General features: G+C 31.4%; 4 protein-coding genes across 13 annotated transcripts in view; 2 read left to right on the top strand and 2 right to left on the bottom strand.

Annotated features, from left to right (window-relative positions):
• Positions 1 to 12,493, top strand: LOC112687630 (protein retinal degeneration B). Of its 3 annotated transcripts, XM_025560454.1 has the most exons (26): positions 1 to 41; positions 2,249 to 2,431; positions 2,496 to 2,643; positions 2,733 to 2,936; positions 3,117 to 3,256; positions 3,324 to 3,441; positions 3,955 to 4,312; positions 4,377 to 4,537; positions 6,511 to 6,612; positions 6,701 to 6,856; positions 6,971 to 7,133; positions 7,197 to 7,414; positions 7,503 to 7,622; positions 7,677 to 7,761; positions 7,832 to 7,944; positions 8,009 to 8,179; positions 8,255 to 8,386; positions 8,445 to 8,593; positions 8,832 to 8,948; positions 9,176 to 9,284; positions 9,372 to 9,528; positions 9,591 to 9,740; positions 10,398 to 10,578; positions 10,662 to 10,930; positions 11,354 to 11,439; positions 11,855 to 11,941. In XM_025560454.1, the coding sequence occupies exons 2-25, from the start codon at positions 2,354 to 2,356 to the stop codon at positions 11,397 to 11,399; spliced, it is 3,645 nt and encodes a 1,214-aa protein (XP_025416239.1). In that variant the 5' UTR covers positions 1 to 41; positions 2,249 to 2,353; the 3' UTR covers positions 11,400 to 11,439; positions 11,855 to 11,941. The 3 variants fall into 3 exon arrangements, with proteins under 3 accessions (XP_025416239.1, XP_025416237.1, XP_025416238.1); XM_025560452.1 differs by lacking the exon at positions 11,354 to 11,439 and having other exon boundaries at positions 11,855 to 12,493; XM_025560453.1 differs by lacking the exons at positions 1 to 41; positions 11,354 to 11,439 and adding an exon at positions 94 to 187 and having other exon boundaries at positions 11,855 to 12,493.
• A 24,855-nt stretch (positions 12,494 to 37,348) lies between these two features.
• On the bottom strand, positions 37,349 to 233,983 carry LOC112687628. Of its 5 annotated transcripts, none has more exons than XM_025560449.1 (7): positions 233,553 to 233,983; positions 153,687 to 153,798; positions 135,852 to 136,111; positions 90,416 to 90,544; positions 90,210 to 90,342; positions 69,224 to 69,294; positions 37,349 to 42,300 (listed from the first exon to the last, which is right to left on the bottom strand). In XM_025560449.1, the coding sequence occupies exons 4-7, from the start codon at positions 90,501 to 90,503 to the stop codon at positions 42,065 to 42,067; spliced, it is 528 nt and encodes a 175-aa protein (XP_025416234.1). In that variant the 5' UTR covers positions 90,504 to 90,544; positions 135,852 to 136,111; positions 153,687 to 153,798; positions 233,553 to 233,983; the 3' UTR covers positions 37,349 to 42,064. The 5 variants fall into 5 exon arrangements, with proteins under 5 accessions (XP_025416234.1, XP_025416231.1, XP_025416232.1 ...); XM_025560446.1 differs by lacking the exon at positions 233,553 to 233,983 and adding an exon at positions 182,849 to 182,890; XM_025560447.1 differs by lacking the exon at positions 233,553 to 233,983 and adding an exon at positions 159,092 to 159,334.
• A 28,540-nt stretch (positions 233,984 to 262,523) lies between these two features.
• Positions 262,524 to 277,716, top strand: LOC112687647 (leucine-rich repeat-containing protein 40-like). The gene is made up of 4 exons (XM_025560483.1): positions 262,524 to 262,982; positions 268,334 to 268,477; positions 272,064 to 272,231; positions 277,358 to 277,716. Exons 1-4 carry the CDS (start codon positions 262,820 to 262,822, stop codon positions 277,522 to 277,524), a joined length of 642 nt encoding a protein of 213 aa, XP_025416268.1. The 5' UTR covers positions 262,524 to 262,819; the 3' UTR covers positions 277,525 to 277,716.
• A 477-nt stretch (positions 277,717 to 278,193) lies between these two features.
• The window catches only part of LOC112687645, a 63,770-nt gene continuing 61,458 nt past the window's right edge, over positions 278,194 to 280,505 (bottom strand). For all 4 annotated transcript variants that reach the window (XM_025560481.1, XM_025560479.1, XM_025560480.1 and 1 more), the window contains one exon: positions 278,194 to 280,488. In XM_025560481.1, the coding sequence (XP_025416266.1) occupies positions 280,380 to 280,488 (109 nt within the window). In that variant the 3' untranslated portion in view covers positions 278,194 to 280,379. The remainder of the gene's footprint in view (positions 280,489 to 280,505) is intronic.

Genomic DNA, 280,505 nt, shown 5'->3' with positions numbered 1-280,505 from the left:
GATCGTCGAGTTCAACATGATCCGGGCGCACGTGAAAAACGGTAACTACCTACCCCACAAACGTCGTTTCGAAACGTTTTCCTCTCTCACGGTCCCGTGTCCGTTTTTTTTTTTTTTTTCTTTGGTCTCGTGGCGTTAGAGACCAACTCTACTACGAGTTTGTAACTCAACGTTGACGAACGAAACGGTTAGTAAACTTCTTCGACGTTTCAAATTGTTTTCACACCTACGCCTTTTGATGCACCCGAGATCTCTACTTCTTCGCTGTCCACTCGCACGGTTTAAACAACGTTCGGAGTTCAGATCACTGGTGGAATTATCCGAATTTAATAAAAGCCCTAGCAGCCAATATTCATGATCTAAATCAATCGGGAACATCTATTCGAAACTTCTTCCGTCTGAAATTCAATTATCATTATTATCTATCTATCCTCTAAACTGTTATAATAAACTGTAACTGAATCAGCTCTTCAGATCCATCACTGTTTTAGATCTATGCTCCCGTGGGGTCTATTAATTATATTCAAAATTCGCTACCTTTTACTACACATAATTTTTTTTAAATATATTAAACTAAAGTTATCAAGCGCCATAAAACTTGTGTAAAATGTCTTACATGTATTAACCATGTAAATAGATTCTATGAATTCATCGACTTATTTATACAGCTGATAATAGTTGTGTGTTTAATTTATGACTTCCTTAAAATAAAATAAATAACTACAATTCTTTGTATACCTACACGTAATATGTAATACATTATAACTGTAGAAATTAAATTATATCCAATATTATAGTGTATCTAATACTTATATGTTAAGATCAATGAACTAATAGATAATTTATAAATTAAAGCTGATCTAAAGGTAATATTTTAAATTTTACAATTACTCAATACAATGTTTTCGTTTAGATTTTAATTAATGTATAATTTTTGATAATATTTTACCTAGATACTCGTGTTTAAATTTATTTCTCTTATTAGCAGTTAATATTAATTATATTTCTGGTACTTATCTAATGAATAAAAAGTAGAATTTCGATTTATAAATTAAAAGTGTATAGTTTTTAACTGTTCCTATTTCTATTTCTAAAAGCAAAATTTATGGCAAAACTATTCACATTTGATTTCACATTTTTTACTTGTATAATTATGATAACATAACTTATTATAAAAATATTATTAAATAAGTAAAAAAAAAAAATTAAAATTATGTTTAAATAAACCATTTTTATTTAAGGTTTATTGAATTGGTTAAGTAAAGTTTTTATTAAAATCACAATATTTTTAAAAAAAATTAAGTTTCAAAAGACTTTCTTACTATTTAGTAATTTGTGTAATAACTTTTTGATTCAAGCACTGTTCGTTGAGTATATATGAATAATAATCCAATAAATATTTTGCTGACATATTTTTAGCTATAAATTTAAATAAAATTATAAAATAAGATTAATTTATTTATTATTTATCATTTATGTTCAGTATACTATAATTTAATATCTTACAAAACATTAACTATAGACTCATAAATAAGTGTCAATTAAAAAATTATTTTAAACATTGGTATTTTTCTTATGGTACTCCAATCATTTTGTTTTTACTTCTATAATATAATAATTTGTTATGAGGGTGGAAAATAATAATACATTTAATGAACTAAATATATTTCAAATTCAATTTTGTTGCCAAATATGTTTAAAATATTCACTATTTTTATTTTAAATTTATTGAATTTTACCTAAATGATTGTATAGTATATTTATGATCTAATATCTTATTATATATGATTTATATAGTTCTTAATTTTAAAACTTTTAAACTTATAATAATTTATTTCCCAAATCAATATTCAAAATTATATTTATAGTATAATATACAAAGACTGTAAAAAATGATTATATGTAATATTAAAATCATGGCTATAATTTCTTAATACCAATATCCTTGTGGTTTATGTGCTCTGCATTTAAAGCAGTCTGTTGATTTAGGAAGCCCGACCAAGTACTAATCATAGAATGAAACCTTATGCCATATCAGTACCAACATGCTTTAATACTTATGCCCTTGAGATACTATTTCATACATTTCACACTAATTTTGCTTCTAGTTTTTTTTCTTTTTTTTTGATTTATACGAACAATAATATGTTTGTATAAGAATATAATCAAAACTTTTAGTAAATTTAGCTTAAATCTTCTGAAGATATGGCTTAATTACAAATACTGTTTTTTTTTTGTTTGTTCTCAGATAACATATTTACATGTTTCAAAATGCATAAGTTTATCTGAAAACTTGACTGAATAGAACTTCTTTTGAAACATTTGATATATGAAATTTTGGTAAGAGAAAATCATGCTGATCAAGGAATATCGTATACCACTCCCACTTAGTGTGGAAGAGTACAGAATCGCTCAGCTTTATATGATAGCTGTAAGTAGTTTGATATATTTCTACTGAATTATTTACATTGTTATAAATTAATACTTTCAATTAGAAAAAAAGCAGAGAAGAAAGCAAAGGAGCCGACAGTGGAGTTGAAATATTAGTCAATGAACCTTATGAAGGTGGTCCTGGTGGTGATGGAAATACTAGTGGTGGACAGTATACAAGAAAAATTTATCATGTTGGGAGCCATTTACCAAGTAATTTTGTTAAAAATAAGTTCTTTATATTTCTTTTAAAATAATATAAAGAATACTAGAAAAATAACATGATAATGAATGATCTGCAGGTTGGTTTAAAGGACTGTTACCAAAATCTGCATTATCTGTTGAAGAAGAAGCGTGGAATGCATATCCATATACAAAAACTCGTTATACTTGTCCATTTGTTGAAAAATTTTCCTTGGAAATTGAAACCTATTATTATCCCGATAATGGATCTCATGATAATGTGTTTAAAATGTCTCAAAGTGAAGTCCGTAATGTTTCTGTTGGTATGTATTTCTTTTCCAAAGTAAAACAAATGTTTATATAGTATTTTTTATTTGTTTTTTTTACTTATATATGTATTATTTTTAACAATAATTTCATATCATATTATATGAGAATTTATGTTATATAGGAAATCATAGTTTTTCAACTTGCTCTATAAATATTATGTACATATTTTATAGATTTAATTGATATAGTAAAGGACCAACTATATGGAGCTGACTATGTTAAAGAAGAAGATCCAAAATGTTATGTGAGTGATAAAACAGGCCGAGGACCATTGCAAGATAACTGGATATCAGAGTACTGGAAAGAATGTCAAGTAATTAAAATTAATCTTTTTATAATAAATATATTTATCTAATATTACTTTAAATTATTTTGTTCAGAATAAAAGTATGCCTACTTCATCAGGAAAATCTATTATGTGTGCATATAAATTATGTAAAGTAGAATTTCGTTATTGGGGTATGCAAACAAAAATTGAAAAATTCATTCATGAAGTTGGTGAGTATTAGTTAAAAAAAATATTTAGTTGTTATTAAAATTTAAAATTTGTTATATCTATTTAAATATTTATATTTGGAAAAACTTCACTAAACAAAATGGGCTTTATTTTTTTTATAAAATTGAATAAAAAGTTGTATTTGTGTTATTATTTTCAATGCTATTTTACATATTTAAAAATTCAAGTATTTCAATCACTGCCTACTGTTATATATTTTATAATTGCAATTTTTTATAATAATAATTTTGAAAAAAAAATAATGATACTTTATTATATTGATAATCTAGTCTAGTATTTTAAAATTTGAATAGGTTATATGTTTAACATTTTAAGTATGGTAATTTATTTTAACCTTTTGTATAGAGAAAATTAAATTCATTTTTACTTATAATATAAAAAAAAAATTAAAAAATAAATAAATAACGAGTTATTTATTTATTTTCTATAATTTCTAAGTTACTTCATTTAATGGTTTAATTGAAGTTTTACTATTAAAATGTTATTATGGTTAGCTCTAAGGAAAACTATGGTTAGAGCACATCGTCAAGCCTGGGCATGGCAAGATGAATGGGTAAATTTAACTATGGATGATATACGCCAGATCGAGCTTCAAACACAAGAAGCTCTCAAACGAAAAATGGGTAGTATTAGCAGTGATTCTGAGACGTGTGAAGGAAATGTCATAGTTGAAGACTCAAAAAATACCACTAGTTTAGCTGCTACAATGGGTAGTATAGAAAAAAGCGATCTTGAAGTAGCCACGCCGGTTACATCAAAACGTATGCAAGATTCAACTCTATATTCTCCACCATCGTGTGTATCTAGCAGTTCTGATACCATATCAAGCAGTATTCAACCATCATCGAGCATGTAATTTCTACAACATTTTATACTTATTTTTATTGCAACTATAAATTTTTTATTTTTACTGTAGGCGAATACCAGTTAAAAAGAATTGGAATAATACTAAGTCACAAGTACCTTCACCTGGTTCTACTCAAAGTTTTGATACTGCACCTAATTGGAGAATGGAAAGTTTGATTCGAGATTCTGATTCTGATTTGAGCAATGATGATGAATTTTTTGACTGTCAAGGTAAATCATGTTTTTTTGAAAGAAAAAAATCAGCTTAAACAATTAAATTTATTTTATGAATTATTGTTTGTATTGCAAGTTAGGCAAAACATAACTATGAATAATTGTTAGTCTCTGTATTTCACTTTATATCTTATACATTTATTGGTTTAATAGTAATTAATATTAAAAAGTAATTTGATAACCTTATTTATAGATATATCATTAATATTTCTGATATTGTATTTAAAAGCTGATATAAATATGCTCTTTTTTTTTTTAAGTCTTATAATTACATGTATATAAAATATTATGTAGATCATAGGTCACAACTCATAAAGATATATTTTTGGCTATTAGTAATAACTAATAATACTGTAAGCCTAATAGCCTATTACTTATTATTGTACATATTAAATGTACTAACAGATGTTGTATATAATATATTTGTATGAATAATATGGCTTTATGCCAAGACTAAAATCTTTTAGTTATACTAAAAGATTTGAAGTGCAAACAGTTATTGTTATTATTGATTTTTTTGAAATTATGTTTAATGGAAACTAAAAAATTCAAGCACTCATAAAAATATTCTTCGTAAATAAAAATATCAAAATCATTTATGTAGGATACAAGCATTGATTGTATAAAATACTGTTCCATAGTCAACGATACATGGATTATTTTTTGGTTAATTTTTTTGCACAATAATTAAAATGTTTTTAATTTTAAATATTCAGTTATATATATATAAACAACTTTATTATTATTCACTTTGTGAATTGCCTTTTGACACAGTTTACCTTATTCCAATGGTTCTCAAACATTTATGACCACAGAACCCTTGTGAAATAGTTTGTGTTTCTTGAAACTTCAGCATCTCTAACTCTAACTTAAACCCAATTTTTCAATTATTTATCGAAAAACCATCACTCCGAAAAATGTTTAAACGATGGTCTGTGATTATTGTTTATTACAATCACACTATTCTCATATGTGCATCTTGCAATTAACTCTTGAGATTGTCCGACAGAACCCTTGGGTTCCTTGAAACATACTTTGGGAATTGTTGCTTTGATCAATACGTTTGTACATAGCTTATAAGTTATTACAAAATATAAATTAAATTAAATAGAGATAATAAATAAATAGCAAAATAAAATAATATTATTAAAATAATAATGATAGTAAACTACAAGTATAGATGTTAGTTTATTATATGCGATGTGTCTTGCAACAAAGACAGACATGTTTTTCTGAAATTGTTATGCAGTGGACCATGTTTTTTTGAAAAAGTCTTTAAAGAACTTTTATGCGGTTCTGTGTGCCCGACTATTTCCCATTCTTTTACTCTGTAAAGATGGCTCAGACTGGGAGATACACGACATGTATATACCTTTTTTTTTTTCATGCACATTAATGTCTTGCTGTTTGTCATTAGTCTCTTACTGAATCGTGGGGTCTAAGATGAGGCTTCTTTCTTTCTTTCGGTCTACCACTAAGATATCAGCCCTTTGGTATTAGTTACTCCATTTCTGAATGTTTCACAATGCTCTTCTTTGTATACTTCCAGATATTTTGATCTAAATAGGTTGGCCTGAATGTTGTGATGGTTATTATTGCAAAGAATTTCCGTCTTGCATTTGATATCTATGAATTCATCATGGTTAAGCTCTGCTGTACTATAGTATACCTATTCTTGCCTATTGCAACTCTTTCCATTTTTTTGAACTCTTACTTTAACTGTGCAAATCGCGATTGAACTTAAGACAGTCATAATGATTTTATAACTATGTGTATAGTATAAATTTACTTCTACTACATTAAATTAGTTAAATATATAAAAAAAAATAAATAAATAAATTATAAATATAACTATTTATTTAATCATTTATGAGCATTAACAATTTACTAATTTTTGTTTTATTTTATTACTTTATTTTTTTTTTACTTTATTAAATTAGTTGTTTTAAACTTTATCTCTGTTTTTTTAGAATCTTTGCCGACTTCTGAAATTGTTTCTATGTCTAAATGGAGTTCTTTAACAATATTAAATGAACAAGAGTTTGACTCGTCCAGTATTCCAGACAAAGAAGGTAAGTCTTAAGTATCATAAGCTGATTGAAATGAAAAATGTTAGGTGCATTCATCATATATAATTAAAAATATATTTGGCATTTTTAGAAGATAGTATATTTTCTCCTACATATAAAAAGTCATCACCTTTCATTCAACGTGGTCATAGTGTTGACACTTGTCCAGGTTCACCTATAATTAGTAAAGAAACCAATTGTCAAATAAGTACACTTCTGATGATAATACATTCTGGAAGCGTATTAGGTAAAATCATACTTATGTTAATTTGTAATTTGATATATTTGCTTAAAAATATTTTCTTATTAGATGTATACATATTTTTATAAACAAAATCAATTTGAATATTTTTTTATTTAGATGCAAATTCAGATATCATGGCCAAAAAATCGGATTTCACTACATTTAGAGGAGCTTTTGAATCAGTTATGCGACAACACTACCCAAATATGATTGGTCATGTTGCAATGAGACTTATTCCTTGTTCATCCATTTGTGCTGAAGGGCTTAGCGTTCTATCAAAGTATTATATATTAAAAAATATGTTTCAAGAATAAATTAAACAAATTAATTTAATTATTTCTAGATTAAGCCCTTATAGTTTTGATGTATCTCCATCTGGCATAGAATGCACAAATATTACACACGACTCTATCCCAATAGGTGCTATTCCCATATTAGCAGGCTGTTCTCATGACTATAAAGATATAGTATCTAACGTTATTCGTACGGCTAATCAAGTATATAGAGATTTTATTAAATCTGATGAAGGGTTTGGATTTAATGGCAGAGTGTATTTTATAGGTTTGTGTGGATTTTATTTAATAGTTAATATGTCATTACAAATTTATCTGGATTAAACTCTTTTGTTTATATTTATGTTGAATAATAGGAGATTCAATGGGATCAGTTATAGGATATGATGCTTTATGTAGAAGTCCTGATTCTCATTCTCCTCATGATGCAAGTAGACATAGTACTCCAGAGCATGTACAAAAAAAAAGCGATAATGGTATGCAAAATAAAATGTTATTATATCTGAATAAATAATCCATTACTATTTTAGATGATTGTACTTCAGTTGCTAGCATGGACTCTTCTTTTAAAGTTTTAGTTACTCCTCCAGTTAGAAGAAGATCATCATCTACTAGGTATTGTTTTATTTATTACAACTTAAGTTTTATATAAATTTAAATTTATATGCTTGAATTCTTATTTCAGTGATGGTAATGTTTGTTTGGACTTTGAAGTAAGCGAGATGTTTATGTTTGCATCTCCGTTATCACTTGTATTAGCATTTAGAAAAATATCAGCACATAAATATGATAAATCAAGTAAATTTTTATTTTTTCTTCAAAAAAAATGTGTAAATTTAATTTTATATATATTTTTTTTAAGCTTCAATCCAACGACCAGCATTGCAACAAGTATATAATCTATTCCATCCATCTGATCCTATTGCATCTAGATTGGAACCTCTAATTTCTGCAAAATTTTCAATTCTACCACCTGTTAATATTCCACGATATCAAAAATATCCCCTCGGAACTGGTCAACCGTACTATTTATGTAAGTACTTTATTGCAATAATTTTATATAAAAAAATGTTTTTTTTACTCTTGAAGTTGTATGTTTTATGTGTAGTGGAAGCAGTACAAACAAATCCTCAGTTGTTTACGGAACATAACCATCATGCTAGGCGTACATCTGAGGCAAGTATTTTGAGCACTGTTTCTGGAATAGGTGATACACTGCCAATTCAAGCAATAAATAAATGTAAGTTACATAAAAAATTCTATAGTTATATAACACATAATAATATTGTTGTTTTTAGTGACGAAAAAATGGTGGGGTACTAAAAGATTGGATTATGCTTTGTACTGTCCTGAAGGACTATCAAATTTTCCTACAAATGCTTTGCCTCATATATTTCATGCTAGCTATTGGGAATCCTCTGATGTCATTGCATTTATTTTAAGACAGGTAAAAATAATATTTAATTCCTTATTAGTGCATTGGTATGTAATTATAAAATGTTCATTAAATTATGTGCTTCATTAAAAAATCCATGCATATATTTTTATATGCATTTGGTATATGTCAGTTATTAAGGATTTCATATTGATTCATTAAGTTATCTAATTACGAGTATTTAGATATGAAAGTATTGACGTATGTATTTTTTAACCAATTTTAAGCTTAAAGGTTAATTTTATTTCAGTTTGCTATATTTGACTACAACAGTTCAGTTGGAAATGAGGAAAAAGAACTTGCTAGTTTCAGCCCTAGTCAACCTCGTGAAAAATGGCAACGTAAAACAACATTCATTAAAATAAAAGTAAATATTATATGTAAAGTAAATATATAAATACAGTAAAATCTCATTAAGACGCTCTCGAAGGGGAAATCATAAAACTGCGTATTATGGAGGATAGGCGATATAATATTTATGGTTATAGGCGTCATAGGATTGAATATTAAATGGGAGCGTCTTAACGAGGTTTTACTATATATATATTTATATTATATAATATTATAAGTGTTTATTATTTTTATAACTTATAGAATTCTACTGCAAGTCATCGAGCTAATGATGTGATTATTCGTGAAGGTTTACCACAAATAATAAGTGCTCGTTTTATTTATGGTCCTTTCGATATGTTCTCATTAGCTGGTATGTATTTATTTTGTTTTTGATTAGTTAATTAACTTATTAAAATACCCTGTTAATTGTATTTATTGAAATGTTTTATTTCTATAGGTGAAAAAGTTGATATTCATATAGTTAGAGAACCTGGTAATGGTGAATGGACGCATTTGGCTACAGAAGATTCAGATAAAAATGGACGTGTCACATATACAATACCTGATAATAAGTCTCTTGGATTTGGAATATACCCTGTTAAAATGGTTGTTAGGTAATTATTTTTATTAAAAATTCAATGTTAACTATTTTAATAAACTGCCTTTTAATTTTTAGGGGAGATCATACAAGTGTTGACTTTTTGTTAGCTATTGTTCCACCTCAAACTGAAACTGTTGTATTTAGTATTGATGGATCATTTTCTGCCAGTGTCTCTGTTACTGGTCGCGACCCAAAAGTTCGACCAGGTGCTGTTGACATAGTGAGGTAATGTATATATACTTTTGTCTATGTGTTAAAAATTAGTACACATATTTATTGAGTTTAAGTGATATTTAATTGACTCTACTGAATTATAATTTTGAAAATAGAAAAATTATCATATAAAAATGAATTTCTTTATATTATGTATATTTTTATAGATTACTTTTAAATATTTAGAAAGGCATTTTGCATTAGTTTTTTTTTAAAATTTAATTTCCTCTTTATATGATGTTTTAATCACTAATTTAGAAGAAAACATTTTAACTGTTGACGAGAACTTCTTCTTCTTATTATTAGACCTTATAGCAAGTCTATCATTTTGGTGATTAGAATTAATCTTTCTGTAGTATTATTTTTTTAAAAAATTATTCTTTTACTTTAATAATCATTAAAAAAAATGAAAAAAAAATGAAAAGTTAAGTCAGTTTCTAAAATCTGAATTAATTTGGAAGAATCCATAATTTTATTATACTTGTCAAAAATTATCAGCTATTGCAGTTTATCAATCAACTGATTAAAAGTAAAATATTGAGATACTATGAGATTATTTCACACATGCATTTATTTCTGATCTAAAATAGTTTTCAACATAAATATTATCATGATCAACATAAATAAATATTATGTGATAAGTAAAATAATTTGAATTGTATCTTTCAGACACTGGCAAGATTTAGGATATTTAATTGTTTATATTACTGGAAGACCCGATATGCAACAGCAACGAGTTTTGTCATGGTTAAGTCAACATAACTTTCCTCATGGACTTGTTTCATTTGCTGATGGTCTCTCTACAGATTTTCTAGCTCATAAAATTACATATCTTAAAAGCCTTGTACAAGTAAATAAATACATTACAAACTTATGAAATATACACTTGAGTAAATTTTTGTTGGGAAATTTTACTTATTTTTTTATTTTTAGGATCATAAAATGATTATACATGCAGCTTATGGAAGCAGTAAAGATATATCTGTATATAGTGCTTTGGATCTGAAACCGAAACAGATATTTATCATAGGAAAGGTGGGACGTAAACATCACTCAATGGCAACTGTGTTGAGTGAAGGTTATGCCGCACATTTATCCGCCTTACAGTGTCATGGGGGATCTAGGCCAGCTCAAGGAAATGCTCGTATGCTGTTGACTTCACGTGGACGATTTGGACACAATGCTTCAATGAGGCGTAGAAGGTATGTATTTATTATATTCTTAATTTACATTATTATGCTTATAACTATGTTATTAACTAAAACTTTTATACATATTTCAATAGAAATGGTTTAACCTATCACAGAAATTATATTTTCATTATTTTGACATAGTTTCTTTTTTAAATTTAATTACTAATTAATTATTTAATTTTAGTTTTTATGGCATTTTATTAAAATTACTAAACATTTTTATTTCAATATTTAAGTTTCACTAAACTGTCATGTTTGTTTATTGTTTAACTATAAATGAATAATTGTATTTAGTTCAAAATTTAATAGGTTTTTTGTTGTTTTCCAAAGAAATTTTTTTTAAACTTTTATTGAGACATTATTAGATTCTGAAAAGTATAATAATCAGGGGTTGTTCTTAAAATTATGGTGACCTAAACTTGTCTTGATCAGGTGTCCCGAGAAGAGATCTGGCGATACACATGGTTCCAATAATTGATCCATACTTGACCGCATATTATGGTGCAAGTAAATGTCAGGTAAACAATATGAGTATGTGTGCTTTGTGTGGAACAAAAAAATTAATCTTGACTGTTAAAATAAAAAGAAATGTGCACACTCTAGTTTACCTACTTCTTAACCTTATCCACGCTTATTATATCTGTCTAAAATTACTGTAGTAAATTACACTGGAAACAATTGAAACACTATTATGATTTTTCAGTTGTCTTGATTTTCATTCTTTGATACCTATTATGCTTGATTGTTCCTGCACTTCACCCATACACAGCAATACACAACTGTTACTATCATCATATTATTATAATATTATATCTACAGTTCTCTATATTCTGTGTGTTTAACTGCAGTCAGAACTATAAATTCCTGTATTTTGTTATGTATTGCAATATTAATAAATTTGTTTAAACATGCGTTAAATTTTATTTTCAACAGATCTGCAAAGAGGACGACTTCATTTCCAATTTGTTCACTGACCAGATCTTCGAGTCGTAACAGATATGATAATCTTTGATGTTGTTCTTGGTCGTGTTTTCAACGCCATTCCTCTGATGGTACCTGATGACAGCGGCATGAATGATTTCTGTGTACGTGTACCAGAAAATTTGTTAATTATATGACGACTTTTTTGTTGTCATTATTGTTATTGTTGTTGTTGTCCTTAAAACATATTAACCACTATTATAGTATTGTTGTCATTTTCTAGTAGGTTTTTTTATGTATGTTAACTTATTGTATTGTTACTTATCTAGCACATTCCTATTTTTCAGTGATTCTATTATTTTTCATTCTTATTGTATTTAACTGTCCATAATATTATCGATATTAATCATTTCCATTTTATTGTTATTGTTTTAATTGTATCATCATAATTGTACAGATTTAATTTTGTTAAACGTGTGTAAAGATCTTGTATCTTACCAATCATCAAAAAGGCTGTGCCGAGCATATTGACAATGTACATTGACGATGTTCAGTACAAAATCTAGGCTGCTAAAATTATTGCCTTTTTATACATTTTATTATTTTGTTAATTTTATTAATTTTTCTGTCGTCTTGTTAAATTTTAAAATTGTAACTCCTTATATCTCTACTGATTAATTTTAATCAATTTTATACTCAACCATAGTCATAATTTCTAGTCAACTTGTTGATCAAACGAAATTCTCTCTTTTTTTTTTAAAGAAAAAAAAATTACTCAAGTGTAAATGTTTTTTTATTAGATGTAAGTTATTATTATTATGAATGAAATACTATTGTTATGTAAAAGTGAAAAATATGTGATATTTTTTATTTTCATTTTCATACGACTTTTAGACAATTGAATGAATAACTACTTGTTCATTTATTTTTGAAGGTATTAAAATCAAACAACAAATGCGTATGTTATGTTTTATTTATCACTTTGTCCTTTCTGGAGCTTGTATAAATCTCAAGTAATAAAATTTGCGTCCGATTAAAGTGACAGTTCCACTGAAACGTTATATTTGTTATAAGATTTGATGTACGATTATACTAATGATAAGAAATCTTGTTTTACATTCAGATGTGAGTATAATTAATTATATTATTATTATTATTGTACATGATATTTAAATGATAATGGGATAAGTTATCAATACCCTTTTTTTTTTTTTTTTTTTTTATGTGTAGTTTTTGTTGATGTATGTTAATCACGATATTATATTATTACAAATTAAACAATATTATTATGTATACATGTGTATGCATAAGAAAAAATAAAGTCATGTTAAAAACTATCAAACTATCATATGATTAAAGATTATAATGGTGTGCAATGTTGTTAAATATATAAGATGTATGATTTTTATTGTTTATGATATTGATTGTCATCGAGACTGTTGATTTGCTAGATTGTTTGAAACAATACTTATGAAATCGCAGTGGAAATGTTTTGCGCATGGGGGTGGCTGGATCAGTTGAGTCTTTTCCATTGCCCCCGCAACATTCTGCTCTTCGTCCTATAAGCACTGTAAACGGATGGATCCAAACCACTACAAGAAATCTCCCATAAGGCTGTTCAAGAATTTAGCAGATGGGGCGCCCAACTTCAACAAAAAAATAGTGCTTGGGCCGAATCAGTCGTCTACAAATGGTAGGGAGTATAAGAAAATTTGGGTAAAAGTGGTTTATATAAGTATGAAAATTTACAACCTAAAAAAAAAATTGTTTTTGCATACGCGCCTGGGTTGAAACCAAACTATTATACTATTATGTATGAGAGTTTTGCGTTATGCCTGAAGTATTAATTTGTTTTTGTTATTTTTAATGATCGTGTTGGCCATGTATAGAACGAAAAACAGAGCGGTATGACTTTTTTTTAATATATCCGTGAGAAAGCTTTCCTGCACTCGAATTATTATATATTTATGTTTCGTTGAATAGCTTACGTGTTGCAATAATACCCGTTCGTAACGACAAATAATATTACATATAACCAATCATCGAACGCGATTATTAGCGGGTACAAATCTCTCGACGAAACTAATATTGTCTCTGACTTCGGTTGGCAAATCTTCCGCGTGGTGGTTATACTTAAGTATAATAAAACCATTTTTTAATACGTTTGCATGTTAGATAGGTTAGTACTTCGGTGTCATTCAATGAACTATGGACCCGAAAAACGACACGAATAATTATGTTTCACGCATAAAATAATACCTATAGAAATATTTCATATTTATTATAGATAGCTTCGAGCGGAGGTTCATTCGATGAAAATAAAAACCGCTCGAAGCCAGTACAAGCCACAGTGGCACCGATGTCCAGGGACGCCCGGATGGGGGGGCCAGTGGGGGCCATTGCTCCCCCTGAGATTTTCGCGTCACTTACAAAATTGGAAGTTATTTTACATAAAGCTGATCTTGGGTATTCAGTGACTATTCGACAATCCTTGTATCTAACAAGTATTTAACATTTTTTTTAATCAACAAATGATGATTCAATTAATTTATTTGCTTCAAACAAAAGGAGATTGTCATTACTTTTTGAATAAAATAATAAAATATGATGCGAATTCAATCAAATAAAGTTGTTTTTTGTTTAAACTTTATTATATTTTTTCTTATAAATATTAAAACTAATAACTAATAATGTAATTTTATATAAACTTAAATGAGTTTTGATTTTTAAAAAATTATTAATGATAGTAATACAAAATATGAGTAAATGAAATATGTAGCAGTAAATCTTCCTATAAGTATTTAGGTACTTACAATTTTTTTGCCCCCCCTGAGTTACATTTCTGTGGGCGTCCCTGCCGATGTCTGTTTCATATGGTATTGCAAATAAAATAAAATACCAACCAAAATGCAATTAATGTTGAATAGATTATAACTGAAATTTTGAAACAACCTTACATCCAAATCGCTAAACGTAACCCTGTCCACCACCGGACCACCGACTTAAATTTGAAGTATTAAATCCGCAATATCTACACATAGGGATTGGCGCCACTATAAGAATCATATTTATCAGCTGATAAAGCTCCGTAATGAGCTGATAGAAATAAAGCAAATGCTATCAAAATTCATAATATAATAATTATTATAAAATAAAATAATATATTTATGTTGAATTGTTTTACTGAGTTTTATACCTCTTTCCGCAAGATCATTTACAGCTTTTAGTTTCTTTACAATCTCAAAAGCATTTTGATAATATTCGTCATTAAACCAAATAGAAGGATCTTTTTGAAGGAAACTAATATCAAAATTGAATCGATTAAAAAATTCATTAGTTTCACTTGATATAAAATTTTCAATTTCATACTTCATAAAATTTGAAATAAATTGGTCATTTACTAGAACTCGTTTATATATTTTAGGTGGTTCTTTCTCAAGTTTAAGATTTTTAACCATTTTATTTTTTATTTCAACTGCTACATCGAAAAAAGCTAAATCAACCGTTCAGGACTTAAATACCATAAATGATTTTTAAATCTATTAAACGAAACTCTTGATATACTTTCATCAATAGTTTTATAGTTATAAAGTTTTTTAATAAAATTAAGATCATTATAAGGTGCGGTCGAAGCTAATATTGCATTAAACCATGCTTCAATACATACAAAAACCAAAAATATTGATATGTCACATAGACCTTTTTCTTATGTTTTTGTTTATTTAAATTCATAGCGAAAATAAATTCATAGACTTTTATATAATATATTGCCTTAGCCATCCACTTTGCGTGATGAAAAGCTCCTGGCAAACAAAATGATTGATTAGCACTGTGACCAAGGAAAACCATTGTTAGTTCTAATAACTTTCTATAGTCATCACGTGGTTGATTTTCAGTTAATTTTGATTGGGTAAAAGAAACCATATGGGTAATATAAGGTTCGAGAATTTCATTTACTTTTTTATTTTCAATACCTGATTTAAATTTTGTTTTGTCTATATTTTTCCACTCTTGTTGAAATCTTTTGAAAATTGATACATCGCAGCCTACAGACTTACTTAATTTTTCGTCAAAAACACTACGAAGAACGATTTCAAAAATGTGGTGACGGCATGGTAAATATAGTAAATTTTTTTCTAAAATCTGTTCCTAAAACATGCATGTACCATTTAGTCGACCAGTATTTACCACAGTTGTATCAAAACAATGCTTTTATAGATTTTTGAATATTCCAATTTAATAATGTATTATAAATAATTTATAATACATTATTATTATTATTTTTGCAATTTTTGCCTGCTCTTTTCCTGTACCACATTGATATTGGAACGATTTCTCCACATCTCCACTCGCAATAATCACAGCAAGTTTGTCAATAATATTTTTACCTGTTAAAGTTGGAAGTAGTTTACCATCGCAATGTAAAATGGCAGCATTTAAATTATTTTTTTTAAATTTATTTTTAGTAATATCTGCTCTTTCTTGACGCAAATTCATTCGAAAACGATTAATAGATGATCTATTAATTATTAGATCATTTATATCATGCCATAATGCTTCAAAAAGTGCTACCAAAATATGATAAGCGTCTATCACTTATTTTACATTTATCTAAAGCCCCGACAATTTTTAGAGTGATAATAATAATTTTTGCACTTTTTGTTGGTGCTATAGGCTTCACACTATTGTCTACATTTGCATTGTCAATATCCAGGGTGGCTATTTGTTAATATTAATATTAATTGCGTCCCGCGATAAGAATTTCTCCAGAATTGCGGCTCGAGTTTTTTTGGGATACATACGAATTGTGGCCCGAGTTTTTTTTTGGATTTTATACGAATTGCGGCCCGAAATTTGAAATTAAATTAATTTAAATATGTAAATTTAAATTGAAAAAACTTAATTTTCCTTCATATTTATTTGATACTGCAGGTAGGTTAAAAATGATGTTTTGTTTTTATTTAAACATTTTGGCACTGGTAAAAACTTGTATGATGTATAAATTAAAATTTGTCAATTTGGTTTTCTTCTAACCATTTCGTAGCATTTCTAATAAATGTTTCTTTTTCAATTATATTTGTTCTGCGAGTATTTAAGTGAGTGCTTCTTAATTTTATATAGGTATCATTCTGTTCATTTTTCAGAACATCGATGAATACAAAAATATTAGGATGAGCACTGTAGAACAAAGCGTTGAATTTCGAATGAAAAGCCTTACAAAATATTTTATCAGTCAAGATTAAATTATCTAGAGTTAGACAATCCGGGCTGCAACTCGCTGTACCCAAAATAAATTCGGGCAGCAATTCGGGTTAGACCTTTTTTCGTTGATATCTTTGGTACACAACTAGTATGCAGCCGAATGAAGACATTGGCATTACAAAGTGTAACAACTTGCTTGGATTTATTAACGTGAAGCATCAGGATTTTCAAAAAAATTTGAATGAGAAATAGGCTATCCATGTTATGAATATCAAATAAATCGCTATATTGATCCTTCTATTCTCGCACATGCTAAAGAAAATAGTTAGAAATATTCAAAAATAAATAAATAGAAACGACATTCAAGTAAAGGTGAATAGAAACTATTAAACCTATAACAGACCTTAGTAATAAGTCGGTTAATGTTTTTTTTTATAATTAAAATAAATTGTTGTACCTAAATAAAAACTTCTAAATTTAAATAATATTCCGCGACACACGGATTAACACACCGCGACGGAAACAACGATGAGGCAGATAATCTATGTCCAATGTTATTTGTCTTATTCTATTCGCGTTTGTTAAATATTGTCCTTCTATTATTACAAATTATATTTTTTATAATTCTTAATAATCTTTAATTGTCAAAAATAACTGATTATTAAAACATTGTATTTGATTTCTATATTATAGTAAACAGCTGAAATCTAAGAGCCGATCTAGAGTGAAATCACTTATCTACTTACTCCCAGGAATAACGGTACGTCGTTTTTATTTTGAATAAAAACTGCAATTATAACAAAGCTGATTAAATTTATGTTTTTGAGCTTCGAATTAATTTTTTATATTTAATCAATTAACTTATTAAACTTAAAATAATTAAGTATTCTTTGTTATGTAAATAATATTTTTTCATTACTTAAATCAATTTTTTTCCTATATTTATCTAAATTTATAAATTAAATTTCAATTTATTTGAATTGGTAATTGTTTTTTTTTTATTATTAAATATATTTTTGTATTTTGCCTGCATGAATAATCTCTAGACCTCTTTTAATTTTTTTTTTTTTTGTTATTAAAGTATTTATTTTTATTAATAATTTAAAGTATAATGTTTTTAATAACATTTATTTATATTTTTTTAATACATAAATAATGTTTAAAATCATCTTATAATTTATATATTCCCCGGCCTCCAGACACAAGTAACATTTTTTTGGTATACTTCTTTTATCGTGACTGAAAAACATTTAAAAATATGATTTTTACGTTACAAAATATAGTATATTTTCAATGTTTAATCCATATTTTAAATAAAAATAAATTATTGTATTTGTAGATAGTTATACTTTAACATGCGCTATAGAATAATAATTTTAGTAAAAATCGTTTTGTAACTTAAATGAGGGTGTATAAAAACTTTTTCAAATTTTACAGTATTTCATCGGTTAATGTTTTTCATAATTAAAATTAATTTTTGTAAATAAAAAACATTTACATTTAAATATTATTTTTTGATGGCACACCGTGGCAAGAGTAACGATGAGACAGATAATCTATGTCCAATGCAGTGCTCGAATTCGAAAAAAAATTGAGGATGGACGCTGGTTTTAGTTAAAAAAAAACACAATTTTATAGTTGATAAATTGTAAAGTAACCCATTATGGACTTCGTCCTCCGCGCCTCCTGCACATAAAATATGGCGCTATAAAAGTAGTATTATTATATAATATTTATTTGCTTATTACTATAACATTATTTTATAATGAAATTTAATTATTTAAATTTAATTAATTAATTAATTACAGAAATAAAAATTATTCTCCAATTAAATTCCACAATAACTTGTATGCTTTTTCTTCTGTAGTTTTTATTCTTTTAGGACGATTTTCTTCCACTCCTGTTCGTCTGCCTTTCTTAACCCACGATTCAATCCATTTTGTTGTGTTAATCTTGTCAATTGGTGGAAAATTAAACAAAAAGTTCTCAAAAGGTTGTCAAAAGTAGAAAGTAGAAACACCTATACGACTTTTCAACCGAAATCACTTCAAAATTATATAGTTATTTAGCCATGACTATTATCTTAGTCCGTGATTATTGTCAACGATAACCGTTTTCTGGGAAAAAATAACCATTACTTTTCAGTTTGCTATAGAAAATTAAAATAAACGAAAACAAAATCCAAATACACCGTTCAAAAGTAAACATCCCCAGGGAGAACTCGTTTTTAGCGTTTCTCGCTTAATTAAATGAAGGGGGACGCTAAAATTTATGGAAAAATGAAAGCAGACTCCGTCCGCCCACGCCTCCCCCCAATTTGAGTACTGGTCTAATGTTACTCGTATTATTCTATTTAAGTTTATTAAATAATTTAATTTTTATAAATAACATTTCTTCTAATTTTTGTTCAAAATATATTTGATAATATATAGTCTTAACTTTCTTACGAAACATGAGTGATGTAACTGGGAATTGATTTTTTTTATTTCTTTTAGCATAGGAACCCCTTTAGCAGTGAAATGTATGATCGAGAACCTGATTTAGATTAAGTGGACGACCAGTGTATAATGGACACTCTACACGTGCACTTATTTACAATTTATTTATTTATTCGGATTAATTGGGCGTCAATTTATAGTCGTACTGACTACAAATAACTGACCAGGATTCGGTGTTATGATAATTATATAAATTTATTGATATGACATAATTGAGAGAATGTTTTTATAATTTTATATAATATTAAACATAATAAATATTAATTTAGCTGTCATTTGACTTGGCAAATATAAGACTAAAGAAAACAATAGTCATTTCGCGGAGTAATTATATAATCTTAAAGTCCCGTTCACAATTATAACTATTCGTTTATGTAGTCACGACTGTGGTACCAATGAGTATACTGCTCTCCGTCAACGATGGTTGGCTGACTGTAGTTCTTTTACCCGTTATAACACTGGATTGTAGTTGGTCCAGATTGGCAGTGATTTAACGACCGTTATCACGTACTGCGATAAATTGACGAGCGGCTCGGCGCACTCGAATTCGGCGGCGGCGATGTAACAGGCAAATCATACCCCCGGAAAATATTACCGGGGGGGGGGTGTTAGATTTTCCTAGGCATATTTTACCCCCGGTAAGAATATCCTAGGATAATCTTACCTCCCGGTAAGAATTTACTAGGAATATTATACCTTGAGGGGGGGATGGTTTTCCTAGGATATTTGTTTGTTGTACTGTTGGTGTTTTGGATTTGTATATATTTTTACAATTCTTATTTCTTTTTTGGTTTGTTTGTTGGTAGGGTTGAACAGCTGTTCATTTGTTTTGGTTTCTAAGTAAAGATCTTCTTACTGTTTGTTGTCTTGTTGATTTATTGTTCTTTTGGTTCTTGTTTTATGATTTATGATAGGTATTTGTTTGATATATTGTTGGCGTTTTGTAGTTGTGTATATTTGTTGTCTATTTTATGTGTGGTATTTCTTAGTTTATTTTTAGGCTTTCTTAGGTGGTTAAACGGTTGACCTGACACTGTTTGCCCATAAAACGGTGGTGCGATTTACCAATTCCTGGAGATATGGCTAAACGGGCTCGCACTGCCGTAGTCGGTGCGCCGAAGACTACGGTAACATAGGTGGATGGTGCAACGCTTATTTATTTATAAATTTTGTTAAAAATTTTTAAAAGAATAATAAATCCTTATATAATCACTCTCATTTAATATTAAAATAATATTTTTTTTTAATTCAATTATTTCTATGTTTTTTTTCAAAATTGGGATTTTTTTTCATCTACCTAGATCAAAATTCCCTCGGGAGTCGAAGATCCCCCCCTTTTTTTTTATTGTTACCTTTTCATTTAAATGCTATAAATATGATAATTTTTGTTACTTATGATTTAAACATTTTAAATAAATTAAATCAACATTATATAGGTAATTACTCTCATTTCATAATCAAATAATAATATTATAATTTTATTTTTTCATGTTTCTTTTCAGAACTGGGATTTTTTTTTTTTCATCAACCTAAATCAAAATTCCCTCGTAAGCCGGATCTCCCCTTTTCATTTTTTTTTCAATTTTACCTTTTCATTTTTAGTGGTATAAACATGATAATCCTGTAGTTTAATTGAAATATTTTTTTTATTATTTCAAAGAAATATATACAATCTGTTATTTAAAACAATAAGTAAATTTGATACAATAATATATAACAATAGCATGATTAATGTGAGGAGGAAATTGTTCATTAACAACACCTCAGTGAAATATTTTAAAAAATAAAATAAAATATTATGTAAGGCTCGTACGGATTTTAGTTGTGGCTAACAACAAAAGAAAGAAAAGAAAAAAAAACTAAGGTGTACAAATTTAAAAAAACATATATATTTAATATTGCCGCCGACGTATACTCTTTCGCGGTTCGGTATCCACTCACTTCGGGTCGTGCCATACCCACGTTAACATTACTGCCGATAATCGTGAATAGGACATAACCCGTCTGAGCGACAAGCCGACGACGACTCAACGGTCATAACAACTGCACAAACAGGAACAATAAAATTAAATCACACAATTATAATTAAAGCTTTATATCTAAATATTTATAAGTCAAGTTAAATTGTTTTTAATAAATTTAATAAACGTTAAAAACTAAGTACTTATAATTTATTACTTATTTCCCATACATAAATAATTGTTGTTCGTAATTTGTTTTTGAGATACCTATTACATCTAAATTAGGTTAATTTTTATTTTATTTTATTTTTTAAATATAAATTTATGAAAAAAAAGTGTAAATTATTTATTTAAATAAAAAAGTGCTATCCTTCTTTTTATCCAGATATATAGTTTCTTTGTATCTTTATCTAGTTACATTATTAGTTATCTTTGCACAACATTGCTCGTAAGAGGCCGAGTGAGCTTGGTGTCCCTAAATTTAAATTGGGAATGTAGTTTTGCCTAAGTCACCGCATTCCGTAATTAGTAGGTTCTGCGCAGGACTCTGTAACAATTATCGGAGGGTCTGAAGTACATAAATTACGAACAATAATAGTTTAATTACCAGGATAATAACCACAAATAATCATGAAATGTAAATCAAGGTAATTGTACTTGCTGCCGAAGTTTTCGGGAAGCGAACAAGAGAATAGAATTTTCAGTACTCCGGTAGGTATATAATTATTTTAAGGTTGGATTATTCATACATTCACAATTATAATACAATAATGAGACACTCGCATTATGGACGTGATAACAATAACAATAATATTAACTGTTATACCAATAATGCAAAGGTGGTATATTTTGATAATGAAAATAATGATACACACAGTGGAGGTGTATAGATCACGATTAATAAATATACAAATACATACAACATAAAATGTACAGTACAAAAATTATTTGAATTTCATTTAATTTTTATATTTATATTTTTATTTTTATTTTTTTTTTTAGTTTGTTTAAACTTGAAAATATTTGGATTGGTTTTATAAGAGCTAGAATTAGAAGCTTGGTTAGGTTAGTGATAAATTTAATGATTAATGATTCATAGTTATGGTTTAAATTTTATTTTTATTAATTCTGTCAACATCTATCTACTGTTTTTAAAAATGCTGTAGAATTTTGGACTGTACTTCATCACTAAACTTCACCCGAACTTATTGGCCGATAAATTTTACAAAATTTAAAATTTGGAATGATTTTCAAGCACTTTTTACGCTGTGACACGAATTTTTCAGTCATCATAACTTAACTGATTAAAGTAAGTACTATTGGTACTAGATTCTAGTAACTAGAAGATCTATATTAGATGTAGAGATAGCCTACAATAGTCATATTATCATAATAGTCATTTGATAACATATTTTTACAAGTACTATGGTAGTAGACAAAAATAAAATTTCTGTGGTATAATTGAAAATATTTTCAAATTTGTCATCGAGATGACCGTCAGAAGTCTCTGTTGATATCTTTTTCACTTGGAAGGAAGTATCAATTGTAACTTATTCTCTAAGTGGAGAATTATCATTTGTGTAGACTTCATTCCAAGTGGAGTTGGTCCGGTAAGGAACAGTGTAGAGAAATTGGAACGATGACAGAGAAGAGAGACTACATAATTAATTCTACAAAAAGTTTTTTTTTCTCTAATCCGGAATCGAACAGTTGACTGTGCGCGTCGTAGTCAACAATAAAAATAAAATAATAACGTTTTTTTTTTTTTTAACTACCTATTTATTTCGGCTATACGGATTGGCCTGACGAGTTACTAAGTAAAACTAAGTGCCGCCAATTTTTAAGTGGTCCGGCAGCGTACAGAAAACTCGGTGGACCGAATTTGTCCAATCCGGCCCTGATAATATGTATATAAGTACATTATTATACTTGAATTAAATTGTCTTACACATACTAAAATATCAAATTCAATAAATAGTAAATATAAGTATGTTTTTTAATTCTAAAAAAAAAGTATGCACCTAATTGTTTTAAAATTTAAATCTACAAAAATATACGTATAATCACGACTAATCGTTAGTAGACGAATTCGGTGAATATTAAAATAATACAGTATTCCATTTCAACCCATGGTTTCAGATAAATTACACAAGTATTAAATCTGGTTTAAATTTGTCACGGCTAAATTTTTATGTAGCACATAGTATGATGTAATGAGTACATTTGACTTTTCAATAGATTTCCAAGAGTTATCCCATACCGGAGAGCAGTTATTCTACACAAAACCGCGTTAGTCAGATGTGCAAGGTGTTCAAAATACAAAGACGACCAAAAACGTAAGACGGCTGTACAAATCAAATCTCAGAAAAAAATTACCGTAATAATTTATTGGGTATATAATAATAACTTATTGTAAACACAATACTAAACATATAAGTGTGAAAACGTGTTTTAAACAATAATTGAAAATAATTTTAATTACATTTTGAAAGTCCAACAAAACTCTGGACAGTGCACAGATATGAAATTTGGAGGGGAGGGGCAGCGAATTTGTTTGCATAACATATAGGCGGTCAAATAGGTCGGAGCGGGCCCGATTGTACATGGTTTGTTGACGGATACGAACCGCTAAGCTGATCATTGTTCGCCCAAACATTGTCATCGGAACCACAATCAGTTTTACGTAATCTATGCGTCAGCACGAATTGAATTCCAGTCCGCTGTTACCCAGGGGTAGGTTTTATCAATCACAAAGAGAGGGGCTAATGGAGGCTTAAGGATTTAGTTAGTTGTTTTTAAAATCTATACAAAATTTTAAATTATAGAACATGTTTGTAAGTCCCTCATAAGAAAGTCATTTTTTTCACAATAGTATGATAACAAATTTTAAATAGTTACATTATTAGTATCAATTTTAATCTGATACCATTTTAAAAATATAGGAATACACATATAATTAACAACAAAAATGAGCTATTTATTTATAAAAAAATATATAAAATAGCTAACACATTCACCAACGCCGATTGGCGATATTTTAAAATAATTATTAATACATCAATATATCATAATACTTGGCTTTGTAAAATATTAAGTTTAATTCCAAGGAGGGGGGGGGGGGCTAATTCCCTCTTAAATACACCCCTGCTGTTACCGGTAATTGATAATCGTCCCTGGGTAATGCACACAAAATATATCTCTATCACTCGAAATCAAATTGATTTAACTATTAAGTATTTAACTGGATTGGGTTTGAGAATACAAATTTCATAATTATTCCGCATAAATTCGAACAACATTGTTACGCGATAATGTTATTATATTATAATATAGCATGTGCTCCTCTTCCCGACCGACTTGATTTCATTAATCACTTTAAATGTGAAGCTTTTCATCTTAGGCATTAATGTTAACTAGTATTTCCCATAGTTTTCCCTTTAACCATTCCATTTTCCAACTACAATTTGCTTCGTCAAATCTGGTTGTCTAGCAACAGGCACTTCTATTACAAACGACCAACGAATCATTAAACGAGCCGAGATAGACAAACGACTAATACATAATCTGTTAGGTCCTCCGTAACGAAGTAAAATAACGTGAATTGTAAAAGTTGTAATACAACTTTTACGATTCACGTTATTATATTGTTTTATATATATACTATACACGAGTATAATCAATCCGATTAGCGCACCTCTTCGCTATTTCTCGTGTTTTCAAGGCTACGATACTGTTGTTGTTTTAATAGTTTCAAGATCACGGTGCTGCGCAAAACCCAATAACTTTTAGTGCAATCGCATCCGGTTGTAAATTGTTTACGTCTGTCATCCGAGTTTTCGGAAATCGTCCGGCGTGCGTGCTTAAGTATATCGTCATCGTGGTCGTCGTCGTCGGCGCTGGGACCCTGGTTTAGGAATCACGCGAACGAATGTTGTGCGTGGTCAGTAACGAACGAACGCGACGAGGGGGTGGAAAACTCACACCCGCCACGTCGCGCCCGAGGTTATCGTTCCGATCGTGTCAATTATATCGTGTCGAACCAGGACTGTAGGTAAGATTTTTTTCGACCAGGGGCAACACAGTTTTTCCGTCCCTCTTCCCTAAAGTGTAAGACCGAATGTATAATTGTCTCCAACTATTCATTACAAAACCGCTCGCAATCCATTTTCCCCGTTTCAGTACAATTTAACACAATATTCGTGATTAATATTAAATCCGAAATAATTGCCGAGTTATGATTACATAAATAAATTGATAGAAAATTGTCTTTCATAAGACTGATGGTGGTACCCTTGAATGAATTAGTACCTTTCGATCTGAATGTCCCATCGTCATACAAATCAAGATCGAACCAATACCTATATCTCAGTTAAAATACCACGTCAAGTAAAATATTCTTACATTTTATACGCTACTAAATAATATAAATTATTTTACAATATAACATTTATTTTTTATATAATTTTATTTATTCGTAAATGATTTGCCATTGAGGATGCGAAAAAATCAATTTGGTTTCAATTAGAATTACCTAAATATTTCAGGGGGGACTATTGCCTCCCGAACCTCTCGAACCACCCAAAATACGTCCCCGTGACCTAGCCGCGTCGGTTGGTCCGTAGTGTCGTTACGATGTTGACTTGTTGCGTAACTGGTCGCGAACCCGAGACGGTCGGAAGACGTACGGAAGCGTTCGCGAACGACCCGGGTGGTTTAGGATTAGTGATATTTCGTGTTTCACATTAAACCTCCAGGGTTATATTTAACATTAGACTGAGGCAACTTCTTCCTTATAGCCTCTGCTGTTAGAGGGAGGAGGGGTCTCGGATTTGTATGAGCCTCTTATTTTTTTTTTGAATACAACTTTCACGGTATAAAATAAATATAAGCAGCGTATAATATTTGAAATAAAAAAATTCAGTGTGAAACGCCACATTTTTAATTTCGCCTAAGGGCTTCGAAATATCTAAACCGGCCTCTGTTAAATTCTCTCAACGAGCTCTTGCAGCCTGTAACACGAGCATTCTGATGCTTTTTGAAAATCGATTTGAGAAACGTATCGCGGTAACGATGATATTTTTTAAGTACAATTGGAGTTTCGTCGACGGACGGCTATTTATCTGTATACAACTGTATTCATCAAACATTTTTTTTCATCTCTTTCTTATATGTTTGTTGTACAATATTATGTGTGTGCGTTTGTAAACAATATAAAAAGAGGAATAGAAAAGAAAAACCTGTACAAACCAATTGTATTACAATCACTTGTGTAACTGATTTCGTGTCTCAGACGGATAATATTTTAAAATTGCGCAGTACACATTTTACTTTTTGCATTTCGCAGTACAACGATTTTAAGTCTCCGAGTGCTCATCGGTTGAAGACGACCTATTTCGTCGACAAAACAAGCTCTAAACTGAGAGATCATTGTCGAACGTACATACTCAAACGGTTTACCGTTCATTTTTGATGGACATTTTACGAAACATGATCAAAATTAATTTGACTGCGATCTGCAAGCACGCATTGAATAAATAATAGAATAATAATATTTATCGTAACAAAATGTAACTTGATGATAACAAATTTAGAGTTTTTTTTTTTACTTTTTACGACTTACGATATGTACTTATGTGTACTATTTCAGTTCTATAATAAAAATCGTTATATTGATTATTTTGCATTGGACGAGGGGTTAAACTCCAAAACACCTCCATCGGTACGCCACTGACACTAAGCAGGATTTTCTATAATCGCATTCCACAATATCTTTATCTCCGGAGCGGGGCGTGCGCTTTTTTAAATTCATAATATTATATTTAATCTCATTAGTTTTGATCGTAGCCGTTTTTCACTCGGAATGGGAGCCGGAGCGCAAGAGTGCAGCCACGCACATGAAATTTAATAATGGTAGTGGCCGTGTTATTGTATAAAATTTTATTGCATTACCATTAAACTGCATATGCTATACTTAGCGCACACTTTAATGTAATGGCTCGTCATGTAGGCGTTTTACTATTGTATTCCCAGTACAGTATAACGTGACGCGAAGCGGGACAAAATAAATTGGTGATTTTTATGTTACGATTAAGTTGCATAAATATTTTACGTACATCTGAGGAAAAACATCTTCGGCTAATAAATAGCGAAGTCCTGAGGTTCAAAACGCAAGGAAGAAAAACCGATTGCGGAGAACCTATACACGTTTTTCGTACTCCGATTGTCAATATTGTCAGTAATTTTTCCATTTTTCGATATTCGATTTTCTGTAGTTATACTTCTTTATGCCATATTATTTATACACCGGCGGGAACCGAGTTCTCCATCGTAAAAGATATAATGTTATGTATCGGATATTTAAAAGGCCGTACATCAAAACTCGTATACAGTGAAACTCGATCATTGAACATCATTCGACACGATAAAAAAAAAAAAAAAAATAAACTTGTTGTTCTATCCAATACGTTTTACTTGACGAAATTGTTTTCACGTATACGAACAACATCGATATTTCTCGGTATCACATTACGTCGGTTATAAAAAACCGACTTTTCGTGTTAGTACGCTACTGTAAGCGGGGGTTTTTTTTTTTACAATTTTAACATCCTTGTTTTCGTCGATCCTGATCTTAATCATTGAAAATAAATGTGAATAGGTACTATCGGTAAATCTTCACCGGAACAAATTATTTAGACATTGTTCCGCGTGTAATATGCGATATAAACAAATGACATTTATCAACTATTACACATTTGTGATTGATTCCGATGAGATTGTTTTATTCGCAAACGATGAAAATATTTTTGAAAATCTGGTGTGTACGTGTTCGCGTGCGTATGCCTTGGGATCTTTTTAATAGTGCTCGTATCGTGCTTGATTATTTTCTACAATATTGTTGACAGAAATATCACCTGTCCGAAGTGTAATCGGCGTTAAATTCTCAACGGTGTCTCTCATTCGAACGAAAGTTTTTGACTGTTGTTTCCTATTGAAATCGAGTATGTAGTAAAGTTAATGAATATGTATTAAACACAAACACAGTGGTCGTTATGACATAGAATTTACGCGCGGATAAGGGATTTCGGTACCGAACTTATTTCTATTTTTCTTCGTTCGTAGTGAACAATTATGGTAGGTACGCGAATGGTCCGCAGACTTTCATTATTTACCGTCGTTTCGTGTCACGAGAAACAGACATAAATATCGATAGCGACCACCCAATAGAAGATACTATTGTAGTCGATTGACGTTTCGCAGCGTTACAGAATGTAACATAATGTAAATACATCGCTTTTGGTCACGCCCGCGGGCTACGCGAGTCATTGCGCGGTGCTGTGCACGAAAGCGCAAGATCTTTATGAGTACACGACAGAATTGCTTGAATCCGTTGGTTTGCCGTGCGCTTCGAACCGAGGAGAAGTGTTTTAGAATTCGCAACTCTGTTTTCCAGAAGAATCCGAGACTTCAAAGGTCTTGGAACACGATAAGCCGTACGGGCGCGCACGTCGTACGTCATAGCAGAACGAAACGGTTCGACGTTTGCGTGCACAACAGTCGAAACTCTGCAGCGGTAATAGCTTTGTACAAAGTTCATCGAAACGAAGGACAGTTGAATTAAACTAAAATCGTTTCGATGTTATTATTATTACAATTCGTGTACGACCAGTACGAAATGTCCGTGTTGTTCGATTATATTCTGTTTTGTTATTATTGTAAATCATGTAATTTTTATACTACTCGTACGACCATATGATACGTGTGTTTCTTCTGGTTTTAATAAAAAAATTAAATCTTCTGTATTTAAGAATAAATGAACGGAGAAATTAACGAAAAAGATCGATCATGTATTTTTTAAAACAAATTAAAGAAATTTCAATATGTCTCTTCACGTATAATAGATCATACGTAAAGTTTTTCAAACACCGTAAAATCAAAGGGACGTGTTCCTCAGAATTGATTCTTCGTGCTTTATATTGCTGCGATAGTTTTGGATGGAAGGCGAACTTCGCTATCGTCCAATAATTTAGTATTTGACCAAATACGTATCTTGGCAATTCTCAGGAATTATTATATTTGATAAAAAAAAAAAAAAAAAAAAAAGGTTAGCTAATATCGTTGTGATTTATGTAATTTTTGTTACTATGCAACATCAGAAATAAACTGGTTCGTACAAGCAAATGAAAATATATTTAATTTATCTAATTCTCTACGGTAAAATTGCCACGAGTTTAAATTTTTAAAATATCGTTCGTGTTATTATCTTATTTTTCGGAAGGCTGCAACACGATTGCGCAATTTTTCCTTTTTTGATCCGACTAATTACACCACGATTGCGCCCCGATTCCTTTTTACTTGATAAAATCACAACACCATTGCGCACCAAATTACATGTGTGTATACTATGTATAATAATTTATATACAAAATAAAATAATATATACAATACACACTTTCTAAATATAATTTTCATATACATGCATTCAAACTTATTACCTACTAATTCACAATTTTTTTCCCCAATTATTACAGACTTAGGACTGTCAACAAATTATCATCGTTGGCTTGGTTAAAAATTGATTTTTTTCTAAATTACACGTATGCTAAATGTATTTACTGACATAGTCGAAATTTTCTTTAATAAAAATTGTTTTTTTTTTCTATAATGATAGTCATTAGTCGATATTTTATTATAACTATCATTAGCTCAATCAACTTTTCATTTCGATTTTGAAAAAGTGCATTTTGTGAATTACTAGTTTGAGTGTATGTATAAATAAATTATTTAAAAATTTAAACAATTTTAATGTATTGTATACATTATTTTATGTTGCACATATATTATTATACATAGTATATAAACATATAAATTGGTGCGCAATAGTGTTGTGATTTAATCAGGTAAAAAGGGACGCAATCGTGTTACAAATTGTTTGCGTAATTTTGGCGTAATTAGTCGGGTCAAAAAAGGAAAAATTGCGCAATCGTGTTACACCGTTTTCGGAATAATTTACATTAGTGTCGTAATACATCATCTATATTAATTTCAATCTTATACAGGGATTACTATCGTAGGAAATATAAGGTAATGGGTAAAACTTGATTGCGTACGTTGGTTATCGGCGATACCTTTTTGATACGATTTTGTACGATTTTATCGGATTTTTAATTACACGATTGCGTACGAAGTTTGCGTTGATGCCAATTCTTATACCGGTATTGGTGTATACCATATGCTTATAAGAATGAACTTGAAAAAACGAATGAATAATTTTTTTCGCTTTTATTACCCTTATTTATTGTTAATGATATCAAATATATCAGATACAACGAAATTTCGTTATTTCTATTATATTATACGGTATTTTCCGAGTTTCAGTAAAAGTAGTAGGTTATAGATGTCAGGGAATCCAAATTTAGGCATTTTCAAATAATTTACTAACAATAATTTCATTAAAATAAAAACTGTCGATTTTATTTATTTATCAATTATTTTTCTTTTATTTAGTTATCCTAATAATTAGGATAAATAATATTATTCATAACATAAAATCATTTTATTTATTATTTTATTATTATTTTTTTTTATGAATTATTATGGAACTGTTATAATTTTTTGTTTATGTTTATGTTTATTGTTTATTATTATATTTATTATTTACTATAGATTTATTTCATTATTAGATATAATGCGGTGAACTTAGTAAATTTGACAACGTTGCATATAATTTCATACGCAATCGTGTTTATTTATATTCTTACACATATTTTTGTTACCCATCTACAAACGTACGCAATCGTGTTGCCAAAAAGGACAAACGAACGCAATCGTGTTCTACCTGAGCCAATACGAAGAATTAAACAGTAAACATTTTAATTTGCATAAAATAGGTAACGAGAACGTGAAAATTACAATTACATACTAATTATTCGAGTAAAACTGAAATCCAGCGTCTGATGCTTCGGACAGCAAGACGGAAAACGTGCCGTACAAAGGATTTACGACTCAAAGAACTGTCAATGGACACCCGATGGGCCGGGATCCATAATCGTGTCAATGGCGAATACGTCCAACGCACTAGTCGGGAACGCCAATCACCGCGGTATACTAGTGACAATATATATTTTGTACATCATTGATCTAAATGAATATTGTTTCAAACGATCACCTTAGACTATCACGCAATCATTCTACCAAGCGAATCCGAATGCGGGAACAACTAAACGGAAATTTTTTCCTGCCGAAAGAAAATGTCACTAAATTTCAGATATATGTGCGAGCTTTAAAAAGTAGACGTATTAACGAATCAGACCTTGGAAACGAGTATAAATTACCTATTAAGATCGCCGAAAGAAGAAACCCTTGAATGCGCATGTATCATATTTGAACACACAGGAAAAACAATAAGTCACGTAAGATAATATCGAGTTCATACTCGACAAATACAAATGTCGAATCTTGTTGTGATATTTATTGGTTGGATTAAAATTACAGAAAGCCACTTTTAAAAAGCTTAATGAGTGCACGTCTGCGAGGTACAAGACTAAGATTGCAACGAGAATACGATTCATGATACAAGACACCATAAAAGTCAAGGACAATAATTGGGTACCAAGAAATTCTCGTTCCAAACAGGAGATCTGTAATACAAGGACATCTTCGAATCCAGAAAACGTATACCACGTCCACTGGATTATCGACGGTAAAATAAGAATAATTTTTTTTTTTTTTTTAATATAATAAAAGTTATGCACACGCGTAAAAATAATAAGCTACCAATAAAAACAGACGAGTGTTTGAAAAAAAAAGTTGAACTTTTGTTTCGAGAGGTATTTAAAAAATAATCAAATTAAGTCATACATATCGATAGATGATTTAAACTTGTGAATTACTTATTATTTTTCAATTCTCTAGGCTAGGAACAATGACTTCTCTATACGCACATATTTGTTCGCTATAGAAAGGCACGGTAGTGCATTCAAAAGATCAGAAATCCAGTATTTCGTTTAAGATACTTTTGATTGTAATGTGTCAAAACGAATTCGAGACGATGTTCAACCGTAAACGGATGATAGTCAAAGACCGTAAATTGAATCTTGTAGAGATTAAGTATGAACTTTATGACTTTTGAATCTCAATAACACCGACCGATGATTTAGCGAACGACATTATTATTTTTGTGTAAGTATTTTAATGCTAAACGGTTGTAACGTTCTAGAAAATTCGAAAAAATACTCCAGTCGAAATTCGACCAAAAATAATTGGATCATATGAGACGTTCTATGGCGAATGCAGGCATACTCACAACCGATAATTGAATAGTATGATTACCGAAAGAGACAAAATAACAATCGTAAAAAATTAAAAATAAAAAATAAACAATTTTGAATTTAAAATTTAAAAATGTTTGTCTCATAACTTCCAGATTTATGTGCGAACTATTATAAGTGAACATTTTTGTACCTCCTGTACTAGAAATGTTCGCGGACCAACTCGTACAATAAAATATAAATTACACATATTGTAGAATGTTAGAGAAGTTGCGCAAGTATTCGGTTGCGCACGAGCAGAAATTGTCCTCGAGGATGCAGTCCATGATATTGGATACACTGCAATAAAATAATAACGATTTGATGATATGAAAGATCTATGGAAAGCTTCTGTTATCGAACGAGATAGATGAAAATAATTGTACACCGTCACGCGTCGGAGATACGAATAACCCTCTTGGAGCCGTGCCACCGGTGCCCAAAATTAGCGAACAATCGAGGTATAAATACTGTGCTCGTACGTTTTAACGAAAGAAAATAAAATATTAAAATATTGTAATTGTCTGTGAAATAGATAAACATTAGCGAAAGAGAACAGGTTCAAAATAATAATAAGCCTTCATCGGAACAACAAGAAATAAACGGTTTAGTTATTTTCGACGTATTTAAACTACACATATTTTAAAGTTTTACGATAAATTATTATCTCGGCAACCCCAGAGAATATGAAATCTATATACATATAGGAGACCACCCCAATTCACTCATTGACGCCCAGAGCAAACTGCTGGGTCTAGAGACTTGAAATTTTGTACAGTGGTTTCTTAAGCCATTTAGGAGCGCGCTAATATAGGATTTTTCAAAATTCGACCTCTAAGGGGGTAAAAGGGTTTTTTTTTGTTTTTTTTAAAAATATTATAAATATGTTAAAAATTTAAAATTATAAAAAAAACAATACTATAAATTATTATAACTAACCATTAGGTAATAATAAAATTATAATTTTTAATGAAAATAAAAAATAATATTAGTTGTTTTATAAAAAAAAATCGTGGTTCACATTGCCCGCGCAGGAACACATTGCCCGTAATACATATGAATAATAACCGATTCTAATGTGCTTGTATGATTCCCACAGGTATGCAATCTGAAAATATATTCAAAAAACTGACGAATATGATTTCGGTTGACGTGGAAGGGTTGTATTATAAACGTAATGGTATGCTTTTTAAAGAACTTGTCGATATACGTGACAAAAATTGCGTTTTGTAGTACAAATAATTATTATTAACGAGGATTCTCGTCGATTGTTCATCCTTTGATACCTTCGGTTTTGGTGAAATTAAACTTAAAGGTAAGTTATTACTATTCATATTTTTACTTTTGATTAAGAACAAGGTAGAAATCATAACTTAATAATACATAATTTACTTAATAAATCCCCTAAAAAAAGGGTGACTGAATAGCCATTTTTTTATTGTTGTAAAATTATAACAGGTTAGGCTACAAACCATACATGCCACTGCTGCCTGACATGAAACGCATACACACACAAGCACATTCTCAAAATAATAATTTAAACATTTCTTAATTATACAATGTTTATATTTTTCCAAATTCATATGTGATATAACCAAAAGATCTAGCGCCCATGTTAATATTATTATTCTCGTTCGTAGTGAACACATCGCGTCGCCAATTTTTATTATTGTTATTTTATTACACTACCGCATTATTATTATTATAATTATTGTAAAAGTTTGCATTGTGTACCAAAATATGCGAGTTAGAAAATTAATTACTATTATGTGTCTGCGTGTGAACTTATTTATTTAGTTATTTATTGAGTTATTTTAGATTATTAACAGCTCTCCGTGTGGTTGTGATTAAGAAATTTATATTATTTTTATCATCATTTTTATTACTATTTTTGATTGCATTATTGACATAGCAACTTTTAGTAACATTTATTTATTTATTTATTTTTTTGTGACATTTAGTTACAATTTTTTTGTTGAAATATAAACACACACAAATACACATTTACACACACACATTTACCACTTAGCTTATTTAATCAGATTTGCGAGGAAATCCCAACCACTCCGATTGAGCTACATAAACATATAAATACACATAGAGTCCATTAAGTCACTCTTCGGTGGGCGTATGCATTTTGGTGTCCGATGTTAAGCGCGATAAGACTTTATGCACTCGGCCCGAACAATTGTTATAACTGTCTTCATAGATAAAATTTAAAATAAATTACGAAAATAAAATATATAGTACTAGAAATGATTTGAAAAATATAATTAAAGAATGTAAATAAACAAAAAAACAGTCATATATTTAAATTAAAAAAATAAAACAAAATAATTTGATAAATAATTATAATTTATCATAACACTATTCTGCGTTCAGTTGAGTATTTTAAATCATCAATAATATCTTCTGGATTTAAATGTATAGCCATTTCTCCCTCTATGGTTAAAATATATAAGCTATTTAATCTCTCTTGGAGCGCAGTACTTCTTAATTTTGTTAATACATTAAATTGTAAATCAATTTTTAAATAATTTATAAATAGTAACAAATAAATAAAGGCTTAGCCTGAAGTATTATTATTATATTTATAATGTATGAATGTTAATACGAAACCGATCGTACATTAAAAATATAATAATACTCCATTTATTTCTATGTGTTAACTATATATAATTTATGTTTCAAAAATAAATAAAATGTCTGGGTTCGAATATAAAAATATAATAATAATTGTAATGTACTCGTAATACAAAATCATATAATATACATTTTAAGATTAAATATGTCATACTTTTTATTTATTTTTGGTGTTTTTAGAAACATATCTTTGTGTTCAGGGTATGCAACCCCTCATGAATGCCTTTGAGTAAAATACATAACAGTAGTATTATTTATGTGGTTTTATTAGTTTGACACGCTTAATGGTTATACTTTTTGGTCTTAATTAAAATATATTCCCAATATTACGAGTTATTTTACATAAAAAATAAACACTTCTTCGATTCTAAAAATAAAATGAATAGGTCTGACAGTTTAAAAAAAGTATTATGATCTTTCGGTCAACAAAGTCTGAACACGCTTATGATATTCAATATATTAAACCATATTGTATTCAATCGTTTTAAGGAGTGTATGTATTTTTTTTTTACATTTTACGCCTGTCTGACAATGAGCGTATAGTTGAGTAAAATAAAACAATACAATTATATATTACGAATTGGAGACGAAAAAAATAAAAAAAACGTTTAACTCGAAATATTTACTATACATTATTATATATTTTATATTCTATATAATAATACAAACTTAAATATGCAAAACAACAAAAACCCAAAAAAATATATGTTAAACATTTCCATCTAAAAATTACGTTACATATTTATTCTATACATCGTGCGAAACACGCCGCACGTATCGAGTGAATGATATATGCGCAGTGGTTTTACAATTAAGGTAGAGAGAACGAACATAAAACACGCTTAAACTATTAAAAAAAAAAAATAAATAAATAAATAATAATCTTAAGGAAAATAAAATGTACATCAATACGATATAACCTAAGTGTACGATTTACCACTCTTATAGGACTAATAAAAGTACGACCGTGTATAACCGCCTAAAATGATTTTAAATTATTACCATGATTTGACTTCATCAAAAATAGTGGCTTGGTCATTGCAGCAACACACAGATTTGCTATCGAATGCTTATAGTATTTATTTGTTGATGATTATAATTTTTTATTTACTTGTCCGTATCGTTATAGGACCGTGAACATCATTAATCATAACGTAACTATTTATTTGTTCTTTCACACAGACTACTTTATAGGGTTTCAATAAATACAAGATTACGAGATTGGCTCCATTTTTCGAAACACAATGCCGCGGGTTTGGATGAATGCGAATATCTGATTAGTTTGAAACCGCGAAATTTAGAAAAACAATCATATAGATATTGAAAACAATTTTAACGATATCGTGAGACGCAGGGTCAGACTGGGTATGGAGGGCCTCACCGGAGACTGACATACAAAGTTATTAGTTAATTATTAACATTCAGACTTAGGTAAAATACTTTTTAAAAGTATTTAGAATAAATATTCGAATACTTACAAAAAATAGTATTCCGAATATGTTTTCAAATACTCGTACTTTATAAAAATTGTATTCCGAATACATTATTTAGAATACTTCAAAAGTATTTCGAATACTTTTAAAATACTTCTAGTTTTCATACTATAAAAATAATAGATGTCCACTGAACAGAAATATTTGAAATTGTAGGCTAAATATATGTTATTTTATTGTATTTTTATATTACATAATCGTTATAGCTTATGGTTTACAACAATAATAATTACCTATTGGGCTTATACAAGATACGACGAAGTAATAAAATCATTTAAAAAAGAGATGATTTTACAGTATTTGAAATACAGTATTCAGAATATTCTTTATAAGTATTCAAAATACTTAATTGAATACTTTCAAAAAAAATATTTAAAAAGTATTTGAAATACTTAAAAAGTATTCTGAATACAGTATTCCGAATATTGTATGCGGAATACTACCCAAGTCTGTTAACATTATATAATATTGATACTTATACTAACATAGGTGCAAAATATGTTAACCTCTCAAATTTTAATCGTAGTCGCACCAGTGAATACTAACAAAACAATTCTACATACTGGGTATATTTTACATAAATAACAAAAATATATTTTTATAAACCTATTTGGTAAATTACAAATAACAATTAATAATTAGACTCTTGATTCTTACGAGTCATACGATATTATAGTAAACAAAAAAAAAAAAAGTAAGGGGTAACAAGTAGGGCCTCAGCGGCAATCGCTAGTCTATAATATAGGCCAGTCCGACTCTGGCAAGACAGATATTCTACTGGAATTTCAAATCGAATCAAACGATTTCGCGAAAAACATTAATATTTTATTCCGGTTCAAGGGTTTCGAGGAATTAAAATTGATGTACATTTAATTTATATTACATAATACACTCGAAGAATAAAAACACCTAATGGGGTTAGAAACTACGCACATCAAGTGAATCGTTCACGTATGAAACGTATTACAACAACACGTATTATACACCATAATGTAGGATATGATTGGGTTATGTAACTATCAATAATTATAACTATGAACACATCTATACAAAATTTCGATTATTTATATATATGTATATATATATATATAAACACGTAGAACATAATACAGTTAAATTATTATTATTGTTATACCCGTAAAGTATGTACATTAATTTTTCGTCGACTTCGTACAAACGTTACCGATCGAAGATTGTCGTTTATTCGGTAGCGCAATAACGTTGCACTCGATTATTGTTTTATCGAGAACGGAATACACAATAATTTCGTACTCTCGTTCACCATGGGCGGTATATACTATCATACGCTAGGACGGCAATGGCACATCTTTACAGTAGTAGTAGAGATAAAAAATAGATAGAACAGCGATTCTCAACCGGAGGGTCGCCAACAATTTTTTTAGTGTCGCATCATGTGAAAAAAAAAATTATTTCAAATCAACAACAGTATCAAATTTACATAATTTTTTATTTTATTTTTATTTTTTCCTTCTATTAATTAACGCTAATCGGTTTTCATAATGTACCTTTTTTTTGTAAAATGTATATACAAATAAATACAATAATAACAGTTTGTAAAACTTTTCAATGCCTATATTACAAAAGGGTCGTTAGACACCTTGGTGACATTATGGGGGGTTGCGAACTCAAAAAGGTTGAGAACCGCTGAGATGGAATACACTGTCTACCATTTTCGTTCGGTCGTGGATAGTTCTGTTTCGCTAGCGTAACGCACTCGTTACGGTCGTTGCGAGTTATTATTTGGAATTCAAATCGTTTTGTAGGAAGTTATTTATGTTAATTATTATCGTTGTAAATAATCATTGATGTAACAGTGACAATTTCACGAACAACGAACAAAAATTTATTTCAGTCTATCCGTGAAAACGAAAAGATTAACGATCAGAACAGTGTATACTCTATCCCAGCATCTCTAGCATCTCCTATCGCTAATAGGCCACTGCCATGAAAACGAACGGAAATCGTCCGCAAAAGCACACACGCGCAATTATAATGTTGTTATTATCGTTGTTATTCGCTTAGTTCTAATTTTAATAGGAAAACGTGAACGGGGGAGAGGAATGGAAAAAAAAAAAACGAATTCCACTGGTTTCCATAGTTACACGCGGAAAGCAAAGCTGAGGACTGCCAAAGATTGTGTGCGCTCAATTTATATATATATATATATATATATGTACATGTATAAGTGTATTTACGTATATCCGAGTAGGTATTTTTTTTTTTTTAATTTGAGCCTAATTTATTTACCAAACGTATACAATTTGTCTTGACACGTCTCTCGAGTACTCGTGTACATATATATAGTATATATATGTATGTACATCGCGAGCAAAGCCGGATTAAGTTACCGTACAGTTGTACGGCCGCCGCTCGGACGTAATAATAATAATAATAATAATAATAATGGTTTAGTAACATCTGAGGAGCTATACTTTTATCGTACCCCAACCGTTCGGGGCCATTAAAAGTTTTTCGGGCTCCAATTACTTTTTCCCATTATATTTCTAAGCACTCTCAATTTGAGGGGTGGGAATCGCCGTCGAATTATTGTATTTATCATTGCGGTCAGACGCCTCCGGCATATATATTTACCGATTGTACAACTTTGAATTGAATTCCCCGTCCCCCGGACGCTTCTCGAAATCCTCTCGGCCATGCACTCACGTCCGCAGGCCGACACCGACACGCACTCAAGCCGACCGGAATATTTCAACTCGCGCTCGAATCCGCAACACGTCCTACGATTTCTAATGCGGCCGCGGTCGGAGGAAAAGGGATGGCTATTTATTTTTTTCCATCCTGTCGAAATGACGCGTGCACGCGTTTCGAGACGTAAATCTTTTACGTTTTCCGTGTCCAAACACCGCCGGGAGTAGAAGGTGCTTTTTTAACATTTTTTTTTTCTTTGTAAGCCAATTAATTCAGTGTTTGTTGGCTGTATACGATTATCGACGAGAAAAACCGTTCTGGATGTCGTCGAATCGGAAAAAACAGCTCTCGGTGTAACGTATTATAAAACGTTGTGCGATGCATTCCTGAGCGTAACTCGTTTAACATTTTAGAACGGGTACTATGGGGATCGAACAAATTGGCGGACAAACTATGGACGATAATTAATCGTCACACATTTTCAAGTAAGGTGAAATTGTACCGTTATCGTTTCTGCGTGCAAAAAATGAGCGGTACGGAAAGCCTCCGATATCGATTAAATTGTAACATTTCACGAGGACACGCGTGTAAAGAAAACTTTCAAACCGTATACACGTCACGCGCTTTCATTTTATACATTGCCCGCGCTGCATTTTTTTGTGATTCAAATTTTTTAATTTGTTATCAACAGTACCGTATCGTCTTATAAGTATAATATTTTGGTTGAAATCGATTGCTTATAAAAACTCGATGTTCGATTGGAAACGTTTGCAGTACGTCCGACTGGTGCAACTGGTGCCAAACGATCGGTCCGATAATAAGAATACCGGAGTACGGGTAACTGTATAAATATCTCGGGTTTGATAGCCGATACGATACGTTTAAAGGGTTTTCATATAATACTCGCTGACACAAAAATCAAATTCCTAAGCAGTGCCCGGCGGCGATTCGCTCTTTCGAACAAAATGCACGCGCTGTCACGATTGGTATCATGCTGTCGCGTGATTTCGCATTGTAATGCGAGCGAAACACGTTGCCGACCAAACGGAGCCGAGGTTGGCGAAACGAGTCGATTTTGACGCCGGCGCATAGATTATCATGAATAAAAGTGATCGGACATAATTTTTGTAGTAGCAAATCAACCGTGGGTTTTTGTCGTTTCAATGCGAAATGTATGTTCACGCGCACGTCTAGTGAACATCGATTGAATAGAAAATAAAAAAAATAACTCCAGCCGTAATATTAATTTCGCAGATGAATCACGTTTCTCTCGTGAACTTTTGCAAAATATTAATGAGAAGAAGATAATTGACCTATGAATGGAAAAAAAATATATTTATATGTATATATATATAATTATGCGTTGCATTAGCATGAATAATACGTCCGGAGGATGCAGTGGGTACGTTGAAAAGAAAAATACATTAGTACTCCGTATAGGTTTACGTGTATATATGTATGCTGTTTGGCTGTAGCGAAGAATCGTAATAATGTACATACGAGGGGCAATAAGTCGGTTCACATCCTAACGGATGATCCTTTAACGTAGTTTCTTTGAACTTTTATTTATTTATATGTATGTATATGTTTACGATTTATTCGATTCGTTACCGTCGCGAAAAAGCCTGATTTCGGAGCATCGGTTCAATAAAAGTTTAGAAAAATAACTTTGCGTGCGTTCACACACACGCACACACACACACACACACACACACACACACACACACACACACACACACACACACACACACTCATACACATACGTGGGTGGATTTATAAATTTATAATACGGTGCCATCAAATGATGATGAGAGACGCAGACGAGGTATTCGAATTCGGGATTATCGGAACAACGACGAGTCGGTTTATTGGATACAGGAATATAGGAATATAGGATTTAAGTACGCGCGCACAAGACGTTTGGAAAGTTCATGCCCGAAGGACAACCGAGACGAGTATTATAGCGCTGCTCAGAGGACGATTTCCGTTCAGATGCGTTAAAGATTATTTCTCTATGTCTGTCTGTTTTCCGTTCGGGAGGGGAAAAAAAATCGAATCGCTAACCGAGTACGTGATCAGCTGTTTAGATCGACTGTTAGTGTATTTATCAATGTATTATTGGAATGCGCGTTGTCGAGAAGACGACCGACAACGTAATATATGTACACGTAGATAGTGCGGCGAAGGGACCGCAACGGGTCTTTATTTTGTCGACGTGCGGATCCCCCGTTGGCCCGCGAGCGGTCGGCAGGGCCGCGTGGATAGGGAGCGGTTAGGGCTCGATGATCGCGATGGCTTTGAACTGATCAGGCCCGGCCGTATGTCAGCTGACCACCTCGTCCGGTGGGTTGTTGGTGAGCGTATTCCACAACGGCGACCTGGCCGGTCTCGGGGGCGGTTTATCCGTCTGCACGGCCACCGATATCCTGGCGATGGCCAGCACGTGTTGCTAGCTGTCCGGGCACACAAGAGCCTCGACCGCGCCACCGCCACTGCCGCACTCGGCCGTCACATCGCTTTCAGCCGCCATCCCGCCGATCCCGGCCACGGTGCAGCTGCTGTCCATCTCGCTGCGCTCCTCCATCACGGGGTCCAGGTCGCAGGACGCGTACGACCGGCTTTCGCTGCGCAATGGATGGTTCCTACCGCCGCAATTGGCTGTAGTTCCAGCCGCCAAGTACACACCTGCGAGGTACAAAAAAATCAAAAAAAAAATCAAACCGAATCACAGCATTAACATTAACGTATATTTTGCGCTTGGGCACCGCGCGAGAGCTCTAGAAACTCGACCGACTCTCAAGCCTGCATATAGTTAGAGTCGTCGGATTTTGAAATCCTTGAATCGAGACATCATGTTGAATGACCTCTTTTTTTTTTTTTTTTTTTAATTAACGTTCACACGGAAACAAAAATAAGTACATGATTTTTTAATTTAAATATTTCATTCGCTCGCGTGCAGCATTAGAGATATGACGTATATTGTATTCTCTGCTAATATATTATATCAATATAATTGGTATTGCGTCTAAATACACCGCGTTTAATACCATTCGATACGGAGTGACGATTTACTGCTCAATCTTCATATTAATCTTTCAAACATTATCCAGCCTCCGTTCTGGAAAAATCTGGTAATATTAATTATATTATTTTATTATATAAGTATATAATAACATTTTCTCCGTGCATCGTCATTTAATTACATTATCGCAACGAACTCCCCGACCTAGCCGGTGGAAGTTCTTATTTTAACTCAACCTTATAATGAGTAGTCTCGCAAATAAATATACCGCTAACGTACGCAATACCAATACAAAAATTACTAAAGCCACATTATTATCAACCTCTAGTTAAAATCACATACCCAGTGATTCAAAATCAATAAACGAAGTTTTTTCCGATAACAACGGTTCAAATACCGAATTTCATACGACCAAATCCAAATCGAAACGTCCTCACTCTTCAAGTTCTACTGAAAAAGAAAAAAAAATAATGAAACCCGTTTTTGTCAGTACAAATAGATTTAATATTCTCAACACTAGTGAAAATGAAGAAGATACGGAAATGCACAATATTTCCAAATATAATTCCGACACCAATACCTATCAAAGAAATCCGCTATTTCCACTGATTTTTGTACGCTATGTCGGAAATTTCATCGAATTGCGTAATGATTTAGTAAACCTTATTGGCTCCGACAATTTCTACTTCAAATCCTCCGCAAATAATTTAAAAATTAACACAACAAATTCAGACTTTTATCGAGCAGTTATTACATATTTAAAATCTGGTAAAGCTGAATACCACACTTATCAAGCTCATGATAACAAATCATTTCGCATTGTCATCCGAAATTGACACCCCACTACATCAACTACCGAAATTATCGTTGCTATCCTAAGTTTGGGTTATAACATCCGCCAAGTTTCAAATGTCTTAGACAAATCTACCAAAAGCCCTTTTCCGATATTTTTCGTTGATCTCGAACCCGCGCGAATCAATAATGAGATATTCAAATTTTCTTCAATACTTCACACCAAAATTAAAACAGAAGAGCCCTACAAAAGATGTGAAATAATAAAATGCTCCAACTGCCAAGAATATATAACCACTCGAAAAGTTACTTTGCTCATCCTTCCAGATGTGTACGTTGTACTGCTGTTTATTCTACTTTCGAGTGTTCCAAACCAACCAACACTCCAGCAAACCTGTGTCTTATATGGTGGAGATCACCCTGCATATTATCGTGGCTGTTCAATCCACAAAAACTTGCAGAAATCCAATCAAAAATCAAATATTAATTCAAAATTTTTACTTTACTCCAAATCCACGAAAGCAACACAAACCAAATCTTCATCTTTTACCATTAAATATAATAGAACTAATCGCAAAGAAACGCATAGCCCGCTCCCGTTGGCAAAGAACAAGACTTTCCTCTGATAAGCACACGTTTAATAACCTAGCAAATACTATCAAAAAACTAATATTAAAACACAAAATGAGCATTTTTAATTAAAAAACAAATCCTCAAATATAAAAGACGGTTCATTATGGAAAACCACCAAAAACCACCTAAAATTAAAAGAACTTTCATGTCCTTTTAAATCAGACGGTTCACTCGCACTATTTGAAGTTGACAAAATCAATTTGTTTGACGAACAACTTTTTAACATACGAGTACTTAAACCCCACCTCATCACTTCTCCTGATAATAATTCTGGACTATACCTATCGCGTCCACTACTCAAATCTAATCTTCCATTAAAAAATAAACTATTAATTTATAAATTTATGATACGTCCCGTTTGGGCATATGGTGCTAAAATCTGAGGTTGCGCCAAGCCAACCCAAATATAAAGTATCCAATCATTCCAATAAATTTGCCTACGCCAAATAACTTCTGCTTCTTGGTTCGTCAGCAACAACTCTCTTCATAAAAATCTAAATACTGAGACAGTCAAAAACATAATCATAGCAGACTACAAAAAATTCCACTCCAGATTATCCCTCCATTTCAACCCACTCATTTCAAACCAGTTTTATTTGACGCTTCTGAAAGACCCTCCACGTCGTCACAAAAGACGCTGGTGTCGTGATCTGATCTAGACACTTAACCCAAATATACTAACACAAGGGTCTTATCACTGAATGGCTTCCCTTATCACGTGATCCTGTTTGTTTTATGTTGTTTTACAAATCTGCTTATTGTGCAAAATACGCACAGATTGTAAATGTTATATATTTTTAATAATACAAAAAAAAAAAAAATTAAAATTTTTATTATTAATAAAATTATTATAATCTATAAAAATACGTTATTATTGTATATGGTTATGCTGATTAGGTAATCATGATATAAAATTATATTACAAACAATATCATTTCATGTGTTATTATTAAATAATACAATATTAAATGTTATTTTCTCTCATCTTCTGCTAACCGGGACAAACTGAATGATCAGCGGGACACCAGGACATGCATTTGAAACCGGGATGAATGCCAAACCTACGTATAGGGGCTGTCGAACTATATGGGTTGTCAAAAGTTAACGATACGGCTCGCACTATGAATATTTTTTATTTTATCATAAGTTTGATGTACATGATTGATAAAATCAATAAAATGAAAAAAAAGAATGTTTCACAAACATAATTGCGGTTAGGAAATGATTGCCATATATTTGTAATTATTCTAATTGGTTTGAATCATGTAACTGTTCATATTTGCACATATATTTGTTAACAGATTCTCAAATAAAAATAATAATAGGCTAACATCAAAATCACGTGTACAAATCTTAAAGTAAAATTTGAAATTAGAATTTTGGATATTTTAAACCCAATTTCCCGAAAAAACCCTGAAATTAATGATATTATGTACTTCAAAAATAAAAAAACCGTCAGAAAACACGAAACAAATGCAAACAGTTGTTATTCTTTTATTAAATAAATTATTTTATATAAAATACATAACATAAAATTATTTAGAAAACAAAGCAAAGTATATCGAAATGTCAGTTCTATAGCTATTTACCTATATCTAGGTTTTCTAGGTTTATTCATGTTTGGGATTATATGAGTGTGCGAGTGCAGCAACTGCACATGGCTTGGTTTCAAAGAAAATTAATAATCTAAATTTAATACTTTTAAAATTAATTAATATTAATGTCGTAATTAATGAAAATACGTTTGGAACGGCCATCCCGATCCGTGAGAAATTTCAATTTATACAACTCATAATTATTTTACAAATTACTTATTCGTTCATTTTTTTCATCTTATTTTTTAGTGCTGTATCCATTTATTAGTAACTATTAATGTATTGTTACTGTAAATGGTTTAATTATTACTTTACTGCCAAGTGTAGTCCAATAACTTTTTGTTTCGTTATGAATTACAATTTTTATAATTTAAAAAAATAGATCACGGTCACTGTTCGAGTGTAAACGATTATTATATTTGTATTTAATACTTAACATTTTCAAAACCACTCGAAATAGTAATTCGAATTAGACGATTTATCAGCGCTTCCGGATGTTGAAAAATGTTCGAGTTGGCACTGGGTAGCTAACATAGCCTTACAATAAGTGTATGATTATTTAAAATACGGTACAGAGAAATCCTTTTAAAAGAGAATCACAAGGGACCGGAAAATATACAGCCTTAAGCAAATTTTCGGCTAACTCAAAATGTATAAAATATTTATTGATTTTCGCTAACTCAGTATCGATGTTAAACAAATTTTACGGTTGTACTGTGTAACGACCAAATGTATAGCATTTTTTTCTCCAACACTAAATCTAAAACTTTGGGCTTAGAATGTTAAAAGCTTTGTGAGATTCTACACACTGCGGGCACTGCGAAACATTCGAAGAAATGTAAGACTACTCTCAGATTGTTGTTGTACGATAAGCTGTCCGTGTGCTAAATGTCGATATCTTTGCCTGAAACGGTCTATCTTCGCCGGTGATTAGCTACACGAACAGTCCTCGACTATCGTCGACCCACGGACTGCGTTTGGTGCCAACGCGTGTTGTGCTTCGTACGGATAGAGATGTTTAAATACGGTATTTTATTTTTATTTTTATAATTCCGTAATATACTGGTATTATACCGTACAGAACTTTGCAGTACCTTAAATTACAGGAAATTTAACAAAGGCTATAACCTTATTGTTAATTATGAAATATCAATTATTTTAAAATGGATTAATCGAAGAAAATGGCTAGAAAGTTAGAGAAAATGGCCAATCATCACGTCACCAGCACGAATCACAACATAGAGATTAAGTTGATCCAGAGCCGGAAATAAGGGACGAAAGACGGGGATGGAGATCCATCCTCGGGCGTACAATTTTAAAGGGTGTGATTTTTGTAATTATTAACAAATAATTTAATATTTTTAACTTTGTTAAATACTGGTATTAGGTTAAAACTCAATAAGTATGATTGTATAATAGTAAATTATTAGAAAAAAATTCTCGAAAAGAATATTTGATTATTGGTCTTTAATAGAGCGTAATTTTAATATTTTCCTCATGCGTAAAAATCCCTTATTCCGCCTCTGGGTTGATCATGTATTATACAATGGGCGTTGTCGTGCTATTATGTAATACGTTCCATGTATAACTATCGTTATCAATTCATTACAATTTTCTGTGTACGCCCGATAAGCGTATCATTATTATTACCATTTTTCGTTATTATGGGGTATCATGTGGATTATTAATCATTTTTTCACCAGCAACATTTTCTTACCATTTATTTTTTTACTTGTTCATCACGTGAATCTTTTCGGTACTACTCTTTTTCCTTTTTATTTAATTAATTTACTACTAAGTGTACCGTCGCATCGTAATGTACCAGCGATCGCCCGTGAGCGGGCAATACCTGGCGACTCGCCGTGGTCCCGTCACGGCCTTTCAACCAGGTTGCCCCTCCACAGATAATTCACTTCCTCTAATAAGTTTTCTTTTTTCGCTATCAGATTAATAATTTCTTTTTACGAAAAATTTAATGTTGTGGTTATTTTTTAATTCAAAACATAAAAAATTACACATCAGAGTATCAAATTTGATGACTTAAGAGTATGTAAAAACACCAAAAAGTCGGGATCTATTGTTCTAAACTACTCGAACCTATAAACGTTTATCTGATTGGATCAGTCTTGCTCAAGAAAATTATGAGAATCAAGGATCAAAATCGATTTTTATGAATTGGTATGATTTTACTGAATATTTTTGATTTATTGTGTTAAAAATCGTCCCAATTATATTGAAAAAAAGCATTTTAACCAAGGACCAGAACCGTAACAGAAATTTACTAGTTTTGAAACTGATTAACTTTAAAAATTTAGCAATCGTAACCTTAATTATAAAACGATAAATTTTGGTTAGTAGTAATATCTTGTCAGTCGGTTCAGAAAAATAAATGTCAATTTTTTTGATGTTTTTATTCTTTTATGCTCTAAATTTTAATTTGTCATGCATAAATAGCAAATAGAAATAAGTATAAATAAATATACAAATAAATGAAGCGTAGTCTGGAGTATAGTTATATGTGTAATGTACGACCGCTTTAGAATTAAAAATGTATCATCAGGTATATACAAAGTTAATAAAATCACGACTCTATAAATATGTAATATTTTTCGACTTCGTATTTCAGTTTTAATAAGTACAAACAAACTTTTTAAAAAAAAAAGGAAATTGATTACAGATGTATGTTTATAATATACAAAATATACATCGAATTTCATAATTCATCTAACTTAAAAAATGTATACATCTGAATTGGAAATAACAGTTAAACGTAAAAAAAATAAAAAAAACAATAGATTACATATGTATTTTATTATTAATATTATTATTATTTTTATTTTGTAAGTTTATTAATATATTACAATATGTGTATTGTCTATTAACTATTCAGTATAAATTTTAATAAATAATAATATTAATTCAATTGCGTATAATATATAAATATTTTAGATTCTAAGTGTGTAGTGAATGAAGATTTTTTTTAAGTGCTTTTTTTCTCGCTAAATACTGTCAGCTGGTAAAAACGCTACAATATACCAATCTAAAACTAGTGGTGTTCCCAAACAATGTAAAACAAATATATTTACATTTTACACAGAATATAAAAATTAATTTAAATTTAACCTTTGTGGATCAATTTTTTTTTAAGTTTCAAAATAGAATATTAATTAGTAAAACTATATTTAAGTACTCGTGGTTTAGTACAATAAATTTCAACCTTTTTGACTCGCTACCCACTTTTCTTATCATACATTTCTTATCATATCGCTACCCATGTCAATTTCGTTAGCTATGAAAATCAAAAAAAAAAAAAGTTAAATTCGCTTAATGTATGACATTGTATACATATATATATATATATATATATATATATATATATATAAATAATATATAAAAATAATTAAAATTTTATTTTTTTAATTATTTAGGAAGTATTTAATTTTTATTATAAGTTATGATATAAAATATAAAAAAAAAGCATGATACCGAAAATGTATACGTAATAATAGGTAATTACACAAATAAAAAATTAGTGCATTATTTATTCTTGACTGTTTTCAAACAAAATAACTCTACCTCGGCTCAATTTCACACAATGCAGTTTATAGATAAATTTCATGTATCTAGAAATAAGATACTTTTAATTTTAATACCTAAGTATTAATAGTTTTACTCTTACCAACTTAGAAAAAAAATATAAACGTAAACACCTAGAACCAAATCACTTGCAAAGTTATAATCTCGAGACCTTAGCTGAAGCAGGAATTGAGTTGTAATGTAGAACAATTGACAAAGAGCATTGGTAAATCATTTATTTTCAAATAATTGATATTGTTGTACATTTAAACTACCGTTTTTTTCGGATGAATGTTTAGTTTTAGCTAACTCATTAGACCACTTTATAAAAATGGATTTTTAAAAAGGTTAAGTTATTTATAAACTAAATTATAATAACTCATTAATTGAATTCATAATAATTTTAAATACCTAAAAACCATCTATATAATATATTATTGTGATAAATGTAATAAAGGTTTGTAAATAAAATAATCACGTGAAGATTTCCGCATGTTGTATAAATTATTGAAAGCAGAAATGTTACTGTCAAGAAATTGTATACAAATTAGAAATTTAATTTTGATATATTTGGAATAAAGAAAGTAGTTTGACTGAAGATGTTTTTCCATACTTGTTTAAATTTATTCAAGTAGGTTTAACTATTCCTATAAGCTCGGCTACTTGCAGAAGGTCATTTTCGTCTATATGCTGAACAAAGAATTGACTTGGGACAAGCAAAATTTACAGATTTGTCAGTTATTAATATTGAGAGAGATCTATTCATAAAAAATAATAAATATAAAATAATAAATAATTTTGGTGTATCTCAAAAGCATACATTTTTAATATAATATTTAAATAAAAATAAATAATGTATTTATCTGTATTAAAATATATTTACTTTAAATTTGTGTTTTAGTGATATTTTAATATAAATTACTAATAATTATGTTAGTATGATGTGTGTATGAATGGTGTTGTGGGGGACAATGACCCCGCGGATCAATTTGGTCAACATAAATCTGCCACCTCCATAAATTTAGTTCATACTGCATTATGTAAAACTAAACCGACAATGATTTTACAAATTATGTAAAACTGTTCGAATTTAATTAAATCAAATGTTAAAAACGATAAAAATATATAATTCTCGAACGGTTCACTTGCAGACACATAGTCACACAGTATTTACTTACACGTCCAATGATGTACTGGAAGAATACGACAACTCTTAAACGTTTGCTCCCATAGTTTATCAATGGTTGACTCTATCGATGAAATATTAATAATAGCGCAAAGAACTTTTTCGTGTACACACAGTGATACAAGTATTTGTTAGTCACATCTTTACTTATTCATTATGTGATAAATATATATATTTTTTGATTTATCATAACTAACCGAAACGCTCATAAACAACAATATAAGTTGTTATAGGCAGTTGTAGGAAAACGAAAAAAATTAAAGTGCATCGTGATTAATGTACGACGCGTTAAATTTTAGAACGAATCATAATTTATAACACGCGCGTGCAGTGTTTAAATAACACTGTACATATTATTATTACTACTATTATTATACTTTTATTTATGTATCGAATCTGCGTTTGTTTCGTTTCGCATCAAAAGGATATTACACCCGTGCATGCGTTGTCTTTGTATTACAAACGAACAATATAACAAATCTGAGTTCGGCAAAACTAATTAAATGTTTGTGTGTTTAGTTTTAATATTAAAGTTATCCATCGTTCAAATTAAACGGAAGACCCAGATCTGTGTTTTGTCGTTGATTTTTTTATGATGTTTAAATTAAAATGTTTTGCAGTTATGATAATAAACATTAAAAATTAAAATGTTGTATAAAATCGATGAGAAACCAAAAGTGATGTGGTCTTGCCTTTAAGTTTTCTATAATTGGTCTGTTTACCCTAATATTTAAACTAACAACACAAATAGGTCTACCGAACGCAGATTTGCTGCCTAAATACGTTTTCTCGATAAATACATTACGAGATTATAATGTAGATTTTCTTTATTTTGATTTTTTTTTTTTTGAAAATTCCATAATTGTTTTTCTTTTCCTCTTCTTGGATTAATGGAAGTAAGGTAAGTAATAATTTTTGGTAATAATTCTTTTTTAATAATCAAATTGCACATTATCATTAGGTAACTACCAATCTGTTGTTATTTTTTTACCGAAAATATACTTATGTCTGGTACAAATCTGAAAACTATTTACAAATTATCTATTTCAATGTGAGATATATAATTTAAAATGTAATAGATATATTTAAGACCTCATCAACTGTCTCCCTTAAATTGACCTCCCGTAAAACACCTTCATAGTAGTCATATTTATTAGTATTTAATAGGTGTGTACCACTCTTGAATCCGTAGTGCAGTGTTTTCCAACTGGTGTTCCGCGGAACCTAAGGGTTCCGTGAACTTGAGCGAAGGGCTCCGTGAGAAATTTGGGAAAATATAAATTAATTAGCAATATTTTGATTTGAACATAGAACTCAATATAAAACTGGAATTGACACATTTCCCGATGTGTGGTGCGTAGTTTGTAGCTTTTCGACGTATACAAAGACTAAGAATAAGTTTCAAAATCAACTGAACGCGGCTTCGGACTTACGAATCTAACTTTCAGGAATAACTCCAAATTTAAAAAACAGTTATAAAAAGATTCCAATCTTCTCATTGAATCTATCTTAGAGGTAATGAGAGATAAATATTAAATTTTAAGCTTGATATGTACATTTATAATATTGTCATAGTAATAAACAAAATAAAATGTTAAAGACGTCTTGTTTTTTTTATACTAATGACATTCTTGTGCCGGAAGTGTCCGGTAACCCACTCATTTAAGTATACAAAACATATGTCTGTATTAATATTATAGAAAAAATATTGGGGTTCCTCAAAACGTTCAATCTCCTGCTAAGGTTCCGCGGGTAAAAGAAGTTGGGAAACATTGCCGTAGTGCACACTTCCAATTTCGGACAACACACATTGAGCCTTGGTTCCCTAAATAATAGAGGCTGTCTAAAAGTCGGTATATTAACATTATTAATATATGCATTCCAAAGTATACAGTTAAGATAGTTATATTATGTTTTTTAATTTTAAAGCGACGCAGTGTTCGATTCCACCGACCAAAGGTGATATAAATCGAAAAATGTTGAAAATCATTACGTTAAGGAAAAAACAACGCATGCGGGTGTTGCGTCCTCCTCGCGTACTACCTACGTCAAATACTACGTACCACGTTGCAAGGTCTGATATGTTGATTTATTGATTGTCCAAGTGCGTATTATTATGTGCCCGTGTCCACTTATTATTATAAAAAATCATACGCGGGCCAAAAACAGGTTAATCGGTGTATTTTTATGTGTCGTCAATCACCTTGTCAATTAGGCGTAGTCCCGATGCGTGGGAATAAATATTTTTTATCGGTGGCGTGGAAAATAACGACCTCATGAAATCCAACATTTTCGTTATTCTAATTAATTGATTCGCCAGCTCCGCGATCGCGTGCGGGGCAGTGTCCGTATATATCACGCGCAATATAGTGTTTCAAAATAATTGGAACTCGCCATTTTACCTTTTGGTGTTTTCGACGAGGGTACAACGCAAATCATAACTATTCGCTCATTCGTTGGACCGCATGCATATAACTCTATACGTATACGTACAAGATTCTAATAACTTTTTAACTCTCGTCAAATCAGTACCTACTTTTGCGGACTCCGATAAAACAAACTTACTAACCTAACATTAGGTGCATTAAAAGTGTACGTTATACGTTTTGTGTACCTACTGCACGAATATGTCCTGATTACGCATGCAATATAATCGCCGTGTTATAATTCGGCAGTACAAAGGGGCAATTATAAAAAGTAGAAAATCATTGTGTCAGTACCTAACCATAGTCCGATGGTAGTAGAACATTATGTTCGTGCTGTGCTGCTTTTATTTAAATATCTTTAATAATAGATGATGAATGTTTAATTGCAGCTTACGTTGCGGCTAGTTACCGTTTACACACAATCCGCTCGTTGGATTGTTAATTCATAACGTGTTATCTTAACATCAAACACTAATAGTGGGGTGATCGAACACCCATGCAAGGGTCAAACATCTTTGATTATATGTAAAATACTCTTTTGTGCTTTGTTTTTAAATTTGAAAGCGCCTATTCAATAGACAGAATCTAAGGTCAGCGTCGAAAATATCCCTTCGGATCTTTGACATGGTTCGAGCACGCGAATAATATTATAGGCCATTGACTATATAATATCGTGTTAAAATTATTATATTTTTAGAACATCTGCATTAATAATTGCTATGCACACCTTTGGTCTTCAGAGTACTATTATTATTATTTAGGATATAGGATATTACGTTCGTATAATGTTAAACCGTTTGCCACATATATCACAGAGGATTCCGTTGCGCACTAATGACCCAAGGCTTTAATAGTGTACCCAAAACCCTTTAAATATTTGAAGTATGCATGTATAAAGTTTTTAGGTTTATAGAACAATCATCCGAAAGCACACGTACACTATAAGTATGGGTCTGATAAAATAATTGATAATCGCGTAGAATGTTCCTATCGCGTTGTAGTCAAGAAACAAATGTTCAATTATTTCAACGATTTTGATGGCAAAAAATGTCTACATCTTAATCATTTGAGAGCCATAATAATTTTATATTAAATTAAAGAAACCAAATCATCGAAAAGTTTGAGAAGCACTTTTTTAACGTAGGCAAATGTGTAATTTTAGTGTACACGGCGTAACATATGGTTTGCAGAGAAATAAAGACGATTCGGGATGGTACTGAACAGCAACGGATTTCACAGTAAGTGCTGTTATTTTTATCAATAATTTATCAACGAATTTCGAAAGAGTACCCGTTCCATCACCACACTATGCGAATCGTAACGACATTTTATCAATTTATAAAAGCTCATGCGTACAGACGCGTTCCGTTGTATTGTTCCGATTTCACAGCGCGTGTAATTATAGTTTGAACACTTTAGGTTAACAAATATACGTAAGAACAATTAAATAACTCAATGAAGTGAAAATGTGTATCGAACAGTAAATAGCGTCATCGTCATTGCTACGGACAAATCAAATTCGTGGTTTTGTTTACTGTGCAGTTGAAATCGAGCAAATTTTTGTTGTGCCAGCTTATTATTTTATTTTATTTCTTTTCAATTTCGAAAGGACCGATCGGGCTTACAATAATATTTGTAATATACTTATTTTGCTTTTTTTGTCTTTTATTCTACGTGTAACTGTTTTTCTGGTACCAGGAGAAAAAAAAATAGAGTTAAGTCTGAAAATCAAATGTTACTCTTAAGTGTTTTTATATCGGATGTTGAAAATATATGATACCTACGCTTAAATGCGGTAGATGTTTTTGTAATTTCCCAGTAGATTTAAAACTACGATCGAAAATATTGTACCCGAAAAATTATTTTACAGACTTAAACTTTTCACTGATTGGTATTTTACAAATGTGATGTTATTCTTACAATACGTTGTTCGATATACCGGGCTAAATCTGTTGTGCTTTGAAGATAAGTTTTTATTCGATATAACTTAAAATTGTTTCACAACACGCATTTGAGAGGCACGCATCACTCTCTTCAAATAGATTTCAAATATTGAAAAAGTAATCGAATAATAACGAGTAAGCTGGGTAGAACGAAAAACAAACAAGGAATTATATGAAAAATTCCGAGAAAAACGTTTCTTGATGGACGTCATTAAAGGTAGACGATGGAAAACGATCGGACGTGCACTTAGACATACCCCGAAGAGTTATACAATATAAGAATAGGAGGTATGATGAAAGGACAGAGAACAGCAGGACGACCTCGCTATTCATACATCGGACAAATTAAGAAAGATTCGGACGTTAGAAGTTATAAATTACAAATATAAATAGCGAGTAACCGATTAGAATGGATAAAAAGAGCTGTCCATTCCGCTTGTGGGTTGAAAAAAAAACACTCGAATAGTACACGAATAATTTTACTGTACGCATTCGTTTTTTCTTCTCGAGCTGCTAGGAAAACGTATTTTAAATATTAGCACTGTGTTTATCTGCAGTTAAAGTCAACAAAATTAAAGTGTATACTTATTATTTTCTTAAAATCAAATAAGAAGTTATTATTATGACAACAGTGACCGTAATATTTACTATTGTATTAAACGTGAATATTTGTGTAGTGTTACAAAATTTGTAATACTACTCGTATTCATTAGTTTGTTGAAAAAATAATTATAAATTTTTCATTTTGATTTATAAATACATTTAGCTGTAATTTTCATGTTATTAGCTCCAATGTTAAATTCAATTTTATAATACCTTAAATTTTAATCTTATGATTACAAATTCACAAATTATTATTTACAATTGATATTATCGAACAGATGGTTACAAAATGTCATTTGTTTCAAAAAAAAAAAAATGTATTATTTTTAGACGTATTCATTTACTGTAGAAATGTTTATGTAGTTTATTTCTATTTTATACTTGATTGTTACTTTTTCACATTTATAATAATTTATTTTTTTTTTCATCTCAACTAAAGTATACAGACATTCCCACAGAATATAGTTTTTTCCCTCCTCTCTTAAATACTATTTTGTTATTACTATTATTATTATTACTTTTTCAAAATATTCAAATGTATTTTTTTCTTTATAAAAATATGTGCATGCAGTGTTCGAACTTTTTTAGACATACATAATAGTATTTATAAAAATGAATTATCTAGATTATCTAGACTAGATATTATTTTTTATCTTTTATCTTATTTAGACAAACATTCACAAGGTATCTAAACATCAATCTTAGATGAATATTTTGCTACTCCACATAAATTCATCTAGATACATTTTTTATTGATCAAAATCATCAGAATCTCGCAAATAAAAATTTTTAAATTTTTATTTAAATTCTTAATCAATGTTTGTAAGTTATAAAATATAAATAATACGATTTGCAAAAATGTATAAATAGAGATAATGTTTTTCCCCATTGCATGCCTGTAGGTATAATGTTCATCGTTTATAAATAAAAAATGAAAATGTACTGTTCTAAGAATAGACGCTTGCAATTTTTAGCACATAAATAATTATCAACAACATTTGCCTTATGTGTTAAGCCGGTCCCACTAGACAACGTGTACTTTGCGAGGATCGTATTGCCGTATGTTCGGCGAGTGTTTTCACATAACGATTAGACAGCTCTTGCACGTCTCTCGTACACTTGCCGATCAATAAACGCGATTGTTTTATAATTCCTTCGACTCGTGTCACATTTACCGACAACCGATGAGAAACGACGAGTGAGACATGCCTAGTAAGGTCGAGCGCTCGCCGAATTAACGTGTAGCAAGACTAGTGATGCAGCAAACGCGCAACAACCAAATTACGTGTCTACCAACGCGTCTAGTGACCAGTAGAACTGATTGTCAATACGTCTTCTTCTACATCGAACGACGAAAGTGTCGTAGCATTAGTGAATTTAATCGATGACAACCACGTGAGTGATAAAAAAAGACCGTACGGGGTTCATCGGTTGTGGAAAAATAATCGAAAAGTTAATCGGTGTTTTTGATGCGTTTAAAGAATTGCGTGCATACCCAGAGCGATTTCGAACAATCTAATAGAATAAAACAATCGATAAAAACAATATTTACGTACGAAATGTCCATCAAGTGGAATTATAATCAATATAATATGCATTGTTGTTCATAAAATCTTTTCCCGATTATTATCGATTGCGCGTTCGTTGCTACAGTCCCAAATACTGTGGTTATAAATACATGGGTTGGCTTCGATTTGAAAAAAATGTTTATCGAAATCTCACATAATGAAACAATTACAATTTTCAAACTTTTAAAAATGAATAGGTGTAATGAATAAATTAAAACCATTTCCAAGCGCTTGTCATTAGAACCATAAAGCACGTGGTATAAAATTGAAACGCGTTGCGTTTGACCGACGCCGACGTAACATGCCGTTTGTCATATTACTGTTTTATTAGTTTAGTTTACGTTAAATCTATTTCTCACATTTTTTTGATACAAAGTAACGTACTGGATGCGCGCTACTTGTGACATTACTTGCTATGCCATACGACACGTTACTTTGATGGACGATCGGCTAAAAAATAACCGCCATACTCGGCAGAACATCTCCAACGCCACTTGTTTAGCATAGGGACTGACGATTATTCGCCGAGTACACCAGTCGTGTGGGACTGGTTTTATTGATAATCATAAATTTAATGTTAAACGGTAAATATTTAATTTATATTTTAACTATTTATAATTATAACGCAATTGATATTTTTATAACATTATTAATATTAATATATTATTATTTTAAAAATATGTTATACATTTTTACCTGTTCTTTATTCATTGTTTCATTATTAAATAACAGTGTTGGGAATAGATAATGCAAAATTGATCTAGATAAAGATAAAAGATAATTTCATTTTTATATAGATAAAAAAAAAGATATTTTCAAAAAATGTTATTTTTTGGTCAATATTTCATATTCTAATAATATCAATGAAGACTCAATTATAATCATTATTATCAATAGTTACTTATAAAGTTATAGATGTTTAATGTTTATTGTAGTAATGTAGTGTACCATTAAACAGTATTTATATATAGTGTAAAATATTTAATGATAATTAAATCTTTAATTAATTTAGTTAATCACTAAAATGTTACATAAAAAAAAAAAAAAAATTGCTCTATCAGGATGAATACAGAATACATAAAAAAATATTTTAAGTTAACAATATTGTTCTCCATATAATATTAATTTGATGATTTTCATTATTCTATAAGTAGTTACGACTTTACGGGTTCCAAGAGTGAAATAATGACTATCAACGTATGAGTTACACGTGTATACTAAAATCAAATACCTACTATATTTGGAACTTCCATGTAAAAATAAGAAAGTAAGTTAAAAAATACCAAAAATATTTTCCCAACATAAAAATACAAAAAAATGTCATACCAAGAAATAATAATTACTTATTAACAATGCACGAATTATGATTATGAATACAAAATCTATATGTATAAAAGAAAGTCAGGTTATTTACAGAATTTATAATTCAAGAACGGCTGGACCGATTTTGATGATCTCTAATTTGTTGGATTCGTCTCCGTGCAAAAATAAAAATAACTTTAATCTTGACAAGAATATAGACATTTATCTAGATAAGTAAAAAATTTATCTTAGATAAGTAATTAGATGACTTAGCGTTATTTATCTAGATAAGATAAAAGATGACAAAAAAATCTATCTAGATAAATCCCAACACTGTTAAATAATAATTTAAAAATCCTAAAATAATTTTTTTAACATATTCATAATCTGTGTTAGAGCTATATAAATTTATTCTAATGCTGTGAAGCAAAAGCAAATAAAATAATATTACAAACTATAATGTTAGTTTTTCACTAATTAAAAAAAAAAAAAATGTAAAAAAAATGATATATTTTTATATTTGTATCGAGATAAAAAATAAATTATCTTATTCGAACACTGTGCATATATTTATATGATCGGTATGTGATATGTCTTGTGGCAACCTACGTATAATATAGTGTTGGCAATTAGCTTTGGTTTTAATTAAGTTGTTAAATAAATAATATTTTCAGCTCCGACAATTCATAAGTATATGTGTAGGTTGATTATGAAGTTTAATCGACCACTTAGATTAGGTTATATTAAATTATGTGGTTGTAGTTTTAATTTTCGTTAGTCCTTGGATTTTGGAACGTGGTATAACTAATACACCAATACACGACAAATACAAATTTTTTTTCTTATGTGAGACAATAAGGTTTTTAAGTTTCTTAAACAAAAGTTTAAATTATGTTTAGTTTTTTATTGGAGCAGCAAGAATATCTGCGTAATATCTGTGAAAGAAAAATGATGATGGTTTCTACGGAAACGCATCCTAATTACCATCTCGGTTTGTTAACTTCGGGCCAAAAAACATGCAAATATACATAAGTATGGACTATGAAATAGTGCGGAATGCTGACGGTTGATTATAATAATTACGAAAGAATCATTAACAGTTACGGATTTAAAAATCTTAAAACCCAAATAACAATTATTATTTCAAGCTCGTACCCTCATTAGGACCCTGAGGTTTGGAAAATGTCCAATAGTTTGACTATATTTAGACGGAGTGGAGATGACTATAACAAATAAATTATACGATGAATGTGTGATTCCGAAAAGTAAAAACGAATGGACCACGTACGCAGCTATAGTTAATTCTAAAAAAGATTAAAACGATATTCTGAATCTCATGTGGAGTTCGAGCCACGCAGCTCACAGATCTGAGACGTCGGTTACAACAGCCGTTATGTTATACGATTTATTCATTTCTTATCATGACATATTTTATTACCTAGATATTTTTACTTTCCAACAACGGAAACCGATTTACAGTGAATTTGTACTTATGAATTAATAAAAAAAAAAAAATCGCTAAAATAAAACTAACCAATATAGAAGATAGTACTCAGTATTCACTTATTATTGAGTATACCGGTTCTAATAGTAATAATACTAATCAATGTTTAATATCATAGTAACATTTAAAAAGTTATGCAATAATAATAATTATTATAATGTCATATTTACCGAAACCTGTTTTTATAAATATTGATTTTACTTGGTACGCAGAAATATATATTGTTTTAATGTTAAAATATTTAAGTACATTGTAAAAGGTAAAACTCCATAGGAACTCTGCAATCGAATCTGTTTTGTTATTTATTTATTTATTAAATACAATTCCAACCTACAACATTTTTATATAAAACATAAATATCGTTACAGCTAAAGAGAGTGGGTTACCTATATCTGTGTGGAGATGAAAGTTCAAAGGAATTAATTAATTTTCCAATACACGAGTGCTAAATTGAATTTGCAAACAAAGAAATATCAGTTTATATCTATAGTAAAGCAAATAGATAAAATATATATAATACAAATCTTAACAATAACATTTGTCTTATTATTTATATTATAAACTATAATTACAATTATTTACAATGGTATCAAGAAGATAGTAATAGTATTATAAAAGTCTCGTGGATTAGTTTTAAATTAAACACTATAATTTTTAAGTTAATCACTTGGAATATTTTTATTGTTTAAAAAAAAAAAAAATGAAAAATTTTCTTATTAAGTTATGTATTAGTTTATCGATATATTGCACTTTAAACGGTCGTCAAGATACAGTACCTTATATTTGAGTTTACCTTTTTAGTAGCGGAACAACAAAAATATCTAACGCCAAGTGTACCAGAGTTATTTTGTTGTAAACATTTATTAAACTCCGGATTATGACTAGTATTAATTTTGAACCGTAAAAATGAGGATTTATTAAAATTAATCTTTAAAGATAATAATTATCTTAATATATTAATAATTAATCCAACCAGGGTTTAATATTGTTTAAGTCAGAATTTTATTCTTAATACTATTTAATACATTAAAAATTAATACAATTAATACATTACTAAATATAACATCTGTATCATTTTTCTATCAATATTTTGGTATAAGAGCCCATTAATATAAATAATAAATATTAAAGGACCCAGTACTATTACCTGAGATATAGAATATTTTATAAGTAACTCTTTACCTATCCTAACCTCTTTTAACTTAACCATTTGATTCTAATTTGCAAGTTATGGCTTGAACAATTTTAGCTCAATACCTATGAGTCCTCAGTATTCTAGTTTTTTGATTAAGATATTATGGTCAACAGAATCAAACATGTTTTTTAGATCTAAAATCACACCTATTACTTGTATTTTTACATTTAATTTATCGGAAATTATTTTTGTGATATATTGAAATGGGTCAGTAGTAAATAGATTATTCATAAATCCAAATTGATTTTACCAAAGAATTAATTTTTATCCTTGAATTGTATCAATCTTATTTCTATGCATGTTTCAAGTAGTTTATAAATTGTCAATGTTTATGTTAGTGGTCTATAGTTAATAAAATTTTTGGTGTTGACATTTTTTGATAGAGGTAAATAATTGATATTTTGTAAGTCATTGGAAATTTTCCTTCAGATTAACACTTATTAAATGTAGTAGATAACAGTATTAATATATTATTAGCAAATTTTCGTAGTCACAATTTAGTAAAAGATCATTTATTGAACAAGGAGTGCTCTTTACATTTACTAATTAGGTAACTTATTTCACGGGTTCAATTTGCTTAAATTAAAAAGAGTTAGTTATGAAACAATCATTTTTGAATTAATTAGTCATTTTTTTTTTTTTTTTTAAAAATTATTCATATTAATATTATTATCAATATAAGCTCAAACATTAGTAAAATATGAATTAAAAATCCTAGCAATTTCATATTTATCTAAATTTATAGCATTATATTTATTGATTGCCGCTGTAAGTTTAACATATGAATAAGGAACGGTACACAGGTAGCTATATCTCTTATACTCTTTATAATATAAAGATATATATATACTTTATATTATACTCCATACAACATATACTCTTAGCAATATCCGTTATACTCTATCACCTATTAATTCGTTATGTCCCAAACTAAATCTTCTGAAATCTTATCGTGTTTCCTTGTCTGAAGTATTTGAATCCTTAAAATCTCTGTGTGACTATACTTGCTTAGGTCCTGATTTAATTTTTAGTATTTTCTTAGTACACTGTAAATTTGTTATAGCAACTCCACTTTTTCTTATGTATTTAATCTTTCTTTATAATCAGTCGTTTTCCCAGATTATTGGAAATCTAATTTAGTTTTACCGATACACAAGGGACTTGATCCGTTCAACATTTTTAATTATAGACCAATTTCAATGTTTTATATATCATTAATCAATAAATCAAGCTTAATTAATTTGAAGAATTAGAAAATAAAGTCTAACCTTAATTCTTGTATTATAAATGAACAACATAGTTTTTTAATTCCATATCAAGTAACATAAGTTTATTAATTCTTACTGAAGATTTATTCAATGCTATTTCATTGAATCGCAAAGTAGATGTAATTCATACCAATTTTCCCAAAACTTTCGATACCATCAACCACAATGTTTTACATTCCAAACTATGTTTCTATAAAATGCGTAATTCTTTTCTATCTTCACTATATTTTTATTGTACCCATCGTGTTAAATTTGTTAGTTATAAAAAATTGTTATTCAAAAATATTCAAAGTTACTTCTGGTATTCCAAAAATTTCTCATTTTGCTCCTATTCTATTTCTATTATATTTAAACAATATTACTGTATCTCACCCAAAAATGCTTTTTTTTGTCAATGACTTAAAAATTTACAGTATTATTAAATCACATCCAGATTCTAATTTCTTACAACATTACATTAATTTGCTTTCGAACAGGTGTAAGCTCAATAATTTGTCCCTTAACGCTAGTAAATGTAAATACAGGGTGTCTCAATAAGAACGCAGGATTTAAATCTGCTATAAATTAAATTTATTTCTTTTAAAAAAAAAATATCATTCTCAGGACCACCTCTTTAGGACAAGTTAAGATTTAACAGTGAAAACAATATTGGGCATATAACTCTTATTTGTAACAAATTGAAACCAAACATTTTTTATGTTTATTTGGTCCAAATGAGGCCAAAGAACATTACTGAGCTCAGTAGGTATTCTTGTATAGTTATAACAATACGGCGCAATTTGTTATATTTCAAGAGAAAAAATCCCTCTGCTGTATTAGAAGTTCCCGTAAGACTAATCTTGTTACGTGACCAAAGCTATCCACCTCGATTTGGCGATTTGACGCCGTGTGATTTTTTCTTATAGGGATATACTTAGTCACGAGTTTACCAGAAAAATGTTCGAAATGTCTTGGAACGAGCAAGGAATTCGTTGTGTCCTCAATGAATTTGATGGGGAAATGTGTTATGAAGTGATGGTAAATTTTGTGAAAAGAATAATCGCCTATAGGGAGGGTCATATGTGCGATATCGTTTTTTACTGTTAAATCTAAAACTTCTCCCGAAGAAAATGATATATTTTTTTGTATTTTTTTAAAAGAAATTAATTTAATTTATAGCAGATTTAAATTTTGTGTTATTTTTGAAATATCTTATATATGTTCTACACTCAATCACATTCTTCTATTGCTTATACTTATAATATCGATGGTGTTCAGCTGGAAAAAAGTTCAAGTTATTAAAAATTGAATGATAATTATTTGATAAAAAAATTAATCTTCAGTAATAACATTACATTTATAAGAAGTAAAGTATTGAAACTAATAGAATTTATAAAAGAACTGTAAAATTTTTAATGGTGTGCGTACTCTACGTCTAGTCAAATATTCTTATATTCGATCTAACTTAGAATTCTCTTCCCTTTATATAGTCTCCATGTTTGCAAGGTTAAAAAAGTCTCTAGAAGCTGTTCAGTATGCGTTTTTACGTTTCCTTCATTATAACTGTCACACGCTTCTAAGGAGTCTCATTCTAACTATAATCCTATTCTAGTATCCTTAAAACTGAACTCATTCGAAATTCGTAGAAGAAGATTTGATTTAAATTCTTTGTATAATTAACTTAATAACAATGTCGAATTTTCTTAATTTTTACATAAAGTAAACTTCTATGTTTCATGTTATAACATTAGACCTAATATTACTTTCTTTATTTTGCGTCAGAGACATAATTATGTTTTTAATATCCCTTAAACTCGTGTAATAAAATCTGTATTAAAATGTTTTTAAAGTGATAAGTTTAAAAATGTATTAACTATCGATAATTTTGCATTTAATTTACTACAATATTTTAAACATCATGTATTTAATCATCATTATAAATCCAATTATATTCTACCACTACATTATTTTTCTTCTCTTTTTCTCATATTTCACTTTCCAGTTAGCATTATAAACGCTTTGTAATGAGTTCTGAATGAACAATCGTTCGTAAATTCTAATTATAATTCATAAAACATCGTTCGTACGAGTGCACGACTCCCACGAACCGACTTTGCAATTATATAAAAGTGCTCCGTGGAAAAATGTCATTTTTTTCTAATTTAAGACCAATTTTATAAGTTCAGTGAGTGCCGAGTTTTATGATCGTAATTTTATATAAGGTTGTTCGACTTGGTCAGTATACAGAAGATATTTTTGTTCGCAACGATTCGCAACCAATGCGAAACCACGAATTGATAAAAAAAAAAAAAAAACGTATATCAGTTCTGAATAGGTTTTTTAAAACTATTTGTATAACTATTGTTTTTTGAATCCGTGTGTGGTCGTATTCTATATCATATCGTTACAGATCGAACGAACTGCTTTCGTTGGCTGTCGATGTTGTAAACAAAAATAAAAATATAAAAAAAGCACATAAGGCATAACGTACTGCATTAACTGTATGACGCGCACGCCTGTTCTAGCTGTCATTATTTAATGATGGTATATGTTTGATGATGGACCATAGTCTTTTCCAAACTTTTTACCATCGTATTAGAAAATTGAAAAATAACCGTTTTTTAATTGAAACCCATGATTGGTCGTATAATTATTCGTCGAATACACGTTCTTATTTCGGAATAGTTTTGTATCAGATAATTGCAATCATCGTAAATAATGATTCGGATCAAATAAATGTAGTGCCATCCTACGATGGTTGCGCGTGATGCTCACCGATGAACTGTGCAAGGCTTCATAATAATAGCATTATGTCGTAGTACAATCACGAAAATCTATTCACAGTGAACCCGATTGATACTTGATAATATCGCGAGGATTAGACGCGACTACAAGCGCTTCTGGTCCAGTAGAGTGAGCAGGAAACCAAATGGGATCTAATAAGAAATATTTATTTAATCCGGGACCATAGCTTTCACTGTATGCCCACAATGAATATTCATACGCATAAGTGGAATTAATCGTTATATTGTCTTAATGGATTACATGATATCTTAGCCATTGACGACAAGGAAAAAAGATAAATTATTTAGAGTGCATTTTTCTAAAGTTCTTTATTCGAATAATAGTGTTAACCCTTCAACAGAAAACGAAATAAATGACTCACTAGAAATCCCGCTTTTAATGACTCTACCATCCAGTTCATTTACTCCAGATTACATCAAAACATTTATTCGACAATTTCAATTATGAAAATCACCGGGATTTGACCTAATAACGTCTGCCTCTGCGGCAGTACGCGTCTAACTCCCAAAATTACGATTCACCTCACGGACGTTTTTATCGCCATGCTCCGATTACATACTTCAAATCCAAGGGGAAATTTTAATTTTCATTATCTTTCCCGAACCTAATTAGCCAATTGACAGTGGCCCTGGGATCATCTAATCTAATGGCCCTCATCTAATCCATAACTGTTAAATGCACCAAACCCAATGCCGAAGTGCCGTCATTGGATGTCTTTTTGCTCAAAATATCAAGTAAACTAAAATAATAATTAATAAATAATATTATCTAAGCAAAATATATTTTTTTTACATTTTCAATTTATGGATCTATATGTTTTTAATATTCTTATAGACCATAATTGCATATTAACACTGTACTTATTGTTCGCATTCAAGGTACAAACGTAAAACGTTTTAATGTTTATGTGATTTGTATTACCATTCAATTATTGTTACCACTTCAGCCAGGTCACGAGGTGATAATATAATGGAATGCTTCTATTGCTGTATATGAAATGTTAATATTTTTTTTTTTTTTTAGCCGAAAAGCAAACAAATAATTGTACATATTACATTTTTTTCAATATCTTGTAATCGTGAAATCGATTTTCTTATAGTTTTAAAAATAATTATGTGATAGGTTATGTTTTTATGCTCCTTGATCTCGATCGGAACGAGAAAGATTTCAAGTATATTCTAATATGCTGTATTAAGCTATTTTCCAACAAAAAAAAAATAATGTAACTACTCATGTTCATATCAAACATAAATTTTTTTCAGCTATAAAATGTACAGCAGTGAATTTCAAAATCTTTTAACTGAAGCAATTTAAACCCTTAGCGACCTTTTAAGATTTTTTTTTTTTTTTTGTTGAAAAGTTACACCGAAAATAATTATTAGTACGTTGCACTGGGAATTCGTAAAAATACGTTTGTATTTATTTGGAAATAATTATAATGATCGATATATATGGAACAATAAATGTGTCGTAAAACGTAATATTATGATTTTATTGATTTTAACATTTAAGCGTATTTGATATTTTACAGTAAAAATTATTGTTTTAATTGACAAAATGTGTAGGTATGGAAAAATATTGTTTATTAATTAATTTTGATATCGCATTTCGAACATATTATTAAACGCTTTGTCAGTTATATTTAGTGTATCCAAATGGTTCTTTGATTTCATACATGTTTTTAAAATAGTTTTAATATTATTATGTCTTAAACGTGTTTGAAAAATTGGATTCAACTATCAAATTGAAATATCCAATCTTGAATAAATTATCATTTGATTTTAGCTATTGAGATTCGTCTTACAATAAAAATAATCGCTTTTCTTGAACAATAGTGTCATCAAATAATGTATGTCGCCAAATCATACGGTGAGGATATAATTCGAATGAGAATAGTTACGGGTAAAGCCGAGGGAAAATTTAAAATATTATCGAAGTATAATAACTCCGTCGTATATACGGTCTATATACGTATGCCATTGAAAAATGGAACTTTTATGTTTTCGTTTTTAATGGGTCTCACGATAGAAAAAATATCGTTACGATTAAACCGCGTTTAATAAATAATAATAATAATGAGGTCTCGGTGACGAATAAAAACAGAGGTAAGGGTTATTGAAAGATAATGTATTATTTAAGTATCAATAGGAAAAACTTTATGTACATCATACATAACCATCATAATTTACCGTATAGGTAACTAGGTCGAAGGTACAGATGTGCGAGGGAGAGGTTTCAATTCACTTCAATAATAAATAACATCATCATCGTTCTACACTGTCAAACGACCATTGGATTTAATATTACAATCCGTGTGCGGATCTCGTTCAATCCGAATCGTCGTTGTTTATTGCCGAATAACGGCGATAATTAACGATCCGACGAATAAACACGTTTAGGCACACATAATTATTATTAGGTATGTATTATATCAACAACATTATTATTACGTGTGGGATGTTTAACAGTTATTTGTACCGTAACGTTGCGCATAAACGCTTTGCGTTGGAATCTTTCGCGTCATTATCGTGTCTTGAGACGATTTTAAGTGTGCATACGAATGATTGATCATTGATAATTTAGTTTCGAGTAAAACGGTATGCCAAACAAGCCTGAAAATACACGTAGTAGGTTCGGAAATTAAAATTACTTATGACATTATATTGGTATATTGTATATTTTATTCATTATACATGGTATATTGGAATACCTATGGGTTATTTGGTAGGAACGGAAGACAGATTTGAAGATTATGATGGAAACGAGCCGTACTTTTATCGTAAGAGTAGATTTTAAAATAGTAAAATATTCTTTAAACATTTCTTTTAGGATATTAGTCATAATAATGTAAAATGTTCATTAAATGTAGTCGACTAAATTGCATTATTGTTGAGAATAATATCATGGGCTTCCCCAGAATTTTTTTTTTTTTTGAAGGGGAGCAACTTTAATTTAAAAATTAAATGAAGATTTATTTATACATTATTTTTTTTCATCAAATATAAGATATTTAATGTATATGATAAGATAAAATAATCCAATAGTTTTCTTCTGCATAAAATATATATGTTACATTAAAATAATCTATGTTTACTAAATCGACGCGTTGCAGATAATGTTTTGGAAAACAAATATAAAACTGTAGGGGGAGGTAAGTGATCGTCTTGCCCCACCACACTGGGGACGCCCATAAATAGTATAAAATTGCGAAATAAGGTCGGAATGTTTTCAAATCATCAGCATTACAGAAGGTGATAAGTAGGGCTGGGATTTCGATGCACTGCATTTTTTTCTGAAGCTTTCTATACGATGCTCGTTTTGTTACAGATAAGTTTTAGGTATTTTTAAATTAATATAAGAAATTTAATTTTGCGTTTTTTTTTTTCTAATTTTTTGACAATTTTCGATTTTAAGATCATTTTTCTCATTTTTTAGGGCATTTTAGATGTTTTTAAGTCATTTTTGGTGATTTTAAATTTCAAATTATTGACCATAGAATTTTTCTATCGACGGATTTGTGTTGTTATGTAAGGTATGCAATGTAAAAGTTGCTTTGATAAACGTTTTACAATACAACATATGTCAAGATATAAGCATATAAATAGAATACAACGAAAAGAACAAATTGAAGAATAAGAAAAAAATATGTATATCTAGAAAAATTTATTGGGGAACAACAGGAGGTACGCTCTCGTGATTTAGTGTAACAACAAAGAATAATTTTTTATTTATTAATATATGAAGTATAATAAAATATGTATGAACATGTAATGTATTTTTTTAAAATTTTAAAAAGCCATTTTAAATATATTTTAAAGACGTTTTTTGAATTTTTTAAGTCATTTTTGCATTTTTTTAAGGCAAGGTCATTTTTCGCGATTTTTAAGGACATTAAAATCCCAACCCCAGTATTTGTATTATCAAGTAATACAAATACGGACCAAGCCTGGCGAACACGATTTTCATTAATGTTGCTTATTTATCGAATTACATAAATTAATTTTATCTTTACTGAACTAACCGACGCTGGTGTGATAGAATGCTTTAACTGTCTGTGTCTTGTAGCACATACCGTTTTGCCAAGGCCCCAATTCGTTGCTTAGCTCATTTCACCTTTTACCAGTCAGTATACCGTTTAGGCACATGTACACGCTGTTTCAATGAATACGCGCGAAATACGGTCAATAAATAATATTTACGTTTTGACTCACCAATCTTATGCATCGGACTAAACCTTGCCAATGATATTACGCCTTGATCGCTAGTGCATGCTCTGGCAAATCTGAAATCAAAAAAAAAATGTACCATTAATTTCAAATCATAACACGTTGGTCGAATGAATACAAAACGCTTTCAAATGCATCGAAATAGTGGTATAATGTACGCTTTAAAATTAAAAAAAATCACTTAATAATCCAACTATTGAGTCATTACACTCGTATATTTTTTAAAAATACCACCAAGTAAGTTACAATTTTTTGATTTATTTTTGTAAATATAATCTAATCTATAAAACAGCAACATTTCATTAATTTCAGATTTTGTAGTATCCTTTTTGAATCTGTAGATTTATTATTATTATTTTTCAATTATAAACGTATCACTCGATACTCGAAATCATTTGATGAAAAATTATAGTCATCTGTGATCTTCTCAAATAATATTGAATATTTAACATTTGGTTATATAATATTATTAACCCTCTGAAAATGAGTTTAAAACCCACTCGTGTATTACATGCTACGAAAATACTTAAAAAAACGTCAAAAAAAGGAGACTGTAGGAAAAAAAATTTACTTACTCGAACTAAAGACTATTCTTTACTATATAATATATATCAAGACAGAATTATGGGACGTACGGAGAACCATTAGCCTCGGGTTTTAAACCTTGACATTATTTAATGGTCGTAGATATTATACTGAAAATGTTTATAGCAATATAAAATTAGAACTTTTATTATTTATTATATATACTCGTATATGTGAATAATGTTTATTTTAATTTTCAAATGTAAATTATAAAAACTGGTAAAATTATTATTTACAGTTTTAAAATTCAAACTGCAATTGACGCAACTGCGTCTAATCTGATTGTAATATGGATCGAAACAACCGAGTATAAGATTTTATTTTTATCAAATTTATGTGATTCGTAGAATTTAGACCCGAGTGATACTTTAAATTTTATAATTTTTTATGATAAAAATACTATCATGAAGACATTTACATGCGTGGTCGATGACATGGTATCATTATTCACGTCTAGCTAAAAATTTATCACATGCTTTTTTTATCCGTTTTCTTACCACTAATCCTTCTTCTATAATCGTTAAACATGACAGAATTCTAGAATTCCGTCGACCTCTACGATCGATGGATCGTGGTGTACTGAATTCCGGTATGTCATTGGGTTATGGAAACGAAAACATACCTTTAGATTATCTCCCCCACGGATCTCTTGTGTTATCGTGACCCCCTTTGATTTTGCTACCTGCACTTGGCGTTGGACCATTGTGATGGAACCTGAGTGAGGGGATGGGGAATATTTTTTTTGTACGTTTAATACATTCGTGGGTGTGCGACAACGGCAGAGGCATCAGCAATTGTAGTAGTGATCAGAATGAAATATGAAGGAAATACGAAAATAAAATAGAATAATAATTTTTTTTACCCAAAGCGTACACAACAATAAATATATAATAATAGAAAAATAAACGAATATGATAAATTGTTTGTTGTCTGTTTGTCATAGTTAATATAATAATACAAAATTACAAACTGTAAAACAAAATAAAAATAGGAACAATGCAATAAATACAATTATATGTGGCCCACAGGGACACAACAAATAGATCGTACAAGTAATACGACATCACTAATAATAATAATAATGATAATATTTAAATAACAATAATTTTAATGAACCGCTATCAAATGAACGTTTCACGCTCAACTGCTCGAACTACGAAAAAAACGAATTGTCTGGAACCGCCCCATCAACACGGAGAAAGCACTCAACGAAGCCAACCCTGATGTCGTTTACAATTTTTACAACGCCGTTGCACTTACAAACCTAGTTCGGACTACTTTCGCGTAAATATGTAAATTAATTGTGTTAAGTAAATCTATGTCAAATTGCAAACTAACGACCCAGAGAACTGTATCTTTTAAAGCCTTAACATAAATAACTCACATGTACAATGTTTTGTTCAGATTATCACATTCCGGAAATTCAGAAATTTTCAAAAATAATTTTAATACTCAAACCAAATAAACCAAAACATTTATTCACATCAGTATCATCATATGAGTCTATTTCCCGTATTAGGTAAGTTTTTCGAAAAAAATACTTTTGAAAAGACTGCGTTATATTCTACATAATCATCATAGAGCACTGACAACCAATTTGGTTTTGAAATAGTGACCGAGTAAGATTCATTAAATCCATCGACTGAAGAAATCGCAACTGCCTTGAAAACCATATTGTTCAAAGCTCCTTTTAGACAATGCCCACTTTTTTTGATAAAGCTTGCCGCGATGACAATCTAAATTTGATCTTGCCAGCTCTTGTTCATCTAATCGTTAAATCATATTTAGAAAATACGACAAGGTAAATACCTATTATTCAATCATGTATATATACTCGTATTATATATCGTTTATACTAGAGTTCCACAAGGAAGTGATTGATATCTCGATCTTCACAATGTGTTTACTGTTGTGACACTCCACGACAATAATAACACTCTAGTCACTCATAAATATGCTAATGATATTGTTTTCCTAGCCACTGGCAAAAATCCCATTCGAAAATAACAACCAAACTGGCACAAATATTCTTTAAACCTTTTCAACAAAATTTAAACCTACATACAATGCATCTACCTACAATGCACTTATTTCTTACATGTTTACTATAACACCATGTAGGTTAAAGTGCACATGATGTACAGATTTGCTGTAAAATGTTTTAAATGAGAATATTTACCAATGAGTAATTTATTCTTTATCTTGTTCATGTCATGTACCTTGTCGAATTACACAATTTACTACTTATTGTAGAAATTATTGTACAGATTGCAAATTGTCTTGTTTTATTAATTTAAAGAGAAAAAAAGCAATTCTCTAGACTGGGGGTTGAACAAAGTGGGTAATTTAAAATTTAATTTTCAATTTTCTCAGTAGTTTATCGAAGCGTATAAAGAAAAGCCTTAAAAACTTGCGAAAAATGATGAATTTCTATAAGGAAGTTTGCTTTTATTAATTTTGATGCCACAAATTATAGTATACGTCAATTTAATACATGATCTATGATCCGAAACGTTTGAATATTTTAATGTACCACGATTTAAAGTTATTACATTTATTTTACGCGTTCATACACTTCCTTACGCTTTGGTACACTAATGTTAATATAAGGATCGTTTTTTAGACAACGATAAGATTTCATACAGTTAAGTAGTTTTAAAATTGAAATTGAATCGTTTAAGAAAGAAAAAAGAAATAAAAAAATTATTAAGTGGAAAACTTTTAAACATAATGCACACAACTGCGACGTGCATAATCTACTCGCATGTAACGTGATCTGATCGTCTGAAAATTGGATGAACGTAAATTGAAATATCAAACGACGCGAGGTCTAGGTCAATAATATCTCTCACGCGGGATATTAAATTCACCGTGAACACGTGTGTGTGTGTGTGTGTGTGTGTGTGTGTGTGTATAGACATAAAATTATAATACGCTTTCACGTGGACATCGTTATTGCACTGTTATATTATTTTAATGTGTACTACTGCATTATGGTACGTCCAAAACGCCGTAATCGTACGGAATTCATGATATTGTTACTATAGCCAAGCGAGCAGCCGCAGAGCACCGAAATAGATCCGTTCCCGGTACGTTTAATACATTAACGGGGGTGGTTTGGGTTGGGGGAGGTGCGCGACCCATATTGTTATTACGACCGTACCCCGAGGGCCCACGTATTTATCAGCGAAAACTCATGCCGGTGGCGGCCTAAATCGGACGGGATCTTTTCGGGTGCTGCAGCGACTGACTTCGACGGCGGATATCGCGCTGAACCTGTACCCGAATACGTGGCGATCGTTTCGGTACGGATCACGATAGATCATTATCACGATTGTCGCACCTGTCGCCGTTGCCCGACGAGCGTTTAATTTAATTTCAATTTTTGAAAATAGGGGGCATGGCCTCAGTTTCCCCCCCTCCCAATTGGAACCGCGCCTGAAACGTATTACTCGTACGAACCAGAACGCACTCATTGTCACACACGCGGTAGCAATCGAACAACGTTCTTTGCTCGAAACGAACCGGACGTGCTAATCCGTGTCCTGAAAATACTGGGAACTCATTTGTGGAACTCCCGTGCGTGTACGACAACGACTTCCGACAACTACTCGTGAGTAATAACAGTATAACAGTCGAACGAAAGGATAATTTTCGTATTACCTCTCGGTGACCCTTTGAGCGCAAAGGCGGAAAAAAAGAATAGGTTTCGATTTATTATATTTATCTGCACGTACACAGCTGTTACAGAAATAATACCGTCGGTGTACGAATCCTTTTGGAATGAAAGTGTTGTTGAGCGTTGCACGTGTCTACGATAATTTTCGTTCACAACATATAGGACGAAAATGCGTAAGAATAACGTCATCACCGTACGTGTAGTGTAGATATATCGATAAATCGATTCTCGTCATGTCACATTATTCTCGCATTATTCTCGGGCTCTACATTTTCGCAACGAACAACGGCGTTTATTAAACACGTGCGGTTCATTTTATCGCGTCTTTTACCTTCGTCAGGTATTGCAATCGTACACTTCAATTGTCAACGTGCACCACGTGGTAATCATTGAAACGAGCATCGAGGTGGGTCGGATAAAATTATGCACAAAGTAAACAAATGGAATAAAATAAAAGACTATACGTTAAAAAGGCGTGCACGTGATGGACGGCAAAGAGACCTTTTAATTGTTTAATAAATAATGCGCTACTTAAATGTTTTGACAAAACGGTGTACGATTCAAACGTTCAATAAAAGTCACCCCTAAAGAAACGCACGTATACCCTTCGTAATGGTATGCAGGTTTATGTGTACACGCGTAAAACTGCTCTCGGATCTCTCTTTCTCTCTCTCTCTCTCTCTCTCTCTCTCTCTCTCTCTCTCTCTCTCTCTCTCTCTATGAGCGTGTCTCTCAGGATACATTTGGTTATACTTTCAAAGTCGATGATCGTTCGTTACATCTCCAAGTGCACTTTCTTTGAGACTTCGTTGAGATTCAGTGTATTTTAACGTTTGTTTATTTATTAAAACATACACAGACAAGTAAATGATATTAACGAACACTTATAACTACCAGTTGGTTTGAACAGCGGGTTTTTCATTTCCTTCTGGTGCACCGTGTACAGAAAAACATCACTGGAGCTCACTAGACGTAGGCGTGGATCCAGGAAATGTGTAAATACGCGAGCGCGCGTACAGTGTGCGTATAATTGAGAGCGTCCAAAGTATTTCTAGACGCGCACTACAGTTTAGCTGCGTATACGATTACGCACAAATTACTGTTATAACGAACGGGAAAAGAAACAATCAACGAACAAATAATGCATTGGTGGTCATGAAGTTAGCCCCCCCACTTTGAACGATTCACTTCAGACCATCGCCAATATTTAGCAAATTAATTGCAAATAATTGCAAATTCACTTTTAAAATTTGCAAATCAAAATTGTAATTTTGGCGAATTATTTTGCAAATTTTGTCAGCCTCCTCACCTTACTTTGTCCTATCATACAATAATTGTAATTATTAAAAATTGAGTTTTCATAGTTGAAAACCTATTTTATGTTTTTATGAATTTATGCAGATATACATTTTCGTTCTCATTACTTGTATACATTTCGTATTTTGCATAGCTAGAGTCTGGAATTAAAATATTCGGTTCAAATCAAACTTTGACCAAATTATACATTGCATATTATTTGAAAATAATTTATTAATCTTAAAGTTTAGATTGTCATTTACAAATTGTTTGTAATCGAAAATTATTTCTATTATTTCTAATATCTAATTGCTATTAAAAAAATAAAATAGTAATGTGGGTCAGACCTTTAGTTAGATCTGCTTTACTATCTAATCTATTTATAAATACCGATTAATTACCTTAATATTATTCTTTATCAAATATTAAATAAAAGCCTATCCTAATGCACATTTTAAATTTGTTTATGCATATAATATTGTTGCATATTTTGTAATTTTATAACGCATTATATTTTCATCATAGGATTTAAATACTTTTTAGTTGTACATAATTCTGGTCCATAATAATATAATCATGGCTCATTGGCTCATGGTTCATCAATGTATTGTGTAACGTGCCGGTGTCGTCTTGTCGATAACAGATAGGTGTTGGTCGTTTCCTAGACCATCATGCTTTATCGGATCGTCTTCAACAATAGATGCTATTTTTATCACTACAACATTCGAAAATTATTTCGATTCAATTGTTATGCAATTGTTTAACGTCGATAACTGGAGTTTCCAGTTTATTTATATTAATTCGTTATATTACTTAAAATAATAATTGTGAACTATACTTAACTATACTTAATTCTACACAACAATACATAGCATTAATAATTCTGTATTTATTTTTACATAATTTTACATCGGGCTATTTTTAATTATTGTGCATTTTTATTTCATATCATTCTAAATATTTTCATTTATTATTTTCTCTCTAGAGGAACATGACTTGGTCTATTTGACTATTTGATTGTTAAATGTTTAAATTTGTTAAATTTGTTTAAATATTATTATACCACTGCAGATTAATTTTAAAAATGGAAACCGTAAAACTAAGTGGAATACTGCAATTTGGTATTGATAATAATTGATAAATCTTTTAGTTTATTGTTATCGTCATTATTCGTCCGTTATCACTTTGTAATATAGTGGGTGCCCCAAAAAGGGTAAATATATCCAATAAAACATTAACAACTGCTTCGGCTGTTTTGTAAGTAATTTAACATAATTCCAGTAAAATGCATAAATTGTATTTTTATTTATCATTATTATTAAATAGTTTTATTACTCTTATAGATACATTATTTCAATTAATTATTTTTAAAAAACCTTTTTGATCATTATAATTTAATTTTTATGAAAATAATTAATATTAATTTTAACAATATATAATACAAATACAATTTTACCTACACTATAATTTTGATTTACAATTCATTTTCTAAATATTGACGTCGGTTTGGAATATATCGGACAAAGTGGGGCTGACAAAATTTGCAAAAAAATTCACCAAAATTACAATTTTGATTTGCAAATTTTAAAAGTGAATTTGCAATTATTTGCAATTAATTTGCTAAATATTGGCGGTGGTCTGAAGAGAATCGGTCAAAGTGGGGGGGGGGGGCTAACTTCATGACCATAATGCATTGTAATGATAACAACGGAGAATAGGGGTTTCGGTAGGTACCCGAAACAACTTCACTCGTTTAACCACGGCCAGGAAGTTCTAAACAAAACGTCTAGCCGATATGTGCTTATTTTTGTCCTTGAGGGATTGCGGTTTAGGTACCGTTTTACGATGTTGGTACCGGCCACTGTGATTTATTGTGTTACGTCGTCCCGCCACCGTGTGTGATCCGCAGAGTGCATATGCACCGGAAAACAAATATATTTTATTCATACGTTTGGCACGCAAAGCAATCGTTATTCGTACGAACTAAATTGTTTGAAATCGTACCGTGCCTACACACACCTATCTAATGTGATAGTAATAACACGCGATAGTAAATGACGTATTACGCTCGTACGTGTTTTGATACTTGTTGTTTTTCTCGGTGAACTCAACGCTATAAGTATATGGACTATGATTTATTGGACATTCTACATTATTTATTTCTCTGTTTACTCTTGAAACGCAAATTATTCGTACATCTAATGGTGCAGCGAGTATTATTAGACTCGTCGGAATTCATGCTTTTCCGAAACGTCGAGGTTACGAGGTGTGTTGTTTACGAACTCGAAGAAATTAAAAATTTAAATTTAAAAAAAGTATTCAAGTTGCATATTGAATTAGTAAAAGAAGATGAGAAAAAACGAAATTTAATTTAGATAATATTATATTAGTCGGCATACTAAATAAACGTCCATTAAAACCGATTGAACTAAACAAAACTTTTCTACGCAATCGAAAATATATAAGTTTTTTATGTTAAATCACCAACTCTTTTCATAAATCACGGTTTTTAAAACAATTTGTTATGATTTTAATCTTCCAGTTTTTGTATTATTATTATTATATACATGCATTGAATATAAATATATCAAATAAATCACAGAGTTTGGAAGAGCTGATTTAATTCGTCGAGTGATTATCAAGTGCACTAGCGCAAATACGAAACGAAGGGATGCATTTTAGTTTTAAGCCATATGATATACGATACCGCACGATCACAGGAAAATCGCGAATCTTGTTGTGTTGAGGAGTTCAGCGGTTCGAGAGCACATTTATCCAGAATGTTCATATAATAAGTTATAGATAGTATAAAAAAAAAAAAAATATAAAAAATATTGTTTTAGACTAAAACTGTATCGCCTCATTTTATTTTCCGATATCGAACATAAACGTGTATATTGTTAAGGATTTTTTTTTTTATTATACATACTTGAATATTTATTTTTTTAAATTTTCTTTCTCCTTTAATACTTATTATTTGTAACTCACCCGCGCTCCAAATTATTATAGTACAGTGTTAGCTGCACTCACCCACACCGTGCAAAATACTAATGTTCCGTATATTGTGTACACTCACGGAACAGGAAATTTTTTGCTGCATAAGGTATTGGTAAAGCTTTCTCGGTGGCACGACGTTGGACGTCACAACGGTGACACGATCACGTTGGAATCAATTGTGCAAAATTGCGATGCAAGTACGAGTTGAAGAGTAGCTACACATAATTATAAGTTTTCTTAATTTTTACTATTTCTAAACGTCGTTTTATTAGAACCATAAATTTAAATTAGCGTTAATTGATAATACAATTAAAGTTGAATTTATCGTGCCTGTGCATGAGTGGCACGACCAGTAAGACACGCCTATGAGTACTTAAACTTACAAGTTATACATAATGATGTGGTTGTCATTACACCGTCCGTTTTTTTTTTTTTTTTTATCAAACTATACTACGTTTCCTTTTGATTGTATAGTGTCGATGTTGACTTGACGTTTTCTAACTGTTTACATGGATATTATTCAACACGCCATTAACTTCCAGAGATATGATTATAATCGAATTGTAAGTGATTTAAATAATAATACTATTATATTATTTTAACATTATAATCATGTGCGTCAGAAACAAATCTGGGAGTCGAATAAAAAAGAAAAAAAAATTGACACACGGTATTCTGTTTTCGCTGCAGACATAAATTTAGTACTAGGAGAATCATTTGTGTTTAAGAGTCGCGACGGAATCATACGGAACTAGTTGAATTCAATTTTGCCCTATTGAAATCGAACGGATATTACATTTTGTGAGTACAATTTACAAACATATTGTTGAACGAAAGAAGGAAAAATGAATTTTGCTTATTAATATTTTGAATATATATCTAATAATAATACAATTCGTTTATTTGCATGTTAATTTCATAAAAATGTAAACTAACAAGATATACGTTCTCGCGGAACGTTTTCGCACTTCCGTTGTTTTTCGGCCGACCAAAGTTCAGTATGTTTTGTGTTCATCGATGAAATGAAATAGTTCAATTTTTTCGTACATTGGATTCTACATTTATTTTGATAGAATACGTGTATGCCAAATCTCACTTATAAATTATCGTAATGTCAAAATTGCACAAAATCGGGATCCTGTTTCCCGAATTACATAATAATACCGAGAAGAGTTGACTGTTTCACGTCAGTTTTGATAATTAATGGACGAATAATATACGTACGGCTAAAACAACATTGCAATAATCATGTACCAAATTATCGGGGTGATTAATTTTCAAAATCAGAAATTTATGTAGAGTATGCAGCGATGTATCGGATTTGTATTTGATATTACGTTATTCTGAAAAGATTCCGTATCGATTTATTCGGAGATTTTCGTCAGATTTTTAACACTCATAGATGTGATGGGTATTTTAATGTATAAGTACTCGTATATATATTTACACATATATCGGCCGGTAAAAGACAAAATAAGTTAGGCGACGTTTTGGCACTAAAACGTGGGAAATTTACGGTTTGAGCATTCGATTACAGAAGATCATTTAGTAATGAAATATTTCATTTATAAATGTCAGTACCTACATAAGCGACACTGATGAAAATTGTCATCACTGAGCGACATACATAAGGTACATGATACTTTTATCATTCATTAGATTTCGATAATATAAAATACATTTAATGGGACAACAGCCGTTATATATAGTTATAATTTTACTTTTATTACAATAATGCATTATATTTTGTCCGTTTCGATCAATAAAAATAACCAAATAATCAGACAAACTGTTGTTATTGCAGAGAATTTTAAAATATATTTTAGGATATTAGTTACAATCGCAAAATATAACCGTAAAATATAATCGATTCAACGATCAAAAGTATACATCAGTGGTGCCCAACCCGCGGGCTACATGTGGCCCATTACAAATTTTCTAAAATAAAAATAAAGTTTAAAAATGTATGAAATCATTTTTGAATTATTTATTTTCTTATATTATTTTTATTTAAATTTATGAATTCGTTTAAATAATTATTCCAAAAAATACAATTATAATGATTATAATAAAACTAAAAACTATACAAAAATGTTTTACTCTTATTTTTAATGTAAAATTTGAGCTTGTACTCCTTTTACTAATAATGAAAAATTTGGTTGAAATTTAGTGGTTCCAATCCTTAAAATTGAATGAGGGTGTTCATCCATAAGTCGCAATCTATGAACCGATTTTGTTTGTTTCATTGGTGAAAAAGTTTGTTCGCATACATACGTCGAGCCAAAAAATGTATTTGAACCATGTTTATTATAAAGTCTCTTAAATCAGGGAAATCTTCGTGTGGAAGTTTTGAATAAAATTTTAAAATATCGTTTTGTTTCATTTTTTGAAATTCATCACAGTAAAATGAATTTGTTTACAACTCAATAACTTCCAGTTGAAGAAAAGTGTCGATATCATTTTCATCAAAATTAAATGGATTTTCAAATAAATGCCACAATTTTTTGTGTAATTTAACATCAGAAAATCGGGATGAAAAATCATTATGCAACTTCTTTAACATTTCTACAAATCGATTTGTTAAACATAACGGTTTTATTTCATTTTTAAACATTTGGCAGTTTTCAAAATGGCTAAAGTAGTCACTACGCTCAATTTGATTAATAAATAATTTTAATATTGCATCAAATGCTTTAACAGTATTATACATGTCAAATATAAGTTTTCCAGGTCCTTGTATTTTTAAATTTTAACTTAAAATACTTAAAAGTACTGAAAATAACGTACTGATCAAACAAATGTGTACCTCAATTCATAATATTTTCAATTGACAGTAAAATATAAGAAAACAAGTCCAATATATAAGATTATTTTTGTACTTTTATACTTTGTAGCCCGCTTAAAGATAATTGTTTACCAAAGTGGCTCGCCAAAGAAAAAAGGTTGGGCATCACTGGTATATATCAACGGTGCTCGTCGATATTCGAATGTAATATAATGTTTTATGTTAATTGTACCAATCGAGTCCCATATATGAATACTCATGTATAATACTATTACTACTGAATTACAGAGGACTTACAGATTAGCAGAAATGAAATTTGTTAATAAATGGTTTTATGTTCTTGTGTTCATAGTTACATTTAAAAACAATTATTTTTATCATAATATTATTTTATTATTTGAAGAAAGAACAAAATGTCGATAAATATTATTTGTTTGTAAAATAAATCCGTATAATTTTTCAGTATAATTCCACGATTTGTACATATAGCCGTCGTGGCTCGTGCTTAAATTTATAATGGAAATAGTTTTAAGTGAACGTGACAAAGAAATTATTATTTATCATAATTATAAATTTTCTTGTGGAAAACTTACCATGTCTTTTCAGTTTGATGGTTAAAAATTCTCCTGGTTATTTTTCAGAGGTGAAAATAAAAATTTTATTAGTATTTTTATACGTGTCCATCTAACACGAAATACAATTGATAAAAAAAAAAATAAAAAATGTCAATATTAACTGCTGATATAAAATTCGGTAAAACACGGTGAGATTCCCAGTAACGCAATAAAATTAGGAATCAAGTGTTGTATAATTTTTTTATTGACATCAATATCTTACAAATGGTGCCTACGAACAGAAATATGGTTTGTACTGAAATACATAAATAATACATCTTATTACTAAATGGTCAGAGGAACAAGCACAAAATTTATAAGGGGCCATTGAAGCAATTGCCCCCCCCCCCAATACCGTATTAGAGAAACCACGAATCAAAATATACGGTATATACCACTTTATTGCATATTATTTTAATCTCAATAATTTTGAGAGAAGGTTTAACCCTTCCCCCTCTCAAACAAATAAGCACCTATTTACGTGTCTGCAGAAGAACACTAACGCTTGTACAATCGAATGATTTAACTCACGGTTATCCTGCAATACACTCCACGTCGCTTAACCCTAAAATGTTATTTAGCTCCTTTTGATTTTCACCAGTCCATATATAAAGTATAATTATTGACAATTTTCACAGAAAAATATATTTCGAAAATCATAGCAATTACTATTAAATCGATTAAAAAAAAAAAAAACCAAGGTAATTAAACCATAAACTATAATGACTTTTTAACGAAATCAAAATATCATACATCATAAACGTAACAAATAAACTTCTATCTAGTGTTATAAAACAATTATTAATACAGTCGAGTTGGTGGTTATTCAAATTTCATATTATGTTTCTTGACGTATAGAACTAATCTCGAAAATCCTAATTTTTCACTCTTTCTCTCTTTTTCTCTTCCTATTCAAATTATTGTGACTCGATGGCACATAAAAACACCATATAATAGTTATTTTATAAAGTTTACTACCCATTTTTATTGTGAATGCATCAATATTATAATTTTGACGTTCAATGTTCAAAATGCGTACGTATATTATTACGAATATGTATAATATTATGTACCTTTTAAATATTTAATCCTTTAATGATTTCATAAACATTTTTTCACTGTATAAAGTGTTGTGATTTATTGAATTACATAAAAAAAAAAAAAAACTATTTCGAGAGCAATAGTGACGGCATTATTTAGAATATATATACATTGTGATGTCAAACAAGAAGCGTTTCGATGTGAAAATAATCTCTAAATGTTCGCTCGGATTGTTACAACTTTATATGTACGTCAAGGTTTCCCCATTTTATCAATTTAAACGTTTCACACATCACATCCGTACCAACTGTATTGTACATAATGTTGCGATAATCCGCGTTCCATTTGGATACCGTCCAACCCGAATAGTTCTACTGGTTATACAACGGCAGCTACAGAAGAGCACTCATTGGCGTTCAATTTCAAGAGATTGGTACTTTCAGCCTAAAGATTCTAATGATTGACTCAGCGAGCCTAACGTGATCGATAACTGTACACGGACATCGTACGCAGAATCGGTGCTAAGTATTTTTCCACCCCGCGCAAATAAAAAAAACGCCACCCCATTCAATAAACTGCTGCCCTATGATTGGTATACAGTTATTTATACAAAATGAACAAATTTAATTATAAACTGGGTTATATTGTAAGAGATAAAACCATACATTTTCATCTTCCGAAAATTTAAAAAAAAGCTTAGGGAAATAGGTTGAATTTAGGCCCAATATTACCTTTATTTAATAAAAGTTAGAAAAATACAAACTATAAATTTATTTATTTTAGTGTTATACTTTTTCAAAATGAGCTTAAGCTTAAAACTTTTACAAACTGAAGTTATATAACATATAATCATAAATGTTTCCTTGCTTTTAACTTTGCAAAATCATCGACTAACCCTTTTTCTTTGAATTCTTTGCCAACATCATGTTCAAATGGGATTATGCCTGGACCACAAAGTCGTTCGTTTTTCATTGTTAAACGTATTTTTTGGTAAGTTTCAATTACGAAAAACTTCTTTTACCTATTACCACAGATACTGATAACGTTTGCAAAAATCATCAGGCTATGGATTGTTTTAGTGCAAAGTCATCTGCATTTACTACAAATGTTAAAAGTTCATAAGGTGATAAGTTATCATCAACCATAGCTGATACTGATTTAATTCATGGAAAATTTCAATTTTATCGATATCTGTTGAGTCGTCATCAGTAAGAAAAATTTTTAAGTCTTTGCAAGGTTATAATAGTTCTTCATGTGTACAATTTTTTAATTTTTTTCATATTGTAAAGAAACGAAAAACTGTTATTATGTTTATTTATCTATTCAAATCTGTTATTCACACTATTTATAGCTACAACAAGTGTAAAGTAATAATAATGTATTTTTAATTTGCTGTTATGGGTCAATAACCTGTTCATCATTGTTTTTATTATCAAAGTGTTTGCGAATACTTCGCGGTTTAATTATACCTCATGACTTCTTAAAAACAGACTCTACTCCCCATTTCCATTGAAAGTGCTGTATAATCATTTTCTCAAAAAGTTTTTGTGATCATAGTTCCTTTAAATGTTCCAATACATTTTTTAAAATGTTGAAAGCTAAAGATATGTCAAAATTCGGTTTTTGCATTAATTTACTGATTGAATTTATTTGATTAAGTATGTCATACCGAATGACAAAAAAAAATAAATAAATAAATAAATAAATGTAAACGTTTGCGTGAGATTATAAAAACGTTCAGCTTCACGTTTAACCATGAATCTAAATTTTTGTTCTCTGATATTTAAAATAAGGCATCAATCATTTCTCCTGCGTAATATCGATATAACTTAAGCACGTCTATTTGACTTTCCTGTCGGGTTTGACTTGATGGTTTGAGAGTTAGTTCTTTAATGTGTTTAAAAAGAATTTACCAATGAATATTTTAGGTATCAAAAGAGTTATACTATATATATAAAAGATAATACGTTTTGAATTTTATCAAAAAACGCAACAGTTGCTTTTGTTGATTTTGCGGCATCATTAACAACAAGATTTAAGGAATGAACACTGCAGGCAATAAAAAATGCACGTGGATTAATATTTTGAATGTGCCGTTGGACTCCTGAACGCACAACTTTCATATGAGCTCCATTGTCATATCCTTGTTCTCTTATATTATTCAAAGGTATATTCAGCTCACGCAATGTATTTAAAAGTACACCAAATTGATTTTCTCCATTGCTACTTTCAACAGAAATAAATCCAAGAAAATGTTCACATATGGTAACTTTTGAACCTTCAGTTGACACAAATCGAATAATAATAGTTATGAGTTCTGAATGACTTATATCAGGGGTTCAATCTATGTAGTATAATATTATAATATTTCGTTTCGCTAAGCATAGTTATTATGCGATATCTGAAACAGACCCGGATAATAAATCTTTTATCTAATTTTGAATATCTTTTCCTAAATAATGGTTTATATTATTTTTACTACTTATAATTTTTCTTACGTGTTACACAGAATCATACTTTGCCATAAGTTGAAGTAATTTAAAAAATGTCTATTGTTTTGATTAAATAACTGATCAAATGATACATGAAAAGCCAAATTTTGATGAACAAGAAATTGTACTACTCTCATGATACGTTGTAATAATTAATTCCAATGCATATTCTTATATTTTAAAATACGTCTGTTTACGTCATCAATTGCTTTTGTTTTTAACCTCAATGAAAATACCATTTACTATATGTGGTCAAATGATTATTTGATATTTCGTGTCTTTTTAATAATTGTGTGTAATGCTTCCAACAATTATACCTTTCTAAAGCCATCTTGGAGTTTGAATTATCAAATAGTTTACAAAATATTACGTTTTTGGAAATAAACTGCATAAACCATGGTCTCATGACATTTTCAACATTACTCATACTTCGTTTTTAATGAAATTGTGTAAATTTTCGTCCTCGATCTCCCGAAGGAAATACAAAATTCGCATCTAATGGAGTAAGTAGAGCCTTTTCAACTAACAATGTTTTAAAGTCGTACAAAGTCGTAAAGTAGCAGAGTCTGTACTAATAATAATTAAATAATTAAAGGAATTTTAGTTTTCAAAACCACTGCAAACATTTGATTCAACATTTTCTGCTATACTTTTGGTTACTACTGTATCAGAAGGTACCGTGCCATCTACAACTGAGGAAGAATCAAATAGCTCACTGAATCGCACTACAACTACATCATTTGAATTAATTAATTTAACTTAAAAATATTACCTCGTAAGAAATAACAAAACAGCGTGTCAAAACTTCCGTTTACGTTAAGAGCAGCAATCACGAGTTACGGTTCAGGCTAAATTTTATTTTTTTATCTATTAGTTAATTCAATTATCGGCAGCGAAGGGGTCATTGGCAATCACAAAATCTCTCTCCTTTTATATTTTCTGTACAAGTTTGATACATTTAATTTACGATACGAAGACCAAGTATGTTGAGATCATGCGCTATAACGTCGTGTCTAAGCCGTCTAAGCCCTCCGGCGTGTTATCAAATAGAATAAGCGCACCGCGGACCAAAGATTATTTAGTAACTAATGGGAAATTAAAACGTAAATGTACGTGAACGTTTCGCACGTGTATAATATAATAATCATGTTGAAGGAAAATATATTTCACTTCTACGTTTTATTTTTGACATGTTCTTATAAATACGCAGACTTTTAGCGACACTTCAAAAGATACGAGATACATTATAGATCAGCTTTGGCCGTCCCAACACATAGCATGTGCTATTGGATTAATATTTGATATTTAAAGAGCATCGATGTTTTTAGAATACAATTATAAACACATAATTATTTATATGTTATAACTCAATATTATCTTTCCAAAAACGATAAATATTTACCGTGTCACATTTAGGTTTCACTTAAGTGTTACTATAATATTCTACCGTTTCGTTGGTCGGATACGAGTTACATTACAGATTTCACGAATAAAAACCAAAAGTCTTCTGATAAATTATGAATACATGAAATGAACTTTTTGCACACCTAACTACTGTCGAATTCGTAGTGTAGCTTTCAAATGATCGAAAAATTCTGTGTAAAATTATAATTTTAATGCAGTCGACGAAGTGAGGCAAAATGTTATACATTTTGTCTCATAATGTTCTCTTTGAACACAGTGGATAATAGTAGGTTCTTCAAACGAAGAATTTTCATCTACTTGTGCGATTCAACATTTCAGAATTTACCACGCGGAAGCGTATAGCTATTTAAAAACACACGTTATCAGTTGAAAACACTGAAATTCGTTTTACAGTTTAGTTATTAAATTATATAGCTAAAATGACGCGATGAACGGAAACCAAATATTCCGCGAATTCCATCGTATTCAAACGGTGACACGCAACAAGAATCGAAGGCGATTCTCAATTTCAGATTAGCAAATAATTGTAACAATCTTTTGTCGGATTATTTTCGCTTACATAAACCACTATGTGTAATTGAAGTTCATGGAAAACCAATCAGTTCCGCCCTCGGCCGGTCAACACGCATCTACAACGAACACCGAGTACTAGCTATTATTTAGCTGTTGGAAATTCATTATAGATATTAAACAGTCGATCGATCGAGAACGCCTGCTCACGCACGAAATTATTTTTTATAGACGAATCTTAAGACGCACCCGCGTACGAAAAAATCTATGTGATATTATTTCCACGTCAGACTTATAAAATGTAAAACAAACCAACTCGTCTGTAACAGTTACGTATTGTGCGCAAGCGATTGAAGATTGTAAAAGATAAAACGATTACAGCCGGGAATCGTGTGACAATTGGTCACGTCAACGGAATAATAACGTGCTGTGCCGTACGTTTATCGATGTCGACATCGAGTATTTGATTGATACTTAGTTAACACGTTTAGCTATCGGTTCACGCAGAGGCGGTTCGATCATGCGTTTTGTGGTTCACGGAACCACCAAACATTTTGGGGTGGATGTCATTTGAACAGGTGGCGGGTACTCGGTCTTGGCATCCGGCAGCGGTTGGTATTATAATAAAATTGGTAATCTAATAAAATCTAGTTAAGTTCTTGTGCCTAATTAGAATTTTCGGTAGGCGGGTGGTCGGTATTGACTGTGCTTGAGCCACTAACTGAAAAATGTCAAACCGCCTACGGGTTCTTGTGCACTGCGGCGAGGCCGCGTTCGAGTGGGAACGATATTTTAAACACGCGTGATCGTAACGATCGATGATAACGGTTGCGCGTCCAACTGCAGTACGGGGATCGATCACCGGACGATCGGATGCCGTTGAACCGTGTGAACCCCGCGGTCTCGTCGCAACTTTATCGTTTTCGCGTTACACTGCCGTTTCGCGGTGTGCGATTTATCATCTACAAACGTGATGTACGATTCGCTCGTTCTCCCGTTTGCTGTTTGTACAGAGTATCGAGAAAAAAAAAAAAAAAAATGAATAAACGAAACCGAAACGTTGGTTTCCACACCACATAATATCGTATTATCATTATAAATTCGACAACACGGAAATTATTTCTATGTTCGTGTTCGCGATCGGTATCATTTTCGCTAGTTTTGTGCGATTAAACACTCGTAAACGCGTTAGCGATGATAAATGATATCAAAGAACAACAAAAACTATACAAACGCCCGCTTCAAGCTATATATATATATATATATATATATAAATAGAATACTAATTTACTAATTAATTTTCGACCAGAACTGCGAAATCACATTTCGTGACGAGACATTCGAGTTCTGTTTTCTCCTCCGGCACAGATGACGTCTATTAACGCTTTGATTCTATCGCATGAAGATAGATTTTTATTTTTTATTTTCGCTTATCCTGAAATGAATAAACGATCTTTAATTTTATAATATAAATATCATTACTATCTCAATATCGATCGTATTTACGTATAACAAGTGTAGGAACGTGAACGGCTTATGACAAACATAATATTTCTGTTCGTTTCCGTCCGTAATCCAAAAGTATATTTCCATTTCCATATTATTGTGCTTTAATACGATTTTCGTTTAATGTTATTAAACGATCTGTAATTTATTTTTTATGCTCAATTCAAAAATAAACCGATTTGTCCTTCGCATTTTCGTGTACTTTGATAAATACAACAATATATCCGCTATATATATATATATATATATATATATAGAAATAAATGTCAAAACATTTATTTTAATTTTATCATTCATCAAGAGGTGAATGTTAGTATTTTTAATTAAATGTTGAACGCTCATTTGTATAGATGCATATAAGTAACCGAGTACATTTTGAATTGATGTAAACAAATGTGTACTTGGTATAAAATAAACGGTAAATATAAAAAATGTGTTCTTGTGATATTAGATTATGGTAAACTATTGTGATTATTATTTTAATAAAACTTTTTTCATAATCAAATATTATAATAGTGCACTATATGTTTTTAATTTCGACCGAAAAAAAAAAATCAACTAAAGAAAAATACAAGATTACGTCATACAAAGAACATTTTATATTATTTAATAATTGTATTGACATTTTTTAAATGTTTATTTGTTATAAACAAGGGTGCCTATCGCATTTTAAGTTAGTTAATTTTTAGATGAGTTAAGAGCAATTTTTCATAAGTATTATACATTTATATTTATTGGATATTCTGTGGTATCTCGTATAGAAAAAAACGAATTAGTATTAAATTATTTTACGGCGATTCCAGACTTTTGACTTCCCCTCTCGGGTTTTTATTTCTCCGGGCACCGTTGATCATAAATAAAACGTCTCACGGTTTTGAGGTGTTCGACTATTGCAGTGAAATAATAATATTAGCAATACCGATATCCATTGCAGCTGCAAACGGTAAAGAAATAATAAAATCAATATAAATATATAAATATCAATATATCATAATACTTGGCTTCGCAAAATAGTTAACTAAGTCCCAATGGGGGAGGGCTAATAACCCCTTAGCCACCCCCTTAAATACACCATTACTGGTGAACTAGCCGCGAGCAATAATAAAAACCACGTGGAATTCAATCGTTAACTAATTGGTTACCGAGCGAGTAAAACGTTTTGCGTTGTCCGCTTCTGAAATAGTCAACCAGCAGTTTTTGAACTCGCTCAACGTAAACGAGGCTTTTCGAATGGAATTTTAACGCGGACCGGTCGCACTAACAAATACAACAACACTCCAGGCCAAGCATTTATTTATTCGGTTAAACGCACTAACCGTTTGTTTATTTGTTCATAAACTAATTTATGAGCGTTAACCATTTGATCGTGTATAATTTTTTTTTTTTTTTGAATCCAATAAATGATTCTTATCCGGAAAGTGGATTCTACAAGACATCCGTGCAAGTTCGACGGTACCAGACCGAGCATCGGAATACAACGTACATATTCCGTCGCACCGAGTTACGGTTGAAGTACATATTATTTAATACGTCGTTTATCACGTGGGCGCAGGTGCGCCGTTCCTTTAGCATCGAAGACCGTTCGAACGGAGACCGTATAAAAACAAAAGACAAACGACGTCTGGGTCGGAAAATAAATAAAATTACGAACGCGTACACCGATGCACGTGCGGGCCACCACGCTTCGCGCGTCACGTAGGGTTTTCGGCACGTTTTTCCGGTAAGTGTTTACGTACGTATTGAATTGTGTACAAATAGTTAGGCGCCCGTGTGTTTGCGCTTTTTCCGTGCCCTTAAATTCAACGATGTGTTCGAAGGGTATCGTTAGCTGCGTCGTTTCGAGTTTGGTTTCCGTGCATATTTGTACGCGGTACACTAAACATCGGCACGTGCGTGTTAATACGAGTGGTAAAAAAAAAAAAAAACCCCCGAACCCGGGACGGCGTTGTTTGTTTTTAAATGTTTTCGGAGCGCGCCGCGGAAGTAACAAAGCGTACGCAGCAATAATAATAATAATAATAATAATATAGTAAGTGCTCACCCCAAATTTCTCCGACGATCTCGATCCCTCGCTAATTTGGCCCTCCGCCTCAGACAGCATATTACCATCAGGGCCAACAGCGGGAAACCCAAAATGCATGACACCATGGGTATGATTATCTTCTCCGGCGTCACTGAAACAACAGCGCGGGCATATTTGCATATGATTATGTTTGCCAGCCTTTGGATTTTTCATTAAAACCTTACCCGTCGGGTAAATAATTATGGTGGTGAACTTTTTGTTCTGCTGATCTATTGCAGCCGGCAGCCCGGGATCACTTTGACTCGTCGACATTTCAACACCAGGCTATGGCTTATTAATTCAAATAAGAATTCCTGAAACAATTCATTACGCTGTTATTACGAGACCACGCGTGTGTATGCATTTATTATGCTATGCGATTCGTTTTGATACCATTTACGGATTGGCGTTTTCGTCGAATCTATTTCACATCATACTTAAATATTTAAACAAAGCATTTCAGATACACATACGTGACACTATTCTTCCTCGACTACCCGAAAACATTGCCCTTCGACCACGGTTTACATACATTGTATACAATCTATTTGAATCTTAAAAGTAATACGATATAATTTCTCAGTGGTTTGCAGTTCAACACGTTATTATATAATCAATTTATCGGGCGATTTCAATGAATGAATTAATATTTTTAAAAAGACGAAAAAAAACCATATTTCTAAATATCGGGACGAATCCATTAAATGTAAATGTATAGCAGAGGTTTTTTTGTTTTTTTAGAGAGAAAACAACAACATTATTCGTGACCCATTGTTTATTTTCCTAACAATAATAGATTTAAAGTTATTTAATACGTAAAAATCTGAACAATCTTCAATTTTATGTTGGGTTATAAAAATTATTGAAATAAGTTATCGAAAAAATAAGTAGACATCATCATGGACAGTATTATTTTCTTTAAAAAAAAAAAAAAAAAATATATATCCTCTACTATGCATTTTCGCTTAATGGTATTTTTCCTGCTTAAAAATCGTAAAGAAATGATTATTCTATTGACCGATCAATATCGAACACGGTTATTATCACTCGCGTGTACACGCTTTTATCGTTCGTATCGTTGACGATCATAGGCGTACGCAGACAATACTCGCAGGTGGTGCATTCCTATTTTACTATTTACCACTAATATTTTTGCCATCATCTAAAATGTTTTCCCATATAAAATATTAGAAATATTTGGCATTGTTTAACTTAAAATAATTTTTTTTTATCAATTGTATAATCATTACCATTTACCTTAAAAAGAATACGAAATAACCAAACATTTATTAATTATTTATTTTCTCATAATATAATATTTATGAAGAACATGCATTTTCACTTAATATCTATATGAAAATTAAAGTTCAAGACGACGTATGGCTGGAGTTAAAGATTTAAATTCTTCAATGATATCTTCAAAATTTAAATTTGTAGCCATTTCTTGCTCTACAAATATCATTAATAAATACTCAAGACGTTCTTGTGACATCTGACTCCTTAATTTATTTTTGACCAAACTTAATTTTGAAAAGGCTCTTTCACAGCTACAACATGTAACCGGAATTGTTACAAAGAGCGATAATGTTTTAAAAATGTTTGTTAAAAAATTGTTTCTACAACAAACACCAGGCCGTAAAGCCGCACTGCCGCAGGTGGTACGCTTGCATACCCCGCACCACCCGTGCGCACGCCTATGTTGACGATCACGTCATCTTAACAACGTTTTGTTCTCGACGTGATCAACTGTAATCTATAATATACAAATAATATACAATATAACGGTTGAATGATACAAATAATAATGACGGTGAGCTACGAGTAAAACGTGACAAATAAACACGTGCATATACCTAAGAATGTAAATCACGAAATTTTATGCAATGAAAATAATAATAGTTAATATACAGTTCAATAATTACAAAAATTATTTCCCTCGCATCATTCAAAAGAATAACAAGTAAATGAATAGTAAAAATAAAAAAATTAAAATTAAAAAATCCCCGAGTGATAAAGGACTTAAACGATTTATAGCACAATAATACGTTATAAATCGTAAAATGTAAGTTTTTATAGGTTTGTATAAGCAATAACTTATATTTTATACGATGTAAAAGCGTTTTTTGACATCATAGCGAAATTTCTATTCGGGCTTCCAGAATTTATAATACAAAACCGTTGTGGCCAAAGTCAATCCTTTTATTATGCTGCGTTTGTGGAAATGGTTAAGCGGGTGAAACAACCACCAAAGCCGAAACTAATGAAAATATATTACCTAAACACTACACACCGCTGCGGTGTCCGTCGGCAACTGAACCACGCTTATAACGTTTTACTGCTTTTTCGATTTATGTCAAAATGTTACCCTTAAGTCCGCGCATCGGAGATGCACACGATCCCAATAACTCGCCCCTCCCCACATCGCCGTCATGTATATTAATATAATACGTCGTTTGAAACGGTTTTAATTAAATACCGAAGTCGCGCACACGCGTTGAAAGCCAACTACAATTACAATTTGTACACAACAAGATTGACACCGACTGTTTTAATGTGCCGTCATGTCAACAATATAAAGATATACTATATAAGGTTGGTTTGTTAGTAATTAGTTGTACTCGTACGTAACAGTGATCGGTTCACGAGTGGGACGAGGGTTTTTCCGTGTCCTCGTGCTGCTCGTAAACGTACACCCCATGCATGAATACGTTTAGCAAGATTAGAAAAAAACCTTTGCGCAACGGTAATCCGTTTAAAAATGGTTTAGAATCGAATGTTGTGGTTCGCATTGGTTTTGTCTCGTTTCATTTCAATGTAATGAACAGAAAAAATAAAAAAATAATATCATTAAAATCGTTATTACCGCGATCAGATTAGGGCATTATTCGAATTAAATTTCGTTTAGATTCGAATAAACTACTGTTCGGATGATTTTTTCATATTTATTCGAATACAAATGTATTCAAATCATTTTCGGTTATTTCATCTGGGTAAGGAAATCGTTATTGGTTGGTAATTCAAAACGTACACACGTTAAAACTATCAATATCGACATCAATATTATTGTGTGAAGGTTCTATATTTGAACTTATAGATATACGAGTTAGGTATACTTAGGTATACGAGTTACAACTTACATATGAAGATACGATGATATCCAATGTAGTGTTATGTTATGTGCATGTGCTAATACCCTGTAGAGAAATACAATGTTGTAGTTCGCAGTGCGGAACACTAAGCCTATGTCGCACCTCGCGTTCGTGGTATGCTTATATTAAAATGAATATGAATCGTTCTATAGTACATTTATGTACTTATTGTATGAGCATTATGTTTGAAAATAATTCGAAGAATTACGATCGAAAATTATTCCAATAATACTGTTTTGAAATTGGTTTTCATTGAAATTGAAAAAATACTTATTCATTTGAATAATTATCCATATAAAATGTCGCACTACACCGGAACGAGTACTTTTCACGTTAAAAAATGAATAAAATCTTTCTACGGTTATTCGATTACAGATGATACTTTTTATATTATTAAATGTGATAAAATCGAATGGTATACAATTTGTATGTTGCACGTGTGTTATAGATTTTTTGATCAAGCACAATAAATTTATTTGATTAAAGTTCAATTTAATACGTAGGTACCATCAACACATTATATTTCGAATGTTCATTACGAGTCGGTATGTTGCATAATATTTAGTTACGGATAAACGTACAGTGATAAGATTTTGACGTTCAAATGTATTCTATGATTAACGAAAACGGACATTTTTTATTTGAGCGGTGAAAATCGTAGTTATTACATTTGTAAAAAAATGTTACCGAGTATTTCATATGCTTTCACGTTGTATTGCGAAATAATCTTGTATTTCAAACTTCCCATACTTCGTGATCCAGTCATGAGCATATTTTCGAGCGAAGAAAATCCTTAGTTCTCGGAAGACGTTTGAATAAAGGAAAATGTAATATTAACAAAATAATTTATTAAACCATTGCAACCTATTTAAGTAGAAATACTACCCGATGTCTGGTAGGGAATTATAAATAAAAGAAACATTTATTTCTTATGCATGTATAAAGTTTTTCCACATATTATAGAATACGTCCGTACGGAAAATAATCTTAAATTAAACGAAAATATAAATACTCAAAGGTATATACATAATACGCTGCAGGGCATATATGATATTGCGCGAACGGTAAATATAATTTTGTGTCACATTTAATATATTTACATATATATCACGTTTACTGATCGAAGAATTTGCGGGGTATGATCGAATAAAAATAAAAAAAGATATAGAAAGTATCACGGCCAGTAATATTTGAATAGGAAAAAGAAAATGTTATTTGCAAATACACGGTAGTATTAAATATGAGTGTTCTTTAAAGTGTGCACGTATTGAGCGAGAAATAATAAACTTAATACAAATAGTATAATGTTTGTTTGGGCCTAAAATATCGGTGCGACGACGTTACATATTTAGCCCACACATATTTGTTTTCGAGAACAATGCTTTTTTTTTCTTTGAGATGGTCTATATTTTCCTGATAGCAATGGGTTCAGGGATATCAAAAGTGTGCTTGTTTACTCACAGAAATAATTTTCAAGTGAAGAGGAAATATTGTTATAGGGTTAACTAGATCTCCAATTATTCTCGTAATCATATTTCGATTTCTCTCATTAAAAAAAAAAATAATAATAATAATCGATTAACCGTCTACAGAAGGCGTGGAAAAATATATATTTAAATTAAAAGGTTATAAAAATACGGTTTTCGTCGTCAAATATCGAACATCGCATTTCCATCGAATTCCGCTTAATCGGATCGACATTTGAAACGTTGCGTTGCGGAGAGTCTACGGTGCTCTCGCGGATTCGTTAAAGTTCTTCGTGCAACCCCCCAACGCGAAAGTTCACCCACCCCCTAGATAACCCTCAGATCACTGTTAATATTGTTATGATATCCGTCGTACGGACAGTGACTCCGCAAACACAACAATAGACCGTTGATATTTAAAAAAAATTAAAAAAAAAACCTCCCTCTTGAACTGCGCGAAGTGAAAAAACACTTTGTGCGCGCCATACTCGTTACGTCATGATCGTATCCGGAAACGAACAAAAACCACATGTGGACCACAGGCACAGTAAAAGATTTCGCGGTGCAAATGTCGGCCGTTCCGTGTAGTCGTTCGACACACCGGTAAGTTTTCCAAAGGTTATCGTTCAACTAACCACCGCGCAAGAAAACCGAACGAAACGCATCCGGAGACGTTTGAAACGCCGTTTTTACCGAAATATTTTCCGGTCCACATCGAAATACATCCAACTGGATGGTCGGAGGATGTCAATTTCGGTGGTCCGACGCGGGTATCGTCACGTTATAACACGTACAAGATGCAGTACCAAACCGTCGACCGAACCGGAGGTCAAGCGAAATAGTTTTTGAATTGGTTTGCACATTTTGTACACAACATGGCATCCGAACACGTACGTTTTGGCTAACCGAGCTTATTGTATATTTAAGCTTCCCGGGGGTTCTTCCGTCCGAAATCTAATAACGTTGGACTATATTTAAGATTGCGTCTCCCGGGCTGTGGCGTTATCCTGCACGCTCATTAATCATAAACACGACCGAAAAGATACTATATGCTGTAGCGACTGCAGGATTTAATATCTACAATAAAACCATCATCTCGATTGTGTAATATTTTTATTGTAGCATCTTGTTCTAAATCAAAAGTATCAAAAGCTATAATTTTTTTTTTTTTTTTTTGATAAAATCGATATTTATTTATTTTAAAGCACATGTAGGCTCAAAATAAGAATTATAACACAATAGCATATAATATTATTATACGTTTTGCATCCACTCAAAGTTTGCTCTTATCCAAATTATGTAATTGTAAAATGCGAATGGTCGACAGTGAACATTTATTTCGCAGTAATACATTATTTTTTTATTTTTTAATATTCAATTACTTCGATTGATGTGGCCTTTTTATGAATCGCATTGTTTCGACATGTGCATCAAGTTCGAGAATAATACGAATTTTTCATCTCGAAAGTTTATACAAATCATCTGGTACTTTTTTTTTGATTTATTCAATACATTACATTACTAACAGAACAGGAATCAATATTTAATTTACTTTCAATGCAAAAAGCAATTAACAGTAAGTTGTGAAATATATTTGTTTCCATAGTTATGGAAGTATTTTTGATGTCCTTAAATTATAAGTGAAACGTAATGTAACACAAGCATTCATGAAACCAACTCATATAGAACTTTATGTGTACACGGCACTATTATAATTCATTAATTTTGAACTCGTGTAAAATCTAATTAAATATTTATGTAGGTATAGTCCTGTGCTGTTCAACGTGTGAATTCTGACATAATAGTTATATCCAATACTATAGTTGTAGATAATGCATGGAACACTATTATTTCAGACACGTTGATGGGAATTCAATAAGTTCAATTCATAAGTTATGGGCTACACACTAGAGAAGTGTATTTCAATGAGAATTCTTTATGTTCAGGGCATGTGTAATATTTCAAACAAAGTAAAATTCAAAACTTTTTCTCCGTTTTTGTTTTATAACAATAACTTATTGATTAGTTTAATTTTCATTTAATTTTCATGTATTATGCTACCTATACCTTGCCATTATAACCGAAAATCTAATTACTTCGCGTCCAGTTGGTAATTAAAATGATCGACGAGACTTGAAATCTCTGAAAAGTATATTTGTACTGATACGAATTCAAAAATATTATGTGATGTGGTTTCGATGCTCAATTGCATTATAATTAATAATAAATATTATATATATATATATATATATATGTTTTTCTCCTGGGATTATAAGTTTTTAAATATTAAATATTACTTGTTATTTTTTCGCTACAAGAACGATAATGAAATAAAAGATTATACTTGGTTCGTGATGATTCAATATTGTTTATATATTCACTGTATTCGTTTATATAAAGGAAGTAGTATCGTATATAATATCATACACGGAGATTAAATGGCGGTTGCTAGGTCCAACTTTCTCTATTCTAAACTTAAACACTTATAAGTAGGTAGTTATTAATTTTATTTGATACCTCGTTAAACCCATATCATGATTGTTTTAGTTATTATTTAACCTATTGTCTTTATCTTAACGCTTCTTATTGTAACTAAAAATAAAAATAGTATATACTTTAGGCTTATACTCTTCCTGAGAAATAAAATGCATTTAATGATAAACAAGAGAAAGAGATAAATAATACGAATTAACTAGAGCATGTATATATATAGTCGTTTCCATGAATAACAATTTATAAAATAAATACTTTATGTATTATTCAAAGTTTAAATAAAATGACACCTGGTTTATATTATAATGATTGAAACGAGAGAAAAAAAAAAAACTATCGGCGGTGTTAGGAACCGACTTTTATTGTTATACTTGACGTTTGTCGATCTTTTTAAAATTTATAAAACGTCATATTATGTATTATCGTAAAAACGTAATCGCAAAACCGAACATATTCGTTTGAAATAAACACATTATAAAGGGAAACGACGACATGAATAAAATATAATAGCTCGGTTCGAGTCTCGGTCGTATCACGAAATGCGTGCTCATACCATATTATGAACGTAAACTATATATTTCGAAATGTATTTCGAAGCATAGACATTTTGCTTTGAACTTGATGTAATTTGTTTATTATTATGCATTCGCCAGGGCCGTATTTAGGGGGGAGCTACAGTGTGCTGTTGCCCCGGGCGGTTGAATATGAGAGGGTAGCTAATTATTTTATATTTTCTACGTTTAATGATCTAATATTTTTGGCATAACCTGGCATTCGCGCACGAGTATGTTTTCGACGCGTGGCGTTACAATTCTGACCTGAACTGATCATAACACGATGTTATGTCTGTTTGACGTGCTCCGTTTTTGTATGAATACTTTTAAACATGAGTTTCGTACCGTTCGACGTTAGCCAATTGAAACTTAATATTGACATGGTTTTGAATTTAATAACTATCGTTTGATATACATGTAAATTAATATATTATAAATTAAAACAATATATATCAGAAATATCAGAATACACGACGATTATGATTTTTTTCTATCTAAATTTTTTTTTTAATTAAAATAATGTTTCTCCTCTATACTGATAAATATTAAAATATGTTCCGGGTGGGGCCGATTAATTCGGATAGTTCAATGTAATATTTGAAATATTTCGGTGTTGCTAACCTATGTATATTGTTATACCCACTTGCAGATGCGGTTTGAATGTTTACATTTTACCGGGACAGATTAATTTAAACCACCTACCTACCCTTAAAAAAATTGCTCTGGCTTCGCTGGATTTACATTGTAACTGCTTTAACATAAGAAAGTTAATTATGTATCACTAAACATGCTCATGCATTTACTGGTATGTCTACTAAAATTTAATTTATTTCACCATAATGTATCTAAAAGATGATTTCACCTGAGTACCGGCTCGGTAGAAAGCGTTTGCAAGCCGTCTTTATCCGCTTGAAGTTATTTAATTTGTTTCGAATTTATTTGATGTCAAATTCTTATCATTATTTGTTGTCTTAAAAATTTAATAGCAATACTAATTATATTCAATGAACATATTACACAAGACATTATGGAGTGAATAAAATAACGTAATATTTCTCGGTTTGGATCTTGGTGCTTCCATAAAAGTCTTTGCTTATAATAGTATTCTCGTAACGTGCAAGTTAATACCGTATAAATATAAAATATATGGAAAAAAATTTATTTCGAAGTGTATACTTTTTTTTTCTGTACACGTTTAGTATAATATTTTAATAATGCATATGTGTACACAGCAAATATATTTTCGATGTGTGCCGTTTCAAAGTTCTGATCTGACCCCGTACAGCTACCGTACAACATAATACATTTATCATTATTGATCGGATTTTATACATAAATGTTTTTGATGAGCTGTATACGAATATAGAGACAAAACTAACTCGATCAGTTGATATATATATATATATATATATATATCTAACCAAAAATGTATATTTTTTTACCATTTAAACATCAAAATAAATGAATAATTTAATAGTTTAAAAAATAAATTGCTCGGCTGGAGAATGAGAGCAAGACATAAAACTTTAAATGTTATATATAACGTAAACCATTTGCTTGAATACTACATTATAATATTACATAAGTTACTTTTTGTAAATTATTTGTTGCCTAAATTGTACGTTTAGAAAGTTTCATCTCGTAAGTCTTCTTCTTCTTCTTGTGCAGTATTCAATCTAATGATTGATTTACAGCAATTTTCATGTTTCTTTATCACTAGGCTTTCTCTTTAATTCTTGATATGAGTAACATTCTCGATCTTCCATTATCTGACTTATGTATAGCAATCTTGGTCTTCCTCTATGGTTTTTCCCGTTGATTACACCTTCTAAGATTAATAATAGCAGCCCATCGCGTCTTAAAATATGACATATTAATTCATTTCGTCTTTTCGGTATACTCTTCCACATTACTTTCCTCTCCGATACCTTTTCTAAAACTTCTTCATTAGTGATTCTATCAGTTCAACTTATCTTTTGCATCCTCCTGTAGTACCACATTTCGAATGCCTCTTTTCTTCTCTTGCAATAATCCATGTTTCACATCCATATAACATAATGCTCCAGATATACGTTTTTAGTAGATTCTTCCTGATATTAAGGTCAATACTTTTTGAAATAAAAATATTTCTTTTCTTATTAAATGCCACTTTAGCTTGGCATATACTTTTTGTAATTTCTTTTTTCATCTTGCTTTTTGCAACTCGTAAGTCTAGATGTAACATAATTGATTTAACCGTAACAATGTAAATCGTACTCAAATTATTGCGTGTAATAATTATAATATTTGTGAATTGTAAGCCTATAGGTCTCCACGACCCATATTAACCTGTCCGGTGGGGCTCATTATCTTTCGACATAACAAAAATTGTCATTAATATTATTAATAATACGAGTTTCGCACTCTTTGACGTTTACGGATTAAAACTAAATGATATACACTTTGCATGCGTTTGCGAATATATAAGGACGGGGAAAAATACTTACGTATTAGTTGGAAACGATACATAAAAAACAATAATTCTCGTTGAGTCGTGTACGTGTGTAATATAAACGTGTTATATGAATTATTTAACATGCGCACGAGCGACCACGCGAATATTTACTAATTTATAATGGTGTGATAATAGTATCTATTCATTATAATTCTACTTTAAATTAGTAAATCCTCGCGGGACATATTATAGTACCTACGAGAATAATGGTAGGTCGTATGTGTATATTATTATAATAATATGAGTTGTTCTGGACCTAACTTTAATTAAATATATGGAAAAGTACTACACACGGTCTGTATTTGGTAAGAACGCGAATGCACCTATACGCGCACGGAACGAATCGTAAAATAGAACAAAAATTGATATTTGTTTTATTAAAATATGTAAACGAAAAATCAAAATATGCGACCAAATACTTTTTGTGTGGAAAATTAAAAGAAAAAAAATTATTCATTTTAATTGTTACAGTACGAACTATAACGTAAGAATAAACGAAATTGTACTATTTAATAATTGAAACAACACAAAACTATGCATATTCTCTATGTCTAAGAAATGAGAATTTGAAGTAGCGATGATTTGATCGGGAACTATGGGAAATAGAGGAACACGAGAAGATAACAATTTAAAACGCATAGGAAAATGAAAAAAAAAATCAAAGTTTTCTCAAACATTACGGTATATACATATTTACTTACCAGATGTACAAGAGTATGTAAAATGAAATCTGACTTATATCATTAAGAACTATCCAGTATTTTCCATAAGAATAAAAATATATTTATACATTTATATATCATTCCAACGAAGATATGAATTTTTTCTTGAAAATCAGTTCGCTAGCATAATATCATATTGTTGTGTGCACAAGTTCCAAAATATACACTCCGATCATTGATTTAGACGACTGGGCAGACGGAGAGAGTACATAGAAGTAAATAGGAAAGGAATTGCGGTCCAACAGTAATGCTGTCCGTGAAAAGTCTTAGCACGGGGGGACGGGGTACGACCCTTGCGGAAATAATTCGAAGGGGCCGACGATGGGACGCAATGAATTATGGGCTACTGGTCGGTTCGGGTATTGTTCACGATCTCCGATGCACCGTGTTAGGCTCAAACTGATTGCATATTGTTGGCGTCCTAAGGTCGACGGCGATTGCGTCGCACATTGCAGTAAATATTTTAGGCCGAACAGCGTCAGGCGTGCGAATGGAAGGGTAAACGACAGTTGGGTTCCGAGGTAATTGATCACTTGAAATAAACCCGAGTTCAGGGTATTATTCGATAATACTCGAATTAGGTCCGCGGTAATAACTTTATTTTATTTTAAAGTTACCATGCAAAATTAAATGCTAGTATTAGTGCAGCTCATCCAAACATTTTTGTTTTAATAAAAATTTTACTTGGAATTCAGAGTGAAATTTAAGTATCACGTTGGAGCTCAGCCACACAGCCAATCAAAAAAACAGTAAAAATAGACACATTTTTTTAGGGAAAACATGCTTCATTTTACTAATGGAGAATTGACCCGGTTAAATTTTATAAAATACATGTCTTTTAAACTTATTCCCTAGCTAAAACTTATTATTAACTTATTATAATACAAATATTTACGATAAAAAGAAAAACACAATATTTTAATTTAAAATTAAGCTAATTTAATAATAATTTTAATTAATATTGTACATCAGACCGTTAACGTAACAAAGAACAACATCATTTTTAGAAGACATTCTAGCCAACCTTCACGAGGTGTCTCCGGGGTAACACTAATTGGTAGCTCATCTACTCCATAAAATATACCGGAACCCAACTCATGTACTCCAAAAAATATGTCCGGACCCAATTCATACTGTTTTCGAAATCTGAGACCCAATTCAAGTTTGTCCAAATGGAAAATGCAGGTATATTCGGCTTATCACTCGTCCAGATCGTTGTAAGGCGTTCACGATTTTTTTCCCATCCATATCAATCCTCCGCACCCTTATTCGCCGTCCTCGGTGCGCTATTGTGTTTAACACCGCGGTACAGAGTCAGTATACGTTTACGTGCTTCGTTTTAGTTGCTCTGTGTGATTGTTTTTCTTTCACGCCACGCGCTTAATGTACAACGTTTTCAACGATTTCGAGCGGAAAAAAAAAAGAATGGTTTTTTAAATGGTCGTAGGCGCAATAAATACGGTTGAAAAACGCACGTAAAAATATGTAACTATTTAATCATTAATTTTAGACACTTTTAACGGGAAAATATGGCTTTCGTTATCAGTTTGTGTTGAAAATTTGAAACATATACTTTTTTTTTTTTTTCATAGTGTTACTCGTGAGTGTGAAGCATTTCTCGATAAGTGAAATTTAACAATGAAATAAACTTTTTCTGGTTATCTTTTATGATTTTATAGAACAGATAAAATACCGTATTATCTATATTTTTGTAATTGCTTTAAATGATGATTGGAAATTTTAATTCCCATAAATAATTAAAACTAAAAATTCGTTTTTAATCGTTTGTTCGCAGTATAATCAAATGCTAGTATATATTACGGAGCATCCGAGTTGGGTCCCGAGTACTGGGGGTTAATCACAGGTAGTGTACTGGTTGGGTCCCAGATTTTTATAGGTACTTCAATAGTTGGATCCCGGATTTTTGTAGGTACTACACTAGTTTCTGAATATTTTTTGGTAATTACTACATTATACTAACATTTTCCTTTACATTTTAATAGACTTAGGACTATCTATGATCCATTTAGACCACAGGTACAGTTAAAAATGTTTTTTAAAGTTTTTTTTTTGTTCTTTAGTTTTTTTTCCGTTAAAATAAAAATTATTATAATTGTGTTGGAAAAAATATTAAAAATTTTATAATTATTATATAGTATAAATAAAAATTAATGGAAAAGAAACTAAAAAACAAAATAAAAAACTATAAAAAGTATTTTTAATCATACCCGTGGTCTAAATAGATGTATTTCTGTCTATGTCTGTTAAAATGGGAAGGAAAATGTTAGTATAATATAGTACTTAACAAAAAAATATTCAGGAACGAGTGTAGTACTTATAAAAATCCGGGACCCAACAAGTGTAGTTATTTTAAATTCGGGACCCAATTCGGATGCAGCCATATACTTGACATGGAATTAGAGAAATGTTCGAAAATATCTAGTTAGACGTTTAAAATCTACCAAACACAGTAAACTTTTTAAAACTATATAGATTTTAAATATCTACATATATTTTGAAGATAATTTAATAATTTTATATCTCAAGCGAATTTAAAATAAGGCTATTTAAATTAAAATATACTTTTTTTATAAAATTATAAAGTGTAACAAATACAAAATGTGTCCTGGATATTTTAAATCTTTTGAAAGCATAATAATGAAGTTTCCATAGCCTTTTCTGGTAAACTTTGTTTTTAACTTTGAAAATAAATACATAATTTACTTTTTGAAATAATCACGGTTATTATACTGTCAAGGACAAAAATAAGAAACTGGAATGGATTGAAATTTAACGCTAAAAAAAAAAAGTCGTAAAATATTTAAAACGGTATTGGTATTTATAAGTATAATGAACAGATCGGTGTGTATTTATTTAAAATTTCCTGTTTGAGCGGAGTAAAATTAATACGTAGAATTACATTTTATAAATATTTAAAACATTCGTCTATATTTACCTACTTTTAAGGAACATTAATAATTCGAGGCATGTCTTGTTTTGTGCAGAAACAAAATATGATAGTAATATCTTGTCGGGTTGAAACCTGTCGAGAGATAAGATGACGGAATATATCATGTAGGTCACGCGGTGTAAAGGTGGGTTTACACGCTCAGTTAAACTGCTCAAACAGACTGCACAAACTCAAGTTTGCGCAAACCAACTGTACGTGTACGACTGTAATGTACTGTAATACGTGTATATACTGTAATCGTACGACTGCACGTTCAGAATTTTGGACTGTGTCAGTTCAGGCGATGTCCGAAAAAATAATGTGCAGTTATATTGGTTGCACAGTTTTCTCGTGTGTGTGAACGGATAGTTGTTGGGTTTTTGGACCATTTTAAAATGTATTACTTGAATTCGAATCGAAATACGATGCGATATAGTGCATACCTACTGCGTACTGTAGCATGTTTGGGACGTGTAGGGACATGATCGCGAGGGAAACGGATTGGCTCCGAAAAGGGCTAGACGAACACCAACCCTGCAGGGGTGGTCGCGACCGAAGCATCCGAATTGGGTCCCGAGTACTAAGGGCTAATCGCAGGTAGTGTACAAGTTGTGTCCCGGATTTTTATAGGTACTACACTTGTTGGGTCCTGGATTATTTTAGGTATTGCACTAGCTCCTGAGTATTTTATGGTAAGTACTACATTTTACTAAAATTTTCCTTCCCACTTTAACAAACTTAGGACTATTTAGATCTATTTAGATCAGAGGTATGGTTGAAAATGATTTTTAGAGTTATTTTTTGTTTTTTAGTTTCTATTCCATTAAAATATAAATTATTAGAATTGTGTTGGTAAAAATATTAAATTCATTATATAATATAAATAAAAATTAATGGAAAAGAAACTAAAAAAAAAACATTTTTAACTATACCTGTAGTCTAAATAGATCATAGACAGTCCTAAGTATGTTAAAATGGGAAAGAAAATGTTAGTATAATATAGTACTTACCAACAAATATTCTAGAACTAGTGTAGTACCTAAAAAAAATCGGGACCCAATTCGGATGCAGCCGTCGCGACGATCTCAAACGGAGAGAACAAGACCAGTTTAATCGGACAAATCGTAGTTCGTTTGCAGCGATCCGCGTCGCCCACCCCGTCGCTAGGGTGCGGAATGTGACGTGCAAACGCACCGAGAGCGTGAAGGGATGGTGTCGGAAAGGTGAACACGGCTAAACGCAGGCGAAACAATCGAACGGTTGCCGGGAAAGGTTAAGTTCACCGGCAAACGTCGAGATACGCGTTTGCGGACGCCCAATGAGTCGACGGCGCATCAACTGACCGTGTCAAACGTCGACGCTCGTCCCTACGCCTCAGGTATCCTTCGTGTATCCTTTGGTCGTGTGCTCCGCGAACTCTCTGCTGCACACGAACGACCGGGTAAAAAATTATTACACACCCGTGTCGCGTATACCGATCATCCGGTACCGGCGGTTAGCCGATGTGCTGCCCACGTACGAGTTGGGCTACGGATAATATATACTAAACCACCAATCGGGTCCGATACCATACTAGTCCGGACCGTTCACTGCAACAGTGAAATCTACAACTCACAAGTATTGATACGCTTGATAGTGTTGAAAAATTAATAGATTTGGGTCTGTAAAAGCTCTATCATTAAAACCTTTACCAATTGTGTACATTTTGAAATTGTTAACCATTTTATTTATTTATTTACCACATTCCAGTAGTCCGATTTTCAGTTAATAATCATACATCGTATATTAGTAACTTTAAAAAAAGAAAATAAAAATAATACTTGTGTTATAATTTATAGATAACTGACAGTCCTAAGTCTGCGAAAATGAGAAGGAAAATGTTTTTTTTTTTTTTCTTTTATATGGACCTAACTAGAGTCGTACTTATAAAATACTGGGACCCAACTAGACTAAAAAGGGTCTTCGCAACTCGACTAGTAAACGACGCATGTTAACCGCAGTCACCGTAGCTGGGTTCAAAGCGGCCATCGGGATGGTTCACGCGGTGTTCGCAGATAAGGCCGAACAAAAGTTTATCTCCTAGTGATGTCGGACGCGCGCGCGCGCGATCGAACCCGATAACATTACGGCCTGCACGTAACGATATGGAGACGAGGTCTTCTCCTGCGCGAGTACAAACTTTAATCCGATTTTAAACCATCTCACAAATCATTACAATATTTCATTCATATTTTAGATGTGTTCGTACGTATATCCAGCCCCCCCCCACATCAAATGCTGGATCCCTGTGCTAAATGTTATCCGGGCCCTTTAAATTACTTCCAAATATACGGTTTATCACTTATGTTAACAAAAGTAAAGATTTTGACGATAATAATATCTTTTTTTATTTTTATATTTATTTTATTACAATATTATTTAAATGAAAAAAAGAAAGAAAAAAACTACTAAATTTTTGTTCATATTTAATATATTTTGTTTTTTAAAGTTAATTTTTTTTTTTTTACGAACTTGCATTCCATTGACGCATAATCCATACGTTAAACAGCAAGTAGGTTTAATCGTTTTTGACTCGTTGTTGATCATGGCCATATCTTCGGTGAATTTCCTAACTAACCGAAAGTAGAGTTAGTACTAAAGTAAAGGTATTTACCTAACCCAACCATTCTACAACCACTAGAATAGTACAAAATATTCGGAGACTAAGAGTTTGCGGAAAATTGTTTGCTCATTTTTCACGTAAATGGAATTCAATAATCCGAATAGTGGCATTACAATGCTTTTTTTTTTTTTAATTTGAAGAATATATAATTTTCAGCTGGACATTTCATGACTCATATTTTCAGATAAATCTGATTTGTATTTTTGTATAAGTGATTTTGATTTCGATTCTAATTCTTTGTCGATCAGTGATAAAAAATTGGTCCAAAAATATTACGAATATTTTTAACCCCTTGAAATTGATGTTCAAAATCTAACAGAATAAATTATATTGTGTAATAAATCACATACATTTTAAATACCATTTCAGATTCAGTACTATCAGAAGTTTCAATGATAAATGTTTTTTCCTTTTTATTTGTCTTGTATTATTGAGATTATCAAGATATTATATATCTTGTATTCTTTAGCTGCTTGCTGTGTTTTGAATAAAATTTATGATTAACTATTGTGTATTTTCGTAGGTATTTTTTTAAATCTGAGAAAAAGTTAATTTTTTCATCTACTGATTTTACTTTCTTTTTTTTTGTTTAACATTTTTTTGATCAAAGCATAATAATATTGTATACCAAAAAAAAGACATAATTATAATTATATTTGATATACAATTATTATTCCTATAAATATTTAATAAATTAAAAATTCATTTTATCTGGCTCACGATTCCCTAAAATAGCCGGGTCCCTGCACTCCCGGTCCAATAACACCACTCCTTGTGGGAAGCTGTATATATAATTTACATATTATGTAGGAATGAAATGAAAGGATTAATTGCCATCACAATCGTATCACTGAGACTGAAATCGTCATTCAGTGCATTAATTAAACAAAGAATTAAAAATTTTTAAATAATTATAATATTATACAACGGTTAAGATTTAAAAAATAAGATTAATATAATATGAAATGTAAAAATTATGTAAAATAATTAATATTTTTAATTTTATCTTCTGTAAATGTTTCGTCATAAGTGTTCTTTATTTTATTTTTATTTTTTGCCGCACACGTTGTAAGTTAATAAAAAAGAAAAAAAAAAGTAAGGGTTGCCTTTCAGTAATACGAAACCAATGGTCGAAAATATCTCGATGTGACCATGATTATTGCGGGCACATAATATAGATTCAATCTACTCCGTGGTCTTCCAGAGGGTAAATATTTGAAAAAGCGTACGGGTCAAATAAATCTTTTATATATTTTTCAGATTGCACGTATAATGTTATGTATTATATTATGTGGATCGTAATGTTATTTGCTTCATTTCGCGATTGTATAATTTTACACGTGGATCATGATATTATCATAAAAACCAGATCAGTGCACTGTCATTTATTGTTCAAAGTTAAACTCCGCAGTCTCGATAAACGAACAAAGCACATAAAATATCTTCCGGTCTGCAGGTTTCTACCGTTAGTGCTTATTTCTAACAGTTCTAACTTACTGATGATCATAAATTGCGAATGTGTGTGTGTGTGTGTGTGTGTGTGTGTGTGTGTACATCATTTAAAGGCAGTATTACCATATACGCGTTCATTTCACATATTCTATTCATTTAGGTGTATAATTTTGCGTGTTTTAATAACGACGGTAAAATAATATAAGTTTTTTTCTCGATAAAATGAAACTAGTGGAAGAATTTATTATTATTATTATTTTAGTCTTTATATAGAAATAATGTCAATGGAGGCCCACATGAATTTTATCATGCTGTCCAACCTAGTTGAACAATTTTCAACATAATTCCACATTGTAAAATATTTGTATATATATTGTAAAGCTTTCTATATATAAATTAATAATAAAAAGTTCTTTATGGGTCAGAATTATTACAATATATGTACATGGTATGTATAAACGAATTCGCTCGCGTGCACATACTCCCACATATTCATACACACACACACACACACACACACACACACACACACACACACACACATATGTATATCTATGCTGAAAAAGATTTGAAATAGCAAAGCACTGTCATCACCACGAGTTATGATTAAAAAAGTATACATCTTAAACAATAAATATTCATAACAATTTTTGTCATAAAATGGCTATTTTGCAAGTTTTTAGAGATGAAAAATGTAAATCTTATTTTCTAAGCAGCCTCTAATGGATAAAAATATTTACTTGATATTACTTTCTTTTGTGCTAGGCCACCCTATATATTTCAATTAACTGATTCAGATGCATATTACTATTAGAGAACGGGTAACAAGAAAAAAGGTCGAAACCAATTACTTTTATTGTTTGACAATGTTCACAAAATCGTCTGCTATATACGTAGACGAGTAATAAAACGCAACATTTGAATACCCATGAATAGTTTTGTTTAGAATATCAAGGCAGAATATATGAATTCGAAAGTGCCAATTGGACGAGATTTATATTCGGTATAGATTATTATAGAGGAAGTATACTTGTGTAGTAAAATAAAGAAATAAGTAAATAAAGAAATAAAATTAAATTAAAAATCAGTATTGTTATTTTCCGGGGTGGAAAATTATCATTCTTGAGCGATCATGCATAACAACGTTATTGACAGACTTACAAATCGAGAACAAGCGACCTACACACGTTCGAAGGATTTAATTCAATTTCATCGTGTGCACGCAGACTGTAAAGAATGTTTGCTGGGCGACGAACACGGTATTTTTAGTTACTGTGAAAAAAGCGAAATGTTCAATTTTTCAATTAATTTACGAACCCTGGCACCTCAGGCATATTTATTTTCTTTTCGAGGATTTATTAGTTTCAATATGAAAGGCGACATTCCGAAACGTGTTAGTGTCAAGGTGTTGTTTTCTTGTATTTTAAAAAAAGGGAATTTGTTCATCTACACGCACTATTTATCTTAAGTATTAGAACAAAGTGTAAAATATTGTTTTCAATGCAGATGAGAACAATTTCGAGTTGAAAGAAAACAGTGTATTTCGTGGTTTATTATATAATCCTATATATTTTGTTATTATATAATCCTGACTTGCGTTCTAAACGTAATTAATATGGTTGTACGGAAATTATATTTGGTTGAAATCGACAAGAAGATTAAACGTTATTAATTATTTTAAAATGTGCAGTTTCTTATGAAGTGACATTTAATTAAAATTAAAATAAATACGTATTGTACCTGTGAACAAATTTTAATCGTTTGGTATCATTAATAAAATTATTAATATGAAGTCGAAATGTTTGTGTCACAAATAACTGGATTGAATTTTTACGAGTAACACGTAATGAGATTATAGGAGAAAGGTCTAAGCAAGGAGAGGTATGAGGTAACTCGTTTGAAATGTTTTTTTTTTATCGTTTATAATTTTGATCAACGAAAAAGTCGCTGAAAACAATACAATCTACAAATCATGAATTCAAACGAAAGCTGTATAACAGTATATAAATATATACGAGTATATATAAATGGGAGTATAAAATAGACATATCAACAAATATATATGCGTATTTATAGGTTAATAAAAAATTACAAGAAAAAAATTTTAATTAATTTTGTAAAAAAAAAGTTACGATTTAAAAAAAAAAAATTAAAATTTTAATTTTTGTTTTTAATTGGTTGCATTGCGAAATTTTGTTAAAAAGAATATTTTGAAGAAAATAAAATTAAAGTTAAAGATTTACACAAAATATTTTTTTATAACTTCGCCGATATCGATTTCCTTCCTCTTGGACACTGGTGATATAGAAACTATAGGCAAGTCTTGTGTCGAGGATAATTAGCTATTTACAACTTAAAACAGACAATTTCGTTAATAATACGTTTGAATTTTCAACTCTCAACTATTATGACAGAAGTAAATTAAAATGTTCGCTTCTGAAAACAATAAACATCGCTAAGATATTCTTGGTTCGCTAACCTTAGTGTCTATAAAACTGTTTACTATGAAAGAACGTTTTGTCGGAAATCAAGACGTTCTCAATATTAGGATCGCGTCAAAATAATTATAATTTATTGAACCAATTAACGAACTTACCTTTTAATTTTTGGCAACGTTCGTTGAGTATTTACGGGGAACATGGCTGTACCATAACTCTGCACGATGCGTAAAACAATAAAACATCTACTTTTTTTGGCGTTAAAAAAAAAAAAAAAAACCAACGATGATTTAAACATTTCGACGGACCGAAGGGGTGTGCGCGTTTAGTGTTACGTTTAATGACGATGCAAAAATATCATCACGGCCGAGACACAATAATGAATAATGATGACAACGTACGAAGTTGAAGAATTTCATTGTAATTTATTCAATAGCTTGAAACGAATCACGTACGACGTACACAAACATATTCGTACAAAAGTCTATTATAACTCTTTATGATTCGCAACGCAAAAACAAACATTTAAAACCCTTCCCGTTGAACAACGAACGTTCCATTTATATGTGTTATTACAATTACGTTGAATATTATTTTTCAACTTAAAGGTATAACACTTGATGGATTCTTGTACACTATCAATAAGTTATCATTTATGTTTATATGTAAACGTTAGTCCTACCGGATTTCGTGGCGCATGTAGTCTATTATCATCACCAAACATATAAGTCGTACAATGCAGTGAACGTATATTATATTACATTGTTATGTTACGGGTTACACTGTTTTATAAACGGTTTTGACTAGTGAATTTTAGTGCGGGATATGTTTTTACAAAGTCGCGGTTGATATCGTAACTTCAGTTCAAGACTGCAATAACTCAAGAACACTATTATTGAGATATCGACCACTCGGTTCAAGACAGCAATAACTCAAACATATTCAGAATTGAGTTCTTTAGTTGATATTATTTGCAAAATTACGACGATTTCGGTTCTATAACGCAATAACTTTTAGTTGTATTATTCACCTCTAGAGTTCGTTTATTTCATTTTAGAACCAGTAGTTTCATAATTTGAGTTATTGCAGTCTTGAACTTAGGCGTCGATATTATACGGCTTATCCCGTTGATGCGGCGAATTATTCACGAAGCGTTGTTTCATCAAACTAAAACGACCGTTAGAACGCAGGACCGTCATTACCTCGTGCATAACTTATATTGAGCTACTTCATTGTTATAGTAAATGAAATGTTTACCGTTATTACGTCGAGAACAATTAAAAGGTCAATGAGGTGGATATTATAATAAGTTAACGGCATAATACGATAATATTTAAGTATTATTATATTAAAATACCAATGAAAATAAACGCATTTTGATTTAAAATATCGAAACTTTTTTTTTTTTTTTTTAATTAAATCAACATAAAACGTAACCGGTGTTGGATAAAGTTATACCCCCGACGTAAAAATTGTATTTGTCTTTGAGAAGAACGCGATGCTGTTTAGGATTTATCGAAACACGGATGCATAATATTATATAGCGATGTCCTTTTAATATCACTGTAAAAATTGATTAATAAATGTCCGTTAAACATGATATATATATATATAAATTATAATTTATAAAAATTAAAATAACGAACTTTGTGCCTCCACAAAGAATTTCTTTCCGTTGCTTTTGTTGACATGAAAGGATCCTTTGACTTTGTGTCATTCTTTTAATACGCCTAGATGTTTTATTCTACCCTCCCCATCGCCGTATCCGCACTTTGAAATTTTCTTCGCCGAAACGTTTCACATCAGAAATATTAACGAACACAGAGGTCCACTGCGAAAAATCTGCCTACATAAAAATTAAAAGCCCTCGTCAACGTTCACAGTCTGTTTAACATCCATAGGTCGTCCCTACATTCGACATTTCGTATACTCCGGTTGTGTACCAGTTAACATAACACAAGATCCGACATCGGATCCTCTGCTTCGGATTTTTCAAACGTATTGCGCGGGCGGTGCGCCGAAAAGAAATTTCGTAGAACAATGATAACCGCATCAGTTATTTTACAACATATTTTACCAACCGACCCGTTCGATGTGTCCAATCAGTTACTTGTGCTCGGATCCGGAACTTTAGTCGGTTCGGCATTTGTTGTCCGAGTGTTCTCCGACCTTTCCGTCTCCTCGGACCTTACTAATCTTCGGTGCATTCATTATGGACGCTTAAATGTGGATTATAATACGGGTCCATTATCGTTTAACTTTCGCTATCCGCGCGCACCGCAGTAATGCCGTTATCTTCCATTTCTCGTTACCGTGCAATATATTATTACGTTCACGAAACGTGTGCGCCGTAACTCTGCGAAAGCCTAATTACACTACGGGATCTCGATACGGATATTTAAATCGAACGACTAGGACACATTTCAATAAAACGCCGGTTTACTAAAACGAAATCTTCTGGTAGCCGCGGCAGAAGAACAAAACAAAAAAAAAAACCTTCGTCGAGGGCACACGATTATGTGCCCGGAATAGCTTTTATTTTAAGACGTTTTTACGCCTTTGACGTCAATATTATTTATCGTCCGGGTCGTTAATTTTAGATTTACGACGTGATTTCCTCGGCTCTTACGTTCATATTAGCTTTTACTGTTTCACCTCATCCTTCGAGTACCGAAAATTCTGTAAAAGAAGTTTTCCACTCCCGTAATGGTTCAATATTCAGCAACATTTTACCGTCAAACTTTTACTGCATTATTTGCTTATTCTTATCGTATAGCAATATATTTTACGATACTTGATTATGAAAACATTGTTCAAATTCAATCTGTACGTTTTAACTATTTCGACCATGATCAACTACAAATACTGTTACTCCATATGAGTACCATTCTGTAGTAATATTTATTTCCTATTTTTTTTAGTGCTGTCTTATCTTTTACTTATACTTCTTAGTGAGTTCTCTGCTGCACATCGGATCACATATAAAAGCGCTAAATCCAGCCAGCTTAAAAGCTAACGAGACTTCGAGTCACATTGAATTTTCACTTAATTATGTATAGGTACCTAAAATTTTTCTTTTTAAAATCCTTCCGGCTCTTCTTAAATCACTCACAAATGCTAAAAAAAAATAATGGTTTTCCTAACATAGTCTACATTCGCGTGTGGTATAAAACATGCGTTTTCGATATTATTGAATTCTTTACGAGACGTTAGATCTTTCGATCATTTGTGTGTTATAAAGGTTTTGTTTATTATTTCGACTTTTAAAGTATTCGAAAAAAGCTATTACCTCCATTAAGTATTTTGATTTATTTGTTAATTCTCTTAACATCGTATTATTGACACGAAGTTTTCAATAGTTATAACAATTAATTTAAATGTATGATATTTTCCCGCATTATAACTATTTGGATACGAAACTAAGACCGAAATCAATCAACGCAGTGTTATTAACTTATTGTTGTGGATAAAATGGCGGAACAATATCTATATTCGTGTAACTAACCGTATCGCTTTTTTTGTAAAAATAAGATGATATGTAACGTACAATGTTTTAATCGGTATTCAAAAATGTAAAATCCATTGTTTGCAAATGATTCATTTAATTTGGAAGTACGTAATGTCGTATGCTATCTGACATTTGACTGTGAAACAAATAATTTACTTTTTATTACTTTTTAATAAAACCTACGCACACAATTTCACGAGTACAAATAGCACCTGGAAATCCATGCGTATTTAAATAGTATAACCTACATAGAACACGCAATATTTTAATAAATTCAATATTTACAACGGTACACAATATTTCTATAAAATGTAATTTCGAACTGTTCACTATAATAAAGTAAAATTTCAAATTGTCTCTCATTTTTCCTCGGAGATCTTATTACTCATCTAGGGCCCTTATTGTTTACAACAACTCCACTAAATAATTGCAATTTTATAACTCAACTCAGTCGCACTCTCTTCAAAAGTCATATCATATTCGAAATGAAATTTGTCGAGTTAACGAGAACCGATGAATTAATTTGCATTTGATTTTAAAGAGTATACTCACGATCTCTAACATTTATGAAATTGAAAAACTATAGTGACAACTTGAATCATGTCGTATTCTACACGTTATAATTTTAATTACCATAAAATAGGATAAAAGTAAAATATGACGTATGCCGGTATTAAAATGAATATGCGTAAACGTTTAAGTTTTTTTTTTTAAAAAAATATGAACTACGTGCATTTATAAAATATCTCGGTTCGATATAATTATGAACATAAAATTATTAATCAACACAGTAAACATGATATGTAATATTTAAAAAAAAAAGTGTATCACTCAATCACAATTTGAGTTCGATGTTTATAGAAATCATTAAGGTTTATTCTGCTTTAACCCTGCGGCTAAATATTTGTACTGAAAAAAAAAAAACAATCATGCCATAAAATATAACCACTATTTTGAATTTGAATATTTTATATGACAAAACCGATGTGGAAATAAATAAATTTTCAACGGAATAAATAATACAACCATTAATGTGTACTTGTTAAAAAAACGTTCATAAATTTGTTAAATTCATCCCGCGAGATGAAAATATTATGCCCACACCCGTACTACTTAGTTGCTTAATACGAAAAAAAAAGTGTTTCCATTTATAAAATATTGGTGTGTATGGAATTATAAAAAAAAAAAAAACATTTCCCCGCCGTAGCGGTGAAACATTCCCATCGTTCAAATGACGTATACTCGGGAAACAACATGGGCTCTGTATTCGAGAAAACATTTAAAACCCTTTCGGTAATTATAATTAAACAGACCGAGTATTGACGATTGCTATAAATGCACAAAAACATGATACAGTGATCGATTCAAAACTCGAACGCATAAACGTACGGAGAGATAAAATGCCACAGGTACATTATATGATGAGATTATTATTAAAATCGTTATCCGTACAAAATGAAAATTCTAAAGACGCGTGTTCATTTATTCGTATGCATTAATCAACTGTATACGTATAAACAACGTTATGTACGTGCCCAGAAGAATTCACTTCGTATTTTTTTATTTTCAATACTACGAATGTTTAGTTGATCAATACAATAGTTCGTATTGTTATGCTTTACGATATAGAGTTTTGAATGAAAACAAAACGAACACAGATTTACTTAGATATTAAATACGAAAAAAAAAAAAAATTGATATTAAAAAAACTAAAAATTCCATTGAAAAATAGTTAGGTACTCCGAACAAATTGAACTACGACCTTAACTATAGGAACTCGTGTCGTTTAATGTTAAATTACATTTTTTTTCGCGGATGCAAAACGAATTTAAAAGCAAACGCGTTACAATTTATAGTTGTGATATAACTTTCATGCAGACGCGGATGCATTGGAGTAGGTTTGTGGGCTGAACCCCCCTCCCCCCTTAGACATAAGGTAGAAGCGTATCGGACACAGGTACTTAAAATATTTAAAAAAATAGACATAATTTATATTTATATTTAATTACGTTATTTTTATTGAAAATAAAAATTAATGGTTCGAACGAATACTTGATTTAATAATAATAATAATAAATGAAAAATTCATAAATTATAAAAAACTTGGAAAATTGGAAACTAAGAATAATTAACATTTTATTTCATACTAGATGACCCAACAGACATTGTTCTGTCTTAATTATGAATATTAAATTCAAATTGGTATAATTAATAAAAAAAAATATTTCAAAAATTGTTCATTATTCTAATGCTTTATGATATACAACATTCTTAGTTTTTTTTTCTTGCGCGTATATATTTAAATATTTATTTAAATATATTTAAATAGTTTTGTTGGTATTCCGACACAAAAACAGGCGACGTATAAATGGCAATGTAAAAAACATGTATTTTCATGATTTATGCCACAAACACTTAGCGACTGCTCTTAAGATTTATTTATCGACATTGCAAATGCTAGCCGTACTGAAAATTGCAACGGTTTAAGTCGAATGGCACGTCGTTCGGAATTAAAGGAATCCGTGGAATCAAAACGTCTTCGCCTTTGTACTTCCTTATAAAACTGTGGTTTCGATGAAATTGTTCATTAATATCTTCACCGCAAGTCGGGTGCCATTACAAAGACGTGGCTGATTTATATTCCGCAACATAATGATTACCGATCCGATTTTTAATTGCCGATTATGAGGTGGTAATCCAGGCAATTCCAGCGAATTTAAAAACTCCGTTGAATAGTTGATATCATATTGGTTAGTAATGGAAGCAATCGGTTTGTATATCATTAATTTGCTAACTATCTTATTTTGAATCTGAAAATTCATTTCGTTGACATCAACGTTTTTTGCATCCAATATAACTCTTTCGCTCAACCATACATGATCTTTGTAATTTTGAACAACGTTTCGGAAATCCCTCTCGATGAGTTCGGTCTTAGTTTCAGTAAACCGACAAAAGTTGGTAGGAAATATGATGTATCCATACGATGAATCAACAGGATGTATCCATACGATGAATCTACTTTGCCATTACCAATATCGATTAATTGTTTGGAAAAAAACTTCTCCAGATTGGTCGTTCTGCAATTCGACTCGCATGTTCATATTTAATTTGAGTGTTTCAATGTCTTTCTATAAAATGGGATGACTTTCAGCATGTGTTAAGTTCGTCGGTTGGCGTTGATCGTGGTATTACTGGTAGTTTTTGGCGAAATTTCCCTGCCAATAAGATCATTGCACCACCAAACCAGTTTTGGTTCTTTCGTGAATATTGCAGCGTATAGTCTAATGCTTCCCAAGATTCTTTTGTGTGCCATCGTGCACTCATCTCAAACATCAAACATTCTGCTGCAACGCTTTAGTCATCGTATAATTTCTCAACATTTTGCAAGTTGGTTTTTCATTTATTTGCATATTCAACAGCAATTTGAGTGCAGAATGAGCTGTTTGACCGCCTTCCAACAACGTAGCTGCTATACCTGAGCAAGTGCAAGTGCTATACCATTTTGTGACCGAAACGTTGCCAAAACCAATGATATTAAAAACGTGTTTCATTCACAAAAACCTTCTTCTGACAATAACAAACACGACAAAAGAAAAAGAATAAGCGTCATCGGTCCAACCGTTCACGAGTGATGGCGTGACCAAAGGAGATAGGGATACATTTTTAATGAACCATACATTTTAAATTAAAACTTTTTATTTGTACGTACAAATGAAAAATGTTTATAGAAAAAATAAAAAATAAAAATTGTCTCAAGCGGTTAACGTTTTTAAAATAAAATTTAAATATTTATCAAGTTAAAATCGTACGACGATAGTGATAAGCATATGCGATAAGATCGAATTCATTCCTCACTGAAATGTCGAAATTCAACGGTAAGTTTGACGGCTGAAAGACAACGCTGATATGCGACAGTGTTCCGGACCACATGTGATTCGTGAAAACGAACTTTTTTAAATAATGAAACCGTAAAATTTACATTCTTACGTTAACAGGACGGAAATAACGATCAGTCGCACGTGCGTTATTTGAGTTGATACGCGTTAGGGGTGTGCATGATACGATAGACGTGCTTCAGAGGGTGCCTGCAATACTTATGGTAACATCATCTTAACAAAACGTGTCGGTATGTTTAATAAATTATAATGTATAAATAATTAAATTAACATTATATTAATTCTCTTATAGAATATTGTATCATAATATTCTGTTAAGATAATGGTAAGCAATATAATGCATTAATTTGAACCTTAAACTACTATTTTCTTGTATGAATAAAAATGTAAATTAAATACTTTCCCACATACTTAAAAAAAAAAAAAAAAATATATTTTTCCAAATTCATAAAATTATTGATTTTTGATTTATATTTTTCCTGATTTTGAGGGGGTTAACCCTCTCTCTCCCGTGGATCAACCACTCGCCGTAAAAAATAATCACTGGTACGAAAGTTCTAAAAGTACACACGTTTGTTTCGAAGTATTAGATACTGATACAGATTCTGATATGCATATGTCATATGTGGTTCATGATCATATAATATGTGGTATATGAGTTCCGATGAATATGTTTTCCGTAAATCTTGTATATTTATCTAAGATAGAATCAATTATTTATGATTTGTACTTTTGCGGTCAACTGCAGCTGTTACATTATCATAATAAGTTTTTGCACGAAAGTTTAGAACATTTTATTTTATTCTTTCCATCACGGAACACTATTTATTTTTTACAAAATGTTTTAGAATGAATTACATTTAATTTGAGTACCATCAATTAAAATACGGGCTCCCTTAGACTTAAATTGTAGGGTTCCTTTCACGAAATTTGGGAGTCAGGTCTCCCCGCGATCACGCTCATTCTTGACATACGCATATCAGAATCTGTATCAGTATCTGATATTTCGCAACAAACCTGTGTGCGTTTAGGTCTTCCGTCCCGACGATTATTTCTTACGGCCAGCGGCGTATCTACGGGGGAGGCGGCGGGTTTAAACCCCCCGAAATCAGGAAAGATATATATTAAAAATCAATAAATTTATGGATTCAGTAAAAGTTTTTTTCTTTTTTTTTTTTTGAGTGTGAGGGAAAGTATATAATTTGTATTATTATTCATGCAAGAAAATATTAGTTTTATATTCAAATCAATGTATTACATTACTTACTATTATCTTAATTCATTATCAATCACTGACTGTAATGCCATAAAAAAATATCCCAAGGGAAAACATTTTTCAATACCCCCAACAAAAGAAAATCCTGGATCCGACACTGCTTACGGTCATGTAGCTATGCACCACACGGTCAGATTAATATTCACTAATAATAATACTGTTGATATTTCAACACGATCCACTGCGCACGCCGACCGCTACACCTCTACACTCGTGCACGCTGTACCGGCGTGCGTGCAGAAATGAATACAACTATGTGTACCAGCCATCGCGACCAATGAAAAAACAACAGTAATAATAGTGTACTGCACAGACGGACGTTTGGAAAGCATTGTTCAACACGCCAAGATTAAAACACAAACGGTTGCGGCGTTGATAAAAAAACGTATATATATATATATATATATACACGTTTATATATAACGTTTTACGAGATCGGTGTACGATTTTATCGAAAGGTTTTGCCAAAAAAAGGTTCGCTGTGTTTTTTTCTTACGACCATAATCGAAATTTATCTAATCGGAGTCCATAAAGATCTCGCGCGCTTACATTATTATGTGCCACCCCGATATTGTGCGTTTAAGTGAAGTCGATACTTCAGTATTGGTAGTTTAACAAAATCGGTTTTTTGGAAACTTGTCACTACCACGCACTTTTGGGAATGCTACTGTATACAGTAAACGTATACGTTTTTTTTCTTTTTTCCCCTTTTTTTTATTTCGACCTGACAGTTATTATTTTTGTGGAAATTAAACGACCACCGTTCCTTTGACAACATTACAAAATTGAAAATAAAATATATTCGGATTATTTGTTCCCGGTGTTGTTAAAAACAAATATCATACTTTGCAACGAAATTAATCGATAACATACGTCTTTATAATATACTCAAGGCATTATTAAAAAAAATACGTGAATTATTTTCAATCAAAAGAGACGGTTTGAATGTTTAAATGTTTGCGTACATAAAAAATAAAACAAGGTTTATTATTGACACGGCTATACAAAATACCCTTTTGGACATTCCAAGTGGGTTCGGATCTCGGGTTATATGTTACACCCTTCAACGGAACGCCTGTTATATTTTTTTAATTTTACAAAAACGATTTCGACACCATATATCGACATTTTCTGTTTAGCTTGACTTTCGTACCATCACCGAAATGTTCAATATAACAAATTGCAGTCGGCAAATTTAATTAAATTGTGATTCCGCAACTATACCATTCGGTATCACAAACGGCCGAGGCCAGAGCGTATTAATGCATTTGAATACTATATGACTGGCAAAACGGATTAAACGTACCTACACACATTCATTGATGTATCCGAGTGTAATTCATTTAATCAACATCTGCCCGTCGGAGTACTTCGAAGAGCATGAAACTTTATTGAAAATGTAATTTATTGAAATGCAGACACCTGCAGCGTTAAGTTCAGATATAAAAATATATATGTATCTAGCTAAAACTTAGGTTAATACGGTATTATGAAGATCAACTGTTTCATTTTAATCTAGATAATTATGTGGATATCAATAGTTTAAATATTATAGATACCAACAATATATATATCACTCTACAGTTGCAAGCAGAGGCGTGGTGAACAACGTTTGTCAAAAGAAATGGTTATGAAACCTATCAAGGGTATCCCTCGGCTCATGTATTTATGAACATATTTTATTTAAATAATTCAATTGATTTGCTAATTACAAGCATTGAAAAATATTTTAATAAGCACATATGGTAGATAGGTCAATTATTTGATGAGAATTAATGAAAATCCTATAGGTATTACAATCGAATAGTTATATATTTATGTATTATTTAATAATGAGAGGTGAAGGGGTGGGCCATTATTTAAATACTTTGCTTAGGGTTTAAAATATGCTTGCCATGCCACTGGTGGCATGTACGCAACAAATTAACAATTCATTATGATGCATATATTTAATATGTATACTTTTATAAACATTTTCCCTTTTTTGTTGATCCTTATAATCTGCACGTTTGACATCATACGAGCATGGTTGTTTGCTTCCGCATTCAGCCAACCGCGCGTCATCTTCTATTGAGAATGACCATTTTATAGACATTTCGCTACGGTGGTTGCTCATTACTTATTCGAGTTAAAACATTATCGGTTGCGTTATTTGACCGCCCTCGAAGCGGTAGCGGTCGTCGCTCATAAGAATCGGTTATATTTAAAAACAAATGGAGTAATGAAGTAGTACTTGCGCGGCTAAAATCGAATCGCGAGAAGTCTCTAGATGCTTGCATGGGAATCACATATTTTTCAATCGGTTACCTGCGGCAAATTTATGTGGCCTTACACGTTTACACCTACCGCCCAAGTCGCGATCGATTCACTCCGATCGATGGAATGCTTACCATAGACATTTTAATAAACGATTATATTTCTTTGACGATACCCCGGCCAAATTTAAGTTTTCGGAATAAAAACCACGAACGCGCGTGGTTCTCACGCATCTCGATGTTCGTCTTCTTATTGCACCGACTGCGCATTTCGTCCGAGTACAGTACAACTGCACCGAGCTCGTTTTTTAGTGTACTTTGACTAGATAACGTTTTCAAAAAAAACACGTTCCGTGGGCAATAATGTTAAATCATTCGGACGGCGTACGTACATTTAATGTTTACGAACGCATATTTATATTATTAATGTACAGCGTTCGTAGTGCACTCTACGTGTCTATGATGTGAACCGTTAAGGTCGAAAACAACAATAAAAAACAATAATAGTTCCCGGTCAGGTCACGTCCCGTTTTCCTCGAGGGATCCGTGTCGCGGGGAGAGCACGAACAGTTGTGCACGTAAGTGCTATTCGTTTCAAACGATTTCCACGGTCCCTAAGACCCGCGTTATTCACAAACCTACGAGAGCCTACGTGTGTACATCAACGTAATCGGTTTGACATTTTGATGCACATGCGTGTCCGAACAGTGTTCACGTGCGATTCGTTCATGAATATTCGTTCGAGCGAGTCGATGTCGGCGTTCGCGTGGGTCAAAACGACGAACGGGTGTACGGGCAGTGCCGCGTTATGCTATCTAGTCGCCCCAGGGCAAATTAAAATATGCCGCTCTTAAAAAAATTACAATTCAAAATAAAAAAACAATATATGTAATAGAAATAATATGTATTATAACTATAAATTCATGTTATAATTATATATTTTTTATTTTATGTGAATCCTCAAAAATGCGCTGCCCCGGGGTAGTTTTCCCCTTTCCCCCTATAAAACGCGACTCTGTGTATGGGGCATAAAGGGATCGCGAGACACACACTCGCTTCTGACACGCGTACCACGTATCGTTGTTGTCCGTCAAAAACGCGAGTCGAGAAAAGCAAACGCACGACCGTAAAACTGATTTACATATATATATATATTATAATAAAACGGAATCGAAATTGTATTTTTCCGTTCGGTTTTGAACCACGCAACAGTCGAAAACGTACATGTTCAAACAACTGTTATCACCGGTCGGCGGGTCGCAATAATATTACTGGGGGGGAAATGGCGTAAACGATATCTTGACCCGAGTGACTCTTACCCCCTCCGAACGGTCGTGAAAAATCGATTTCGTTCGCGTAAAAATCCGTAAACCATAACTTCGTTTTGGTCTCGGCGTACCGTGTGCGCTGTAGACATTCGTCGACGCTTTCGTTTGACCGTCGACAGTTAGCGCACATTTAACTCGCTCGCGATAGTCGCTAGAAGTTTGAAACCTTCGAAAACGATTATATTCATTTTATTTTTATTGCGATTGGTATTTACAAAAAAAAAAAAAAAAAAAAAAAAACGTTAGCGAAATCAAAGTTTCAAATTGTTTTTATTCCGACATATTACGATGTGATAATTATGTACATCTTGTGTTTCGTCGATGTCGTTCTTATCGTTATTATGGTAACGAAAATCTGATATTCCACTTGGTGCGCCGGTCCGAGAAATTCCGTCGACGGTGAACTCGGAACGTTTAATATTATGATGTTTGTGCGTGTAGAATATAAATTTAAATTATACGTGGTCTTTGATTGTGTTACTCGTGAAAAATGACAAGGGATTAAAGTATTCCGAACGCGGACTTTTGCAAAATATTACAATTCAGTTGTGGTGTAAATTATATTACAGCCGTTCACAGAACTCATTTATTTTACATCTACATTTGTAATATATTTTTTCCGTGAACAAACGCATAAAATATATTTTTACCCGCAACTTTTTTCCTAGTTATTATACCTATAGTCTTTTATTATTATTTTTTTCTTATTGTTCGTTTAAAATATATAATCTAAATATGTAATTTTGTTCAAATCCTGATTTATGATAACAATATGTTTGCTCTGCGCAGTGTGCAATGCCTATGTCAAACGTGAAACACAGTTACCTTTGAATGTAGTTTACTTCAAATGTAATTAAATCGTTTTTTTTTCCTTCTTCAGTATGAAGTTACTCTGCAGTGCACATATATAGTACGACCATAAAAATAAAAATAATTAAAATATACGTAATACTACTTTTGATATTACACTTATAAAGTTGAATAACGAATGTAATAAGAAATACATTAGAATATTTTAGCAACAGAATAACTATAAATAGATATGAAATAATATTTTAAAGCTGATGATTACCAAATAAATATGGTATAAAATATAGGAATTTAATTTATAATAATTTTTGGTGCCGCGTTGCAAATATAATAAAAATATGTTACATATACCGTATACCTGTCGATAAATGTTTAATTAAAAACGGATCGTACTTTAAAAATATAATTACACTCCAGGCTAAGCATTTATTTATTTATGGTTATAAAATATTTTTCATTTATTTATATATTAAAAATATGATGCGTGGGATATATACTTATAAAATATATTTTTAAATTAATTAATGTAAATTTTAATAATATAATATTAGTTAGAAAAATCTATAGTTCGGGGCATGGGCGTCACTAAAGTCCAAATTTTGGGATAGCAAAGTTTATTTTTATAAAATTAAAAAATAAATTTTTAAAGGTTTAACATGATAACTGACTTACTTAAACGGCTAACTCTTCTTCATAAATCTTGGTATGATGTACAGTGTTATACTGTTTTATTATCCATATTGGACTTATCACAAACTATAATTATTTAGGATACGATCACAATAACAGATGGTCTATGTTCGTACACACTTAAATGATAAACTTCGAATATATTTTTAAAATCTATACATTTTTTTGGGGTAGCAAAAGGTACCCTTGCTACCCCACAAAAATGTCTGGGTTAGCAAAGATACCCCTCGATACTCCTTAGTGACGCCTATGGTTCGAGGATTGTTATTACTTAAACTGAACATCTTTCGAACTTTCGTTCTATATCAAACGGACAAATTTTAGACTTAAAAGATTAAACCGATAATAATTCTTGGAAAAAAAACGTACCTAGTTATTTAGATTTTGCTTTATATTATTTATAAACATTAACAATTATATATTAAGAAAATCAACTATATATATATATATATATATATATACCTGCACTCATAAATAATTTTAAAATTGAACTCGAAGATTCCACAAACGTAACTTCGTTTTAGTTCAAAGCAAAATCGAAATTGATAATAAATTCATGAAGTATAGTGTACTCTGTAAGTTATAATATTTGTACAGTTAACCGTATTGGAAAAAAAGTATCAACATTCCATTATATGAATAGAACTTGCAATCAATAATAGTAAAGGAAATACGCAATCAAATCATTCGAACGGAACGATTGTATATTACGTTAAAAAGTAATCGAGTGTTATCTGAAAATAGCATGCTCCGTGAAGAACTTCGCAATCAAAACTTATTGAGAGTATATTAAATTATATTCGATGGTCTTGTTTGTGTGTGTATATGTGTGTGTGTGTATGTGTGTGTGTGTGTGAGTGAGTGTGTGTATTGTCACCATGTCACGGCGGTATCTAAAATAAGAAAAATATAAAAATAAGATAATTAGAAAAGTCATATTATTCTAACCGTTTTTTCTGCGGTAGTATTATATGCAGCACCTTCGATTTCGGTGTGCGCTATTTCATATCGCCTTTTCAATTAAATTTCATTCATACACAAAAAACAGTTCGGATTCGTTTAAATCGTCCTATTCACTCAACCGATTGTCATCGTACACACTCGTGTGGAGTCGTGCGCGAGAACTCCGATATTATCTCCTACGTTCTTCTTACGTTGACTGATTTCGAATGAAATTTATGATTAGAGAAAACAAGTGAGATGTACTCGCGTAGCGATTATAGTCGTAAAACATTAAACAACTACGAACCCAAAACATCAAATGACTTATTTATATTGATTTCGATGTGATACATGCAATTAGAACCTCTATGAACATATTTTATTTGAAGGGCCGTCGGTGATTGGCCTACATACATTTCAACGGTATAATTGAGTCCCACAAATGCTTTTGGGCAACCGCAGTTGAGTTCGAATAATATTTATCAGGTTATGTTGAGTCCCTAAATAGTTGCTGATAAAAGTTTAAACCCTACTGGTTCTGAAAAGTCAAACCTGCAATGGTTTATTTGTATATTTGTTTATCTGCTTCCGTGAAAAATGTTCCTTTTACAACGATTTTTTATAGTGTTTTGTTCCTTGGCTTCGTAATTCTATGTGTGTGTCTGACTGCGTTCCTGGAACAGTATCAACACGAATAAAATATTTGGATGTCCCGAGTGAAAAAATGCAAATGATTTTCCGCGAAAACTGTTAACGGGCCTATCAGTGATTGTTGAAAAGTCACTAAACATTTCGAAACTGTGCAAAATCGTCTTTAACGTAATCGTTTTAAAATGTAATCCGAATGACTGTCGATTTTTTCGCCATCAAATGGTTTTGTTTCCATCGAATCTTCCGTGAAACATTGAACTGCGTGATTTTCGTTTAAAAATGGCAATCCAAAGAAATCGTTGAAGTATATTACACATCTGTGTAAGTTTTCAGAAACTTGTATTCCTCGGACGGAACCAACTTCTGAATTGTTCACCATCACCAGATTTGGCTGAAATGGAATCGGCACCCTATTGTTTTCACATCGGTCCAGACTTGTTTGGTGTTAATTGTGTGTTCCGTTTCCAAAATGTTCATACGTCTCCGAAGGGAAGATTATCGAACTTAGCGATGTGTACAACAGTTAATGATGTGTCGAAAAACTTTATCACGAGTCGTTGACGAACATTCGTTGGCAGTACCTTGTCGTTGCTTGACCGGTATAGTAAGAGGTTCAAGATCACCACCGGCTGCTCATCTACGTCAGCTCAATCTGAATACATTAAGACAATACAGTCAGCTCGACTCGAACGCGTTGTACAGTTCAACGTCCAATTGTACTGCGTTGCGCTTACGCTATGACGAAACGGGATCGCGAGAAAAACCGTTTGTGATCTCAACACGGGTATTAGTAATAACAATGATAAATCACGTTCGTAATCGTTTTTTAGCGTAATACACATGGCTCCGTTGAAAAAACCGTCGAATCGATTACGTTTTCCGTTTGCTTATTTATTTATAGTGTTCGGATCTCCGTTCGGACCACTCGTATAAACCATTCGATTTTTACGAATGCGTGCGCACAAGTAATTAAAAATCGATTTCGTACACAAAACGTAACAGCACGGTGTTTGATATAAATTTTTTCACGACGTTAAATCAATCGCGTGTTCCTGCACCGCAACCTCATCGGCGTTTCGTTTTTTTTTTTTTCTCCCGTCGCGAACAACGCGTGCAAGTGCTTTTTGCGCGCTCCAAACGCATCACTATCGTAAAAACTGCACGCACGATCCTGTGGCGGCGTACGTATCTCAATAGAATCTCAATAATTTACGATTCTGCGCGTAAAGTTCGCAAACGTATCGCACCGAAAACGTTAATTAATGTGTTTGAGAACTTGAATGGAAATTTCTACATATTTTATTCCTTGTTGTCGGCCGGGAGTAATAAATCCAACTTAAGTGCCGAACAGTTCCACTGCGACGGGATACGGTTGGATTAAGTTTCGATAAAATAATACACAATAATAATGGTAATATTTGGTTTGCGAAAACGTACACCGCGTGAACAATAATAACACAAATAACGCATATTTTTTATCCACACATTATAATTTTCAATCGAAACGGATTTGATTACTTACGAGGGTAAACTTAAGGATAGTCGAAATCAGTGCATAAACCTGAGACACCAAAAAATGTAAAATATAATATTAAGAAAAAAATACATTTGTTTTATAATTAAATGAACCAATATTAATGATGTTGAATTCATTATTCCCATGCTAAAATAGGTCTGCGTTCGATGTTCATGTATTAGTGTAGTATATGAGTGATGTATTTATTTTTAAACCTAATGCGTTAATAAAATCGTGTTACGCTGATTAGTAATCAAACATTATAATTTAATAATTTTCTAAATTCTGTACAATACCAAAAATACTTCTCTGTCAATCAATAAATGTGATTTTCGATCAATAGACGTTTATCGGACTTGGTTAGTTTTCAGTATAGTCAAATTAAAAAAAAAAAAAAAAAACGAAATTGGGGTATTCGTACAAATGTATATATTAAACAAGCGTACGGACAAATACCCATAAATAGATACAGGTTAATCAGAATTTGCCGAAATAGTAATTTTCTTCAGACGAACGGGAAAATATGAAATGTAAATATTTTAAATCATAAGATGTTTTAGAACATCTCTGTCATACATTTTTCTGAACATTGTTGCATGTTTATATGACAAAACCGCTGTCACATAACTTTCGCTGATCATCCTGTGCGTAAGGATGTCTATGAAGTTTTTGAGCATTGTAGGACTCAAATAAAATAACTTTGAAACATTTCAAATGTAATTGTCTAGCCTACACACATATTGGCCGCATATCGTAACAATAGTATTTTTTTTTATGTTAGAGATTGGGAATCAAGTTCACGCAATATGCATTCAATGTACTTCGTATCCCGCCCCGATAAGAAAATACCACAAAACTCAACATATGGTGATATTTGAGTTGTTTCTGTAATAAATACGTATTGTGTGCCCCGACGTGCAGGACAAACTTCACGTGTCTAACTCGAAAACTATTCGCCAGAGAGCAATTGTGGCAGTTTTAATTTTAGACCAGTTCATAATAATTATGGAAAGAACAGTGTCACATTAGCTTTGATACAAGAACCGAAATTGTAGGTTTACATTGTCGCGCAAGAAAAATTACATATTACGAGTTAGGACACTTTTTTCGTTATCGGGTAAATTATATATAATATTTTGTACTGTATTAACTAGAAAAGTGTCACTTTTCTTGAGTCAGTTATCTCAGAATATATTTTACTATACTGTTTTATTGTCAACCAATGTTTTGTTAATCAAAATTCAATAATACACAAAGAACTGTTTTTTCTTAAAGAATTTCTTATTATTTGAAATTCAACCTGGAAATCTCGTATTCTGTTCGTATAGGTAAATATTTCGTTATAAATAGTTACTCAAATCTATGTACACGTACACTCATATAATAATCATATTACATAGATAATATTCACGTCGGTACGTGACAACGATAACAACAATAATATGGTTCATATTCTAAGCTTATTTACGATGATATTGAGTTCCTTTAACTCAAACGGCACATTATTTTGTAAGTTTAATGCGACACGAGACGTAGTTGTATATATTATTTTTCCTGTATTATTCATAATAGAAAACTTTAAAATATTTTATAATTACAGACATCCCTCATTATCCATGGAGGTTACGTTCCAGCAAAGTTTCAGGGATAATGAGACTATAAAATAATTTAAAAAAGTAGGTAAAGTTCAATATTTTTATTTTTAAAAATCACGAGAACTTTTATATGCATTTTTTATTTATTATTTTAAATATTTATTAATTTATTGATTATCCATATATGGATATTAAGAAGGATGGAATAGTTTGTCTCACGTGGTGGCATGTACGAATATCGACTGACAATTGAACAATTAACCATTATTAACCACCATACACCAGTAGGTACTTTATTTACTCCTTGTGAAAGGGGATCAGAATACTTCCACGGTTCCTCAGACGGTCGTAAGAAATGACTAGATTGACAGCCGATGCAAACATTTCGTCAAAAATTATGAGAAGTCCGAAAAAAAAACTGAAACCAAGAGTAGTAATTGTATGCCAGAAAACAAGGAAACTCTACTCAGACAATTGTTGTGGACAGCAAAAGAATAAATTTACAATGGGAATGTACCAATACGCTGTACAAAAATTTAAAATCAAAATCGATAACACATACATTTTTGGGTCCCACGCAAAATGAAGGCGATAATATGAACTAGGGTATAGAGAAGTCCAATTTATAGAGCCACTGATTGAGTCAGATTAATTCGGTCTGCGAAAAAAAAAAAAAAAAAAAAACAGGAAATCCTTATAGGGTGACAGGAATAGGTTACAAGGACTCTGAGGACTTGAAAAACTTTCTCAGCAGATAGTGGATCAAACTATAACAAAACACTAGACAAAGATCAAATAAATAAAAGTGATATAAAAGTAATTAAAGTGCAAAAAAATCGATCCCGGCATTATTTTTGTAAAAACTTCACATGAACAAAAAGAATTCGAGCAGATCCATGTCAATAACAAAAGAAAGCAAGTATATCTCTTAAAGTATCTCAAAGTATCTGTGCATTAAATTGTGTACCAGCACACAGTAAAAAAATCAAGATCTCAAATATAAAGAAAGCTCTTATGTCGTGCACCCATCATTGGTACACGTAAAAAAATACTCTCTCTTTTTTGTTGTGGGATGCGATTAAGTCATATGAGCGTTACTTAATTAACATGTAAAAATGTGTAAGAGTACAGATCGACTCTTTTAATATTCCAACATGTATACAGGTCTAATGTCCCACGTATAACTTTTAATAATGTATGTCGGGACGTTGAGGTTAATCGCTTTAATAATTCCAACAAAAAAAAACTTTCTTCATATTTTTTTTTTTTTTTCAATTTCGAGTTGAGCATATTTTTCGCGAGATTCTTGCGTATCCCTTCCATTTCATCCACCATATAATATATTCTTACATTAAGTCAATAATGGTTTTTTTTATCGCTTCCGTCTTACGATATTACACCAATAATCGTTCGTTTTAAGTATTCCAGCAATACGCGCGCTCCGACGATTATGACACCGGGAACACGAAAATATTGTGAGAAGTTTCATGACGCGCGTGTGACGTAAAGCGCTCGTCGTGCAAACGCGCGGACAACACCTGGATAATAACTATCGTTGTAATTACTAATTATTGCAATAGGTTTGACGAATCGGATAGCATCGACTGTAAAATAGTGCAGTGGAAACCGTCCGTCGGAGTGCGCGATTAACAAACGCCTTACGCCTGCACGTAGCCCTTTGAACTTGATCCACCGGGTGGAGCACTGGAATAGGGGCTACTTTTTAACATTACAAAGTCATTGTTTCTACTGGGACCTTGTACGCAGGTCACTCTAATAGGTAACGAGTTTGCGCGATTTCTTACTATAAAAACCGATCAAAGCCGAATGGTAATGAAATATTGGTAACTAATACGGACTACGGTGGGTTACCAAATGAAATTACAGTGACTAGTTAAGTGAATACCGAGTTATGTGTTATTTCTTACGGTTCAGACGTAACAAATTAACTTACCTGTATAATAATAGCGCAAAGTTACTTAATACGTTTTGTTTTATAATTAATCCGTCTTGTTACGTTGTGCGTTTTAATTTTTTAACGCTGCGATGCGAAATATAGCTATAAGCTTATCGGGACGAACATCAACTTCAGGCACAAAAACTTAACGCGTTCATTTTCATGTTAAATAATTCCAAACCTAATTATATATTTTTATGTGGGAATAAGGCACGGGGGAAAAAAAAAACTTTAAACGAAATAACTCGAAAACTTAAAAGTTACTCGGTTCCGTAGCTTTTTAATTATAATTGTTACTGCTCGATTTTCGTCGAAACGTGAATCGCTGTTGTCAGCGGCACGTCCAATGTATTACACATACATGTACCGTTGCAATCGAGAAGGCAAGCGCATTCAAATGCGTCGCCCCGATCACTGCAACGTGTTGTGTTCAACCGTTATCACAAAATCAACATTGCATTGTGTACAGTGACATCGCGTGATCATAGGTAGTGCGCATAATGATTACGCTGAGTGTCGAATTCACGTACCGGTGTGTAACGTTTCGTATATTTTGCGCCACAACTACAAGTCGCGCGTGCGACCAGGCTCGTACGTGCAGCTTCGTATATACGGTTCCGAAGATATTGATTATTAATCGCCTACGAACGATTGGAAATATTTGTATTTTTGCACTCCCCACTTCTGTTGCACTCGTCACTTCGACATTATTTCGCCTCTCTCTGTGTCCCGGACCTCGGCGAAAATGCGTTCCCCGCCAAGCAGTAAACCGATTTTCCAAAAGCCTCTTTCGAGTGTATTTCCTCGATAACTAAGAAATATAATAATACGTATTTAATTTTAATTGATTTAGACATGCCCACGGAGCTCTTGAAATTCTCACGCGGAGCCCTAGGGGTCCGTGAAGCACAGTTTCAGAACCGATGCTCTAATCGATAATTGTAACCAAACCATTTTGAATTCCGATCATACAAAAGAAACGTTCATGTACGATGATGTGTACAAAACAAGATCAAACAATTATTGTTCGATCTCCATTAATAATTATCATTACATAATGGTTTTATTTTCTTGATTTCTACATATTTTTCAAATATTATCGTCGGGCCTTATTATAGGCCGGGGCCATGGGCCCGTGTGTTTGACTCACGCAACGCACCCGGTTATTGCGGCACTGTACACAAGTAGCTTTTCGTACAAGATTCGCGTCATGATCCCCGTGGAAAACATTGCAGGTTATCGATCTCGTTACCCGTTTAAATTATGGGATTTTCAAGTCATCTCCGTGGATCGATAGTCATAATATATAGTAATAATAATTAACTATTCATTGCCCGTGCGTGTACTTGGAGGGATAGATATTTTCATCGACCAAAAGCCCGCGTTGCGAACACATCCATCCTTCAGACAATGGAATTTATCGAAAACACCATTTCACTGCTTTATGCGGAGCATATCGTTATGAACTCAGAACGTTCGTTTATCTAACGTTTAAATATCGAAATCAGTCGGCTGTAACAAAAATTGTCTACACAGAGAAATTAATCCGAATAAATCGGATAATCGCTGAGGGATTTTCATCGTTTGAATTTAGTATGTATTTTTCGATCAAATAACAACGACGAAAAACAATTAATATTTTTGACTGACGTTTATTTAAAATGCGATTAGCGTGCACCGATTATATTATTATTTTTTTTATTCACTTTTTCCAAAGTACTGATCTGCAGAGCATTTGATTTTTTCGAAGAAAACGTTCTCAATCCGACCGTCTTGATAAAATGCATACAAAATCATTTGGTTTCTTCTGTTTTCTCGAACGCGGCTAAACCGATATCAATCCGCGATTGCCGAGATTATCTTCTACGTTTGTTATGCATGAGTACAACACATGCCTGCACGGTTTTCGCAATCGAAGATTGCAGACGGCTATTCATGTTCTACCGTAACACTTATCCGATTTCGCTGATGTCGGGTCTGGGCTCTACGGGTTTCTATTCGAAGTTATCGCGCGCGAAGTTCCTGTCCGGCAAACACCGCGCGAAGTTCAAACATAATACGATACCGCTTTCGACGTTAACCGTACAACATGGCCGATTTGTTCGGCAGACGCGACATAAATATGTACTGCTTTCGTTCGTATCCCTGTCCCTATGATATTAATACTACTATTAATATTATGATACCGTGCCGTATCGTTAAAGTTTAAAGTTTTGCTAGCCGAAACCCCGAAAACGATAATGGGCGATAATGGTAAGCAAATTATTTTCCTAGGACGCGGATACGGGTACCAGAGGTGGACAGGTGCTCGAGAAGAATTTTACTCTGCGGGAGGGTGTTCTATTTTTAATACAATTTTCATACGTTCCAGATAAAATGAGATGAAACTTTTATTTTTACAATCACCTTTTGGCATCAAAAAACGTATCGCTCAAGCGTAATAATGTTTAAGCACATTCGAAAACTATTCGTACGGGGGAAGGGAATATCCAGACGGCCTCATTTGGATACGAGCCTGAGGGCAGGAACGTATTATTACGGAGCGCATAGATCAGGACCACAAGCCACCGCCGCTACTGTTTCGGCAACAATACACGGTTGATTCTATTATCCTTGATTGCAAGCAGGCGGCGTGCGCAGTTCGCATACAAATTATACGTGATACAGTATTATACATACAATAATAACATAACATCGCTGAAGTTTAATGAACGTTCCGCAATTTATTTATGATGAGTAAATGATTAATCGCGAAACGCGTTTGGAAATTCGATTGAAAATAACAATAATAATCACCGCGATATAATTATATTACGCGTATCGCGTTGACTAATTAATAACACCGTGCATTAACCACGTCACGTTTAATTCTTACGTTACTTAACGGCGGTACACCGCGTGTTGTTTGTGGATTCGTGGCGGTAAATTTACGTTTCTATGGCGTCGCGAGCGATTTACACGAAATTTTCGTGATCTATTTGTTTGTGCTTAACTTAACCACCTATAATTCATGAACTATACGGTAGGAATCACTTCGTAAAATACAATAATGTACGATTTCCATTAGCTCGAGAGGCAGGTACAAATTATGAAGATCTATGATACGCATCGATCAGAATATTCAACTAACGAAAAATGTTTACATAATATATAAGAGCTACCTTCAGTCGTTTGGATACTACGTATTGTAACAATTATGCACCGGTAGTGTATTGTAGCGTGGTTACTCGACGGTGCCACAACAATGATAAATCACTAAGTGTTAGGACTGGGACAGGTTCAATAATAATTGTTTTATATTAGTAAAATGTAGTACATTATAGTATAAACAAAATAATAATGTGCACGTTTTTCCTATCAAATATAACATTAAATCGAGAGAAAACACGTTCCCAAAATGTTTTCGTAAACGCACAAACGACAAGTTTTTGAATCGTTTCGAATACATATTTTGATCCATTATTTTTTTTACGCGACAATGTAATAACAATATGCTTCTATAATAATTATTTATTGATAAATAATACGGAAGAAACCTATCTGAATCTGAAAATGGTCTATGTGTATGTAATATGCGATCTGTACAATATGTATTCATATTGGATATTTTCGTAAGGGATGGAAAAATCCGGATTTTTGAAATTCAAAATCCAAAATTCGGACTGTAAAATTGAATTTTTGTTTTTGAAATCTGGGGTTTATTCTAAATTTGGATTTCGGATTTTGAAAAATTGATTTAGTATTATTTTATGAATGAATTATAATACAATTTTGATAATTATTGATTTTAGATTGATTTTCAATTAAAATACAGAATTCCCCAATGTAAATTTATATTTAAAATCCCGGAATCCTGATTTTTTCGCCTGAAATTCAAAATCTGGATTTGTAGGCTTTTCGCAGAATCCGGGTATAAATCGCATCACTTATCCGCTTGGATGATCCTTAAATAAAAACCCGTAAATATGGTTGTTTTTCGAGTTCGATAATAATTTTTCCTCGGTACAGTGTTGGTTTTAACGTATTATCATTGCTCCCGTCTGCTGTTCCCAACACGTACAGGTGCACACAACTGCTGTCTGCTTCTTTACTCAACGAAACAATGCGCTCATACGTTTGGTTCATCAAATCGACTCCTCAACAATAATAATCGAATGATATATATTTTCCGAACGAAACGGTACCGGATGCTAGCGACGACGTTCGAGCCCACACCTGTTTCCGACGTCACATCACCGCCCGGAATAAATGGTTTATCATATCTACTGGAAATCACTCTCCCCGAGTTCGGTTACTCGGGCGCAAAACATGACAGTATAACCAGGGGCGGGTTTTATCACTCACCAAGGGAGGGGTTGATGAAGGTTCAAGAATTTAATCAGTTGTTTTTTAAATCTAAATAAAATTTTAAATAAAAGAATATGTTTTTAGGCTCCTCATAAGTAAGTCATTTTTTTCACAACACTGACAAATTTTAAATAGTTGCATTATTGGTATCGATTTTCATGTGAAATCATTTTAAAAATATAAGTACACACACATATATTTAACAACAAAAATGAGCTATTTATTTATAAAAAATTATATAAAATAGGTACCATATTCATCAATGACGATTGATGATATTTTATAATAATTATTAATATATTAATATATCATAATACTTGGCTTCGTAAAATAGCTAGATTAGTCCCATGTGTAGGGGGGGGGGGTTAATGCCCCGTTAGCCACCTCTTTAAACCTGCCCCTGAGTATAACGTTGTTTTGCAACGAAGCTTTATCAATATTGTTATTATCTTTATTATTATTTTTCTTACCTATATTTTCGGTATTGTTTCTTCTTCGCCCGCAGCCGCAAAACGTCACGCGCTGATGGATTGTCGGCAGAAACGAGCCCTCGCTCGCAGTCGTGTCATCTATACTGCTATGCTTTTCTCGACCACGTCCCTTCGCGTACGGTTGATATTTCTGATTCGATAGCAAAACTATGCGTCGTCTTCGTTCGTGGACGCTGCACGCGGCGGACCAACCACTGATGGATGAACTACGCAGTGCCGCCGGCCGCGACCGTCGTCCACTGCGAACAACGAAAAGCTGTTACGAACTTCTGCGTCTGCAAAACTTATATCGAACGGAGGGACAACCGCGACCGGACAAATCCATTGATTGCGACACGTGTTGCCGACGAACGTTTCGGCACGGTGCGCTACGCAACGTTACACCGCGCGTGGGATTCAAGTGAAAAAAACTCGACGTCACGAAACCAATATCGCCTCCCCGGAACACCGGAAAGATTTCCCGCCATAGCCTCGTGTCGCCGACTCGATCTACTCGACTACGGACCACGAGCCTACATCCAACGTGGCCGTCAAATATCTTACACGTTCCGCACGTCTCGAGATGAAATTTTAATCTTTATCGTTCGGCACATTACTCGGTGACGTTGAGTTTCGTTCGCACCCCGGTGGACACGACGCGTTCGAGAACGCGTGACCAAAACGATTATTTCGAGTTTGAAAAACCGTATAATACACACTGTCCACCTCTATGGAATTTGATTTGCTCGTATGTTTTCTAACGCACGTATGTTCGTTTTATCTGGCACAGTACAAAAGCAATAAAACAACGTAGACTCATGCACGGATCACCGACCGACAGCTAACGTTGGAAACGAGTAAAAAGTGAACAAACTCGGTCCGCTAGAAAAGCGTTCAGGTTTCGGCTAAGTAACACCGAATAGTTGGAACGCCCGGACGAAAAAAAAAAAACTATCACGGTCGATAAACTTTCGAACACGGTACGTTTTAACCCAACCGTGTTTTAATTTGTGTTCCGTATACGTCTCGCCACTGTCATTGTGGTTTTGAAGTGAAACCGCTTTAGGCGCGGGGTTGAGTGAATCGGATTCGTGGGCTTAGCATTTGCGGCCAAAGAGTGTTACAGGCGCGGCTTATCATGCCGCCGCCAATACCAACACTGAAGTGCGATATCAACAGTAATACTTTGCCTTTGATCACTGTAATCTCGCAAAATTTAAAAACTTACGAAAAAAAAATAAATTTACAAAAAACCACGTTTTTTCGTTTAATTAACGGCGACGGCGTGTTATAATATCGTGTTGCGCCATTCAACTCGTTTGTATTGTACGTTGCGTTATTGTTTTGGAGTTTTTTGGTTCACTTTTGACTGTTAACTACGGGTAAAACACATTTGCTGCGAATTAAAATGTATCGAGAACGGAAAAAGGCGCAAAAACTAATAAGAACAGTGAAAATTCGAGTGTAAAATATGCCGAGAACACGATGTAAAAAAAAAAAAAAAAAAACATTACAGCTTAAACACGGTCGATCGTAATCGATAAAGTGCAAGTGGATTATTGAATACTAACAGTAGTTTAATTGTTATGCCTGCACCATAAACTTCTGTTTTAGTAAATATCGATCCTTGCATCGTACTTCAACTATCACAAACCAATCATTTCATCAACTAATTGTTGAATACAGACGTTTTATGAAGAATAAAGAATTCCGTTCCATATGATTATTGTGTTTTGCGCAATTAAATTCCTTGAATTCCTGCCATGGCTCAATGTGTATCACAAGTTTCATTTCTATCGCGCGCGATCTGGTACACACGGTTTTTTTTTTTTTTTTTTAATAAACTCAATTAATTTGAAATTTACGTACATCCGACAAACATTTATGACCTATAAATATTTTTCAGTGGACATTTTAATATTGATTGCCCGATCAATATGTTGGCTAAACACGATCGGAATCATGATATTTAAAAATAATAACTATAATCATTTTTGATGTTAAATAAATGGAACACAAAAAAAAAAATTATTTATTTTTTAGTACCCTTACAAACACCGCATCATAATTGTTGGCAAGTTTGAATTTCGATGTTTTTCACGAATTACCAACGAGTGTTCGAGAACGATAAATAATAACGTAAACGAAATTGATCTGTGATCGAACGGAAAACAGCGTTCGGATAGTTCGGTTGGTAAAACGTTGCCTACCTAATTTACGATTTATGGCTGCGGAGAACGGAGCAAACGTATCGTGTTACAATAATAATGCAACATAATATTATTGTTATCAGAGTTTAAACTCAACAAAAACTGGTATGATAAGAACGACGACACGAGGACGCGGATGAAATTCGTATGATTTCGAAACGATGGGCGAGCGTCGCGCCTGGGGATTAAATTCAGAAATTGAACGTATTTAATAATAGTTCTCTCGAAACATCGGTGTCCTCGGAGTTCGCAGCGCGCATTTCGCAGTGATAGTTTAATCGATATATTGTTATACGCGGTTATTATTTTATTATATTACAATATATTGTAGTATTATTATTATATTGTTTAATGTGTACATCGCTCGGCGAAAACGGTAGTTTCGCTGCATTTCACGCGACGTGAACTCGTGACCACGAATACGTCGTGCGGTCAACAATGTTGCGACGTTGTGCAAATGACCGCCGTCGTGGATTTCGTAGGACCTTTCGGTTTTCTTCTTCCGAGCGGAAAAAAGGCGACAATCATGAACTCGAGCACATACGGACACGTATGCAGATCCTTGGCGAGGGGGTGAGGGGGGAAGATAAAATAATAATTGTAATCCGAATGCATTTTTTTTTTTTTTTTGCCGATGTTTGCGACCACTTCGATGGACGTGTGTATAGGCTTTGGACGGAAGCGACGGACGAACTTGAAACTAATTCTCCGTCGCGGTAATCGGAACAATGCGGTTATGTAGTTACATTTAATGCTACCGAGCTCAACTCGAAATCACCTGAAGTACCGAAGCGGGTGACATTTTTGACGTGCAAACACGAAGAAGAAGGGATTCGTTCCCGAGCTCCTGGTTGGTCTTGACATATTCTTAGGAAGAATCGATTTTACTTAGCCGTAGTCATGAGACACGTACAACGTGTTGTGTTTTCCGACGGTTAACTGACGGTTATTCAGGCTAACGTAACGCAACGATTGAGCGTGAAAAACATAATGGAGCTGACGAATCTAACGACTTATGGTATACTATGTACACGTATTTTTTTTTTTTTTTTTTTTTTAAAGATTAACGATAACATTTTTAGAATGAAAACCAAATCAGAAAGTGAATTCAAATGAAAAACGTTCATAGATGTTTATCGTCATTTATAAACACGTTCTAATATTTTTTTTTCTCAACCGTAAGTCCATCCCGGGTTAAAGAATGCGATTATACGTTCATATAACCAGTTGGATAGTTCGTGCCCATAGCACGAAGATTTGGTCGGAACTCCAACGAAAATGTGGAAAGGGGCTTGGGATGATATCATATATAAGAACTCCGTGTTGGTCCAGTTTAGGTCTGTTTCGTCAAAATCCCATTTCCTCGAAATCCAATTTGCCAAATCCTATTTCGTCGAATGATAAAACGGTAAAAATGTATGAACATAAATATATTTCTTTTTCGTTTTCGTTGAACAACGAACAGTGATTAAAATACATAAGAAACTTCTAATACTCGTATTTAGACTACTATTGTTTAGCGCACATTAATTGTTGGTAATCGGTAGGTAGTAGAACAAAAATAATTAGATGGTTTTATACAAAATGTTTTAAGCATCTCATCCCTGCATGTTTAAAATACAAATACGGCAGTACAACATACGTGCTGAATTCGGTTTGCATTCCTACTGAACATATGTGACATTTTTTGAAAAGCTTACTCCGAAGAGTCGGCTCCCTACGACTAGCCGTCGTGACCAGCCGCATCTTGGAAATGGTACCTTTAGTGATGTAACTTTGATCGATTTATAGCGATTTATTTGTCGATGAAATTACTTTTTTACTCGATCCGTATCAAAACCGGTTATTCGTCACTGAAACGGATTTCGGTGAACTGGGTTGATACCGATGGTCCAACCCCTAGAATTCGATCACTGAAACGTCGAAAATCGATAATGATTACGGACAATATAATATTTTCACCGTTCGTTTGTCGTTCCACAGAGTGTTTCGAGAACGGTTAGAATTTTAAAATCATTTCGAATCCTATTTATTTTTTTTTTTCCGAACAAAACTCTGTTCAATTTGTGGCTGAAACGACGGGTATATTGTGTGCACAACGGATGTTATTATAAAAACTATAACTCTATAACTACATCTAACTATAAACAAATGCTACGTACGTGTGATAGCGGCGCAAGTCAACATTGTTTGAAAATAGAACAAGCGAAATATAGTGTAACGTTGAATCGATTGTGGTGGATATTAAAGTTTGACCCTTGCCCCTTCATCCACCAATTGATTTACGAATAGGTCAGATGTCCGAACGTGTACACTACGGAAACGCAGTCGAGGCATGTTTGGACTGTGATGTACGTTTTTTATTTTGCAAAAAACATCAATTATAAACACGAGGCTGAAATCACTATAGTATTGCAAACAGTCCACGGACATTTAAATTATTTTTACGATACATAATACGGTACAAGAATATTTCGCTGTTCCAATATTGTATTCGGTCAACCGTTGCAGCATTCGATAAAAGTTATATGAAATATGGTGTAATTATTTTTTATGAGTGTTGCGTGTTTACTGTATTTTTTTAGGGTTTGCACTCAGACATGATTGTTTTACGTACATTTTTATTTCAAATCGAGGTACACTCCGGATGATTATTGATTGACGGTCGATACGTACGTCAAACGTAAACCGAATACTCCGTGCGAATTTCGTTCGTGTACAACAATAATATTTATTCGGCCGGAAAAGACGCCCGGTGAAAAACGAACGCGAAAACGGTCAACGGTTTAGATTAAACGACTATAGACTTATCGAATTGGGCACATGATGGGATATAACGTAGGGCGTCTTGGTTATTTTTGTTCTTTCCAAAACATGTGCATAGGTCAGGTCGATGTATGATATTGTACGCAGTATTCAACGTAACCCACGTGCGATGCACATACTGTTCAACATTTCTTACGGCAATTAGTACTCGGAGTAGGTGCCTTTCGAAACGTTCTCCGATCCGCAAGACGTGGGAAAACGGTAACGTAAAACGTAAATCGCGCGAGCACAAATGTAACTTTTATTCGTGCAGCGTAAATGGTATATGGTTACATGAATTAGACTAGTTGTAATATGGTAACGTACGGTAAATCGAATTAAATTAATTTAGTGTATAACGGACGAATAAGAATAAAAATAAAAATAAAACGGAATTAGAGTACCTACTTAGCAGTGCGAATAACAGCGAGTGATATTAATAATTAACAGAACAATTTATCTGGTATTAGAGTTTAAGTTTTGATTCCTCCAGCCATTTAATAAAGTGTGGGAGGGGTTGTGAGACGGTCGATTCTAGAAGCACGATAGGCGTGTGTAGTAAGCCCAAGGCTAGGCGTATTTTATAATCAGCATTTAATTAATCAATATTTAATAATCAAAAATAACTTATTACGCATATTAATAAATTCGCCAAGGTCCAGCTAAATTTAATAATCAAAATAATATTTTGATTATTTGATAGATTAAAATAGTATATGTATAAAATAGATAATATATTAAATTCGCATATACGCAGGAAAACCAGGGTAAAGGTGAAAACAACAAGTAGTTTCACGTCTTTACATAATAATGAAGAATAGAGGGCAAAATAAAGTAATATTAGAATTAGGCCACTTTTACGTCATTGGAACTTGTATAAATACGGGTTGAGCATTTAGCATTATTCAGATGTAGATAGGTAGTTAGACTGATCATTTCCCCTGTTAAATAAATTATTGCTCGTCGTTGGACTTTGTTACAGCCACATCGCCGCGAGTATATAATTCTTAGCCCAGAATAACTTGTTATTTTAATTTTTTGTGTTTTTAACTGTTTGTTAATTTATTGTGATAAATTAATAAAAACAGTAAGTTTATAAGTTTAATATACCAGTGTTAAATTTATTCACCTACCTATCTCTCTCAACCCACGTCTCAAGATTACATACGACGTGCTACGTCGTTAAATAATTAATGTGTTACCGATCGTAGTGTCCTGCACAACGCTCGCTACACGTGGATAGGACATTCAAAAGCTATGTGGTAGACGGTCTGTTTCTCGGTTCCACAGTCACGTTCCGGTGGATTTTTCGTGCCCCGTTTGTGCAAGGAATCAGCACATCTACCGTGTGAAGTTCGTATAGGGGGTTTATGAAAGTTCGCCTCCTCGTGGTACTTCCTAGGCAACGTTCAGTCTTCTCAAGACCAACGGCCAAAGATCTTTCAACTCGGTGAGCGAACTAGCGTTTATAACGTTCTCCTGGCCCGGTTTCATGCAATCGAACCGTACAAATACAACGGTGTAGTATTTGCACAACTCTGCGAACGTACGGATTAACGACGAAACCTTCTGGTGCAGCGAGACGCATAACTAATAAATATTGCGACGGGAAACAATCGACCCCGGACCCGTCACTTAATACCGGTATCATACCTAACCTAACCGGTATTATACCGGTATTAGTTGATGGCCGAACGTTCAGTCGGGTAAACGGTACTGTTCGTGTACACTTGGAGATCTCGCCGCTGGTATTATTGTCTCTCGTCCCGTGCACGGTGGATCGTGAGTAATCCAACCCGGCCCGTCGTCGCCGACGCCTGATCGATTAACGTTTTGACGTCGTTACCATTGCGTGTAATTAGTTACTCGTCATTGTTTTGTCGTGCCGGCCCGCGAGCAGAGTTGTCGACGAAACAGTACGCGCGACCGATGAACTTTCAGCTGCTTTCCATTCGACAACGGTGGTGTAAACGAGACGACGGCACAAGATAACAATACGGTTATCAGATTTTTTTTTCTATTTTTGACCATTATCGTTTTTCCCCGTAACCCTTTAATTTGTTTGTTCATTCCGAAAAAATCTACCCCTCGACGAATCTGGTTGTGAACATATCGTAACACGCTAATGGTCATTGGATAAAATGCCATCGTCTTAGTTATTATCATTGTTTATAAAATTAATTGTAAAACGGTTTTAACGCGTATCGCGTATCCTTTTCTATTCTGGCGATACTATAATATACAATCGATGATTTCAGACTCGTAAAGTCCGGAAAGTTCCGTTGACAATGGACGGATTTCAGCATACGCAAAATCGAGTGTAACGCGTACGTTAGAGAACACTTTTCGATGTTTTTATACGGATTCGCGACGCAATAGCATAACGATCAAACGAACGCTCAATAAACGAACACATTTATTGCGACAGTTACAGAACCGTAATATTATACGTTAGTAAGCAAATCGCAAAACCCCGAAGTCACGACGGAAAATCTTTGAAGTAACATTTGTCACATCCACCCACAGAGCTCTTGAAAATCTTTTATACGCGTGTCACGCGAGTTGTCTGCAGAGCACGGTTTTAATACAGCTGTTCTATACTGTGATAATTATTTGGAAAATTTACGAGCGATTTCGCCTCGATATTTACGATTTTCTATGTGTTTACATAGAAATTTGAACGCGAAAAGTAATATTCAAACACGATTTTTTTTTTTTTTTTTGAGGGGGGAAACTCTTTATAATTATTGAATCATTTCCAACGGTTTTTTTCCGACCCACTCTGAATAATTGATATCACTTATAAAAAATAAATAAAGAAAGACGTGATAAAAGCTTCTCCGACGATATGCATTCCACAATTTATTATTATTTTTATTTAATTGAAAGGGAAAAATGTAAGTACCTAATTAATTAATTAAAACGCATTTAGTATAATTTGTTTTCTTATCATGTCCGTGGATTATAAAATTACAAAAATAAATAATACAAAGACACTATTAGAACAATATAATATATGTATTAGTAACTAGAAGATAGAGAACGGTTGAACTTAAAAGTTAATAATTTAAGTAGGACCAATTCAGAACATAAATCATAGTAAACGTATCACTGTAATAGAATAGGAAATGTAATGTGTAAATATACTTTGTGGCTAAATACTGTTATATTATCTAAATAGGCACATTTTACTTTTGTATTAAAATTAATTTATTCATCGTTCGATGATTTAGACGCTAAAATTCCTTACGAACGTGTCTTGTAATCGGATGGAATTAACTTTTTAATTACTATGGTAGGGTTACGTACAATGAACAGTTGACGGCATAATAACTTGCGGTGTATATAAAATACGCCGGGAGCCCACTAGAACGAATATATAAAACGAAGCAACTGCAACTCGAAACGAGTCTGCAGTAGTTTGAATGACGTAAGACTTTTGAATCTTAATGGGAAGTACTTGGACGAAACGAAAAATGAAATAAAAAAGTTTTACGTGTTCTGAAGTACTAACACACATTTTTATGTACACAGCGTGAACAATAAAAGTAAAAGTGGAAGTGTAACAGGAAATGTATTACATTATTGTAAAAAATGTCCGGTAAGAAGTTTGAATAATTAAGATATAGTTAATGAACGGTTCTTTAATTTTTAAAATGTATATTTTAATAATTAATATTGAATTATATATATTTATTTTTATTTATATTTAATTTATTTTTAAATTTATATTCAATATCATTTTATTATAATATATAGAGACATTTTTCCAGAAAGATAAAAAAAAACTCCGATAAATCTGTTTTCATAAATTATATTTTATTAAATTATTCTTAATAATTTAACATTGAAAATTGGTATTTGTTCAAGTAGCGATAGAAGTTTTTTTATACGAAAGGAAATCAATATTGATATATTCCAAATTATTAAATACGTGTCAATATGTAGGGACTTAAGTCGGTGACGACTTCAGAATGAAATCTAAATTTGATATTAAAATCATTTTGAATATGGAATATTGGTATCGGATAAATTTTACTGATAAAAATCTAAATAAAAAAATAATAAAAAAATTGATGAGGGTCTGATGGGTCTTTAATTAAAAAACGTCATTCTTCGTCAACTGAAATCATATTTAGTTTTACGATCGGGTGTTTTTATTTTTCATTTACAACCAACGCCACGAGAATAAGATGTAACGCAGTACGATTAATATTTACATTTTTTCTTCCAACTCACAACTACCGCGTTCGTGCCGTTCGCGTACACGTGCGAAAACACACGTATTGGGGTTGGCGAAGATTTCGTACAGCCTAAAGTATTGTCCGTCGATCCCGCGGGACTGAAACGTTCGAACGTCATCGACACGGCCGGAAGAAATATTCAACGTTGCAAAACGAACACGAACATGTCAGCCGGCTCGCGCGCAAGTGCAAGTAAAGTAAGTGTAAGTTAAGCTCAGTGGCGTAGCCAAGGGGGAGGGACTAAGGGGGCTACAGCTTCCCCCATGGACCGTGTTTATATGTATAATGTATCAAAGGCTTATTGATGTTATGCCACTTGAAGGACTTATTCCGGCCAATTTAAATATGTATGACGATAAAAATATTATAAAAGCTGCTAAAATATATGTCCAATGTCTCCATGATGATACCTCATCTACAATCAGAGCTAACCTGTTCATATGGAGGCAACAATGGAGTCAAAATACTATTCCAAAACTGAATTCTGCTCTTGATTCACTCTCTCATCGCACCAAACTTCGACCTAACATTAAAATACTTTTACAATTATTCGCCACGTTACCAGTTACCTCTTTCACTCCGGTGTAACAGGCGATTATTACCCCCCTCACAATTTTTTACTGGGGGGTATTAATCGCCTGATGTAATAATCGCCTACAGTAACAGGCGATTATTACCCCCCTCACAATTTTTTACTGGGGGGTATTAATCGCCTGAGGTAATAATTACCTACAGCAACAGGCAATTATTACCCCTTCCACCACATTTTTTTACTGGGGTTATTAATCACCTGAGGTAATAATCTACAACAGTAACAGGCGATTATTACCTCAGGCGATTAATACACCCCAGTAAAAAATTGTGGGGGGAGGTAATAATCGCCTGTTGCTGTAGGCGATTATTACCTCAGACGATTAATACCGCAGGCGATTGATACCCCCCAGTAAAAAATTGTGGGGGGAGGTAATAATTGCCTGTTGCTGTAGGCGGTTATTACCTCAGGCGATTAATACCCCCGGTAAAAAAATGTGAGGGGGGTAATAATATAGGGGGTAATAATCGCATGTGACACCGGAAGGACGTTTTCAGCACTTAATCGCTTAAAATTTTTTTTAAGAAGCACTATGTCGGAAAACAGACTGAATGGGTTAGCTATGGCTAATATAAATAAAAAAGATCAATTCGATGAAAGTGAAATAATAACTGAATTTGACAGAAATTCGCCTAAGAGAATGCAGCTGTCAGAGTGGAGCAAGTGACTGAACACTGAAACCAAAATTATTATTATTATTATAAATTGTATATTAATAAATATTTTTAAAACTATATTAAAATGCTTGAATTACGTTTAGAGACTTGGTGGTAGATGGTGGGAGGGTTAAGGGTGAATTCTCATATGCTCTCTTACCTTAATTATCCAAAAAAAGTGGTTAGCCTCCCCCCCCCATTTAAATATCCTGGCTACGCCACTGGTTAAGCTAGTGTAAGTTAAGCTTAATGTGCGCGTTTTTCAGTGCAAGATTTCGTGCGATTGTGTTCGCGATCGCGTTTCACCGATCGTCTTGGACCGCGCGGAAACTTAATCGTCGGGCGCCTTATCGAATCAAACCGTCTTGATAACCGCGACGAACGCGGTAGGTACGCTTTGCGGCGAACCGTTCCGGTCGCAATCCGATTTGCCACGCGGTCGCCGTTTAATTTCTAGTCGACGAACGCGTACACGTGCATTATCGTCAAGCGCGAGGAACGAGAGAGCGTCTCGGCATCGCAATAACAATGATAATAACAACGCGCGACGAAACGTCGCTTCCGTCGATAAATCAGTACCCCGGACACGTAGCGAATCCGCAGGGGAATAATGTTATTACGGACCGTACACCGTTCGCCGTCGGGTCCGGTAGCCGAGAACCGCGGTAACGCTGATTTCGTAGCGCCCCCAGAACCCGGCCTTACCGAGGTTTTCGTTATACGTTTCAACACCAGTGTAGGTCGTGGTACTGCCGATCCAGGACGAACGGACGTAGCCGTTTGAACGTGGGGACAATTGGACGTATATAAGAACCTTGTATAAATCAGCATGTAAAATCAATTAATTGTTTATATTAACTACATCACCTTATATTGCGATAGTGAAAAACGATCGGTATCTTACATTAATGCGAAGAAATATTATGAGTGATTTCGCGTAAAAACGATATTTCAGTTCTACTTTCATAAGTTTGAACGATTCTTGAAATACGTTTATCCGCATCAATACATTTCTTTAATATTTTTATTTTTGTTGAAGGTGAGGCTCTTACCTTCTTCGATTCGACTGTAAAATACATCTCGTACAGTTTGTACTTTTCGTAAACAGTTGATGAAATACCACAAACTAGGAGGTTGACATTTACACATTATCTATTGCCAAAACGATAAAATTCAATCTATACGTAATATCTACGAAATATTCAATAATAATCGATTAGGTTCGATATGATACGATTCCATTAGTTATATTATGGACGCATAATATCAGAGATCTTATAATTCATAAAACACCTATAAATAAACCAGAACTATTAAGTTTTATCTATTACAATAACTAGAGCTCAGATTTAAATGCCATAAAAATATCAAAAAATGAGTAAAAAATTAAATTTTATTTACATTGCACTAAAAAAAATAAAAAAAAAATAAAAATCAGAAATTTAATTAAAAATTAAATCACACATTTGAATTGCAAGGTACGATTAGTATTTCTCTTAAGTTTTGGAATTTTAATGATCGACGGTTGTCTGCCAATAAGTTTTTATATACTGAAAATGACCTCTCAACATCAACTGAGGTTAGTCATAATACGAAAAATAGGTCAATAATGTCTTAAAATATAAAAAAATGCATTAAAAACGCCAAAAAATGCTCTTAAAAGTATAAAATCCGCTATAAATGCAAAAAAAATGCAAAAAATATCCCAAGAAATGTTTGTTGGTAGAACAGGGAGTACCTGAAGCAAATTTGTTGCTTGGAAAGCATTGCGTAAGATATCCCCAAAAAAAAAGATGCAAATGCATTGAAATCCGAGCCCTAATAATAACAATAACCTTTATTTTATTTATATAAATATTATATTTTTTTTTTTTTGACGACCAATTGTTCCCACGTCCAAACGTCACTTTGTCCCTGTTCGCAATGTTACTGTTTGCACTCGGACCGTGAAACACTACCCAGCGCGGTGTGCGGTAGAGCAATGACACCCTTACGAATCCCGAGGGCAACGTATCGAAACCGCCGACCGCACGTGGTGCGCAAATGCTACGAGAACGTCTCGTTACCGAACGAAAAACCTTTCGGCATCGGGTACCGAACAAACAATCGCTACGGAGAAGACGAACATCGTCACCAGTGTCGGCCCGACAGTTTTCGGGGCCCCATATTAATTTATTAATTTATTAATTGTTTATAGAAACTATGTTTGTTCATGTTATTATATAATTAAATATATACTATAACTATTCTTTGAACCGTGGTCGACGATAAACAATTTTACAAGTGCATGCGCGTACTTAATACTTCAAAGCTACGCGTAATTGGTACCGTCTTGATTTTTGTCGATAACAACCCAAAAACCATCTCAATGGGACTACATTTGTCTATGATATTTTAAATAATAATATGAACTGCCCAGCTATTTTGAATTTAATTGCATTTAGAATCCCTAGTAGGTACACACGTAATTCCGATTCGTTCCATACACCTAATTTTAATACAAATAGTGGAAAAAATTCATTTTTTTCAAGAGCCATTATTAACGCCAATAGAATCTCCACAGTCTTGGATTTTTTTTGTTTTGACTCGTCAAGTATTTGAAGCTAGAACTTTGTTGTTTTTAAATCATAATGCCTAAATATTTATTTTATACTTTTGTTTTATGTACTAAAATTTTACATTTGTATGTCTTGCTATTTTTACTGTTATTGTTATCACCTGTCTATTGTTTTCATATTGCGCCAACTCGTATATCAATGTTTTTCTTCCATCGCTAAAGGGCTGTGGCCCGTTGATTTTACATGAATATTATTTTTATTTATTTATAATGCGATGTCCGTTGTACACGACTCGGGGGCCGTCACCGGTGGCCCCGACGTTCGAGGCGGTTACGGTCGGCGCAACGGAGCAAATCCTGGCCTGACGTACGGGACAATCCGAATCGGCACTGCTCCGAGTTTCGTTCGCGGTCGAATCCGGCATACCGGGCACGAGAAAAACGGTCCAGTTGCGAGGGGGGGAAGAACAGCAACGAAAACGAATGACGATCGTACACACCCGAGTCCGAAACGGCGTTGATCCGTTTGCGAGACACCCGGGTGTTACGCGCAAAACGTCCGGTGCGACGATCCCGAAATAATTTCAGGCGTACCGCCGCGGGTTCTATCGCGCGCCGTAATCGCGGGTTTCGCTGCGGTACTGTCGTCGTTCCCGCGACCGCTTTCATCGTGACGCCTCGCGCGCGGTCCGAGACGTGAGCTTAGCGAGTTTTACGGGTGAACGTGGATTTATGTGCGTTACACCGGAGGTATTTTCGCCGTCGTCGAACACGCGTAAACCCTCATTTCGAACGGTTCGCGCAACGGCCGTAACATTTGTTCGGCTATCGCTTGCGCGCTCTTGTGTACTCGTACCGATTCCAAATGGGTTTTCACCAACGTTCGTAAGTTCGTATCTCGGTAGGTTTACGAAGAAACAGCAAAAAAAAAAAAAAAAAAATAATAAAAAAATATAACGGTAAATTCCAAATATCCAGCTGCTAAAAGTACGGGGTATTATTGGACGCGCTTATCGCATCGCTTCTTGGTCCGAGGCATTTGCTCGCGATCGAAATACTGGCGGGTATGACTTGAAACGTAAAAATCAGGCATAGCGCCGCTGCCGGATCAACAGTGACATCCAAACCTCGTTTTGAGCCGTGATTTTACGCTGAGATGCGAAACAACGTCACCGGTTTCACCTCGTGTTCATTTCCTCTCTACTCGTTTCGCGAAGAAATACGTTGCGTGTACGACGACGGCGACATCAAGAGTGACCGCATTTGTTCGGCGAAAAGGGCAGACAAACGATTTCGTCGGACATCGTCGATTTTTGGAACGTAGTTCAAATGCCAAAGATTAATATGAAATATTTTTTCCATTAGTGATGATTTTGAAGCTAATAGGTCCGGAAACAATTATTAGTCATATCGATGTGTACGCGTAATAATATCGTAATTACAGATTTATAGCATCATCTATTCTTATTTCGTATTTCTCTTTATAAAAAATATATTTATATTAGATTTTCTAAAGGACATTAATTCAGAATCGAATTGTAAGACATATTTAATTATACAAAATAACAGAACGATTTTCTAGATCGATTGTGGAAATCAAAATTACTAAAAAAAAAAAAAAAAACCCTTTTCATTTATAATATAATAATAATAATTATTATTATTGTAAACCACGTTTTAATTAAACAATACAATTTAATTCACTTTGATACCGTATAACTTTCGAGTTGTGTGATTTATATCGATTATGAACGTTTCAGCCTTTTTTAATTACAGTATTTCATTACTTTAAAATTAAAATATAAAAAAACATAATTTATTTTTATTTTTATTATATTCATTTATTTTCAGTTATAAATGCATTTTTATTCTTTGATTATTGAAGTTCATATGTTTTATTCCATTCACGAGTGTTGAACATTGACGGGTTTCTCTGAATTTCTCTAATGTTCTAGATCTCAAAAGGAACAATGAGATTTTGAATGTTCAGTGATGCGGTTATTATGTTTTTTTTTTCTCATAAACGTACACTACGCATTTCAAATATTTTAGTAATTTTCGAGAGTATCGTAAACAAAAGCAAAAAAATAACCCATAAATGGGCATACTTTTTAACAAAGTTTTGATGTTTATGCGCACTGAAATCAAGCTTTTCTTGGTATAATATTTTGTACGTAACGATTATTACGTTTAAGTTAAAAACAGAAAAACGCATTATTTGAATGAACTGAAAGCGAGATGAAATACTGCTAATAAAAATGACGACAATCGATTGTATACAATGCATATTTAACAACAATTATGTCGTTGAAAGTATTTTTTTTAACGATAAATCCATACGAACCGCTGACAATTCGGAATACGGTTATAACTTTTAACAACCCAAACAAAAAAAATTGGAAAATATTTAAATAGATTTCATTTATGTTAAAATATTACGAAATAACGATAAATATTAAAAAGTTTAATTCAACAAAATTCTCTAGATCGAGTTACAGCACACATTTTTCTTATTTTATTGCTTGTCTTGCTACTTTCTACGGTCAAAAGTATTAAATATTAAGGTGCATCACGTCCATACAATACCTATTGTACTTCAACGGTCATGTTGATTTTATTAGTAATAAAACATTAAGAATAAGTTGATGGCGTTGTTCGAAAGACTAAAAGCTTCATAAAAACTTTAACTTTAGAAAACTTTACACGTTCATATTATTATACACGTTATTTCCCAGTTCCGTTCCCTTTTATTATGATCGATCATATACTATCTAAAGTGAAAAAGATACTTTTTAATATTGGACCGTATTAGTGGTGATTATTCAACTGTTCTTTCTTTGTGCCGACATAGCAGTGACGATATATCAGAGTATCATCATTAAATGGATCGATCGGTATCTGTCTCGTATTAAATATAGGTAATACGTAATCGTCAAATATCGTTAAATTCGATAACAATAAATGTCTGTGGCACTTAGTCAGAAGCAATAATATTTTCGTACGACTGATAATGCACTACTCCTTTGGGTAGAACAATTTATTTAATAATCCTCTGAAGATTTCTTATTCAACAAAATGTATCTAGTTCATTAATTTGATGAATTGGCTGAACAGACTACGTATCGTTCTCTGTTGAATTGCAAATGTTAACACGTGATTATATGTTTCAGATCGCACTGCATATTGAAAACGAGTAATAATAATCTCAGGCTAAAAATATGTATGTTAAAAAAAAAAGCGCACATTTGTCGTATGTTTTAATAATATTTATTTTTATTAATTTGTACTGTATAGCTGAATCTATAGCACTTTATTAAACCGAAATTGCAAATCGGTCAGAACAATGTGAATACGAGGAATTAAAAACATATAAAAACGAGATCATTGAAAAACCTCACACATAATTGCAAATTTACAGTATTAGAAGGACCACTATGTCAAATTTTAAGTTCATATGTTTAATAGTTTTTAAGATATAGCGATCCGTTAGTGAATGAGTGTGGAATTTGAGTTTATATTCGTATATCTTCTGGCAGCGTAAATGTTTGAAACGAATTTTTTTTTATAAGTACTGTTTTGAGTTCATTCATTTTCTGAACGCTAATTACCAACTATCCAAAGTTTAAATGACTTATTAATACAATACGTGCTGACGCGATGCCATACATGGCTTGTTTTTCAATAGATAATTAACGGCAAAATTAATAGTTGTTATATGAAATAATAAAACGGGAATTAATTTTAACAAAATACCTGTACATATTATTACTCAAATTTTTACTTAAATGTTGATTGTACTTAAAATAACATCAAGTAAGGCACACTCCACAACTATGAAGTCGTATGTGACCTTCGTAATATTCTCTATTCTCTTCTCTTGCTCGTCTCTTACACATCTATGCAATTCATTACTCTCCCAAATCTCTTCCTTAGGTTATACCACTCCTGATGGAATTCTGCTCCTCAATCTTAGATCTTCCTCCGTCATCGCACTCATCATTAATTTCATCTGCAACACTGGTTTCCACATTAAAAATATTGTATTTACTATTTACTGCTATCTAACTATTTATTATTTTTCTCTTTGTATCTTAAATAATTTAAAATTGTCATGCTATAATGCAGTAAAAATAAAAGCAATTAATAAAAAAAAAAAAAACATCAAGCGAATTGTGAGTTTTTTGACTTTAAGTTTATCTTTAATTTAGTTCTACCCTGCAGGTTTCTGATAATTGTTTTAGTTTTCATTAATTGTTTGATCGGATTAAGTTCAACAGAGTAAAAAGTTTAAAAACCATTTAATTCTGGTTTAAAATTTAATTTCTAGTTCTGTTATTTGATGTGTGTACACAATGATTTTCTACGTTACTTGGCTGTATGTTTTATTATTGATTTTTAATTATACATCTAATAGTAATTAATTATTTTTAAAAATGTTTAAGTTAATTTAATCACGAACAAATGTATATTATATATAAAAAATAATAATAATAATAATAATACAATTTTGATAATGTAATTAACTATGAAAAGTTGTTGTTTGACTGTTGATGTATTGGTAAATATATATTAGAATATCGCGTGTGACTCGAAATGAAAAAAAATAAAATAAAGTATAATACATGACGATTCACAGTATTATACGTGTGTTTACAACAAAAATTTACTTCAAATCGTAAAAATCGTCATGTTGATGAACTATTATTCTCATTGCTCAGATATCCTACAATTATATAATTTTTTAAAAAATTGAACACAAGAATATACGTACCTTCGCTTGAAAGCAATAACTGAAGCTATATTTTGCTATGGTATTAACACGAATACATTTTCAATTATCAAATGCTAGGTTTTGAGTAAAACACATGAAACTCGCAGAGAACCTGTAGAAAAAAAAATCCAATATAGTATAAAAGTATAGTAAACAATTATAAATCTCTAGGTTCTACTTATATACGAAGTAAATATGTAAAAAATTAGAATTTTTTTTTTTTTTTTATGTTAAATCAATGACCATGTTCAAGGAAACAAACCACGAAAAACAACAAGCTCGTTTTTACACAAATTTAATATATGTATATCCGAAAGAATTGCCTTTGGGTGATACGGTAAAATAAAAAAAAAAAGGAACGGTTTTCGTTCTGAAAACTAGAAAAGTCACATCTATTTAACCGAGTTGATTTAATACAGGAGTATAAAGGGATCGGGACGCACCGTGATATCACGTGTATTTTCGTATTTTGGTGAGGTTTAACGGTTAAATATAAATCATTGCGCTTGACCTTATGACGTATGTATATATCTATATATATTATGAATTCGCAGTTATTAGGAAGAATTAGAAATAATATCCGACTTAAACAATACGATCGAAGACAACGGGCACTGCAGTAATTAATATTAATTTTTTTAAACTAATCCAAATAATAAATTACCACGTGCACATACACACATACGCACACACACGCGCGCATACGGAAAATTTTTTACTTAGACATACTGATGTATACACGACACGTGGTTGAATTGATGAAATCGTAATCGCGAGACAAGAGATTATTGTATGAAAAATTGGTACCGAGTAGTAATGCAATGGTGTTGATCAGCAACCTTTTTTGATCCATTCGAATTAATTCATTTCGATGTCCCCCTTCCTAATAAACATTATGTATGTGTATAATGAATATTATTATCGTATACAATAATTTTATTCGTATATATTATTAAGGCATTAATTTTAAGCAATTTTAATATTTTTATAATTTAACTGATCCCAAAAAAAAAAAAAAAATAAAAAATAAAAAATTAGAGTCTTATAAAATCTAAAATCTAAGTATAAAGTTTTATTAATCTCAGTGCATAATATATAACTTTTTCTTTTGGTGTTAAACCGCGTCGGTGACACCCAGGTTGTGCACCACTGGCGTAGATGGCAATAATATAATATGATCCGACCACATGTACCATACACATACTTATAAATATATTATATATACGTATGTCTGTTTACACGAGAACATTTAGTGATGTCTGATCGGAATCGGACGCATTTGAATCCCCCGACGGAAATAATGATCACGCTCTCACGGTGCACTTATATTTATTATGTCTGCGCACGCAGATGACGCGCACTCTCTCAATAATGGCCGAGCCGTCAAAGGGTAATTGTTTTTTATTTCCCATTCCTTTTGGGCGTCTCCTTTCCAAAGCGATTCGATTGTACGCACATTACATGAACACAAAAGAAAATAAATAAACGAAAATGTTTGGGACGTAATATGTGCGCGCGTAAAATGCGAACCCCCGGGCGGCACACGTTGACGAAGTGGGCGGCAGAGAGAAAGAGATGCTGACAATTAATTCGACGGTCGGAAGAATCGGGAAAACGTATCGGAACCAAGTCGACGGACAACCCTCGATCACCTTTTATTTACAAACATACACGTATCGGGGTGGGGTATCGGGCAACGGGTGTTTGTTTCATTACACAAGACAACGTTTGTCCCTACGTCGAATGCTCGGATCATAACGATTATATCGAAAAACGCAGGAGTTCATGATATACCTGGCCAATGCCATCGAGTAGACATTATTTGATCATATGATTTAGGCAAGTGTGGTTATAACTAGTGATGGGCATATTTCCGAATTATTCGGATTTGTCGAATCCGGATTTAAGAAATTCGGATTTCATGGATTATCCGAACTATCCGGATTATTCAATTCAATTTTGCTGTTAGATTACTCATTTTTATATTTACATAAATTTAACTTATCTTCAGAAAATCGTATTCAATAACCATTTTAAGGATATGCAGTTAAGATAAGTTAATTGGGTATTCAGTCATGATATCACTGTAAGTCATAGAGGTATAAAGTAAACTCGACAATTTAGTAAATTATAATTTTGGTAACTAATAATACATTATAAAAACTGTTAAAATCATGATAAGTAAATTGAAATTCATAAAATATAATATTAATTTTTTCTTACAATAAAATAAAATAAATTATTTTACTAGAAATTAAAAATAATTATAAGTTATATGAAAATCAAATTCATAAATCCGGATAAGAATTTGATTCAAATCCGATTTTGAACATCCTGATATCTGGATAATTCAGATATTCGGGTTTTTATGCCCATCCCTAGTTATAACATGTACGTCCGTGTTACCAAAATACACCATTCATCCTTCTTATTTGCCTCCGCTTTCAACTATTTTTGGTCACGCGCGGTACACGCACATACGTGCATCTTTCAACGTTATAAAACTCCCAATTCACATCCATCCATCACATCCTCTTTGTTTTATTTGTTTATTTATATTCGCGTTTTATTTGAATCGTCTATTTATTATCCAACGACCAATAACAGATTTTAAAATCTATGAAATAAACATATTATTCAAACACGTATAAACATTCCATATCAAAAACCTGCTCTTTCACTATTCTAGTTCAGCTCGATGAAATATCTTAACGGTGTACCGTATACCAGCCCGCTACGAAGTTCAATGATTTCCACACAAAATATACGATGAACCATTGTAGCCAAATCTTTTATTTATATTTATTTTTTCGCACTACTCATAGTGTTACTCAACATTTCCTAACTCATCATCTTTTCTCCTAATCCACGACACTGACAATTATCCTAGATAACGCGTTGACGTACGCAAGACGGATGTATGTTATATTCTCCCCGTGCCTTTAATTATTTTTATTACTTAGCTCGTACTCGAGGAGTTTTCGTTTCCGTAAATAGTTTGGTAAACTTAAAAAGTTTCGGTTATGGATTGTAACCGCATACTCATCTTAATAGTCTTCGTTCTACGTTCGTTAATTGCATTTTAAATGTCGTTTTACGGTTTGCCGTACGCTGTATGTAAGGCTGATATGATAAATAACCGTAAAATATTATTTTGTATTTTGCTATATAAATTTTTTATGATTACTCCATCAGTCAAAAATAACTGGGCATGATGAATAATCGTGATTTGTAAATATATTTTCTATTTTTTTTCTCTAAAATTTACGTCGTTACAGGACGTGACATATTTTCCAAATTTGTTATAATATACGAGAAAGTGGTCATGTTTGTACAATAACCTTAGTCTTAAATATGTTTTCTGAAATGTGCAATGCAAAAAAAACATGCATTATTAATAATCGCCTAATTAAATGCTCTTTTGAATCTATAATAATATTTACACATTATAACAAACTAGATGTATGCTGCCAAACTTTCGCGATGTTACCCTCGAACGAATACAAATTGTTAGTTATAAAATGTAAAATTGGTGACAACAGGTGACGTCACAGGGACAGTTACGCGCCAAGAGCCGATAACCTCCAAGGTACAGGACTAATATATATATATACCGAGGGATGGCAAGACATGAAGTAGTCGGATTTACTCAAGGGCAAAGAACACTCACACATCACTCACCGGTTGTTTCTCGGGCTTTGTCCGGATGTGCACTACCTGACTGTTACGACTTACGAGTTTATTTCTCTAAGCACTCTGCCGCACGCCAGAGCGTACATTGGAATCATCCATCCAAACACTTGCACACTTCGTTCTTTTTTTTTTTTTATTCTCAGTTAAATAACATTTAAAACGACTTCACCGTTAGTATTGTACTTTAATTCTACAAGTTTAACATCAGGTTCGCAACAACATCTGGTCCCGTTTAAATCCGGTCGATCGCTATTACTTCAAATGATTCAAAGTTAATGTGATAAGTATAGTTACATATGTATATGTATAGTTGTTTACAAATAAACATAACTGTACCATAACTGGACCTCGTAACTCGTCAAAAGGTATTCTCGATCCCGATGCCGACTCTTGTAGTCCAAGCATTTCTTCGAACAATTTTAAAAGCCCATACACTAAAGCGGTGTCGATTCGGAAGCACAGATGGCTTCAATTGTTGCGAGAGTCGAATTTTTTATGCTTTTAAACCAAGGTCCGTATGTAGAATACGCCAAATGGGGTTGCACGCGACAAGCCAAGCTGAATCGATTCATCATTGAGAGTACCCTAAACGACTGTCACCTTGTGGTGTCTTCGCCGCTCACTGGACGAAGCCTATTCAATAGTATGTTATGGAATAATAAAAATTGAGTTTAATATTCGAAAACCGTACAGCGGAGTCGTGCGATTTTGCCGTGCGTTTCTTGTGAAAATATGCTTATGAAAATCGGTTCTCGTGGAACGCTGATATTCGCGGTACAGTCGAATAATTCGTAGACAATGTGTGATGAAATGTCAGACACAATGGTAAGCTAAAATACAGTTCAACACGGTTCACGCTTTATCTATGATAAAATCTCGTTTAAAAAACAGTAGGTACCTTCGAATTAATCACCCGTTACGTCCACCGGTGCGCAGCCGTAATGAAAACGAATACCTAAAACGATGACCGTCGCGATAATTAATGAACTGCAGCGCTGAAAAAATAACGATTTTCCGGAGGACACATATAATAGACGATGCATTACGACGTGTTGGAGACACGTCCGCGCGAGCGATCAGTGACCGTCGGACTTCACGGTGTTCCAGCCGGCCAGCGTAAGTTTCTCGGCAGCTGCGGACAAGCCGATAATAGAAGAAGAAGAAAAAAGTGAAAAAAATCTACTGCCGTTGCTGTTTTTTTATTATTATTTTTTTTTTTTTTTTATACACACACCATATACTGTTTTTTCCCTTCCCCGCACTCTCGTACGGTCTATCTTTCTTGGACGCGCACACGCTAGCCGCCACCACGCGGCCCTGTGTCCGAGTGTATAAATTGATTTTTCAACACTACCCGACGGAGGCGTTTACGCTACGTCGTCAGGAAACACACCCACACACGTTCGAGTGGTGGGGGTGAAATTATACGTCCAATTATTGTGCGCACACACGCAGCGCAATACGACCGTGGACCGGACCGATCGTACGATGTCCGTAGTGCGTTACGATTGCGTTCCGGTTGTAAAATTTACGGTCCGCAGTTCGTAATGTACGTGCGCGGTACATTATTAGAGTGTGCACGTTATACGTATGAAAAAAGAAAAAAAAAAAGGGTATCCGCCGAGACGCGCATCACGGATAAAGGTTTTAATAACCCCGAGGGCCGCCGATAAACGCATAAAACGCAATGCGCGACAGCTCCGCTTTTTTACCGTTGCTTTTTTCATTTTACTCTTTTCCCGTTTCCTTTCCATGTGATCATCGTGTACGAACGGCGTAAAACGTAACGCGTTGACGTGCCCGTTTACCGTTCAAGTCTACATCGCGTCCGCTGCAGATCGAATCGTGTCGTCCTCCGGATCACAATTATTGTTCGTGAGATTTTTTCGGGTGCCAAAGCCTACGCGGGTATTTTTGGTCGGCGGAAACCTGCCGATGGTGACGTTCGAATTAAAAACCGTGAGCCCTGAAATCAGATGCATTTTAGTCCCTGATTCGGTGGCGTCCGTCGAACGAACTACATCCACTCAGCTGGCCACGAGTTAATGACAACCAAGCGTGCGCAGTACAACTTTTTTTTTTTTTTTAATTGTAACCACCAGCTATTTTAACCACTAATTATTTTTTGCCAATTTTTTTTTTTAATGAACTCTGATAGATAAACTGATTTTCTGAGTACACATTTTTTTTTTTTTTTGAATTTATCAATAATTAACAACAAATTTAATTCAAGTTATAAGTTTATTTAGTTATTGATTAATTTAACGTATAAATTGTTCAAATTGTCATCCTAAATCATCTATATCCAAAGTTATGCAGTAGGTAAAATGTATAATGACGTTTAAATATCACATTAATAAATAGGAGTGAAAATATCATGACTTAACAATCCTAGAATGATTATTTTCAGAGTTGCAGTCGAAAAAAGTTAAAAAATCGTACGCATTTTGCCGTTTTTAAGCTGCAACTTTATCAATTTTTGACTTGAAAAGTTAATGTTATTAAAATTTTTTTTTTTTTCAACCCACGAATATAAAAATTGGATATATAACGATTAATTAACAATGTAAAATAAGTATAATTATAATAATAGTAAATAATTATGAAAAACGAAATCGTACACTAAGATAGCTATAAATAGGTATATGAACGTAATTTAATGGATTTCCGTATTAAATAACGGTATTCATTGCATACATATAAATGAGATGAAGAATATACTGATATACGTGTTATGTAAAATTGTAAAATTAAATTTATGATTACTTATTAATATTTTAAATATGAGAACCAAAGGAAGTGTAACATGCAATATCCGCGAAGAAAAAAAAAAAGTTGTATTTTTGATCAGTGACAACTTTTTTTTTTCGGTCGATCATAGAAAAACTCAAAAGTCGATCATAAGTCTTTAAAAGTTACCTGTGGTAACTACTAAAGCTACCTGTGTTATACACTATCTACAAATCAATCATAGTTGTGAACACTACATTTTGTTTTGTTACTATAGCTATTAAAAACAATGCGTTACTGTGATCAAGGCAGTAGCAACCGGATATTGCGCTCGGGGCGAAATTTCAAATTGTGGCCTTAAGTATTTAAATTTATAAAACCTCATAAAAACTGAATATTTTTTATAAACGCAATATAAATAATACATTTTTCCTTATAATCATGTAAGCGTTTATTAATTTTATTTAAATCAATAACTTATTAAAATGTAAATTTACATAATAATTATAAATAGATTCATAGATATTACATAATAATATTTATAAATTATATAATTAAATAAATAAATATATAATATTAGTTTTACTTATAAGTAATGAGTTACAATTGAATTGTTATGAGCTATGAGTTACAATTAAGTTGAAATGTATTAATTTTTGCGCCCTCCTAGGAATTTCGCCCGGGGCGTAGGCCCTCTACCCCCCCCCCCTTGCAACGGCCCTAACTGAGATTATCGATCGCGTTAGTTCATCTAACAATAACTGTAAGTCTTAATATTTAATCGTCGATCGGATCCCGGTCGGCGGTGACCTAACCTGTGGTACGCTGTGCGCTGGGTAGATGAGTGGAGACCAGGGCGAAAGGTTCGGTCCACGGCAACCGCACTCCTTCACCAGGACGGGTAAAAGTTTATCGTGCTGATACGAGTACATCGACAAATCGCATCCCGTCGCGCCGGCCAGAACGTACGCCCCGAGTTTCGAAGGGATTTGGTTAACTCACGGACAATATTGTTATTGTTGCCGGACGAACTCGGAGAACTTGGTCGGAAACGGAAACTCGTGGCCAACCATGGGAGTGGATAGGGGCATCGCGTGTTGCATGTATCGACGGTCTGTTTACGGCGCGGAAAATAAAACGTCCGACATCGTCGAACGGTCAACGTGACCCACGGTCGAATCCTCGTAAGAATGCAAACGCGTCATCCTAACCACGCGCGATCACAATATTTCCTTATTCGTCGTGCGGCGTAAAATACCGTTGCCGAAAACCGACGAGAACTTTCAAGGGCCTTGAGGCCGATTGGTTCCAGGTCCTCTTTACTTGTTCAGTTGAGGTATACATACTACTTGTACGTACTTTGGTACATTGAAAATGTTTAAATTTGCATCTTACGCATCTACTGGGGATGAGATTGTAAAACGGTTTTGTATAAAAGGCTAGGATAGCGGGCCCTCTCCCAGTTACGGGCCCCGGGCCTCTATAATCATCCCTGTCCCATCCTCTCGTCGGTTCTGCGAAGGTGCATTGACCGTGAACACGACACGAACGTTATTAGTCGTCGTCGCATGCGATTCGATTCACAACCAGCGCCGTAAAAAACGGGTGTGCACATAGCCTCGAGTGGTCCAGTTACGGCGAACTGTACACAATTTACAGTCGACTGTTATCAACTAGTGCAATCACATATTATTATTGTAATTAATGTTATCATATTTATTATATTTATGATTGTGGTTGGAAAAACGTCAAACGAAATGTTTATACGTTACCGCAACACGTCACGGCAACGGTATCGCGACAAACGTGTACGAAATGTTTATGGAAAATACCGTTTCGAACGCGGATATAAATGTCATAAAATACAATCACTGTTCGTATCGCTTTTGTTTTAAATAATGTTTCGTCTGAAGTTTAGACTTGAAAAAAGTAATTATTTTTATCTCGATATTGAATGCGCGCAGACCCGAAAACAATAGTTAAGATTTAACGAAGACGGTGTTTTCATCGATTACGAAACCGTTTTGTTATATAATATTGCTCTGGTCTTGTGGAAAATAATTGCAACCCCGTCCCGTTGGTTTAGAAGAGAAATTCGTTTTTTATCCGATATCATCAAGTGTGTACGCGACGGAATGAAATGTCTACCAGACAGGATGAACTGTATACAGTATCGACAAATATTATACTTTGCAAGTGACCGTTTGCAGGAAAGAGTTCTCATTAACTATCTACTATATATATTTTTTCATATTTAATCTTTGTCCGTGCCGCGTCCTGCGGTGAAAAGCTAAAACGATTGTAATATAAACGAATCCTCTGGACGAAAACGATGCCGTTGCCCATGAATTATGATGACTACGGTATCCTTGACGACCGCAGTTCAAGACGACGTGCCATAGAATAATGTTACTCGCAAGAAATAATCGGTTGAGAAATAATAGACGACTAGCAGAAGGTCGTTAAACCTTGCGCATATTATGCGCATACCACCTCGAATAATTGTACAAAGCCGATGTGGCTAATTAGTGTAAAACATAACCGGCCCAACGATAATCTGACCCAAATACAAACGTCGCTGTTTTTAAATTCATTTTTGTGACGATCAATTGAATACAGAACGAATTTATCGTTTCTCATCACATTTCCATTGTTATCGACTGAAAGTTTTAGACGGAAAGATATCGTATAGAGCCCGTCTGGTTTATTTTTAATTGCTTTGGGACGAATAAAATCGAACCATTTCGTATCGCCATTCTAAGTAGATACGTCTCGTAAAATATTTATCATAACGTGGTTTTTATTTGTTAACAGAACAATATTGCGCAAGGGCGTTCGGTAAATTTGTCTGAAACCGTAACACAATACGTTACATAGAACGATATACGTATGAATAAAAATAGTTTTATTTTTTCGTTATTATTAATATAAATATCAGTTTTTAATAACGAAAATTTCCTCAAAAACTATTTTTCGTTCATAATCAATTTAAGAGGAGTACTGTTTTACTTTTATCTATGATTTTGTAACAAAGTAATATTTTATAAAACTTTTAAGCATTTGAAAATGATTGCACATGGTCAAAAAATAAATATAATAACAAATTGTTGTATGCATTATCTATGTGATTATATACCTTTTTGTTAGATACGACTGACACGTCTTATTCGCTATTACAAGTTTACACGTACATTCATCTAGTATATATATATATATATGGTATATCGGTATACCGTGGCGTTGTACGTTTCAATTTAACTTTATTCCCGTGAAGTGACAACCAACATCTATTTGAATTACTAACCGACACGTATTATAAACGGTCGAATGAAAATTTACGATGCAAAAACCAATTACTCATATTTATTCACTATTCATCACAATACAGAAACGAATCACGTGCGGATTCTAGATAAAAAAATAGACGAAGAATAATAGTATTATTACTCGACGAGCGCGATAAATACAATGTACGGTACAATAAAAATAATAGTGGTTCGATTATATTCTTATGACGTGTAGTGCAATCTGAAAGATCAATCACTAAATACTACGGTATGAATTGAACAGTTCTTTACAATTTTTTATCAATAACGATAAATTATAAAAAAAAAAAAAAAAAATTGCTTTTCATAATTATGATAAAATTATGTTCAAGATTTTTAACGCTCGTTGGAGTTCAAATGAGTGACAAGGATTTAAATGTTTAACCGGAGCCCAGTAATATTTTATCGTGCAGAGGTAAATAATTGTATAGGTGAACCGCGTCGGCCAGCAGGTATAAAAGGATCGCACCGTGTACGCGCTCTTCAACACGATAAGAAATCGCTATATCGTTGTAGTATAGAAGTAGCTACTATAATACAGCGATTAAATGTATTGTGCTCTAAAAAAAAAAAAAAATCGAAGCACGACCATTGCTGCCAAGTTATGGTATCTTTATTTTGTTTTTAATTTTTTATTTCCTGCATTACTAGCAGATGAAAAAAAAATCTGTTAATGTCGACAAAAAGCCGTATGCTCTAATGATGTTTATTTATTTATAGTATATTAATTTACATATACCTCGATCGGTAAATATTAAAACCCACGTATTAAAGAAAATAAAATATTTTTTTAGGTAACAAATAAGTGAAAAAATGTATTTGTCCTGCCCAGAGGTCAAAACTGTTTCGACCCTTTAAAATTAGATTTTCGAAAAAAAACTTTCTTATTGCTCCTAATAAGAACGTTTCCTTAGAAGTCCAGATGAATCTGTACGGGAGTTTTCGGTAGTATTTCAACGATGCATGTATACAGTACACAGATAATGAAGTGTTATCCGCAGGAAAATGTGTACGATTGGGTTGATGGCGATTCTGCGATGGATACGCGACAATGATATTATAACAATGAAATCGGTTTGAATTCAGAATGTGACTTTTTTTTTTTTAATGCCACGTCTTACACTAAAAGTATTAAAAAAATAGGTATGCCGTTATGCATCGAAACCAATGAGATTGCCTCGTAGCATGTGTATATTGAACGCATGCGATTTCGTTCTGTTGTGTGATTAATATTCTATTGTGTAAAGTTTACATAATACACATTAAAAAAAAAAATACATAGACATGATTAAAACTTGTGTTGGGTGTAATATATTAAACAATTCGTAAGGATGTGCAAATTGATTCGAAACTTTTGTGATTACAAAAAATTTCAAGTATTAAAATAATAAGATTTCTATAGTTCAACGTATCCAACTGATATTCATAAGTGTAAAACAACAATCGTTTTCTTGTTACATTTTTAATGTTGGTATACTCAATAGACTTAAAAACATTTTCTTCTCTCAATACTAATTGATAAAAATAAAAAATAAATCGAAATTCCACTATAGCCATAAAATATACGTATAATGTATGGTATTAGTACGCTTCGTAACCGAGTATGCATCATTCGAATGAACTGTTTTTATGACATACATATTTTTCTATATGTTTTTACGAGTATTAAAAAGTGCAATTTTTATTATGGGTGCGGAAAAAAAACGTTTTAGTGTTCAATGAAATATTGCGATCAGTCTATAAAAATAAATCTCAGCTTTGCAATCGCTTTAAAGGTAAAAGTCACTTTTGTGTAAAATTATGTTCGGATTCGATCAGAGTAAGAAAAATTATCTCGTTTCTACTCAACCAAACTCTAATATTAAGTACAAACCCCAGTACGCGTATACTTCGGTTGTAATTTTTCATTCGCGTAATTTCAACTTTTAACTGAAACAATTTTCGAAGTAAATAAATTTACATAAATGTATTGCATTCCTATAATATTATAGTAGTATGAAATATTAAAACGATAACGGCAAAACTAAACGGTAGTAAATATGGTAGAATAAAATGTTTATAGGTACGAATATGAACTCGCATAATAATATAAATGTAATGCGTGCTTATACAGTAGAAACCCTATCATACTGTTGATACCATACAATGGGTATATTATAAATATAATAAAACGTATATAAATACATACTTTAAAATTGTTTTTTATTCATTTTTATAGCAATTATAGATATATATGAGTAAATCAGTGTTTTAGAAACAACTGCATATATATACGAATTACAGAAGTACGAAAAATGAGCGATTTATAATGAAAAATACTTAACAAAAATAGCGTATACAACTCCTTGCCATAATGCAATATTATCGAAGAGAATAATCGGTAATAACTGATAACAAATGAAAATAGTATTTGGAAAAATAATGATCGAATTCATAACGATTAAGAAGTCGTTGCAGACGTTTTATTGCAGCGACGAACGATACAAAGAAAACTTAAACAACTGAGATATCTACACGTACGTATGTTAGAATGAATGAATCATACACGTATGTTTATCGGAGATACGTTCATGTTTATGCAAAAAGAACAATAATAGATCAGAAGTAATATAGTTATGTCTTGCGGGCATGGAAGGAGAATTTTTGACGTAAAAGCTGTGAGCGAAAGGATAACGACTAAAAAGACTAAATAATTTTTACGGACTAGAGCAGAGGTGGCAAACTTTTAAAGACTTGTGATCGGCTTCTAAGTTTTTCTATGTTATCACCGAGCAAAAACATATTTTATATACATGCTTGTTGCATTTGGCACTTCCTTTATTTCTTCTATTTAAAATATTATTATTAATAACTTTAATTTTATAATTTTACATAACACGTATTTTAATATATTTTTATCAGTTTATACGTTCGTGATAAATACAACGGTATTTAATACGGCATATCTAATAGATTACATACATACACTGAGATCGAGTAGCTATATATAGTACCTATAGCTACTCGATCTCAGTGTATACCGTAATTTCGTTATTCATAATTATTTATTACTATTATTATTACTACATGTTGTCTTAATTCATTGTTATTAATCTAATTTTTTTATTCATGGGATGAATAAAAATATAAAACTTTACAAAAAATAAACAAATATTTAATTGTTTTTCTTAAAAAATTAAAAGGAACAACAATTCGAACTCTGTCGTGATCGATGTGTTGGCCACTTTTGGATTAGATATAAGACATTGAGTTAAAAATGACTACGACAACGACGTCCGTAATACTACATATTGAATGACGATGAAGCGATCACGATATCAAAAGGTGCTGAATGATTGCTTACCATTCCGAAGTGGTAGAAAAAGATTGCTCGTACAGAGGATAAGGTTATTTGTGACTGAGATAGTGAACTGTAAGGAGAAGGACATACAAAAGAAGCAGCACTATCCGTGTTGTGGATTCCGGTGAATGACGATACTTTTAAATAATCCAGCAGGGGCATTAGAATTGTGAAATGTGAAAAAGATTCGAAGATTTGCTCGAAAAATCACCTTCAATATAATATGTAAAAAGGGGTCGTGTAAAGGAGAGATTGTTATAATAGTTCATGTGGAGAGGATTCAACGGGTCTGAAGACTTCGGATAAGGAAATTGATGAAAAGTACGAGATATGGAATGCGAAGTACGTTGAAAGAACTATGAGATTTAAAAGGTATTGCTGTGTGAACACAAAAAGTCATAAAGAGAAAGATAAAAACATTAAAGGGATGTAAGATGCTAGGATTAGATTTCGTGCAGTTGTGATATGTATTACACAAATAGAAAACGTAATAATTAACAATAATAGCGTCTAGTATAAGGTATATATAAATGTATTAAAACCGGATTAGTGTAAAAACACTAAAAGGTTTAGTAAATAACTTCACAAAAACATTTAAGCTACAGAGCTACAGTGTATTTCGACAGATAATTATACCAGCGTTAATATAATTACCACAGAAATGTTAATTTACCGTATTTGGGCTGTTTCCAGTAAGTATTATAATATTAGGTTTGTCAAAATGCTTTCATCTGAAGGTTGAAACTCATTAGGCATCGCCAACGGTGTTGTATCATATTAAAAAAAAAAAAAAGAAACAATTTAAACTTGATGGTTGGAAAAATGTCAAGAGTGCATATTATTGTTTGAAAACGTATTTACATAAATATGATAAAGTAACGCACTATAATTGGTAATTTATATTCAAACAAATTTTTCAAGTAAACGTTAAATTTTTAGACATCGAACTGGATGGTAAGTAAACGAGTTATTTACGTCTTGCGATATTATATGTTACAGATTTTATTTATCTGAAAAATTTAAAATAAACACGTGTTAGCTAGATTTTAACGTAAACAATTAATCGAAAAAAATTTACTCAGCTGTTCAACACATGTTAATATTCTGACCTCCCGAAATGGTGTAGCTTTAATTTCATAATATGAACTCTGCTCTCGCATATCCGGCGAACTGTTATTCTTTAATTTTGAAACCGAACTGTGTGAACCGCGTGGACAATAAACAGCTAAGACATGTTGTCATGGTCGAACCAATCGGCGACGAACAATTTTATTTCTGTCGAAAATATCGTTCGTTGAAATATAAAAGTTAATAAATTATCGAACGTATTGATTCTCTCGTCTGATGAACACTTGGCCTGATGCAGGCAACACGTCAAATCGTTTTTAATACAAGCTGAATGTAATGTCACTCGGTTTTTTTCTCTCGTTATTATTGTTAATAAAAAAATACAAATGAAATGTTGATGATGGATGGTGAAATCGTATTTATTGTCTTCGGAATAGTAATTGCGATTGACACAAATACGCGTTTCTGTACGTTGAAACGAAGTGAAATACTCTTCTCGTTCCTACCGTGGTGCGTAAACCGTATTTCGAAAATCAATTACTGTCGTGTGATTTACGTTAAGTCGAGCGCATATGTTGGGGAAAAAATTCTTCCAACAACATTTCATTATTCGAAATCGATCGTCACGCGGTATCTCACGCGAGCATCTGAATAATTGCACTGCGCGAAAGGGACGGGTTAACGCCGCACAATTCGACGGCAACAATACGCGATTTCTACGCCGAACGATACGAACCACACAACAAGGTCGCCCTTACTAATCGACCCAATATTTATCCGTCAGACGGGTGTGTGATTATAGTCGCCGTGCAACGTCAGTACATTAGTGTACCTGCAACACAGCGCGGTTCCCGATTGAGGGCACGCGAAAAAAAATTTTAGGTAACGGCGGAAAAACGTTTTCTTTAAAACGATTCATTTCGGAAAGACGCAATACACGTTAAATGAAAACTTAACCTAACCATCGAATTGTCTTATGAAAACGGAGTACGGAATGTAGATTTCAGGATACCGTAGGAATGTGATAATTTGTGGAGAATAAACTGAACGCAGCTCCTGATTTACGATTGTAGGCATAATATCGCACCGGGATTTAAAATTATTAAATTTTTATGTTCCAATATTTTCCATCCATCGAATAAATAAAAATAATTAATTTCTTTGTGTGTGTGTTATTTGAAAGCATAAAAATACAAAAGTTATTACGTTTTATTATTGTAATGTTTGAAGAGTAGCTAAGTGACAATACATTTTTAAGTCATAATGAGGGGCCCGTTACAGCTAAATATTAAGTGGAGTAAAAAATGGTCGGAAACCGCTGGTACAGTTGATGAACAACGCGAGGCGGTAATAAATAACAAAGTGAATTCTACCACAACGTTTCTCAACCAGGGGGTCGCGTAGGTCAAAAATAATAAAACGCTGATTTACAAAATGTAAATTAAAATCAAATTTTTACCTAATATAGATGGATGGGGGGGGGGGGTCGCGAAATGATTGACTATATTTTATACCTATTTTGGGGGTCGCGACATTAAAAAGGTTGAGAAACGATGTTCTACCACACCGACCTCATGTCGTCACGATATGGTTTTTAAACACGTATGACTATGTGGATTTGATTTCATTGAGTACCAACTGCAGTGGAATCTGATCAAACAATATAACCATCACACACCTGCGCACATTACCTATTTACAAGAGTGAAACGTTCACGCGACGCGATATTCAAACGAGGATTCGGGTTTCAAGCGGCGGAGCCGGCTGCAGCCGAAGAGCACACCTATCGCGGGAACGACGAACCTTTTGATAAGCACACGTCAAATTGAAATTTTATGTTCAGTTATATTTGCCTCGTGTGTCAGAAGTTTTGCTTTTTTTTTGCCTAAACAATAATTAATTAAACACGAAAACAGTCAAATAAAAACATAATTTTAAACTCTAAAATAACAACATTTCTTCAGAAATATATATTCTATATATATCAACAATCACGAAAATCAGTAAAAATTTAAAATGAATATCAAATATTTTTTTTTAAGATTCCTCCGTTAAAAATTGAATTACCATTTTGCCTAATGCGATGCAACACATAAAATATGGTGGCTGATAAATCGTTTTGTTTGTACGCCACTTTAAATCCGTCCGATTCACATCTAAATTTTTTTATATTTTGAAAAATCAATCACAATTTTCTACAGCTGATAGAGAAAATATATTATTATGAATCGTTTCAAAATGTGTTTCAATATTAATACTATGATTTACAACTGTTTTGTTAGACAAGTAACATTTATGCTTTATTGTTTTGAACTACATCAAAATCCACTGTCCATTGTTTGTGGAGTTATCTCCTACTTCCACTTGTCCTCTGTTTTAGGCTTAATTTTTGGGCTGCATTATTCAATACATTTACAATAACCTATTAATTATTTTATAAGAATTTCTAATTTTAATGAAATACTGGTAAAATAAATAATACTCGTCAATGTTTTAAACTGCCAGGTTAAACACGAATTATATTTAAACAATGTGAACGAAATTAATTAAGCCCGAAACCATAATGAATAGGTTGGTTAAAATAGTCGTCGTATAAGGCATCCGAAAACCACGTATATTTTACGTATCGGCCTCGTGGTTAGGTAACCAATTTTTTTCTTTTACGAGATTGACAAGTGAGAAGTAAAGATTACAAAACATAATATGTTGAAAGTTGTATAAAATCGTTTAAAATTTATAGTTTTTTTATTTTTTTTTTTTTTTTGAAAAGTGAAGAAAAATAATTAATGATATTTAAATTGGTGTGTCACTGAAATAATGTGCGCGTATCCACAGAACACACATGAAAATAGTAACATGAAAAAAATATCATTTTAAATAAGCAAGAAAATGAATTGTTTCAATTATTTATTTGATTCCCACACATCAAATTCCGCCTAAATGCCATTCATATACCTAAATTCACTGTTGGCGATCAATGATTACCAATTGCACTCGCACAAGGTATCCGATTCATATGCCATACGTTCCTTTTCTCCTCTGCTAGCTTGTTTTATTACAATAACCGAAATTATTACCGAATTATTACGTTTATTAACCAATACGAAAATATATCCATTAAAATAGGTGAACCGATTTAAATTATTTTACATCAAAAATCAATTCAATTTTAATTGATTATACATATCAGCATCAATGGTGTATTTAGACTAACTTCTAGGGGGGGGGGGCTCAAATTTTTTCTTTAATTTAGGCTCAAAATTTACAAGTCAAATTTTTGATAGTATTTAAATCAGGTGAATCCTTAATATTTGTGTTTTTTTTTTTTCAATCTAATGCCGGATCTACTTAGAATCAACTTTTGTGTAGTTTTTTTTTAACACCTGTCTCTGTTTTGAAAGATACGCTTGTGTTTTATTTGATTTTTTACCAAGCAGGGACCCAACAAAAATCCCAATTCAATATTCACAGCCACGCGTAATTTGATTTCGTTATAGAATAATCCACATTGAAAAAATGTCTAATGTGTACATCACAAACTCATATAATCAATTCCTTAAATACGGATTCAGGGGGGAGCGATCGCCTCTTCACCCTCCTCCCCCTACAATACGCCCCTGATCAGCGGTGTGTCAATAGATGATATTCCGAGCGGGAGTCCGCTGCACGACATTGATGAAAAAACCGACGTTAACGGTTTTTCGTACTAACGATCTTTTCCTATTTAATACGGCGGTTCATTATCCAGCAGAACGGTATGGCGATGCTTTTCGATTTGCAATTGCTTTGCAATTTCTAGTCACTGTTACGCAAAGCGATCCCGCAAAAGTACGCAGGTGAATGTCAAACAGGAAAATCAAAACGGAAATTTAAAATGTCGGTTGAAAACAAACTGCGAAAAACGTCTCGAGAAAAATAACTCACGACGATTGTGCGTACGTAAGACCAGGGGAAAGACGAGCCGTCACTACGTGTTACGTTCCGGTTATCCAAGTTTGTCACGTCTATTGTTTTTCATCCCTTCATGCCGTCGACCGGAAACTAATTTATCCCGTTATTACAATAAACATTTGTATGTGCGGTGACTCCGCCATGTTAACGCATCCTTCCGCCGTCGCACAAAGGTACCGAGACAGCTCTACGATCGGAAGGTTTAACATAGAAATACCTATTGTAATATTTATCTCGTATTCGGAAATGTTACTCTCGCCAGATAGCGAAACGCGGTACGGATATAGATTGTTTTTTTTTTTTTTTTTCAATTGAACGTGTGGAGCTTACGGGATTACTTGTGTTCGTATTATTATTTATACAGTGGACGCCGCTTGTAAGATTCGCTTTGCGCTAGTCCCAAGGTGGGTTTTATAACCGAACGGCGAAGCGGCGGAGGAGGGGGAATAAACAAACGTTTTATAAACTTTGTTTTGCTATATTACATTTACATATTAGATATTATCAATTAAATACATAGACATATATTAACTGACACGGATACGGGTATTTAACGGACAATTATATTTAACAGATTGTTATAGAATTATATAAATCCACGAACGTAAGTCGAGAAATCGTATTTTATTATACTGATTAAGTACTCTCTATGGTGAGTTATAGAATTAATTTTAATTATGTTAACAAACAAAAACATAAATATTTACTAGGTAATTGATACTTTTCTAAAATATCTGGATTTTATTACACTTTATTTGTACTTTTAGAAAGTTGCATTTTTATTAAATTCATAAAAAGTTTTGAATATTAATAATTTATTCAACACCCTATTTACTGATATAGACATTAATACATTTTATGTTTGAAATTGCTTAAGTTTTAAACTTAAAATTGCTGAACAACGAACATTTATTTCAGTTAACTTGACAGTCGATCGAAGAATGAAAATAATGTGTAATATACGATTAATTATTTAAGGTGTTAGTAGTACTATTACGTAACTGGTTATATATTTTTCGTCCTCTTAGCATGATTTTCGCAATTCCATATGAACATATATGAAAAACGACCTAAATTAAGAGGTATAACCAAATATTACCAAATCGATCCGTTCTTAGCAGCACTTCCAGTCACCGTCCTTATTCGATAGCAAACGAAAAGCGATGGTATTTTGATTTTTTTACGGGCAATCGTTAAAAATAATATAATATATATTGATATTTTAATCAAATTCTTTTTGTTAAGAAGTTTTCGATCAAATAAAATTAACATTCCTACATAAAAAAAGTACCTAAGTACAATAATATTCATATTGATAATTTTACGAAAATAAAGAAAACAATAATTTTGAAAATACACGAAAAAATATTTTAATCACTCGTCCTACAACGGAAAAAAAAGTTAAACCGTGCAAATTTCCTATATTAATTAAATAAATTTACAAGAAAACAACTGGACAGTGATCTCGTATTTTAATCTACCGAAATCAATAAATGATCACTTTATACTATAATGCTCTCTCGTGGTATAGAAAATAATCAAGTTCGAATCCATTGCTTTATGAAGAAGGATTTGGAAACATTGCTGAGACGGTACAAAAAGCTTCATGTTTCATTGGTCTTACGAGTAAAATAGCACTAAAAGACAAGAGAACAAAATAAGTTTTACAAATCGTTGGAAACTATGTATTTCAACATGGACATAATCATAATGTCCCATTAACAATGTTCTAAAAAAAAATTTTAAATCGATTTATGAAGGATAAAAGGTATAATTGTGAAACCACCACAACTAGATACTGATTCAGTGTAATCAATAATAAGATGTTGCGTCAGCTTTCTTTAAAAATCAGGATTAAAATTCATTAGCAAATGAGCAGATTCCGTATAAATATCTAAACACCGAATAAGCCAACCGAAATGATTGCAGAGCACTTCAAAACTAATCATTATTTGAATATTTTGATGAACGTTAACTATACATAACCTTTACGGGTTTTACTATACTAGTTACGCTGTCGACACAGACTGTTGTACGATATAGACTGCTATTTTAATTGTGGTTCAACGTATGCAAATCGATGCACTTATAAACGTATATAAACGCGTTCATCAACTCGATACTGTTTGATATTACATGAATCGTTATAGGTACGACTGGTATAACGAAAGAGAGGGGAAAAAACGGAAAAAATAGAAATATAGCAAGCGTACACGTTTATATAGCTTATGTATTAACATAATATTATGCGTAACACTCGAAACTTTTTTTTTTTTCATTATTGATTTTTTTATTAATATTAATAAATCCCTGTATTATTCTTGTTTACGCGGTACGTTAGACAAGATTTTATTCGCACCAGATAACACGAAATGCAATAATGCGTATTCGTAGTAGAATTAGAACAATGGTATGCTTAAAAATCAATCGGGAACAGATTTATACAATAATAATAACAATCAATTACAATGTATACATGTATTGTGTACAAAAAATAAAAAATAAAAAAGGAATAAATAAATCAATAAATAAGTATTTAAAATGATTTAAAACCATGTTTGATTAATGAATATACATACCTGATGGTTCATCGAGATGAAACGATAGGTTTTTGTGGAAATAGGAATAACGTACCAGTTGTTCCAAATTTTTTTTTTTCTTAAATACTTTGAAACGGAAACCGTTAGAAGCATAATAGTAGTGTTTAGTGATGAAAATATGTTGATTTCAAGTACGTCATTATTCGATGAAGATTTTATTTGAAATTTATAATTTGAAAAAAATTAAACAAATAATAAATGTAAACAGTTGAAAATTCCATCGAGAGTCGTATATTTCATAAGGATGTAATTGACGATCACGAACGAGAACGTGACTTTTATCTATTGCCCGTTATGTATATACCACGTTCGAGTCGTTCCTTGCCTTTGAAACTTTGCACGTGGAACTATATCGGCGGCGAACGCGCACTTTCACGTACCAATGAAATAGTTCACCTAGCCAATCTAAATCTCAACTGACTTTGAGAAAATACAACTTCGGAATCGCCTTGTTTTCATTCGATTACACACATTTTCACCCCGACCAGATCACTCTAGTGCAATAACTCCAAAAGCACGTACTACTCACGGTCCATCCCCCTAAAAGAGGAAACCGACCGAGGAAGACCCGTATAAGTATCCGCGATAAATATTTTTTACCTTCCAGTGAAGTCTAATATTTATTCCTGTAACAACGTTCATGATCACAATATATATATATAAGTATATTTATATAAAAAAATAGATCAAATATATTATTGTTTAATTTAATACACCCCGGGCAATACACGTCCAGATACGAAGCCCGGTGGACTACTGTTCGCAAAGTTGTGTTGTAGTGACGCGCCGATCGTCGATAACCTTCTATTTGTCGTGTGTATGTTTCGAATGTTATTTCTGCGTCGGGAAAACAGTCGACGTATAAACGATTGAAATTCATTTATGTACTTTTTAAACCGACGCACTACGGTGAACATCGCGAACCCAAAACTGCAGGTCGTGTCATTCGCAAGTTCAACGGACGAATACGCGCAAACTATTGATTCTGTCCAAAACATTCCAAGGGAACGGAACGGCAATCCACCGAGATCACACGGACCGTATAAAGTTGTACTATTCTAATTCGGTTTTTAGGGTAACTCAAATGCAGTTCTTGATAACGCATCATAAAAATCAAACGTTTGCTCGACATTTGTCAGGTTTCACGTTGACGAAACTATTTTATTCTCTTGCGATTTTTCCTCCGCTAGCGAACCCATAACAATGCCTCTCGTACGAATTCGTTTTCAAAGAACCGTGGTATATTAATATTATACACGCATTCTGTTTCATTATTACATTTATCTCTTTCTCCCGCCTCGCATTCGAAAAAAATTCCAGTACAATCTTCCCGGTGCTTCTAGTACGTTACAAACATTTCAAACGTTATTTTCACGTGTCTTTTGCCGCTGCGATTATTGCAAAAAATCATTTTACCATCGACGAGAAAAACGCAATATATAGACTTAAAACATTCATCAATATTTTGGAACTTATTTGAAACTGATTGGAACCTAGTTTTCCGAATTGCCTATAGTTAATACAGGCTACAGACATCAAAAACAAATAATAATAATAAATTATAATTATGAGTTTTGAAATTAGTTGATGCTTTAAAAAAGTAAAACTAACCATATAAAAGAAAATAAATCTAAAAATTGCATAGTTGAAGTTTCAAAACTGTATTCATTAGTATACATTTAAAATGTTGTTCTTATAAATCTGTTTTTCGATTAACTAAAAAAATTTGATTTGCATTTCTAACACCTAATTTTTTTATATATTACCGCAGAACATTTTAAAATGGAATGACCAATAATGGTGAGCCAACAATTTTTTTTTTACTATCACTTTAATATTTAAAATCTGGAAAATATAAGCCCTTTATTTATTAATATGCCCGTTTGAGGGGGACCTCGGAATACCCAAAATTTACATTTTAAAACTAGGAAATTAATTTATTGTGGCTGTTCAAGTTTTCCTATGTAAATATTTACATCATATAAGCACTATTAAGAACATGAAAAAAATTAAAAAAATTGAATTTAATAATATTTAATTAATGAACCTTCAGCGTATAAAACAAGATTTGATCGAACTGTACAATGAATAATAAATTTCAAAACGCAACGATTATAATGAATATTCCTAATGGATTCAAACCAATAGAAGAGGGATTAAACAAATATATAAATTGTATCAATTAAAATTGCTCAGAGTATATACGGGTATTATGGAAACTTCAAAAGAATTAAAATCTTACTTATTCATCGAAACAGATGCATAAACAGAGTTTTCTTCGTTTTCACTAAATTTATACCTAGAGGAAGTGAATTTCCATAAAACAGGTAATCAAAATTATTATAACAATGACAATAATATACTTAAGATAGATAGAGTTTTGAAGCATTATCACTTTAATATAATATATAATACTAATTGCAATTAATATAACGTATAAATAACCAAAGGTCTATAATGCGTATCGTTTAAAAAGGAGTAATAATTATATACAATTTGAGAATGTATTGATTGCTATTATATTAAAACATAAAATAATAAAAATTGTTGATATTATATGTTCTTATTTGTAAACTAAATATATCTCATTTTTTAATTTTGTTTCGATTGGTGGCATTGGATATAATAACGGTCATTATATAGCCAATATATCAAAAGAACTTTTGGATGGGAAAACGCTTAATGACTTGACGAGAAAAATAAAAACAAATTCGTCAAATATTAAAATTCGCTCACACGTATGTTAAATTGTAATTTTTTATTTTTATTTTTATTTATTAAAATAAACGCCAAACAATTTATTTTGCCACTAAATTATTTAAGTACCTAGAGATACATCAACATTTTCATGACGAGTTGATAATAAATTAATATTAAGTTTACCCTCAAAGAAGAACATTTTTCCGGGAAAAGGGTGAAATTCCAAATGTTGGAAACCTAGTTCCAAATAGTTCTAAACTTTTGGCGAAGGTTTGAAGTCACTAGGATAAAGTAGGGAAGGCAACTTCACGCATGTACTAAATAAACATAATAATAAAAAAAAAAAAAATGTAATAAAGTAGAAAAGCTGATAAAATATTCCTTTGGGACCGGATATAATATAACGGTACGGAGTGCATGTATAGGTATAATTTATTACAGTCAACCCTCATTTTTGTAATTAAACGAAAGAATCTACATTTGGAAATCATCGTTCGTAAGCAATACCTAACGTTTGCACATTTCACGTGAGTATAATATGGTTTAATTGTTACAGAACCATGTGTAATCATACTTTTCGATATAAAAACTTCTATCGCAGACAATCAAAACTTGTAGTACACTGCTAAACGTGACATTTTTATTTAACGAGAAAAACTAACGGAAAGCTTAATGCAATAGGACTGCATATTTTAATTTCGTCTACGCTTTTACCGCTACTAGTACTTTTACGCGTTACATAATTATTACTATCATAGCTACGTTATTGTACATAAGTGCCACAAAATAGTTCTACTCTAATCTCGAAAAATGAACAGTTTGTTAATTACAATAAATGTTTGCGATTTTTTTTTTAAAAAAACGCACTTGTATATTTTGACAAAAGTTATTGTTGTACTGATGACCATAGGCTTAGATGCAAAGTATTTTATATTTTCATCGCATAAATTCAAATCAAAGTGGTTTGAAAATATAAATTTTATGAATAATTTCCACTTGAACACCTTGCATATATTATATAAAATATATTTATTGTACTCGTATATTATTTAAAGTAAAAAATAAAAATGTTTTATCAAGCCTCCGGCAGATCGATAATGTTCGTCGAATAATGTATAATAATGTATTGCAAACAATACATTTTATGTATTTATAAAGCATAACAATCGGTTTCGAAGAGGAGCAGATCATTATTAAAAAGGCGAAAACACGTGCTATCAAAATTGAACATAAATATGGCCTAGAAGCTATACAATACTGTTTAATCCGTTCGCATGAAAATTGATTTTGCCTCAGGTATCATTATAATAAATGTGAAATTATTTAAATATGTATGGTGTTTCATAAATATTCGTCCATATATTCATGTAAATATTAAATATTCTGTACTCAGCGAATAGTAACAATAATTATTGTACCGTTGTTGGACGACTGGTATTGTATCAAAGGAAAAATTGATTATATATTTTTTGGTTTAATATTAAATCATTTGGGTTATTATTAGCTTTCATTAAAATTAAATATCCAATGTATAGGTCCCGTTTTCCCAAAGAACTGTTTAGCAAAATTATTATTGATTATAAGTAATTACTTACTTATTTTCAATATTTAAACAAAATCAATGCTTAAATAGTGGTTTTCGTTTAATTTGATAGATGTAATCTTGCTTTATCGTATTCGTTTCTTGCATACCCGATGCAACAAACGCATAATAGACAAACAACGCTATAAATGGTACCATGTGCAACGTATATAAATTAAAATGAGTTTTTTCGATCAACTTTAAAGTGCTTCCGAATTACAAGTATAGATTTTTATAGGTATATGGTATATTTTTTTTTTTTATAATTTATTATTGTTTTGAGTTTAAGTAGTACTAAAAACCTATTGTGATAAGCATACGGCTATAGATTTTAATAAGGTTCAAATATTATAATGCAAGCAAATTAATAATATAATTACGTAAATAAAGAATACGTTGTTACGAACGGGTGCATACACTGTGAAATATCCCGAAAGTGCACAATGTTATCTGTATTTCGTAAGACTATTTTCCTTCCGAAGAGTATTGAATGTTTTTTTTAGATTTTTTGTTTATAGCAGTTGTAACGGAGCCCACGCTCAGACGACAACAGCCCTTTTCAGGACCACCAAGAACATTATTGTGACGATGTAAAACGACATGAAGGCAACTAGTACAGCGGAGGAATAGTGTCGTTTTACATCGTTGACTGGATCGATAAAAATTCAACCAATGGGAATGGAGCGTCGATATCTGATTGGTCGTGTATACCGGTCACTTTTCGGAGCATCGACACTCCATTATTCCGTTCACAACGATCAAAATCCAAAATATAAGAAAAATAGAAACATCCGACGGCAATTATGACGATTGCACGGCGGCTGCGGCTACCAAGGCCGGGAAAAACAACGACGAATAAGACGACCGCGAATCCTCGGCTCCAGCGGCATTTACACGCGGGGCTCCGCGATTCGTGGACCTATTCGTCGACACTAGAAACGGTCCTTTTCAGGGCCACTATCCACATAAACCTTTCCGGCGCGCTTACACAAGTATCCGCTGGTAAAGTAATCACGGTCGTCGATACGCTCGCTTGCTTAAGTCTGCTGTCGACCGTATGTCCAATCAGTGGCGTACATACGGGGGTGGTTTCCGTGTTCAAACCCCCCACCCAGGGCCAAAAAAAAAAAAAATAATAATTGTTTTATTATTGATGACGTGTAATATATTCGTAGTTTCATTATTACGCTTTGAACTTAAAATATACAACTATACAACTATTATGATAATTAAATAATTATATTGATAGGTGTTTGAAAAGTTTTGTTAACTATGCTGTTTTTATATTCCAATAGCTATTAATTTACTGTAATTTAAAAGTAAACTGTAAATTGTTAAAAAAGTTGTATAAAATAATTTCTATTTATAGCAGTTATTTATTTATCTGTGCAACGAAAACAAAAGATAACGATTATTTTTGTTAACCCCCCCCCTCAGAGCAAGATTGAATGTACGCCACTGTGTCCAATTCTCTATCGCACCTGCTCAGGTCCGATACCGCTCGCCGCGGCCGCTTATTCAAGCCAGCCTCGCGGCCCGGAATAATTTTATTAAATTAATTGTATTAATTTTATTTAATATCAAAGAAATAACATGATATTTATTTCGTGTACATTTTATTTGTATAAATATTTAAACATTTATAAAAATGCTGTCGGTAACCCCGGCGCACCGTTTCACAGTATATTTACACAAATAAGAGACCGAGGTATTGAATAAATTTTGTCGAAATTTTATCGTTTTCGGGTTGAATTAAAAACTAAATAAATAATAATTCGAAAACCACACAGAACGATTTCACAGTGATAATAATAATACACGCTGTAGAGTAGTGTGTAAACACAGAACTGCGGATGATTTTCTGACGAGACTGTACCCGTTCGTGGTAATCCGTTGTGGTTTGCGCATAAAAAAAAAAAAAAAAATTAAAAAATAGAATACGAACGATGCATAAACGAAAATGTACAACTCCACCGCGGTCAGACGATAAAGTATATTATTATCAACTGTGTAGGTATAGTTTACCACGCTCACCGAGTTTCATTTGTCTTGTGCTCAATAATTAAACAAAAAGCATGTATATATTATTATGTCCGAACATCACGCACGTTTGGAGGTAACTACTGCACGTAGTTGCGGGTGAACGTTTAAAACTCACTATAGTAGCGTCTACCACGAACACATTACACTCATACATTGGTATGTAGGGTTCAAAAATTCTTTTAGATTTGTTTTGATTAATAAAAATCACTTTAAAACTTTGGCTTATTTTGACGGCTGTAGTCGACCGTTTATTCCTTCACGATTATACCTATTGCAAAAAGTTTTATATAATAATCCATCGTTTTCTTATTTCCGTTTTTTCACCGCCTTTTTCGGCATATTTCTGCCTTTATTTCACACATTCTCTATGTATCTCTTACTGAATTTCTTCATCTCTCTCATTCTGTACCCATTTTTTCACTCGGTTTAATAAAAACATTTCATTTTTTTTTCGTTTACTTTTTTTTTTATTATTCTTTACGCAACAAAACGCACGCTCCACAGTTTATGTATTTAATTCAGAGCATTATGAAGTGTAGTATAAGCATATGAACTTAATTTGGATTATTTAAATACTAAGTACTTACATTATGTGTGTATATAAATATTATTTTAATGAAATAAGTTTTCGGATAAAATAAAATAAACAAATACATTTCTCGTTTTACCGAGAATCTAATATACGAGCGTACGCGAGTATTGTACGTTTGAAAACCAGAATAATTATTTAAAAAAAAAAATTCTCGTTCAAATACTTAAGCGTTATAGCCAAACAAGTCCGAATAGCAATAAAAAAAAAAAGGAAATTAAAAATACTCGTTATTATTGTTTTAATTATAAATTGTTTACGTACATTTCTGTAAAACAATATTTACCATGGAGTTTTTGTTTATAGCACTCGGATTCGAACTGTCCGTCGGACGAGAATGAAATATCGACTTATGTCGATATTATTTGTAACGTCAAAAATAAAAGGGATTCAATGTAACCGTTGCATAATACGTTTAATTATAACCCGAACAATAATCGCCAGAGATCACAATGAGTTCCGGGCTGTTTTTCGTTAAAAAACTTAATACTATTTGAACCGCGCACGGAGTGTGTTTTTATAATAAAACGCTAGGGGAAAAAAATGGAAAAAATGTGATATTCTTTTCCGACCTTGTTTATCCGGGAAAATAATCGTAATAACTAAATCGATTTTAAACCCACAAACAGTGCGCTTTCGCACGCCGTACAAACGTACTGCAAACACCAGAGACACAGGGCTTAAGGTCTATTTACTGCGAACACCAGAGACACAGGGCTTAAGGTATATTTACACACAGCAGTGACGTGACAGTACCGTGACAGTCTTTAGTCGGAACGGCTCCGGTAGTGAAGTAGTTGCGACGCACTTACGGACACGGTGCAGTGACGCGTACAAGATTTTATTACGCGGTACGTGTTGTACACGAACACGGCCCCAACGGTTGCTGATTACATCGCAACCCCCTCACGGTGCGAGTGCATCTAACGCAGTGGCGTGCCCAGGGAGTAGTCCTGTTAGGCCCGGGCCTACCCCGTTTGCGAACGGTTATCGTTAATACTTTTTACACGTCTTCATTGCTCACCCTTTAATATCGTTAAATATTATTGACAAGAGGAATCGTCGTGTTACGGTGTGTTGTACGATCATTTTTTTTTTTTTTTTTTGTAATTACGTTTGAAAAATTCGTGAAAAGTGTACGGAAAAAAAAATAATAATAATATAATGTCTACGTATATGTAAACATTAAGACAATTATAACACGTCGAAACGCGTGTCGGCCGAAAGTCTGTTGCGATCCCGTCCGGAGCGCTTTCCGGAACGTTATCCGCAACAATAAGGGTTGATGACGGGCAGCGTACACGCGTCGAGGATTTCTTCGCGGCCGAGGAGTAGATCGAAGTAGGCGCAGGGGGAGTGGTAATCGTGTCGTTCACGTGTATTTCAATGATCGCGCACGGTCGCCGCGGCGAACCGAAAGAGAATAATTAATTTGACTACAAGCGTGTTCGGTCATTAAAAAGAACGAAAAACAAACGGATTTCGCGCGGACGCTTAGGTAACTACGTAACAAAACGCGGCGTACAACCGCGGTACTTACCAAGCTCGTGAAGTGCGTGCGGCCCGCGAACGACTGATGCCGTGCGCGGACGAACGCGATACGCTCCACCGGTGCACCTACCCACCCCGTGCGCTTTTAGCCCTCGTTTTCGCGACCGCGACGGGCACGAGGTGGCGGGACCGAGCACTTTTGGAGACGCGCGGCCGTGGTCGGAATCCGTTTACTCGCGCGCGGAAAACCCGCTTGAAAACGATAAAACCGTAACGCGCTCGGACGTTCGAAACATGTGACTGCTAATCGTACATGGAGTGTACGTACAATTTTTGTTTTTTTTTTTTTTATCAACGCCAAACGTATTGTATTATATTATTGTTCCGATTGAAATCCTTGAGGACTGTTCCCCCGGCACGAGCTTTGTTGCTTGTCGGGGGTGCTGCATAAATTGTATTCTCAATTTTTATACGTTTCACGTAGAATCTGTGATGTCGCAAGACATATATTATTATTATAACTATACGTGCTTGCGTTCGGGGTCGTGATTCCGATATCATTATTGTTATTTATAATAGTTATTGTTATCGTCACTGTTGCTCACCGTCGGACCTGCGCGTTGGTCTTTTATTTATTCTTTCTGCCCCGCTCAAAAACACCATTGTACCGCTGTGCACGCGAAAATTGTTGTGTGATGTGTATCGTAACAAATAGTTTTAACAGCAAGAGCGCGTGTTCGTACATAACACGATCCCACGACGGATAGTGTCGGAAGCAGCTCGTTATTTATGAAAATTAATTTTACCGCGGTTTTGGCAGAAAGCTCCGGGATACGAATATTATATTGTACGACATTATGGAACAATAATAGTATCAAATTAAATCGTTCGACGCGAACGGTTTTCGATGAAAACTCCATGGTTCCGTTCAAATAATTCGTTACGTAGAGTGTTTTGTTAAGTAAAAAAAAAAAAAAAAATCGGTATCGATTTTTATTATATTATTATTAGTATAACAAATATTTCCACGATATTTTAATATAATATCATTTTTTTTTCATTCAAAAAATTATAATACTTTTAAATTATATCTATGTTTTAATTATATATATATATAATTTTTTTTTTTCATATTTTATATAATTACTAACATAATCGTTATAATTACATCTGCAATGTATCATAAGCAATACTTTTATTATTTTATATTTATGTATCATGTATGGGTTATGTCTACATAATATACGATAAGTATTTATTTATTGGTGTAATGTAAATATTTATATTCGAGATAGCATTTATAATTACGTTTGGTGGATATGGCGGTACCATCAGCTAATAACAAAATGTTATTATATTTTATGGGCAATACGTAATTGCTGCGTTGAATATTATTACGTTTTATAAAATTGTATTTTTCCATATCATGTATAAATGTGTCGGCTTTGGGTTTTAAAATTTGTTTTCTTACGTTCTTTATTGGCCATGAAAAGAAATAAATAAATAAGTTTACGCAATGCGTAAATTGTCATAACATTTATCGAAGAAGTATTTTCTTTATCATTTTTTGAATGTTTATCAATTTTCCGTCGAATCGACTACATTTGCACCCTTTGAACTACGGTTGGGACAAATGCACATAGTTCGTTTTCATATCGTTTTAATGTTTAATTCATATAAATATCTACATTTATACTGCCCCTTCGGTCGTTTTACCGTCCATTCATTTGTGCAGAGTACTGTGTGGTTCTGTCGTTCAGTTTTCAAGTTTGACTTGCAGGTCGATCGACCAGTTCGATATTCCATAACGGTTTAATAATTCTAAAGGTTCGCATTGCGAAAACGTTCAATGTCCGTTTGTTTGGCGTTTTGGCGTTGCAGCTACAAATGTTACGTTCACTTCCACACTCATATAGATTATGTAAGCGGAAATAGTGACGGCAATATTTCATCGGCTGAAATGGTTTTCCGGATAAAACACGAGCGCGTGTACGTTCGCAATAATAATCCTAATAACCATATAATAAACACAAACAAGCCGATGCTGTACGTATGGAAAACTGTGGGTGGAGAGGAAATACGATTTCTAGTGTAATCCCGTCGAACACATGAAACAATAGTTCGGATACTGGGAAATAGTATGTGGTCCGAGGCGGTATCGGCGACGACGACAATTTAGTGCAAATCGAATATACGAATCGTAGATAACTCGCAGCTTTTCGATGCACATGTCGATCATTGGTCAAGCGAAAAAATTTAGTTTCAGTTTTAACACGACGAAAATGTTCGGCCGAAATGGTTCGCCGAATAACAAAACGTGCGTGCACGTTCACGGCAGTGATGGGATAGTATAAATCGACGACGGGTGATATTAAATCGCTGTACGGGGCCGGTTTTCAAACGTTCAAGGTTTCGCGGGCCGAGAAGCAAAGAACTGTATGTAACCACTGGCCGGACGAAAACGGTACGCGGACTAACAGTCCCGATGGAAAATCGTGAGCCGATGTCGTGTTCGTACGGAAGAAATGAATACGATTAGTTCTTCTCGATCCCAAATTTTGACCGGACGAAAAATTCGGTTATATTTCGGTTCACACGACGAAAACGATGATCACACCGCGTTCGTCGGCCGTGTGCGTGATTTAAGTCCACGGGTGGCACGTACCACGGACGTACTCTGTGTACTGAGTTACAAACGTTATGTGACTGGGGTCGCAGACCTACACCAGAAAGTGATTGCAGAAGTGAAATACTGAAAGTCGAACGTATGGTTGAAGAATGTCCACGTGGCCTCACCAGAAGCAATCAAGTGTATCTCAAACTTGGACATCCAAAGATAATATTTTACCATTTCTATCCGAACCGAATTCTATTAATATAAATTTAAATATATACGTATGTATTAAAATTATTAATATCCTCGTTGTTGTTATCTCACTATTTCAAACTTTCACTTGTGATTGAGTTTCCTTTCTTTTCCTTCGGTTTTTAAAGGCCATTAAAGCCCGTTATCGCACCACAAATTTGCTTCCATCTAAGCTTAGTTTTGTGTTGTTCTGGAACCCAAATTTTTTTTTTCTTGTGTGAGGTGATTAGCCTCACGCCAAACTCCCGTTAATAGAGAGCCCAACAGGTTGGGGGATTTCTCCCCTCTCCTGCAGACTCTCCTGAAGTGAATGAGTTATGTTTTACATATATTTAATTATCAGTTGTGTTTTGGTTTTATTTATTATTTGTTAACGATTTTTTGTTTTTCCTTACGATAAATAAATAAATACCACGTTACGCATGCCGCACTCGTGGACGGGTAGTTTTGCACCGATCGAACGTGACATATTCGCGTTTTTCCTCAGTGTTTTCATGCACGTGTCAAATAAATCATTTATACCGAGTACGGGTTTCTTTTGATTCGACCACGTGTTCTCCGAGAAACTAATTACATGCGAAAAATGGATCTATATTATTTTTCTTATTTTTTTTTTTTTTTAACTCGTCACTTCGGTAGTCAATAAACCGTGTGACCACGGAGCGCGCGATCGGATATTTTCCAAACGGTTCAATCGAAAATATTATGCTCTTTCGACGTATCGTTGTCCTCTTAAAATAAGTTCTGTCAACCGTTACATTTTAATTACCGTAAGCAACGGAGATTTGGCAGAGTTCATTTTTTCTCTCTTTCCGCCTCTTTATAACACCGCTCGTACATGATTCGGGCAAACACATGTTTTCCATCTTTTGTACAATCGAATCTTCGTCCTGCGAGTTTAACGTATGATTGATATACAATAAACATATCAACTTTATTAGTATCATTGTGAATTTCAAATAATATTTTATAGTACCGAATCCAATCTTACATTTATCAGGTTTTTGACCACATACAAGTTTTATATTCTAATACATTCAAAATCTCCCTATGCAACATCATGTCCACCGGCGAAAGCAATTCAAATATAAATACATTTTATTCTACTGTATTTACGATTATGTAAATCGAGATATGAGTTAAATTTAATCGAATACCATTTAAGCATTATGGTTAATACATACTTACAAAAAATACTCATTGAATATATTTTTTAAGTATTTTGTTACGATGCCATTGTAAAAGCAAACATTGATTCTAAATATTATAATATGATAAAAGAAAGTATGAAATGCGCTTTATGATTTAAAAAATAATAAAAATAAAACTGGAACACATCATATTTTGAAACTACCAAATTCGATTTAAACTTCATTATTTTTGTAAATAAAAAAAATCGACCTCGAGTACGGAATAAACGATTCAAAAATTATGCAAACATCTTGAATAATATATTTAGAAAAATAAAAAACATTTTTACAACGTCGCGTTATATTATTGTCTACTTGAAGTACCTATTGATTACAAAATATATTTTGATAAACTTTTTTTAGTACTTGAAAGGTGGAAAATTAATAGATAATCGAAAAATTATCGTTTTTAACGCATTCCAAATGAATAGATTTTTCTTAATCAGGCATAACCATAAATATACGAGTCCGAACGTATAATTTTAAACCCGACCAAATTAAAATGTTTTTTTTTCAGTAATTTCTACTCCGTTATTGTTATTATTTTTTTATGATTAAAAAACCAATTACTATTATAACCATAAAACACAAAATGTACGCAGTTATCGTAAAACTGATTTAGGATTAAATTTACGTTCATTAAAACTCACGAAAAACAAACAATAAATTATTTTTTAAGACCACGAGCTGCAGGTATACGTTTTCTTTACTCTTCTTCATCTTCTACTCACTTGACTATACATGAGATTGACCAAAAGGCCCTTTATCTCCTCACAATCCCTGTCATTCACCTTGTCCAAGTGTATACACACTTGAAATTAAATAAATGCGACACTAATTGTTGACGATCGAACAGGATGTGAGAACAACGAATCAGAACAAGTCCGCGGAAATTCGTTTGAACTTCACTATCCGCAGTAATTTAAAACTAGAAGAAAAATAAAAATAATACAAAAATTGATTAATGTCATCATGTGGTTGTAACGATTAAATATCGTCGTCGGTACGAGGCACTGCGAACACGGTCTACGCGACTACAGGTGGAGTTCTTTGTGCAAGCGTACAATATTTTAAATTATCAGGAAAGGTTCGGGGCGAAGGATAAAATACCATTCACCAAATTGATACAAAACGACCGCGTGTAAGGCGCGAACGATTATTATAATAATTGATTTCATTGGGATCAGTGATCCAATTTAAGATTTAGCTAGGGGCCTGTGATTTCGTATTGATTGGAAACCATTATAGTTAGATTGCAATCGTTGTTTAGTATTTTCCGATGTTTTGCAATACGTACCACTACACCGAAATATATGATGGAATTTGTATTTTCGAGTTTTTACTGATAACATATAGTAAAATAATAACCAAAGACAATTGAAGGTTTTTATTGTAAATACATAATATTATAAATGGATTTAATAGGGATAAAATTATTGAACGATTGATGATAATAATGAATTTGAAAAAGGCGTATTAATGGAATATTGTGGAGTGACTAATATTTTACTATTCTAACTTGTCTATCACGCGACCTATCCTTCATCGAATAATCGATTATTTCTTTTTTTCTTTTTTTAAAGAAACACTCATTCTCTTAATCGATTCTGAAAACCAAAAAAATTGTCTTTTTTTTAATTTAACACTTAAAAATATCTTAAAATTACTCTTTTTATTATGATAGTTGTGGTATATTAAAAATAAAATATATATTTTATAACGTTTTGTATAAATAGTAATTTTAAACGTGATATATTTATGTTCTATAGCCGAACAATTTACTAAAAATCCTCAAGTAAAAAAATCGAATAACGAGCGAGTTGTCCAATTTGTAATTCGTTCAAGTTAATGATGAAAATGGCGAATAAAGGCGAATGAAGTAAAATTATAAGAAGGAACACGCCTCAAAATGTCAAACAGTGACATAATTTAATCGGTTAGCTATTGCAGGTCGGGCATTTGGGTTTTATTAATCTAAATCGTTAAAAAAAAATATTTCGCTTTAGAATATTAAACTAAATTGATGAAATTAAAATTATGTATATAGATTGTGTAAAAATACGAATTAGAGTTATGTAAAACTAATGTTTCAAAAAAATGTAAACTGATTGTAAAAACGGCTACTGCTCGAAAAAAAAAACCAGCCACTCAGCACAACGTTTGCGTTTAATTTAATATACTTGAATAATTACAACGAGATTCAAGGTCAAAAAACCATCTAAATAATGAATTTTGACTATTGGACCTGCGACTTTGTTCTTCCGTAATTCAACGTATTTATCCGAAACACTACAGTTATATAATTATGGTAACACGTTTATGTAAGTGATTCCATGTTGGTACGTGATTTGGTTATTCGGCTGGTAACCAAAATCCGTTTCGACAATGACATATGAATGAGTTATTCTGCTCTAAGCTTGTGTGATACTGTTAATCTAATAAGATGAACTATATTGTGTTCCCTGATTTGTTGATAAATTTTCGCATTTAAGTACCGTTAAAGTAATTTTTTTTTATAGGATTAAAATTTCTAAAATTTACTCAATGCAATGGTTTTGTGATTTTTTTGTTGATTTTTTAATCATGATATTGAATTAAAAATGTTTAATACTTTTATGTCAAATATAATATTAAATGTTTAATTATTGAAATGCATTTCATCGCACACCTAATGGAGAAAATCAATAGTTGTTTTTCCAAAAAAATGTGCTTTTCGTAGTGACAAATAAGAATTTCAAGATTTGTAGAAGACGGTGAGAATATAAAAATTTACATCAAGGAAGTACAAATGCGTATCCTTATTGTTTACTGTAATGTTTGATCCATCATCAGCTGTTTGTTGAGGTTTGGCCTTCAGCATTTCGACGAGTGATCATTTACCCAATTTGTATATAAAAAAAAAATGTGATTGAAATATATTTATACTGTTGAAAATAGTAAGCCATATCATCGTTTTCCTTTCATGACTCCGTATTTCTTCGAGAAAGATGAGCTAAAAAAAGATAAGCTTGAACATTACATGTAAGTCATTCGATCACAATAAATTCAAAAAAAAATAAAAAATACTGGTAGTTTGTATAAAACGTCATTAATTTAAATCACATAGTACGCTGTACAATAATATAATGCACGTATACAATAAATACGGTTTTTTTTTTTTTTTTTTTTTTACTTAGTTTAGTTACAACCAAAATAATGGTTTACGACTTTGTGTTCAAATATTAAACATTAATGGTATGTATAACAAGCATACATCATTGAAAAACGAAAATTTATAATAATAAAAATATTAATGTATACTAAAATATATTTACAAAATACATCCAAGGGTTAAAAATCCACCTGATCTTCTACTAGGTTAACAATAAACTTCATGCAGTATTTCAAATGGTCTTAAGTTTTTGATACGAACATTTTTATTAAAGATTTATTTTTGCAGACGTGGAACTGATATTCCTGTAAATAAAAAATAATTAAATATGGATTATATTGTTTATATTTTTATATATTTATTTTTAAATTTTTTTTTTTTTACCGTAATGATATATATTAATTTTTAATTAGAGCCTAAATAATTCCAATTGTCACGTAATTTTGTTTTTCTCTCATGAAGTGTTGATTCTCGAAACTAATAATACATTTGAAAGCCTTGCACAATCTGAAAGGATCTAATACCTATGATTTATATATTATACTACTGATGTGTTATAAGAAAATTAGATAATATTATGGACGATGAAAATGATTGAAAAAAATAGTATGCCCGTAAGGAAGAATTGATAACACAGCATTAGCCATAGGACAATTACCAAGAATGAGTTTTTATGCAGTCTATGATGTACTTTTTGTTTTGTTTTAATCGGATAATTTTTTCGTAACTATACATCGGCTATTTGTACATCGCAATCATTGTACACCGTAAAAATATGGGTTTTCCAGGAATATGGAAAAGGCTTTAAATAACTCTAACAAAAATAAAAGAGAAATGTAATTTTTTATTGAAAACGCAATCCATATAATGTCTCATTGTTGGTTCAAAGGTTAGTAAAATCATGTTTAAAAATGTCTGTAAGACAGTGTTAATTTGTACGAATACAGTCCTGAGTTCGAACACTGGAATTGTACACGGTCATTTTCAGCACATTCAAAATCAAAACTGTTCAAGAGCTGAAGCCATAACACTACCGACTGCAACTTTTGTTTTATGAAAAAATTATGGAAAAAATAATTTAAGATCCGAGTTTTGTTTATTTAGGACCAAGTTCATTTCCATAACAGAAATTTATGTACAGGTAAGGTCACATTAACCCGAACGAGATTGAGAAAAAGATTGTTTGGATTACCGATTTGTTTGGATCAACTATTTCCTTTAAAAAAAAAAAAAATTCTTGCAATTTAAATTTTAAAAAAATTTTATTTATACATTATTGAAAAGACAATGAATACAGTAAAAATTATTATTATTTTACAATTACATAAAATTATACACCTACATATCAATTTAAAATATTAAGGTATATTTTTTATTTTATTTTTTTAAAACTGATTCCTGCCCCCTGATCAAACGTTTTGTCCGGTAAATATCCAAATATCATTAAGTATTTGCAGTTTTGAACATTATATATAGTTCACTAAATAATTAACGAACATAATCAACGTATTTAATCATATATAAACCACGTGCGACGTACTACCGATATGTGTTTTTTTTTCGCAAAACATTCGAGTCTTCAAATATTTTATTTTATTGTTTGCTAAATCAACCCATTGTTACGGATTTTTAGTAAAAATAAGTTATGTGTAGTAACAATTTTTTTTTTTTGCCATACGGATAAATAAAAAATTGTTACTATACATTTCGTAAATTTATTTTTTACTGTAAATGTGTCTTTTGACGATCCGCATGGTGGGCAGCGAATTTTGAAAAAAAAATTGTTTCTTTATATTATGATGTACGTGTATATCATGCCTTCATTATATTTTAGACCCGTTCGGATTACCGCATGATTCGGATTAGCCCGTGAGCGAAATAACGGGACCCTGCTGCATTTACATGAAATCGCACTCCATATCACGGACATCGGTTTCGAGTCACGGATATTCAACCTTCGGACTTTAGTACGGCATAAAGTGTTTACCACGTCTTCGGTAAATCCATCTCGTAATTAATTTTATTTTTTTACAATTGCGAGAGACGAGTTACTCGTAATCTTCCCGTTTATCCGAAACACCCTATGCGATGCGAAGTTATCACACGTGGAGCGAGCTAAGAATCACGCGCACTCAGAGAGTTCCTGGAGAACACGATTGAGGTTTTCCGTGAAAACACCAACCAAATCGCCTGTCGGTGGACCGACGTTTATTCTGCTGTCGGAAAGTTATGCGGTATGTGACAAAAATAGCGAAAAAATAATCGCTAATGTAAAAGTTGTGAATTAATAATTGCGAAAATAAGAACAGCGAATTTTATAAAAGAGCGAAAATAAACGTTTTAGTGATCTATGATTTATGATTTTGAAAACACATTAAGGCATTTAGTGAAAAATTATATGCTATAGCATTTACAAAGTACTTATTATCATTAGTATTATGATTTGTAATTATCGAACGAAGTCTTTTAGCACAGTCCTGGTACTTTTTTTTATCTCTGGTCGTTCTCCAGCATTATACAGTTCTCGTTTCAATTCTTCTAAATTTTGAATTTTCTTTATTACATCAATAAATTACCATATAGTAGGGTGGCTTCCTGCTAAAGAATATTTATTATATGATTAAAATTACTAATTATTAACAAAACAGATTATAACTTTAGAGTTTTATAAGTTTTGAAACTTATCCATGTACTATATTAAAATGTATAGTAATCAAAATAGAAATAATAAAAAATTACAGTTTTACCAATATGTACGATTGCTTATTTTAGAATTCGTTATTTTTATTTTCGCTATTATCAAATCGTGATTTTAATATTCTCTATCAATTGTTTCGCTATTTTGACCTAAAACCAAATTACGCAGAGTGGATTATTTGATTCGGTCCGGGGGGCGAACGCATATTATCACGAGGAGAGTTGTGTGTCGGAACGACGGTCGGATGTACAGCTCGATGTACGCGAAAAAGTTTCACGCTCTCTACTACTACGTCGTCGTCACCGCATGCCCTTGGCGACGATTTTTTGCGAACGATATTTTTTGTCGCGCCAACATGTAAATCCAATCGGTGGATATTTGATCAATGTAAAACTGCCATTGTACTAGTGAATCGCGTACTATTTTACCTACACGGGCATCCAAAAGGATTTGAAAATTTAAAAGAATATTGCTATGCCGGGTGTTGAACGATTTTCTGAAATCGATTTGCCGTCAAAATCGTGCGAGCACAGATATTATGGATAATATTTTAAAATATGAACACTCGGATCTTATTGATTTCGCCTTGCTTAAAATAAGCAATAAAAGTGTTATTAGTACTTGCACAAATATGTTACGTGATTCAATCTAATATTGCTATCGTCTGGTATTCTAGAAAATGTGAAGATTTTACAAAATAATGTTACGTTTAACTGTGCGTTTAATTACATTAAAATTTCTAAGAATATCTTTTAGTCTTGTAAAATATATTTATGTTTGGGATTTCAGTTCATTTAATTTAATTATAAATTAAATAGTAGGGAACATAATGCGCTTTGATGTTGAAAAGTCCTAGCCTAGTCTCAAATAGTTTTTATTTTAATTAAAATTGCTACTTAGAAAGATCTCTTTTTTTTTTCATATTTTTTGTACAACAGAATGTTGGCAAGTGTAAGGGTAATCTGCACCCATAACTCTCTGAAACATTATGACCTACATCATCCAAAAAATATTAAGTGAGCAAGTGCTAAAGTTAGTGGCCAACGTGAAAATAAAAATAAAATAAATTTCATGTTTAATTTGCTTTAGATTACAATTTCAACAAAGTTTACTAGAAAAACTTTAAAAATTAAAATTCATACTAAAAAAAATAAAAAATAAAAATAAAATAAATAATAAATTGTTCGTAAGAACAACCTTTGAAAGGTCGGTTGTGCACGAGCGATAAAACCGAAACGGTACACCATGTAATGTTAAATATTCTGTACGTGATAACGCAAGTATTTTTTACAACATTCTTCGGTTTCAATTACGTTTCTTAGAATGCGAATGCCATAGAATTAGCGAAGAAAAAACAACTGCTGGAATTCAGATAAAGCGTTCGTGTTCGTCCATTCGTGAATCGGGACTCTGGAGCCTTTCAGAGTCCAGGATTTTTGTCGTTTCCTTTATGAGCAGGTCAATCTGCGTTAGATTACGTGTGTATCGCACTGACAGTTTCCGGTGGATGTTCCGCGTAGTATACGCACTTCAAGTAGCACCAAAGGGTCGTGAACGTGCGGCCAACACTACCGTACACGTGCATTACAGTCGGACGACGCTATAGCCGAGAGGACGAAAACTGATTTTAATCAAGTTTGATTTTCACTTCACCAGTGACCCTTGACTCGTTAACGTACCGAATATGGCAGGGCTGGGTGTATTTTACGGACCACGCGAATGGGTGGTCGAACAATTCTATAATTTCGGATGTCCATGGAATGAGCGCTGTCAACGGAGAATACATTACGGATAACTAACTTTTGACGAACAATCCGTGAACGTGGTTCAGGTGCACAAGGGTCAATCGGTTGGCGATAATACAACAAGCGTGTTAAGTAATATTTTATGCGATCGACCGACGTGTCAAACGGTACGGGAATATTACTGTGAAGTATGCGTATTAATCGGAATAGTTAAGCGCGAAAGGGATCAAGGGTTTAATATACAAAACACACGTAATATATTATACATATATATATATATGGTAAATAGATAAAAAGTTTTCAAAAAAAGAAAAAAATATAAAGTGCATTGGCAACGCTGTATTATTGTAAAACAAAAATAAATATCAATAATAAATATGAGCTGTTATATACTCGTATATTTAATATATATATTATGCGTGATAGAAAATTTCTCACGTCGATAAATTTTGATAAAGAACCGTTTTGATTTCGTTAAGCTTTATAAATAAAATCACCTGTGTTGAACAAAGTATGTGAAACATAAATTATTCATACGCGAAACGAGTTTTTTTTAATTATTTCGATCCTTTAAAGTAAATTTATACGTTAAGCCGTCGAAATTGAAAATTATGTCACAAAAGAATCGATTATAAAGACACAACGTTTAACCAATCGTGTTGCTAGGAACTCCGTGTGATTAAAGCCGGTGAACATGTCCCTTGTAAAATCCTATTAATCGCGTTTTCATCAGCTATACTGTGCACCCGTTCGATTATGTTAAAAACTGCGAGAGAACCAAAAAAAAAATATATATATATATATATATGTAAAGAGAGGATAGAAAAAAAAATTATAATAAAGTCTGTTGCAATTTTTCACATGCATTTTTAGATATTGTAATTTTCGTATCGAGTTATGCACATCATTATAATCTAGGTCAGATATGACGTAGTTCACGTGGTGCGTGTACATAATGGAAATAAAGGACGTGCATATAAGCGTTATAATAACATTGTGACAGTAAAGGTGAACGCGGACACAATAGGTTTTAAAAGGGTTAATGATGGTTTGGAGGAGACCTTTTGTTTTCGACCGAATTATCTAGCGAATTCTAGCGAGCATATGCGGACAACGGTGTTTAACAAAGTTCAACGAACATCACGATTGCACTTAATTAATATTTATTATTCGGGCAGCTTAAACCAACTTATTTCATTCACTGAATACAAATTATTTAATTCCCGGTCAATTAGTTACACGTATACTCGTCCATAAAATGGTGGTTTAAGGTCGAGATACATGTTTATGACATTGGACTATAACAATGCAATATATACAAAGTCGTATGCTTATTAGCTATACCATATTTTATTACGAGACGAGAGACAGCACATGGAATTCGTTCGTCCCTGTTGCCCGTACGTGTTCACTGAGTCGTATTAAACCAGACGGATTCAACGAATCGGATTTCTGTTGAGTTAACAACACGGAATGGGATGAGTGGTTGAATTTCACTCAAATCTCTCCACTCCCTTCATCAGCGCTCGATGAGTACCGCTGCCGCACTGAAGTAAATTTATAAATAAATACAGCCGGAACCCTATGAAAAAAAAAAAAAATCAACATAATATTTGATATAATCCGATGTGTATATAGTTGTATACCTTCCGCAATACGTCTGAAGGATATTTTCATTATGTATATATATATATATATATATATAAATTGCTCTCCAAGTGAATGTTAAAGTGAAATGTTACTATAAAAAAAAAAAAAAAAAAACACAAAAACAATTGGAATATTTACTTTACGACAAAACATTACAGAGAGGTTTTGGCCAACCTTTTATTATTTCACCCAAAATTTGATATGAAATTGTATGTTGATTATACTAAATATTGTGTGTGAGTGTCTCATAATTCATTCGGACCAGATGTGATTCGTTGGCGAATCATCGAGATTTGTGCTTCATGTACATAATTTGAAAAGACCATGTGATAAAGCCTTAGCAGACGAGCCGAATCAATTTAGTCACTTAAACTTACAGTACTAATTGCTTGGTTTATGTTTAGCTCGTAAAAACTATACAAATTAAAAAGTAACTTAATAACATTGCGATTTATCAAAATTAAAAAATTAAAAAAAAAAATAAAAAAAAAACACTTTAGAAATCTAAATGCTTCTTGAGATCACATTCTCTACCAAGACCACTAACCTAACTTTAATTTGATGTTTATAAGTACAGCATTTATCGTGTCTACGAATTCCACACGAAAACCCAATAGCGCAGAGCCCTTGTCATTTAGTACAACTAAATAAGGGATAGGCAAATAATTTATTTATAGGCATTTATGTAGTAAAATTGCCTATTTATAACGCCGTTACAATTTATAAAGATTTAATCATACAATCCGTTGAGATACTATATATATACTATATAGTATAATTATTTAAGTTCTCAACAACATTAATCAAATTTAAAACCAACAAATAATTTAGCAAATATAAATTAATGTGCAGTCGTTGGTTTTATGTAAAATTAAAAATGCAATTAACAATACCATTATTATTTGTTTTAAGTAAAAATTAATAATTATTAATATACAAAATTTTTGGATTATTTAAAAAAAAACGAACTCGCTGCTATAGACCAATGCTGTTACATTTTTATAGACATGAAAAATATAGTTTTTGGAACAAATTCAAAATTTATAAAACTTGAAGATTCCAATAAATATAATATATTTATTTCTAAGAGATTCTGAACATTGGTTACAAATCTTAAATAGTATGTTATATAAGATATTAATTTAAAAGTTAAAAAATTGATTTTTTTCACATTTATTAGATTAATGGTGAATCTTAAAATCAATATTATAGCTACTAATTAAAATTATGTGGAATTTATCAGTATTTTCCTAAATATGAAGGCGGGTTTTTTCAATAAAATTTCATATTTATCGATTATTTATAATAAAATTATGAGAACTGAATCATACTTTTATAATTTCTTATAAAATGAATTCAGCAAATTTTTAGTATATTCTGTTATATAAGAATTTTATTTGGACTGTGTAAATAAAATATATCCGATAAATATGTATAGTAAATACCATAGTACTATTGAGTACTTAATACACATTAACATTAAACATCTTCGGGTCTTGCATTTATCTCAAATGAGAATTGGTCAATATTACTAGAAACGTTTGCACTTAGCGTTAGAATTGGTTATTTGATAAATATGTGTATATTTTTTAAAGAAAAATATAAACCTTTTTCGACGGAAACAAGTCCACCAAAGGAAATATAATCACGCTTGCTTATATTTTTCAACGCTTTTTGTGCAGTACTTCACCGGTTTCTTAAATAATACCAGACATTTTATAACTTTGACGTACTGACCTAATGTACAGTATACGTCTAAATTCTGATCGAATGACAAGAACATATGCAATTTTCAACGCTTTTGTGTTGTGCTGAGAATAGTTAAAAAAAAAAAAAAATATTACATTTATGTAAAAATATTCTAATAAAACTATATTTAGAAATATAGTATTCAACATTTTAAACGAAATCAAAATCGATTTTCTTCGTAGAAAGGATTTTATGAATGTTGTGTTGCGTTCTCGAAAAAAAAATGGACAATTTCCCAAAAACAACAACTGTTTAAATCCGTTTTCTATGTACCAATAAAAAAACCATGTACAAGATATTTTTTATGTACTTTTTTTGCTCGAAATCGTATCCAAAACAAACACAAACATTTAAAATCAATAAAACTCTCAGCTTTTCTTGCGTAATGTAAAAACGCTGAAATACAAGTAATCGAAAAACAAATGCCCACACATTTTACACTCTAGCGTTTTTTTATTTAATTATTTCCAAACGAAGCGCTTCTTAAAAATAAATAAACAATTAATAAAATAACAATATAATGAAGACAAGATTAACGATAGTAATATTTAAAATAATACGGTTCCATTGGAAAACGAGAAATTATCTCACGGATTAATGATCAGTGGACAATCGTAGTTGAGTCAAACCTCTAGAAAAATTAAACGAACGTTCAAACCACAACGAAAGTAGTCACGTAAACATGGAATAGAAACTCGTATAGGTTGTGAGTGTAAACGAATCGCGTGTCCGGATTACGGGTCAATTAGTACATTACGACAAGTGAGAAGGTGTTTTTTCACTTTTAACCGCACGAGCATCTGCTGCTAATTGAGAGACAATGTACCGCATGAATTTTGTGTACGCGTTGAATGGCTTTTAGGATTCCAGCTTTAATCCTACAGGGCACCGCAATAACGGACGACGCATTTATATTTATTAGGAACGAAATGACCATCGCCTTGTTCAGATCACTTGTTTACAGCTGTGTGTGCGACACTTATAATGTGACACATTGCACCTATGTCGTGTGCTAAGGGAAAACGAACAATATGAGTAATCTAAATTTAAACTAAATATGTTTTGAACGATTTCGGTCTCGGGATTTGTATGACTGCAGAGAAAGTAAATTTATGGCGATTCAATAGCATGTTTTTATTTTTCTCCGGGAACAGAATATAACAGTATTTGACATTATAATAACTTAATACCGACGACGTAGTTTAGTAATGTCGATGATTGTTTTATTACTCTCTAGTCACGTGTGAAATGTCTCAACGACTCTTGATTCATGTCAGTATTACGTAATTTGAAAGACACATGAAACTTATAAAAGCAAAATGTACCAAACAACGTTGTTTAATCTACGTACGCCCAGAAGACTCATTGCGCTTTGTAAAGTCGATCAACGCGAAAAACATAATTTTGCTGTTAATATTCCAATTTAAGATCAAACACGTTCATTTATAAAAGAAAAATAAATACACAATATGAATAGACGGTTCTCATAATTTTTTTTCGCGTACCACTTGGGTATACAGGTTTATTTAAAATGATACATCTAATTTCAAATAGTTGTAAAATGGTAGTTATAAATTGTATCTTATCAAATTATATACTAATTGATAGAGGGTATACCCAAGTTTTTGAAATTCATTAATTGTTTGTTTTGTAATTATTGTTTTTAAGCGATAAGTTATTTTGTGCAAATATGTCGACCGAACAGCAAAAAGCGTTTTGTGTGTTACGATTTTCAAAATAAGAATCGATAATAACCGTGCATCACGATTTTCGCCGTCATTAAAGGATCGATTCACAGACTTCTCAGAGCATTCGTCAATGGTATAAGCAGTTTAAAGAAACATGATTTTTGGGTAAAAGAAAAAGCACTAGCCGACTTCGTGTATCCGTGTATCTGTTGAGTTTCAAATATTTAAATTTTTGTACGCAAATTAATTTAAAAAAAAAAATAAAGTGGGTCATTATAAAAAAAATCCCAAGTAAATCACAATTTTCTGCTGAAGTTTGATCACAAATCTGCACAAACGTGGAATAAATGAACAGATCAATAAGGAATAAAAAATTGGTTAGTGGGGAGGCTAAGTTCTTAGACCCCTCCCTCCTTCAATGTTTAACATCTCGAAATGGATTAAGCACAAACGACGGGAATAAAACCACAAACAAGCACAAACGAAGCACAAACGACTGTAAAAATTTGAATTTGAAAGTCCGAGGTGAGGGGGCAGGGGACATGCAGCTTACCTGATGTTCCGTTACCCCCCGAACCAGTATTGAAAGATGGGGAACATGGTTGGAAGCTATTGTTTTAAACTGAGATCATTTCCAATGTTTAAAAAAGTTATAGAAGAATTAAGTAAACAAAAACCTCCTAGTCTGTCTATATTCAAAGTAAATAATTTCTTGACTTAAAAACTGAAGAAAATTACCTAATATTTATTAACACCCATTTTCTTATGCTTATAACAACCATCAAACATTTAGAAAAGTCAAATGTGACTTTTGTTGATTCGATAAATCTTATTTAAAATACAATTGTTTAACTTCAACAAATACTTGGAGACAATGGAGAAAAAATAAAAATAAAAATTGATCAACTTCAACAAAATATTAGGGGCTCATAATTTTAAAGAACGTAGCAAAAATTTTGAAAGGAATTAATGAAATACAACCTGTACATAATTTTTCAACTACTATGATAACTGATTTGCAATACGCTCCTATGACTTCAGTTTAATGTAGATCGTTCGGTCAGTATATATAAAAACATTTTAACAGACTGTCGTACGAAAATGATGTCAGACCACATATAACACAAGGAACAGAACATAGTTGTTAAGTGTTTCCAAAAAATAAAATTGTCTTAAATAAAATATATCATTTATATAGTTTTATCATGTTAATAAAATGTTAAGTTAATTTTTTTTTTAAAGCTAAATGATAATATATTGTTTATTTAATTCTATATATATATATATATATATATATATATATATATAGAATTATATTATGATTTACTTTTAAGTATCAATTAGGTTGTATTTTTTTAAAAATATAAAAGTATATTATTTTGAATTTAGGATAATATATGATACTACTTTAAGAGCATATCTTTTGCATATTTAACTACAATTATTAAAGAATATTAGAAGAATATTATCAAATTTTTAGAGGAATATTAGCATCTTATTTTGGCTATTTTAGGAAATTATTATTCCGATCTCTAATAATTATTATAATCATCGCAAAAATTTAAACCTAGAGACTATAGCAGCATATTAACAGTTTTCAAGAGGTTTTGTTTAAAGAATTTTTGACAGATCTAAGAAAATATCATTAATTTTATTATCTGCTTTGAATAATGAATATAATAATTACTATTGATAATACAAAAATCATATGTTCATATTTATTATTTATAATACGGGACTAGTCAAATTCAAATTTAAATAGGGTATATACATTTGTAATATTTTTATTGTATGACGATTTTATGATTATTTTAAATAGTTTTTGTTTAGAATTTTTGAGTATCAGGATACATTCAAAAACAACAAAAAAAAACCAATGAAAAAATTGTGTGTATTACAAACTTATCTACTGTTTATTACTGATAACTAAGGAACGGATTTAAATGTAGTACAAATACAAAAATATGTAGGTACATTAATATGGAAATAATTTATAAAATGTATGTTAAAAACATGGAAATACCTGTATGTGGTAAAAAAGTTTCAATTTCTGTACTAGTACAATAAAATTTTCGAAAAATATATTAAATAAAATAAAAAATAAATATTAAATTATGTCCGCTATTAAATAATTAAATTATTTTTAAAATTGTTTAATTTTAAATATAGCTTAATAGGCCTCAAAATGTTTTTAAAACGACTAAAATAATCGTTCTATATCAATCGATGCGATTGGAACATATTTTAGCACATAATATCTGAAAGCGATAACTCCAAAATTTTAGAAAGATTCAAGAAATGTGTGCAAAAGTTACTTTTTTATAAATTAATGTTATAAAATCTAAATTCAGAAAATTAAACTATCGGTAACGTGAAGAAATATTGTAGGAACAAATTTTGTTTTTAACCCTTTGCCGATCAATGGGACTTTTAAGTTATCTGTATATTTTATCCATTTAAACATAGGTTAAATAAATTCAGTACTATCTGACCATTGGGACTTATATGTTACACTATTATTAATCGATAATATTCCCGCAAATTTTCTGTGAAACCAATAGATAGCATTAAATATATGACTTTATAAAATAAATATTGTTTTTCTCAGATAATAAATTTCTATATTTTAAAAAATAGTCTCAGTGGGAACCACTATGGATAAACATTAGGTTTTAGTGTTGTTATTATCGTCATATTCCTGAGAAACAGTAAGTACTGTTGTATAATATTATTATTGTGTATAAATATATGTTTATTGACAATAATTATTGCGGACTAAGAAGTCCCTATGGTCAGTTGCGACATGTTCATTGTTGATAGTAACTATCGTCAACTGTTGACGAATATTTTTCATAGTCGCACGTTTATTGTTTATAATTTATTCTTTTCACCCATGCGACTTTAGTTTGTCATTTCAGTTAAACATACTCGTTTATATTTCAATTATGAAGTGAATAAATAATCAAAATTTAACAATCTTGAGATAGAAAATATTTTAATCGAAATTCCTGGCGTTGATGATTCTAACCGATATATAAAACGAAATCGACGATAATGTTTATTTGGTCAAAGAAAGAAATTATTTGGATTCATTAGGATACAAACACGAATAATTAATAATGATAATTATTTAAAAGTTATTAATAATAATTTAAATAATAAAAGTCTTATTATGTTATAAGCTTTGAATATTTGTATATATATATTAAATATTGAACACATTTCATTTTTTAACTATTATAAAAAATTTGACCATTTATTTTTTAATGCTATAATAATTTTCTTATAGTTAATATTGTTGATTATATAAAACATGAACAATATCAACATTTAACATGGTCATTATATTTTTAATTTATTAATTTATAAATAATTAACCAATTATTATTTATTTATCATTGGATATAAGAATATAATAGTGTCGTAACGGACCATAGGGACTTTTAAGTATACCCCCTAACTAACCAATGGGATTAATTTGTCCCGGTACTAAAAAATACATAAAAAAACTTATGATTTCAAATTTCAACATTTTAAAATTCATCAAAAAAATTAAAAATCATATTGGCGAAAAAAAATTCAAATTTCGATCATTATTTAATGTTGGTTTACAAAGTGACCTTACATAAAAAAGAGTTTGAAAATTAAATTAATTTGCTTATTTTTATAAATATATTAAAAGTATTTCCAAACACATTCTCTTTTATAGAAAATTCAAACAAATATCCGAAAATTAATTAAAAGTTTAATATCAATATAAATTATTAAAGTCTACTTATATTTTTCTTTGAAAAATTATTCATCAATTTTACTATTTAAACTCAAACAATCAAAAATTAATGCCATAACCTAACTCTTATATTTAATACATTATCCAATGTATTAAATTGAAATTGTTTTTTTTTTTTTTTTTTAGTTATTTTTTTAAAGTTTCGGATAATTTAATTCTTTAATAATATGTTGCAATATTTTTACGTTTTGTTTATTTAATTATAGCGTTTTTTTAATAAAATTTTTCGAAAACATGAAACGTCCCAATGGCCTCGTTTTATTAGATACTAAATATCTAATTCGTCAGTCTTATAAGAAAAGTTAATTAAAAAAGAAAAGAACTTAAATAGCTCACATATAATCAATATACATATCAAGTTCGTAAATGAGGAAAAAAATTTAACAAAAAACAGCTTAAGTATTTTCCGCTGATTTAAAAAGTAGCACACTTTGGTAGTAAGATATTTAAAAACTATGGACCATTAAGAATATTATATAACATATATTTTAATATTTTATGGATAGTACATATTTTACTTTTTACTTAACTCGCTCTCTGGCATATAATTATGATAATATACTCAAGAACATTTTACAGTTAAGAGAAATAATATGCGAGACAAAAATAAGCAATGTTTAAAGGTAAAATAATATCGCGTTTGAATTTCGTATATAATAATCGAATTGGTTTGATGTTGTATAATGTGTAATTATCATTTTATTGTGAGTATTATCATGCTTTCCATAAAATACTCAAGTTCTTAAATGACGAAAAGTAAAAGCTTTATTATTTGTTAGTTGTACTACTGTATTCATAATACTTTATAAAAATACCAACTAATTCAAAAGAATACGACCATATTAACGTGTATCCCCGATTGACTTTGAAACGTTAAAAAAAAAAAATAATTTTTTAAACAGTTTTTTTTTATTTTGTTGTATAGAATATAGTATGAGCAATGAACGATTCCGCTATTAAATATTATAATTTTCTAATTAATGTTAAATCGTTGTCAACTAAAATTACGAATCACACACACCAATAATTATAATATATAATATTTGTAACATTTAAAAATATTTCTGTAGTATAAAAATCGCATACCAACCAAACAAACATTCAAAAACAATGAAACTCCGTTAAACAACGAATGAATTATGCATCCTCCCTAATTTAATAAAAATATTGCTCCATTCAGAGTCTGAAATGTAATTAGGTGTTTCGATTTATAATGCTTTATAAAACACAATTAACTTTGTGTATAAAACGTAAACAGTAGAGTCAATTTATTAAACATATACTTGTTCGGATTATTTTAATACAAAAACAATGGCCGACTGATATTCGAATAGTGAATTATATCAAATCGAAATGGGTGGAAATTTGGTGACCCAACTTAAAAAACTGTATTGATCAATATCGCGGCTTTACCTCTTGGACCACGAAGTTTTACTTCAAACTGGAAAAGGGTATAGGATTATGTTGAAACGTCAACGGTATTTTTGATTTGTTTATTTTTCTTTACTGCTAGTTTTACTCTCGACGATCCTTGTTTCAACGTCAGGTAATTATATCCTCAGGTGATGTATCGGATAGTCTTCTGCTACTTTTCAAAGCCGACCACGTGATTTGTTCAGTAACATATATCCAACTTTTATAAATAGGCGATCCGCACGTCTCAAAGGTTTTTTCCAATATTGTATCCTCACAACAGGATGAATCGATTGCTGTCATTGGTCTTGACTCTGCCACGTTCACACTAACGGGTGAGTCTCGTTTAATCTAATTTATTCCATACGTTGTGTTCTTTGAAGTTTCCCGTACACTGCTCATTGTGTCGATTGCTCGCTATTGGCTCGACAAAACACTATTGAGTAAGGTTTACCGTTCTACAAAAAACTACTCAAATCTTTACTACGTATAATTTTATTTATTTATTTATTTTTATTATTATTAATGATTACACAATAGGTAATTATTTTTTTTTTTTTACAATAAGCGTATGTGCGGAATATTTTTTTTTTTTTTTACATAGAATTTAATGATATTTAAATAAATCTCAAACGTATGGACATTTAGCCATGAAATTATGTTTACTGTAAAATCGTAACAAAAAAAAAAAAAAAAATGTATAAATTCATGATAAAGTATTTTAAGGTTTTCCAATAACTTAGCACACTGTTTTCTCGATCAAATGGTATTTATGTAGATATTACGAAAGATTAGAACATTTCTCATATTCTTAACAATAAATAATAACTATATATTTTTAACAATAAAACCATTTGATTGAGAAATCAGCGTGTTACGTCGTGGAATTAGTAAACACGCCCGCTTTAGAAAGACAATAGATGTGACATGTGCTTAAGAGATATCTTTCAAAATGTAACAGTTAAAAGAACATAACATAATTAGTAAATCCGGATAAATATTATCATGGAAAAAATATAACAATGAGATATAATTTTATAAAAATAATTTTATTAATTTTGCGTATACGGCCATTTGAAATAATACCTAAAAATTTCTGACTACGAACATATAAAAAAAAAATGAAAAAATGAACTGAACTTTTTAATTACATCAAGTTTAAATAGAATATAGTAAAATCTTCTCATAATTATTGGTATTCGTCAGTTATGATACGTTATGTTTTCACTATAGTGCTACACAGAAACAATTACATTTTTGCTACATGATTGATTTAAAAAATTACTTTATTCTGGGGAAAAACATACGCATATCAGGCATTTTGTACACGTATTTTTATGTTCGTATAAAATAAATTGAATTACTAAAATATATTTTGACCATTTCATAAGCCATTGAGCCTGACACATGATATATATTTGATCCCAAAATATTTCTTGTTCCAAATAGATTCAAAGCTGAATTTCCTCAGTTGTTTTATACATACCGAAACCATTTGTATTGTTTTCATGAGATCAATACATTTTTAATTCTACGTAGAATCGGATCAATAACGTTCTATAACTGACCAGTTTCAACAAGTCAAAAGTAGTTTAACTGAATTTATTATTAATATATATATATATATATACTATTTATATATTAACATTTTAACATTTTTTCAGGAAACGGTTTGGATATTTAATGAAAATGGTTGTAGCATTTGTTGAAAAAAATATTGATCTTCTTAAAAAGTATCGAAAAATGTTAGCATAAAGTCGTAATGATGTGCATCATTCGATTGTAAAAGACGGCACAAATATTTTATTATGTATACTATTTATATGTATGTGATTTTTAAAACCATTTCAAATAAATAAATAACGATAACTTCGATACCCGCACAAACAACACGGGTCGAACAATAAATACTATTGATATCCCTACATTCAAAAAACCGCCCAAGATCCATGCTGCCGCATGTCCCTATATAACAGGGACACATACCACCCTTCCTAGAGCTCTTGATCATAGGTCGTCAGTGCATGTGGTGCGCATAATATACATACTATATAATCGGTGCGATCATAAGATCAACGAAGAGTTTATACGTGCGATTTATTTTTGACTAATTTTGATCCGTTCGACTTGTGTTTTACGTACGAGTGTTAAAGAGTATCCGAATCCTGTGCAATTAAATTCTGCATTTGTCCTTTTTATTTTAACCTCGCATCGACATTTGAAAGTCTACGGCAAAATAAGTAAGTGTTGCTTTATTTAGCTTGGCAGACTGTATAATTACGCTGATCGACTCTCGAACCTTCTCATCCCTGAGAGCCCTCCCTCAAACAAGGAGGAAGGTAACAACCCATAAATACCTCACCGCCATTTACATATATACCATCTCCTCCATCCCACTCTTCCCATTCTCAAGTTAATTCTCCTATTTTATTTTATTTTTTGTATTTTTGGGTTATTACACAGTGAACCAAATATAATATTTATAATGCTTTTTTTTTCACAAATATATAGACAATCTATTAAAATTAATGCACAGTAAGCATATAAGATAAAAGGCTATATATAACATGAATTACTTGAATGAGAAACCAGCCTTTAGTGACACTTAACTTGGCATATGTTAATATTGACGAGAGATATTTTTCATTTAAATGGTCGTGACATAATTTCCTTTTAATTCTGCGTTGTGGATTTCCAGGAAGTGTACAGCTAACTAACTCTTTTGTTAGTGAGTTGGGGTGGTTTTCTAATTTAGCAAAATCTCATTTTTAGAATAATTCCGGTACAGTTATGTGAGGTTTGCTACCTAAATTTTGGTGGAGTGTCAAATTATGGACATAGAAAAAAGCGTTAGTGATATTTCTGAGAGCAATATTCCAAAAAACGTGAATTTTGTTCAAATTTTATTTTTTTTACCGATCCCCAGAGTTTTAACCTATATGTCCATATAGGCTGTAGGATATTTATCAAATTAGTAGTTTAATTTTTAAGCTAGTTCATTTATTTTTGGTCATCCAGATCAACCGTTAAGGATCAATCTTTTAGTTTTTATATATTTATTGTAAGTTAATTTTTGGTCAAGAATTAAACCGAAATATTTAACATCACTGAGGGACGAGAGAGGTATGTTATTAACTAAAACATTTGGATAGTAACCGGGTAAAAGGGCAAAACTTTTATCAGCTGATATACTGTGATTTACTTTTATATGCCATCTTTCGTACTAATCAAATTGAAGATTTAAATGAGAAAGTAAGTTAGCGGAAGCTATAATTAGGTTATTACTAACTGAAAAAATTACTGTATCATCTGTATAGTCAGCAATGGTAATGATTGAAGTTTTGGATTGATCAGAAATATATATATATATATATTAAAGAGTGTGGTTAAGAGGATAGATCCTTGAAGTAAACCAGCGATAAATGAAGTTATATCTGACGTTGATGAACCACAACGTATTTGAAAACGGTGATTTTTAAGGTGAAAATTAGTTAAAAAAATAAGTGGTGAGAGTAAAAATGTCCAAAGTGTAAATAGTAGGCCATTGTATCATACTCGGTCGAAGGCCTAGAATATGTCCAAGAAAACAGCTGTACAGTAACATTTTTTTTTTTTGAGATATGCGCTTATAACATCAACTATTCTATGAATTTCATGTACTGTGCTGTGTTTGGCTCTAAAGCCGAATTGTGAAGCCGAAAGTATATTGATTGCAAATATATGTGGAGATAAATATTTAAAAATAAGTCTTTCATAGATTTTTGAAAGGTAGGCTAAGAAACTAATAGCTTTATGGTATACTGGGTTGAGATCTCTGGTGGCTTTTCTGGTTTGGCAAACATAACTATTCGTGAAAATATCCAGCTTAGAAGAAACCATGAAAATCCTATGACTACGTTATATATGTAGGTGAAGAACACTATGGTCTTTTTAGCAGCCATCTAGCGACTTCAGATTTTATCAAATTGAAGCCTGGAAATTTCTTACAAGAGTATTTAATTATCATGTTTTATACTTTTACTCCGCTTGGAAAATACACTACAGTTCTTTAAGAATCGAGGTTCAATGTTTGAATTTTCAAGTGATCCATTGTGTATTGACAGAAAAAAAGATTTGGCACCTATCAAGTCGATTAATGCAGATTAAGCCAAAAAAATATTCTACTCCTTTAATAAATATTATTGGGAGTACTTTGATTAAAGGGTGATCTAAAGCTTAAGTGGTGGGTTGTGGTTCATCAATGGTCAATTCTTCATTGGTTGTTTCAGTTGGTTTAAGTATATCATATCTGTTTGGTGAATAGGACAGTTTTGTTTTTATTGGTGTACACTCTGGAAAATATTAGAGGTTCAGAATTTGAGGGAATAAAAATTTTTCTTTTATTTATATCAATGCAATCATCACTCGTTGCGGTATTGCGCTATGTAGTCATTGTTAAATTTAACTGAGTATTCAGATGTTATTTTTTTTTTCGACTAAGCTAAATTGGTCGTAACTACATTAATCAGCATTAATATCGTAATTACATTAATAATTTAACTGTCAGTTTAAATTTTAGCTTTTAATTAAGATAAGAATGCGTAAAAAAGTCCAAAAGTCACCACGAGTGTCGGTGCCTTGGAAGTGAGATAAATATTATACCATACACTGTACCAATTAGAACGCACTTACAATTATAATATATAAAAATTATGTTATCTCTGTATCACGAAAGTTCAACAAATTAAGCTATCGATGCAGAGTTTAAAGTGTTGTAAAAAAAAAAAAAAACCACGTCGAATAGTAAAAGATCCCGAAAAAATTCGACAAAAACTAGATATAACAATTCGAACATGACTCGGGACTACTAAAATCATGTACATATAATTGGACTGTCTATGCGTGACCATAATTATAATTCTAAAAGAAAATTATTTTAAGTATTTTTTTTTTCACTGTAAGACATGAACATTTGAAAAAAATACTTAAGATTGAGTCTTATTTGAATTAAAAATAATGATTTAATCCACTATTATATCCACAGAAAAGTAGTTAATTGACCATTTGCATTGTTACTTTTTAATATTTTAAAATAATTATTAAATTATGAATATAGAGAATTATTTCTATAACTTCTAATAAGTTTTATTTTTATAAATGATTCTGAAAGCCAATAAATTTTTATAAATTTCTTATAATAAATAGTTAAAAATTTTATATTTCTAGATAAAAATGTTTTTAAACAAAAGATTCTGATAGAATTTTTCACATTTTCCACCTAATAACCACCCTTATAAATAATAATTATCAAAATATTAAACAAAAAGAGAAATTTACTGTGCGTTTGATGATTTTAAACGTGTATTAAATTTGAAATATTATAATCAGCACTTTTTTCATGAATACAAAATAGGTACCTTTATTTTATCTTAAAAAATTAATGGCTTTATAATGGTTTTTATTCGCAGAATAATGATTATACTCAGTATAGTTATAATCCAGTGGTCACATAATTAAAACAGTAAATAACTAATTGTGTATTGACACTCTTTTTGCTTTAATATCAATTTACGGCTAAACAGTTTTCAGTAGGAAATAATTAAAATAATGTTCAAATAGCAGTCTTTATGCTTTTCCGAAACATATACTTTAATAATTCCTGATGTGATTTTTACAAAACAACTATTAATTTTCGTTTATAATAATACATAATAATAATATAATTTTATATACAAAATATAATTTATAAAACAAAAATTTTATTATTCGTCCAATACGCATCAAGTCAGCAAAATTGTTCAATTGAAATACAAAGAATAGATTATTTGCACAAATCGTTAATTTTAGAAAAACCGTAAGTGGAAAATACCAATATATTTTGCTTATACATAATATTTAAAGAATATAGTGAAAATCAATAATAAATCTATAAAGCTGTGATAAAAATGATAACAGAAAAATGAATTTAAAAGTACCTATACAGTCAGTTATCCATCACTATCGTAGCTGCATTTACAGTTGATCGACTTTGATCCAAGAAATATTTTTTTATTTTATTTTTTGTTTAATAGCGTTTATTGAAAATTTACTGTCTGTACATTATATACAATGCGTAAATATTATATAGTAACTAATTAATGAAAACGGCTTTGAATAACTAGAAGGAGAAGTCGCAGTCAAGTCACTTTTACAATGATTTAAGATAATAATATAATTAATATTTAATTTATATATAATATTTAAGTTAATAATATGATTAATAAAATAAATTGTATAAATTGAGAAGATCTGTACACCATTTGCGTTTGAGACGTCTTGTGAGTTTGTCCGCAAGTGGTTTTGAGGCCAATTGTGAAATAAGATGGTTGTGGTTCATAAGGAGTTTTCCATGGAACCACTTGTAGAAATTGATGAGGGTGTCGTGGACGGTTTTAATTTGGAGATCATCGTGGAAAGATTTTTTCGTTACGTTCCAGGGAGCAATGATACGCAAAAAAATTGATTGGACGGCTTGAATCATTTGAATATTTGATTTTTTGCATAGTCACCAGAGTATAATACCGTAAGTCTAAATGGGACGAAGGAAATATTTGTACCTAAGAATTTTGTTTTGAAAGTTGATGTTAGACCTTAGTTGGTAAAGTCTACTGTTTAACTATTTTCATTTGACTGAGGTTAGCACCCCAAGTAAGTTTTCTATCGAGTGTGAGACCTAGATTTTGACATGAGTGCAATGCGGCATAGTTTCAAGAAATATTGTGTTACAACCAAAGTTTTTGGATGAGTTTTTTCTACAATTATTTTTTATAACTAAATAAATTAATATTATAAAATTTTCTGCTTCGCTTGAATAAGATAAAAACAGTAACTATAAAATACTAGTAATGAATGCCGGAAAAAAAAAAAAATTAAATCGGCTATCAACCATAAGCCGTAAATTTCTTCATATATTTGCGACCGTTATAAATTAAACGTACAGTAATAGGTATGCCTACCCTAATCCCATTCAATTACATTTTCGAGCTACGTTGAAAGAATACTTTAAAAGTTTCAACATATACATTGGAAATTAAACACAGATGGTGTTTCTTATTTTTTACCGTTTTCAAACTCGCAGTGGTTTTAAAAGTATATACAGCGGGATTTTCTCCAAAAAGGGCTTAGAAATATCTCGTTTGAAAGCACTTAATGGCACGTTGAAATGGTTGAAAAAATAATCATTATATCGTCATGGCATGCAATATATCATAATAACCCGACCGACGATTGGATCCAATTATTGTACACGAATTCGCTAATATTTCATTATTTCGCAATCGACGCACTAGTTTACAGAACTCAACCACTGAGTTCACTGCAGTCATGAAATATTATATCATTGCGCAGCTAATAAGGTTTAAACTTTCAATTGGACAACGCACTAGACGTTTCCATCGAATATTTCCCGATGTTTGCACTCAAAAACAATCCTTTCGACAAAGTCACGCAGCGGGTACATACCAGCGGTGTGCGGTTTATACGAACGAATACCACGTAGTTATTTATTTTATAAGTCCACACTGTTTAATACCCTACCTAAACACTGGAGGAAACGAATTTTACTCCTTGTAGACAGACACACTCATTCGTTATGATGACTCGACCGTTAAGCACGTGCAACATAGGCCCGTCCAGTTGTGTATTCATTACACGTACGGTAGTGCGATGTTGAGGTTGATTTTAACGATGTTTGTGCGGTTCTGACACGCAACCATAATGTTAAAATTGGTAATGGTTACGCGGATGCGAACACTACTAGACGTCACTGTAATCTTCCGCATTCGACGTGATAAAAATACTACAGCGTAACAACAAATATTTATAAAACAATTAAATTCAGGAAGAGATTACGAACAAAACATGTAGGGGATTATTGCTTTCGGTGAGACCCTTTGGTAGTTGAACGCGACAAGCGATGACCACTATAATCGTGTGTCTTTGATAAAATATTTAAGACAATTTTTACATACAATATAAACTTGAAATTAATAATAATATTTTATTTATGTGATGCCTTTTTTATAAGTAAAAGAAAACAATTCAATACATTTTCGCTTGAGGCTATAGTCCAGCACCCCTATTTCCTTATAATCTGGCCCTTATTATATTGTTAAAATCCTATTTTTATCAAGTTGCATGCGAACGATTACAGCAACGCCTATTCAGGGCCGTCGAGAGGGTGGATCAGGAAGGAATAAAGCACCGGGACCCGTCGTCTCAGCCATTTATACAAAATTATTTTATAGTATCATTCGCCGTAGTATAAAATGCACATTTAAATATTTTTATTATACTAAAGTATGTACAAGTATGCATAAGTAAAATGTATATCTTGACCAAACTAATGTAAGTAAAGGGGGCCTGGAATCGATCATCCCCGAGGTTCTCAAAAGTTCTAGCCAGCCCTGCGCCTAGTGGCTACGCCCACGTAACAACTCTCAGTTTTAAGTATATATTTCGTATCTAAATTTACTATTTGAAATATCCAACCTCACCCGGAGAATATTTTACTGTTTTAGTTTGGATTAGTTTCTATTTCGATAGTATAAAAAAAAATAAAAAAAAATTTAAAGATTGAAAAAAGCTTATAGTACTTGTATGTATATAGGTATTAGTTATTACATTTATTTTTATTTATTTAATACTATACTGATTTATATATACCACTTATCTGTAATTATTAAAACCAATATATTAAATAAAAAAAATAAAAAATTTAAAATGTATCCTAGTTCAATTAACCGTTTTAAATAATAAAAAAAAAAAAATTACTATTGAACTAACAAAGTTACGATAAATTAACATACTGAATGTCGATAGTGATTGCGTTTGCGCAAACGTTCAAATACTATTTATAACTTATATATATCATTACTATTCTCATTCTAAGAATATGTTGATATTGCATATTAGGTTTCGTTCTCAATCGGTGTTTACGTTATTGAACATCCGCTATGCAGTTTACTTTGTACGCATTAGCTAACATAATTATTACATCTGAATCAAAAAATACGTTGATTTTTAAATTTTTTCAAAACTTTTATGTTTTTCTTTTGTAAAGTACAAAAAAAAAATCATAAAACAAAAAAAAAATGCGATCTCAGTTATCGATTTCCATCGATCTCTAAAACACTCGCTTTGATAAAATCTGCCAGTTAAACGGGTGACATTCAACTGCGCATATCGTGCGCGAATAGCGTTTTTTACATCATATATTATACGTTATACATGCATATTTTCTTCCAACATAATATAAGTTTATTTCGCATTCCTCGCCGTGACTAACTCGAAAACTTAACTCAAGAACGAATCCCTCTGCGAAACAGTGCAACGACGCATCTGACTTACTATCCTGTCGTTGTGGCCACTATAATACGATATTACAACATCAATTGCAATATATTACACTGGATTATACGACACTTTCGTTCTCGTGAAGAGCTGTCACGCTCGGAACTCTGCCTATATATTTATATTGTGTTCGTAATGTTTTGTGCGCGTCGACCAAACGAAGGAAAATGTCGGTAATGGTAATATCAATATTAATCTTTAATATTTCACTTTCGATTTATACCCACGTTCGATTTATCTGATAATTCATATGGAAAAACAACGTTTGACAGATAAGTTAGTGTGTATATTAGTATAATTAATCGAACTAGCGTAATTCGATTTAGATAAAGGGTTTAATAATAATAAAAGTGTCTAAATTCTTTTTTTTGTTTCTATTTTACACTATACACTTGTAAGCTTTTATGTATTGAGTATTTATTGGCTCTCTCCGACCCTTTTTCCCCTTTTTTCAGCTAAGATGATTGAAAATAAATCAAAAATGTTCATAAATCGAAATCGATTTTCACCTTTTCCGTTTTATTTTGAAAATATATTTTCCTCAATAACGATCAAAATATTGTAATTTTTGCGTCAAACATAAGCCTACGCATCTTTATATAAAAAACGGTCGTCACATTTCCCATTTGACCTCGAACTTCGCACCGGGCTCAACAATAAATATCGACGCGTATAAATCTACTGCGATCTATTTAATCGTACCCGCTCGTTTTCAATGGATTTGCAATCTATTAACAATATAACGCGGAGATCCACTCCAGTTTCCACACCAATTTTCCCGTACGTATAGCTGAAATACGTAAAAGGATTTTTCGATAAATCATCACCAGCAATACTATTTTTCGTCGAAACCTCGAGGTATTCGCACTCAAACTTATACCACAAATACACTAATCGGAAAGACCGTGACACGTGACGTGAGGTATAAAGCCAAATACTGTACGACAATTTTCAGTGTTGCGGACGCACACGACGACTTACTGAAATCACAATACATCAAACATGTAGAAAAGGTCAAGGTTCGCGTGTGTGCTGTACACCATGAGGTTTACCGACCAGATGTGTGACCTGCAAAAGCAGTTACTTAACGCATCGCACATCGATTTCGTCCGTCCAGTAAAATGTCTTACGATATTTTGATATTTGGTAGTGAAACGTTACTTGCACACATAACACGATTTCTTATCGTGAACATTCTTGCTCTTTTCGCAACCGTTTTCTCGTCGCATTCCGTTACGTAACAAAATGAGATTTTCCTCCTGCCTTCCGATGCTTCAAGCTCCTTATTTACTTCAATGCGCTCCTCAATGCGCTCCGGTGCTTTCAAATAGCTGATATCTTGTTGGGTTTTAAATGTATGATAATGAAATCAAAACTTCATCGCCAATGTTTCCACCCGTTTTCACGTAAGAAAAAATTACTAACTTTACTAAAAGTCAAAATCAGCCACCGTTCAAAACGTACCGCAAAACGTGCAACATAAAAAAGACGAATAATTGAAAACGATGACGACGGTATAGACTGTAACAGTGTTGCTAATTTCAAATGAAATACACGACGAACACAAGTCGTGCGGAATTGTAAGAAGGAAAATCGTGGTACAAGCGACCCAAGTTTAACAATGGCCCAGCAACGGTTGTCCGTAGTACGTACGTGTGCAAAACGAGCATAAGACTATTTGGTCCAAACATGTCGATTCCGAATTAGCATTGCAAAATATCCAATCACAGTGAAAATCGAACATTTTTTTTTTTTTTTTAATTGATTGTCTAAATGGTGAATCGAAATTAATGAAGATCGGTATTTCGATGTCGCGTTTACATTATAAAACGATGACCTATCTGCACTTTATCTCTAAGAAGCTCCAATAACAACTGAAACCCGAATAGGGCAATCTTTCGGCTTAAGTATTGGTCAAGGACACTCACTTGGAGCCAATAATGAAATCAATGAAAAAAGAAAAAAAATCTCATTAAACGCCAGATTACATCCAATTCGTCATAACGATTTATCAGTATATAAAAGGTACAAGTGATCCAACTCATTCCAAAGTACGTGGCGCGTGGATAAAAAGCCAAAACATTTCGAATTAAAACTATCAGGCTTTCTATTTAATTTTCCTTCGCAAAATAACATCCATGATGTAGAAGTATACGTAACTAATCACTCATTCCTCAAAAGATTTGACAACAGTAACAATAAATCACTATAAAATGTCCACACAAAATTAAATGATCACGTAGATTCATTAATCTCTTCTTTAAGCGCAACATCAATACTATCAAACAAATCCCTTCGTAGAATAGAAATACACTTAAATCACGAGTATTTTGGATTATAAACAATAAAAATAAAACATTAAAATAAAAGCTCTCTCTCTGAATATTCTTGTTACTTAACATAATTTTATGCCCTACAAACATTAAAATAATAATAGTTCACACTGCGTATAACAGATTCAAAATATTCTTTTGATTAAAAAAATAAAATAAACACAAGTGTTTAACGTCATTATTTATGGACGACAAATAAAATATGTTATTTTATGTTGCATATTTGAATAAATTTATAATGTTAATACTTACATATATTAACGAATTTTCTTTTTAAAATGAATTTAATGGTCGGACAAACTTCGGATTCTATTTCTTGTAACTATGCATTTCATATATAATATATGTTATTGTTCAACTATAAGGTACGGCAGTCTCATTTGTAACAGTTAAGAAAACATTAACAAGAACTAGATCTAGTCTGCACAAGAGAGGAAATTTAATTTTATCAAAATTATATTCAAACGATTTCAACCTTACATTTTTTTTTTTTTTTTGATTTTAAGTGAATTCAATAATTTAAAGTATTTAAACTGTAACACGTAGTTGACACTACAACAAAAAATAAAAATATTCTTTAAAGTTCTAATAACAGTATTTTTAAGTATAAATATTTGTGTCAACATTTACAAAATTGAAGCAATCACTTGTTTTCGTCTATAGCTAAAGGCAATGTAATTGATCTCGGGGTTCAAATCTGATCATGACCAGACTATATTTTTAGGGTGGTGGGTGGTGCCATTGTAGATTAGTATACTGTAATAAGTGAATTAATAAAATTAACTATAAATTATAATACTGTCCATTTAATAATTACAAATTAAGATGTATAAGTACCAAAAATGCGGTCAAAAATGATAAAATAGGCTGAACATTATTAAGAGAGGGTGAAACTCCAATCCCTTAAAGTACATCCTTGGATAAGGTGGGTTATAAGTTGAAAATCGGTAGGATATTGAGCGGACTATTCAAAATTTTGTTTGACACCACTGGTTGAACATTATTTTTACTCAAAAATAAAAAATAAATATAATTAAATCATTTCCTCGCCAAACCTAGTATCTCTTTTTTTTTTTTAAAGTTTTTTAAAACTTTCAAAAAACCTTTTGACCCTTTATTCTTGGGCATCAAATTATTGTTAAGAGAAATATTCATTACGTTAGGTTTGTTTCCAATTTTTCAACAACGTTATTGTTTATCAAGTGCACACAAAAATTATGTTACAACCCCATCTCGTCGACTATTGTAAAAATATTATTAATACGTAAGTACAGACGATATATTTATTACTTTCTGATTGAAATAACGGATAAATGTATACTCGGTCAACTCGCACCGTGTCAATCAGAGCACCAAGCATTGCAGGACATTCCGACTTGTGTTCAATCGATCGTGTTTTTTTTTTTTTTTTTTTTCAGTTCAAAATTTTTGGAACACGCATACCACGTTAGAAATTTCATTAACACAAAACTGATTCTAACGCCAAATCACTCTATCCATCGGAAAACCTTTATTTTTCGATGTAACACGCACCTCGTGCTTTGCGATATTTTGCAGTGAATTCTTAGTCACGATCTCCACGAAACCCGTGGAATTGATCTCAATGTAACGTGACCAGTGAAATTCTTTAATAAAATCGTTTTGAAAATAACACTAAATTAAAAACAATCATCAGTACAAATTCGTCGATTTCTCACCTTCACCAGTGGTACATTGGATTTATATTTTGAAAACAATCGTGAACCATGAAAACCGTTTTGTACTCAACGTACAGCCCCCGTTAGTGTGTGCTAATAAAAGTTTAAACTCGATTAAACTAGATTTTTGGTTTCACTAGTTAGTTTGTTTTTCAGCCTGTTTAGAGCTAACTATTCTAGACGCACTTCAGCGCTGCGTACATGTGTGTACTGATACAGGATGCAAACAAACAACACTTATTTTCTCGATCACTGTATTGAAAAGTATTTATTAATTTTTTTTTTTTTTTTTTGCACACGAAGTCATATTATTGCAAAAAATTCTTACAGAAAATAATAATTACTCTCGTTACTGTTTTTATGGATTTTACTTTTTTTCATTTTTTTTTTTCAACGGTTACGCGTATAGTATTTAAAATTTTATATTATGACATAAAAAAGTTTTCTGAAAATCTCGATGTATTACAATTGAAGTTGATTGATACTTTAAGTTATGTAACACGTTAAGCTGAGTGAAGTGACACCCCACCAAATGTTAATGGCTTACACAGCAAGTTTCATTACGATTTTTTACTCATCGGTGTTTTCAGAAATATATTTCGCTTAGGAATGCATGAAAATAAAAACATAGTGACGGCGTTTGATAAAAGCGAAAACTTAAAAATAGAAAAAATACATATATATATTTATATACGATCAAAAACAGTAACCATATGTAATATGGATGCTTAAAACCGACCCCTATTGATTATGTACAAATCTTAAGCGGGATAGAGCCACGCGTTTGAGGACACAAGTGGGAAAAACTGAAGAAAACTTTTAATACATGAGGAAATGACCGATAATGCGAATTGCGAATTCGAAGGGAAACGAACATCAAGCCATTTATTTGAATATACATTGATACCTAGTAAATGCGAAACGAAAGAGTTCGCTGGACCGACAGAAATTACGGACGAAATTATAAAAACCGTTGATTGCTAGGAGAACAAAAAATTTTGATTTTAAATGCACTGGCTGACACGAGAAGTAAAAGAATGAATCGAATACCGATTATTTGCAAAAATGTCATCTGTCGATGTACGTTGATTTCGGACCGTGAGTTGAAACAGTTGTTTTCTGAAAACGCAATACAAACCGATCGGAGTAATGAACGTTGCTGATGTACTCGTCCTGCAAACGATTCTACTTAAACACTTATCGGGAAAATACCACGGGGGCAGAGGTAAAACTAGGAATTTTTACGTCCGGAGAAAATGTTAAAATTACGCCCTATCATAGATCAATAATCAAATACTCTTTTTGAGAATTTTTTTCTAATAATTAATATACAATAACACTTATTGAGTTTTAACCTAATAACAGTATTTAACAAAGTTAAAAATATCAAATTAGTTGTTAATAATTACAAAAATTACACCGTCTAAAATGTTATTTCCGGGGATGAATCCGCGTCTTCCACCCCCAGGATCCGTCCCTGGTGGGAGGGTATCGATGGACTAGGGCAACGTTTACCTACTCGGAAAATGGCATCAAAACGCGAACGAATAACAGCCGCTGGTCGGACGGATACATTTTGATTTAATGCGCATTGATTAACATAAACAATAGGAAAGCGATAAGCTGTGCATTTGCGCCGACGTCATCGTGGTAGTATTTGTAGTACGTGTTAGACAACCACGGGGCATATAGTACTCATATAATACTCTCGCGACGGCTGGAACGCGCGATGGAGTTCCGGATTAATGCGCTGATAATAATCGCCCTTATGAGCGTTCCATTTCAGATGATTTTCGAGTTCTCATCAAGTTTGGGTTGGGGATCTAAAGCAAAATTATGTTCGAAACTCAACAGCTATTGTATAATAACACGAATTTACCGAATAGATCGAACACCGAAGTTAATTACAATATTACGGTATCCGGTGATTACGTGCAATCCTAGTAGTAGAATTTTTTCACTCCAAATGTTGATTGTTGAATATTCGTCCTTAAACTTTGTTCTAATGTTGTCTGATTACGTTTACAAATCGAAACAATTCTAACGCATACGCGAAACGAATAAATGTATCTCTACTTTATTATATATATTATTATGACATCAGTATTTTTTGTTTTACACTCAACGAATCTTATTAAATACTTCTCACTCGTTTTTAGTTCGGCGGTAATTTAATACGAAATAAATTTTACATAATTTTTTCAAGTATCCAAACGTTTTAGGTACTATTGTATGATTTTGAATATAAAAATTCGCAATAATCAATCACTTAAAGGTGACAATAATCGGACACAACACGATTATAACTTTTGAAAATAAATAAACTTTTTTATTATTTAGACTAAAGTCAAAATACAGTTATAATTACAAAGTACAGTTATAATTTAAAAAATTAATCTTTAAAATTGCCTTATGAAACAACTTCAAGCATATTATATCTTAAATATTTCAACATCAATCACTGATCCATGAGCAGTTTCGTTATATTGTCACTGAACATAAACTAATTCGATTGTGTCCAAATCCAACGGCGACGAGGAAAAAAAAAATTCGATATCGCCGTAGGCCGTTCACGCGTTGCAATAATTATTTTCACTGCGTTTCGACGGAACATCAATGGATTCCAAGCACGGTGATATAGTTGTAGTGGGTAGTAGGATTCGAGTGGAAATGAAAATAAACAAAATTCATAATTATATTTCAATTCGTTTTCATGCCTCAGGAGTAAATCGAAATCCTTTGCATTGAATGAGTGTTATTTTGTTTTTTTATTTCCTCATCGATTCATCGGACATATATATCATTAGGTAAAATACATTTGTTATGTTATATATTAATATAATTGTTTCAAACCCGCCTTTGTTTAAATTACCCAAATAATAGAAACAAATCGGTCTAAGTTGTGCATTCGCACTTCTATGTCATGGTACATAAAAATACCAGTTAATTATTCACTTCCAAACTTTAACCCCTAAATTTCACCATGAAATAAATATTTTTTTCTATGGTTAATGAACTGCTTCAGTGATATTAAACACAAAACATTTCCTTTCCACAATTTCACTTGACTAAAACACTGTACCTCCGAAGTCTAAGGTATAACAATGCATTCCGGATCCCGTAACTTCCCGCAAGGACTTCAGTTCTATTCGAATGTTTTTCATAATAAGGTAATTATAATAATTAAAATATAAACCATTTTGAACTCTATCCGAAGCAAATCTCAAGAGTTAATGTTAAAACGTAAAATTATAAAATAAAAGATTATTACTTTGCTGTTTTATATATATTTATATGTTTGGTGATATAGGTTACAGCAGACACAAAGTGAATATTTAAATTTGAACAAAGAACACTATATATATAATTTTAAGTACCGTCTAAATTAAAAGCTTTTACTTGTAAAGGATAAATAATAAACTGGCTGTAATTAGATAACAAGTTGATAAGTTGTTTCAAAATTAATATTTAGATGTATAGTACAAACGTATAATTGTAAGTACATGTTGTATACTGCACTCACTTAAGTCACTTTCACACAATCTAAAAACGATTATCATACCTGATACATATTTGTAATTAAATTATTTTCAGCAGTTTATTTAATTTTATTCGAGATTTTCATAAATTAAATTGTCATTTGTTCAAACCTTTTATGGTGAAATGGACATTTTTTGCCTAATCTTCGTTCGGAAAGTATTTCACTGTTAGTATTATTAGATATTTTCCCGATAAACATCAGCCAATGATTAAATACAAAATTGTTTTCGTACATTAATGGCATGTAATTGATATTGATGTATTATAAAACTAAAACATTCAGTTCATTATTTAAACTGTTATATATATTTTTATTTTATTCTTTTTCTAATTATTTTTATAAAGAATGATTTATTTTTAATTAAATCTAAGTTAAGTTAACTCAAAATGTACGTAATTAGTTTTAATATGTTTATATTCAAATTTTAAAATATTATTTAAATTGTGTCTACAAAAATTTTGAACGTAATATATATATATATATATTATTATAACGTTTAAATATAAATATAGGATAAATTCCAAATATATTTATAAACAATTTTACAATTGAGTAAACACAAAAAAAATAAAAAAATATATATAATAATAAGTTTATTTTATAAAAAAAAAAATTATAATAATAATATTAATCAATAATTAACAACTACCTAAATCTATACATTTAATAAATAATCAAAATCAGACGATGTACCATACCAATAAACTTACACAAAAACGTTATAATTAGCACAGGTTATAAGCTCTAGAAATATTTAGGCAATGTTATTGTTTGATACGGTTTTCAATATTTAACACGATTTGAATCAATATTGTTCAACAATATATCTACGATGGATAAAATATTAATATGGAATCTTACACATATACTCGTAGTAATATTGGGCGATGTGTTGAAAATATAACGGAAAATTAAAAACAATATATATAATCCTTGTGTTCCAAATAATTATACAGGTATAAACGGCGGCATCATAATACTTATTAAGAGATTAAAGTACAACATATACACTACGACAGAGTAAAGTAAATTTCCATTCCGACCCAAATGTATTGTACCCCAAACATTTATAAAAAAATAAAAAAATTAAAATAAAAAAAAAATAAAAAAAAAATTTTAATTAAATTAAAATAAATAAACATTTATCATATACACACATATCTCGTATGCACACCAGTGCAGTAAACTCAAATATCTTCAGAGGAAATTTTACTTTTCGATAGCCAACCCGCCCACCAACGGAAGACCCCACTGAATAACTGCACTCCATAACCCAAAAACAAGGTGCCTGAACCATGGTTGATTGTAATTTTTTTATTTTATGTATTATTAAATTTTTATATTTTTTAATATTTTCTGTATGACATGTATAGTCGTTTAAACATACTGTAGAAACTGACTGTTGTGGACCTTGAATGAAACAAAAAACTGTCCAACCCGAAATTTTCCTTTGGTCCAGGCATGTTACTATAGTTTTATATAGACGTCGGACCTCAATAAAAATAAACATTCCTAACTCGGAAACGGGACGGTTTTGCAAGTGTCATGTAAGTAAAAACCTCACTTATACCGGAAATACGACACGCGTGTGTAGCGAAAACGTTACGTAAATATTTTCCATATGATTATTTAGGTACGTCGTAAAGCCATAATTAAGGAGTTTCGAAATCACCCGAAATTTGGCGTGCTAATAAAAAATATTGGATGAACGGATATATAATGAAAATTGGCTTATTTAGTAAAATTATTGTTTATTAAAAGATAATAGAAAAATAATTTTATCCTCAGATATTGCACCATGCCAAAAACTTATATCATCAAATAATACAATTATAAAAAATACTTTATTGGCACCCACCGAACACGGGTTCTTCATGTATCCACCAATAATTTATTGCGTTTAAATATATGTATTTACGTCATTTTTTATACAATCCTTGATTGCGAACATCGATCAAATAAATAGTACTTCGGAAATTTAGAAAAAAATAACAGTGCTCCACGCGCAGGGTTGACATGTTTTAAACGTGAAGTTTAAAACATGTTTTAAACATCTAAATTAATCACCACGCTATACAATGGTTGGATAGAAGTGCAAAACTATTTAAGCCAAATACAAAGCATGTTTTTCTAAAGCTGGTTTTACTTGTGATGACACAAATGATACAAATTAAATAGAAAAAATGGAAAAACATCAGTGAAACGTCTTTAATTGAAGATGAAAATAATGCTAATGATTTTTAATGGTTGATAAAAATGTGTTCACGGAAAACTAAAATACATTTACAAAATTATTTAGAAAATAATCCTACTGAAGACGATGAATATGAATACAAACGGGGTATTGCACAAAGAAATCATATCGATAAAAACATACAAGAACGCATTAATTGAAACAAAAAATCTACATCAGTCATTGATCAACAATATGATAAACCTTCTTCAAATTAGTTTCTGATTTTTAAAAAAGCTAAAGTTTAAATTTAACTAACTTTATATGTATTATGTAATAATAAAATAAATCTATTACTAATGAATAACTCAAAAATAAAAACTATAAATGGTCTAAACTAATTTTGTAATATGAAAAATAAAATTTAGAATCGAATTGATAATCCATAGCTTTTCCATCTTATTCGATGAAGTGGAATTCTCAGTTGGCCACATGCTATTCTGCATTAGATATAGGTATGTTTCACTGCACAGGGAAAAATATAATAAAAAATATTATAAATTATAATTTTTGTATTGACAAAGAAATGTCATAGCGTTATTTTGTGTTAGCCAGCTAACCTGGCGTAGGGAAAGTGACGTACCTATCGCCCAGCGTATTTTAAGTATGCTGCAACAGTCACCCCCGACTTTATTGGTCGGGAGTTCTGGTCCTCCAGATTAGGGTTGATATAGACTTGACAATCTATCTCATAAAACAAGTTATGCAGAAGGCAAGAAACCACTGCATTATCATTCCCATTAAATAACTGTGATAGAATAGTTGCAGCGACATGGCGAAACATTTAGATAAAAGAAAAAGAATTGTGCGTTATTTCATAAATATAATATTTTCTTTGCGTGCAACGATATTGTGAAATTTCATCTCTGCGTTTTCGTGTTTCAACTTTAGGTCACAAAATATACTAAATCATTTTAGGGAGATTAATTATCAGAAGATATGAGAGTTAAAATTTTTCATTTCAAATTTCTTATGAAAATTTCAGGTAAGAAAATCTTTTTGATCGACAGCATTTCCATCAGTTTGTGTAGAAAAACTAAAACGGATTTAAAAAAATATATTTATTTATAAAATTGTCCGAACGTTTACGTTGCACCGTCATCTTTATAATATTTATATTTATATTTATAATTATACGTTTATATACTTTTTATTATAATTAAATTATATTTTAGTTGAACTTCGTCAGGAAGGGGAGTGTGAAACCATTATAACAAAACTCTATTTTACGGACTCGGCCGGGAACGGAAAACAACATTAAGAATTACGTTACGCAATACACATCTTGATACTGTTGCAGTTGCCGCTTGATTCTAACGTGTGTCGTTTTCCATTATTTTCCGTTCCACTACGATCGGTCCACGTGGTGGGTGCGATATCCCTCCGCCTCGCGGGTGTTGTGCAAATTTTGCGTGTTTTTTACAAAATACATTATACCCGTTCGCTCATTTATTTTGAATTTTTTATATTCTTTACAAACTCTCCCCTCTCCTGCCAATAGGCACGTCGGCGCACGGTTTCGAGCGAAAAAATATAGAAAATCCATCGTTGTCGTGCATATTTGTCACCCGTCGAAAACGTTCAACCCGATATCCAGTGGTGGCGTGAATAGCTATTTTATTAGGCGGTCGCCTCATGGAAAAATTGGGGTGTGTCTATCTCAATGACTCCAGGACCTGGACGGCTAGCTTATAATTTATACTCACACACGACCTATATATCTAGGTAAATTTTAGGTACCTACTCTACGTTATATAATAGAGAAATTCTTTAAATATAGAATTAATGGAATGTAATGTGTAAGGAGTAACATCAATTAAATTATTATAAACAGTATTCACTAATATTGGATAAAATTTACATAACGATATCTATTAACTTAAAAATACTTATACATTTTATTAGAAAAAAATAACCAAGTAGTTACTTACTATTTATAAATTTTCTAATACTTATCTGAAGATAGAAAGTGTAAAATGTTTTAGTTTGAGTGCATAGTCAAAATGAACAAAAATAAAATAAACAATTTTACAATAAGTATATAAAAATTTAAAAAAATATATAAATTGTAAAACTAAAACTGGTTACTTAAAAACTGAAGCATTTTAAATTAAAATAATTATTTTCTGAATTTATTTTCACCAAGAAAAGTGCACCAATTGCAGATATAAATTAATTTATAATTAAATATACATTATAAAAAATGTACGTACTTTTATGAATTGGTGGTGCAGAGGTTAGATAAACAACTCAAAACAAAATTTCTTTGCAGGTAGTAGAAATTTTTTTTTATTATCTTTGGACTGCTGTAATTTACCGTTCATTAATGCACATTCCGGAGGGTTGAACCTACATTTAAAATGTGTGAAAAGTATAGTGTAGAGTGTATAAAAATTGGTGGATGGGTACTTATTTAAGGTAGTTGCTTCATGGGAAAAAAATTTCACGCCGCCACTGCCGATTTATCGAATCCGCTAGGATTCTCTACGGTTACCTCACCGGTGCTCATTTTCGGGCAACATTGTGCGGCCACTTTTTGCCCGCACCAGACGCGGACCGAGATGTTGGAAAACCGCTCAAGCCAAAAACAACATCGCGTTTATGATTATTGAGTTGTAAGGGGAGGGGGGCGATCGTCGAACCGATATCTGAAGACGTTCAACGTTGTGGTGTGGGATACGGTTTTCGCAAACGGTTCGTTGTCGAAAAGTCTAATCACACAACACCACGGTCGCGGTTATGAAAAAAAATCGATTTCGGTTGGGTGTTAGTTCAGCGTAGGTCCACGGTTTTTACAGAAAGAGTTGGATTTTTTCATAAGTCGATTTCGTGTCGGTTGTTCGTGCCGGAATAGTATAGCCTACCCGTAATTTTTTATTTTTTAAACACTACATGCGAGTACCGGCCATGATTATATTTAATATTCCTGCTAATGATTTATTTATAATATATATTACGGACCGAGGTTCAATTACAAAACTCAATGAAGTATTAAAATTGTAATATTTCTGATCAATCAAATGACGAGTTGAAAAAAAAATTATTAGAACGTAGCATAAGTAATATTAAAATTTCTAAGTATCAAGAAAATAACAGTATAGATAATTACGAAAAACATAAAATAAAAAATAAAAATTAACCAATAATAATATAAGATTTGTGAAGAAAAATCAAAATCGGTATTTATTAATTACATTATGCAATAGAATATTAATAGAAGAGTTAATATGTAATTGCGGCATGGATGAGAAATAAAATAAGCAAGATTCTCTTGTATTATGTACGTTAACGATAAAATTGTATAAGACCCAATAAATAAGAACCAACTATTTTATTATTTAATATTTTTTTTTTTTAAAAAATAATATAAGAATCTTTCCTATGATCTTTAAAATAATTGAGATTTACAGACGTACCTATATTATCATAATCACAATATGGTGTCCTCGCAACATTGAATTTAAAACCAATAAACCGAAAAAATGTTATTTTTCACCACTTCAATATAATTGAAAATACCAATATCTATAGCGTTGGAATCCCAAATAATTGTACCATAGTCGAACACCTCACGTACCTTTCGAAATGCGTGAACGAAACATATACGCGCGTTAGCATATAGCAATATTCGATGACATCAACAAATTTTATTCGGAAAAATATCACGCTGATGTTTGACCCTTTTGTCTGCAAATAAAATACTATGTAGTCAAGACAACGTTGTAGGTTGTATCGTATACATCTTATTACGTGAAAAATCTTTGACAGATATTGCATTCCTCAAACACTTTGAGAAATAAATATATTATAGTTGATCGTTTGATTATATCATAATAATTTTTCAACGATGGTTATGTGAATTCGTACAATATTCTTTTTTATTTGCGTTTTTTATTAATATTTAAATATACACAATATTTTTTTAAATTTTTTTTTTATTGCAACTTTTAAAAATTATATTTAGTATCAATAATTTAATTTTAATAACATTACACGCAAAATAGCGTTAAAATTACAATTATTGTTGCATTAATGGTTCCTAATCAATAATTTTATAAATATATCGATACAGTAAGGTTCAGCATGTTTTTCCAATAGAAATATTACTGTCATTTTTTTTTCAATTATTTCAACAACTCAAGCTTTATTGGCTATATCAACATTCAAACATTATTGGAACCACACAAATTTGTAAAGTAAATAAACCCATTCATGTGATAGGACAAACAAGAAAATGTCAAAACAAATTGACTCATATAATGTCTATTCAGCATTTTTATATAAATTTAAAAACGATTTTTCTAGGTATTTTTTTTTTAACAAATATGATTATTACGCTTTTCATACGTTACCGCACTTGCAAATTTTAATTTAATTCTTTCAGTTCGAGAATTTTTTTTTCCACTTTATATTGATTATGTGACATTAAAATAATATTAATTTAAAGTTTAAGTTTATTTTGACAATTTCTTATTTAGTTAAGAGCTTTTGTAAGTTGCATACATACAGGGGTAGACAGGTATTTAATGATATGATAATGTACTACATTTTTATACCTACAAAAGTATTCAGGAACTAAAAAATATAATAAATCATAATATAAAATAATTTTTCATACAACAACATATAATATATTTATATTAGTTAATTGTTTATTTTTCCTTTAAAACCATTTATTACATTTTAGTCTCTACAAAAAAAAAAAAAAAAATAGAGTAAATTATACTTTTAAAAATTTACTTTACAGTTCACAGAATCTCAGGCTTACCTATACCGGTATATATAAATACGTTTGATAAGTAGATCTTTGTATCAGTATGTGATTAAATTCCACGATATTAGCTGTTCGGAAATATTTTATTGTAATTAAAATGTTCCATGTTTATCAACATAAATTTTAATATAATATTAAAGAAATCATCAAAATTTCAGACTATTTTTATTGCTTCTATATGTATATCTGAAGATAATAACTGAATAATATAGCATGCAAATATTCGTGAATTATTAAATATAATGATTAAAATATTGCCTAGCGACGAAGGTGTTATAGGGCCAAAAGGGTTAAAAGAAAAAAATGTAAAAAAAACATTGAAAAAATGTCGACTAACTCTGTATAGTGTGTACGACATTTAATGTTATTGAGTCCATAATAACTAATGTTAATTATGTTCAGTTATAGTATACGTTAAACTGAACATATAATTTGTATTTTTATCTGTAACTATTTTTATCGATGTTTAATAGAAACGCTACACATGAATGCGTCACGAAATCCCTTTTCCACATAAATTGCATCCCGACAAAGTTTAATGACTACACGAATCGTGTCCAAACGTATAAACATTATTTTCCTTTCCATTTCGTACCGACTTAGGACTGTTGTTAGCAAATTATCGATACTATCGATAGATTAAAAATATTGATTTTCATTATTGTTATGCAATTATAAATAAGTAAAATGAAAATGTGTAGGTTTAAATTACATGAATGTAATATATTCATTAAAATAAACAATAATAAAAAAAAAAAAAACAATAAATATAAAATTCAAATAACTAGTAAAAACTTAATTATAATCAAGACAGATTAATTGGCCATTTTTATAGTTTGCCATATTTTGTCTTAAATAATCTTATTTTTTTACTTATCATCCGTCTATTTAGTTATATGATTACTTCGTTATTTAATATAAGTTTATTTTGATAAATTTTTTAAAAAACCTATGAATTGGAATATATTCAGGTGTGCTGAGTAAAACATACTATTAAACTTGGATTGGAACGCTTCATAACTATTCGTAGTTGAAATGATAGAACATGAATATATTGCCCACACAAAAAGAGGGTGGTCACAATCGGGCTTTATATATGTATTTAATATATAATCAGAACAATTCTAAACTTTTTCATCTTCGGGTAAAATTGATAAAATATCGTCAGTAAAATAATCCTCTACTTCATTTGGTTTTAAAAACGGGAGGCCAAAAAAATAATTTCATGTAGTCGTTTAAATAAAACCGGACACAATTCATGTAATTATTTAGATTAAGACGGACGCAATTCCTATGTAGCTAATAGAAGGAATAAATATTTTCTGATTGCTTAACTTAAATATAAGTCGTGCCATAATCAGTAAAATATGTTTCGCGTATAAAATTCGATCGAAGTTATGATTCTTAAAAGACCAAAAATTTCAATTTATAAAATGTATATATATATACGAATATAATACCTATGTATCTAAATTGATAAATTAATGTTATTTTAATACATATCAGTTCATAATCTTTTGACCGTATAATTTGAAATTGTATATCAAGGGTTTTTTCTGATTTGCGCAAAAAAGTGTGAATTTTATTTAAATCTAATCTTTATTATCCTTTTAAAATACTAATGTCCTTATATTTCTCACAAACACATCGTTTCATAAACATGACGTAACGAGAAAACATTGAAGCTAAATTTAAATAAAAGTAAAAATTGTAATCGCTGCGGATAAAATACTGTGACTTGACTTTGTTCATTTCTAAAGACACTACTTTAAATTGATTCTATATGATCATACAGTACAAAATAAAAGTAGTAAATAAAAGTATATCGGTAAACATCGACTTAGATAATATTTTTTTAAAGAAGATCGACTTAAAACAATGTTTCGAGAACAGTTGAAAATTATAGTTTGTTAATGATTACGTTAAAACTATAGTGTACTATAAGGTAAACATTTCAACAAAAATATGTTTGCTTGAATTAAAACAAATAATTTATCAGAATAATGCGCGTTTTATAATGGACTATATGTTCAGACAAATCGAGATAAAAATATTGATTTCAAACACTTCAAACAAATACAAACAAATACAAAATGTTTTATTCATGGTGATCGTGATAATTTTTTCTTTTCGAAAATTTAATATAAAATCGTTGTTTTTTTTTTTTTTAATGAATTTGTTTTTATCTTTTGTAAAGATAATTTTAGTTAAGCTTATTTTTATTTCTATCTAAATAGATTTTTTATGTACTACCTTTATCTTTATCTAGATGAAAAAGTATTTATCTGGGTTCAACACAGTTTATAAAAATACAAATTATAAAAGTTGTCAATACGATTACGGTATTATTTTACTGTTGCATTTATTAAGATGACAGAAGATTCTAGAAAATCTCTGAAGAATTAAACTATACGTGATCGACCCAGCTGCGAGTGGTACACAATTTATTTCATTATTTTATAGCAAAACTATTCGGTATTATTTTTTAATTAGAACTTAAACCTCCGAGCAATAATTATGATAGTCAGCCATTGGGGCGATACCTAACACTGACAAAGTTTAAGAAAGAAATTCGAGTCTTAGCGCGTATATAATGGCGACAGAGTAAATATTACACCATTTTGTCTCGTTAAAACGTGACTCAAAATAACACATTTTTACGGAACAATCTTTACTCACCGACGCAGTTACTATAGACTTATGGTGTGACGACTACAATGTCATAATGAACTCACCCCTAAAATATGATTAAATTTAATTCAAGATTACTATGTATCAAAGTAATTATTTATGATCATACTTTACGTCCTAAGGGTATGAATTTTTTTTTTTTGTCGTTATTCTTAAAAACAAGTTTCGACGTTCCTTAATAATTAAAATAATAGTTTTAAAACAATCGATTAATGTTTACGGTTAACTTTTTTCCCAACCCGGCTGAATATTTTTTGCGGTCGGTTATAGCCAATACCTTGACAGCATCACTGTATATTTTTACTACAATCTATATTTTGCTAAAATATAACGAATATCTTAATCATTTTGTATTGAGAATATTGCATTTAATACAAGTTTAGAAATAATACCATTACAAATTTAAGTAATCATTTCAGTAAATACAATTGTATTATTTTCACACCATGCCCGAAGTTTATAATAAAAATAATGATTTGTTCATTTTCCCAAAAATCTCATACAATATAATATAGAACGTAAATCCGAATTGCATCCAGGTACGTTCGTTTTCGCATCGCAGTCGACGCAAATTATTGCGGTGGACATGTTCAAAGTCAATTTGCGTTCGATGTGTCCGATATTTTAATTTATTATTTATTTAAACGTTTAAAATTAAATTAATATTTCCGTTCGTGTTTGTGTCCGATGCGCCGAAAAACCAAATGATTTGTTTTTAAAATCATGCACCGAATGCATCCATTATGCAAATAGCATTCAAATCGTACAAGTCGCATCATGTTTGCAGGATTGTATCTAATTTTAGATGCAACGGACGCAAGATTTACGTTGGACATGTTGTAAGGCTTTCATATATGTGATTCTCGTATAACGTATAGAGTGATTTTCAACCGTCATGAAAGTAGTTTTTCTATTGGATTAAACGTATATGTTAGCACGAAAACCTTTCGATAGTCGAATATTATTACGACTGGAATCAATAAGTCTGGTTTGACAATAATAAATATGACACCCATTCAAATAGAAATACATTGTTAAGACCATAATTTGACGAATGAACACTAAATTTTTATGAAATCATATCTTGAAATGTACTTAAATCATGTGCAGTTGTGGTTTTAAGAAGTAATAAAAACAGCTTTTATTTTTATTGCCTTGGAAAATATGAACTCCTTACTTTGCCTCGAACACAATTGGGATCGGCAATAAAACATTGTATGAAACGCTAATCGTAATTTACTGTTCGCGGCTTCCTTAATAATATTTTTCTGTGTCTACCCGGCACAAGAGTAAGCCCTATAAATGAGACGACGAAAGAAAAAAAATAGTGTTGCAATATTAGGCCACGCGTACATTTCACTTGTTGTTGGACTCAAACTGAGATAATACAAAATTGAAATTTTACCAAAGTATATAATATGTATAGGATGTTTCAATGTACTAGCCGCAGATGACAATACATTTTTACCTTGTTATTAGTGTTTAACATTTGGGAATCTTGTTTTTTTTTTTTTTTATATATTTAAATACTGTATCAAAATTAAATATTTATTGTTGTATACGCGGCTGAAAATATACATTTTTTTAGTATGTTATTTGTTGATTAAGGTAAAACTTAACTAAACAACTTTTTTCCAGATTCAAATTTAAATAATTATTAAAAACAGACAGGTTTTCAAGTTTAACACCTAAGATCTTTTTGAATATATTTTGGAAACTTGTTTTTAATTTTACATTGGGCTTGAACACATCAAAAATAATCATTCAACACGACTACAGAATTTTAAAAATAATCAAGCAAACATGTGATTGACGAACAAACGAACATGGTGAAATAAATGCTGTGAATAATATTTCATTATGTTGTGCACTTCGTATACTTAATGTAATACCGGCAGGAGACGCATAATATATATTATTATAACACAAGTCACTTTCACGTGTTTTAAAAAATATATAAAAATATGTAAAAAAAAAAAAAATACAATACAATACACAAATACAAGTACACATTACCAATTCGTAAATAAAATATCAATTATAAAACGTACGTACCGTGGAAAAAAAAAATAATGTCATACGCGCGAAACATACGCGATAAATATACGGTTAGTTATTATGTTACTTTACATTTTATTGCTACAGTTATTATTATGGTTATAACTACCTATTTACTTTTTTTCTTTGCTGTGTGAAGATCTAGGCCGATAGTTTGCGTATTCCTGGGAAACGGTGTCTGTGCAATCTAAACGTATTTTACGAAGGTTTTCGCAGACCATTTCGCATGAGAAAAGATTTAATGTGCAATTCAGCACCTAGACACTTTTTCAACGTTGCGATACAACGCGTAAGTCACTTCCCCTTGTACAGCTCATGAACTCGTAAATATTGCGCTTTTCCCTAGTTTTTGCGAAACTCTATCTCCCGGAATATTCGCTCGCACCAGTGCAACTAGTAATATCGAGGCCGAAAACAAAAAAAAAAAAAAAACCGAAAAACTGAAAAACTAAACCTCGTACCGAACGAACAACAATTGTATTACATTTTATTGTGCAGGTACGCTTTTCACGTGGAACTCGTCTGCATGATGATATACAGTAGTTCCTATTCGCATCGGGTCGAATACGTTTAAACACTAACACCAACGTTACGATATCATCATACCTCATCACGCATATACGAGCGCGTGCGCAGTTGCTGGCGTGAGCCAGTTAGCTCGAATTGACATAATTAAAAATAAGTTTGCGTGGAAAAAAAGTGTCCGTACTGCTATTTCCCCGTCCAGACGTATCTCTTGTGCCAGCTACCTTCGCACGGTTTTTTTTTTTTTTTTTAAAAGCTTTTAAATATCGCTTCGACGCTTTTGTTCTTCGCTTTGGAAAAGAGGAAAAAAAGCATTATTGTCTTTATTTTTTTCCGCCCTCAAACGCGTCACCCGACTCTTGATCGCATAAATTATAACGAGAAAGTCAAATCAATATCTTATTGCGCCCTAAGAGTGAACGGTTACTTTAAATATTTTTAAATAAAACGTTCCATAAAAATACATTTTCGACGAGAAACAAAAAAAAAAACAAAATCATCAAAGAGAACGACAAATACGTTCCTCCTCGCGTGGTCAGAATCTAAAGCACACAAAATATCGTATCGAATGAGGCGCACTGACTACGACGCAGGGCTCGTACAAAAACAATGATCAAGATGAGCGGTCAAACATTTTGGGAAATGGTTTAGGGTCCGAGACGCGCAGATATAGAACGACTTCCGTCGTGTAAATCAACCAAAGCGACGCCGGCGGAATGCGAAAAGGAACAGTGACCGCGTAAATAATTTATATAATATATTTCGGTTACCACCGGTGTGTCGTTATCGAAAAGGTCAAAACCGATCTCGTGTACCATTCGTACTGTACAGAGGGATTCGTTTAACTCTTTAAATACCGGCGAAACGTATCTAACGAGAATTAACGTCAGTCTCTACTTTACGAACATTGAATACATATTGATAAATGTTTTCGAGCGGATCCGCAACACGCGATTTCAGTCTGAAACCCAAACATTTCACAACGACGACATAACAGTTAAAAACATAATTAATGTTTCAATAATTAATTATTTTTCAGTGCGATCGGGGATGGCCAACGATTTTTTTCCGAAACGCAAACCGAACGAGAAAAGTGTTGTCGGTCGAAATCGCCCGGTATAAACGTCACGTATCATATCATTGGTTATGAACACTGTATAGCAGGGGCGTCATTTGGGAGGGAGCAAACTATGGCAAATGCCCCACTCTAAGAAATATTAAAAAGTCAGCAATTCTTTGTCCGATGATCAAATGCTAAAATCGGTAAATCGTGAATTTATATTTACTATTTTGTATTCAGAAATCAGATAATAATCGTTTTTAAATACACGTTCACGGTTTATTTAAAGTTGAAAATACTGGCTCTTCCCCAGCTTATGACAGTCATTATTACGGGAACCTTATAAACTTTAATTTTGGTATATTATATATTTCTATATATGTGATCTTTATAAAACAATTTTCGTGATATGGATACCATAAAAATTGAGCTCATACAGGCGCGTACTGGCCCATCAGGATACCGGGAAAATCTAGGTAGGCCCTCTCAAAAATTATAAGAGCTGGGCCCCTTACCAAATAGGTACCTGTAGTTTCAGTTAAATTCAGTTATTTTATTATTTTTACAAATTAAAATACAATACTGATGGACAGTCGACTTCTTAATTTAGTACCCAATGGGAAATGAGTAAAACATGCAATTTTTCAAATAATTTATTCGATTTGCTTATAGTAAATATATCTGTTACCATTATATCGACTATTAAAATCATTTTATTATTCCCATCACTAGTTATAACATTACCAACAGAATCGGTAAGTAATGTTGCTGAAATTCGATGGAAAAAATGACCTGTATCAACTTGGGAATACACTAAATTTAAATATATTGCAATTTTTTTTGGCATATTTCCAATTTTGTTTTTTCCAATAACCTGCTTAATGCATTAATCATTTTTATAACTAAAAAAAATCTATCTCACGTTATATTTGTGGGTCATAAAAATATCATATAATTCCCCTTTAATAGTAAATGATTATGAACAATTTGTTTTTGAGTAGATAAGTTTAATGTGTAATATATATTTCACTAATGAATATTAGTATTATATTAATACTATGTAATATAATTATTACATATATCTCAATAAATGAACGGAGAATGAATAGCCAATACATACAAAACAATTTATCTCACCTACCTTTTCACTAAATATTGAATATCAGGAGCTTCGTCAATGAATTTTTTAAATCGGTTGAAGTCAAAAACTTTTGAATTTTTACTTTTAATCCACTCGATTTTCTCTATAAAAAAACTTGTAATTTTAAATAAGTAGCAACGTTAATATTATGTTTCATATTTTTCATGCTTTTAGCATTGAATAAATAGATCATAGACTTGACGATTTAATTTCTGTGGATAATTTGTTAAAATTTGTAAGAAACACATTTTCCGACAACGATTTGGTTTTATTTATTTTTCTCGATTTAATAGTTTTTCATAAGCCATTACATATCTTTCTTTTGATTTTTCAGGCAATAGATTTAGTGAAATAGCATTTGCTGTTTTAACCATGTATGGTGAAGTTAATGGTTCACTACAATTATTGTACTGATTGTCATCTTTCGTATTTATGCTTGTTTGCGCGCTTCGCAGTCAAACCATCATTAGTTCAATTGTGTGGCGTACTCACGTCGTTTGCAATAAAAAAGAACACTTAACAAGGATAATCAATGAAATTATAATAAATGCCGGAATAAACGGGCCAAAGGCGCCACAGTTATATTACCAAAAAAATTAATAATAAATATGATAAATATAATTTGTTGTAATAATATAGCAAGACAAATCGTATACTAATAAGTATAATATTTTTAACAAATATAACGGAACATACCTTGGACGGTCTGGCGTTCGAGTAGTTATGCTCACGCTACCGTGTTCACACGTGCGACGAACGCCACGACTGGCATAAGAATCGGTTGATCAGCGGCGTTGGTCTCGATTTACATTAACTGGCTTCTCCGCGTACGACGATAACCGAATGAAAATTTTGCGGACACGGGTCAGCTACGGTTCGAACAGTCATTATACACACAAAGTTGTCCCCGGAGATAGCGACTGTACAGTGCTATGCAACAGTAACAAAAACATATGGCCGGTAGCACGGGAAAAATTACGATTCGGACGTTCGCAGAGAATGTCGACGGGAAAAAAAAATTAAAAAGTCCCGGCAGTAATGGCGTCCACGGACCAGTGATAATCGTACCACGATAACGCACAAATCGAAATTTCTCGAACATCACACGCTGTCACCGTTATCGGGTGCTCCTGTTAACACGAAACGAGATAATTTGAACGGCGCGTTACACTTGCGCGAACGATCTCATTTTTTTAATTCGAATTATTATATAAATCACGCAAAACAAATGTATCCGTAACGTCCAACGCACCTGTGTGGGAACAACGAAATATGTTTAAACGTATATGCGTCGTGCAAGGAGGTTGTGTTATGTGTATAAGATTTAACCGAAAGTTTATGTTTTGTACGGACCATGGTATACATTTAAGTTTCTGGTTGTGCTGGGAGCGCTCTTGGAAATTTCCACTTTACTACACCGTGTTATAGGGATTTCCACTTTACCTCCCCCCCTGGCACTTTTTGGGATTTCCACTTTACTGCTCGCCACTATGGGATTCCCATCTTATTGGCCGAATAAATGTGACATCCAATGCTTCGATCATAGTCGAAAATCAAACTTTCGGTACAGTTGAGACAAAAATGTTATACCTAGAGAGTAATTTTTTAATTTCAATTACCGTTTACCTTTGTGTTTATCATTTCGATTTCTTTATTGTATAACACTTATGAGTGAAAGAGAAATTATCTTTTGGAATGAAAGTAATTCAACAGTGGACGATCCTATAAGTAAGGGAGCAGGTTTTGGATTTTTTTTAAGAATTTCATGGATGATTGAATGCCTTGCAAATATTTTCAACGCCTATAATAATACACAAAAACAGTAAGAGAGTTGTTTATATTGAAATAATAGTCTTAAAAGATTCTTCCGATCTCGACAAATATTTCCGTTATCTCTTAAAATAACAATTATGTCCCGTCACCACAACAACACACCTTCACGAAAACAAATAAATTGATCTTTTATCATCGTTATTTATTTTATTATATATCTAAGTTATTTTGAGTATTTTAATTTTTATTAAAAGTAAGACTTTTAAGTTTATTATTAGTGCTTTTTTATATGTAAAAATTTGCATTCCAATGGTCGTCAATTTTTATCACAAAGGATTTTAATTATTTGAATTAAATTTGAATTAAATTTTGTTTGTCAATAAAATTTAAATACAGTAAGATTGAACACTATGAAATTTCAGTATGTTAAGTTTCAAAAACAATAAGGGTTGATAAATAATTAATGTAAATAATAGGTACTTACTATATGTATATACTTTTCGTATAGGTAGTTGGTACCTACTCTATATTTCCATAAATAATTATTACATAAAATATCTGGATATCTAGTCACCATATATGACCATGATTACTATATGTTAAAACGTTAAAAATGTTTTAAATTCACGGATAAATGATAATTTTATACCTATATTTTACTACCTAGTAGATAATTAAAAAACTACAACTAGCAATAAGAAAGTGAGTAGCTATGGATTTAAAACCGTTTTTATATTACCTTGTGATAAATTCATAAAATAAAACTAAAATTTATACCACATACTTGTATCAGTTGAATGAGTTGCATCAGATTTAAAGACATTTTTAATGTTTATAGTGTATTTACAAAAATCTAAAATGTGATTCAATTGACGAGTTGCAATTTTTTAAGGTTGTCCAATTGCAGTAATTACATGACTTTTTAATTATGGTTTCATTACGTTTTTTTTCGCTTTACTCTCTAAACACTTATGTATTTATATATTTATGTATTTTTGCTCTATGTTTACCCATGTTCAATGTCATCTAAACGTATTCGATACACGCATAAACGTTTGAACAGAAATGAGTAAAGAGTAAAAGTGATAATATTATATTAAATTTGTAGGTGTTAACGAATATTTAAATAATATAATAGTAATAATCGTATGAAAATAACTCGTATACAATTTTCTTGACATAAACTATATTATAACTTGGCTATATGATTAAAACGTCATGGTATTTCAATGAACTATTTTACAAATTTGTCCTACGGGCCACGCTCTATTTGAATTCTATAAGAAAACATGTACAATGAAGGTTTTGGAGACCCTACTCAGTGGTGTATTTACGGGGGGGTCCAAGGGGTCCGGACCCCCCCCCCCATTGACTCGTGTCTCGTACATGTAAATGTTTGTGATTTTATATGTTTAATAAAAACAAATTATATCATAGGATATGACATATGTCGATATGAACAATTTTGTAAAAAAATTTCGAAGCCTCAGTATTATCAACATTTTCAATTTTTATCACGATTTTTCGTTATCAGTTTGGAACCAAACATGATTGAAAAATACCGAGTTCTTGGTTATTAAACAAACGCTCTGCTTTTATCAAATTAAATTAAATGATAGCGGTAGCCGGTAGATAACAATGATGACGGACGGTTTTTCTTATTTATGATTATGCATTACATGATCTTCAAAACCGTTCGAATTCGAAACTTCGCTGTGTTGTTTTTTGTTTAATTAATCTTTCAAAAATTAAAAATGAACAACACACCTAAAATAACAACTTTTTTCACTGCGATTCGGTCTACAGAGTCCACTTGTAGTAGTGAGACCCCTAGCGAGACTGCCGAGACTTTAAATCTGAAAAGGTCTATCGACGAAGACGGTGAGCAAAGTTTGAATGAGAAATTAAATTCTCAGGTATGTTACTGTTTAAAATCTGAATTTATTATTATCTTGATTATATAATTGAAATCTATAGTTGTTAAGCTTGCTTTCCTCATAGACCATAGTTGTATATTTTGCTAAATGCTTCTACTTATGTTTTATATTGTATACTATATAATATGTGGAATTTGGATGGACTATGGTATTTATGCTACTGGGTGCCTTATGAAATTTGCTTGGCGGTATTTGATATTTAAATATATAAAGAATGAAAATGTGAACAAAAATGACAAAGTTACAACTAAATTGTAAATTGTATTATAAATATGGTATATTTATGCAATAAAGAGTAATTGGGGGGGGGTATGGGGGGCAAAGCCCCCCACGGCTTTGTATTCTGAAAATTATCTGGACCCTCCCCATGAAAAATTCCTAAATACGCCACTGACCCTACTTGGCGCTATTTACAAGTCACATCGAAGGGTCAGTAAACCCTACGTGGCACTATATTCAAAACTGAATTTTTTGTCTTGGAGCTTTACCTGTTAATGTTATTATTTAATTGGGTAAATTGAAACGTTTAATGTTCCTTGTTTATCATTATGACATCATTATTCATTACTAATCCTTACATGTTTTTTTCCGAAAAAATATTTTATTGATAGTCTATCGTCCATAAATATTAAATATTTAAATGTATAGGTAATCATAATTTTATAAATATTATGAAGTCGGCAAATTTAATCAGTTGCCCCACCCTTTCAAAAGTTGAAGTGATACCCCTGCTGTATAGTGTTTATTATCAATGGTAATAGGAACGTGTAGGAGTTGTAATGATAAGGATGCTCTTGCTTGCTGTGACACATGTGATTTTGGTGAATGCCGCGCGAGAACTTCGACTTATCAACTTATTAAGTATCGATTCGTTTTGGCCACCGGCAACGGATATTATCAGTAACACAGTAATCAGCCAATTGTTTTGATCGAAACCGATTCTGTCTAGGTTGTGCGCACTCGCGGTCCCGTCACATAGTCGACTACACAAGTAAAACTTGCGCGCCCGCAACAGTGGTCTCCGGGCTAGTGTTGTGACGCACCCAAATAAATACGTATACGGTATACATTATATCTTCGATGCTCGGTATGATTTGAAACGAAAACGGTTATTTATGATTTCGTACGTCGAAAAATGCGGGGAAAAATATATATTTGTTTCGGTGCACAACACTCTAAGTCATATTGAAAATGGTTATCTCATAAATGCTGTGGTATTATCGTGGTACGTTCATATCGTAGTACATTTTTCAAACTCTAAATTGGTTCACACGAAAACTAGATATTTTTGACTTGAGCAATTCGTACCAAGCATCAAAAATGTACTCAAAGCTCGTTCACGGCATCACACCTCAACGTCGTATGCCGTTAACATGTACAGCTCTAGTGTAGTATGTCCCCACGAGGACGAGTACTAATAATTAACGTCTGGAACAATTGTTACTTCGGTTCGGTTTTCATTTTGTACGTTTTTTTCACTACCCGGAGAGTAAAGATTTCGAATTTTTCGAAAAAACAAATAGAAAACAAATCTCAACGCAACTCGACAACCGTTCCTGTTGAGAAAAGTGTTGTGCTTTAAAAAATTTATATAGATATGTTATCTAGATAAAAACTTCATATCATTATCTTATCTAGATAAAAAATAAAATTGACTTCTAATTTTCACCTAGATAAAAATCATAGCCATCTAGATAAATTTATCTAGATATTTCACAAAATCTGTATCTAATGACAATTTATAATGTATATAGACATATATTACCTACATAATATGCATAGGAGTGAGAATTATTTATAATTTCATAGTATGGCCCATGCAGGGAAGTCTCATGCCCGTATTACTATCGTTCTGTGGTATTACGAACGCCGAAATAGCATTTACAAGAATATTAGAACCAAAGATAACGCACCATAGGTCTAAACTGGTTATTATTACAGCTGCGCCGTAGATGGTTTATAAATACTAAAATACAGAAATAATTGTCGATAAGAAAATAGCAATATTACAATAAGCATTACGCTGTACCTACACAGAAACTGATCGTTCTACGTTATCATTCGACCGCCTTAAATTCAATATTTATATATAAATTATGTCCATTTTTCATGTAATCATGTGCTCTAATTATTTTTGTCATTACCGAACCCCAATTCTATGAATTCGTACTTTGATGTATCTACATAATATTACTGTACAACAAAATAAATATTAGACTGTCTAATTTAGACATGAAACGTACGTTATTTATTAAAAACTTGTACTGTACTGCGTACAGTACAGTATTTATCGTCAGACCGCCTTCATATTTTTCATTATTTTATCTACGACTTTCAATTTTATTTTACTGGTGAAATATTTTATATTTTGAAGTGGATGGTTACATAATACAATCATTACCCAAGACCAAAAAAGTTCGCCTACAAACGGATGAAAACGTAGATACCTTATATAAATATCTAGATAAAAATTATTTTATCCATCTATATTTAGATAAATTCAATTTCTTCAGTATCTATCTATATCTAGATAATTTTAAATCAAGATATGTTATCTATATCTAGATAATTTTTTTTTATCTAAACACAACACTGGTTAAGACTGTACAATATCCTAGTTAGCGACTCTGAGGTCTGCGCAGACAACGCAACAGGCCTTTGGACAAACAGCATTAACTGCTGAAGCGCTCCGTTTCCAGGTACATTTTTACAAGCCTGGGCATTAAAAAGTTAATAAGTTAAAACTTAAGTTAATTTAAATTATTAACATCAATTATTTCATTACTGATAAATTAACTCATTTGCTTTCAGATTAACTTGAAATTAACGTATCATTTTTTCATTTATCACAATTAGGTCAATTTTAATATTCAAGACCATAAAAATATTTTTGTAAAATACTATATTCGATAATCAGTTTATGGAGTTCAGAAAAATATAAATAAATATATATTACCATTGTCATGAAAAGTGGCCGTAAATCTATATTACATGAATAGGTACATATTATTATTGATTAGAGAATACAATTATTATTAAAATTATTCTGTAATCAATGATATTATTAAATATTATTGGATATAAGAAGAAATTCAAAAGCTGATTAAAATTTTGAGATCACTCTTTTATTGAGATTTAATAGATTTTTTTATTAAGGTGTCCATCGTATTGTATTTATCTGAATAATTTTATAGTTAAACTTTCAGCTGCAGTAATTGAACATTAAAAAGAATCATTTTTTTTTAAATTATATTTATTATGTATGATTTGTATGAAAAAATATAATACTCATAAATCACCGTAAATTTGATATTTGTGTGCTCAAAAACAATTCCAATAAAGAATTGTATATTTTTCTACTCTTAATAGAGTTCGGTAAAAAATATTCTTAAATAATATTTTTCTGCTTTTTTATTATCATTAATGTTAACTAAGATCTGTTGTAAATTGTTAATATATATATATATATATATCACTTACATCAGTGCTTAATGTACATTTTTATCTGTAAATAACTAAAAATAGGTATTTATCGAAGTTAAGTTAACGATATTTTTTAACTAAATTTTTAACTTAATTTATGTAATTCTCATTTGAACTAATTTAATTGTGACTTAATCGAACATAAACTCAATTAACATAACCTAGTCAAAAAATATCATTAACTTGGCCAGCCTCAAATTTTTACACGATGACTGCACGTCGTTTGTTTTACGATGGGAATCTCGGCCTGCTTACGGAATTATTAAAGTCCATTCGAACGCGGATACTGTTAATTAAAAACGACCACGGTGCGCATCGTGCGTAACACGTGCGCAACGCATAATTTTGCGTAATAAATTCACTAACGATTTGTTGTTGCACGCGTATCTTACGCGTAGTGTCTCGCTCTAAACGTCTCCGATGACGAAAACTTACATCTCATTTCGGTTGTATCCAATCAAGTAAACGTGAAAACTTGCGGAAAAAATAAAACCGAAATCTAACCGACCGGACTAGGACGGGTCGCTGTTGACCAATAATCTCGAAACACTATGTCAACATGCGCCAATACCCAGTCGATGATATAGATTTTATTTGTACACGTTTTTATTTCCCAAAGTCAACCGTTTCACGTTGTCATTATTACTCCCGCGCTCGGATTCTATGGATTTTAGCGTACGTGGAGGTACGAGTGGATAGAACTTAATCGAGCGTACGAGTTTTTTCTCTGGTATAAAATTCAGTTTGCCGTGCGCGGTGGTTCACCGAAATACATGAGTTATACCGTGTAATACGTTAACCTATCGGCGCGCACAAGAGTAATGTTTGCGGCTCGAGCAATATAACAGACCGGCCCTGACCCGAACGTAAAACGTAAGCTTTCCATCCGTTCGGTTTACTATGGACACGAATCTGACGATATCATCCGAATCCTTTTCCCCTCCGACGGAGAAACTTATTTCCTTAATTCACCGTAATATGATATGAATGGTCGGTTAGTGCGCTGTACTAGTTTGTTACAAAAACACTATCCTCCTCCCCCCTTCGTCCGGTGTATGAGCGCACATCGAGTAGAAAATGTACGCTCGGCGTTAAGCTTGGTGTACAGCTTAAGGGATGACAATATTACAGTACTTAAATTACATGTGAAATACGAGAGCTGACGTTGAGTAATATTGTTTAACTTAAATAAATAAAAAAAAACATGACGATTATTAGTTGAAATAAATAAAAATAAAGTAACATTATTAAATAAAGTTACTGTTTCGCATTATTTGCATTAACCTGTTCTAAGCCCATAGTTCTCACTTTTTATAATTTTCAAATTACTTTTTCCGACATTCATTACTTTGTAAACATTTTAAATGTAAAATTAATTAACTATCCCTTTTCGTTTACCACACCAACGATCACATGGCAACCACATAATTCTATGCGTAAAATTAATAATTTTGTTTGAGATATGAATTTAAAAAAATAAAATAGTTATATATAATGATTGTTGAAAACCAAAAATCTTATTATCGTTATTGAAATAGTTTAACAACATAAAAAAAAAAAAAGTGGAACTTTTAACTAATTATGATATCAATGTTATAATATTCCAATTATTTCACAAGCGATTAAATATACGCAAGCACACACTATTCCACGGTGACTAGAACTTTATCGAATTGTGTAAACACGAATTTTGAATATATTATCATAATATAACAACTATAAATTATCATAGTTAATACACTTGAACTATACATATTTTGTCTTATAAATAGAGTAGTAAGCCCTGTTCATAAATTCTAATTTCATTGGAACCAAGCCCCATTATTAATTATTATTTTTTTTTGCTGGTAACAAAAATTATCACAGCTATATTAATATGTGCATATTAAAATCAATACAAATTTTCTCTTAATTAATTAATAATATTATGTAAACGTTTAATTAATCTGGAACGTGAAAGGTATTCTGCACGTGTAACAAACCAGCAAAGTAATCGTAAAAAGTAAGCGTTTGGACGAAAAAAACCGGATTATTGTTTAATTTTTATTTTTTAAAAGAAAATTTAAATATTTAGTCGACTAAATATGAATTATAGAGTTAAGAATGGAACATTAATTAAAACGTTAAAGTTTACTAAGTTTTCGAAATTAACTAAATAAAATGATGCAGGCGTGGTGATAAATATCCGCTTATATTAAAATGCGTACGCTAATAATAATTTTTGAATTTTTGTCAACAAGATATCTAACCTGTAAGATCTATAGATATAATAACGAAACGTGAGATATGAGAGTAATAAATATAATAAAAAATTGTGTTAATAGATGTATATTTCACGTTTTACAGGGAAATTAAATTGAAAAATATAAGTTCGCGAAAAAAAGAGAATAAATGCAAAACGACGAAAAGTTATTTATCAAACTGTTTGAAAAATGAATATACTTTATGTATACGTTGTACGTTGTGTGGACAAAGATGGAATTATAAGAATGCTGGTGTACATATTAATCATATGTAAATAATTTTAAAATTTCAATGTAAAATGTTTAAAAATTAATCGAAAAACATATTACGTTTAAAATAATATTATATTATACGAATTAATAAGTGATGGATGGAATATAATAACGTAGCTAAAAAGGTTTTCTATATTTTCAACATATACGATAAATCGTTCCGGTATAATATTAATATTAAAAATGTCTGACGAATCTCTACATTCCCAATTAAAAAGTTATCAGATTACTCTCGATATATGCGATACATGCGTTCAATTTTAAAATTTTTTAGTTTTGTTTTTTTATTTATTGTGAAAGATTATCGAACGTTTTAGACATGTATAATAAGTGCGTTGTGAATTATGGTAGTGCAGTTGAATAGAATAAGTCAATTAATTAAATGAAATAATACCTTAATAATAATTCCTAACCAACAAAATCTACCCAAATAAATATATCACGTGATAATACAGTAGTTAACTGTACAAGCAACTGTATAATCAATATTACTGCAAGACAATAATCCTAGCTATTACGCTTACGAATTGCTATAAAATTAATTAAATTTTGTTATTGATTGAAAATTAATAGGTCACATTTTGAATCTGGACGATTAAAATATGCGTTTAACAATATAATGTTTATATTTGTTTATAATGTTTATATTATAATGTTTCAATGGAGACGGTGGAAAAATTGTTCAAACACCCATATATATCTTTTTTTCATTACTGCAAATAGGACAAGGAGTGATTCTTAAAACCCATTGACCCCTGTAATTGGTATTTTTAGTTTTATAGCTCACTGACAAAACCTATAATGCGCTACCCTAAAATAGGACACATTACACGAGTTGAGAAAATCGAAATTAACACTTTTGGTAACATAGAAACTTCTCGGTTCGCGATCGCAACACGCGTGTAATAATAACAATAATAATAATGATATTAAACAATATATCACATTTCATTTACAACAGTGAGGTGATTAACGTGCGCAGATGTCTTGACCCCTGTATTGAAAACGTTGGACGTAAGTTGAATAATATCTGTTGAATAAATTCATCATACGTGTCGGATTTTTAATTGTGTGATAAATTAATTGAATCAGTTTTACGAGTTAAAACTTACGTTAATACAAGAGATTTTTTCAAAATAAAACAAGTGCACAGTTTTACAGTGAAATATTTGTATTTTTATTGTGTATACGTTTTAAACGAAATATTTAATTAAGAACTTGCGTTCATGTTGTTTTACTTGTACAGCATACATTCAAGTGTCTTTAAAGAAAACACGGATTGGAAATCATTAAACAACGAAGACTGAAACTTAAATCAAACATTAATATTACTATCAATAATTTGATCGTGTAAACGAGCGGTAAAATTTAATATGATATTTTATGTTTACATAAACATGCACACATCGTTTTCTGAATAATGCTGTTCACTATTTTTAAAAATTATTTGTTACAGTAATTATACAAATTACTTTTATCTGGTCATCATCGTTTTCGTTAATATATTATGTCGTTAATTATATCAAAACTATACGTAATTTTCAGAGCTAGGATTTGTATGCAACAGCATGTTTTTTTTGATTGATTTTGTCAGTAATGTCCACGAATCACCCCATGACGAGATAAATGATAGTGTTTTTATTTTGCATGTTTTTGCATATTTTGGGTAAAATGAATATTATTGCATATATTGAATAAAATGAATAATATTGCATATTTCGATTGTAAGAATGTGAAAAATGAATGTTTTATACTATACTTCATATTTAATTCTATGCCTGCTGATTTAAGTATAAAACTTGATTTTTTTGTCAAATATAAATTCTATTTCATTTTGTTTTTCAGTTATATTATATTATGATAAACAGCCAACCACTGATATATTTCAATAAATAAATATTTTTTTCTGTAACAATATTTTTGTATTTATCTTATAAAAATTTAAATGCATATTTTTGCATATTTTGGTAAATAAAATACATATCTTACAATTTTTATTCCGTAGGAATAATTATATTATTATTAATAAAAATAATAACTGACCGTAAGCATAAGGATATTTATTTGTTTAGTAATAAAAATTAATTGTTCTCATTTCCGTGTAAAAATGTGTGTAATACATACGTAAGATGAACTACTTTTGATTGCACAATCTAGAAGTTATACTTCGGTTAACATTATACACACCCATTATTTTTCTACTGAATTACAATATTCTAAGTGATTTTCATCGCCACTGTTCGGGAAATTTTAGCTTACTTTATAAAACGTTATCAAACATTGTTTGTTTTTATTTGCATCCTATCATCGATTCATCAAACTCAAAAATAAAGAACAAAGTTTTATGTTTTAAACATGTGTATTCATAAGTATATATGTATATATAAATCGCTAAACAATGTTTTTATAATTAACAGCCAAATTTCATTTAAATTAGTCCAAAACATGTATCATCACATATAATTATAATGGTTAGCCATTTTATTATAAAAATAACGCGAAATCATCTTGATTAATAAAACTGTTATTAAAATGCACTTTTCGCTTATCAAAATACACTAAATTATTGTTAGAAATAATACGTGAATTTTGCTCAGTCTTGTTATAGATTATTTTTTAAGTAATTATTATGTTTCTCCCATTTTATATTTACTTACAAATAAATAATAACAAATAAATACAGCGTCATCTAAAAATTTTTACGTAGTAGTTATCAACGAGAATAATTCATTTTTATTTCATTTTTTTAAATATTTTGTATATGGTGTACGTTTGTATAGAACAACAATTATGTTTAATGATTTATGTTCTTCTGCGTTTTACTTTAAAAATATTCCAAAAACCATTTATTATATTTTTCCCGAATCCTTACGTGAAATTAAAAAGAACAGTTTATTTTTAAAGAAATCTTTAATAGTTAACCGTTAAATATTTTAATCACACTATTTTATTCATCGTACATAAGCCTGTTTTACAAATAAAACTTAATCAGTATAGTATTATTTATAGTTTCCTACCACTTTGCCTTATAGTTTATATTACATAATTAAACTATTGACATTTCTAATAGTTTCACAATATTGAGTTACTAATTACATCCTAACAAGACTATGAATAGTTATTATTCTTAGTTAATTTAATTACATGTTATAACTTATATAACTACTAACGTTAAATAAAGGATAGTGGTTGACATTCCCTCAAATTAAAGTCGTTATCAATATAACCATAATTATAATAATGAATAACAACAATAACATTTGTCTTGATCAAACGAGGACCTTTCAGAACTTAATTAGACATCTTATTTCAGATTTTCAATAAAGCCACCAATGAAGTTCCGGATATCGTATGCTTTTCAAAACTATAACAATAATCAAATATTTTTAAAAGTTCGAATTCAATATAATTATTTACTCAAACGATAAAAAGTATAACACACAAATAAAATAATAAATCGACTTATTATTGAAAAGACATTGGAAGCCTGGATGTCTTGCGGTTTTGGTACGGTTAAAGTTAATATTAAAATATTGCCGAATTTGAAACTTAAAGTCTGTTAAACAAAACAATAGTTCAATAAGTAAAACGTGTGTAAGCAGTAATAAGGTAGAGCTTATTCCGAACAAATCGTGTAGGTAACTCAATATTTTTGTAGTGCACTATGTACGTATCGAATGTGCACGTGAATGTTTACATTTTTCGTATGAAATATTTATCAAGTAATAGAAAACGTTTCGATTGCTGTCGCAGTTTTCGTCCAATGTGCTTGTATAAATATGAATGATAACGAATAAAAAAAAAAAAAAAAAACCGTAAGATGATTGGTGTAATTTGAAAAACGACTCCCGTGCGTACGTGATATAGAAGTACCTATGTGTTGCCTGTCGTGCGTATACGGGTCAAGCCGAGATCAAAATACAAACAACTACGGTAGCATGAGGTGCGTCGAGGAGTGATTGATACCGTCTGCACGTGTTGCGGTTGCGATGCAAAGTTATTTTTGGAATTCGTTTTGTTTCGTTTTCAGGCGATCGCAAGTCGATCTCCGACGCGACCAACGTTTCGATGAGGTCCGTTCGTTTGATGTTTCGTCCGACCGATCTGATGCGTCGGAATCGTTGCGGACGGGATTAACGCCGTGGACGCGACCCGGATAGAATTATCGGAACCCGCAACGGAGACGGGTGTATGGTACGTGTGTTCGATGAGACGTTCGCAGCCAACCGACGTGATTGATCGTAATTGAATTGGCAATATGTTAATACGCGTCATTGTAACCCTTTGTACTCTCAGCTATCGGGATGGCCGTGTCGGGGCGTCCGGGACGACGACACGCGCGCGCGCCTCGTCGGAAAGCGTTTATATGTTAATCATCTTTCCCCGCGGGGGTGATCGATCGTCGACGATAACGAGCGATTTGCATGCGGATTTTTTTTGTTTCTTGTCCGATTGAAATCCAACAGGATTCGGTGGATGCGTTGTTGCTGCACGGGCAACAATACAGAAAGAGTTCGCGCTGACGCCTATTTCTCATACACAGGTTCATTAGAAAAACCAAAAGGATTATTTTTCCCCGTTGAAAATTATTTTTACAACGTTCGAGAAAAATCAAAAAAATTTACAAAAAAAAAAAAAAATACAATCCGCCATCAAAAATGGTACGAGAAAAAAATTTTAATTTCAAAGATAAATGAATTTTCGAATATTTAATATCACGTGATATCAACCAATTGAATCCGCCGTGTCAGTTGATCGTAGAGTGTAATCTAAATATTCGTTTTACATTCCTAAAGTTGCAGTGAGAAAAAAATCGATAAAATATTCAAAAGCTGCGGAAAAGTGGTACATTCGAGTACCGTAGACCCTGTGCGTATTATAATGAAACATGTGTACATCTACGAAATACGAAAACTATCATGTAAACCAATTAACGAATATTTCTCAATAGTTAAAAGCCGGTCTTTTTTTCTCTTTTTTTTTCATTACTATTGGTATGAGTCATTTGACACATCTGCTGGATTTTTTCATCATAGTTACTTTATGGGTGCAGGATGAAGATGCCACCCAAGTGAATTTCTCTGTTAAAACAGTAGATACTGGTACAAAAAATTTCAAATTAAAAAACCTATGTAAGAACGTCGCAAGCATAAAAGGGACACGAGACGTATCAAAGGCAGAAAAAAAAACGTTTAATATCAAAAATCAAAGGAAAAAAGTGAATGGTTATTATAAGATTCGATTTCATATATTTTTTAGTTCTTTTTTTTATGAATAAATATTTAAAAAAAATGTATCTTTAAATATTTAAAACAGATGATTTAAAAATAATGTATGTGTTATTTTATACTCGGATTTCACTTTTTTTATGTTTTTACAAATTACAAATTAAATTAAATTTTAAAACTCACAACCTTTTCAAAATATATTAATATTTTAGATTTTAAATAAACATATGTTTGATAAAAATGTTTAATATAATTATATTATTTTTCACAAAAAAATAAATAATCTCTATTTATGAGTAATAAACAACATACACATGACAGCATAAATATATCTCACCATATCTACAAACTGTCACTGGCTACACAAAAGTCAAATACATCATCAGAAATGTAAAAAATTGAGTTATTTAAAGATTGTCAAAAATAATTTTCACTGTTTTTTTTTTAATTCAAAGTTTGAAAGCTCTTCGATAACAAATGGTCACCATCGTAAAACATATTGAAAACATTTTATTAAACTGTCTCAATGCTTAATTCATAGAATACCGATTTCTTTCTACAGTTGTTAAAAATTGCGAATTCGAGCATATTTTTTCTCGCTCAATTATAGGTATATTATCCATGAATACTAATTCAAATTCTCATTTTTAGTCCAGAAAAATATATAGTTTTATCTATTTGCTTCTCATAAATAGCCTTACGCCATTGACGTGTTCGAATGTTACAATTTAATATACATATCGTTGTATCCTTATTTAATCGACGACAAACAGCTCTGATGTTGTCCACATAACATTTGCCAACGAATACTAAAACGATTATGCCGAATATAATCAATATAGTCATTGACAGATGTATCTTAGAATGTTGACAAATAACCAATTGTTTTTTGGCAACAGAAACATATAATTCAGTAAGTAATTACAGTTTATACAACATTTGCTTTGCTTATAACTTAAAAGTAAAAATTGGATACCTTCCAAAAAAGCAACGTTTATATAAAAATTTCTCTACTTATATCTATACTTACGAGTATATACGATACTTTATGTAAATAAGTAGTCATATAGGTTATACTATAATACCAACATACAATATGTAACTTGTAAATTTATTCGATTGCTTAAACTTAACAGACACTTTTTTTAAACAAAAAACTTTTATTAACCATAATGTAATAAATACCCATGGATTATTACGTTTAGATTATTATAATATACATGTGTATGTTATACAAGTTATAAGTGTCTTTTAATTTTCCTTGAAAATATTATAAGCTATAGATACAAAACTATGTATATAATCATATTATGTTGTTATTGTTCAGAACCAACAGTAAATAAATCAAAAATTCCCTAAATTTACGTACGTTTAACAACAGTTTTATACTAATTATTTTTCTTAATAAATAATAAACTTACGGATTCATTATATTAAAAATATAATTTCATCAGTTCAATACAAACAATCCGTATTTTTGATTTTACTTTTATTTTTAATTTATAAATTATTTTGATTTAAGTTTTAACTCTATGAAGTCCATTTGTTAATTACATAACATACTTAATCAAATAACTATATTATTCCAAAACGCAAAAATATCGTTGTTCTTCGATTCCCACTCTATTACTATACACAGCTGTCCAGCTTGATGTTCTCTTCTAATCCCATTTCCGGTATACATCTGTGTTGACGACGTATCACGTTAATCCATCCGATTGACCAGTGATTCTAAACCTTTTTTACTCAACGCCTCTTTTAGATCTTCAAAAATCTACCCTCTCCCTTCCTAATACATATTAAAAAAAAATATAGCTTCATGTTTATAATCAACCATTTAATTAAACTAAAAGATAAAACCTTAAAAAAATATTTTATTTTTATATACTAAGTTCTTAAATATACAAAAATATTAAGTAGATGAATATAATATAAAATTGACCTTCAAATAATTATAAAATATAGATATTTGCCTCAATGGATGTCAGCATCAGTCTTAAATCTCCCTTTTCAGACATCTTCTTCTTTTCGTGTTCGTTTCAGACATGTTCAACCAATTTCCCGATTATATACCATTTGATTATTAATATAATTTGGCCGTTATTTAATGTTATAGTAGTGTATGTACAATGTACATTGTACATACTATGCATAATAACTGCATAATTCTGTATATTAATTTTGGTACATTATTGTTTTTGATTGTGCGCAGTTAGTTAAATCGCCTTCCCCCCCCCTTTTAATGCCCCCTTTAGTAAAACATCCCATTCAAAAGTAAAAAAAGCTCACAAGGGGACGGTACCACTTACTTAAAGAATCACTGCGGTAAACAATCATGAACATCATATCAGTTTATGTATATATGCGGTAAACGATGACGACGCGGTTGTACAGAAAAAATGCATGGATAATTTCAAAATTATGGGTCATCTTAAATTTTAATTTTTCCATTTGTAAATAATTTTGGCTTTTTTTTAAAAAAAAATATCCATTTATATGAATCTTTATGTAACCTATTGAAGTGTGCATACTAGTGCTCTGCACGGTCCGTTATTTTCAGAACCAGACCGGACTTCAAATTTTACCAACGGACCGAAGTCGGACCGGACCACTCTTAAACGTTAATCAAAAACCAAAATTGAGCCAAACCGAAGGCTTCATATTATTTTTAGACCGGATAGGACCAGTAATTAAATAACATTTAAAAAATTAGACAGTGAACCGGACTTTCGGTTCGATCTAAAAAAATTTTGGACCGTTAATTGACCGGTCTGTAAGGTTCAGTCTGTTTTAGGCCAAACTGTACCATATATGCGTTTAGTATAACACTGGACCGGACTACCCGACTTAATAAATAAATATTTACCTAAAGTTGTAGGTTGTTTTTCGTTTTATTTGATTGCATAACAATAACTGTATTTAGATTTTAAGTTTTATGATTGGGACCGGACCGGACTGAAAATAATGTATTTGATCTGAGGACTGGACCGCACTACTGCTAAAAATTATTGAACCGGACCAAACCGATGGTTCAATAAGTTTTGTATGTTAGGACCATACTAGACTGGACCACGGAGAGCACTAGTGCACTCATACAAGTTATTTATTTTGAATTCATTTAAGTTTTAATAGTTTCAAAATTTAGAAAGAGAAAATTGAAATTAGAATAAAATAATAATGAAGAAAATTATATATATATATATATATATACAAACACAAGATGAATCAAAAATGTGTATTAAGTCCAAGCATATATTTCTCTAGCAAGAGAACCACATACGGGGCCCACCTACTGACACTATTTTTTTTTTTTAATTAATTAAATTTTACATAATATCTGATTAAATTTCACTTTGTTATATAAACTAAGTTGGATATTATAATGTAGCAACATAAATACAGATACTACGTAAAATAACAAATATTTTTATTAAAAAAAAAAAAAAAAACATTTCATAAACAAAATTGTAATTCTAATTTTTTTATTTCTTAATTATTTAAATTTTTCAGACCCGTGGCTTATTATATTTTAAAAACTTAAATTAAAAAAAAAAAAAAAAACACAAATCAGTACAATAAATATTCGTCTGTTATTTGATATTTTACTTCCTTGTATATTTTTCTAATTGAATATAGTTAATATTAAGATTTTTAAGCTATTAAACTATTTACTCGAAATAAAACGTTTTTTTATAATTACACTCTTTAGTCATCTAGATATTCTTAAAAATTACAAAACTCTACAAATCTCGCAATATGAATGAACTATATAAAAATGTACTTTCTAGTATAGCTCGCATAACTAGTTGTTCCTTATTATGTAGTTATTATATTATAATTAAACAATTATTCTTAACTGAATAGATAACACCAAAATCTGAAATCTCATGTAATAATGATAATAGTTAAAATATCAACTAACTTTTCGAACACACATGAATATAATTAACTTAACTTATTTACCATTAGTTGACATTTTAATGTAACTCACTATAATTTTCAAAAAATACAGTTTTTTTCAATTTTTTTTACTTTTTACATTCTAATTATGTACTGTCATTTTTTTAAGCCCATTTTTCATTTTACTTTTGGTATTATATGTTTAAGCATACAATATACATTACATATGCACTTATCTTCTGCATATTGGTTACCTACGTTATACAGCTATTATAGTTATTATATGAATCGCTTTTTGTTAAAAGGGCACATGTTTCCACAGATGAACTTTTAGGAAATGATAAAAAACTACATACATTTCAAAATATTGTGATTATGTAAAAAAAAAATGTATGTGTGTTATTTTTCATGGTACTCAATATTTATACCAAATTTCGATACTGTGAAAAAATAAAACATATATATACAAATTACAGAATACCAAAATAAAACCATTTTTACGAAAAATGTAACATGTGCCCTCTTAACAAGAAGCGATCCTTTACGAATTGTTGATTATTGTTGACTAAATAACCGTAGTTTAAAATATTCATATTAAAATTAAAATATATTAACAAAGATTAGTCAAAAGTTATCACGTATAAGCCCACGAATGAGTACAAATATTAAACTTCAGTAAACGAGAGGTTATTTTTTTCTCTGTTCTGAATACAACATAGCTTTTATATAAGTATATATGAAAAAATAATCAACCAACATCGTACTATTACTTATAATTATTATGATTCTAAAAACCCTATTCATTATACTATGTTACGGTTAATTACAGTTAATTAGTTGCAGTAAGTTACTAAGCTATAGTTCAATTTTATGTTAATCAATGACAAAATCGACATCCAAGTTAACGGTTTCATTTAATTATAAAATTATATTTAGCAAAAAATATTCCCTTGTTTGATCGCACATTATATATTTATAAGCAATAGAATAATTAATCTTAACGTGACACCTACAATCGAAAAGATTTTTTTCTTCTAATTTATCGCCTTATAGTATAAAACCAAAAAAATTAAAATACATCTAAAATAAGATAAAAAAAATACCACCGTGATAGGAATAAATTACACTGGAATTGAAAATACTACATTTCCGTAAGGCTTTATCGTGATGGTCTATTGTTTTTACACGATCCAAAAATGTAATTTTAACTACCTATCTACTTTCTATGGTTCATTGTTTATTTTAATTTTTTTTTTTTTTTTTATAAATATATGCTTGTATATATACGGCATATTACATAAGTATTACATACTTTTATCTAATCCTCAATATATCCTAAGTTTTAAAAATAATGAACATTTTGTAAATACTGATTCAATTTATTTTCAGTGAACTTATGTGACATGCGAGATTAACTTGGATATTCGATAATATAAAATAAAATTTATAAAAAAGACATATATTTTCATTAAACACAATTATTTTATCATTAATAAGGTATACAAATTTGATTGATGTAAATAAAAATAAAAAAATCACTGTAAAACCACTGCTATCTGAATAGAAAAAACGATAGATTATTATGAATTTCAAAAAATGTACAAGTTCATATTATCAATAGCCAATAAAACTAAAATTATATGCAAAATGTGTAATTACATAATGAAAACTTTAGATTTCTGTACACTATCATTTAATATAAAGTTTCTAATAATTTTTTTAAACTATTTTTCCTTGCTAATTTGTTGCTAGTTTTTTTTACATTTTTGTAAAACTATTTATAAGTGTTTACTCATTTTTGTCGTACTTAATTATTAAACCATTGTATATCACTCTGTAACTTTTGAACTACAATAGTTCTCAGTGGTGCATTGGTAAATATATTATCGGGTATACTCAATAGTAAAATATGAATATTATTTCCTAAAGAAATTTTTTCGCTTCGCTTGAACATTTTTTTTTCTTTTTTGGATTTGGTGTATACCCGCAAATACGTACCAATACACTACTGATAGTTTTTACTGAGAGCTTTTAAAATAAAATAAAATTAAAATACGTATTTACTTAATATCTTTAATGTGTACAAACTAATGTATAATAACTAAATGTAATAAACTCATCTGTTTTAAACATTTAAAGATACTTAGTATTTACTTAATACTTATCAAGAAATATTGTTTACATATTATGAGATACTTTCTTGATATTTCAGTTCGTTTATGTAATTCTAAAAATAAGACTAATAAATAATTCAAGTAACAATTCAAATAATCTATTGAATTACCTGACAGCCTTCGAGGTTGTAATGATAAATTTTAAACCATCTTACTATCCACCATACAGGCCCGTTACCACGGGGGTTAAGGGAGAGCATTGCCTCCCTGGACCATATATCTTGTGTAGTGCTATGTTATGGTTATATTGTTTTTTCTAATTTTCCCACTAAAATTTGATCTTAAATACCATTTGTGCTCATAACTTTTAATGTGTTCAACAAATAATCCTTATATAAAAATTATACATGATATTTTTGAACTTTTGAAAGTTTTAAATATTTAAACATTTTTTTTTACATTAATCGAGTTAACAATGTTGATTGTTTTTAATATAGGATTATTTTTCGGGTGATTAAAACAAGAGTTTTTTTTTTTTTTTATTCCCACAGACAATAAAATCCTGATGCTTAACTATAAGATACATCTATAATAAGTACTATTTATAAAAGAAAATTTGCTTTGCGTCGAAATAAATTCACTCATACCATCCCGGTATACGAAAAGAAGTAGTATCTAATATAATATTTTGAATATCTTAAAACTGTTGGATTAGTAATTAAAATATCAGTAAGTAATTTTTTTCATTTTTCTCAAAATCTAAAGAACATGTGATAAACAATTTTACAAGATAAAAACATATTACTCGATGTTCATGATAGAAGGTCATTCGATAGATTTATGGAAACCACCACATGGAAATCCTGGCCGAATGCCTAAAAGTTCATGAACGAAATATTATAGAATTTTAGAGCACGTCATCGTGTGTTGAAAATTTATTACTTTTCTTACCCTTGAGAATATAATTGGTATACGCGTAAATATTAAATAATATATTGTTCGTAAAACTAAACACAAACAAAATAATTTCAGGAACTAACATAAAATATTTATAAATATATCCCCGAGTTGTAATTATACTAACAGTTTTTCCACGCTTTATAAAAAATCGAAATATATGACTATTTTCTTTTTTCATAGATTGACCATGGATTTTAATAATAAGTGGGTTAATGTTTTGATGGTAAACGTTTAAAAATATGCTCTTATGTAAATATGTATATGTTCATAACCTTCGGTTATTCTCTTAGATTTTGAGCGGAACGAGGAACGCACTGCATGTATTACAATTGTATTCTTCATTTTCTCTTAAACTCAACTTTGTGAAGTAAATATAAAAAAGAAAAAGGATTCAAGTAGTCTGATTTTTAGATGTAAAATTGAATACAAATGCTTTATAGAAAAGTATTTTTGTATTTTAAAAATAATTTACAAGAATTTTTTTAATTATATTTATTTTATCAGAAAAATGTGCCCTACGTATCACGTAGAATGCACGAGTGGTTTTTCATTTAAACCTCGTAACTTCTTTAATATCAATAAACCAAAACTGTATGCTATGTTTTTTACGACGTATCACAACTTATTTTATAGATTTTGTTTTCAATTATATCAATAAATATTTAGAAACAAACAGGGTACATCCTTAACTCGTAAGCAATATTTTTGTAGCTATTCTTTTTTTTTGCAGGAGCATTAAGGCCGGACAACTACATGGATTTAAAATTGTATTTACCTTTAAACACATATGAAAAATTTAGTTTATATATAGTTAGTTTTTTTAACGGCATCTAACTTATTTTCGATACGGTTGTAATTCTAAAAGTTTGTTTTAAGAAATTTATTTTTATTTCATTATTGTTTGTGCAATTTTTGATTATTTTTCTTCTTCTTGTCGTGCTTTATTTTTGGCAGATATTTCATGAACTGATAGAAAATGTGATGCCAATACCGCTTTCCAATCACCAACTGTATGAACTATTGTACACCTAACATGTATTCCGTTATAGTTCACTTCATTGCTTGGCATCAGAAATGACATGCGCACAAACTACATATTTGCAAATTACTATAATGCTTTTTGTAAAATCCGGACGTGAATTCATAAAGATTATATTTTAGTCTTTCTTTGTTCCCTTATAACAGTAGTCACAGTGGTGACATGACTAATTGTATATTTGTTTTTCGCAAACTATACAGTAAAATTAACTAAAAACAATGATACGAATATGTGATTAAAAATAAAATTTTACGAACAAAAAATACAAACTGAATAATTACATAATCATTGTGCCTTTTGATTAAACGTTTAAAGATTCAAATCGATTATATTATATTGTTTCGGGAAGATAAAATCACGATTATGCAGCTTTTGCTACAAATACATTTCGAAGGACAAAAATAATAACCTACAGTGTTGACATTAGCTGAATTACCGAAGCTCGATATTAACGATGACACATTCATTTAATAAAAAACGTATTTCCAAATCGATTAAATTGACGATATTGGAGTTTCAAAACTCGGGTGTGTACAGATTATTTAGTACTGTTATAAATTCGACCAAAACCGCTTGAATTCAATGAAACTTCCCACAAACAAAAAAACCACGTTGTGTTAACACGTTTCATCAATGCAACGGCTGAGTTATAATTTATACGTGTAACGTATCGTGTGTATAATGTGTTATGACGTATTTGTCGAATGTGTACTGAAGCGAAATCTATACGCCAATATTCACCAGCTAGAGGTGACGAACAGTAAAATACGATAAAACAAGAACAACACGATTTTCTCAATTGGACAAAATAAATCACGTTTTCTAAAATAACCGTGTGTATATCTGTACCAATAAATTGTATAATACAGATGTAATAACAATGCGTACGTTCGAACATTTTCAAATCATATCAATAAGTTTTACTAATTCGTGTGACCGCGTTCAAAAAGCAAATACCATATGTAATTCTTTGGTTTTTTTAGTTTATCGTTCTATAGCTCACGGTAGTCGGCTGAAATATTCACTTTAATGCATGGTGTACACATTGTTCACACTAAATGTTAGAACAAAAGGCTACACGTACGGTGTGACGGGAGAAGTCGACGTGTTTACTGTTATTGTACAACCGAGTTCTACAAAAATTGAAAACAATTGTTTACAGATTGGTTTACATACATTTACATAATAAAATAACATCGTTGGTTGTACTAAATTATAAAGTCGTATTTAATCAAATATTTAAAACTCCGAGCTATCGCTTTAACTTGTTACATTCGTATAAGTTATTCAAAAGCTTTATGATAATTTCACGCGACATCTTTAGCAAATATAAACTGTCTTGAGAGTCAATTCAACGGATTTTATAAAAATATAAATAAAATACATTAATAATGGATTTTTTGTTTTTTTTTGTTTAATTATAAATTTACAATTCTATAAAACAATATTCAAATCATCGTGAGAAGATACTCACAATTTTAATAACTAACTAACCAAGTACAGTACCGTAACTAGAATGCTAAAGATCCAGGAGCAGACAAATGTACACGGGACCCTCTTTCTTGAGATGCATAAAAAAGTCTGACTGACTTCAGGCTATGGGAATTTTTTACTCATTAGATCGGACAGTATTTGTGGATTTATTGAATTTTAAAGAACCGATAGATAATTTTCTTGCTGAAACAATTCTGTGTAAAACTTCAACTTAGTAGGTATCTATACAATATCACAATTGTATATTGGATGGATTTCATTAATAAAAAAAACTTGTAGAATAAACTACAAAGATAGATAAAGTATATAATATCAATATAGATTATTGATTTTATAAATATTATTTACAATAAAATATAAAAGTAATCTATTTATGTTACTCCAGGCTTAGTATTTTTCCCAATACATATTTACAAAAATAATCCCAAATAAAAGACCAGAATTTTACATTTTATTATATAAAATTAAATACAAGATAATAATACAATAATCATAAATCAAATTAAATCAAATTCAAAAAAAAAAAAAATTGACGGTTATCTGCTATTGGTCCTTTGACCCTGCGGGCCACAATGCTGTGCACCGTCTGAACCTATGATTTTTACGGCACTGACTATGTAGTGAATTTAAAATGTATTTCATGTACGATCTATACATATGTTAACTGTAAACAGTATAAAAAGTGTATAAATAAATTGTAAACGAGGTGTGCTTGGATATAATTTGTCGAGAATTCACGTATTGAATAATATAATATTAATTGTAAACAAAAGATATGTATATTTTGTACATGTAATAGTTTGATAAAATATTATTATTTTTTTACTCAGAATGTACCGTACATCCGATGTGTCCAAATGTACATCTGTCCAATCGGTTGTAATAAAAAAAAATTAAATATATTATTCCGTCTCAGATCATCGTACACAAAGTTGAAATTTTAGAAATTAAAACCGACAACGCACTACGTGCACATCGGTAACCAATGTTTCACTCGATCGTACGACGGAAAATCGTTGCGGATCACGACGTGGAACTATGTGTTCAGTGGCGTAACAACCGCGCATTTCGATTTTTCGGAACCGCAGTGGCCCGGCCGAACACCTATCGACATGATGCAGGGGCGTATTAAGACTTACTTCTAGGGGGCAGGGGGGACTCAATTTTTTTCTTTAATACAGGCACAAAATGTACAAGTAAAATTTTTGGTAATGTTTAAATCAGGCGAATCCTTAATATTTTTGGTTTTTTTTTAATCTAATGCCGGATCCACTCAGAACCGACTTATGTGAAGTTCTTTTTTAACACCTGTCGGTGTTTTGAAAGTTACGCTTGTGTTTTATTTGATTTCTTTTCACTAAGTATGGACCCGACAAAAAGCCCACCAAATCAGTATTGACAACCACGCGTAATTCGATTTCGTTATAAAACGATCCACATTAGGAAAAAATTTGAAATTTGTATCTCACATACAACAAATTCCTTAAACACGGATTTAGAGGAGGGGGCGAACGCCCGTGACACGAGATGACGGTGAGCGTACACCGCGGAACAAATAAAACGGACCAACTGATGCCTTTGTGGCGCGGAAACATTGTTCTCCCGTGTTCCCCAGGATTTTTCTTGGCAACGGCGCGCGGTTTTGTTTTAACGCGACACAAAAGCGCGGCTTTATGCCGGACCAACGGACGCGCGACGACATCGTTACAATCCGGTGAGAAAAAAAGTGGCGGACGGTAACACGTGCGCGGGATAAATATAATACGCGCGTGTGTCACAAAGGAGATCGGAGACGCGTACGTGGTCCTCGGAGTCAATACCGGAGATGACGTGCGCGCTTGGACGACTAAAAATAACAAAAGCTAAACATAACCGCGCGCGGTCGAGGTGAACCGCAACGCGCGCGCGGCTATATATCGACGGCGGCGCGCGATCGCCGCCGCAGACCATTACCGAACGGGTCGGCAGTCCGGTCCGTGCCGCGTCCGGTGACGTTCAGAAGTGTGCGCGCGCGCCCCAGTCCGTCCGTTTAACCGTCGTCCGTTTGAGGATATTTTCCTCTAGCCGCTGCCGTCTGTGTCCTCGTACGGATATTCGTTTTTCTCGGCGGACACGCGGTGACAGTGCCGAGTACCCGCAGAGCAAAGTCGGAGATATTGTATACGGATACGCGATAAACGTTTACTTTCGTTCGAATCCACCGCAGCCGACGAGATGAGGCCGCCGATCGAACAGGAAATCGAAGACGCCGAGGTGGAAGTGGCCGACAGCCAGCAGCAGCAGACCGCGGTCATGTTGGTGTCCACCAGACTGGCCGGGAACGCGGTGATCCGTGTCGTGAACCGGTGCAACGAAGCGCAGGAGAGCAACGATTTGGGTGAGCGACGCGCTGGTTCCGCGGGACGGGGTGGAAAAAAACGAACGGAGCGCGACGGTGTCCTGCAGGACGCACGCGCGTACACGATTGGATGCGACGTAGACTCCGCTAGATCACGACGATCACGCGTTCTTGTTGATAACACGTGAATATCCCGTCGACGATCGAACGGAAAGACATTTAAAACGCATTTTAGCACCAGTATCATAGATCTCAGGGGGGGGGGGGGGAAGGACATTTGTTCTACCGATTCGAATCGGTCGTTCGATGCGCTCAGGATATTTCAGTCGGACCGTTTGCGAGCTAAGAAAACTCCGCCTCATTCGAAATAACGGCAACGACACTTGGCAGTGAAACGGAAAGATCCCAGCTGGATCGATGAAAATGTTTTCCCGTCCTTTGAACGTGATCGATGAATCACTTAGAGTTCAGTTGAACCGCATTTCGATTGTTGGCCGAACCGTCCAAAGGTTTCAAACGGCCAATCGTTTTCTGCGTGAAACGTGTACGCTTAGCGAACGACTGGACACGAAGTTAAGTCTCGAGGACTACACGTTTATACACGTCAAAGCGTTTGTCAGTGAAATTATGGAGTTTCGCGCGCCGCGCAAACACGGGTTGAGAGATTCGATACCGTGCGTAGGTAGGTGCACCTAAAAACTTCGACTGTACTCCGTCCAAATGAACTATTTTTACCATCGGGTTATGATTTGAAATTTAACTTTATTTAAACTTTAAATACGTATCTAGGTTTTCTAATACGCAATACACCGCATCGGTCGGTATGATTTCTGCGTATCTGAAGTGCCCACGATTTTCACAACAATAACGGTAATACACGTATTATGTATTTCAATGAAATGTTCGTAAATTACATATTTTATATGTATTTTAATTCCCGAATCTTTGAGAAAAAAAAACCGTTAAAAATGGTTTTTCTGTAAATCGTTACTCGAAAAAATTAATATTTCCAGATTTGTATTTCGTCGTGCGCGAGTCGTGATTTCCTCACTTTCACCTCGTTCGGCCTAATTATTCGACCGTACTAATGTAGCACGTAATGTATCAACGTGAAAATCTATGCCTGTTTCCTTAACAAAAGAAAGCGTTTCCTTTTCCATTATTATGTTAACAATAAAAATGTACCAATTAAATTATCGTCAAACAAGAACAACCGGAATCAATTTGATCGCGTTTAAAATCCACTCCGGTGCACATATATCGGGTGCGATATCAATGTTCACTATTCGTGTGTGTATAAAAAACGAAAAAAAAGCTCCATTTTCTTGGCACCCTCAATTTGGAATTTGGAAAATCAAATTCGGTCATACTACTGTGTTGGTTTATGTACATATTCCCGACGTTTGTGCTTTCATCGTTCCCGAGATATTAAAAATGTTGTCGCGGGGATGCCAAGGACATACTCAGCACCCTCACCTCAGAGTTTTGAAAATTAAATTTTATCATGCATTTGTGCTGGTTTGTTCGTTTATTTTTAAACTTTGTGCAGAACGATAAGTCGTCGATAAATTGGTACAACTTAAATTTTACAAACATTTATTGTTATTGTTATTGTTACGACTAACTATTTTTGTAGTTATTGTTATGACCTACTTATGTTATTATTTGTGTATAATTTGTTAAAGAAAAAATGTTTTCGGTAAATTGTTACAGCTCAAATTTTTTAAAATATCCAGAAAATTGAATTTAGTGGTACTACGTTAAGGGATATATCCACCCAGGATTCTTATTAATGTATTAAATTATTAAAAGGTAAATTTATACATCGTCATAAAGTCACAACTATACGCTACTTATTTTCTCACATTCAATGGTATTCTCGGCTTAAATATTATAAATCTAATAATATTAATCATTCTAGATCTTTCATTCTAAATTTAAGTTTATTTTTTGTTGGATAATCAAATTATCATTGATTGATTACTTATGAATTCCAATTATGATTGAATCAACTATGAGAATTGCTAATAATTGTGTAGACACATTCATAGCAAAAACTAAGATGTTGCGGATATCAATAACCAAAATGGTTACCCCATCATAGATAACATAATTTAAATTATTATTCTATGATCAAAACGATTATGAATTTAATGTTGACAAGACTAGGTAAATTAAATAACTAAATAATTTTTTAACAAAAATGAAAATAAAATATTATTAAAAAAAAAAACCACCAGTTTACTTCATTTAATATCTATTATCCATCGATGGACCACATGGCGGCTGTGTACATTTGATAGATTCGCGGACTGTAACTGTTTACCTATAAGTGTCCATATAACTAAAATAGTAATTTTGCGTTTCTACTGATTAGTCATGTCTTTATCGTTAGGTTATACCACTACTACCAAGCAGATATAATATTAAGAATCCATAAGATTACCAATAAAACTAAGCCAGACATGAGAAATTTTTATTTATATAAATTAATATTGAATTTTATTTGATGTATGAAATTTATAATGTTTTTTAGTAATTGAATAATTGACCACAAATAATTGATTTCTGGTCATACACGTATGAAATGCAATCGACCGTGTAAAGATAGAAACAGCGAGTAAAAAGTACTCAGCTATTATAAATCATTATAATTAGACAGCAATTATTCATTGGCGAAAAAAAATTAATTTAATGTGAAAGACATCAAATCAAATTATTTTTACGACTTAAATAATTTATATAAAATGGCAAAAAACAGTACGATTGAAGAAAAAAATGTGTTTAGTGAGGTAAAATGGTTTAGAGAGAAATAATATTGGTTTTTATAAAACAATAGTTAAAGAAAATAACGAATTTTAAAAATTAGATTGGTATGGAGAAAAATTATTACTTAATAATCTACTTATGGCTTACAAAAAAAAGTTACAAATAACTAATGAAAAAAAATGTATCATTAATCTATCACCCCTAATAACCAAAATGTTACATTATAGCATTATATTAATTTTAAAACCAAAACAATTACTGAGTCTTATTATTTATGACGAAGAAGAAATTTAAATTTGTCATTAGGAATTTTATTGTATTTTTAAATTTCTAATTTTAATGTACCTAAGTAAATGTACAATTTTTTTTTTTTTTGTATATAACCATAAGTATCAATCATATTTTAATATAATTTAATTTTAAAATGTATTTCTAATTATTATATTAATCATATTAATATTCTCAATGGTTGAAGATATTATTATATAATTATGATGTTGTTTTTTTTTGTCTTCTGAAAAGTAGCTGTTTTTAACTTAGTCTCTTTTTTATGTACTCCGTCTATTTCTCATTGAGTGGTGGGCAGAGCCGTAACTAGGCTGAGGTGAGTGAGGCACTTGCCTAGGTCGTCTGAAGCTGGGGGGCGCAAAAGTTTTATATAATTAACTTATTTTAAGAAATAATGTTATTTCTTGTTTTGCTAGAAACCAAATTACAATTTTTCAGATTTTTCCGAATTGTATCATACATATTAAAAGCTATGAGTGTGACAAACCTAAAACCTAGGGAGGGGACATTGCTTCAGTTCTGCCTCAGAGTAAAAAATGGCTTGGTACGGCTCTGGTGGTGGGTATAAAAATGTTAGATTTTATTTGACAGAACTTCCAGAACATTTTGTATAAACTTCGGGGATAGGTGTACAGACCAGCACAAACGAATTATTGAATTTGATTTTCCTAATTCCAAAGTGAGGGTGTTAAGCATGTCCTTGACACCCCCACAACAAATTTTGAATATCACGAGAACGATGAAAGTACAAACTTCAGAAATAAGTGCACAAATGAATTATTGAATTAAATTTTCCGAATTCCAGAGTGGGGGTGTCAAGGAAATGGAGCTGAAAAAACAAGTATAACACAGGTGATGCAATTTTTAAACTTCCCTAAAAACTATAAAAGACTATGATCGGTGCATCGCTTGATAGAGATAAACGATATAATACAATAAAATGTATACACGAGAGAGAATAATTCGAAGAACTATAATTTTATCATTAGATATTACAGTTTACAGTTATTATTGTTACATCTAGTGGAATAATTTAGAAGTTTATTTTATCAAACGCAATTTATAGATATGAAAAAAATCGTAAACTAAATTATACGACATAATTTCAAAACTTTATTTTATCGACTTGCTGAAACTAAACAATAACATTTTTCTTTAGATATATATGCATTTGTAACGGCGTAGAGATGTTTGACCATGAAAGTTTATTTACGTTTCCGCAAACACAGTTCTTACGCAGTTTTCGTTATTATTCGCAATTGTCGTGTTTGAGTAAAAATCAAAACACAAATTTATCGAACCAACCGTAGTTAATAAACATCGAAAATTTCAACTGTCGTAAAATAATTAATTATTTTAACGGAGTACTGAAATTATTATTTAATTCCATCAAAACATAATTATTACCTATGCATCGTATCCATGAAGTGTCCTTAAAAGTCCGTTTATTATCATTAAATTATATTTTCACGCAGGGCCGTAGCAAGGAAGGGGCGAGAAGCGCATACGCTTCGGGCGCAATTCTGGAAGGGCGAAGAATTGAAAAATTTGCATTTTATCTCAAAAAATACACTGGTCAATGTTGTGTATTTTATTTACAAAAACTTCAACGTTCTCTTTGTTTTAGTATTAAAAAGTTATTTTATAAAATAATTTGAGTGAAAATAATGTTTAATTATAATAAAAATTTTAAATGATACATACATAAGGGCGCGTTTTGAAGTATCGCCCCGGGCGCAATATTTGGTTGCTACGGCTCTGTTGACGTGTAGGTATTACATGAAAATAGATAAAATCATAACCATAAAGTACAGCAATATAGTACATAAAACTAACGCGTGACGCTCGTTCATGACTTTATGAGCAAAAATAAAAATACCATACGCATAAATTATTTGCATTAAAAACAAATGCAATGTATATATATATATAGTATGTAACGTTTTCGAGTTCCTGGATTACGTATTAAAATAATATTAATTTTTTTTTTTTCAACCACAGATCTCTCGCAAATATATTGTATTTTTACAAGCGCTGCGTCGTTATTGTTTCGCCATTCCGGTTTCGCGTCAAATGATATTATGCACCATATATGGGTGACAGACATTGAAACCGTCCGGGTACGTACGGAAAGATATACCGCGGTAACGGCGTGACCTTCAACGGTCTACATCTGGACTTCCTGTAAATGCGAAACGACCGATTGCTTGCACAACGGCGTGTATAATAATCATAATAATATATGTACTTCGTGAAAGACCTTAAACATCCTTAAACGAAAAAGAAACCGCGGTACCACGACGCGACTAAACGGTTTGATTTATAATTTTCAGACTTGTCCGAATGTCAGCTGATGCAGATCCCCGACGCTATTTATCTGCTCCTGCAGAACACGCATTTGATCAAGTGCGATCTGTCGAACAATGTCATTTCAAAGCTGCCCGTGAAGTTCGCCGAACGGTTTTCGAGTATTACAGGCGAGTACAAAACAAACATACAAGTATACGAAAACGCAATGCGCACTCATACGTACGAATTACATATGTACTGTTATGTAATTATGAAAGGAAACCTGTAACCCAAAACATGTTATTACAACAAAATTCGTTCGTTAGATTAAAATAATAATACTATGTCATTGTGCGTTCATCCAACGCACGTATGTACCGTGTTATTGTTATTGTGATCGGCATTGGACGATTATCGAATTTATAATTCATTGATCACTTTATTTAGACTAGACGGGAAATTACCACGAAACTTGCATCTCTTCATTCAAATTGTACCTCTCTTTGATTTTTAGATGTTCTACGAAACCATACGATCATCCATATGGATTGAAAAATGAACAATCATGATCTTATTAACATTTGATTTATTAAAATTATCAGTGATTTTGTTAAATTACTAGTAGAATACTTAACACCATCATTTTAAAATCAAATAGTCATTTTTTTAAAGTAATAACCAGGAAATAATAACTATAGTGACTGTAAGCTATACAAAAAATAGATTTCATCTGGGTTTTTTTTTTTTAGTGGTTACCAATTATAAAATACCACGTTATTTAATATTATAACCCGATTTTGAAAACCTTATGATTATATTCTTTTTATGTCTTATTATAACTAAAATAGTTTTACAAAATTGTTATTTTAAATTAATTATTCGATTGATGATTTTAAGAAATAACTAGCTATAAGACACAATTAAAATACAATAATTATTAATTATTAATCATATGCACATCCGTGTTTAATAACTTGTAGAACATAACTTCAATCGTTCAAATCACAAGGTATATTATCAAGATCATTATTCGAGTACAATAATTTATTATAAATGCCATATTTAAAAACAAATACAATAATAGAAAATTACCAACATGATTGAAACGAATAGATATAATTTATATTGTATAAATTCTAATAACTAACCGTTAACAGGTACATATCGACTCACAAATTGACGGTAACACTGTACAATAATTATAGTCAATATATCGACAGTTTAATTACAAAATCTCGAATAGCATTAATATTTCTTCGTCAGTTCGATTTAGTTTTTTCTTTGATAAACATTTTTAATTTACTCGAGTGATAATTTCCGATTGTTGCTCGTAACTTTATACCAATATGCTTTTTTACAATAATATACTTGTAAAATTTTAAACGATATTTGAATATAATAATAATATAATAGGCAGTTGTATGAATTCACCTGTGCTATTAATAGATATTAATAGTTGTATTACTGTGTGAGATTATATATTACAGTTATTATGTTTCATTTTTCACTGTTATTTCATCAATAATTTTTATTCCAGTCAATAATGTAAGAACTTGGTACACACATTTGTCATTCAGACTGCACACTTTAATTTTCAGAGTACACACTATTTTAGACCCCCCCCCCCCCATCTATATGTCCTGATTATTATTTACGTTTTAAGAACCAACGCGTTCTATACAGAATTAACGACGGTGACCAGTACAAAGAGAGTGTACGTCATATTTGAATACAGCGTGTACAGCTTAACCGGCATTGGAAACAGCTGACACCCGTTGTTGGACAATACGACCAAACCGTTTGTACACCGCAGACAACAAAATCGACGAGACGATAAAAATCGGTTGTTGATCGTATTGTATTCAACGTACACACCACGTTGTACCCGTGTACCGGTCGGTATTTCGGTGCAAAAAACGTATTCAAACATAAATTCAAAGTGGGCGTACGGTATTAATATTGCCGATACGTTAACAGTGATTTTATAATTAATTGTAAAACTTTGGGGAGAGATAAAGAATTACATTTTGTGTAACGGTTAACGTATTCGTTTGAAAATCTCGTGGTTTGAGTTGTGCGATATTGTGTGTGAACAGTGTTGATTTATTTCCACGGATCGCGTGCTGGACTATTGTTATTTTTACGGAGCATCCGCAGACACGCGTGACCCGGAACATAACGTGATAAATTTCGAAACCTCAAATCAATTAATTTACTCCGCCGGGACAATAATATACCGTCGTGTTATCGATGCACGAATAAATTCTTTTGAAAGGAAAATAAAAGAAATTAAACAAATTTCCGATTTCTATTCGATTTTCATAAACGACGTAGAAATCATTGGTTAAGCAATACAGATAATCACCCGAGCTAAGAAAAATATAGTTACTTACATTTTCTTTTTTCTTTTTCGTGTTGAAAATATTTAAATTAGCTACCCGCACCGGCTACGACGGGAAAACTATATCTTTTAACTTGTTCCGAACTAATAATAATAATTGTATTACAAATCATGCGATCTACCGATATATTCTAGGTTCACTTTGAAAAAATGTCTACTTCGTAATATTTTATGCGACTTTAACACACATTTCTCCGGTGCATATTGGCCGTGTGCTATAGCCAATTTGTCGCGTAAACTAAATTCGTTAAAACAACGTCCAAGCAGTGTGAACGGTGTCCATACCATCAGACGCGTGTAAAAGATAATTTTTTATGGGTTAAACCCTCTTCCCTCCACGAAATTTAAAAAATGAAATAATGTTTGTTTGTATTTTTATACGCATTCTTAACAGTCACTAGTTGTTGTACACGTAACGCTGATGTTAGATAGATAGATAGGTGACTGAATACAATTTTCCCTCGTGCAACCGTAGCCCTTAAAAACTTAAGACATCTATCGAAATAGTCGTCCGTGCACGCGCCTACTTACGCAATATCTTTCGAAGGATGCGGTCAAAGACCTATAGGTACGGCATTTTGTTTACCTACTCTAAACACTACCTTTTGTGCCAAAATTTTGCTCGTGATCTTTATATCCAAACTGAAATGCATGTTCGAGTTCGTATAAATGTTAAACGATCGACGACTGGTATAATAACGTGGGCGATATATACACATAGAGTGGAATGTACTTCATTGTACCTAGTAATAGTCATCTAAACCGATGATGTCCCTTCGAATGTTCGTGTTCGTTCCATGACGTAATTGATGATAAAACCACCCTTGCTTAACATAGCGACTGTGTACCGTGAAGTGTTTTTACCGTTCGGTGTTCACAATTATTTTAACATTAGGAAAACGAAATCACAATATTTTGCTACAACCAGGATTGTTACTGTCAAGTTATCGAAGAACAGCTTTGAGATTTTGCGGTGATTGCGTAATATTTTTGTAGTGCCCCTACTCATGAACGAAACTAGAGTCCAAATTGAAGTATTGAAATTTCTGAAAATAAAATTGAACGGTATTTCACTGTAATTACTCGACTATAGATTATATAGATCTGAAAAAAAAAAAAAACAAGAGTGCTTCATTTAAACTTAGGGGTGCTAAAAACCCTATTGCGCTCCCTTAATTGCGCCTATGCCCCTACTACCTGTTTGCACGGTAAAGCTGTTTATTGCTTGAACACCATTTTAACAACAAAATAAATTATGTTTTAAACTATAGCCCACGGTCCACGCTACACTTTGACAGTCACAATGTAACATAAACATCACCTATCGTTTCTCGATGTTGGTTTGATTTGTATTTGTTTATTCTATTTTCTAGAGTTGAATTTATCTCATAATCAAATCAGTAAACTCCCAGAACAACTGTCCGAAATGAAAAGTCTTCAAAAGCTGAACATATCATACAACTCGTTCATTGAGTTACCCGAACCAGTCTCTCGTCTATCAGAATTAACAAGTTTAATTGCCAATAATAACTTTATTATAGGTAAGTAAAACTGAATATTAAACGTTTAAATACCTAATGGATTAACTAATTATCAATACGTTTATAAATATTTACACGATATATAGTACAAATGTTCCAGTAATTAATATGACTATCGATTATAAATTCGTGCACGGGTTTTCAATATTATTATTTTTTTTTTTTTTTTTTTTTTTTTTTTTAATTGCTATAACATATCATTGGCTTTAATGTAGTAGTTTACCGGTGATAAATACCGGTTAGGTAATATGCATGGATAATGCGTTGTGAACTGATTAGAAAAGAAAAATTTCTCTTCGATAAATATTAAAGTGCACTGATTGTTTGTTTCCGTTAATTGTGACTAACTAAATGTATAACAAGATTTTATTCATTATTTTCATAAGTTTACTATTATGAAATCAGATCTATAAATAAGTATAATAAAAATAAGTATGAAGAAACATGTTTTATATGTAATTATGTATCTTTGTAATTGTATGAATTTAGTAATAAAGTCACAGTTGGTTATCGATAGTCTTCGCGTTAGGTCATAATTATGTTTCTCTGAGCCTATATAATTGCGCTATTGACGACTAATACAGTCAACTAAATCTGCATGCCCTCTGGGAATGGTGCTGGGTCCTCTGGAACCTACTACCATCAGTGATATAAATTGTACAATACATATTGTATAATATTGTATTATACGTACTATATAAAAAAGTAAAATACAAGTGGTATAAAAAAAAAAAAAATCAGTAATAATTGATAAATGGTAGATACCAGTGATAAATAAAAAAAACGCGTTACAGCCAAAAATCGCTATTCTACTCTGTCTAACTTAAATGACAAAACTGACATAAACCTTGCTACTTCTAGCGAAGGTAAAGATAATCAACAGGATGAGGTTAGTCAAAAAATACCACCCATATACAGTGCCGGTGCCATATACAGTGATCTAGTATATATTTTACCCGGGGCAAAGTATAAAATTAGCGCCCTCCCCCTTTGTTATGCCCACAATTATACTTATGTACCAGTTAAACTCTAAAGAAAAAAATCGAAAAGAATAAAAGAAAAAAATATATCTGTTTTCTAGATTAGAAAAAATATGTATAAATAAAAAACTTTAAATACAAATTATAACAAATTAACACATGAAAATAATCATTATACAATAATCAAACAAATTATCATTAAATTTTGAGTTTTCTTGCTTTTTTGGCGGCAAAATCGTTAATTATATCGTCATAATCTAAATTTTTGACAGTTAGATTTTCGATTGAAATAATTGAATTTGATAGTTGTTACATGTCGAAGAAAATTAATTTATCAGTATTGTTAATCGGATTTTAACATCATGTGTTGTCTGATTATCGTAATTTATAGTTCGTAGATATCCTATTAGCAATAAAATATACAAAAATGAGTCACAGAAAATATATTTAGTAGACAAATAATATCCATTGGGTTTTTGAGTTTTTCCCATTGTTGTTATAACCATAAAGTCAAATGGAAATAGAAATTGCAAGCCTGGGCATTAACGAGTTAAAAATTACAATTAAGTTATAACATTAAGTAACTCGTTACTTTTTTTTTTGAAATTAACTTTTAACTTAATAAGTTAAATTTTAAACATATTTAACATGTTAACTTCAAGTTAATTATTTATATATATATTTCTTAAAATTAAGTTATATTTAAAATTTTAAATAAACCATTGATTTTTTTTTCATTGTTGGCTTGAGAAATTATGTCATTACAATTAAATGGGAAAATTTATAATTAATACCGGTTGTTTGATATTATATACCTACACAATATAATATATATATATATAGGTATTAGGTGGATAGCCTGTATCCAGGTAATAGGTATCCAGTGGGTACTACCCACCCGCATGTAATAATAACTAAGTACTAGTTATTATACTAGTGGTGTGAAATAAATCCGGATTCTCCGAAAATCCGAAAAATCCGGATTTCGGATTTTGGATTTTCAGTTGTAAAATCCGAATATTTGGTTTCACATTGTGGATTTCTGTATTCTAAAGCAAGTTTTCTGAACGTTGTTCATCATAATTTTTCAAACTTAAATTATTATATTTGTAATTAAGTATATATTTTCATTATTACTTGTACTTTTCTGTTAGTTGAACAAAGTATATTTAGGTATTATTTATCCTGTCTTTTTGGATAAATTATTCTGATACTTATAAATGTTGTTACTAATTTCATGTATAAATTGAGTTTAGGTCGTAATATCTACACGTTATGGCAATATTAATAATTGTTGTTGTTGTTGTTGTTGTTGTTATATTTTTGCTTTAAAAGTTTTTCTTTAAATATATTAATTCATTAAAAAAAAAAATGTGTATTTATCAAGGCTTTAATATAAGGAATCCATAAAATATATTAATTCAATGTTTCAAAATCCGAAATCTGGATTTCGAGTAAAATCCGAATTTGAATTCCGAAATCTGGAATTTTCTCCGAATCCGGATTACGAATTTCGAATTTCATGAATCCGGATTTTCGAACTTCGGTGAATCCGGATTTTTCACACCACTACTAGTTATAGTTAACTATAACTATTTTTTTTTTTTTTTTTATAGTAATAAATTTGTGTTTATTGATGTTGAATGTTGATGTCTATACAATATTTCAATATACTTACAGTATATACTATATACTATATACTATTCATTATTTAGTATTTAGTACTATACGTCTATACACAATACACATTATGAATACGAGTTGTATGATATTGGGTATTACTATATATTTTGTATATTTTATACAATTAAAATTATATGTATATTATTTTCATAATATATAATGAAAAAGGACATTGAACATATAAATTTATACACGTTTAGGTAATAATAATATTATAATAGTAATCATATTATGAAGTCGTCGCGACGTCGCGTTCGTGTACTTAATTAGTTTTCTTGTAAACCATAACTCATTATACCTAGTGACAAGCACACGCCACACATCCCGAGAAACACGTTATTACTTATTAATTACTTGAAATTATTAATATAACTTATGGGGAAAAAATTATTTCTGAACATTTTGATTCAAAAATCGTCAACTGCCCACCTTAAATCCTCAGTAAATACTGCTTAGCATACTACATGATTGGTCACATGAGCTTGACACAAATTCCAAATTTGTCATTCATTTTATTGGTTTTGGTTACAGATTCGAAAATAATTACATTTTTAATTAAGTTAATTTTTTTTATCAATTAATTTTTAACTTAACGAAGTTATTAAAAATACATTAGTTAACTTTTAATTTAACTAAACTTACTTTTTTTTATATTAACTTAACAAGTTAAAAAAACCGTTAACTTGCCCAGCCTTGAGAAATTGTAATTTGTATAATACTTTTATTATAAAATTAATAAAAACTATTAATATATATACACGACTTATTTTGTAATTTGGCGCCCCCCAACCAAAACTTCCAGGACAAGTGCCCCGGTTCACCCCCCCCTAGATCTGGCCCTGCCCATATATGTTTACAATATAACAGACTTTGAAAATTTCTATAAACCATCATCTACATTAATCATTGACGATCTTACTATCAATCACACCGAAAACGCACTAAAATTAAACTTATCGATCAACGATTATAGATCCATTACCGAAAAAATTCGATGATTCACAAATGCTATATTACACGTATCAATTGCCTAACGGCAACCATCTATCCATAATCATAAGAAATCTCCCAGTCTCAATTTCAAAAGAGTCTATATTTAAAGCTCTATCAGATCTGAATTTTCACGTAACATCCGTTACTTGTTCACTAAATCGTTTTAAGTGTCCCATTCCTATTGTTGCAGTTCTGCTGTCAAATGCATCAACAAATAAAATAAAAATATTCCTTAAATAGATTGTTACATCGTGTTGTATCAGTCGAACCTAGGAAATCTTCTAGATACTCCATAATGTGCTCACTGTCATCGTTTTTCACAAACCAAAAAATTCTACCATCTCTCTCCTCGGCGTGTAAAATACCCAGATGGTAGTAATTTCAGTCAATACGTAAAAAAAAAAAAAAAACTCTTCCTTAGTGTTAACTATGGTAATAGTCATCCAGCTAACTACAAGGGGTGTAGTTATTACAAAGAAATATCTAAATAAATAAAAAAAAAAAAAAATGTTCATTAATAACACAATCGAATAATCAAACCACTTCATTTTTCAAGTCTATTCAGAAATCAACAGAATCAATGCACTGTTAACATACTACTACCGATCCAACGTCGTCTTCAGCGAAGACTTACTTGTTTAAACACACTTAGTGTTAAGCCACCAAAATAACTTTATCACTTCTTCATAATAATTAGAAATTATTTCATTTGTCGCACTTAGAAAGACTAAACATGTTCCTACCGTTTTCATTATTAGATACAGATAGCGTAAGCTAGGAGTATTTTATTGTATAAATCAAAAAAAAAAAAGTACCAATACCTGAGGCTATGAATTCTTGCATTGGGTGTAATATGTAAGTAGGTATGTGGATACTACTAATTTATAAATACATGTCTTATAGTAAATTCAATAAGCTGAAGATTTTAAGATTAATAATGTACAAACATTAGTCCATTAGCATTACATTGTAATTACAATTTCAATTTTGATATAGATAATGAGTACCTAAGTATTGTTGTGAATGTGAATGATTTCCAATACCTATGATAAATATAATGTAAAATAAAAAATATAATTTTATACGTATAGCAAGTTAAGATTATCAAAATTGATTTTTATAAAAAAAAAATCTTGTAAATTACTCGTGCCTACATGAAAAAATCATGTTAATCGAACACAATAATTTCTTAATAGCAATGAAAAAATATTAAAAAAAAAAACTTCAAACCTATTTATACAAAATAAAATATTATTATTTAAACTAGAAACAGTCTTTTTTTAATGTCAATAGTTTTTTAACATTATTGAAACAAAAACAATTGTAGCTATATTTTAATGTACCTACAAGCTTACCCATATCTTTGTTTGCATGTAGACATTGCCGTCAAAATGTGATAATTTGAAGCAAAGTTTATTACATTTCAATATAATATGTAACTCGCACTAAAAAAACGATTTTACATTTCAGATGTAGATGTAAGGACATTAGAATCGTGTTTGAAGCATTTGAAAGAAGTTGATCTCATGGAAAATCCCCTCAATACTCCAACGGTCGAAGCGTTAGAACGAGAACTGCCCTTTAGTGTATCGTTTACACCCCCAACCGATGAAGACTGGAGAGATTTAGATAATTGATTAACAAACAAAACATTTGACAATACAGAAATATATTTTTTAATTAGCTAATAAAATGTTTTTATTCATTTGTATCATCGTTTTTTTCTTATTATTTTTTATATAGTTTTCAGTGGCTCATTCGCTCCAAAATAACAATTTAAAATAATTATTACATAAAATAAATTGGGTCCCTACCCACATATCACTGCATTTATGCCATCGTTTTTTTTTTTTTTTTTAAACAAACATAATATACATAATTATTATTATTATTATTATTTTTGTTTATACACACTGAATGTTGTTATAATATTGTTTTTTTATACAAGCATAACAAATTAATTAATTAAATACAAATAATTCTAAATAAGAGTGTTTTTTGGTAGTAAATATAATATAGATGAATATTATTATTATTATTATTATTAATATGATTATAGTTAAATTTACATTATATATAGTACAAAAACCAAAGAGATATTTGTACACAAAATCACAAAAAAAAAAAAAACATTAAACAAAAGTAATAAACGTTACAAATGTCGGTCACATGAATATATTATTTATATTATTTTATTTATAGAATGAAAAAAAAAATACTGTTCTACTATTATCTATATAATGTATCGAAAACCCTATTGAATAATTATTTTGTCTTTTGTCAAAAATTAAACTACCTATCTTTTATTTCTTTTCTCTCTCTCCCTTACGCACACTCTAACTAATCTCTTTATACTCTCATCCATTCTTTCGTTCTAGCACATTTACACTAACTCACACTATCTGTGTCTATTCTCTCTCTCTGGACGATGTTTTAGCATTTTCACGATTATAAAAAAATGAATTTTGTTTAAATTTATTTCTATAATATCACCATTGACAAAACTAGTACACCGACTGATTATACAACAACATTATACGGATCAGTCGTTTCAATTACGCTCAACAATTTGATAGCAAACAAATTCAACACAATAATTACAGGCCAACAACTTGTTGATTTTTTAACGTAATTTTGGTCTATAGAAAAAACAAAACAATTTGCTAAATAAATTTAACGAATGACTAGAAACTATTTAATTTATAATAATAATATAGTAATTATAATAATAATTCATTACCCATCTTTTTTTCAAGAGTCCGTTAAAAATAAAAAGCGACAGCGCTTGTTTCGGAGAATTCATTAATACACACAAAACCGAAACTAATTATCACGTCAGCGCATTTTTATTATTAAAATAAATAAGAAAACTCCTATTGAAAATGTGCGATTACGATTATTATTTATTATATAAATAATATATGTATATATATTGATAGATATTTTTCATTTGACTATATTGTATAGGTACATCGATTTCATTAATGAACGTTCTTATAAAAAGGATTTATCCAACCAACGTAATATGTATAAATTATAGTCACTAGATTGGATAATACGCGATATTGTATTTATTTATACGTTTATAATTAATATTAATATATAAAAATTATTACTAATAATAATAATGATGATAATAACAACAACAATGACGATTTATCTGAAAACAGCCCTTACGAATATATACGACTGCCGCCACCGCAAACGAAAATTCGTTGAAAACTTAGTAAACAGCAGCAGCAGCAGCATCAACTATCCATAAGTGCAGAGAAAATTGTTGCCCAAATCGTTTGGAAAAAAAAAACAAGAAAGAATATTCATTCGACGGAAACGTAATTTTCAAGTAGTGGAAAAAAAAATTGAAAAGAAAACCTTCGAATAACGTTTTCTCCCGTGTTCATTGTCTATAAAAAGCACAGCACAATCGTTTTAATATTAAATTCACCTTCAAACACATCGGTACGACTTCTGCATCAACACAAAGCGAAGTAATACATTCTGTTTTACGTATTTCGATAATTATTATTATTTTCACGCTATTGGACGTTTATTGTTATTACGCGAATACTGCATATAAAATAAGAGGAAACCCGATTGCCGCGGCTGACACCTACCGCGCAATAACAGTATTACATTGTTTCACATTATACTTACTAAATACATAATTTTATACAGAATAGTACGCGGACACATGATAGATATAAGATATATCGAAAACAACACCGTGCGGTCTCTCGACCGTTCGAAAACCGAGTCGCCAGCATAATACGAGTATACGTCGGTGTATACGTGTACGTATTGTTTGCGTTTGCCGACAAAACAGCCTCGCGTTGTCGACGAAATGTTATCATACATAATACAAAAGAACAAAAAAAAATTGCATGTACCCATATGTATCGTACAATAAATTACAATAAAAATAAGAAAAAAAAGGTTCAAATTAACTATATCACTATAAAAAAGAAAAAAATGCAATTACATTACAAACTTTTTACACACGTACATTCAATTTTTTTTCCCGTCACATCGATATCATAATAAACAAATGCACGTATAAATAATACGGATTCCAATGACGTATTATCAGACGCACTGCAGATTAGCTGGTATATGACAATTTATGTCTCTTCGACCGCGTCCGGTGGTAGTGACGAGCGTGCGAGAGAATTCATTATCTCTTTTCCGTCGATTACAAACACAATTTTGTTGTTAAATCATGTTTATAATATGTGTGTTTGTGTGTGTGTGTGTGTGTTTGTGTGTACGCGTGTATATTTGTTTACGTGCTTTTGAGTGCGTACATATGACTACACACACACACATATACACATGGATATATTAGATACATTAATAAATATATATAAAAAAAAAATGCGTTTTTTCATCCGTCTCGACAATCGCAGCACCGGCTCGTGTACTTAAACACAGGCATATAGATATGACTGTGTATACGTATAATTTATTCGTGTAGGCATGAACGGGGAGACTTTCACTATTGGCTCAGCGTCTGTTTGTCTACGTGGCTCAAACATGGTACCATGGTCAGACTCGACAAACTTTGAATGTTGTCCACTGGCGGGAACCCGGTTCTAGGCGAACACCTGTGAGAAAAAACAAA

Source organism: Sipha flava, unplaced genomic scaffold (assembly GCF_003268045.1).
Source record: "Sipha flava isolate LNK unplaced genomic scaffold, YSA_version1 35a_pilon_pilon, whole genome shotgun sequence".
NCBI classification, from domain to species: Eukaryota; Metazoa; Arthropoda; class Insecta; order Hemiptera; family Aphididae; genus Sipha; species Sipha flava.
The sequence above is the reverse complement of the archived record's forward strand: the minus strand, read 5'-3'. Positions and strand labels throughout refer to the sequence as shown.

Excerpts from the sequence above, each read along its gene's own strand:
- LOC112687628 (XM_025560449.1), bottom strand. The coding sequence starts at position 90,503 with ATGTCGACGAGTCAAAGTGATCCCGGGCTGCCGGCTGCAATAGATCAG. Across the intron at positions 90,343-90,415 it reads CATAATTATTTACCCGACGG|TGACGCCGGAGAAGATAATC; the intron begins GTAAGGTTTTAA and ends CTGTTGTTTCAG. Across the intron at positions 42,301-69,223 it reads TAGTCCGATGCATAAGATTG|GTGTGTACTTGGCGGCTGGA; the intron begins GTGAGTCAAAAC and ends TGTACCTCGCAG.
- LOC112687647 (XM_025560483.1), top strand. The coding sequence starts at position 262,820 with ATGAGGCCGCCGATCGAACAGGAAATCGAAGACGCCGAGGTGGAAGTG. Across the intron at positions 262,983-268,333 it reads GCAGGAGAGCAACGATTTGG|ACTTGTCCGAATGTCAGCTG; the intron begins GTGAGCGACGCG and ends TATAATTTTCAG. Across the intron at positions 268,478-272,063 it reads ACGGTTTTCGAGTATTACAG|AGTTGAATTTATCTCATAAT; the intron begins GCGAGTACAAAA and ends TCTATTTTCTAG.
- LOC112687630 (XM_025560452.1), top strand. The coding sequence starts at position 2,354 with ATGCTGATCAAGGAATATCGTATACCACTCCCACTTAGTGTGGAAGAG. Across the intron at positions 2,937-3,116 it reads AGTCCGTAATGTTTCTGTTG|ATTTAATTGATATAGTAAAG; the intron begins GTATGTATTTCT and ends CATATTTTATAG. Across the intron at positions 8,180-8,254 it reads TGGTCAACCGTACTATTTAT|TGGAAGCAGTACAAACAAAT; the intron begins GTAAGTACTTTA and ends TTTTATGTGTAG.